The sequence below is a fragment of the Schistocerca gregaria genome, chromosome 8 (assembly GCF_023897955.1).
Source record: "Schistocerca gregaria isolate iqSchGreg1 chromosome 8, iqSchGreg1.2, whole genome shotgun sequence".
NCBI classification, from domain to species: Eukaryota; Metazoa; Arthropoda; class Insecta; order Orthoptera; family Acrididae; genus Schistocerca; species Schistocerca gregaria.
The window spans coordinates 449,677,486-449,905,631 of NC_064927.1; the positions used below are offsets into that span (position 1 = coordinate 449,677,486).

General features: G+C 42.6%; 1 protein-coding gene across 13 annotated transcripts; it reads left to right on the top strand.

Moving 5' to 3' along the window:
• Nucleotides 1–25,756: 25,756 nt before the first annotated feature.
• On the top strand, nucleotides 25,757–226,305 carry LOC126284759 (glucose-6-phosphate exchanger SLC37A2). 13 transcript variants are annotated; one of them, XM_049983904.1, is made up of 14 exons: nucleotides 25,757–25,944; nucleotides 146,100–146,363; nucleotides 146,536–146,705; nucleotides 147,654–147,732; nucleotides 147,821–147,956; nucleotides 166,347–166,428; nucleotides 168,340–168,548; nucleotides 177,261–177,365; nucleotides 188,942–189,037; nucleotides 189,127–189,217; nucleotides 189,573–189,721; nucleotides 207,730–207,931; nucleotides 222,012–222,109; nucleotides 226,054–226,305. In XM_049983904.1, exons 1-14 carry the CDS (start codon nucleotides 25,829–25,831, stop codon nucleotides 226,120–226,122), a joined length of 1,866 nt encoding a protein of 621 aa, XP_049839861.1. In that variant the 5' UTR covers nucleotides 25,757–25,828; the 3' UTR covers nucleotides 226,123–226,305. The 13 variants fall into 13 exon arrangements, with proteins under 13 accessions (XP_049839861.1, XP_049839862.1, XP_049839867.1 ...); XM_049983905.1 differs by having other exon boundaries at nucleotides 25,771–25,944; nucleotides 146,103–146,363; XM_049983906.1 differs by lacking the exon at nucleotides 25,757–25,944 and adding an exon at nucleotides 89,342–89,427.
• Nucleotides 226,306–228,146: the final 1,841 nt, after the last annotated feature.

Sequence of the window (228,146 nt, forward strand, 5' to 3'; positions counted from 1 at the left end):
TGGCAAAATTATGTCAAAAGTGTGTCGCATGAACAAAGTGAAACAACGAAAGAGAAAGAAAAACTACGTGCTAATCTTAAAATACCGATTATCTAAAATTGTAAATAACTGTGAAACTGCAGAACGAGAATAGTTAATATAAATGTCATTATATTTTATCTATCTATTGTAATAGTCCAAAAAAGCCATATCCTATAAAGTCTTTGAAAATTAACTATGTCTCTGATGTGAAAGAGGAATGCTTTTACTTTTGTTATAAAAGAGAAAAGCTACGCACGAATTTTCTTGTAGAGTCAATATATGTAAGCGTCTTTTCGCAATATATATATTAAACATAATTGTGTGTTCCTTCATTTTATCCCTCTCCACGTGAAATAATTAAGAAAATAATAACGTAAGAATCTGGTAGAGATTCTTTTGGCCATCTACTTCCCGTATGTCGCAATGGCGCACAGGTAGTCATACGTTATAATTGGAAATATTAATTATTTGCGGGCTTCCCCCGACAAGATAAGGATAGGAAATAGTTTCAATCAGTATTGCGTAATATTTGAAGTTCATTACTTTAAAGTCAGACTGATTACAATCTGAATTTAAGTCAGAATGAATTATAAAGCTCTAGCGTGTATCAGTAATAATGTCTTTGCTCAATAACAGCGAGATAACAGCTATCATTAAGAAAATAAAATTAATTTCTATTGAAATACTTAAAAGCATTTCGCCTTTAAAATCAGGTCAGAACAGGTTATTATCATTATTATCGCTGCCACGTTGGTGGTTGTATCGTCTCTCTCTGTAGCACTGTACTAAAGCAGGAAATATTGATACGATTTTTTAACAAGCTTCGTGTATGGTATATGCTGGCAGCGTGTTTGTATTGGGAAGCAAATTTCCGCAAAACACTAATTTGATCTTATTTTTTCTCTCTACGTAGCGCATTTCTTTGCTACCGGAACATAAAACTAGCCGTTCATGCGAACATGTGAAAACGCATACGGAAAATTACACATACACTTAATTACAGGAGAGTGGGATGATGTAACAAGTTTTGTGGACTTGCATCGTAGGAGACAGGTACTGTTACGGCTGAGAATGTCTGCTGCCTCCTTCACCGTATTGGGCAACACTTATTCTCTTTTCCAACACATACCGAGAAGAATTCCTTTCAATCACCGTATGTTGCACTCAGACGAGGAAACTGAATGCTACGAACCAACCAAGCCCTTCTGCTTGTGTGCCTAAGTCTGTTCTTCACGAGCAACGACGGGACATTCTTCTGTAGCACCACATCTCAGATGCTTCGATTCTCTTCAGTTCCGGTTTTCCCACAGTCCGTGTATCACTGTCTCACAGTGCAGCGCTCCAAACGTACATTCTCGTAAATTTCTTCGTCAAATTGAGGCCTGTGTTTGATACTAACAGACTTCTCTCGGCCAGGAATCCCCTTTCTGCCAGTGCCATTCTGCTTTTTGTGTCCTCCCTGCCCCGTCCGTCACGATCTGTTTCGCTGCTTCGGAGTAGACAACATTCCATTAGAACTGCTGACAGCCTTGGGAGAGCCAGTCCTGACAAAACTCTACCATCTGGTGAGCAAGATCTATGAGACAGGCGAAATACCCTCAGACTTCAAGAAGAATATGATTCCAATCCCAAAGAAAGCAGGTGTTGACAGATGTGAAAATTACCGCGCTATAGGTTTAATAAGTCACAGCTGCAGAATACTAACGCGAATTCTTTACAGACGAATAGAAAACCTGGTAAAAGCAGACCTCGGGGGAGATCAGTTTGGATTCCGTAGAAATGTTGGAACACGTGAAGCAACACTGACCCTACGACTTATCTTAGAAGAAAGATTAAGGAAAGGCAAACGTACGTTTATAGCATATGTAGACTTAGAGAAAGCTGTTGACAATGTTGATTGGAATACTCTCTTTCAAATTCTGAAGGTGACAGGGGTAAAATACAGGGAGCGAAAGGCTATTTATAATTTGTACAGATACCAGATGGCAGTTATAAGGGTCGAGGGGTATGAATGGGAAGCAGTGGTTTGGAAGGGAGTGAGACAGGGTTGTTGTCTCTCCCCGATGTTATTCAATCTGTATATCGAGCAAGCAATGAAGGAAACAAAAGAAAAGTTCGGAGTAGGAATTAAAATCCATGGAGAAGAAATAAAAACTTTAAGGTTCGCCGATGACATTGTAATTTAGTCAGAGACAGCAAAGAACTTGGAAGAGCAGCTGAACGGAATGGACAGTGTCTTGAAAGGAGGGAATAAGATGAACATCAACAAAAGAAAAACGAGGATAATGGAATGTAGTCGAATTAAGTCGGGTGATGCTGCGGGAATTACATTAGAAAATGAGACGCTTAAAGTAGTAAAGGAGTTTTGCTATTTGGGAAGCAAAATAACTGATTATGGTCGAAGTAGAGAGGATATAAAATGTAGACTGGGAATGGCAAGGAAAGCGTTTCTGAAGAAGAGAAATTTGTTAACATCGAGTATAGATTTGAGTGTCAGGAAGACGTTTCTATAAGTTTTTGTATGGAGTGTAGCCACGTATGGAAGTGAAACGTGGACGATACATAGTTTAGACAAGAAGAGAATAGAAGCTTTCTAAATGTGGTGCTACAGAAGAATGCTGACGATTAGATGGGTAGATCACATACCTAATGAGGAGGTATTGAATAGAATTGGGGAGGAGAGGAGTTTGTGGCACAACTTGACTAGAAGAAGAGATCGGTTGGTAGGACATGTTCTGAGACATCGAGGGATCACCAGTGTAGTACTGGAGGGCAGCGTGGAGCGTAAAAATCGTAGAGGGAGACCAAGAGATGAATACACTAATTAGATTTGGAAGGATGTAGGCTGCCGTAGGTACTGGGAGATGAAGAAGTTTGCACAGGAAAGAGTAGCATGGAGAGCTGCATCAAACCAGTCTCAGGACTGAAGACAACAACAACAACAACAACAACAACAACAACAACAGGTGGCAGAACTCCTCAACATCGTCTACTTCGTGATCACAAATCCTGATGTTAAGTTTCTCCTTGTTCTCATTTCTACTGCTCCTCATTACTTTCGCCTTTCTTCGATTTACTCTCAATCCATATCTGTTCTCATTAGACACTTCGTTCCGTTCAATAGGTCCTGTAATTCCTCTTCAGTTTCACTTTGAATATCACTCTTGGACTTTCATTTGTTTCCGTCATTCCTTCTTCGACGTACAGATCGAACAGTAGGGGCGAACGACTACATCTCTGTCTTACACCCATTTTAACCCGAGTAATTTGTTCATGGTCTTCCACACTTATTGTTCCCTCTTGGCTCTTTTACATGTTGTATATAACCTGTCTTTCCCTACAGATTACTCCTACTTTTCTCAGAATTTTGAAGATCCTGTAGCATTTGACATTGTCGAATGCTTTTTCCATATCGACAAGTGTGTCTTGATTTTTCTATGGTTTGCTTCCCTTATCAACGGCAACGTCAGAACTGCTGCTCTGGTGCCTTTCCTTTCCCTAAAGCCAAACTGATCCTCATCTGACACATCCTCAGCTTTTTTATCCATTCTTCTGTGCATTTATTGTTGTCAGCAACTTGGATACAATGGCTGTTAACCTGATTTTGCTATAATTCTCGCCCTTGTTGGCTTTTGCAATCTTCGAAATTGTGTGGATGTTTTTCCGAAAGTCAGATGGCATATCAGCAGACTCATGCATTCTACACACTAAAGCAACATTAACTGTCATTTTGTTGCCACTTTTTCCAATGATTTTAGAAATTCTGATGGAATTTTTCCTGTCCCTATTGCCTTAGCCGATCTTAAGCCTTCCAAAGCTCTTTTAAATTCTGATTCTAATACTGGATCCTTTATGTCTTCTATTCCGACTCCTGTTTGTCCTTCTTCTATTACGCCATCAGACAAGTCTTCATTCTCATAGAGGCCTCCAATGTCCTCTTTCCACCTATCCGCTCTCTCCTCTGCATCGATTTTTCATACAGCCATTTCGTCTTGCTTCCCTGCACTTCCTGTTTACTTCGTACTTCAGCGAACTGTATTTCTGTATTTCTGAATTTCACTGAACATTTTTGTACTTCCTTCTTTCACCTGTCAGGTGAAATATTTCTTCTATTATCCAAGGTTTCTATGCATTGTACCTATGTTTTTCTTTCCAACTTCTGTGATTGCCCTTTTTAGAGAAGTCCATTCCTCTTCAACTGTACTGCCTACTGAGCTATTCCTTATTGCTGTATCTATAGCCTTACAGAACTTCAAGCTTATCTCGTCATTCCTTACAGTCCTGTATCTGATTTAGGAATCTCTGACTGACTATGAGGTAATGTAACTGAAATATTCCCATATCACCAAGCCTTTTCCAAGTATACCTCCTCTGCTTCTGATTCTTGTACTGACTGCTACTAACTGAAATTTATTACAGAACTAAGTCTTCTCGTCTCTCATTCCTTTTCCCAAGCTCATATTCTCCTGTAGCCATTTCTTCGACTCCTTCCCCTACTACTGCATTCCAGTCTCGCATGACTATCAGATTTTCATCTCCCTTTACGTAATGAGTTATGAGTTCAATTTCCTCGTATAGTTCCTCTATCTCTTCAACTTCAGCTTGAGACGACGAGATGTATACCTGAACTATCATTGTTAGTGTTGGTTTGCTGTCAACTCTAACAAGAGCAACCCTATCACTGAACTGTTCACAGTAACACATTGTCATTCATAACGAATCTTAATCCGGCTATACCATATTCTGCTGCTGTTGGTATTACACTATACTCATGGCCAGAAATCCTTGTCTTCTTTCCATTTCACTTCACTGGCCCATACTATATCTAGATTGAGTCTTTGCATTTCCTTTTTCAGATTTTCTAGCTTCCCTACCACATTGAAGCTTCTGACGTTCCACACCCCGACTAGTAGATCGTTATCGTCTCGTTGATTATTCAATTATTTTCTCGTGGTTACCTCCCCCTTGGCATCCCCTCCCGGAGATCCGAATGAGGGCTATACCGTAATCTTCTGCCAACGGAGAGATAATCATGACATTTTTTCAGTTACAGGCCACAAGTCTTGTTTATACACGTTATGTGTCTTTAATGCAGTGGTTTCCATTGCCTTCTGCATTCTCATTCCGTTGATCATTGCTGATTCTTCCGCCTTTAGGGGCAATTTCCCATCCCAAGGACAAGACAGTGCCCTGAATCTCTGTCCGTTCCTCCACCATCTTTGACAAGCCGTTGGCAGGATGAGGTTGACTTCGTGTGACAGAAGTCCTCGGCCGAAAATGCTGATTATAAATCACAATTTAAGCAGTGGAGGATTTCGAACCAGGACCGTGGACGTTTTGATTACTGATCAAAGATGCTGTCCCCAGACCACGGGTTCACTCGGCCGTCTCCTTTACTAAACCACAGATAAATGAAAACATGACTCTAGTGCTCCTAAAGAGAGGAAGGTTGAAGATTTCGAACTGTTCGCGTAGAACTTCAATAAATGAATTAGTCAAAGCCGCTATGACGCTGTTGGTTGTTTATAGTAAAATGGTGACATGACAAAAAATATCATTCCGTGTGTTGCAGTTAGAAGACTCAGAGACCATTTTTAATGTGCAACATACTTTTCGCCGACAGTTCCAGAAAGATACACCTCGTCATAAATAATTTAATCAGAGGCATCGAAAATTCGTAGAAGGTGGTTGGATCCGCAAACGGTTAAACAAATGTTGTTCACGCACGTCACATGGAAGTGTCGAGCATCTCCGTATAACTTACGAAACGGACCCTAGGGAATCCACAGCACGAGCAAGCAGTGAACCTAAAATCGTCTAACGGCATGGCGAGTTCCGAAGCATTGCTTGCATCAGAGGCCGTAAAACTGTAGTTATTGCAAGCCTTGCATCATGACGACCACACCAAAAGACTTTAATTTCACACTGATATTCTGGAGGACACGGAAGACAACAGTATTTTCTGAACGGTTAATATTTACAGATGAATCCACTTTGTTTCTTTGTGGTACAATAGAGCGCCACAGATTTAGCTTTTGGGTAACTGAAAACCATATGATAATTATTCGACACGAAAGAGATTACACGAAAATTAACACCTTCTATGCCATTTCTGTAAAGAAAGGTCATGAACCACTTTTTTGTCGCAGGAGTTTCGGATCTAGGCGGGAAGGTAAACTGGCTATTTCCCCAAATATCAAATGATGCATATAATTTCATGTTCATGCAAGATGTTCCGCTGCCTGATTTCTACAACCACATCCAACACGACGTAAATAATTCCATTCCAGGAATCTGGATTAAAAGAGAAGGGCCAGGAGATTAGTTTCATCATCGGTGGCCTCCTACGTCACCAGACCTTAGCCCCTGCGATATTTAACTGTAGGAGTTGCAGCGTTCTCAATATTGAGTCCGGCCATGTATCGATCAGTACAACATCAGTTGCTGTCATCGAGTTCTTCACTAAAGCATTGCACACTTAGTTCTCGGCATATATACCCCTAAGTTAAATAATAAAACTCGGATCACTGCCTTTACCTCCAGTACTTGTACAGTGCCGTAGTGGTCAGCTTATATTCTCATGTTTCATAAATAAATGAAAGGTTTTTTAATGAACTCTAATTACACCACGTTTGCAATACGCAAATATACAAAACTAATAGATTGTGAGGCAATTTAAAAATAAGTAATGTTCAGTCCATTTTGATAATGACAGCAACTTCTGTTAGAGACTGAAAGTGCATCATAGCTGTTACAGAACAAAAAATGAAACATTATTTCAGAAATTACTTAACTTCAAAATTTGCTTACTTAAAAATGCAATTAACTATAGAGTGTTTATAGCTCATAAGAAAGGTTTGAAGATGAAGTATTTGTAGTGCACGTTAAACCTTGTTAAACTAGCTGTATGAGTCGTTATAAAAGATGAAATATTTACACTGCATCATAAACCAAAATTTCCAAAATATATTTGATTTCCACAAAAGTTGATACTGGATTTCTGTTTGAATTTTTACAGTATTAATGTAATATATAAAACGTAGAAAGTCATTTTCCGAGAAAAGTTAACTTCAAAACGAAAATTTGTCTAAAAAATTTCAAAACAGCTAGTGGGTCGATGTTCATTGCACTGTAAAACAGAGAAACTGTAACTTATATTTCTGTAATTAATGATCATCACAAGGAAGTAGAATAAGTGCATGTTAATCACCAACATCTGTTTAGTTTTCATCGCAATTATTGTTTTCCATGTGTCACTTGCGTAAGAACGTTAAACTGTAACTTAGGCATTTATCTGGACTGTGTCTGCCATGTTCGTTATTGGGGAGATATTACTTGAGAGAGGAGGGACGTGAGCTTTGGTCTTACACATTTTATGCCATTCCAGTCTGGGTGGTGTTGATTGTATTGAGCAGTAATGTCATTCACAGTGAAATGTTGTATGACTATGGGTTGAAGAAAACCTGCTCATTAATAAACCGGATGTTTCATCTAAATTTACAGCCGGCGTTTTTTTTTTTTTTATCTATGACAACATATTACCTTCTTATAAATTCCTGGGTGTGACAGTGTGACAGTGGATTAGACTTGAAATGTCGTAAAGAGAGTTGAAGTACGTTTCGAATGCGAAAAATATCAAGGACAATTAACACACAAATACCTCTAACAATTTACTATGGGGTAGTCCATCCACAAATTTCATGCGTCACCTGGTCTTGGAAAATTCTGGAAATGTGAACAAATGGTTCAAATGGCTCTGAGCTCTATAGAACTTGACATTTGTGGTCATCAGTCCCCTAGAACTTAGAACTGCTTAAACCTAACTAACCTAAGAACATCACACACATCCATGCCGGAGGCAGGATTCGAACCTGCGACCGTAGCGGTCACGCGATTGCAGACTGAAGCGCCTAGAACCGCACGGCCACACCGGCCGGCGGAATGTGAACATAAAAGAAGGACAAAAGCTACAAAAGAACGCTGTAAGATTCATTACAAAATTATCTCCTAGAGATTCCTGCAGAAATAAATTCAGCGAACTAAACATATTAACAGCAGCATCACTGTGACATATATGAAACACTTATTTATGTAAAAAAAATAACTAAGAGATGTTCATAACTATAATACAAGAAATAAAAATGATTATTATATTGAAGGAAATGGGCTCAAATTAACTAAGAAAGAGCTTATACAAACAGGATGCCTTCTATACGACAGTTTGCCAAACTGTGTAAAGATGGTAGAAAACACTTCTTTTTTTTTCGAAAAGAAATTAAAAATGTCTCTTGATTAAAAGTTGTCCATACCCTCTTAAAGAATACTTTGAAGCTGAAAATTACTGTAATGTTTTTTAATGTTTTTATATAACTGTGCAAATATGTATATTTTTCGGAAAGCATAAAGCGATTTTAATCTTAGGTGATTATGTAGGATTTCTTTAGCTAATTGTACTTCAGAAGTTATTTTTGAAGAAATCGTTTCACTGATATATGCATGTAGTTGTGCAATTTGAAACTTATAATTGTGTAATTTTTCAAACTTCATGTTAACCTGGTGTCTCCAATACCATTGTACAGAATAGTCGAAAAACATAAATAAATAAATAATCACATAACTGCACGGCGCAGAATATGAACTCGGAGAAAACAATACGCAGTTTTACACCGACGAGAACATCAAGAATTAAGTTAAGTATAGCAAACTTGATTGGGTTTCTTCGCCTAGCAAGGAGTTTATTGTGCTTGAATCACGCCAGCCTGAAAGTTTACCCTGATTTCATGTCGAGAACAGGAGACGTGTTTGAGGGTATATAAAAGACCATGTGTTTGTTCCACTTATACCTTTTACTCTTTAGGATCTGTGACATCGAACTACCAAATGCAGACGAACGTTTCAATAAGTAGGATCTGTCTCTCTCTCTCTCTCTCTCTCTCTCTCTCTCTCTCTCTCTCTCTCTCCCTTCTCTCTCTCTCTCTCTTGTATAGTGATAACGCGGGTGCATTTAGAGACAGGACTTTAACATTCACAAACTGCCTTTTGGCTTCTGTCTCGGGTTCTTCGTCCGACGTATGTCTGATGATTTTTCTGACTTTTCGCCAGCACGAGCGGCTGGCATTGACAAAGCTTCAACCTCCGTTGCTGGCGGTGGACTGGAGTGGAGCTCGCAGCCTCAGACTACACGTACATGACGCGCCAGCCTCCAAGGGCTTTTCCGTGGTCATTTCCAGTGCGGTTCTCCTCTTGCTACCTGCAACGATCGTTCGGTGCATCACGGGAATCCAGGAACCGTTTAATTTGAGGCTTTCTTCTTTCTTGTTGAAGCTATTCACGTGTTTGTGTATTTCTATAGCTTGTCGGAACAAGAGGGTGTGATAGCCACTCTCTACAGCCAGAACTTCCGTGTCGGCGAATCTTACTACGTGGTTGGCCTCACACACTGTATTGAAACATTATGAATCACCTCGAAGGGAACGATCTATTGATACTTAATCAGCATGGTTTCAGAAAACATCGTTCTTGTGCAACGCAGCTAGCTCTTTATTCGCACGAAGTAATGGCCGCTATCGACAGGGGATATCAAGTTGATTCCGTATTTCTAGATTTCCGGAAAGCTTTTGACATCGTTCCTCACAAGCGACTTCTAATGAAGCTGCGAGCCTATGGGGTATCGTCTCAGTTGTGCGACTGGGTTCGTAATTTCCTGTCAGGAAGGTCGCCGTTCGTAGTAATAGACGGCAAATCATCGAGTAAAATTGAAGTGATATCAGTTGTTCCCCCAGGGAAGCGTCCTAGGACCTCTGCTGTTCCTAATCTATATAAATGACCTGGGTGACACTCTGAGCAGTTCTCTTAGGTTGTTCGCAGATGATGCTGTAATTTACCGTCTAGTAAGATCATCCGAAGACCAGTATCAGTTGCAAAGCGATTTAGAAAAGATTGCTGTATGATGTGGCAGGTGGCAGTTGACGCTAAATAACGAAAAGTGTGAGGTGATCCACATGAGTTCCAAAAGAAATCCGTTGGAATTCGATTACTCGATAAATAGTACAATTCTCGAGGCTCTCAATTCAACTAAGTGCCTGGGTGTTAAAATTACGAACAACTTCAGTTGGAAAGACCACATAGATAATATTGTAGGGAAGGTGAGCCAAAGGTTGCGTTTCATTGGCAGGACACTTAGAAGATGCAACAAGTCCACTAAAGAGACAGCTTACACTACACTCGTTCGTCCTCTGTTAGAATATTGCTGCGCGGTGTGGGATCTTTACCAGGTGGGATTGACGGAGGACATCGAAAGGGTGCAAAGAAGGGCAGCTCGTTTAGTATTGTCACGTAATAGGGGAGAGAGTGTGGCAGATGCGATACGCGAGTTGGGATGGAAGTCATTAAAGCAAAGACGTTTTTCGTCGCGGCGAGATCTATTTACGAAATTTCAGTCACCAACTTTCTCTTCCGAATGCGAAAATATTTTGTGGAGCCTAACCTACATAGGTAGGAATGATCATCAGAATAAAGTAAGAGAAATCAGAGCTCGAACAGAAAGGTTTAGGTGTTCGTTTTTCCCGCGCGCTGTTCGGGAGTGGAATGGTAGAGAGATAGTATGATTGTGGTTCGATGAACCCCTTGCCAAGAAGGAGGAGGAGAAGATTAGTGTTTAACGTCCCGTCGACAACGAGGTCATTAGAGACGGAGCACAAGCTCGGATTAGGGAAGGATGGGGAAGGAAATAGGCTGTGACCTTTCGAAGGAACCATCCCGGCATTTGCCTGAAGTGATCTAGGGAAATCACGGAAAACCTAAATCAGGATGGCCGGACGCGGGATTGAACCGTCGTCCTCCCGAATCCTTGCCAAGCCTTAAATGTGAATTGAAGAGTAATCATGTAGATGTAGATGTAGATGTAGATGCCTTGCCGCCGCCGGTTCCTCCACCTGTCCCAATCTGCAATGTCGCTTATGTTCTGTGACCCTGGTGTTGATTGAACGTCCAGTCATTCCAATGTAAACTTTACCGCAGGTGCTGCGTATACGGTATATGGCAAGTGGATCTCTCTTCTCCTTTGCCGATCTGAGACACTCTTTGATCTTCTTTGTCGGTTTACAAACAGTCTTTACGCCGCGTTTGCGCTGTATACGGCCGATTCTGTCGGTCGTTCTGGGAATGTATGGCAGAAAGGCCGTGCCCGACATTTCTTTTTCCGATGTGTCACTTCGCCGATTGTTTGACTCTGTTACACTTCTAATATAACTGGTGGAGTATCCATTGTTCTTCAGAACGCTTTCAGGTGTTGCACATCGCGTCTGAGGTGTTGCGGCTCACGTATTCGTCTTGTTCGCGTTACGAGTCAAATCGCCATCCGAGCCAGAAAATAGACGCTGTCTGACGCGATTGCCAAACATAGTGTGTTTCAGGTATGTTAAAAGAAATTTTGTTTGACGGCAGATTTGACGAGATGTTTGTGTTGACGTTTTGTCGCATTTATAATTTATGTCACAGTATGGAAACTTCAATGAATCATAAAAAATAGCACTGACAGTTACCAATATGGTTGATGCGTTGCGTCTTTCCCAGCCGTATATTACGTAGTAAGAGATTAAAGGGGGGGGGGGGGGGTAGGACGTCAAACTGGCCGACTTGCAGCAGGAGAGGCACCACAGGACATTTTAATTTCCACTGACTATACCTTTACAAATAAATTCATAAAACTTTGTCAGCATGACCAGGAAGGGTTCAGGATTCATGCTCATAGCAGTGGAACTTCAAAAATATTACAAAATATATTTTTTTACATGTGAAATTTCATCATTTTTCACTTACTATTAGCTGCATTCGTTGCTATAGGTAGACTTTACTTCATAAGTTAGGGAGATTCTTCGATGAATTTTGCACAGCATACAAACCATACTTACAGGTGTATGAAACTCTAGAATTTTCCAAATCTATTAAAAACTGTGCTAAAAATTGATAAATTTAACCATAAAATTAGAGTTTTATCTGAACATGAAATTTTAAATGTAGCAGCTCATTTATTTTTTCATTAATCTCTCAGTTTCAACCATTCCCTGGACCAGTGTCTTGTTTTCTTTTTCTTCTTCATACAGAGAGCAAGAAATGCTTTGTCTGCATTCGTGGCCATTCCAGCTAGCGTCAGAATAGTTCGCGACATAAACAGCGTCCGCTCCAGACGTGAAGTTAAATTGAAAAAAAACTTTGTTGGTTTTTGCACGAGCTTGTTGTGGATAAAGAAGAGGGAATTTTACAAAAAAAATTGAACTTATAAGGAGGTCTTTAGGCTTTTCTTGCTAATCACTATGCTACATGTTCAGTCCTTGTACTTCATGTGTCAAATCTCATTGAAATGTCGGTCTGTGTGCGCCATTTTCATTAAACCTACTTACAAAATTATATAACTTGGTAGATCTCTGTAGAAAGAATTGCAGGAGGGAAGTTTTATGGAGATGAGGCCAGAGATTTGCAGCTTTCGCAATTCTGGCAGGGGTACAGGATAACTTCGGTATGGCTCCGGTTTATCTTATACCATACTAGTTTGGCTTCCCCTTCGTCGCTCGAGCAAACAGTAGGGTCTGCAATTTTTTATAATTTTATTTTCTATTAATCGAACTTTATGTTGTTCACAAACTGAAATATCTACTAAACTTTTCACGCTAATTAAGGCTGTAGAAACATGGGCTGTTACGAATGTACTGCTGACCAATAAGCGATTCTGGTACCTGGAGCCAGAGGTTTTTGTTAATCGGGCCGTTTGAGTTCTTGTGGTGATATTTACATCGAAACGTTCATCCTTTTACACACAGTTTTTTATAAGTGAAACACGAATTTTCATAGATTTAGCTTTATAAATGTTTAATAAACAGGGTGTTACAAAAAGGTACGGCCAAACGTCCAGGAAACATTCCTCACATACAAAGAAAGAAATTATGTTATGTGGACATGTGTCCGGAAACGCTTACTTTCCATGTTAGAGCTCATTTTATTACTTCTCTTCAAATCACATTACTCATGGAATGGAAACACACAGCAACAGAACGTACCAGCGTGACTTCGAACACTTTGTTATAGGAAATGTTCAAAATGTCCTCCGTTAGCGAGGATACATGCATCCACCCTCTGTCGCATGGAATCCCTGATGCGCTGATGCAGCCCTGGAGAATGGTGTATTGCATCACAACCGTCCACAATACGAGCACGAAGAGTCTCTACATTTGGTACCGGAGTTGCGTAGACAAGAGCTTTCAAATGCCCCCATAAATGAAAGTCAAGAGGGTTGAGGTCAGGAGAGCGTGGAGGCCATGGAATTGGTGCGCCTCTACCAATCCATCGGTCACCGGATCTGTTGTTGAGAAGCGTGCGAACACTTCGACTGAAATGTGCAGGAGCTCCATCTTGCATGAACCACATGTTGTGTCGTACTTGTGAAGGAACATGTTCTAGCAGCACAGGTAGAGTATCCCGTATGAAATCATGATAACGTGCTCCATTGAGCGTAGGTGGAAGAACATGGGGCCCAATCAAGACATCTCCAACAATGCCTGCCCAAACGTTCACAGAAAATCTTTGTTGATGACGTGATTGCACAATTGCGTGCGGATTCTCGTCAGCCCACACATGTTGATTGTGAAAATTTACAATATGTTCACGTTGGAATGAAGCCTCATCCGTAAAGAGAACATTTGCACTGAAATGAGGATTGACACATTGTTGGATGGACCATTCGCCGAAGTGTACCCTTGGAGGGCAATCAGCTGCTGATAGTGCCTGCACACACTGTACATGGTACAGAAACAACTGGTTCTCCCGTAGCACTCTCTATACAGTAACGTGGTCAACGTTACCTTGTACAGCAGCAACTTCTCTGACGCTGACATTAGGGTTATCGTCAAATGCACGAAGAATTGCCTCTTCCATTGCAGTTGTCTTCGTCGTTCTAGGTCTTCCCCAGTCGCGAGTAATAGGCTGGCATGTTCCGTGCTCCCTAAGAAGCCGATCAATTGCTTCGAACGTCTTCCTGTCGGGACAACTTCGTTCTGGAAATCTGTCTCGATACAAACGTACCGCGCCACGGCTATTGCCCCGTGCTAATCCATACATCAAATGGGCATCTGTCAATTCCGCATTTGTAAACATTGCACTGACTGCAAAACCACGTTCGAGATGAACACTAACCTGTTGATGCTACGTACTGATGTGCTTGATGCTAGTGCTGTAGAGCAATAAGTCACATGTCAACACAAGCACCCAAGTCAACATTACCTTCCTTCAATTGGGCCAACTGGCGGTGAATCGAGGAAGTACAGTACATACTGACGAAACTGAAATGAGCTCTAACATGGAAATTAAGCGTTTCCGGACACATGTCCACAAAACATCTTTTCTTTATTTATGCGTGAGGAATGTTTCCCGAAAGTTTGGCCGTACCTTTTTGTAACACCCTGTATAACGAAGTGTTTCTAACCGAGAAATCAGATAACAAAATTCGTAGATGTAATTTAAAAATGGTTTAGTAGTACTTCGGTAAAGACTTATTTTCAAAAAGAAATTTTCGCCCACTATTTTAGGCCCTTAGTTGTTGAATTTCAAAACCGGCTGAAACATTTATTTTTTTACTTTGGAACGAGAAGCCAAACACCAGTTTCCGTAGTTCTTCAAAATTGCCTTGATAGCGACATATCTTCAGAAAACCTTTCATCCTCTTCTTCACTCAGTTAGGGGTGAAATTTCGAACAATCCCTTACTAAACGATGGCTACAGTAGAAGATCACAACTCCAAATTTCAAGTCAGTGAATCAGTGAGGCACTATTTCGTCCCCTTAGGGATTTCCAATCCCAAAGAAAGCAGGTGTTAACAATGTGAAAATTTCCGAACTATTAGTTTAATAAGTCACGGCTGCACAATACTAACACGAATTCTTTAGAAAAAACTGGTAGAAGCCAAACTTGTAGGAAGTTAAGTCTGGATTCCGGAGAAATGTTGGAACACGTGAGGCAATATTGACCCTACGAATTATCTTAGAAGATAGATTAAGGAAAGGCAAACCTACGTTTCTGTCATTGGTAGACTTAGAGAAAGCTTTTGCGAATGTTGACTGGATACTCTCTTTCAAATTTTGAAGGTGGTAGGGATAAATTAGGGGAAGCGAAAGGCTATTTACAATTTGTACAGAAACCAGATGGCAGTTATAAGAGTCGAGGGACATGAAAGGGAAGCAGTGGTTGGGAAGGGAGTGAGACACGGTTGTAGTCAATCTCCGATGTTATTCAATTTGTATATTGAGCAAGCAATAAAGGAAACTAAAGAAAAGTTCGGAGTAGGAATTAAAATCCATGGAGAAGAAGGTTCGCCGATGACATTATAATTTTGTCAGAGACAGCAAAGGACCTGGAAGAGCAGTTGAACGGAATGGACAATGTCTTGAAAGGAGGATTTAAGATGAACATCAAAAAAAGCAAAACGAGGATAATGGAATGTAGCAGAATTCAATCGGGTGATGCTGAGGGAATTAGATTAGCAAATGAGTTTTGGTCTTTGAGGAGCAAAATAACTGATAATGGTCGAAGTAGGGAGGATATAAAATGTAGACTGGCAATGGCAAGGAAAGTGTTTCTAGTTAACATCGAGTATAGATTTAAATGTCAGGAAGTCGTTTCTGAAAGTATTTGTATGGAGTGTAGCCATGTATGGAAGTGAAAGGTGGACGATAAATAGTTTAGACAAGAAGAGCATAGAAGCGTTCGAAATGTGGTGCTACAGAAGACTGCTGAAGGTTAGATAGGTAGATCACATAACTAATGAGGAGGTACTGAACAGAATTGGAGAGAAGAGGAGTTTGTGACACAACTTCACTAGAAGAAGGGATCGGTTGATAGGACATGTTCTGAGGCATCAAGGGATGACCAGTTTAGTACTGGAGGCAGCGTGGAGGGTAAAAATTGTAGAGGGAGACCAAGAGATGAATACACTAAGCATATTCAGAAGCATGTATGTTGCCATAGGTACTGGGAGATGTAGAAGCTTACACAGGATAGAGTAGCATGGAGAGCTGCATTAAACTAGTCTCTGGACAGAAGACCACAACAACAGGGATTTAATTTCTAAAAGCTCTGGAAGACTTAGTTATTTATTTCCAACCGAGAAGACAAATTCGAATTTTCGTACATTTACATGTAAAAATTCTTTCATAATGAAATATCCCTATATCACCCCCTTAGGGATTGAATTTCCAAGAACGGCGAAACACGTAATTTTTTTTCTGTTTCTAGCCGGAAAGTTAAACATCTGTTTTCGTTAATGTAGCTTTAAAAATGCTTTAATAATGTTAAATAACAATTATTTCAAAAAAGAAAAAAGCTTTCACCCACTATTTCATCCTCATTGGAGGTAAATTTCCAAAACTTTTGAAACGTATTTCTTACCGAGAAACCACATTTTAATTTTGCTAGTTTTTTTTTAAAAAATAGCCACCACAGCGACATATTTTCAAAAAACTTTTCATCCCCAACTTCGCCTTCTTAGGGGTGTAATTTCGAACAATTCCTTGCTAAACGATGTATGCAATATAAGATTAACTCCTTCTCAAAATTTCAAGTTTCTATCCTTAGCGGTTTGGGCTGGGCGATGAAGAGTCGATCAGTCAGTTGGTTCAAATGGCTCTGAGCACTATGGGACTTAACATCTGAGGTCATCAGTCCCCTAGAACTTATACTACTTAAACCTAAGTAACCTAAGGACATCACACACATCGATGCCCGAGGCAGGATTCGAACCTGCGACCGTAGCGGTCGCGCGGTTCCAGACTGTATCGCCTAGAACCGCTCGGCCACTGCGGACGGTCAGACAGGACATATCCTTTTATTTTTTTGTGTGTCCATCCTTTTGATTGATGGTCCGCCAGACTTCGGTCCTTCACTTTCTTAATAAAATGTAAAATGAAACACCTGAAGCCGTCGTTTTGATAATATTTTATTATATTGTAACCAGTTTCGCTGGCTAAATACACCACCTTCAGGCCTTAAGTGATTGTTAGGGGGTGAACTCCAGTCGTATACACGATCCCATCAGTGGCCTGGCTTCCGCAAAATATTGTAACAGCGATGTTGTGTCTGCAACCATCAACTATCAACTATTGGGACTTAATAGAAATTGGCCACTCACTGGGGCGTGTATAGGACTGGAATTCACGCTCTCAGTTTCAGTTAAGGTCTAAAGATTGTATACTGAGTCACCGAAACTGGTTGCAGTATAATCAAATTACATCAAAACGACCGCTTCAAGTGTTTCATTGTATATTTTATTACGAAAGTGATGAAACGATGTCCGGTGGGCCATCATTCAGAAGGATGCGCAAACAAAAAATAATATATTTCATTGTATTACATTTCCTTTTATATAAACTGAGGTGATAAAAGTCATGGGATACCTCCTAACATCGCGTCAGACATCCTTTTGCCCGGCGGAATGCAAACCACTGCAGAAATATTGAGTCATGCTACCTCTGTAGCCGTCCATAGCTACGAAAATGTCGCCGGTGCAGGAGTTTGTGCACAAAGCGACCTCTCGATTACGCCCCATATACCGGGTGATCAAAAAGTCAGTATAAATTTGAAAACTGAATAAATCACCGAATAATGTAGATAGAGAGGTACAAATTGACACACATGCTTGGAATGACATGGGGCTTTATTAGAACCAAAAACATACAAAAGTTTAAAAAATGTCCGACAGGTGGCGCTTCATCTGATCAGGATAGCAATAATTAGCATAACAAAGTAAGTCAAAGCAAAGATGATGTTCTTTACAGGAAATGCTCAATATATCCCCCATCATTCCTGAACAATAGCTGTAGTCGAGGAATAATGTGCACAGCACTGTAAAACATGTCTGGAGTTATGGTGAGGCATTGGCGTTGGATGTTGTCTTTCAGCATCCCTAGATATGTCGGTGGATCACGATACACTTGCGACTTGACTTCAGGTAACCCTAAAGCCAATAATCGCACGGACTGAGGTTTGGGGAGCTGGGAGGCCAAGCATGACGAAAGTGGCGGCTGAGCACACGATCATCCAAACGACGCGGGCACGATATCTTTCACGCGCCATCTGTCGGAAATTTTGTAAACTTTGTTTATTGGTTGTCTAATAAAACCCCATGTCATTCCAAGCATATGTGTCAATTTTTAATTCTCTACCTACATTATTCCGTGGTTTATTAAGCTTTGAAATTTATACTGACTTTTTGATCACCCTGTATGTACGATGGGATTCATGTCGGGCGATCTGGTTGGCCAAATCATTCACTCGATTTGTCCACAATGTTCTTCAAACCAATCGCCAAGAGTCGTGGTCCGGTGACATGGCGCATCGCCATAAAAAAAAATTCCATCGTTGTTTCGGTACAAGAAGTTCATAAATGCTTGCAAATGGTTTCCAAGTAGCCGAACAGAACCATTTCCAGTCAATGATCGGTGGAGTTGGACCAGAGACACAGCTGATTCCGTATGAACACATCCCATACTACTATGGAGCTACCACCAGCTTGCACAGTGCCTTGGGTCCATAGCTTCGTGAGGTCTGCGCCACACACGAACCCCGCCATCAGCTCTTACCAACTGAAATCGGCACTCATTTGACCACGCCAAGGTTTATCAGTCGTCCGGGGTCCACCCGTATGCGGTCACGAGCCCAGGAGAGGCGCTGCAAGTGATGTCGTGCTGCCGGCCGGAGTGGCCGTGCGGTTCTAGGCGCTACAGTCTGGAACCGCGTGACCGCTACGGCCGCAGGTTCGAATCCTGCCTCGGGCATGGATGTGTGTGGTGTCCTTAGGTTAGTTAGGTTTAAGTTCTACGGTAGCCATGTATGGAAGTGAAACTTGGACGATAACTAGTTTGGACAAGAAGAGAATAGAAGCTTTCGAAATGTGGTGCTACAGAAGAAAGATTAGATAGGTAGATAGGTAGATAGGTAGGTCATATAACTAATGAGGAGGTATTGAATAGGATTGGGGAGAAGCGAAGTTTGTGGCACAACTTGACTAGAAGAAGGTATCGCTTGGTAGGACATGTTCTGAGGCATAAAGGGATCACCAATTTAGTATTGGAGGACAGCGTGGAGGGTAAAAATCGTAGAGGGAGACCAAGAGATGAATACACTAAAGAGATTCAGAAGGATGTAGCTTGCATTAGGTACTGGGAGATGAAGAAGCTTGCACAGGATAGAGTATCATGGAGATCTGCATCAAACCAGTCTCTGGACTGAAGACCACAACAGCAACAACAACTAGTTCTAGCGAACTGATGACTTCAGAAGTTAAGTCCCATAGTGCTCAGAGCCATTTTTTTTTTTAATGTCGTGCTCTTAGCAAAGACAGTCGCATCGGTCGTCTGCTGCCGTAGCCCATTAACCCCAAATTTCGCTGCACTGTCCTAACGGATACGTTCGCCGTATATCCCAAATTGATTTCTGCGGTTATTTCGAGCACTGTTGCTTGTCTGTTAGCACTGACGACTCTACGCAAACGCCGCTATTCTCAGTCGATAAGCGAAAGCCATCGACCACTGCGTTGTCCGTGGTGAGAGGTAATGCCTGAAATTTGGTATTCCGGGCACCGTCCCCACGCTCTGGATCTTGAATTCCCGAACGATTGACGAGATGGAATGTTCCATACACCTAGCCTCAATTGTCATTCAGTGTCCAAAATCTGTGAATTCCTTTCTTGCAGCCGTAATCACGTCGGAAACGTTTTTCCACATGAATCATCTGAGTACAAATGACAGCTTCACCAATCCACTGGCCTTTTATACATTGTGTACTCGGTACTGCTGCTGTCTGTGTAAGTGCATACCGGTGTCCCACGATTTCGTCGTCTGACTAGGAGACGGCACGACCGGGGGGTCGGGGATTTGTCCAAAATTTTGTGTCGTGAAAGAGGACCCCTAACACCTCACGTGGTTAAAATATTAGGACGCACTACCCGGAAAATCTCGGGAAAAATCGATCCAAAGTTTCTCAGGTGCGTTATGAGTATAAAATGTTAGCCCATTGCCGAGACGCCGTCTGTCCTAGCTCGTTGATAGTGTGCCTCATCGTTACACATGTGGAGATCGGATTATCAACTGGAGGTGGACCAGGGAGGAAATTGCTCAATAACAAGAACTTCAGCAAACAATGTACCGACTAACATTTTCTTCAGACCAGAGGAAAGTTACTACCCTCAGGCAAAAAATAACGCAGTGATTTGGTTAATGGGCAAATATACAAGTTACGTTTTTAACAATATTGGGAGTGATGAACATATTTAATACAAGATGTATATGGAAAATGAATTCGAGAAAATACCTAAATATCAGAATCACAATAAGAAATATGGTAACATGCTCCGAATTGTCTTCAACCGAATCGGTATAGGTTAGGAACTGGATTTCTAGTAGAGAGGGAATGGGCTGGGTCACGTTCCCGACTCTAACCTCACCTTCAAGTCACACATGAAAAATAAATCACTAGTACAGCAGATACAAGAATATGGCGACAAACATCTGGTGTCTGATATAAAGGAAGATCTTGAACTCATGGATGCGTTTAGAAGGCTGGAACTGACAAAAATAACAAGGCAGTGAAGTATTTTGCGGTGTCGCTGTTCGGGAGTGCTCCTCTGTTCACGTAATTTTCCCTGGAAGGAACACACATCAAGGATTTACTGAATGGTTAATTTCGATCTGTTAAATGATGGTGAGGAACCGGCTGCAGAAGAATAAAATGTTCATGCTGATCTGCCACCAATTGAAGGTGACAGTGAAGGTGCTAAATGTGTGCTACTACTAAAGACTAATTTTTTTAATGCTGTAATTTATGACTGCAATTATCTGTCACCTTATTTATGTCATTTCATTGTAGCCATTTTTGGTACTGTTTCTGTGGAATAAAAAAATTTTAAAAAATGAAAAAAAGATGGTTACTGCTCGGATTCTTACGCCAGAGATCTCGTGTTCGATTCTTCCTCTGGCACTTTTTTTTCCTTCTGTTTCATTTTCTTTAGTTATTCCGCCAATTTTTCAGAAAGTTTCCCGTACCTACATTATCTTTAACGAATTAGTTACATTATTGAATAAAAATTATTTTCTTTTTGTCCAACTACACAATTCATGGCGATGGGTTTTCCATTTTTCATTGTAAAGTATATGAGGAGAACATTGAGTTTTTAATCAGAATAACAAAGTCGACTGGGAAACATTCAATTTTTACACATACAATAATTAAAACAAGAACCGCAGTGGTAATTATCGTAAAAAAAAACAAAGCAATAATTTTTGCGACATGTTTTGCAACATATAAAAGCGGATTTTTTATAGTCTCAGGGCGTTTGCAATAAATGTGTATAAAAACATGCCCCATTAACATTTACGTAAATGTTTTGAGTTGCTGATAATTTTGAGGCTAACCAGGCATACTGAATCATGTCTCGGAATATTGGTTAACCATAGAATGAATTTTTATACAATCTTCCAGGGAATTAATTTCACGACTCTCCTGTAACAATGCAAGCGCTCTATGAAATTTTTAACTTGCCTGTAAAACTAAACATCACAAGGTCCACCAAAGAAGTGCATTTTGGAGGTATGACTTTTACAGACCAAGTTGGCGTATTTTCGTCATGTTGAAAAATTGCATCATATCTCTCCGGATTCGTTTGACCTCACCAAGAGTTAATGAGAAGTAAATATTTATTCTCCCGAGTGTATTATTATAAAGTTCTCCGGCCAATAACATAGCATCGCGAGAGATTTCTTCCGAAGATGTCGATGCAATTAAATTATTTTCCGTTAACAGCTTTCCATAATACACCAGTGCGTCCTTCAATCGTTATTTTTATAGATTACTATGAATAGATTCCTCGGGAATTTCTTCTCCTGTTCCAGATGAGCCAGCAACTTCTTCAGTCGACATGTTTAACCTCGGATCGGAATACCACGTTGAAATTTGAAGCAGTCACGTCTGTTCACGACGAAATCGAAAACGAACTGCCGTTTACTTGTCGCGGATCCCGCACAGTCCTACGCGCAGATGACTGTTATAACCCCAAGGGGACTCTTAAAAAGTCCCTTTAAACCTTGGAACCCCATAAATCGAAATAGAACAACGAGCACGAATATTTTTCAGTGAATGAAGAACTTTACGTTCTTGAGCTAAAATAATGTTGGTTTGAGAAACTTTTTGAATAATTGGTGGAATAACAAAAGAAAATGAAACAGAAAAAAGTGCCAGAGGAGGAATCGAACCCGTGACCTCTGGCGTAAGTGTGCGAACCCTAACCATCTACGCCACACACAACGCACCTAAGAAACTTTGGATCGATTTTTCTCAGGATTTTCCAAGTAGTGCGTCCTAATACGAGGGCTGTCCAGAAACTAAGTTCCGATTGATTGCGAGACGGAAACTGCAGTGAAAATCAGATATGTTTTACTTGTAACACTTAGCTACACCTTCCAGCCACTTCTCTACGTAGTCGCCGTTCTGACTTCTTAGCCAATACCCTCGTCATAGAAGGCAGCCGCCAGTGCTTTCCGCCGATTCTCTACGCTAGCCTACAGCTCAGAGAGAGACATTACGTGCTGTATTGTGGGTAATCAAACATTGGCAATTGAAAACGATGTAGGAGCACCTTCACTGCCCCTGCAGAATTCGGCTGTGAATTGTCTCGAAGAAGAAACCGCACGACAGTTATGTCATGTCGGCTACATAGCTTCAGGCGAAATTTCTCACCAGGCCCTCGTACTCGGCGGAAGACACTATTGTTCTGTGAATCTTTATGTGCTCCCCGTGAGATCAGAAATGAGAAGAGCGCCGTGATGCTATCTAGGGTCATACTAGAGACACTGCCCAACGCACCTGCGCGCAGCTTCATCGGATTTTCATAGTCGTTTCCATTTCGCGACCGATCGGAACTTACTTTTTTTTTTTTTTAATAGAGGTGGAGCCCCTCCACGCCCACACCGGCATGATGGCCAACACAAAAGGCCTACTGCTATCTCTGTATAAGTGTTAGTATTCACTAAAGTGAGGTGTCGCAGGATGTGGGTACTGCGATGTTTGCGTACGTCTGGTTAGAATTAACCATTAATACGCGCTCATCTGGAGATTGATTGGTCGAAATCTGATGAAGGGTAGCGGTTTGAAGGGCAGAGGAAAAAAAGTGCCAAAGCAAGAGCCAAGGGAAAAAAACCTCTGCGATAGTTAGGTCGGGTGGTAAGAGCAGTAGCGGTTGTCTAGCTGCCTGCGATAGGTTGTGCAAGGATAGGATTTGTTAGTAGTGGGTATCATGCAAGTCGATACCTTGACGTTGTGCGTTTGTGCTGCTCGGCGGCTGGCGCTGGATGCTGGTACAGAGTCCTCGTTCAGCGTCAGCAACCTGCAACAGTTAGGTTTGTTATCATTCTTGTGTCCGATAGGTCATATATCGGAAGCACAGTGTGAGGGAATGCTGGCAGATTGTTTGTGCGTCTGTGGGCGAGCTCGTCGGTGTCACTGCTATGGCAAGTTGGTCGGCTCTAATAGCAGCTGGTAATTACCAGTCAGTGTTGCTGACATGCAGAGGCTTACCGACGTTTGCCGCTTGTTTGCGTATGTTAGTTTACCATAGGTAGCTGTGCCCTAGCTAGCAGTGTCTTTGCCGCCTGTGCTTCCACCTGTGGTTGTGATCGTAGTTTCCCAGAGTGAGGATGAAAGGATTGTTCGAGTGTCTCGAGTTCCTGTATTGTCGTGTGGCGTGTTTTTTGAATACTTCCTTGAGGCTATCAAGGCGGTATTCATGGTGAAGATCCACGGTGCGTGTGTAGCGTGGAGCGTTGCTAATGATTCGTAGCACCTTGTTCTGTAAGATCTGAAGGAGGGTCAGTCGTGTAGGAGCTGCATATCCCCAGACGGGAGCTGCGTACGTCATCAGAGGTCTAATCAGTGTCATGTACACTCCTGGAAATGGAAAAAAGAACACATTGACACCGGTGTGTCAGACCCACCATACTTGCTCCGGACACTGCGAGAGGGCTGTACAAGCAATGATCACACGCACGGCACAGCGGACACACCAGGAACCGCGGTGTTGGCCGTCGAATGGCGCTAGCTGCGCAGCATTTGTGCACCGCCGCCGTCAGTGTCAGCCAGATTGCCGTGGCATACGGAGCTCCATCGCAGTCTTTAACACTGGTAGCATGCCGCGACAGCGTGGACGTGAACCGTATGTGCAGTTGACGGACTTTGAGCGAGGGCGTATAGTGGACATGCGGGAGGCCGGGTGGACGTACCGCCGAATTGCTCAACACGTGGGGCGTGAGGTCTCCACAGTACATCGATGTTGTCGCCAGTGGTCGGCGGAAGGTGCACGTGCCCGTCGACCTGGGACCGGACCGCAGCGACGCACGGATGCACGCCAAGACCGTAGGATCCTACGCAGTGCCGTAGGGGACCGCACCGCCACTTCCCAGCAAATTAGGGACACTGTTGCTCCTGGGTATCGGCGAGGACCATTCGCAACCGTCTCCATGAAGCTGGGCTACGGTCCCACACACCGTTAGGCCGTCTTCCGCTCACGCCCCAACATCGTGCAGCCCGCCTCCAGTGGTGTCGCGACAGGCGTGAATGGAGGGACGAATGGAGACGTGTCGTCTTCTGCCTTGCTGCCAATGATGGTCGTATGCGTGTTTGGCGCCGTGCAGGTGAGCGCCACAATCAGGACTGCATACGACAGAGGCACACAGGGCCAACACCCGGCACCATGGTGTGGGGAGCGATCTCCTACACTGGCCGTACACCTCTGGTGATCGTCGAGGGGACACTGAATAGTGCACGGTACATCCAAACCATCATCGAACCCATCGTTCTACCATTCCTAGACCGGCAAGGGAACTTGCTGTTCCAACAGGACAATGCACGTCCGCATGTATCCCGTGCCACCCAACGTGCTCTAGAAGGTGTAAGTCAACTACCCTGGCCAGCAAGATCTCCGGATCTGTCCCCCATTGAGCATGTTTGAGACTGGATGAAGCGTCGTCTCACGCGGTCTGCACGTCCAGCACGAACGCTGGTCCAAGTGAGGCGCCAGGTGGAAATGGCATGGCAAGCCGTTCCACAGGACTACATCCAGCATCTCTACGATCGTCTCCATGGGAGAATAGCAGCCTGCATTGCTGCGAAAGGTGGATATACACTGTACTAGTGCCGACATTGTGCATGCTCTGTTGCCTGTGTCTATGTGCCTGTGGTTCTGTCAGTGTGATCATGTGATGTATCTGACCCCAGGAATGTGTCAATAAAGTTTCCCCTTCCTCGGACAATGAATTCACGGTGTTCTTATTTCAATTTCCAGGAGTGTATATGGACGTCGACACCCTCCTATTCAGTGTGCTTTCCTTGTTGAGCATTGGGTAGAGCTGTTTGAGCCTCGCGTGCGCTCGGTTGGCAACGTATTCGATGTGGTCCCCCTATGTACTTACTTTCTGGACACCCCTCGTATTTTAACCACGTGAGGTGTTAGGGGTCCTCTTTCACCATACAAAATGTCGGACAAATCCTCGACACCACGGTCGTGCCGTCTCCTTGTGAGTGTATGTGCACAATAAGCGAAACATCTGTTAAGTGTTTTCTTTCCTGGTTCGGTGGTCTAATATGTGTACGATCAAAGGTGGTCTACCGGAGAGCGTAGAGGGTTGCCTCTCAGTCAGGGGCTCGGATCCCCGCGTGGCGTGGGGTCAGCGGCTAGCGTGGGCGAGCGGCGGCGGCCGGGCTGTGTCGCGGCCACACAATGGACCGTTATCTGCCGCCTGCTGATAAGGAGCGGTACTGCAGTGCAGCGGACAGCGGACAGCCAGTCAGTTGTCGGGCAGACGGCGCTCCGAGAAGACGCTGCTCCTTCCACGGGTGAGTACGCGCTGGCACGGCGAGTCCACGTGGTCTACCAGTGGAGTGCAGCAGTGCCGGTTCTGCACAGAGTGGGTTTCGCTGCCGGATTTTATCTACTACGCTCGACCGTGTTTCCGTATAACCACTATGCAGCATTTCAGGGCTCTGCGGAGGGGGTAGCGAGATAGGGTAACGGCAAGGGTGGGAAGGCGTTCGATACAGTTCTGCACTGACGCCTGATAAACAAAGGGAGAGCCTACGGAATATCACACCAGCTGTGTGGCTGGATTGAAGAGTTTTTAGCAAACAGAACACAGCACGTTGTTCTCAATGGAGAGACGTCTACAGGCGTGAAAGTAAACTCTGGCGCGCCACAGGGGAGTGTTATCGGACCATTGCTTTTCACAATATATATAAATGACCTAGTGTATAGTGTCGGAAGTTATATGCCACTTTTGGCGGATACTGTAGTATACAGAGAAGTTGCAGCATTAGAAAATTGCTGGAAGATCTGCAGCGGATAGGCGTTTGCTGCAGGGAGTGGCAACTGACCCTTAACATAGACAAATGTATTGCGAATACACAGAAAGAAGGATCTTTTATTGTATGATTATATGATAGCGGAACAAACACTGGTAGCAGTCACTTCTGTAAAATATCTGGGAATATGCGTGCGGAACGATTTGAAGTGGAATGAGCATATAAAATTAATTGTTGGTAAGGCGGGTACCAGGTTGAGATTCCTTAGAAAACGTAGTCCGTCAACAAAGGAGGTGGCTTACAAAACACTCGTTCGACGTATACTTGAGTATTGCTCATCAGTGTGGGATCCGTACCAGACTGGGTTGACGGAGGAGATAGAGAAGATCCAAAGAAGAGCGGCACGTTTCGTCACAGGGCTATTTGGTAACCGAAATAGCGTTACGGTGATGTTTAGCAAACTCGAGTGGCAGACTCTGCAAGAGAGGCGCTATGCATCGCGGTGTAAGCTTGCTGTCCAGGTTTCGAGAGGGTGCGTTTCTGGATGAGGTATCGAATATATTGCTTCCTCCTACTTATACTTCCCGAGGAGATCACGAATGTAAAATTAGAGAGATTCGAGAGCGCACGGAGGCTTTCCGGCTGTCGTTCTTCCCGCGAACCATACGCGACTGGAACAGGAAAGGGAGGTAATGACAGTGGCACGTAAAGTGCCCTCCGCCACACACCGCTGGGTAGCTTGCGGAGTATAAATGTAGATGTAGATGTAGAAGGGGTGAAGGAGAAGGGGGGGGGGGGCAGGACCGACCGGAAAAGAAAACAAAAACGAGGACAGATTATGAACAAGCGGGATAGGTACGGGAACTTTCCATGGTTCAACTCCCGCAATTGTGTGTGTGTGTGTGTGTGTGTGTGTGTGTGTGTGTGTGTGTGTTTGCGTGCGTGTGCAAAACATGTAGACCGGGGATTTATTTTAACATGAGACAGCTAAATTTGTCGAAAACGACGCGTTCTACGAAAAAAAAATGTTCTGGGTGAAACGTTAATATTACTGAAGAGTACATCTGTAAATGCTACAGCTCACCACATCCTAACTACGTTTCCTTCGTAGACGGGGTCAAATTCGTATTTTCAAATGGGAACCTCGCCCGAATTTTTACTGCAATCCGAATTCCACACCGAAAAATACTGTACATACGGCTTACCCTGACCATTGTTTCCCATTTGCAGTAGATGTCGCTGTACTCGACAAATATCAAGCGTGGCTGTTTATGCAATTAATAACCGACACATTTGATTCGACATTTCATTTCACGATGTAAATATATACCTCTTTTTCTAACGGATGATATTTATGTTCAAATGTTATTTGAGTGTTGCAAATGTACAACTAATACGGCTACGCATTGACAGTTCTGCCAAATAAGTTATTTGCATGCTAACGTAGCTTTCTGATCCCTAAGAAGTTGATTGTGGTGAGTCCCCAGTCCATCAGAATGCTCGATTTTGGTGCCAGCCCTCGAACGCCGCTATCAGGGTGATTAATTTCGGTGCATGTTCCCATCCAACTACAGCTACTCCTGTGCCGGACGCTATGTGGCTACCGGCGGTATACAAACCACAACCATCGTAGTAAGATAAAACGCCAACGTGGTGGTATGACAGACGCGCTTGCTACGGATACCGAACTTAACACCCCAACGGTGAGATGCCAGGTAACTCATCGATATCAAGCATCCTCATGGGAGGAGAAAACTATTACATTCGCATTGTCGTTCCTGGGTCTCGCTTAATGTAGTTTCTAACCAAACATTTAAACGGATAACAGTATTTTACTGTACCAATAAAGTAAATTTCGAAAATAAATTTCAGCCTTGGAACACAAAGATTTACATTTACATTGTAAATGAAATGACACAGGCGAAATACCTTCAGACTTCAAGAAGAATGTAATAATTCCATTCCAAAGAAAGATGCTGTTGCAACATAGTAACACGAATTCTTTACAGAAAAATGGAAAAACTGATAGAAACCAAACATCGAGGAAGGTCAGATTGGATTCCGGAAAAATCTAGGAACGCGCGAGGGGATGCTGACCCCACGACTTCTTATACAAGATGGGTTAAGGAAAGGCAAACCTACGTTTCTAGCATTTGTAGGCTTAGAGAAAGCTATTGACAATGTTCACTCTCTTTCAAACTGTGAAGGTGGCAAGGGTAAAATACAGGAAGCGGAAGACTATTTACAATTTGTACAGAAACCAGATCGCAGTTACAAGAGTCGAGGGGCATGAAAGGAAAGCAGTGGTTGGGAAGGGAGTGAGACAGGGTTGCAGCCGATCCCCGATGTTATTCAATCTGTATATTGAGCAAGCAGTAAAGGAAACAAAAGAAACACTTCGAGTAGGAATTAAAATCCATGGAGAAGAAATAAAAACTTTGAGGTTCGCCGATGACATTGTAATTCTGTCAGAGACAGCAAAGGACCTGGAGAGCAGTTGAAAGGAATGGACAGTGTCTTGAAAGGAGGATATAAGATGAACATCAACAAAAGCAAAACGAGGATAATGGAATGTAGTCGAATTAAGTCGGGTGATGCTGCGGGAATTAGATTAGGAAATGAGACACTTAAAGTAGTAAAGGAGTTTTGTTATTTGGGATGCAAAACAACTGATGATGGTTGAAGTAAAGAGAGTATAAAATGTAGACTGGCAATGGCAAGGAAAGCGTTTCTGAAGAAGAGAAATGTGTTAACATCGAGTACAGATTTAATTGTCAGAAAGTCTTTTCTCGAAGTATTTGTATGGAGTGTAGCCATGTATGGAAGTGAAACATGGACGATAAATAGTTTAGACAAGAAGAGAATAGAAACTTTCGAAATGGGATGCTACAGAAGAATGCTGATGATTAGACGGGTAGATCACATAACTAATGAGGAGGTATTGAATAGAATTGGAGAGAAGAGAAATTTGTGGCACAACTTGACTAGAAGGACGGATCGGTTGATAGGAAATGGTCCGAGGCATCAAGGGATGACCAGTTTAGTATTGGAGGGCAGCGTGGAGTGTAAAAATCGTAGAGGGAGATCAAGAGATGAGTACACTAAGCAGATCCAGAAGGATGTAGATTGCAGAAGGTACATGGAGATGAAGAAGCTTGCACAGGATAGAGTAGCATGGAGAGCTGCACCAAACCAGTCACTGGACTGAAGACCACAACAACAACAACAACAACAAAATGAAATGATAGGATCAAATGTGTGTGTGTAAAAACAGGAAGACTTGATATTTGTTGATTACAGCGCCATCTACAACACATGTGAAACAATGATCTGAGTAAACCACACTTATTATTTGGCGTAGAATCCGAATATGCAACAAAATATGACCAAATTACATCTTTTTTTATTTTCAAGTATCGGTTTTTAATTTTATTTGTTGTTTATGTTGGTATTGGAAATGGAAAACAGTTAGCCACTGATGTTCATAAATGTGGTCCACCTCGCATACATTTTTGTTGTTTATAGCTGTGATTCTGATGTCCGTTTATAACAGTTGGAAATTAAAGAAAAATGTTATTTGTTTAACCCATTTGCGTTGCAATTTATGAAACTTAAATACCTCTACAGAAGAAAATAAGTTGTACAACTATTTATTCGCCCCATACGCTTTCGAGTTCCTTTTAAGAATATAATTTTCTTCAGCTGACGGCTTAACCACGGGGTTGTATTTTGCAAATTACACTACCCTGCATAAGTTTGGAAACTCTAATTGACTACGTACAACAGAAAGAATACATTACAAAATTGAATTTTATTGTTTTCCAAATGTTTATTAAGCTCAAACAATACATGGAAAAATGTAATGGTTAAATTTTAGATTCCCCCAAATTAGCCACTCCGAGCTTTAACCACTGCCTTGCTTACTCTTGGCATGCAATGGTTCAATTATTCCTAGGTTTCTATTAGAATTAGTCTCCTTTCTTGCTGTAAGACCCCCCACTAGCGTGTCCTACTCATGATTTCCGATTTTCGGATCCTCCTGTCCAACGCATCCCATAGTAGCTCGACTGGGTTACGATAAGGGCACTGGGGGGCCATTCCACGTTTTTCTCAAAATTTTCTGCATCTCTAGGGATTCCACATAGTTCTGACGCAAACGGGATGTCTTTGTGTTGCTGCAAGACATGCCTTTTCCCAACAGGACGCAAACCAGATGTCTTGACATATCACTGAAGAATGGTATAATAATTTTTTGGTTCATTTTTCCATCTACTTTCACGAAGCTCCGACTTTATTTCCTCCAAAAGATCCTCACAGCATCACGGAACCCCCTACATACTACACAGTTGGAATTACGCACTGGGGAATCAAGCGTTCATGAGGAGAACAACGTACGAATTGACGGCGCTTGCATTCAGATATTTAGAACCCGGATTTGTCACTGAATAAGACCGTTTCCAAAATCCCTGCTTTCTACTGTTGGTTTGTCGTAGGCCACTCTAGCATTTTCTTCTTGTTAACAGGACGCAGCAACGGCTTCTTTGCTGCTACATAATCTTGGCGAGTGTTTTCTGGTAGGCAACGTCTCACTGTTGACTCACTCATTGGTGTATCCCTAACTGTGTTTAATTTTGCAGTCAATTCGCGGATAGTGTTGAATCTATTACGTTTACTGGTCACTACCAAATATTTTTCGCGGCGTTCTGACATTTTTGTGGGCGCCCCTGAGCGAGGATGATCGCCGCAGGAGTCTGTACCTCGATCCCGGTGCATGGTCTTGACAACTCCGCAATGGAAATCTTCAATTACTTTGACATTTGTCGAAAGCTATTGCCTTCTTAGTGTTCACTGATTGTCTTTGCTCGTGAATCATCATTACTTTCGTTGCTTGTACCACCTTCTTTCAAGGTGTATCCTACCTTCACACAATGGAACTACAACTGAACAGAACTGTAAACAACGTACTCTACACTGTGGAGCCGTCTACTGGCCCCACCTGGCGTCTTTACCAGAGGTGCTTGGACCGGTAAAGTTAGTTTATATAAAACCGAGCCGTACCAGTATGTACCTCTACGTATGTATACGTACGACAATTATTTGTACAGTACTGTGTCACTATGAATAGCTATTCGAGCATGTTATTCTGTATTATAACCAATAACCCACATTGATAACTCCTAGCTTCCTCCTTTGTAATAGGCAGTATTGTGTTTCCAAACTTATGGAGGGTAGTGCGTATCAGATTCGTTGTGCATAAGAGGATCCCTTTCTGTAGGCCTAATCCTCAGTTTCCCATTTCTTACCATGGAACTTATTTCTGCCCTAGATTTGTCATCTTCAATGACTACCTGCCCTGACTTCACTCTCATATTTGATAGTGACTAAAAGTTTAATTTTAGACGCTTTCCTCCGACTGAACTACTTTTCAAGTATTTCCCTTAGGAACAAGACCGTAGTATGTCGGGGATAAGAAAGTTATGGCATCCCACCTTACCTGTTTTGGTACTTATTGTTCATTATTTACTGAAGTAAAGCCCTCAGATTATGTTAAAAAGAGCTATTTTAGCTTCAGACGAATCCAAAGAAACTTAATATGAACACCATGTAGATGAAACTCTTGGACCACACTTATGCCTCAGGCTTCAGTTTTTTTATAAAATATCATATAACACAAATTCATCAAAAGTTATGTGACTAAGCATTGCTACATAACGAGAAGCAATACAAAATATGAACAAACAAAGTCTTGGGTGTAGTGTCAACATTTCTTTACTACTTCCCACTACTTTTAACATTGCAACCAAGACTGTTTGTTTGTCCATATCACAAATACTGGTTGTTATACCAACCCCAGAATGAACTGGAGCAGCTTTAGTACACAGAATTACTTAAATTTCCTTGCCTGTTTATAGCCACATACGGAAGTCTGCAAAAAAATCACATTCATTCCACAACAAAACTCAACAGCCGCTGAAACTTACCAAGTACGCCAATAAATTAATTTGACTGTTTTCATAGACTGCAGCACCTATCGGACGTCCAAATGCAGCACAAAAGAAAGACAGACATTTGCACAGGTCTGCTCAACAGTATGATTCGAGAATGGCAGCTTGGACCATAGCTGTGGGCCTGGACCATAGTTATGGGAAATTACAGCATTGAGTACTCCTACCACTCATGTTTGTATCTCCAGCCTACGAGAACAAGCCTTTCCCTCTGCCCACAACTGTAAATGCGCGCTGTTGTCACCGTGTCGTATCTACAGTCTCATTTCATCCAAGAAGCATCATAAAGATACGACTACTACAAACAGACATCTACCACTATCGTTGTTTTGGTACCACCAGCGCCTGGTTCACAGAGCTGCCACATACATAGTTCCCTCATGTTCAAGAATGGAGTTTTTTCTGGTACTTCGCTACAGTGTTGTAAACTCCGTCTTCAGGCCACGAGTGGCCTACCGGGACCGTCCGACCGCCGCGTCATCCTCAGTATAGTATGCAGATAGGAGGGGCGTGGTATCAGCACACCGCTCTCCCCGTCGTTAAGATGGTATTCTTGACCGAAGCCGCTACTATTCGGTCGAGTAGCTCCTCAATTGGCATCACGAGGCTGAGTGCATCCCGAAAAATGGCAACAGCGCTTAGCTTCGGTGATCTCATGGGAACCGGTGTATCCACTGCGACAAGGCCGTTGCCCTCGCTACAGTGTTGTAGGATCTTAAATATCGATGAGCGGATGCTGAAACCAACTACAACTACAACCAGTCGCCGCTTGTGATCGTTCAATTTTTATTAGACCGTGACCAGTTTTGAATCTCCCAGCGACTAATTTTCATATGTTACACACTTTAATCAGTGTTTGTGTCACTGATGGGGTTGTCTAGAGTTATTGGCATCCATGGGTTTAATCCTGGCGCTGAAAAACATACTCTGAAAAACATAATTTGTGCTTTCCAGTTACGTCACAGCACTACACAAACTTTTCCAAAAGCAAATCCTGTGTGCTCTACAGCAGGATGTAAAGCTTGTACAGCCCGTAAAATAAATGAGAGTTGATGCGTGTGGCAAAGTTCGTGTTTTATATTTGTGTTTTATGTTTGTGCACCAGAATGAAACCAATGGATGCCATCAACTCTACACAACCCTCACAATGATACAATGATTAAAAGTGTGTACCTTCTGAAGATGAGTCGCTTGGCGATTCGAAGTCGGTCTTGATGTAATAAAAACTTAATCATCCGGAAAGGTAGTTATTTCTCATCACAGTCGCAGTGTTCTACATATAGCTGAGTGGTTAATGTGACGGTTTGCCATCCTATGGGCCCAGGTTTCATTCCCGGCTGGGTTGGAGATTTTCTCTGCTTGAACTGAGTGTTGTGTTGCCTTCATCATCATTTCATTCCCATCCAGCGCGCAGGTCGCCCAATGTGGAGTCGAATATAGTAAGACCTGCACCATGGCAGCCAGACCTGCCCCACAAGGGGCCTTCCGGCCAATGACGCCAAATGCTCATTTCCATTTTTGTTCTCCATGCTTAATGAATAAATGTTAAAAACATACTAAGGCTTCCTTTTTTTCCAGTTTCTACCGACTGAAGACGGGAGCGAGACATGACAACGGAGGAAGTAGTAAAAAAAAGGGGGGGAGTAAAATGCAATTTAATTGCCCCTCCTTCTACAAATTTTCCTCCTGCCAAGTTTCAATTGGGACACTCCGCATTGGAAATGAGAAAGATATCTATACCATCCCTTCTGTGAGTGATTAATAATATTATAGGAGTTGTTACTCGTTGTACCTACAGACAGCTACACTCTGAATATTTACTTTCAAACCTTGTACAAACAAATGCATGTTCTGCCATTGGACCTCAGCTGTGCTGCACAGGCATCTGGTGTCGCAACACCATTGGAAGTAGGCTAACTTTGTATTAGATGTTTAGTTGTTATTCTAGTGTGAGTGAAACCCTGGCTCGCGCTAAAGCAGGGATGGACTAGATTTCGGCTTTTGGGCATGCTCGAATTTCGGCATGTGGGCCATGCTCGAGCCTGAGTGCCAGAGTGCTCGGCCTCGTTTCACATTTCCCCCACCACTACGCCACAGTGTCTGAGCGCGAGGAGGGGGGAGAAGGGAAAACAGCGAATGCGCCACATTTAAATGGCAGTATAGTCGTAAATGCTTTTATATATCACGTTTCTCAACAACACAGATCACAAGCAAAACAAGTTTTCAGCTTCAATTAATTAGTTTTGGAGCACTGAAGACATACTACAACTTCTATCTCGTACAAACTGTCGGCATACGGACAGACGCAAAATTTCGCTCTCAAGTTGCATGTAATCGAGACATATTTAGTTTCATAATCGGGAAAAGATCTTTCACACAAATATGTCGACCAAAATATTGTAGCACTTTTGCAATCTCATTATGGAGATTTGGAAAATCTATCTGAGAAAAGCACTATATACATACTGGACCGATTTAATGTGAAAAGATTTGTAATTAAAACTGGAATTATCATGCAGGTCAATCAGTTACATCGAACTTGCATAGGGGCGCTTTCAACTGAAATAGCAAACAGTCTCGGAAACAGGTGTATGATTGGCAGTGTCCTCAAGAACTATCGTTGTAGTTCTTGCAAGGCCACAATCAATTTGTCAGAGCTCGCGCTTTCTTAAATGCCAGTGAACTTAGCGAATTGTATTGCCCCTACTACAAGGTGATTTTCTTTTTAAATGCGGCGCCACCATATCAGAAACAAGTGACCATGCACTGTCTTACTGTGGGCAGTGTGCAGTGATGTGGCGCAATGGTTAGCACACTCAACCTGAATTTGGGAGTGCGACACTTAAACGTGCGCCCTTCCATACTGATTTAGATTTTCTGTGCTTTCCTTAAATCGCTGCTGGGATGGTTCCTTTGAAAGGGCATAGCCAATTCCCCGTCCCTCCCTGACAAATACGAGCTCGTGCTCCGTCCCTGTGGACCTCGATGTCCACAGGACGTCAGACCCAGTCTTCCATCCTTCGTTTCCTGTGTCGTGTGCAGTCAAGAGCGAAGTCAGCAATCCATTCCGGATGTTCTAATTTTCGTTCCTGCACTACTTTTGCCTTCATAAATTCAACAACAGCGAGATTAACATCGAAAAATCGTTCCAGGCATGGCCTTTGTCTTTACCAACGCACTTTTCAGTAATAAATGAAGTTCATTTCCACTGAAAATTGTTTAACTGAAAATGGAAATAATGGGTGCGACTTTTACTATTCGTACCACCAGTTTCGTCGAGTGCTAAATGACCGCAAATTTAGCACAAAGTGTTTGTTGATGTACAGTACAATGTACTCCCTCTGTCAATTGTTCTACTTTTTTTGCTCTTTCATTGTCGTCTAAAAGTGTGAGTTGTTTCTGCTTGGTTCTATAATGTCGTTTTCTAGCAAATAGACAGTATCCGTCGTTTATGCGAAATTAGAATTTCCATTCCTTTGTTCTGTCATTACTATTCATCTTGAAGGTTTTGTGTTAGCAGAAGAGCCAACACCGTGTTACGAGTGGAGGCCGAAATGCACGCGTTTTAGCTCAAGCTCTGTTGTGGACAGAGGAGGGAAGAACTATACTGACGTGAGGTCTGGAACATGACAAGGAATGAGAATTCAGAAAGCGGACGTAATTAATTTGATACTTAGCTTTAATCCATTAATGATGAACGTCGCTCTTGACGGTACATGATTCACAATATTATCTGTTCAGAATACATTCTTGAAGATAGTACTTATAGTAACTGAATATGGCTTGTTAGGTCGTAGCAAATGACGTAGCTGAAGGCTATGCTTAACTGTCGTCTCTGCAAATGAGAGCCTATGTAGACAGTGAACCATCGTTAGCAAAGTCGGCTGTCCAACTGGGGCGAGTGCTAGGGAGTCTCTCTAGACTAGACCTGCCGTGTGGCGGCGCTCGGTCTGCAATCACTGATAGTGGCGACACGCGGGTCCGTCGTATACTAACGGACCGCGGCCGATTTAAAGGCTACCACCTAGCAAGTGTGGTGTCTGGCGGTGACACCACAGAAGGGTTGGGATGACAGACCGCTAGACTGACTCTTTTTGTGTAAACAGCCATTGCAAGTGTGAAAGTCTTCAATATCACGAAACAAATGCCAAGGGGTAAACAGCGCCGACATCATGACCGTGCAGAACTCGAGAGTTGTGCCGAATGTCAAATGCCGCACCGCAGTACACGCCGGGTGCTTCCGAGAATGACCGAACAAAGCCGAGCGACAAGCCGGGCATTGGTATCACACGGCCCGCACGCACTGCACGCGTGAAGTCTGGCATGCCGAAAGTCACCAGCTGCTTTGCTAACCACCGTGATAAACATTTAACTCGTGTAGGCCTTCTGTCAATCTCACCGTACAGTTAGTTTCGCTGTGCTTGCAAGTCGTGCTCATATGGATTAGTGTAGGCCGTAGCTGCCATGAACAGTAAGATGCAGGTCTTGGTTTACTTTCACGTTTTTTACATACTTCCTGGAAATGTAATTTATTTACTACAATGACAGATTTATGTTGCAGTGTGCAATGTACTTCATCAATATGGATCACTGAAGTAATGTTTCTTTAAAATGCTTCATTAGTTACAAAATTATAGAATTTGCTAAATCTTCGTATAAAAAGCTGCATAAGAACGGGGGATGGGGTAGTGTAAGCCTGGCTACCTTTGGCGGTTATCGCAAGTGTTCAAGGTCACCACAGTATGATCTGCCGCATTTGTTTCGTGACGGGCTTCGGAGGTTGCCACTTACTTATTAATATGTTGCTCAGTTTGGACGAAGCCATCTTATTTCGGTTTCAGTTTGATACGCTCCCCACACTAACCCTTTTACTTAACCGATGCTTGGTTGCGGTGAGTGATTGATCTCTAGCGTACTGTAGTGGTGGTCGGACAGTGACAACTTTGTGAAGTTGCTGAAGCTAACGGAACTGGAGGTGACGTAAGGGTTCTGGTAGCCCGCCCGGTTAGCCGTGTGGTCTAACGCACGGCTTTCCGAATTAGGAAGGAGCGCCTGGTCCCCGGCACGAATCCGCCCGGCCGACTTGGGTCGAAGTCAGGTGTGCCGGCCAGTCTGTTGATGGTTTTTAGACGGTTTTCCATCTGCTTCGGCGAATGCGGGCTGGTTCCCATTATTCCGCCTCAGGTACACTATGTCGGCGATTGCTGCGCAAACAAGTTCCCCACGCACGCGTACGCCACCATTACTCTACCACGCAAACATAGGGGTTACACTCGTCTGGAGTGAGCCGTTCCCTGGGGCGTGAGGGGGGGGGGGGGGGGGGGTGTCCACCGGGCGCCAAACCGCACAATAACCCTGAAAGAGTGGTTTAGCGTGTGGGGCGGTGGAGGGGTGAAGCCAGCCGGTGTAGCCGTGCGCTTCTAGGCTCTACAGTCTGGAACCGCGTGAGAGCTACGGTCGCATGTTCGAATCCTGCCTCGGGCATGGATGTGTGTGCTGTCCTTAGGTTAGTTAGGTTTAAGTAGTTCTAAGTTCTAGGGGCCTCATGACCACCGATGTTAAGTCCCATAGTGCTCAGAGCCATTTGAACCATTTTTTTGGAGGGGTGAAGTGGACTGCGGTAGTCGTCGTACGGTTGTGGACCACTTCGGCTGCGGTGGGGACAGAGCCTCACCGTCGTTTCTAGCACCCCCCCCCCCCCCCCCCCATAGCATACAATGCAATACAAGGGTTCTGGTAAGACAACACGTGACAACTGCTTTAAGATTGGGGGTTTCAGAGTCTGTCGCAGCCAGTGTTCACTGCATATTTAACGCGCTTTTGGTTACTAGTAACCAAACTGCAAGTAAAACCGCTTTGTTATACAAGGCGTAGCTCTAAAATAACGGGACTCCGGCTGTAAAACATTTTATTTCAAATACATATATATTGAATCATTTTCACCCTCAGTATACTCCCCTTCCTGAAGTCTCCCTCCCCCCCCCCCCTCCCACCGTGAGCTCCTTGATGTTCACTGTTTTTTCTTTCACTACTCCAAAGGGCAGAAATCTTGTTCCTTTTAATGCAGATCTGAAGATTTATGTACTCCTCGAGATCAAAAGTCACAGGGTGCTAGGTCAGGTGAAAGAGGTGTGTGGTTTCTCACTGGAACGCTAAACTTCGGTAGAAACCTATTAGTAGACAATGCTGTATGAGTCGGTGCGTTGTCATGATGCAAAACCCATAACCTGTTCTACCAAATTTCGGGTCGTTTTCTGTCTTATTTTCTCACGAAACTGAGCAAGAACCTCAAGGTAGTACTGTTGATCAATAGTTTGACCTTCAGGAACCAGTAAAAATACACAATTCCAAGAATATCGAAAAAAACAGTCATCATCTCTTTGAATACTGACTTGCTCATTCGAGCTATTTTCGTTGTCGGTGAAGATGGCTCCTTCCAGTGCATGGATTGTAGCTTTGTTTCTGGAGCGTAGTGAAAAGCCAAAATTCGTACGTGTTATCACTGTTTCCAAGAAATTAGGATCAATTTCAGTGGTATTGAAAGTGTTAGGACAAACATTTTCACGAGCTTCTTTTCGTTCGAAGGTGAGAATTTTTCGCGCCAGTTTCGCACACACTTTACTCATGTTAAACTGGGTATGTTTTACATGTTTGCCTTATACATTTTTTGTAAATTCCTAAAGTTTCAGCAATCTATCGAAAACTCAACCGACAGTCAGATCGAATCAGATTACCTACTTTTCATCCGTTTTTGTTGTTGAATGGCGTCCCGGGCTTGGGTCCTCTTCAATGCCTTCTCGGCCACTCAGAAACTCGCGTACGTGTTAGTCTTCGACATACACTTCTGTTAGTAAAACATAAGTGTCAGCAGAAGTTTTTCCAAGTTTCAAGGGAAATGTCACTACCGTTCGTTGCTCTATTATAACACACATAATTTTTCCACCAGAACAAAATAGCAGCTCTTAAACAAACGGAGGCCACAGCTGCACTGATTTGGCACCAGAGATGTCGTATTCGACTGAGAAGGGTTCACGCTTCACAGCTGTTGGTCGTTCATTCTTGGTGCATTCGTGCTAACTGCGTGACAGCATCAGTCCATTATTTTATACTCGCATCTTGTAGATTAATCGAAGCAATATTTTGGTTGACATTCTGCTACGAAAAATTCAAGGGGAAGTTTAGGTCCTTATGTAACAGAATTCATTTCTTGTATTTAACGTAATACTTCCAGTTTCAAACAGAGGCAGCTGCTGATACCTGTGAATATTAGCAAACTATCAGTTTACTAAATCATGGTTGCAAAAAACCGACTCGAATTATTCACAGAAGATCGGAAAAACTGGTAGCAGCCGACCTCGAGGAAGATCAGTTCGGGCTTCTGAAAAATGGAGGAACACACGAGGCAATGCTTACCCTACGACTTAGTTTATAAGATACGTTAAACAAAAGGAACCTTAGGTTTATAACATTTGTAGAATTAGAGAAAGCTTTTCCTAATGTCATTCGTTGTTTCATCCCACGACGGGTTTCGAGAGTTTACACTCACATCTTCAGGTGGAACAATAATATAATGTTGCAGTTTTGCTAGCTGGCTGCAGCCAGTTGTTTGTTGTGGTTTCATTTTGCTACAAAACGTATAATATTTACTTGTTAGCGTAATCAGGGCACTAATAATATATATTTAAATATTCATGACCAACTGGAACAAATTGTAAGTAACTCTATCACCGTTATATTACTCTAACAAATATTACTCTAACAAAAAACAACTTGCTGCATCCAGCTAGCAAAAATGTAATACAATATCATTATTCCAACTATGCTTGGTTGTGTTGACCGACTGATCTCTGCCGTGCGGGATTAGCCGAGCGGTCTAAGACGCTGCAGTCATGAACTGTGCGGCTGGTCCCGGCGGAGGTTCGAGTCCTCCCTAGGGCATGGGTGTGTGTGTTTGTCCTTAGGATAAATTAGGTTAAGTAGTGTGTAAGCTTAGGGACTGATTGCCTTAGCAGTTCAGTCCCATAAGATTTCACACACATTCTTTTTGACTGATCTCTAGCGTAGCATCGGTTGGACGGTGACAGTCAGGTTGATAAGAGCGTGAACCCTCGAAAGGCGTCGTAGGATGAAATAAAAAGAGTGACTGACCGAGCTCATTAAAGAGTTGACGTCGTTTGATTTCTTTCCCAATTATCTCCGTATGTGTATTGCACTGCAAATATGGCACAACAGTCTAAATGTCGACTGTATGCACCGTGTGTCTCGTTTCCATTCGCTCACAGTACCTGCTTCCGACAAGAGTCATGCCCTCTTTAAATCGTTGCCTCAAGTCTGCATTCAGTAACGCTTCGTTCCGTCTAGAGTTTTGTTTTCGAACAGTATTAGTTGTGCATTGACGGTGATACGCAGCAGTACTCTGGATAGGTGTACTGGTGAAGAGTCGGCCGATATTCACCTTTCGTATGGTTTCACTGACTGCAATGGAAGAGAGTACAACGACGCTGAATTGAGCTGTCCCCACAGCGACGCCAAGCACATCAGCTGTTACATGACCGCCTACGAGAAACTAAACCCTGCATATTACGGGCTTTACTTTTATTGTGAACGTACTCTCTCAGATTCAAAGGTAATTGGGGTAACAAACAGAAAGAAACATAATTACATTGTTACTCTGTAACTGAGACCGTGGGTCCCTTGTACCATAACACTCAGAACGTATCTCTGAAAAACGTCTGAAAATTTGTCGGTGGACTTCTAGAACACCCTTCTGGTTCACACTCCTTTGAACGCCACTTCGGTTGTAATATGAAATCAGATCAGTACCAAGTAGTCAGTATTAAAAATTCAGCTGTCCGGACGAGTCCAAGAACAGCGTAGGAAGAACAATGCTGGATTGGGAGTGCATACTGTATTTCCGCAAAATGTGTGTGGATAAAGGAAACCGTGTTTCACACGAATGGTTTTTTTTTCTGAATCAGTGATGATTCTTTCACACACACGTTTGCTTTCCTCTTAGAATGTCATAATTTTCGAGCTTCTAATATGCTCCATGATCCTGCGACGGACCTTTCTAACTTGAGACTTAAACAAACCGGGAGCATTCCGATATTGTGGCCACCGATCGAGATTTGAGGTTGAGGTTTGTCCGTGTGCAGCTGAGCGCAACAGGAACGCTTTAACTGGAACTGTCTGTGGTTCTCCGACTTTGCGGCACTTGGTTAGGTGGAGGGCTGGGTTCAACATCACATCGGTGTCGTGGGTTTTCCGACCGTGGGCTTTGCGACCCCTGACGTTAACGTGGTGTTTCCGCCCACAAATATTTTAGCAATGTGTTTTCCGACTGTCAAGGAGAGGCCGCCAGTTTTGTAATAAGAACATCCATTCGTACTTTATCCTGGGTTAGAGCTGGCGATGCTTATAGTACACAGCCATGTTTAAATTGATATTATTTTATTCTTTATTTTTTATGATCTTCTACAACATTACACCAGCAAATGGTTAAACTTATTGTCTTATTTTAATTTCTCACTCGACTTTTTTCTAAGAAAGCCAGAGATTTTAAACATCTTCTTAAATCGCCGGAATCATTATATGTCCTTTTAATATCTTAGAATCTTTTATCAAGATCTTCTTTTCTCAAGTGGCAAGACAATAGAACCTCTTTTTAACATCAAATATAACAGTTGCTGCTTCCTGTAAATTAATTATCAGAAAGTACATGTTCAGGAGTTTTTGATTTTTTGAGGAGTTTAATTTCCTTCGCCAAACAGCGGTCTTGTGCCGCTGGTTATAAACATTCATCATTGCAACTACTATAATGGCATTTTTCATCTATTGATTGACCATACAATCTGCAAATTTCTAGACCTCTTCTCCACTGGGTATTTCCTCCATTATTACCATCCACGCTTCATCTACAGTATTTGGTGTAATACGTGCTACGGTAGCACACTTGCGCAAAACAATCTGTCTTCTCCTCTATCCCTGCATTCCTACATTAATCACACTTCTTGTATTTCCTTCCGCAGACATTGATTAAAGCGAAAATTGCAGTTGTAAATGGATGTTCAGGAACACCGTTTTCATAGTTTTAATTGTAGCCACTGCAAAGTTTAGCACTGCTGTTTTCGGCGACCACCCATGCATCTTATTTTTCAAACCAGAAAGGAGTTTTTCATATGCATTTGGATTTTTGTCTGGGAACAAAGCAAATAAAAAAGGAAATATCTTCGTCTCCGCTTGTGCAGTTCCGATGTCGACGTGTATGGCGTACAGTTCCCTGAAGTGTTTCGAACAACTGTCAAATGTTCCTTCCGTGAGAACAGTTCCAATCTGACACAAGATTTTTCCGCTTCTTCCCAGCCAAACACCAGGTCACTTTTGGCAGGAACTGACCTACTGCCTCAACGTCAGTTTTCAGAAAACTATTATCTTTAATTAATTTCAAAACGTCTTCACTCGGTTCAATCTCCGAACTAGTGTCAAGGTTCTGCGTCGACCAATAGCTTCCCTTCTTGCTTTACCCAATGTAGCCTTCAAATTCTCATAATCTGGCATATTTGTTTAATTTACAAATCTTGAAGTTCCTCTTTAAAAATTTGGGAAAGACACACAGACTTTTTTTTCGAGCATTCTTTCCGTGCAGTTACGCGTTAGTTACTTCGTCTGCAAATCTGCTTCGTCAGATCGGCAAGAATATTGCCTTTCAGGCATGACTCTGCCAGTTGGAATTTCTAAACGGCCTTGGCACTTACTCTGCTCGAAATTCTTGCATGGGCAGTTCGTACATTCATCGTATGTTCTGTGCACAAGGTAGCAGTGACCATTCTTGAGAAGACACTGTCCCCCTTTCGTTGTAATTATTTCTGTTACGCAGAGGGTACAGAACTCAAATAGCTCAGGCCTACAAAACAACACAGAAATGAAAGCTGTAGACGTGGGCGCTGACTTACAGACAGTGGCAACACATCTGTTGCTGCGGAGCGACAGGCGTAAGTCATCAGTGGGGGTGGTTCTGGTCGGAGAACCCACTGTGCAGGACTGTTTGGTCGAAAGTCGCACGGTACCTGCGGCACCTGCAAAGTGGTCGGAAACACCACAGTGTTGGAAAACTAACGTGATAGTCATCATCAGAGACTGAACACCATCTCGGCTGTTCCGGGTTGCGTGAGCAGTTGGCTGTGCTCGTCCACGTGCAGCTCGTGCGATAAACACTGGAGAGTACAGGGCGGAGGGTGGTTTATACCGTCCTTAGTCACTTCTCGTTCTGTTCTGTACACAAATGTAGCGAAAGGGCAGTAGAGGGAAAGGAGGAGGGGGAGGGCATGATGGAGAGGTGGAGACACTCTGTTCGCAACTAATCTCTCTTATCTCATTCTCACGCTCTCTTCACCAGATATACAACCGTGACAGCAGAACTGTCGCACACCCTTCCTCAAATCTAGGTTATCTAAATTTACTCAAAGTGATTACGTGACAACGTCGCCTTTCTTCCAAAGATTTAAATTTCACTACCCCGAACATATGAAAGAACAAACACTCTCGGTTGTAAACTGGATTTCTTATTTTGTTTATCCTCCAACGGAGCATTTTGCCTCATACCAAGCCATCTTCAGATTCAAGGTTTCGCAGTGATGGTGTCGCCCGTTTCTCTCCCCGACAATCTGGAGATACCTTGTCTAAGGCGAAATAAAAATCCAATTTTGTAACCAATATTGTTTGTTCCTTCACACTGCTACCGGTGGTTGCTGTATCATGACGCCGAGTACAGGGAAAAGTTCCCCGAATATCTCTGTTACGCTTTCATTTGGACTGCACCAACGTGTTTACGGCCCCAGCTACGCGTCGCGTTCGCGGCATCCGTCAGACTGACTTGATAATGATCGCAAACGCTTCAGCGGAACTCTGGTTGCGTTTTGTGCGCGCTTACAGGTTTCCAGATGTATCACACGCTCTCAGAATCTTCCAATGAATCCTGGTCTTCGATTCATCTTTATCCCTGTGGGTTTCGCGTGTTTATCCCCTTTTCATATTCTTTCTTATACTGTCCCTAACTGTTTAAACTAAACGACAGGAGCCAGACGAATAATCTTGTAATCGGTGCTATCTAGTTGTTCTGAGGGATGATAAGGACCCACCGTGATCCAATAGAACAATTAGGAAAGCAAAACGATTTAAGCTAAGCGGAATAACAACTACGTGAGAGGTATCAATGAATATGAGAGCAAAATTTTGCCACATGACTACAAACCCGAAGTTGTTTTGGTCTTAGTAAAGTTAGTATGCCTATCGATTTCATCAATTCAGTGGCTCAGTGACCATCATGGCACGGACACGCAAGACGAAAGAGAGAGGGTCGAAACACTGAACTCAGCATTCCGAAATTGTATCACACCGTAACTGCAATACATATCCTCCTTTCAGTCATCGTACGAACGCCGAAATAGCAGATATTGAAATAAGTGATCGCGATGCAGAAAAGCAACTGAAATTGCTCAACAGTGCAATAGTTGTCGATTTCCGAACGCAAGAAGGCCAACGTCGTGAAATTGTCCACCATTTTCTCAGCGTTCCCACGATACAGAGGCGAGGATGATCTGAACAAAGTGTTTGGTTCCGAACTCCAATCAAACCGCGTATCTCAGCGATAAGAATCAACAATACCCAGAAGTTACTCGGCGGTAGAGAATAAAGCGTTTGGATAGCTCCATTAATGTCCCGATTGTCTGTTTTATCACGCACTTCAAGTTATGCAACATGCATCTGAACAGGCATGTGGATCGAACAGCCTTTTCAGTATTTGTGGGCAGTTTTCCAACTTAGGTTACTTTAAATCTAATGACGTGACTGTGTTAACTCATGTAACTACGTACACTGCAAACTGAATACTGGTCACGTATTGATGCCTTTACTTTCACTTTATTATCATTGCTTTTCAAAGATGTATTTTATGCGTGTGATCTGTGACATTGTTGTTGCCGTTATTATTTGCTGACTTAAATGTCTGGTTATTCCGTTTGCCATGGAAGTGCATATATGAGTTTATTATGTTTTAAGTTCTTTTTTTTAGAAGTGCGACGATCAAATTATTCTAAATGTCTTTGCCGTACTGGTTCGAGCTCTGTGTGTTGTTCAAAGATTTTAGTTTTTTTATTAGTATTTTAAATCTGGAGTTCTCCAGACGGGATATTTGTGTAATGTATATTGTACTATGAAATGCTGTAAATTCAATGTTTTTACACATACCAACTTCTGCAGCGTTTATGAGTGATTTACTGAAAGTTCCTATGGCGTCAGACCTCCGGTTTCTAGGCATTACTTGGATGTGAAAAGGATTTATCAAGTTTGCTTTGCGAGCTATTCATGTTAAAAACCTGCGGGAAGCTTCAAAGAATAATAATTTGTTCTAATGCTTAATTATGCCTGCTGGAGGAATTCAGAAGTTTTTCTCCGAAGCTACAACCTCTCACAGTTTCTTTTCTAAGTAATGAAAGTGGATTTCATCTGTCCCAAGAATCTATTCAGACTGCCTACATTTTCAATAATTCACGTCGGTAAATGTACAGCACCTGAAATTCTCAATTATATGTGTTGAGTTAATACTGCTTTCCTCGGAAGTTATTTCCAGGCTACTTACTGTTTTGTAACGTCTACTGTATTTACGTTCTTTTTCATAGCGTTACTCGTAAAAATTGAAAATACTGCTTACGTTTCTTGTTTTCACGTTGTATGAGACTTTCTAACGGACTTTTTTTCCCTTTCGCTTTTCTCTAAAAAGTTCATGTCAGTATAGGCATCGCTGCATCTCACTTCATTTAGGTTAACGTGGTGTTAGCCGTCTTATTCGGATGAGATATCTGTGAGATTAGACAGCGATTATGCGGAAGGACTTGCTCTCATTTCAGCGTCAGTTTTGCGTGGGCTGCTGGAGCAACTGAGGGTACCTAGCAACTCGAAGCTTTGCTGCATCTCACTTCATTTAGGTTAACGTGGTGTTAGCCGTCTTATCCGGATGAGATATCTGTGAGATTAGACAGCGATTATTCGAAAGGAATTGCTCTCATTCCAGCGTCAGTTTTGCGTGGGTTGCTGGGGCAGCTGAGGGTACCTAGCGACTGGAAAGAAGCACTGATCAATCCCGTTTTTAAGAAGGGCCTTAGGATAGATGAACGAAATTATAGGCCTTATCGCTGATAGTCTATTGTAGAACTTTGGAACACTTTAACGCACAAGTTTTATGGCCTTTTTAGAGAATAAAAATCTCCTCAAAAAAAATCAGCATGAATTTCTCAAAGATCTTGCGACACCTAGCACGCTCGGTTCGCCCTTGACATTCAGGGCGTAGGCTGATGCCGTGACCCTAGACTTCCGATAAGTCGTTAAGTGAACTCAATACAAGCCTTCTGAGCATCGGAATAGATCTGTGGATTCGGCTCCCTTGCAGATAGATCTCATCGCGCCGATGTAGAGATAATTTCGGGAGTACTTTAAGGGGATGTTATAAACAGTATACCGGGTATTATAAATGTCTAATAAACATGAGGTCCAAAATGGATACCTGAGGATTTATGACCACTTATTCATCTTCGATACTGTGAAACGCATCTCTTCTACTGAGCAAGTGGTCAGAGCTCTTAAAGCTATGCGTATTAGAACCTATTTTACGGGACACTCGTTTGGTGTTTTACTCCATCCAGCCACCTCTCAAAATATGGAAACCAAAGAGCTTCCAGTAGAAGAGACGTATTCCACAGTTGCAAAGATGAACAAGTGGTCACAGCTCTTAAAACATGCATTTTAGAGCCGTGTGTACCCTTGGAGCGACTGGCGTTTGATCCTCAACGTAAATAATCATAATGTTTTACGCTTAAATATGCAAAGAGATCTATTTCTGATCGATTGGGCTATTAGCGAAAAATCACTGGAAAGAATAACTATCGTAAAATAGCTAACAGTGACTACCTAGAACGACATAAAGTGTGATGACCACTTAAAAGAATGGTAGGAAAAGTTGATGCCTGGCTCAGATTCTTTGGGAGTATCGTAATGTAATTCATCCACCTGAAGCTTACAAAACTTTTGTTCGACCGTTCCTTGAGTATTGTTCACCAGTCTGGGATCTTTACCATGTTGTTAAAATGGTTCAAATCGCTCTAAGCACTATGGGACTTAACAGCTGAGGTCATCAGTCCCCTAAACTTAGAACTACTTACACCCAACTAACCTAAGGACATCACATCCACCCATGCCCGAGGCAGGATTCGAACCTGCGACCGTAGCAGCAGCGCGGCTCCGGACTGGAGCGCCTAAAACCGCACGGCCACCGCGGCCGGTCACCATGTTGTTATTGTGGTCTTCAGTCCTGAGACTGGTTTGATGCAGCTCTCCATGCTACTCTATCCTATGCAAGCTTCTTCATCTTCCAGTACCTACTGCAACCTACATCCTCCTGAATCTGCTTAGTGTATTTATCTCTTGGTCACCCTCTACGATTTTTACCCTCCGCACTGCCCTCCAGTACTAAATTGGTCATCCCTTGATGCCTCAGAACATGTCCTACCAACCGATCCCTCCATATAGTCAAGTTGTGCCACAAACTCCTCTTCCCCCGATTTCTATTCAATACCTCATCATTAGTTATGTCATCTACCCATCTAATCTTCAGCATTCTTCTGTAGCACCACATTTCCAAAGCTTCTATTCTCTTCTTGTCTAAACTATTTATCGTCCGTGTTTCACTTCCATACATGGCTACGCTCCACATAAATGCTTTCAGAAACGACTTCCTGACACTTAAATCTACACTCGATGTTAAGAAATTTCTCTTCTTCAGAATCGCTTTCCTTGCCATTACCAGTCTACATTTTATTTCCTCTCTACTTCGACCATCATCAGTTATTTTGCTCACCAAATAGCAAAACTCCTTTACTACTTTAAGTATCTCATTTCCTAATCTAATTCCCTCAGCATCACCGGACTTAATTCGACTACATTCCATTATCCTCGTTTTGCTTTTGTTGATGTTCATCTTATACCCTCCTGTCATGACACTTTCCACTCCGTTCAACTGCTCTTCCAGGTCCTTTGCTATCTCTGACAGAATTACAATGTCATCGGAGAACCTCAAAGTTTTTATTTCTTTTCCATGGATTTTAATACCTACTACGAATTTTTCTTTTGTTTCCTTTACTGCTTGCTCAATATACAGATTGAGTAGCATCTGGGAGAGGCTACAACCCTGTCTCACTCCCTTCCCAACCACTGCTTCCCTTTCATGCCCCTCGACTCTTGTAACTGCCATCTGGTTTCTGTACAAATTGTAAATAGCCTTTCGCTCCCCGTATTTTACCCCTGCCACCTACAGAATTTAAAAGAGTATTCCAATCAACATTGTCAAAAGCTTTCTCTAAGTCTACAAATGCTAGAAACCTAGGTTTGCCTTTCCTTAGTCTTTCTTCTAAGATACCTGTAAGTCGTAGGGTCAGTATTGCCTCACGTGTTCCAACGGATTCCAAACTGAAGTTGCCCGAGGTCGGCTTCTACCAATTTTTCCAGTAGTCTGTAAGGAATCCTCGTTAGTATTTTGCAGCTGTGACTTATTAAACTGATAGTCCAGTAATTTTCACATCTGTCAACACCTGCTTTCTTTGGGATTGAAATTATTATATTCTTCTTGCAGTCTGAGGGTATTTCGCCTGTCTCATACATCTTGCTCATCAGATGGTAGAGTTTTGTCAGGATTGGCTCTCCCAAGGCTGTCAGTAGTTCACCATACACCAAGATTAATAGAGAGAGGGAAGATCGAACGGAGAGGGGCGCCTATCGTCACGGAACCTTTACCGTCAGAGATGTTCAACATATTCTAGTGGCAGACGTTACATGAGACGCGTCGTCTGTCACACAGAGGTTCGAAGAATAGCTGGCAGCACATTACTTCCCCCGCACATACGTCTCGTGGAATGCATTTGACGAAAAAATCAGATAAGTTAGGGCTCATACTATAGTTTATCGGCACTCGCTCTTGCCACCTACCGCCCGTCAATGGTATCAGAGTACCCACAGCCCTATACCATATGATGGTTTCCGGAGTATAGATGTAGATGAAATGTACTCGTGTATATACCGTCGCCATCGTCAGTGAAGAAAACAAAAGAAAACTTCGGAGTAGGTATTAAAATCCATGGAGAAGAAATAAAAACTTCGAGGTTCTGCGATGACATTGTAATTCTGTCAGAGACAGCAAAGGACTTGGAAGAGCAGTTGAAAGGAATAGATTGTGTCTTTAAAGGAGGGTATAAGATGAACATCAACAAAAGCAAAACGAGGGTAGTTGAATTAAGTCGGGTGATGCTGAGGGAATTAGATTAGGAAATGAGACACTTAAAGTAGTAAAGGAGTTTTGCTATTTGGGGAGTAAAATAACTTATTATGGTGGAAGTAGAGAGGATATAAAATGTAGACTGGCAATGGCAAGGAAATCGTTTCTGAAGAAGAGAAATTTGTTAACATCGAGTATAGATTTAAGTGTCAGGAACTCGTTTCTGAAAGTATTTATATGAAGTGTAGCCATGTATGGAAGTGAAACATGGACGATAAATAGTTTGGACAAGAAGAGAATAGAAGTTTTCGAAATGTGGTGCTACAGAAGAATGCTGAAGATTAGATGGGTACATCACATAACTAATGAGGAAGTATTGAATAGGATTGGGGAGAAGAGGAGTTTGTGGCACAACTTGACAAAAAGAAGGGACCGGTTGGTAGGACATGTTCTGAGGCATCAAGGGATCACCAAGTTAGTACTGGAGGGCAGCGTGGAAGGTAAAAATCGTAGAGGGAGACGAAGAGATGAATACACCAAGCAGATTCAGAATGATGTAGGTTGCAGTAGGTACTGGAAGATGAAGAAGCTTGCACAGGATAGAGTAGCATGGAGAGCTGCATCAAACCAGTCTCAGGACTGAAGGCCACCACAACAACGTCGTCAATACTAAATCTATGATTTGCTAGACTTCCAAACACCTATTGCTTGAAATGCGCGAGAATTTTGTAATGAATACGAAGTGCAGTTCCACCTTCTCAGATTTCAGGAGGAGGCAAGCGCCCCTCCATACCATCCTTCCCAAACCCCCTCTCACCGTTATGGATGCCTACATAGACTGACGGAAAAAATTGCAATAACAAGAACACTACAACATAAACGAAAGCTGGTAAACCTGTTTCCACATGTGAATGAAACATTTCTATTCGAATTTCGCGTTAGTCGATAAGAGAGGAGCCCGCATCTCGTGGTCGTGCGGTAGAGTTCTCGCTTTCCACGCCCGGGTTCCCGAATTCGATTTCCGGCGGGGTCAGGGATTTTCTCTGCCTCGTGATGGCTGGGTGTTGTGTGATGTCCTTAGGTTAGTTAGGTTTAAATAGTTCTAAGTTCTAGGGGACTGGTGACCATAGATGTTAAGTCCCATAGTGCTCAGAGCCATTTGAACCATTTGATAAGAGAGAAGCTAGTTGCAGCACTACGACGACGCAAATCAGGTTTGCTTTAAATACGCGGTGTAACGGTAATGAGAATTAGTTACATTCGAGAGTGAGTTGACGTTAGTCAAGAATGCGTGGAAGCCGACAAAGACCCCGTTATCATCACCTCACTGCATTTTAACAAGGTCGCGTAACAGGTTTACTAGAAAATGCATGTTTCTTCTGCGATATTGCAGAAGGACTTAACACGAATGTTGCCACTGTACATGATAGATGGCAGCAGCAGTCGCGACAATGTACGTTCGCAAGAAGACCGGTGTCCGGACGATCGTGTGACATTATCGACGGAGAATACCGCTATTGTCGGCTTATGAATCTGGCGCATCGCACTGAATATCCAGCGGCAGCTGGCACCACAGTGACACAACGAACGGTGCAAATCGGTTACTTTCCGGACAGCTCCGAGCCAGACGCCTTGTAGCGTGCGTTGCACTCACTCCAAACCACCTCCATTTCTAAATTTATTGGTGTGGAGCAGGGGTAGGGTGCACGTCTGTTGCGTTTTCTGATGAAAACTGGTTCTGCCTCGGTTACAGTGACCGCCGTGTATGTTTAGGAGGCCAGTTTAGGGCCTGCAACCAACCTCTCAGCGTGCTAGAAACACCTACAGCTGGAGTTATAGTCTTGCGTGCGATTTTGTACGACAGCAAAAGCACTCTGGTGGTTATCCCACACACCCTGACTGCAAACTTGTGCGTCGGTCGGGTGAGTCGACCTGATGTGATACCACCCGTGAACAGCAATGTTGTTGTTGTTGTTGTGGTCTTCAGTCCTGAGACTGGCTTAATGCAGCTCTCCATGCTACTCTATCCTGAGCAAGCTTCTTCATATCCCAGTACTTACTGCAGCCTACATCCTTCTCCATCTGCTTAGTGTATTCATCTCTTGGTCTCCCTCTGGGGTTTTTACCCTCCACGCTGCTCTCCAGTACTAACTTGGTGACCCCTTGATGCCTCAGAACATGTCCTACCAACCGATCCCTTCTTCTAGTCAAGTTGTGCCACAAACTTCGCTTCTCCCCAATCCTATTCAATACCTCCTCATTAGTTATATGGCCTACCTATCTAATCTTCAGCATTCTTCTGTAGCACCACATTTCGAAAGCTTCTATTCCCTTCTTGTCCAAACTATTTATCGTCCATATTTCACTTCTATACGTGGCTACACTCTATACAGATACTTTCAGAAATGACTTTTTGACACTTATGTCTATACTCGATGTTAACAAATTTTTATTCTTTAGAATCGCTTTCCTTGCCATTGCCAGTCTATATTTTATATTCTCTCTACTTCGACCATCATCAGTTATTTTGCTCCCCAAATAGCAAAACTCCTTTACTACTTTAAGTGTCTCATTTCCTAACCTAATTCCCTCAGCATCATCCGACTTAATGCGACTACATTCCATTATGCTCGCCTTGCTTTTGTTGATGTTCATCTTATATCCTCCTTTCAAGACACTGTCCATTCCGTTCAACTGCTCTTGTAAGTCCTTTGCTGTCTCTGACAGAATTACAATGTCACCGGCGAACCTCAAAGTTTTATTTCTTCTCCATGGATTTTAATACCTACTCCCCTGGAAATGTCTTCCAATTTAAAACCTGGTTCCTAAACCTCTGTCTTACCATTATAAAGTCTATCTGATACCTTCTAGTATCTCCAGGATTCTTCCACGTATACAACCTTCTTTTATGGTTCTTGAACCAAGTATTAACTATAATTAAGTTATGCTCTGTGCAAAATCCTACCAGACGGCTTCCTCTTTCATTTCTTACCCGCAATCCATATTCACCTACTATGTTTCCTTCCCTCCCTTTTCCTACTCTCGAATTCCAGTCACCCATGACTATTAAATTTTCGTCTCCCTTCACTACCCGAATAATTTCTTTTATCTCATCATATATTTCTTCAGTTTCTTCATCATCTGCAGAGCTAGTTGGCATATAAACGTGTACTACTGTAGTAGGCGTGGGCTTCGTGTCTATCTTGGCCACAATAATGCGTTCACTATGTTGTTTGTAGTAGCTTACATGCACTCCTATTTTTTTATTCTTTATTAAACCTAAACCTGCATTACCCCTATTTGATTTTGTATTTATAACCCTGTATTCACCTGACCAAAAGTCTTGTTCCTCCTGTCACCGAACTTCACTAATTCCCACTATATCTAACTTCAACCTATCCATTTCCCTTTTTAAATTTTCTAACCTACCTGCCCGATTAAGGGATCTGACATTCCACGCTTCTATCCGTAGAACGCCAGTTTTCTTTCTCCTGATAAAGACGTTCTCCTGAGTAGTCCTCGCCCGGAGATCCGAATGGGGGACTATTTTACCTCCGGAATATTTTACCCAAGAGGACGTGATCATCATTTAACCATATAGTAAGGTTGCATGCCCTCGGGAAACAGCAATGCAGGGGTGTTTTCCAACAGGATGACGCTCGCCCACATACCGCTGTTGTAGCCCAACAAGTTGTGCAGAATGTCGACATGTTGCCTTGGGCCGGCCGTTGTGGCCGAGCTGTTCTAGGCGCTTCGATCCGGAACCGCGTGACCGCTACGGTCGCAGGTTCGAATCCTGCCTCGAGCATGGATGTGTCTGATGCCCTTAGGTTAGTTAGGTTTAAGTAGTTCTAAGTTCTAGGGGACTTATGACCTCAGATGTTAAGTCATATAGTGCTCAGAGCCATTTGTTGCCTTGGCCTGCTCGACCACTAGATCTGTCTCCAATCGAGCACATATGAGACGTTATCGGATGAGAACTGCAGCGTCATCCACAATCAGTATCAACCATTCCTGTTCAGACCGACCTAGAGCAACAGGCATTGAACTCCATCCCCGAAACTGACATCCGTCACTGTGCAACACAGTCCATGCACGTCTGCATGCTTGTACTCAACATTTTGGCGGTTACAGTGGTTGTTAATGTACCAGCATTTCACATTTGCAAAGGCGTATCTCGGTCTTACATGAAGTCGTGATCTTGCATTGTTAATCACTTCATCTACCTAGACAACTGTATTCCCGAAATTTCATTTTTCTACATGAATTGTTTTTTGGTGCTGTGCTTTTTTCCCTTCAGTGTACGTTGATATGATAGAAGAGATTGATGAAACGGAGAAAATATTCCAGTGCAGCTCTGTCCGGCGCGTCCTAACAGAAGAAGGTGTTTTAGAAGGGCTCAGGACTCGCGCCTTCCACGTTGCAAACGCCAGTCGCCAGCCTTCGGGTATATGGAGAGGTTCCGCAATAGAGCGGCCTTGGTCACGTTAGCGCGGGGCCGCGACGTTTATCAGCGAAATAGCTCCGGTATCAGCGACCGCCGTGTCTGGGCGACCAGCGCACACACCACAATCGCTGTGTGGGCACCAAACATTCCAAGTAACGGTAGGCTGTCTAACCGGACACCCCTCAGGAATCCTTTGTCTTCTCGCGACAGCTTAAAGGTCGCCGGCGCAATGACGCACTCGCCCGTAGCTTAAGAAGACCATATTCCCCAAAAACAGTAAGAGCCTACAAATCAGAAGAACTTTCTGGAAGCGGGTATTTGGAACGTGGGTCTGAGCTCTGGTATATGGAGAATGAGAAGAGGTAAAGATTGAATTCTTTTGAGGCAACCGGGGAACCAATGGGGGTGGAGGGTGGAGGTTATTCGGTTCAAAACGTGCCCCCCCCTCTCCACCCCCACAACATATATTAGTAGAACCGTTAATATTTTTACTTACACTATCTGATCGAAAGTACCGGATGATCAAAAAGTCAGTATAAATTTAAAAACTTAATAAACCACGGAATAATATAGATAGAGAGGTAAAAATTGACACACATGCTTGGGATGACATGGGGTTTTATAAGAACCAAAAAAAAACACAAAGTATTGCTAGAAGCGTGAAAGATCTCTTGCGCGCGTCGTTTGGTGATGATCGTGTGCTCAGCCGCCACTTTCGTCATGCTTGGCCTCCCAGGACCTCATACCTCAGTCTGTGCGATTATTGGCTTTGGGGTTACCTGAAGTCGCAAGTGTATCGTGATCGACCGACATATCTAGGGATGCTGAAAGAAAACATCCGACGCCAATGCCTTACCATAACTCCGGACATGCTTTACAGTGCTGTTCACATTATTACTCGACTACAGCTATTGTTCAGGAATGATGGTGGACATATTGAGCATTTCCTGTAAAGATCATCATCTTTGCTTCGTCTTACTTTGTTATGCTAATTATTGCTATTCTGATCAGATGAACCGCCATCTGTCGGACATCTTTTGAGCGTTTGTATATTTTTGGTTCTAATAAAACCCCATGTCATTCCAAGCATGTGTCAATTTGTACCTCTCTATCTACATTATTCCGTGATTTATTTAGTTTTCAAATTTATACTGACTTTTTGATCACCCGGTATGTGTACACCAGTCAGTGGACATTAATAGGCACCGTATCAACCCTTCGCCTTAATGAGCTTGTGCTCTGCTGGGGTTACTGAGCTTTATGACTGCCTCTGGAGCAATGGCAGACCATTCTTTCTCAAGACCCGAAACCAGAGACTGTAATGTCGGACACTGGGGGTCTGGAGCGAAGTCGATGTTTTAATTCGCACCAAAGGTGTTCTACTAGGTTTAGATCGGAACTCTGGGCAAGATAGTCCACTTCAGGAACGGCATTGCCCACAGACCAGTGCCCCACAGATGCTGCTTTATGACAGGCTGCACTGTCAATCTGGTACAAACAGTAAGTACCTCCGAACTGTTCCGCTTCTGTATACAATACACAGTGTCGTAAAATGTGCTCATTCCTTCCGCATTTTCTTAAGTGCAATAAGAGGACCACACTCTGACCACAAAAAACACCACCTTACCATAACACCACCTTCTCCGTACTTCATTATCGGCGCTACACATGATGGCAGGTGATGTTCTCCAGACATTCGCTAAACTCAAATCCTTCCGTTGGATTGCCACAGGGTGATTAATAACTTGTTTACTGTCGGCCACTGCCCAATGGCGTCGCTCTCTACATGACCTGTCCTAAAATGCTACTTAGCAATGACTGACTTACGAGGATCTGCTCGATCATAATAGCCCATTCTTTTTAATTCCTTAAGCGCTAGATGGCGCTCAGTAAGGCTTTAGGAAAGGTAGGCAATTCTGGCGTTGCGGTTAATAATGGAAGCAAGACTAAAGAAAATTCAAGACACGTTCATAGGATTTGTCGACCTGGAAAAAGCGTTCGACGGTGTAAACTGGTGCAAAACGTACGAAATTCTGAGAAAAGTAGTGGTAAGCTATAGGAAGGTATGGGTAATATACAATATGTGCAACAGCCAAGAGGGAATAATAAGAGTAGACGACCAAGAAAGAAGTGAGGAGCGGGACAAACCACGCCTCCCTCTCACAGGGCTGGCAGCCTACGTCACGAGTTCTGTGCTTCTGGGAAGGCAGGACAGATGTAATAGTGGATATATGGATCGCTGATTCCATCTGGTGTTGTCAGAGTCGTATTCGAATCCCGTGACAGAGCAAGTTTGCTCTCTGCACACATCTCAAAATAAGAAAAGGAAACAACCAGCAAGCACAACTCAAAGAAAAGCGGAGCACATAAATCATTCGACAACGGCTGGAGCGCAATTGTTAGTTGAGGTTGGCAGTGTCGTTGACGTGATAGTTCAGGCCCGATCTCAATCGGTATTTTACGCAACCACACATCAAAGCATCCTCCACTTACGACCGCCACGTGTAAGTGACCGCACATATCGTGTGAGCAATGAAGAACTGTGCTGTTGATATGTGTGAGCGCGCGTGCATTTGCGTCAGCGAGAGAGATTTCGGAATTAGTGTTACGTTTTATATCTCACGGGGACAGACGGAAAAGATTGATAAAGCGACCACTCTCTCTCTCTCTCTCTCTCTCTCTCTCTCTCTCTCTCTCTCTCTCTCTCTCTCTATTATACAAATGCTTGTTATCATGTGTGGTGTCACAAGGCTTAGGCCTGTCCCATCCCTCATTAAATCGACCAAGACTTATACGAATAATTGTAAGAACAGTTCTATTATTGTGTTCTTAAAGTTTGTTTTTGGGTTTTCAGAAATAGTGTGGGAGGAAAATTTATTTATGTTGCAAATAACGTGGAAGACGTTGCTCAACGATCACTACGAAAGTTCGACGTAGCGGCAAGTGGGCAAGGAATAAAACGAATGCTGCAAACTACAGCGAGCCATGGAAGAGCCTGGGCCGCGAGGGCGTCGAACTTCCTAGGTCGTCGTTGGACAACGTCAATGGAAGAGATATTCTGCTTTCTCCTTGAAAACAGATCGATCGAGTCTTGGAAGGTTCATGTAAAACGTATAGGCGGGGGACACATTAGGTGGGATCCGATGCCTGTAAAGCTTCCACAGTTATTAAAAAGTTGTTAAACGGCAAAACCAATAGTTCATCATTGATATAGATAAAAAGTAGTAAAGATATAGGAAAGGAAAAATTGCAGCGTCAGAACGAAAAGTGATACATCGCTCAGCAACGAAGAAGGACGTTAACAGAGAGCGTTACGTGGTGAAAACAAATCAACTGATAAAATAGTAAGTCTGTAATTGAGCATAAAGCCATGTAACACTTCACATGTCAGGTCAGGAGACAAACATGCGGTGTCTAAATCAAGATAATAGGTTTAAATCAAGATCATTACAGTGTTAACATCCTTAACAAAATGTCATCGTACAGTCATATTTACAAATACGTCTGTGAAGTATCTTCAAGGAAATGTCAAATCTGTGAAAGGGCTCCGTGTGGTCGTATGTTGGCTACTAGCCGATGATGTGATACAGAGCGGACGCGTTTAGGGCATGCAAGAAAATGGAATCTACCTGTCCACCTCCATTTACTGTTTGGAAGTGTGATAAAAGTGAGGCGTGTTTCGCAAGGGAACATCATAATGATTGAGCCAAAATGTGCTCTAGGTTCCTGCAACAGACGGAAGTTTACTACCGTAGGCTATATTGGACTATAACTTTGTGCACCATATCTCTTACCCTCTTTGTAAACTTATACTTCTTTCTAAGTACGCAGTATTATTCGTTGCGCAAGAGGTTATCTATCACTAACATGTCCAGACACGTCACGACTATATTGTCCTGTGACGTAGCACGTATATTTGCTGAGCAATAGCATCGGCTACTTTTGTAACCGATGTATTGGTCTCTGAAGACTCGTCGTGTAGAACAGAAAGCGGCCACAGTTTTAAAAGTACATGATAGTTGGTTGATTTTGGGGGAGGGGACCAATCAGCGAAGTCATCTGTTCTATCGTATTAGGGAAGGATGGGAAAGAAAGTCGTCCATGGCCTTTCAAATGAACCATCACGGCATTTTCCTGAGGCAATTCAGGGAAATCACGGAAAACCTAAATCAGGATGGCCGGGCGCGGGTTTGAACCGTCATCCTCCGGAATGCAAGTCCAGTGTGCTGACCACAGCGCCACCTCGCTCGGTAAAACACATGCAATCTACCCAGACAGTAAAACGTTTGGTACTCCAGTTCACAGTGGATTTTCCGGATGTTTGATTGTACGCTTGAGGAATTATTTTTTGCACAAATAAGTCGTTTGCGCTGGTCCGTTCCGTCGTTTGGGTAGCAGTTAGTAGGTAATAACGTATAATAAATAACGCACAACGCGTTGAACCCAAATCTGTTTTTGGGATCAGCAAACAGTCGTGTCACGGATATTACCACCTGGCCGTGTGCTGACTTCACGTAAACTTAGGCTACCGAGTACTAAAACACGGTATTGAGAGTTAGCACAACGTTGCGTTAGGTGCCAAGCTGGGACCACTACCTGTACTTCGCTACAAGATCCACTTATTTACCTGGGTACTTCGTCCAGACAGCACCGTTTACACACGTCACATCAGTACAAAGAGACAAATAATAAAAAATCTTAATTAATTCACACATACAGCCGTATTACGAGGGGTGTTCAATAAGTAATGCAACACTTTTTTTCTGAAAGCTGATTGGTTTTGTTCACGATTCCCGGACGCTATATCATTTCCCACTCTTTTGTCTACAAAACTATTTTTCAACATAACCTCTGTGCAATGGACGGCCTTACGCCACCGTACTGGGTGGGCCCCTATGCTGCCATGGTGCCACTGTCAATGCCGGGGCCAGCGTCTTGTTGAATCAGTAACCTCCCCACCATCTACGTACTGCTTCCCGAGGAGTCCTTACGTCATTGGGGCCGAACAAATGGAAGTCGGAAGGCGCGAGATCCGGCCTACAGAGTGGACAAAGAACAGTCCAGTAAAGTTTTGTGAGCTACTCTCGGATGCGTAAACTTGGGACTTAACATCTGTGGTCATCAGTCCCCTAGAACTTAGAACTACTTAAACCTAATTAACCTAAGGACATCACATACATCCATACCCGAGGCAGGATGCGAAACTGCGACCGTAGCGGTGGCGCGGCTCCAGACTGAAGCGCCTAGAACCGCTCGGCCACTCCGGCCGGCGCGTTAAACTTGTGTGAGGCCTTGCGTTTTCATGGAGAAGGAGAAATTTGTCTGCATTTTTGTGGCGGGAAACATTCTGAAGTTGTTCCTTCAGTTTCCTGAGGATAACACAATAAACCGTTGTACCGTGAAGGAGGTCGTCAAACGGAACAACCCCTTCAGAGTCGCAAAGGACCGTCGCAGTGACTTTAGCGGTTAAGAAGAGGTCGTGTGGCGGAACTCCAAGGATTGCCATTTTGTTTCGGGTTCTAAGTGATGAGCCCATGTTTCATCACCTGTGACGATGTTCGACAAAAAATTGCCACAATCAGCCTCGTAACGTGCAAGCAGTTTCGCACAGACGGTCCTTCGTTGCTCTGTATGGTCTTCTGTTAGGCGGCAAAGAACATTTCAGGTGTCTTGTCATGTCATTGAATACCACCAATGAACTGTGGATGAAGCCCGACCAACAGGCATTACATGCATTGATCAAAAATGATAATGCATTGAGAATGGCTAGTTTCTAGCTGATATCTAGATCTGCCAATAAAATTTAAAAAGGACGACTGATAGCTTAAATCTATTATTTACAAGTCAATACAACAGTCACTGCGTGAAACAGCCTTCTGCATGGAAGGTAACCTTATAAAGAGGAATTTATTTACAGCTAACGTCAATTTAAGTGGCAGGAAGACTTTTCTGAAGGTATTTGTGTGGAGAGCAACGATGTGCGAAAGTGCAAAGTGAACAATTAACAGTCTAGGCAAGAAGAGAAGAGACACATTTGAAACGTACTGCTACAGAAGAACATTGAAGGTTAAAGTGATATCTACATCTACGTTTACATCCTCATGATTACTCAGCAATTCACAAGTAATTAGTTCATCGAACCACATCCAAGCTATTTCTCCACTGTTCCGCTGTCGAATGGCACGTGGGAAAAACCAGCAGTTAAATCTTTCTGCGTGAACTCTGATTTCTCTTATTTTATCTTGATGACCATTTCTCTCTGTGTAGGTGGGCGCCAACAGAATATTTTCGCAATCAAAGGAAAAAGCTGGTGATTGAAATTTCACGAGAAGATCCTCCCGGAACGAAAACCGCCTTTGTTTTAATAACTGCCACCCCAATTCACATTTCATATCCGTAGCACTCTCTCCTCTATTTCGCGATAATGCAAAACGAGCTGCCCTTCTTTGAACTTTTTGTATGTCATGCATCAGTCCCATCTGATTAATTCGGAACCCACACTGCACAGCAATACTGCAATAGAGGGCGCACAAGCATTGTACACGCAGTCTTTTTAGTAGACATGTTGCACTTTCTAAGTGTTCTACCAATAAATCATAGTCTTTTGTTTACTTTCCCTGTAATATTATCTATGTGATCGTTCCAATTTAAGTTGCTTGTAATTGTAATCTCTAAGTATTTAGTTGACTTTACAGTCTTTAGATTTTTGTGATTTATCATGTAATCGAAATGTAGCGGATTCCTTTTACTACTCGTGTGGATGACTTCACACTTTTCATTATTTAGTCAATTTCCACTTTTTGCACCATACGAGATACCTTGTCTAAGCCATTTTGTAGTTCGTTTTGATTATCTGATGACTTTGCAAGGAAGTAAATGACAGCATCATCTGCACATAATCTAAGAGGGCTGCTCATATTGTCTCCTATATCATTTATGAAGATCAGGAGCAGTAGAGGGTGTATAACACTTTCTTGGGGAACGCCAGATATTACTTCTGCAACTCATTGACTTTCCGTCAGTTACTGTCTTTCTGACAGGAACGCACGAAACTAGTCACACAACTGAGGCGATACTCCATTTGCAAGCAATTTGATTAGAAGTCGCTTGTAAGGAACTGTGTCAAAAGCCTTCTGGAAATCTAAAAATATGGAATCAATTTGACATCACCTGTCGACAGCACTCAATGCTACACGAGAACAGAAAGTTAGTTTTTTTCGTGAGAACGATATTTTCTGAATCTGTGTTGGCTGTTTGTCAATAAAATGTTTTCTTCGAAGTAGTTCATAATGTCCTAACACAGTGAAACGTCCCCTTTGAAAAATTTATACACGACTGTGCTTAAACTGAAACACAATATTAATTAACCTATACGTTTCACAAATCACTTACCTCACAAAAATCTTCGTTACTCAAGCTACTGCACTACAGCGAGCGCCACTACTGCCAGGTAAACAAAAGATTCAAACTACTGAAGGCACTAACTACTGATAGGCATAGTTAGCAAATGAAAGATTTTAATAGAAAACAAACAATGTATTTACCTTAATAGTCATAATATATATAGCAGTTCATGACATCCAGTCTTACAAATTTCAAAACTCCGCCATCTCTCTCCCCACGCTACGCGCTGTTAGCATCCAGCTGCCGCTGCCCAACACTACAATGGCAGACATCAATGCAAACCAGCCACAGACTGCACACTGCACAGCCAGTGATTTTCATTCAGAGCGCTGCGTGGCGGCGGCGTTACCAATAAAAAAAACCTAAACACCCTACTTACATAGCCCCATTGCTCCCCACAAAAAAATTTACAAATTGTTTTGGGCAGTGGCCAATACAGATTTGAAAATTTTTTTCATAATTACAATAACAAAGAAATGAAATGCACACACTTATCGATACAATGTTGGTCAAAAGCTAAAATTTTCTCACAGTCCATAAAGACAGTCCTGATCATTCATCAAAGTAAAATTGCAGTGTTTTTCTCAAAGTCCGAGTAGTAAAAGAAAATGCACACGGAAGTACTGGATTTCCATGCAGTCTTGAAGTAGTGTTGTGCTTCCAAAGGAAAGACAGTGCTGACTCTTGACATGCAGACAGGTAATGGGCCACAACAGAGCAAACCCACAGCAGAGTCAGTCGAAGTTTTAAAGAATATTGGTAGGTAGGTCGTCACAGAGTAGACCCATTGTAGTCCTGGTAGAGATTACGGTATTGGTGGGCCACCAGAGGTGCAGACCCACTGCAATCCTTGTAGAAATAATGGTATTGGTGGGTCATCAAAGGTGTAGACCCACTGTAGTCCTTGTAGAGATGGCCAGCAGCCATCTGTTTGACTGTGCAGGCGCACAATCACCATTGAAGAGTCTTGCAGATAATATAGCAAGTCCATAACCACCACTTGTGCACTCACAAAAACTGTTTTTGAAATGTCCTTAGAACCAGCAATGCTGTTATCCAGTCCCTTACTGAATTATTAACACACTATCAGTCTCTACTTCTCACATATTGTCCATATACTGTGACCAACAGAAACGTGTGCAGTGAAATGTAACTTACTAGTTACTTAATTTGATGAACTGATGTCAATTACAATTTTATAACATAAGAATACAATAACAAAAGTACAAAATACATCTTTAAAGAACATAACAATACAGATAACATTTGCAGTAGTACAGGCTTTACAAAAGAATCGAAATAGCAAATACATCAGTGTTACAAATTTCAAAACTCCGCCATCTCTCTCCCCATGTCCACCACTGCTGGCGGCTCACCTCCAACTGCGCAACGCTACGCGCTGTTAGCATCCAGCTGCCGCTGCCCAACACTACAATGGCAGACAACAATGCAAACCAGCCACAGACTGCACACGGCACATCCAGTGATTTTCATACAGAGCGCTACGTGGCGGCGGCGTTACCAATAAAAAAAAACCTAAAAATCCTACTTACAACAGTACCTGTTCCAAAATCCTAGTGCCAATCGACTTTAGTGATATGTCTATAATTCAGCGGATTACTCCTACGTCCTTTCTTGTCCTTTCTTGGGTACTGGTCTGACATGTGCAACTTTCCATTCCTTAGGTACAGATCTTTCGACGATCAAGAGGTTTGTTGTCTATGATTGTTAAGTACGGAGTAACCATTGAGGAAGTACTTAATTTCATTGGGAGAAAAAGAGACTTTATGGTACAACGTGACTAAATGAAGAGATCGGTTGACAGGACCCATCTTGAGGCATCTAGGAATCGTGATTTTGGTAATGGAGGAAAGCGTGGGGGGTAAAAATTGTAGAGGGAGACAAAGGCTTGATTATAGTAAGAAGGTTCAAATAGATGCAGGTTGTATTAGGAACGCAGACATGAAAAGGGTTGCAAAGACTAGCCTTACTTGGAGAACTGCATCATACCAGATTTCGCAACGAAAGCCACAACAACAACACAATCGTAGAATAGCAGATGTATTTTTTATTAATTTTTTTAATTTATTGCCAATCCCTTCTCTTTGCTCCCTGCACGATTATTGACTGTTTAGTGTCATCTAAAACGTGCGCTTTAAGAGACTTTTTAAACACTTGTTCGGGTTCATAGGAACTTGTCTCGTTTAAATCTTTCCACCGCTTGGCGTTAAATGGTTCAAATGCCTCTGAGCACTGTGGTACTAAACTTCTGAGTTCATCAGTCCCCTGGAACTTAGAGCTACTTAAACCTAACTAACCTAAGGACATCACACACATCCCTGCCCGAGGCAGGATTCGAACCTGCGACCGTAGCGGTCGCGCGCTTCCAGACTGTAGCGCCTAGAACCGCTCGGCCACATGGGCTGGCGCTTGGCCTTACCTCCAAATTCCAGAAACAACACGTACTTAGACTGGTCGTGGTTTAATTGCCTAAAGTGGGCCGAGAGCAGCGTTAAGGACATAAGCGCCCATGTTTCGGGAGGACCGCTGAAAGGACGAGGGTGTCGTAATCTTTCTGACCGAGGACTTCGCGACTCGTTTCAAATGGCTCTGAGCACTATGGGACTTAACATACACTCCTGGAAATTGAAATAAGAACACCGTGAATTCATTGTCCCAGGAAGGGGAAACTTTATTGACACATTCCTGGGGTCAGATACATCACATGATCACACTGACAGAACCACAGGCACATAGACACAGGCAACATAGCATGCACAATGTCGGTACTAGTACAGTGTATATCCACCTGTCGCAGCAATGCAGGCTGCTATTCTCCCATGGAGACGATCGTAGAGATGCTGGATGTAGTCCTGTGGAACGGCTTGCCATGCCATTTCCACCTGGCGCCTCAGTTGGACCAGCGTTCGTGCTGGACGTGCAGACCGCGTGAGACGACGCTTCATCCAGTCCCAAACATGCTCAATGGGGGACAGATCCGGAGATCTTGCTGGCCAGGGTAGTTGACTTACACCTTCTAGAGCACGTATGGGTGGCACGGGATACATGCGGACGTGCATTGTCCTGTTGGAACAGCAAGTTCCCTTGCCGGTCTAGGAATGGTAGAACGATGGGTTCGATGACGGTTTGGATGTACCGTGCACTATTCAGTGTCCCCTCGACGATCACCAGAGGTGTACGGCCAGTGTAGGAGATCGCTCCCCACACCATGATGCCGGGTGTTGGCCCTGTGTGCCTCGGTCGTATGCAGTCATGATTGTGGCGCTCACCTGCACGGCGCCAAACACGCATACGACCATCATTGGCAGCAAGGCAGAAGCGACTCTCATCGCTGAAGACGACACGTCTCCATTCGTCCCTCCATTCACGCCTGTCGCGACACCACTGGAGGCGGGCTGCACGATGTTGGGGAGTGAGCGGAAGACTGCCTAACGGTGTGCGGGACCGTAGCCCAGCTTCATGGAGACGGTTGCGAATGGTCCTCGCCGATACCCCTGGAGCAAAAGTGTCCCTAATTTGCTGAGAAGTGGCGGTGCGGTCCCCTACGGCACTGCGTAGGATCCTTGGCGTGCATCCGTGCGTCGCTGCGGTCCGGTCCCAGGTCGAAGGGCACGTGCACCTTCCGCCGACCACTGGCGACAACATCGATGTACTGTGGAGACCTCACGCCCCACGTGTTGAGCAATTCGGCGGTACGTCCACCCGACCTCCCGCATGCCCACTATACGCCCCCGCTCAAAGTCCGTCAACTGCACATACGGTTCACGTCCACGCTGTCGCGGCATGCTACCAGTGTTGAAGACTGCGATGGAGCTCCGTATGCCACGGCAAACTGGCTGACACTGACGGCGGCGGTGCACAAATGCTGCGCAGCTAGCGCCATTCGACGGCCAACACCGCGGTTCCTGGTGTGTCCGCTGTGCCGTGCGTGTGATCATTGCTTGTAAAGCCCTCTCGCAGTGTCCGCAGCAAGTATGGTGGGTCTGACACATCGGTGTCAATGTGTTCTTTTTTCCATTTCCAGGAGTGTATATGGTCATCAGTCCCCTACAACTTAGAACTACTTAAACCTAACTAGCCTAAGGACAATACACAACACCCAGTCATCACGAGGCAGAGAAAATCCCTGACCCCGCCGGGAATCGAACGCGGAAACCCGGGCGTGGGGAGCGAGAACGCTACCTCACGACCACGAGCTGCGGACTTTGTCCAATTAAAAAACAAGATTAAATTTGTATTCTTGCTTGGTGTGGTTAGACGTGAACCTAAGAGGACAGCTTAAATTGCTGCGAATGAAACGAGCAGCGATGACATTTATATTCTGGCTTATTGTAAATATTTGGCTGCTTATTTCTGAAAATGTCGCTTTTTCCGAAGCTGTGGTTAGGCAGGACCCAAAGTTCACAACTTATATTGGTGCGAGTAAAAAGGGCTACCTCTCTGTTGTCGCATAAAAGTAAGACAAAAGTGGGGTGATATTACTTCGCTACGAATGGTTACTTCTCGACACTGTACGATTGTTAATCTTTCCACTGGTTGATCGCTAGTAGCGTAATCGGACAGTGACGGATTTCTTCACTTCTTTACGCGCAATACGTTAGATTTACACACGACGAGGGTAAGCTCTAAGTTATTTTCTTACGGCCTCTCTCTGTGCTGGCGTGTAGAATTTGTCGCCGTTTTGCGCGTCTGTCGTGTCCGGCGCAGTGAAGAAGTGAAGGGTCTAATTCCACTCGTTGTGCTAACGTCTTGTGACTTGTTGGTGTTAATCACTTCGGCAAACCACTTAGGAGAAAGTCACCGCTGTCGAAAGACTTCTGTGACAAGAAGATCTTTTTGTATCAGCCCCGTTGTTATCTACAGTATTTTCATTAGCTCTCTCTCTCTCTCTCTCTCTCTCTCTCTCTCTCTCTCTCTGTCTGTGTGTGTGTGTGTGTGTGTGTGTGTGTGTGTGTGTGAGTGTGAGTGGGTGGGTGGGTGGGTCTGTGTATGTCTGTGTGTACGTATGCTCTTTTTCCATAATATTAGAAATTAGAGAAAGGTCAAACAATGGAAAATTCCGGACGGAATAACGTCAATATTATGAAAAAGATAGATTATGGTGGGTAGCAATCTCCCCTTATCAGAATTAGAGCACGAGTATCTTTCGAGTTATGGCAAGTGACGAAAAATTGGTTATGGTAAATACGATGCAGCTGAGTTGTGTATTTGAGTTGTTAACTGAAATGTTTCAGGTACGTACGTAAGGAACTAAGCGCCGATGTTTGCACTTATAAACTGAAGAGTACTGATGCATCTACATGTGATGCAAGTGGCATTCCTTCCATACTGGAGGGTTTCTAGCGAAGCTTGGTGGTAAACATGTGCAGAATCGAGAACTTCAAGGTATCCAGTAGCCTAAACAATAACGAGATCCAAACTGAATTGAATGCATGTTTGAGAACGGAGCAAGTGCTTATATTCATTTATTTGACCTTCAGAAAAAGTGCCATTTAAGTAGCTAAAAAGTATATGCAGTACAGTAATATGCGCTGAAAAAGATCATTCGAGAATAGAGGAAGATATTGAGCGAAGAAGAGCGGAATGAAGAACAGTTCAGAGTAGGGTACAAACTGAAAGGGATGTACGTCGATTGCTTGGCCTTTGTGAGTGACCTAGCCCTTTATTCCAACAATATTAATTCAGCAATCAAACAGATTGTCCGCAGCTCGTGGTCGTGCGGTAGCGTTCTCGCTTCCCGCGCCAGGGTTCCCGGGTTCGATTCCCAGCGACATCAGGGATGTTCTCTGCCTCGTGATGACTGGGTGTTGTTTAATGCCCTTAAGTTAGTTAGGTTTAAGTAGTTCTAAGTTCTAGAAGACTGATGACCATAGATGTTAAGTTCCATAGTGCTCAGAGCCGTTTGAACCATTTTTTAGCCATAGTGCTCAGAGCCAATCAAACAGATTATCGACTGGCAATGATAGCTGAGAAAATAGGAAAAACGTCACCTATGAGAAGACGAACATCAGTAATGTATCAGGATTGATGATTTTAAACCAAGAGAAGATTAACAGTGTGAAGAAAATTAGATACCTACGTGAGGCAATCCAACAGAAAGGTTTAGAACAGGAAGCGTTCAATGTTAGGGTCTGCAAATTCCAACGAGCATATCACCTGACAAAAAACTTCTGCAGTAAGAAGTCGCTGAGCATTGGAGCCGCGTTAACACGCTACGGCACGGTCGTCAAGCCAGAAGGATTTTATGCTTTGGAGACTTTGGCTATGAACAGACGGGGATTAGTCGAAATGTTAGTAAAAAGAAACACAGCGCATTAAGGAAGATTTTAGACAGGGACGGATTAATGGGTACAAATATTTGAGATGAAACGAAGAACTATAAAGAAAGACAGAACCAGTAACATCATCGATTAAAAAGAAAAGGTTAATGTTCTACGGGAACATCTTCAGGATGTGTAGCAAAGAAATGTGGACTTTCACGAGACCAAAGGTAAAAAGATTGCACATGAACCGACAGACATAAAGTGAATTGTGAATTTAATAAAATAGCAGGTTACTGCAGGGACCTTCTGACTAGCGGTAAATACACACGTTTACTGAAATGGTATAAAGATAGCAGTTGAAAAGTACCATCTAAAAGTGCAGGTTTATGAAAAACACTTATATGGTAAAAACAAAATATTAAGGATATGACACTGATGTATACCGTAGTAGGTGGTGCACACTACTTATGAATGGACATGCCCAGATAGCCAAAGACCAATGGAACTTCATTAGTCTTCTAAACAAACCCGGTAACACTTTCTTAGAAAGTACGAGCCGTATCGTTTATGCTAACCATAGTCACAGACGTACACTGGTCTATCCTAACAGGACATCACTGATGTAGCCGGGAAATGTTCGTACGTGGACTTAGGTTGTGACCCAGGCACTGTGAACTCCCAATGTTGAAAATCTTGAGAGCGGCCAGGTGGTGTACTACAAAGCCATCCCACAGAAGGGTACTGGGAAAGCGTGGTCGTGGCGTGTCACTCGTGGAGCTGAGGTAGTTTCGATAGCAGCAGTAATGTGGTACCTGTTCCATAGTGGCTCCTGGAGTTGTGATCTCCCTCACTGCGTTACTGGCGGCAAGCCTGCATACACCACTGTAAGTTTCTTGGCTGGGCCATAGGTGACAGCCAAGAGTACAGCGTCTCTCTTTCCTGAGAATCAGATGGTGGAGCCATCTTGCTGTGTGGTTGGTGGCTCTGACACAGGTGACATCCAAGGATATGGCATATTTTCTAAGAATGAGATGGTGGAGCCATCTTGCTGTGTGATTGGTGGCTCTGACGTAGGTGACATCCCAGGATATGGCATCATTCTTTCTATCTACATCTACATCCATACTTCGCTAGCAACCTGACGGTGTGTGGCGGAGGGTACCTCTATCGGTTCTCCCTTCTATTCCAGTCTCGTATTGTTCGTGGAAAGTAGGATTGTCGGTATGCCTCTGTGTGGGCTCTAATCTCTCTGATTTTATCCTCATGGACTCTTCGCGAGATGTACGTAGGAGGGAGCAATATACTGATTGACTCCTCGGTGAAGGTACGTTCTCGAAACTTCAACAAAAGCCCGTACCGAGCTACTGAGCGTCTCTCCTGCAGAGTCTTCCACTGGAGTTTATCTATCATCTCCGTAACGCTTTCGCGATTACTGAATGATCCTGTAACGAATCGCGCTGCTCTCCGTTGGATCTTCTCTATCTCTTCTATCAACCCTATCTGGTACGGATCCCACACTGCTGAGCAGTATTCAAGCAGTGGGCGAACAAGCGTACCGTAACCTACTTCCTTTGTTTTCGGATTGCATTTCCTTAGGATTCTTCCAATGAATCTCAGTTTGGCATCTGCTTTACCGACGATCAACTTTATATGATCATTCCATTTTAAATCACTCCTAATGCGAACTCCCAGATAATTTATGGAATTAACTGCTTCCAGTTGCTAACCTGTTATATTGTAGCTAAATGATAAGGGATCTTTCTTTCTATGCATTCGTAGCACATTACACTTGTGTATATTGAGATTCAATTGCCATTCCGTGCACCATGCGTCAATTCGCTGCAGATCCTCCTGCATTTCAGTACAATTTTCCATTGTTACAACCTCTCGATATACCACAGCATCATCCTCAAAAATCCTCAGTGAGCTTCCGATGTCATCCACAAGGTCATTTATGTATATTGTGAATAGCAACGCTCCTACGACACTCCCCTATGGCACACCTGAAATCACTCTTACTTCGTAAGACTTCTCTCCATTGAGAATGACATGCTGCGTTCTGTTATCTAGGAACACTTCAATCCAATCACACAATTGGTCTGATAGTCCATATGCTCTTACTTTGTTCATGATACGACTGTGGGGAACTGTATCGAACGGCTTGCGGAGTCAAAAAACACGGCATCTACCTGGGAACCTGTGTCTGTGGCCCTCTGAGTCTCGTGGACGAATAGCGCGAGATGGGTTTCACACGATCGGCTTTTTCGAAACCCATGCTGATTCCTATAGAGTAGATTTCTAGTCTCCAGAAAAGTCATTATACCTGAACATAATACGTGTTCCAAAATTATACAACTGATCGACGATAGAGATATAAGTCTATAGTTCTGCACATCTGTTCGACGTCCCTTCTTGAAAACGGGGATGACCTGTGCCCTTTTCCAGTCCTTTGGAATGCTTCGCTCTTCTAGAGACCTACGGTACACTGCTGCAAGAAGGACAAGTTCCTTCGCGTACTCTGTGTAAAATCGAACTTGTATCCCATCAGGTCCAGCGGCCTTTCCTCTTTTGAGCGATTTTAATTGTTTCTCTATCCCTCTGTCGTCTATTTCGATATCTCCCACTTTGTTCCTACGGAACTGATGGCAGTATCACCTCGGTGTGAGGTCAGCGAATGCCATGTAGTTGACAGGATACCATATCCCTTCTTTCATGAGGGACAGATGGCGGAAAAGAAGCACCTCCTGAAGGGAGGAGGTGTCCTGGAGGATCTAGGAATGGTTGGTAGTGGTGGTAGAGACCACGAGCTGTTAGCAGGTGTCGAAGGCAGACGGTGATAAGGCGTCCGTGAAGACAGAGAGATCTGCCTGATTGAGAACAGGGAGTAGCGAACCTGGAAAACAAAGGAGATGGCGTACTGAACTGTCGAAGTTGGTGTGACCTGGTATGGTCAGGCTTTGCAATGGAGCCTCCAAGATTAAGAACTAGATTGCCAGGAAAGCGCAGATAGTGTCCCGTGGAAGGCGTCCAGTTGAGGAAGCAAAAGACACTCTGCGCGGGGCAGAGGGCCCTTGAGGTCACAGCAGACAACCACGACCAGAGACTCCAGGGGCAACGAACAGGCTGGAGTGGCACATGATGGGTCTTGCCATACGACGTGAAGTCGCCTGTCACAGAAGTAAGCAAGAGCATGAGATGATGGTGACCCACACTCGGAAAAGAAGCAGCCTGGGAGAGGAAGGAGAGCACTGAGGATGTGATCTGACAGTCAGTGACAGGTGCAAAGGAACTCGTTACCAAGCGCGACATGCCAGCAGTGGACAAGCCGAGGTCAGCAAAGTCGGAAGAGCGCAGGGCGATACTATTGTCAGATGGAGAGGGTGAATTAATGGATTGGATGGGTGCCGAGAGCAGAGGAAACAAGCGGGAGGGTCGCATGGAGGTGGGCGTTGGTTGGGCTGGTGGAGGAGGCACCGATAGCGCTGCGGCTGGTGGCACTGGAGGCAGTGACGCTGGAGCGAGTGGTACCTGAGCTGGTACCTGAAGAGGCACTGGACCTTGAGGTGTCAGTACAGGAGGCAGAAGTACTGGAGGCAGAGGGTGGAGGAGGGCGGTGGTTGCGCTGGTGGAGGAGGCACCGATAGCGCTGCGGCTGGTGGCACTGGAGGCAGTGACGCTGGAGCGAGTGGTACCTGAGCTGGTACCTGAAGAGGCACTGGACCTTGAGGTGTCAGTACAGGAGTCAGAAGTACTGGAGGCAGAGAGTGGAGGAGGGCGGTGGTTGGGCTGGTGGAGGAGGCACCGATAGCGCTGGGGATGGTGGCACTGGAGGCAGGGTCGCTGGAGCGAGAGATGCCTGAGCTGGTACCTGAAGTGGCACTGGACCCTAAGGTGTCAGTACAGGAGACAGAAGTACCGGAGGCAGAGGGTGGAGGAGGGCGGTGGTTGGGCTAGTGGAGGAGGCACCGATAGCGCTGGGGATGGTGGCACTGGAGGCAGTGACGTTGGAGCGAGTGGTACCTGAGCTGGTACCTGAAGATGCACTGGACCCTAAGGTGTCAGTACAAAAAGGCAGAAGTACTGGAGGCAGAGGGCCCAGAGTGGGCTGGGAAACAATCGTCTTGAAGTGCAGAGGCCTTGAGGCAGTGGTTCAGCCTTTGCAATGAAGGATGGCCATGAATCCAAGACGTCATTAAACTCTTGAGGAGGTGGGGGCATTGTCGTCCAAGCTGGGAGCTGGGGCAACATAAAACAAGCTTGGAGGCGTTTGAGACAGAAGCTGGGCCAACATGTGTACCGCTTGTACTGGTTCTGGCATTCAAGACTGACTGTAGGTGAACCAATTGTTAAACACTATAGAGCAACTGTGGATTTATTGCCCCGTAACTGTGAAATCTGATTTAATGACAGTTCCAGCATTAGGTTGGTCATGAAGGCTAGCGACTACAACCACACAAGAATCCTTATTTATTCACTCTTCAAACAAATGTTAAACTTGTATCACAGTTTCACGAGCAATAAAGAGTTTCCAAACATTCGCAGGCGAAACGAACAGAATCTGAATTTTCTGAGTTGATAGCACAAGCATCTATCTTTTAAGTACTTCAAAACACTGGCAACAAAATCAAATAATTTTCATCATCCACTAGACAGAAACAAGGCAAATAAGCAAAGAAAGTGATATGAAATCACTGTATATTATATAGCAAGAAGCGTGCAGACAAATGTGAGAATTTAGTCACACTGACCTGATAGCAAGAAGTAAGTGACTTGCAATTCACACGAAGTTCTGTCTCCCACAGGAAAATGGATTAATACAGAATTTTATAGCAGGAAATAGCTATGACTACTGTCAATCCAAGATCAAACAGTTACTGAAAACACCAATAAGTCACAATTCCCTAGAACGTACAGTACTTAAGATAACCACACAAACCATGCCAAGTAAACAGCAACAAAAACTGTTCGTGTTCGTATTGTGGGGCAGCAACCAACTACAAATAGTGCATGGAGAGGGCGTGAAACAGCAAATGAAGCGAGACGCTATACTGGTTGAGCACGAGTCGCTGGAGACGCAATCCTGGAAGCAATAATCCCCGTCAGCTACTGACGAGACCACTGCCGAAACGTTTTACCCTTATCACCAACTCACGAGACGAGAAAGTTGCAGAGAAGTAATACCCTTTTTGCAAATTGATGTATCCTGTAGTGCACAATATAAATTTTATTAATCTGTTGAACAAATAAAGTAACAGTTTCTTAGAAGGTATGAACTGCATCGTTTACGCTGGCTGCAGTCACTGACGTTGCCCTGGTCCGTCCTAATAAGATGCCACTGACGGAACCGGGAAATGTCTGTATGTAGCAATAGTCCAAGACTGAGGCACTCATGATGATTCGGTAGTTTCGAGTGGCATTCAAGACAGTGATGACTGATCGGTGGACCATGGCCGTAGCCAGCATAGAACACAGAGTGTACTCTGTGCTCGGCGAATGGAACACTGATTAAGGGACTGCTTGGTGCATTTGGCGTTAAGCACGGACAACCGTGAACCGTGAACTCCCAATATTAACTGCCTTGCGAGCGGCCCGGTGCCATCCTATAAATTCCATCCAGCAGAAGGACACAGGAAAAGTATGGTGGTGACACTCGACCTACAAAGGCACGATAGCGTCGACGATAATATTATGAGCATAGCGACATCTGGTATCATAGTAGCTGCTGGATGCGTGATCTCCTATGGTTGCGTTGCTAATGTGCTGGAAGGGCGGCAACCCGCGGTACACTGGTATTCTGCTGGTAGTTGCTCTGTAGGCGACAGCTAAGAGCACAGCAGATACAATAACGTTAGTATCGGTGATTTAACACTGCAGTCCAGCATTGCTTACAACCAGGTTAAATACACTTTTGCTATGACTGCTAGCATAGTTCCAAGAGGTTCATTTTAACTATAGCTGCATCCTGATGGACTTGTACACTACTGTGCATAAAAATTGCTACACCAAGAAGAAATGCAGATCATAAACGGGTATTCAAAAATGGTTCAAATGGCTCTGAGCACTATGGGACTTAACATCTGTGGTCATCAGTCCCCTAGAACTTAGAACTACTTAAACCTAACTAACCTAAGGACTTCACACACATCCATGCCCGAGGCAGGATTCGAACCTGCGACCGTAGCAGTCGCGCGGAAACGGGTATTCATTGGACAAATATATTATACTAGAATTGACATGAGATTACATTTTCACACGATTTGGGTGCATAGATCCTGAGAAATCAGTACCCATAACAACCACCTCTGGCCGTAATAACGGCCTTGATACGCCTGGGCAATAAGTCAAACAGAGCTTGGATGGCGTGTACAGGCACAGCTGTCCATGCAGCTTCAACACTATACCACAGTTCATCAAGAGTAGTGACTGGCGTATTGTGACGAGCCAGTTGCTCGGACACCATTGACCAGATGTTTTCAATTGGTGAGAGATCTGTAGAATGTGCTGGACAGGGCAGCAGTCGAACATTTTCTGTATCCAGAAAGGCCCGTAGAGGACCTGCAACATGCGGTCGTGCATTATCCCGCTGAAATGTAGAGATTCGCAGGGATCGAATGAAGGGTAGAGCCACGGGTCGGAACACATCTGAAATGTAACGTCCACTGTTCAAAGTGCCGGCAATGCGAACAAGAGGTGATTGAGACGTGTAACCAATGGCACCGCATACCATCACGCCGGGTGATACGCCAGTATGGCGATGACGAATACACGCTTCCAGTGTGCGTTCACCGCGATGTCGCCAAACACGGATGCGACCATCATGATGCTGTAAACAGAACCTGGATTCATCCGAAAAAAATGACGTTTTGCCATTCGTGCAGCCAGGTTCGTCGTTGAGTTCACCATCGCAGGCGCTCCTGTCTGTGCTGCAGCGTCAAGGGTAACCGTAGCCATGGTCTCCGAGCTGATAGCCCATGCTGCTGCAAACGTCGTCGAACTGTTCGTGCAGATGGTTGTTGTGTTGCAAATGTCCCCATCTGTTGACTCAGGGATTGAGACGTGACTGCACGATCCATTACAGCCATGCGGATAAGACGCCTGTCATCTCGACTGCTAGTGATACGAGGCCGTTGGGATCCAGCACGGCGTTCCGTATTACCCTCCTGAACCCACCGATTCCATATTTGCTAACAGTCATTGGATCTCGACCAACGCGAGCAGCAATGTCGCGATACGATAAACCACAATCGCGATAGGCTACAATCCGACCTTTATCAAAGTCGCAAACGTGATGGTACGTATTTCTCCTCCTTACACGAGGCATCCCAACTACGTTTCACCAGGCAACGCCCGTCAACTGCTGTTTGTGTATGATAAATCGGTTGTAAACTTTCCTCGTGTTAGCACGTTGTAGGTGTCGAAACCGGCGCCAACCTTGTGTGAATGCTCAAAAAAGCTAATCATTTGCAGATCACAGCATCTTATTCCTGACGGTTAAATTTCGCGTCTGTAGGACGTCATCTTCGTAGTGTAGCAATTTTAATGGCCAGTAGTGTAATATAAAAAAACTCATTGTTAATACCAGGGTTGGTCTGAAGGGGGCAGAATGAGAATGCCTGTGGGTAGTTCTACTTTCAGATAGTACAGCTGTTGTAAAAATGGTCGTCTGTTTCTTTCCAGCTTCGTGCACGCAAACTGAATTTGCTTAAGGTCAACTTCTCTGGGAATGATATAGCCACAATGTGGATTTCGATTCATTCCAGTCTACATCTACATCTAAACTCCGCAAGTTATTGCGTATGGCATAAAGTACCTCGTGTAACAGTATCACTTGCCCTTTTCCTGTTCCAGTTCCGAATTGCGTTCGGGAAGAACGATTGTTGGCAGTCCTGCATTTGAGCTTAAATATCTCTGATTTACCTTCATGCTTTCGTGAGATATATAGAAAAGAGGGCAATATATCTGTTGAATATTTTAGAAAGTTATGCTCTCGAGATTTTAATAGTAAACCAACCGTAATGCACAGTGTCTCTCTCTTAGCATCTGCCACTGTATTTGGATAAACATCTCTGTGTCGCTTTCTTGCATACTAAACGACCTCGCGACGAAATGCACTGCTCTTCTTTGGATCCCTTCTCTGTTCACTGTATCAACCTTACCTGGTAACGGAACTTATTAAGTAGGAATTAGTGGACAGTTTGTTTTTATCTTCAAGCACCTACCATTTACGGTTTTTCCGCATCTCCATGACGCTCTTCCAAAAACCGATATCAATCAGGTTTCTGTGAACAGTACAGCACAACTTCTGCGTTCATAAAGATAACAGATAAACTGAAGCTTGTCATGGATGCACAAGGAGATACTATCATGTGCTTCTTACACTTCAGCAAAGGCTATGACACTGTCGTCTTCAACCGTCTAATTGCGAAACTTAACAGCCTAAATTTATCGCCGGGTTCACTGCAATGATTTCGCTCACACCTGACGTCTCGTCAGCAACGCGTCATGTCTGGGACCATAAAGTCACAATGGAGGTAAGAGTATCAGGTGTCCCCCAGGGTTCAGATTTAGGTCCTATACGCTTTTCATTGTGTGTCAACGCTGTATCATCAGTTTTGTCCTGCTGAAGATACCCTCAAATCTTGAATATATAGACGAACCTAAATGCTTAATACCACCTCTAAATTTCAGGTAAACTTACGAGCCGAACTACCACACATCACTCAACCGCCGCCATCTTGTGGAATTGGAATTTTGTGGTAAGGTCTTATGGGACCAAACTGCTGAGGTCATCGGTCCCTAAGCTTACACATTATTTAATCTGACTTAAACTAACTTACGCTAAGGACGAGTGTACCTAAGAGCAAAGCGAGTGAACATGAAGACAGCTGCCGAGAATCTCAGTATTGGCCTGTGTGCACTATCAAAATGGACGCAGGATATACGGGTAAAGCCAAATCATCCAAAACCCAAGCTGCACTGGTTGGTCATTTTACTCTCATTAGCCAGAATTATCGGGTCTCCCTTCTGTCTTAGCCCTAAATGGGACACACACCAACTTCTTTCTTTCAGCAAAGAGCCTAGGAGTAATGATATATGAAAATCTAAAGTGGATTGAGCACGTAACTACAGTGTGCAAGAAGGCAACAGAATATCTCGAAGCCCTATAAAAATATAAATAGCTCCACTTCCAATTATTAATTACAGAAATGTTATCCTGCAAGAGCTTTATCGGAAAGGTCACGGCGCCTGCAACTGGTTAAGAATGCCTGTGCTCCTTGTATTCGTGATGTTCTACCATGATCACATTTTACTATCATATGTTTCGTAGACAAGCGCGGGGATTTCCATACCCTCTGTCTTCTCCACTGTCTGTCCCCCGTATCTCTCGTCGGCCTTAACGCTCTTGTCTGCACAACACGGCAGAAACAACCGTTTTTATCAGAGCAACATCCTTTCTGTCCCCCTCCATCGTTTAGCCACTTTCTTGAAGTCAGTTTCAGTGGCAGCAACCCAACTCTGGAATAACCTGCGGCAGTATATTAGAGAACAGAATAACATCTCCGGCTTCAGAAGACAGTTAATGACATATCTACTGAAGCAACAATAATGATTGCTTAAAAGACATCATAGTCGCCGTTGACTGTTTGAAATATTTATTATTACGATTGCAATTTCGGCCTTAGGGCCATTTTCAAGTAACACTGCAACAGTTACATTCTGTCAGAATATGAGACTATCTTAAATGAGTACATGTTGTCGTCAAAATGTAGCCTTTTGATTGCGAGAGCCCCACAAGAATTCTATACTGTAGACTTTCAACGCCTTGTCGAAAGATGGGATAAGTTTTTAAGTTTACTAGGAGAGTATGCTGAAAAGGAAAATAATTTCCAGGGTGGTACACACGAGTCTGATATCTCTGTCCCAGATAGCAATAGCAACTTATTTATTGACTCATCCTCTTATTTCGTCTTCTGATTTTTACATTTATTTACGACTTTGCAGAATTTTACACCGGAAGTTTTTAAGACAGCTACTGTAAAACGTCATAAGAAACAATGTGCACGGCGAGTAAATAAATGTAAACATCTGAAAATGAGGTGAACATAAAATCAACTTACTCTCAAAATGCATGTTTTGAGGCATAATTTGTAGGTGTGCCGTGTCATTCATACTGCTGCGTTACCCGATAAATATAAATGTCACAACGTTGTAGTTTTGACTTTGTGCACCAGGTGCGCTGCTGTCGCGTCACGTGACAAGGTAGCCAGTGAGCTTAAGTAGGTAAGTGAATCAATCCCGCGGATCATCAATGGTTGCCCATGCGTGTTTTACTCGATGCACAGTTTTCATAGTAGACTATTTAAATTTCCTAGTTAAAAGTCCTTAATACAAACATTGTTAAAGCGCGTAAATGCAAGACATTTATTCCGAGCATTCCTAGGTCACTCCAGAGTAATGTCCACTATAAGTGCGTTCAGTTTAAAAGAGCGATTTTACAACATAGTCGCCAAACGAGGAAAGCAGTTTAAATGTTAAGGGTGCGATACCACAATGTATCGTCACAGAATTATCCTCGAACTCGACAGCCAGGCTCCTATCGAACCTGGGACAACAGTAAGTGTTGTAAAACGACCTCTGATGTATTAACAATCGCGGCGGGTATGGGGGACATAACTAGAGCAACGGTCACAAATTCCTAACTGAAATTCATTCCAATTCTCATTTAGCTCCATGACTCTCGCCACACAAACGAGCCTGTGCGTCCAGGTGAGATTCCTGTTGTGTGGATGGCAACGCAGTCGAAGTTGCAGGCTAAACTAAAGTAAAATTAACATCACCTTAGCTGTCGAACTGGTTCTAAGTACGCTACCTCAATCTTAAGGAAAATATGAGCAACAAATCGTTATCGCCAGGATGGCAATACTGACGACGTATTTGGTCTTCTCCGAAACGCTTCGTTTGATATGATATCTGGACAGTGTGTCAGCGCGTTGAAATACCAGAGGCAGTTGCGATATCAGATATATAGTTTCGTTAACTAGACCTTACAAGGACTGAAACAAAGTTCTACGTCTGCATAACATGCACGAGTTATCTAGACCGTGGGCCAGTCTGCAGCAGGTGGATGAGCGTAGTTCGTTCCATTGTTAGTCCTCCCCTTTCTAGATACACAAAAAATACCGGTGACAGGGGCTCACACAGAAGCGTACAGGCAACCATATTCCCATCCCACCATTTGCCGGTGGCATGGAAATGAGAGGACTAGCAATTGTCCAAGATACCCTCATCCAAGTGCTGCATACTAGCCTGCGGAGCAGGCAGTACATGTGCAAATGTAGGACTTTGTTTCAGCACTTATGGTTAACGAACTCCTATATGTGATATCGCAGCTGTTTCAGGTGTTTAATCGCACAGATACACTGTCGAGATACCACATCAAGCGAAGCATTTCGGAGAAGAGCAAATACGTCATCAGTACAGCGAATCCTGTCCTAATAGCGATTTCCGGCGCTGTCATTCACATCTTGCTGTTAACGAGTTATCAGTAAGTAGCTGTCGCTCTTCTTTGTTTGTCGCTTGCTTAAGGTTGAGGTAGCGTACTTAGACCGACCACAGGGTAAGCTGACGTTTATTTTACTTAAGTTTGGCCTGATTTTGGGCTCTGTCTTATGTTGTTGTAAATACTTCCGTAAACGGATTTTATACTAATTCTGACTTTGACAATGAATTTAGCGGTTCAGAAAGTGAAGAAGTTTGCGATGTTACTTCACTAAAGACTGAAAGTGAAGACAGTTCGTCAGACGGCTGGCAAGTGCTCGCCAGTGTTAAGAGATAAGTATATCTGCTGTGCTCCACTCAGCTTCTCCAAGACTTCAGTTCACAGGAACCCATTATGAAGTATATGGTTCGACTTCATAGCTACACAGACACTAAAATAAATGACTAAGTTTCAGTATACTTGAGTCGAAGTCCAGTGCACCGGCAGACTCCGGATTTTTTAATGACGATCTGAAAAAATATATAACGCATTATTTTGAACTTTATGTCTATACTAGCGGTTGGTTTCGCACAGATAGCGCTAAGAATCTTCAGCTGGATGACTTGCCTGGAGTAGCGGCAATTTTGTTTACAGTTCACTGCGTAGTTCAAATGGCTCTGAGCACTATGACACTTAACTTCTAAGGTCATCAGTCCCCTAGAATTTACAACTACTTAAACCTAACCAACCTAAGGACATCACACACATCCATGTCCGAGGCAGGATTCGAACCTGCGACCGTAGCGGTCGCGCGGTTCCAGACTGTAGCGCCTAGAACCGCACGGCCACCCCGGCCGGCCACTGTGTAGTGTTTTGGTTCAAAGATGACTTAATATCATCACCTTCATATAAATTAACCGACTGAAGAAGCACACGACACTTAAAGACGAAGCCAGCGCCTAAAGACCTGAGCGTTCTGCGCAACCGCTAACCACAATGCGAGCCATGCGCCAAAGGAGTCTGGCCAAGCAGGAGATTTTAATTTATAACGTGCATAGAGGAGAATGTGTAAGTACACGGTTACCCAGAAATGTTGGAACAAACGTCGAGTGGTGTAGAGGGTGTTTTGAAGAATTAATGTAGGATATAAATCCTTTCCGCAAACGTCAACCAACGTAGCGTCGTTGGATGACTTTTCCAGATACGGATTCCTATCCTCGATTTGTTCCTCGAGACACCCTCAATAACCCCTCGAAAACTGTCGCAACATTTCTGCGACGCCCTGTATATAATGGACAGTCAAATGAAAACCGAACATCCACCACAACAGGACGACGGAATGGTTCTATTCAAAAACAATTACCACACACAAGACATTTATTCCATTGGAGGACGAGATGATCAAATCCTGTTTCGTAGAAGGCTGTTGGCTGCTGACAGATCCACAACCGCAGCCATTCTTGCACTTCCTTGTCAGACTGAAATCGAAGCCCATGCATAACTTTCGTCAGGTTGCCAATGACGTGAAAATCACCTGCTGAAAGTTCCACGCTATACAGAGGATGTTGCAGTGTTTCCCAACCAAATTGCGGAGCGTAGCCTTAGTCCAATGGGGAGTGTGACGGGTGAGGTGCATTGCAGTTTCCGTAAATTGTCTTCACAGCGCTGCACCTTGATTGTGATATCACGCTCGAGGAACTCGACGAGCAGAAGAGCCCCAGCAGTTGGGGAAGAAGATCACTATCACCTTACTGGTTAACTGTGTGAATAGCTTTGAATTTCTTTGGCATCTCATCTCCCCTCAGTTTTAGTGGTCATTGGATAGCCCGTCGAGAACTGGTTCAAATGGCTCTGAGCACTATGGGACTTAACTTCTGAGGTTATCAGTCCCCTAAAACTTAGAACTACTTAAACCTAACTAACCTAAGGACATCACACACATCCATGCCCGAGGCAGGATTCGAACCTGCGACCGTAGCAGTCGCACGGTTCCGGACTGCGCGCCTAGAACCGCGAGACCACCGCGGCCGGCGTCGAGAGCTGAACACAGATCAAGGGTGGAAACAAAACAAAAAAAAGAGTAATGAAAGGCGAAAATGAAATAGAAACAGCAAACTGAGCAGGATCAATATGTGCAACACTGTGCAACGCTGAAGCATCGTGGGGTGGTGGTTATATGGTCACGGTGCTCAAATCTTCCTCATGCCCCATTTTTTTTCTTTTGCACAAAATTATGAAGTGGTTGTGCGGACATTGACGTGTCTGTTCGTTGTATTCAAATTTGTGTCTGTGTCGTGAATAAATGTGTTACATGCAGTCTGAACCAAACTTGAAAATAAAAAAATAAAAACTAAAAAAAGCTGTCAGATGTTTTATGAAATGATTTATCTAAAAGTAAACAATAAAACCGATTATGAAACATTCGTCACACCTTTGAATTATGCTCGAATTCATGTGCACCAAATGAGGTGGCACATCACAGCAGACTACGCGAGACCTCCATCATTCACCACACAAACATCCTCCAGTGCTCTTCAAAATTCTAAGTTAAACACTGAACTTGAAGTTCTCAATCGACACGTCATTGGCCGTACACGATTTCGAGAACCATTCAAGGGCGTGTCCAATCTATTTTGTTTCTCGCTTGTGAAAAAATCATTTTACAAATCTTTCGACTGATTGTTTTTTCAAGAACTTTTTTCCCGCCTTCCTATATCTGTTGATACGTGTTAGACCACTGAGGTTGAAGCTATTCCCGCTGTACGTGAGGTGTATGAAGCAAGGGAAATAGTCTGAACGTCAAAAAGAAGGTAATATTCCCAGTCCAAAATATGGCAGGTGCCACCATCAGTTAGTCTCGGTTCAAAAATACTGACACGAAATATCTACAGAAGAATGCAAAGACTGTAACGCACGAACACGCAAAGCGATACTAACGTTATCACGTACCTTACAAGCAGTGCCGCTTGTTAAGGTTGTGAGGTAACGGGCGAGTTGTGGCGCCCTGGAAATACTCTTCCTGGAAATGGAAAAAAGAACACATTGACACCGGTGTGTCAGACCCACCATACTTGCTCCTGACACTGCGAGAGGGCTGTACAAGCAATGATCACACGCGCGGCACAGCGGACACACCAGGAACCGCGGTGTTGGCCGTCGAATGGCGCTAGCTGCGCAGCATTTGTGCACCGCCGCCGTCAGTGTCAGCCAGTTTGCCGTGGCATACGGAGCTCCATCGCAGTCTTTAACACTGGTAGCATGCCGCGACAGCGTGGACGTGAACCGTATGTGCAGTTGACGGACTTTGAGCGAGGGCGTATAGTGGGCATGCGGGAGGCCGGGTGGACGTACCGCCGAATTGCTCAACACATGGGGCGTGAGGTCTCCACAGTACATCGATGTTGTCGCCAGTGGCTTGGCGGAAGGTGCACGTGCCCGTCGACCTGGGACCGGACCGCAGCGACGCAAGGATGCACGCCAAGACCGTAGGATCCTACGCAGTGCCGTAGGGGACCGCACCGCCACTTCCCAGCAAATTAGGGACACTGTTGCTCCTGGGGTATCGGCGAGGACCAATCGCAACCGTCTCCATGAAGCTGGGCTTCGGTCCCGCACACCGTTAGGCCATCTTCCGCTCACGCCCCAACATCGTGCAGCCCGCCTCCAGTGGTGTCGCGACAGGCGTGAATGGAGGGACGAATGGAGACGTGTCGTCTTCAGCGATGAGAGTCGCTTCTGCCTTGGTGCCAATGATGGTCGTATGCGTGTTTGGCGCCGTGCAGGTGAGCGCCACAATCAGGACTGCATACGACCGAGGCACACAGGGCCAACACCCGGCATCATGGTGTGGGGAGCGATCTCCTACACTGGCCGTACACCTCTGGTGATCGTCAACTACCCTGGCCAGCAAGATCTCTGGATCTGTCCCCCATTGAGCATATTTGGGACTGGATGAAGCGTCGTCTCACGCGGTCTGCACATCCAGCACGAACGCTGGTCCAACTGAGGCGCCAGGTGGAAATGGCATGGCAAGCCGTTCCACAGGACTACATCCAGCATCTCTACGATCGTCTCCATGGGAGAATAGCAGCCTGCATTGCTGCGAAAGGTGGATATACACTGTACTAGTGCCGACATTGTGCATGCTCTGTTGCATGTGTCTATGTGCCTGTGGTTCTGTCAGTGTGATCATGTGATGTATCTGACCCCAGGAATGTGTCAATAAAGTTTCCCCTTCCTGGGACAATGAATTCACGGTGTTCTTATTTCAATTTCCAGGAGTATATATATATATATATATATATATATATATATATATATATATATATATATATATATATATATATATATATAGACAGAGAGAGAGAGAGAGAGAGAGAGAGAGAGAGAGAGAGGGGGGGGGGGGGGGGAGAACGATAATAGAAGATGTAGTGTTATGCATTATACAACGTTCTTCATTAAGAAATGGGGTATTTTGGAAAATATTTTGTAAAAAAAAATTAAGAAGTCAAAGGGTTAAAAAAAAATGTCGAAGTAATTCAAGGGCTGGATGTGTTGCTCAATTTGCGAGTACGAGAGTATCGCGGCTATTTTTCATGAGCTTGTATCAGTATCATTGGGGGAGAGGAAACGAAATTTTCGCGGAAAAAGTTTGGCATTTGTGACAGATTGCAGAATGATTACATCTATTCCGAGACATAGCAGAAGCTATGTCTTCCTTCTCCAAGGCATTCATCCCAGCATTCATCATAAGCGACTTACGGAAGTCACGGCCTGGTGGGCAAATGAACCGTGTCCCGTTTGGATGCTCTTCCAAATCTTTAACCGTCTGCGATAGAAGAAAAATCTTTTAAAGGTATTGGAGAAAAATGCCGCGAGAAGTGAATGCTCGTACGTAAAGGCAGATGTTTCTCAAGTCTGCAGGTTGCGATGTTGTATTTGAGCATAAACGGCACCTGTGCAGCGTCAATACATTGTATCTGCTAGTCGTACATGTACACTACTGGCCATTAAAATTGCTACACGACGAAGATGACGTGCGATAGACACGAAATTTAACCGACAGGAAGAGCATGCTGTGATATGCAAATGATTGGCTTTTCAGAGCATTCACACAAGGTTGGTACCGGTGGCGACACCTACAACGTGCTGACGTGAGGAAAGTTTCCAACCGATTTCTCATACACAAACAGCAGTTGACCGCCGTTGCCTGGTGAAACGTTGTTATGATGCCTCGTTAAGGAGGAAAATTGCGTACCATCACGTTTCCGACTTTGATAAAGGTCGGATTGTAGCCCATCGCGATTGCGGTTTATCGTATCGCGACATTGCTGCTCGCGTCGGTCGACATCCAATGACTGTTAGTAGAATATGGAATCGGTGGGTTCAGGAGGCTAATACGGAACGCCGTGCTGGATCCCAACGGCCTCGTACCACTAGCAGTCGAGATGACAGGCGTCTTATCCGCATGGCTGTAACGGATCGTGGAGCCACGTCTCGATCCCTGAGTCAACAGATAGGGACGTTTGTAAGACAACAACCATATGCACGAACGATTCGGCGACGTTTGCAGCAGCATGTACTATCAGCTAGGAGACCAGGGCTGCGGTTACCCTTGACGCTGCATCACAGACAGGAGCGCCTGCGATGGTGTACTCAACGACGAACCTGGGTGCACGAATAACAAAACGTCCTCTTTTTTTCGGATGAATCCAGGTTCTGTTTACAGCATCATGATGGTCGCATCCGTGTTTGGCGACATCGCGGTGAACGCACATTGGAAGCGTGTATTCGTCATCGCCATACTGGCGTATCACCCGGCGTGGTTACACGTCTCGGTCACCTCTTGTTCGCATTGACGGCAGTTTGAACAGTGGACTTTACATTTCAGATGTGTTACGACCCGTGGCTCTGCCCTTCATTCGATCCCTGCGAAACCCTACATTTCAGCGGCATAATGCACGACTGCGTGTTGCAGGTCCTGTATAGGGCTTTCTGGACACAGAAAATATTCGACTGCTGCCCTGTCCAGCACATTCTCCAGATGTCCCACCAATTGAAAACATCTGGTCAATGCTGGCCGAGCAACTGGCTCGTCACAATACACCAGTTAAGTCACTACTCTTGATGAACTGTGGTATCGTGTTGAAGCTGCATCGGCAGCTGTACATGTACACGCCATCCAAGCTCTGTTTGACTCAATGCCCAGGCGTATCGAGGCCGTTATTACTGCCAGAGTATGTTGTTTTGGGTACTGATTTCTCAGGATCTGTGCACCCAAATTGCGTGAAAATGTATTCACATGTCATTTGTAGTATAATATATTTGTCCAGTGAATACCCGTTCATCTGCATTTCTTCTTGGTGTAGCAATTTTAATGGACAGTTGTGTAGTTGTGAGTCCTCTTGTTGGAGATAAGTGGATTTGGACAAGGGCAAATTGTTGTTGTTCGTACGGTGGGTTTATCCGTAATAAAGGTAGCGAAAGTGTTTGGTACTTCAAGAGGCGCTTATCCAAGATTTGTAACGCGTACAGGGAAAGTGGAAAAACATCATCCACTAAGCCATAACGCATACAAAAGTGATAGTGATGGACAGTCATTGACGAGGACGACAGCTGCTAAACTCACTGCGGTACTGAATATCGCACTCGCGAACGCTGTGGGCACCAAAACGGCATACAGGGAGCTCGAGAAGCAGCGAACAGCAGGGCGAACTTGACTTCCAGAACCACTCATCAGTGATGCAAATGCCCGTAACCGGAAATGTGGTGCCGAAGCCATAAAACCTAACGATGGATCTGTGGTTTGTTCAAATGGCTCTGAGCACTATGCGACTTAACTTCTGAGGTCATCAGTCGCCTAGAACTTAAAACTACTGAAACCTAACTAACCTAAGGACATCACACACATCCATGTCCAAGGCAGGATTCGAACCTGTGACAGTAGCGGTCGTTCGGTTCCAGACTGTAGCGCCTAGAACCGCACGGCCACTCCGGCCGCTGGAGCGGTGGTAGAAAGTCATTTGTTGGGATGAGTCTTGCTTCAGCAGATTTCCAACTTCTGGTCGAGTCTACTTCCCAGGAGTGGAACACGGCGGGGGTCCGGTGATGGTTTGGGTAGCCATTTCGTGGTATTTCATAGGTTCCATAGCTACTTTGCAAGTTCGTACTGACGACGATTTTGTCACCATTTTGGCCGATCAGGTCGAAGCCAATGTACAATGTTTTTCTCTGATGCTGATGCTGTATTCTAAGACTACAGGAGCCCTTTTCACACAATCATATAGTCCACTACAGGTTTTGTAAGCACCTCCACTGTCCACCATTGTTGCCAGATATATTAATATTCTTGACGGTTTTTGGTCTACTTGGAAACAGTATGTGTGAGATCGTTATCCATCTGCATAACCGTTACCTTATCACGTTTCCGCAGGAATATAGGTATAAGATGCCATTGAAAACCACACACGAAGAACATATATTTATTCATTCCTCCCACACCAGTTAGGCATGTTAATGGGTTGTGTTTTTGGGGTTTCCGTATTTTTGCCCATACCGTGTAGGTATGTTGAGGACATTGTTGTTGTTGTTGTGGTCTTCAGTCCTGAGACTGGTTTGATGCAGCCCTCCATGCTACTCAATCTTGTGCAAGCTTCTTCATGTCCCAGTACCTACTGCAGCCTACATCATTCTGAATCTGCTTCGTGTATTCATCTCTTGGTCTCCCTCTACGATTTTTACCCTCCACGCTGCAGTCCAGTACCAAATTGGTGATCCCTTGATGCCTCAGAACATGTCCTACCAACCGATCCCTTCTCCTAGTCAAGTTGTGCCACAAATTCCTCTTCTCCCCAATTCTATTCAATACCTCCTCATTAGTTGAGTGATCTACCCACATAATCTTCAGCATTCTTCTGTATCACCACATTTCGAAAGCTTCTATTCTCTTCTTGTCTAAACTATTTATCGTCCATGTTTAACTTCCATACAACGCTACACTCCATACAAATACTTTCAGAAATGACTCCCTGACACTTAAATCAATACTCGATGTTAACAAATTTTTCTTCTTCAGAAACGCTTTCCTTGCCATTGCCAATCTACATTTTATATCCTCTCTACTTCGACCATCATCAGTTATTTTGCTCCCCAAATAGCAAAACTCCTTTACTGCTTTAAGTGTCTCATTTCCTAATCTAATTCCCTCAGCATCACCCGATTTAATTCGACTACATTCCATTATCCTCGTTTTGCTTTTGTTTATGTTCGTCTTATACCCTCCTTTCAAGACACTATCCATTCCGTTCAACTGCTTTCCAAGTCCTTTGCTGTCTCTGACAGAATTACAATGTCATCGGCATCCCTCAAAGTTTTTATTTCTTCTCCATGGATTTTAATACCTATTCCGAACTTTTCTTTTGTTTCCTTTACTGCTTGCTCAATATACAGATTGAATAGCATCGGGGAGAGGCTACAGCCCTGTCTCACTCCCTTCCCAACCAATGCTTCCTTTTCATGTCCCTCGACTCTTATAACTGCCATCTGCCTTCTGTACAAATTGTAAATAGCCTTTCGCTCCCTGTATTTTACCCCTGTATTTTGAAATAGAGTATTCCAGTCAACATTGTCAAAAGCTTTCTCTAAGACTACAAATGCTAGGAACGTAGGTTTGTCTTTCCTTAATCTATTTTCTAAGATAAGTCGTAGGGTCAGTATTGCCTCACGTGTTCCAACTTGCTACGGAATCCAAACTGATCTTCCCCGTGGTCAGTTTTTACCAGTTTTTCCATTCGTCTGTAAAGAATTCGCGTTAGTATTTTGCAGCTGTGATTTATTAAACTGATAGCTCGGTAATTTTCAGATCTGTCAACACCTGCTTTCTTTGGAATTGGAATTACTATATTGTTCTTGAAGTCTAAGGGAATTTCGCATGTCTCATACATCTTGCTCACCAGATGGTAGAGGTTTGTCAGGAGTGGCTCTCCCAAGGCAGTCAGTAGTTCTAATGGAATGTTGTCTACTCCCAGGGCCTTGTTTCGACTTAGGTCTTTCAGTGCTCTGTCAAACTCTTCACGCAGTATCATATCTCCCATTTCACCTTCATCTACCTCCTCTTCCATTTCCATAATATTGTCGTCAAGAACATCGCCCCTGTATAGACCCTCTATATACTCCTTCCACCTTTCTGTTTTCCCTTCTTTGCTTAGAACTGGGTTTCCATCTGAACTCTTGATATTCATGCAAGTGGTTCTCTTTTCTCCAAAGGTCTCTTTAATTTTCCTCGTGAGACATTAATGACCTATTACTCCTATTATGGCCCACCAGATTCTTTTTTGTTTGTTTCAAATATTTGCCCTTCATTATTTTTTAGAAAATCAAACGATTAGTTTTTAATAAATTTAAAGTAAATTGAAGATTATTCTCCAGAGTTTTCCTGCACCTATCTGTGCGTTGTTGTTTAATTGTTTCCTTAGCATTTCTAAGCCGATCTTCACATTGTTTGGGCGTTAATTACTTTCAAAATCCTAAAAAGTCATATTCTTCAAATGCTCTCTAGCCAAATTCATTTGTCGCTTCACACAGAATCTTTATATGATAATAATCAACAAATTCTTCGAGAAAATCGAACAAACTGTACGGCCATTAACTTAAAAATGCATTAGAAAGCAGGTGTCAAATAGAAACAAATTTCAATTGTTTTTAGAACCTTGGACTGTAAATTTGTTCAGAGTCTCGCTCATGGTGGGTTCTGTTGATCAACAGTTCTTCGCTGCACTCTCGTATCCGCGTAGGGGTCTTCCCTGGATCCGTGCTGTTACTGTGCCGTGTGGCTTGTTACCCTTGTTTGTTAGTTATAGCTGTTATGAGGCAGCAGTATTTATCAGCTCGCTCCTGCAGCCGTGTTGGCTCCACGGGATTTTCAAATGCTAGTCATCAGAGTGGCACGATTAACTCCCGGCTAACGGCCGTCTCATACCATAACGACCGCCGCGTGCCGTGATTTTTTACTAGCTCCGTGAGTGCAGTTGTCAAATGGGCCCCGAGGAAAACAGCACGCCGGTGGCAACGTTCCCTGCCCGTCTGAGGTACGTAGCCAGCCGAGTGTCCAATCTGAACGTGGCAGATCCGCTGTTCACGATGTCTGTAAATGGCCTGGCGAAATGGGAAACGCCTTTTCGCTGAGGACACAGCGGGGCCGCATTCACACTGGAGTCTATGGGCTTGCACCATTACAATTTAAAATAAGAGAAAAATCTGTTACTATTGGTCATCCTTCTTTAGCTGACTGCAAAGTAATTAAAAATAATTGCACCAGACGCGTTTCCTTTAATTTGTGAACCATCTTCCGTGGTTATTCTGCAAACTGGATAGTTACATTTGTACATTTTTTTGTTCTTTTACGTTAAAAACAGCTTTTTGCTTGCAGCAGTCTTCTTTTTTCATTGTTTTCTGTTGTATGTTCAATGTCTTTCAAAGTGTTTCTCAACTTCCTTTAGAATCTGTTAGCTGGATCTGATTATACTTTTAAAATTTTATTTTCTCTGCTGAACTCTTGTGTCTTACTGATGTATTGCTCTCTATCCATAAGAACCACGGTGTTTCCTTTATCTGAGTCTGTATTGTTTTAGTTTCCCTAATTTCTTTCATCTGTGCTATTATGTTTTTGATTTCATTACTGACTAGCTCTCTCGTCAGACCAATCTTTACCTCACTCGTTTCAATTGTGTTTTCCTGAGTGAGAACGCTTTCTGATTCAACTATGAGGTTCCCACTGTATTTTTCATCTATTTGTGTGCTGACGTTGTGTTTCAGACCTTTTTCGAGCAGTTTCATTTCTTCTGTATGAAAAAACGTGTCAGTGAGGTTCACAAGTCTTGGATGTTTTTCGTTATAGTGGGTGTAATTTGTGGCTGTGTTGGATGTTTGTTTAGCTTTTAAATTTGCAAGCGTTCTTTTGTGAGTATTTTTCATTTTTTCTATCACTGCATAAGTACGATTTTCAACCTTACTAACAAGATGGGAGAAAACAGCGGTATTATTCAGAACCCTCGTAAGATTAAGATTTGCTTTATTTAGCTCCCATTTTATGGTTTGCTTTTTGGCATAAAGAGACTTGATTTCGTTGTTTATTCAAACGTAATAAAAGAAAAATCGTCGATAGTTTAGTTTGCATAGCCATATTACACAGCACTTATTAAATAAACCAATTATTATTTTTTCCGTCTTGAGCTTACGGTAATTTAAGATCGCTTTTCACCGGAAGCGTTTCGCCTTACAAAGCATCTCTAATGCTCATTGATGTTCTAGCCTCTTGTTTACTTGTTTTGCAGATCAATGAATTTTGCTTAGTTGTTCGCGTAAAATGTCATCGTAATTTTTTCGGCTTTCGTGAATCCACTTTTCCTAATTTTTTCGGCTTCCGTAAATCCACTTTCCTTACGCCGAGAATGAAAGATACGCAAGAGCATCCAGAACAAGCTTTTTTTGTCCGTTGTCCAGCGCCACCCTCTTCATTAAGAAAGGAACATTCAGAGCTTAATGCACCATCGACAACTAGGTCGTTTAGAGACGGGGCATAAATTATGATGTGTGGTATAAGGGGAGATCCTTGGACCCCATAATATGCTGTGGTGTAGATTATATGAGAATTTCATCTGAGATACTTAAGCGTATTTCGTCACATGTATTGCGTATTGCAACACGTAATATACAACTAAGATAGGCACATCCGGAGTCCTGGTGACTGTAGTCACGCCTTGGAGTCTTGCTCTGTTATTGGGTTCGCTTCATACACGTTGATACTGCCAAAAGTAGAGGAGCTTGGAGAAGATAAGTTTGTGGCACAACTTGACCAGAAGAAGGGATCGGTTGGTAGGACATGTTCTGAGGTATCAAGGGATCACCAATTTAGTACTGGAGGGCAGCGCGGAGGGTAAAAATCGTAGAGGGAGACCAAGAGATGAGTACACTAAGCAGATTAAGAAGGATGTAGGTTGCAGTAGGTACTGGGAGATGAAGAGGCTTGCACAGGATAGAGTAGCATGGAGATCTGCATCAAACCAGTTTCAGGACTGAAGACCACAACAACAACAACATGTTTATATTAGCTGTATATGCTCTTTGGAACCATGCAAGCTTGGCTTAACTTTACTCTAGACCGCTGCCACGATTTAGCTGTTTCAAACCGAAACGTCAGTCCAGTCATCGGTATTCTGGCTATGCCTCCGTTAGTTGTATACCAGTAAACCCCGATTCTTTAAAGAATCCAGCTTCCAAGTGTAAAACAGCTGCAAACTTATTTTACAATCGAGTTGATGTCTTAAATATTTTACTTTAAGCATGGAAGCGGGGAAAAAAGTTTGTAATATGTTTGAAATAATGTTCAAAGATTGATGGAAGTCGCTAAGTGCTCTCATTATAAATACTGGATGACTATGTTCCGGATGATTTGCGCTCGGTTTTAAGCGAAAACTGGTTTTCGTGTATCTCAATGTTTGTGACGTATCTTCTGAACCATATGTCGTACAGTGATATAAATTTGCAGGTACGTTCGGCGTATATGTGGAGACTGTCTGCAAAATGAGTTTCGAATGCAGTTAGTAATAAAGAGGAAATAAATTAAAACATCATGCCTGACGCAGCAATTTTACTGCATGAACAGTGAAAATGTAGTATAAGATAAACTTTTATCCTTTCATTGTTTTGTGTGTGTATGGAGAAGGAGGTGGTAAGGGAGGGGGGAGGGAGAGAGAGAGAGAGGTGTCAGTGATAAAAAAAAGTACCGTAAAGGTCTGAAACTATGTACAGAGTATGCTGCAAGTTTCTAAAAGCTGTCATTCTTAAATACTGGATGAATATACTCTGAGATACACTGTCGCAATACATATACACAGCACCTGGAACCTGTTTGTCAGACAAACCGGGGAGGCCTTACATGCTGCTACCTGGGAAGACGTTCGCCACCTGCTTCGCCCCGGGGCGACCTCCCACTCGACCACAGGTGAAGGGCCAGCCTCAGTGTGAGCAGTAACTGGGTTGGCCACCGGTGAGGACGATCGGAGGACTCTGACGCGCTGGACGTCCGTTGGATCCCCACGGCCGGTCCACAACAGTGGTGCCCATCCACTGCAGCCTCAAGCTGTGTAACCGAAGCCATCACAGCCTGAAGCTGAGAGCGGAGTGTCACCAACTCGGCTCTCATCCGCACACAACAATCGCTGTCCCTGTCCATGCTAAAGACAGGTAAAAGAACCATCGGCCCGTGCTGCGCAACGCTACTGTAGACCTTGACGAAAACGCAGGAACTGTGTCTAGTAATACGCAGATATTCATAAACCTAACTACCGAAGCACTCAAATGAAACTAAATAATTCGCTCCTGATTTGTAACTTGTAATATGTCACAAAATCGCTTTACTTTCTGACACAAACGAAAACGCGAGAACTGTGGCTGTTAGATTTTGAATTTACACGCAGAAACTCAAGAACCTAACTATTAAAGCACACTGATGATATAATAAAATTCGCTCCTTGTTAGGAACTCGTAAATGCTACAAAAGCGGTTTACTTATCTGTTGCTGTGTCTATCGCGGTCGGCTACTACTGCGTTACTGCGAGTCAAATTCCGTGCTTCATCATGAACATTGGTTCATCCATTATTGAATTGTCTCACTCACTTCCTCGCCATTCTAGTCAATACATTTTCACCATACCGAGCGGGGTGGCAAATTGGTTAGTACACAGGACGCGCACTCTGGAGGATGACGGCTCAATCACGTGTCCGGCCATCCTGATTTAGGTTTGACGTGATTTCCCCAAAGCTCTTGGGGAAAATGCCGAGGTGGTTTCTTTGAACGGGCACAGCCGACTTCCTTCACCATCCTTCCCTAATCCGATAGGAGCGATGACCTCGCTGTTTGGTCCCCTCCCCCAAATCAACCGATCTTATCACTCTTTGCGTTCAAAAACCGTATTCTAAAGGGCACTTCCAAGTCAGCACTCTCAGAGATTGTACTAAACATCTTGAACGATCACTAACAAATGTAAACACGACACACTCCAGCTGTAATGGGAGAGACGAGCGTGAATGTGCGGAACTGCGACATTAGTGCTACGGTGGCGATAGAACGAAACGGTAGTTAATTTTCCGGACACGTCTCGTACCTGTGACTCCTTTCACATAAGATTATATCTCTTAATGAGCAGAATATGTCGGCATTTTAAATTTTTAAATTCGGTCACTATTTATACGAAACGCGAGACAAATTTTTGTTGCCTCTGCAAGCCTTTAGATAGGCAACCTGCAACAAGGTCACGGTTCCGTGCCCACGGATAAGTGGGTCGGTAACAGGCAGTGGGAAGGTATCGACGGTGTCCGTTACAAAGGAATTCCCCCGACAGTTGGCAGCTGTTGTTGTTGTTGTTGTTGTGGTCTCCAGTCCTGAGACTGGTTTGATGCAGCTCTCCATGCTACTCTATCCTGTGCAAGCTTCTTCACTCCCAATACGTACTGCAGCCTACATCCTTCTGAATCTGTTTAGTGTATTCATCTCTTGGTCTCTCTCTACGGTTTTTACCCTCCACGCTGCCCTCCAATACTAAATTAATGATCCCTTGATGCCTCAGAACATGTCCTACCAAACGATCCCTTCTTCTTGTCAAGTTCTGTCACAAACTCCTCCTCTCCCCAATCCTATTCAATATCACCTCATTAGTTATGTGATCTACCCATTTAATCTTCAGCATTCATCAGTAGCACCACATTTCAAAAGCTTCTATTCTCTTATCGTCCAAACTATTTATCGTCCATGTTTCACTTCCATACATTGCTACTCTCCATACAAATACTTACAGAAACGACTTCCTGACACTTAAATCTATACTCGATGTTAACAAATTTCTCTTCTTCAGAAACGCTTTCCTTGCCGTTGCCAATCTACATTTTATATCCTCTCTACTTCGACCATCATCAGTTATTTTGCTCACCAAATAGCAAAACTCCTTTACTACTTTAAGTGTCTCATTTCCTAATCTAATTTCCTCAGCATCACCCGACTTAATTCGACTACATTCCATTATCCTCGTTTTACTTTTGTTGATGTTCATCTTATATTCTCCTTTCAAGACACTGTCCATTCCGTTCAACTGCTCTTCCAAGTCATTTGCTGTCTCTGACAGAATTACAATGTCATCGGCGAACCTCAAAGTTTTTATTTATTCTCCATGGATTTTAATACCTACTCCGAATTTTTCTTTTGTTTCCTTTACTGCTTGCTCAATATACAGATTGAATAACATCGGGGAGAGGCTACAACCCTGTCTATCTCCCTTCCCAACCAGTGCTTCCCTTTCATGTCCCTCGACTCTTATGACTGCCATCTGGTTTTTGTACAAATTGTAAATAGCCTTTCGCTTCCTGTAGTTTACCCCTGCCACCTTCAGAATTTGAAAGAGAGTACTCCAGTCAAAATTGTCAAAAGCTTTCTCCAAGTCTACAAATGCTAGAAACGTAGGTTTGCCCATCTTAATCTAGCTTCTAAGATAAGTCGTAGGGTCAGTATTGCCTCACGTGTTCCCATATTTCTACTGAATCCAAACTGATTTTCCCCGAGGTCGGTTTCTACCAGTTTTCCCATTCGTATGGCAGCAAGCATGCAAAACACAAACATAATATTCTGTAAAAATTAGGGTTCCTTTTGAATTGACGGTGAAGTATGATTTTGTATTTGCGTCAGCTAACATACTAACGCAGTAATTTTACGAAGAGAAAATACAGGGTGCGTTAAATTTCTACCGATAAAGATTGATGAGTTGACATAGTTTCTTGCTGAGTGGTTTTTTGTTAGCAACTCTCGGTCGCCAGTGGCTCGTTAATTACCCAATCTACCTTTGAGCCTGAATTGCACTGCTAATAGGAATAACACTAGAGCACCCTGGGCATGGAATCAGCCAACGAATGTAGTTTACCTCCCTTATTAGATAAAGACAAACGCTCGTCCCACACGGCTAATTTTAACGATTTGCAAATGTGTTTCACTGGTGTCCTTACGAGACACGTTCGGAAAAAAGATTTATTTAAAAGACGAAAACATTATTGACAGTATTAACAGGTATCCTGTGTTTTCTTTTTTTGTATAACATCTAGTGCCGATTTTTGTCTGTAACGGCTTTGTTACGATGTTTCAATGATTTTGGTACCGATACTGAAACATCGATATTTAAACTCCCAGCATCGGTATTTCGTAAGCACGTCCCTAATCAGGAGGGTTCGAGGAAACGCGCCGGCCAGCAGTAGCAACACCGACTCAAAGGAAGGCCTCGGCACTTGTTCGTGACGTCACGTCAGCTAGGCACGGCGAACGCCAGGTCTGTTGCAGGCATACTCATAATGGTGGTGTCTCCCTCTCTGACACAGGAAAATGTGAAACTATTGGCGGTAGTTGACCAACACACATTGTTCTGAGAGATTCCTGCAATCAACTAATTCTGCAATTCATTACATTTCTTAACGAATAGTGTACTCCTGAACAAAAATTTGCACCTGTTTTATGGAGTGACATACAGAAACGACTTCATGGCCCATCAGCAACAGAATTCGTGCTTCTTTACCTTATTTGTAAATCTGAGGAAGTTACGTTTGTACTGGGTTGCTTTTACAAGAAACTGTGAACATAGTGGTGCTCTTCTTTAGGTAGCTTGGTTGACTATGGGCTGAGGAGCGCTGAATGTTAATGAAATATCTTGCGATTGTACACGTTGGGGGAGGGGGTGGGGGACAGAGGAAGAGGCAAAAGAGAGATACTTGTTTTATCAAATAAAATTTTTTTATCCTATAAAGTTTCTCCTTTCAGTTGCAAGAAGGGAATATTTATCTTTTCTAATCTGCATGTTTAAAAAAGTTTAAGCTCATCAGTATTTTCGATGTATGAAGCTATTTTGTTTCCTTTTGTCGAAAACGACTGTAATCTAATGACTGGCAACAGTTGGACATTTACATCTACATCAACATCTACATCTACATCCATACTCCGCAAGTCACCTGACGGTGTGTGGCGGAGGGTACCCTGAGTATCTCTATCGGTTCTCCCTTCTCCCTACACATGTAAATTAGTTCACATTTCCAGTGACGATGTCAAACGAAAATAAATAAATAAATAAAAGAAACGAGTTCATTGTAAGGGGGTTGGGGTAAGTTTCGATAACAAAATGGATCAAGCAAATATAGGTACTTGAATGTAAAATTTCCGAAGCTTGCAATGGGGCAAAGCGTCTTCTCATATTGATGTACGTTTGTTTCGACAGCATTCGGTAATACAGAACTATGATCTTCATTTGTAGTTTTACGATAGTAAGAAAATCTTTCATCTAAATAAAACTGCAGAATCCAAAACAATACCAAACATTTTGTCCAAAAAGAAGAGATTTATAGTGATAAGCACGCCCAGGCGTTTCTGCCTCCAACAGACCTGGAATTCGCCGTGTCTAGCTGACGTGACGTCACCAACAAGCGCCGAGGCCTTCCTTTGAGTCGGCGTTGGCAGTAGGCGCAGCGGCAGGAGCGACCAACGCGTGACATCTGGCATCAACAGCGCGTCACCGAACAAGTGACCGTCAGCAAACACACATGTCGCCCTGTGCTAAGCGGTTCCGGTTAGCGCTCGCGGGCAAGTTGCGTGGAATGCGTAGCATTCGCTGGGCTGTGGCCACACCGCTGCGCCATCTGCGTCTACAAACCACTGTGGCCCATAGCCCAGCTGACAGTCTTTTGCACGTATGTATCTACATTCTGCGCATTGCTATACAGGGCGTAAATTTTAAGTTGACAAACCAGAATAACTCGAAAAATAAGCTTCACACGAAAAAATGTGTACAATCCAAAGTTGATTATTTTCGAGGGGGACATCTGCTAGTGCCCCCTCGGGGTGGGACGGGAGGCAACTTTAAAATTTCAAATGGGAACCCCCATTTTTAATTGCAGAATAAGATTCTACGTAAAAAAAACTACGTACATTCTGTCTTAAACATTTTTTCCGATACTTGGTAGTTGGCGCTGTAATTCAAGAAGACCCATGTTCTCATTTTTACGTGTAAAATGGTTACGGATAAATAAAAAATACTTATTTACTTAGTAAAATTTAGATTCGCTAAAACTAAAATTCTCCCTCTCTCCCCATACAGTGGGGTTTGAGAGAGAGGAATTAGAGTTTTACAAATATTAAATTAATATTTGGGTCAACATTTGTAAAACTCCATAATTTGTAATACCCGCTCGCACATGGCCAGTTTCTACTGCTCGTCTCCGTACTTGTCAAACCGTACCTTGATCAACAAGCTCGCCGGATCTCTCCTCAACTGAGAATGTTTGGAGCATTATGGGCAGGGACGTCTATCCAGCTCCGGATTTTCGCGATCTAACGCGGCAATTGGACAGAATTTGCCAGATATTCCTCAGGGATACATCCAACAACTCTATCAATTAATGCCAAGACGAATAACTGCTTGCATGAGGACCAGAGGCGAACGAACGGACAATTGACTAGCGTAATTCTTAAATTTCTTTCTCTTGCGTAAATCAACCATTTTTTTCTGAAAAAATGGTTCAAATGGCTCTGAGCGCTATGGGACTTAACATCTATGGTCATCAGTGCCCTAGAACTTAGAACTACTTAAACCTAACCAACCTAAGGACATCCACAACACCAAGTCATCACGAGGCAGGGAAAATACCCCGCCGGGAGTCGAACCCGGGAACCCGGGCGTGAGAAGCGAGAACGCTACCGCACGACCACGACCTGCGGACAATTTTTCTGAAACTGTAATCATTTTTTGTCTGTACATGTACATCACGTCCACCGATTTCCGTCCCACTTGCATGATTTATTTATGGTGCGTCGGTTTTTTTTTCCTTTCCTTACTATTGTGTACAACTTTGTACACAATGGTAAGGAGATGTGGGCTAAGAGTAGTGCGGCAACTGTCATCGTAGGGGGAGCTGGACAGGAGCAGAAATGATTAGCGAGCAAAATAACAGATTAAATGGAGGTTTCACTCGTATTTCTCCAAAAGTATGAAGACTCATTACGAATGATGCGACAACATATATAGAGTACAGTTCGTAAAACTGCGGAAACAGTGATACTGGAGCCATGACAAGGTGGCGTCTGCATGGCGTCCTGTAGAGAAACAGCTCGAAGCGCGACTGGGCTGAACTGCTCCCGCTGGCCCTCCTATACTGCGCCGGGAGAGGGCGCTAGAAGTACCGAGCCACCAGAGGCATGGCTCAGTGGGTGTGCTCCATCGGGTCCGCCAGATCCTGCTCGACCACTATCGGCGTCTCACAGAAACTTGCAGTTCAGTTGCTATGACGACCGTGCAGTGGTATCGACACGTGATACGACACTTACTGTGTACATTCCTAGATTCTCCAGTTCACGCTGCTCAAAATGGTTCAAATGGCTCTGAGCACTATGGGACTTAACTTCTCAGGTCATCAGTCCCCTAGAACTTAGAACTACTTAAACCTAACGACACCACACACATCCATGCCCGAGGCAGGATTCGAACCTGCGACGTAGCGGTCGTGCGGTTGCAGACTGTAGCGCCTAGAACCGCTCAGCCACTCTGGCCGGCGTGCACGCTGCCACTCGAAATTTTGCCAGTACGCTTTTGTGGGACAGTTGACGTCTTATCTTTAAGTATCTGCCAATTCAGATTTTTCTGCATCTTCGTGACACTCTCCCATGTTTCAAACAATTCTGTAACTCTTTTGTGATGCCCTTCTCTGTATACTTTCAGTATCCCTCATTAGTCTTTCTCAGTATGAGTCCCGCACATCCTGTTAATATTTTGACATAAATTGCAAAAGTGTTTTGTAAGCAGTTTCCTTTGTAAACTTGTGCATTTCCCGAGTATCCTACTAATGAACTGAAGTCTGTCACTTGCTTTACATTCAACTGGCTGATAACGCTGAAAATTTAAAGTACATTCTCACCATTTTTCCGCACTACGGGCTATGAAATTTTATCATCTGACTGGATATTTTTACAGCTTATTTCAGATAGTACTTCGTTATAGAAAACTGCCGAAAATCCAAAAAGTCCATCGTTGCGATTAAAATTAACTTAAAACATGAACAGCAAGTGTCCCAACACACTTCCGTGATGACATCTGTAAATATTTCTACGCTCGTCGGTGATTCCCCATCCAAGGCAACATGTTGCGCCCTCCCTAGAGAGAAATCCTCAACCCAGTCACAAACTCCTTTTGATACCCAATACGATCTTATTGGCGTTAAAGATACATTTGCGGAACTGAGTCAAATGCTTTCTCAGAGCTCACGAAATGCTGTGTCTACATGATTTCCTTGATCCGTGGTCATGTGAGAATAGTGTAGGGTGGCCATTTGTCCCGTTTTTACCGGAAAAATACCGTTTCTTTCCAGAATGTCCCACTGTTCCGAAAGTTTTTTTGGGGACGCAAAAATATCCAGCATTTTTGTGATCCCGCTTAGCTAAAGCAGCTAACGCTAGTAAGTTACTGCCCAAGTATATACGCTAGAAAGCAGCACTTGACCATCTTGCTTTACAACCTCTGTTTATTTACATAATAGAAAAGGAACAACTGATAAATTATCAGACCTGCTTGGCAAACCACACACTTTTTAAGCTGACTGAAAACGTAATATAACATTAAATATACACACATAACCACAGCTCCATTTACCACTACCATCTCTTCCCAGATTCTGTCCTATAATCATCATGCAGGCCCATCCACGACACCTACCCCCCCCCCCCCCAAAAAAAATTTTTGCACCCCCCTCCCCCCCCCCCAAACTTCTCTCACATCTCTGCCTAACATACAAGACTTTTCAGGCTTTTACACTAATTCACACATAGACACACACACACACACACACACACACACACACACACACACACACTTCAACAAGATGTAGTTTCACATGTTGTCAACACTTACATCGTGAAAGAAACGAACCCAACAGACATAAACACTGCTACCGTGCAGAGTGATAAACACACATAACTTCAGTTCAGTTTACAAAAATGAAGTGTAAATAACGCATCCCAAGAAATACTGCAGAATAACGACGGAAGATGTTTTATAAATAAAGGCAAGACGCGTCTGGTGCAATTCTCTTTATTAAACTGCAATAAGCTGAAGGCGGAAATTCAGCAATAATTGATTGTTTATCTACTTCTAATGTGTTGCACTGTTGGTATTACTAATTCAAGTTAAGTTGTGTTTTCGATTGGTTTACATAGTAACAAGTTCCGTTTCCATTGTGGTAAGCAGTTTGAAGGCATAATGGTGGATACGTGACAGTTTTAAATGTATGGAAAAACTGTTTCATCTGGCGAAGACGATGCTGTAATTCTGAAGTGAGTTTCGTTTTATTCCGGTAGTGAAGAAACTGTACAACATACGTGTTCTCCTGAGTAAACGCATAGTGATCAATGAGAAAAATCAGAATGAAAGTTGAACCTGCCAAGACCTTGCTCATTGTCAAAACACACTTTAATGAGGTATTATGTGCTCACTTTTATGAAAAAATGCCAAAAAAGCTCTTCTTAATAAAATACATAGAAATGAAAAGTACGGTGATAGAGCAGCAGAATAACTGAAAAAAGTTATTTGGAAGCATCTGAGCGCATGCTGTAAAGGTGAACTTCTACGTTCATTAAATTTTGTCATTACAGTTTGTGCCCCGTTTTCCTTCTTAGTTGTCCCAGGGTTTTTTTTTTCAAACTTTTTAAAATTTCCATTTTTAAGAAAAATGACAGTCGGACCCCACAAGAGCGCAAGTTGGGGTTCGCATGATCGACATTTCCGGAACTCCCGCATGGTTGAGGTCATTCTGTTTGAGGTGCCCTCATAACGCTTGAGCTCAGAATATCTTCTAATATTCGACAACAGATGGACGACAATTACCATGGACGTCGCCCCAGTTACCGTTCTCACTCACAAATGGACTGATTGCTTGAAAACGTCTGTGTGCACTGCTGTTTGCCTAGTTTTGTCTGAGCGGTCTTTGCCATATCGACACGTAGGAAGCTGTGGAAAACCTGTATTCTGATTCTTGGCGTTTTGTGTGCGATTTTCCGTGAGATGCCCTGCACCTTTCTTCGACTGCCTGTCGTATGAGGTTTCGCAGCGTATCACTTTCTCCCACGTTCGGCAGTGAAGCTCGTTACTATCTGCGCTGCCCGTCTTTGCAGGTACTCCAGATGACTCGTGTTATTCGCAGAGACGGAATTTATACCGTAAGACGACAACAATACGCCAAAAAACAGCAACATCAAAATGTTGAAGCCGGTTTCACCTAGCAGAAAGACGATAGCCATTGCTTCCTGGAAATGGGCGATGATTCCCCTGATTAGTTACCCAGTTTGGCGTAAAACAATATGTGGTTGATTCCACGCAGCTTTTCTGAATAATGCAGATGAAAAAAAAAGATTGCTCTATTGCGAGAGGAAAAATTAGCCTTCGGCACCCCAGTACAACATCCTTTGCCTGTGGAGCAAAAAACTTACGTGTGCAGTACGAATTATAGGATCATCTACATCTACATGCGTACTCCGCAAGCCGCCTTATGGTGTGTGGCGGAGGGTACTTTGCGTGACATTGTCTCTTCACCCCGTTTACTGTTCTAGACACGAAAGATCCGCGAAAAGACCCACTGTAGGAGAGCTACAATCTCCCTAATTTTACCTTCATTGTCTTTTCGCGAGATACGTGTACCTGGAAGAAATGTATCGGTTGACTTTCCTAACAGGATACGCTCTCGGAATTTTAAAAATAAATGGTTGTGGATCACTGAGAAGTTACTACTTATTGTTTCAAGAGCGGGCGTTCCAGGGAGAGTCAGGCGATATATTACTTCCACCGACAAAATCTCGCAAAAAGACCAACACGGTTAATATACACCATAATGTGGTTTGCAGAGAATATATAAGTAGACGTAAGATGTTAACTTCAAGCTCTGAGGGAACCATTTAAGGTACAGAAACAGGGTTTAATGCAAGTAAAGAGTAGGTATGTTATCCCGCGTTCAGTTATCGTAACTTCCCTAGCTAAACTTACATCAAGAAACTATGTTTTTTGAAAGTGTATCATCTACATCTACATGATTACTCTGCAATTCACATTTAAGTGCTTGGCAGAGGGTTCATCGAACCACAATCATACTATGTCTCTATCAGTCTACTCCCGAAAAGCGCGCAGCAAAAACGAACACCTAAACCTTTCCGTTCGACCTCTGATTTCTCTTATTTTATTTTGATGATCATTCCTACCTATGTAGGTTGGGCTCAACAAGATATTTTCGCATTCGGTAGAGAAAGTTGGTGACTGAAATTTCGTAAATAGATCTCGCCGCGACGAAAAAGTCTTTGCTTTAATGACTTCCATCCCAACTCGCGTATCATATCTGCCACACTCTCTCCCCTATTACGTGATAATACAAAACGAGCTGCCCTTTTTTGCACCCTTTCGATGTCCTCCGTCAATCCCACCTGGTGAGGATCCCACACCGCGCAGCCCGCCGGTGTGGCCGTGCGGTTCTAGGCCCTTCAGTCTGGAACCGCGCGACCGCTACGGTCGCAGGTTCGAATCCTGCCTCGGGCATGGATGTGTGTGATGTCCTTAGGTTAGTTAGGTTTAAGTAGTTCTAAGTTCTAGGGGACTGATGACCACAGATGTTAAGTCCCATAGTGCTCAGAGCCCACACCGCGCAGCAATATTCTGACAGAGGACGAAGTAGTGTAAGCTTTCTCTTTACTGGACTTGTCGTATCTTCTAAGTGTCCTGCCAATAAAACGCAACCTTTGGCTCACCTTCCCCACAATATTATCTATGTGGTCTTTCCAACTGAAGTTGTTCGTAATTTTAACACCCAGGTACTTAGTTGAATTGACAGCCTTGAGAATTGTACTATTTATCGAGTAATCGAATTCCAACGGATTTCTTTTGGAACTCATGTGGATCACCTCACACTTTTCGTTATTTAGCTTCAACTGCCACCTGCCACACCATACAGCAATCTTTTCTAAATCGCTTTGTAGCTGATACTGGTCTTCGGATGACCTTACTAGACGGTAAATTATAGCGTTCATCAGAGTTCCAGAGCCAATAAAAATATGATTATATTAATCATTCCAGCTTTTTGAGCAAATACTTGACCAGTCTTTAACAAAATAGGTGTGTTTCCCCTTGGTATCGAGCGACGGGAATTTGATATTCTGCACATTCTCTTATTGCTTTCGCTGAAAATTGTCTCTGAAAACTGTAATATATTTCTTTTCCCAACGACCCTGTGATACCGTTAAATAATTACGTGGGATGGAAACGCAACCAACATTGTCCAAACAGCGATATACGCGCCTCTTTGTGCATTATCTCTTGACAAAGACATTGTTTACTTAGTTTCAACTGTTCCGGAAATATTTGAGGCTAACAGACTTGGGCGCCTGCTGACAGAGATAACGTCGGCAGCTCTCTCAGAACTATCCACGAACGATACAGCAGTATACGGAGAGGAGTCACTGTTAGAAAACCGTTACGAAATGCCAAAAGGCGTATAGATAGTCTATGATCGTTGACTCATATTGCTCCACTCACTGGCATTGCTGAACCTGCGTCGGGTCCTTCGCTTTCACGTGGGCGATGCCTACGGTCCCATCTACCTACAGGAGTTGGCCACTTGCGTTTTCTTGATACTCTCCGTCGCACCCCCCTCAGATTTAGCGTTAAAATGCCCAAGATTTGAACACATATCAAACATGAAAACAGGAAGAAGGTGTACTGAACTGTGAAAAAAGAAGCAAAGTAGCGTAGGGAATAATATGATGTATTGGAATAAAAACAACCTGCTTTCAGAAAAAAAAAATGTTGCATTACTTATTGAAGTCCCCTCGTAGAAGAACTAGTAGTAGGATATAACTTTACCTTGTGCAGTATCGAATAGGAAAACTGCGTATACGCTGTCGGCAGTAGGGACGAAGTCTTGTGAACGAATATTAAAAGCTTTGTCTAACAACTGCCACAATCAACTAGTCGGAAATATTCTAGACCTTCTGGTTACAAACAGACCCATTCTTTTCGAAAGGGTCACCAATGAGATAGGCGTTGGCGACGTGATACTGTCAAGGGACAGTGGTCAACAAGGGAAAAGAAGTCATCAAGAAAGCCAGGAGATTTTTCTCTTTTTTGTCAAAATGGGAATCATTACACTGGGGAACAGCCATTTTGTTGTCCTAGATCTGTGACTTGTTCTTAACTAATATTTGGTCTCTGAATTCAAAAGTGTTAGCAGTTTTTCTCTATCACGTCAAGCTTTTAAATTATAGGATACTCTCTCTTTACCCTAAAAGTCATTAAAACTGGACATACAAAAGGAAAAAAAATTCGTACTAACCAAACGTAGTAGAAGATTAGAATATTTTATTCATTCAAAGGTTATTATAATATTCAAAGTTACATTGTGTTTATATAAATAATAAAAACAAAGATATTAGGGTACAAATTTTCGCTTATAACTTTTCCTACAATGTTCCATATAGGGACATTCTCGCTTGATGCTGCAACAGTAGTCAGCCATCATACCGACATCCCATCTACATTGATACCTTGCTTCCATGACCTTCAAATCTTGGTGGAATCGCTCACCCTGTTCACGGCACCAAGATTTTCTGGAAACCTAGCAAGATGGCTGGGTAAAAAAAATGCAGTTTGATACTCATGTTACAGCCAAGCTCTCTAAGAGTTGTTGAACAATTTCGACGTTATTCTAGGCTCGTGTATTTCCTAGAAAGTCCTTGACAATATTTTTGAATGCCAACCAAGCATTCTTTTCAAGTTCGGTCATTGTTTCTATGAAACGTTCATCTTTAATAAGTTGCCGTATCTGTGGGCCATCAAAGACACCAGCCTTCATCTTCTCATGACAAGCTAGAAAATGCCGAAATGATACACTTAAAACACTCCCCTTCAGTTGACCGAGCTCTAACAAAATGCTTCATGAGACCTAGCTTTATAAGCAAAGGCGGAAATATAATGTTTTTTTCTGTCTACAAGTGGGTGATTTACAATGTTTGGATCACCAGGTTTCAGGTCAGATTTTGGCGGCCACTTTGACTGCACCCAATGCTTCTCACGAGCTCTGCTGTCCCATATACACAGAAAACACGGATTCTTGGTATATCCGCGTTGCTGGCCAAGAAGGAAAGAAACCATTTTAAGGTCAACACAGAAGATCCATTGGTGCAAGTTTTATTGCAACACGTCAATAACCTTCTTTATGTCTCCGTATTTTTCATGCAAGAAAACTGAATGGCCTATTGGGACTGAATCGTATAAATTTCCATTGTGGAGGAGAACACATTTCAAGCTACGTTTTCAGCTCTCTTTAAACAATCGCCATTCGGTTGCATTATAGTCTGAAATTCCCAATTCCTTCATTAAACCAGGTATGTTGTGGCAAAACACAAATCCATCAGCACTCCGAAAGAACTGCAGAAATGCACTTTCTCTCGATCGGAAGTAGGTGATTTTAGCTCCTTTTTCTAACAAGTTTTTTTTCGTGCAGTCTTGATGCTAGAAGTTCTGATGCTTTTTGGGATAGTCCCAAATCCAGTACCAAGTCATTTAACTCGTGCTGATTAAATCCTTTACGAGCAGAATCATCGTCACCTTTAAAATCCTCGGCGCTGTGGTCACTTCGATCTTCGCCCGACTTACCTTATTGTATTTCCAAAGAGGTTAATTCTTGAAACAATGGCACTGGAATTCCAGCTGAATGAGGCAAAGGGCGTATAGCTGACTTTAAAGTAGAGTAATCTATTTTATATTTGCTTTTTTTATATATGCTGACGATTTTACTATACAAAAGTAACAATCACTGGAGTGGTCTTTGGGTTCTCGCCAAATCATTGGTATACCAAACGGAAGTTTATCGCGTGTTCCTTTTGTCCACATTCTCAAACCCTCCACACACTGCTTGCAGACTTTGTGAGGGGCCCATGATTCATCTTGTCCACCGATTTTTACTTTAAAATAAGCACAGTAGGCTTTCCTGACAGAATTACTGATGTTTGTCCGTTGACTGGGAATGGTAAAACAACCACATGTATAACAAAACTAATCGGGGCTGTTTAAGCACTTACCACTCGAACTACCAGCGGCAGGCATAGAGAAACTTTTTCGTTTATGCATAAATAAGATGTAAATACTGATAATCTTGTGTAAATGCAAATTCTTGCACTGCTCGTCGGAAACCGGCTTCACTATATCAGAGCGACAAGTACACCTCTTTACTACAGCGTCTCATGCGTAACTGACAGCATTAGTCTAGACAATATGAATCTAAACCTGTCGCGAGGCGTCACTATCCCCTCCAGTCGTCACTGGTTTAACGTTCACCGACAGAGTGATGCATTGCTTTCTGTAACAAACAAGTTACCTGTCAGAAGTGTAATAGCATACGCAACAACTGCAGAAACAAAACTTGACGTGATACGAAAAAGTAATTACACTTTTGGAATGAGCATGTCCACTTACCTCTAAAACGGCCTAAGAATCGAAGTCAGCAGAAATTAAGTTACAAATTGTTCCCCAGTGTTATCAAAGTAATTAAGAGGGGAAACTAAGAACATACACTACTGGCCATTAAAATTGCTACACCACGAAGATGACGTGCTACACACGCGAAATTTAACCGACAGGAAGAACATGCTGTGATATGCAAATGATTAGCTTTTCAGACCATTCACACAAGGCTGGCGCCGGTGGCGGCACCTACAACGTGCTGACATGAAGAAAGTGTACAACCGATTTCTCATGCACAAACAGCAATTGACCGGCGTTGCCTGGTGAAACGTTGTTGTGATGCCTCGTGTAAGGAGGAGAAATGCGTATCATCACGTTTCCGACTTTGAAATAGGTCAGATTGTAGCCTATCGCGATTGCGGTTTATCGTTGGTCGAGATCCAATCACTGTTAGCAGAATATGGAAGCGGTGGGCTCAGGAGGGTAATACGGAACGCCGTGCTGGATCCCAGCAGCCTCGTATCACTAGCAGTCGAGATGACAGGCATCTTATCCGCACGGCTGTAACGGATCGTGCCGCCACGTCTCGATCCCTGACTCAACAGATGGGGACGTTTGCAAGACAACAACCATATGCACGAACAGTTCGACTACCTTTGCAGCAGCATGGACTATCAGCTCTGACACCATGGCTGCGGTTACCCTTGACGCTGCATCACAGACAGGAGCGCCTGCGATGGTGTACTCAACGACGAACCTGGCAAAACGTCATTTTATCGGGTGAATCCAGGTTCTTTTTACAGCATCATGATGGTCGCATCCGTGTTCGGTGACATCGTGGTGAACGCATATTGGAAGCGTATATTCTTCATCGCCATACTGGCGTATCACCCGACGTGATGGTGTGAAATACGTCTCGGTCGCCTCTTGTTCGCATCGACGGCAGTTTGAACAGTGGACGTTACATTTCAGATGTGTTACAACCCGTGGCTCACCCTTCATTCGATCCCTGCGAAACCCTACATTTCAGCAGGATAATGCTCGACCGCATGTTGCAGTTCCTGTACGAGCCTTTCTGGACACAGAAAATGTTCGACTGCTGCCCTGTCCAGCACATTCTCCAGATCTCCCACCAATTGAAAACGTCTGGTCAATGGTGGCCGAGCAACTGGCTCGTCACAATACGCCAGTCACTACTCTTGATGAACTGTGGTATCGTGTAGGAGCTACATGGACAGCTGTACCTGTACACGCCATCCAAGCTCTGTTTGACTCAATGCCCAGGCGTATCAAGGCCGTTACTACGTCCAGAGGTTGTTGTTCTGGATACTGATTTCTCAGGATCTACGCACCCAAACTGCGTGAAAATGTAATCACATGTCAGTTTTAGTATAATGTATTTGTCCAATGAATACCCATTCATCATCTGCATTTCTTCTTGGTGTAGCAATTTCAATGGCCAGTAGTGTACAATTGAGATGTGGCAAACGCAGAACGAAGCCGGAGGGTCTTACAACCCGCGGTTTGGATTCGACGAAAGGAGCACTGCTCCTGTGGCCCTGAGCTGCGCTTTGTACGAGCAGGCTCCAGCAGATTGAGAGGTTCACGTGCGCTCCACGTGCTCGCGTCGCTCATCTCCATAGACGCAATCTGCAGCACCGATCAGAAGTTCTATGCATGGGAAAAGCAGTATCTCATCTTTAGAGCAGAATTTTATTCCACCTCCATACTGGTTTTGTGAACACGACTTGGGACTCGCAAACAGTGTCGCAGCGACCGCTCTCCCTCCCACCATTAGGGATAATTCCTAGCACAGTCTGAGATTTTAATGCAGCCTGGATGCGACGGTCTCTCTGGCCTCGTTCTGAGAGGCACCAATAGCTCGTTAGCGGCTGCTTTGCTTACAACGAATAGTGGGCTTCTGTATGGACTAAGTGATGGTTCAAAACGTTTGTCTAATCTCATTGTCAAAGCCTGTGCGTTTAGCGAAAGGAACAGAAAGCCACATGTGTCTTGATTGTAAATTAGCAATTATATTTACATGACTACTATGCAATTCACACCTGAGTGTTCGTCAGATGTCGGCGTTGTGGCCGAGCGTTTCCAGGTGCTTCAGTCCGGAGCCGCGCTGCTGCTACGGCCGCAGGTTCGAATCCTGCCTCGGGCATGGATGTGTGTGATGTCTTTAGGTTAGTTAGGTTTAAGCAGTTCTAAGTCTGTGGGACTGATGACTTCAGATTTTCAGTCCCATAGTGCTCAGAGCCACTTGAACCATTTGTTCGTCACAGAGTTCACAGATCCACATTAAGATCAGTTCTCTACCTTTTCACTCTCTAATATTACGAACGAAAAATGATCATCTGTATCTCTGCATGCGAGATTGGATTTCTCTTATTTCATTAAAATAGTAATCCAATCCCAATTCGCTTACGTACTCGTATCGCTCCCTTCCCAATTTCGTAGTAACACAGAACGAACTGCCTCTCTTTGAACTTATCCAATGTTCTCCTTCAATCCTATCCGGAAATTGCGAGCATGGAGTAGACAGTTCCTTCACTATATTTGTTGCACGTTCTAAGATTTATGCGTACAAAATGCAGTCTTTGGTTCGTCTTCCCCAAAATAGTTTCTGCGTGATGGTTCCAATTTAAGTTGTTCTTAATTTTAATCCCTAGGTATTTAGGTGAATCGACAACGTTTAAATCTAAGTGATTTTCTGTAACCTACATCTATCGAACTTTTGTCAGTATTATGTTGGAGCATCTTACACTTTTTGTTGCTCAGGGTCAGTTGCGACTTTCCGCACCATGCAGGTATCTTGTTTAAATCATCTTGTACTTCGATTTGAATCTCTGATGACTTTATTTCGAGATAAACGAAAGCATCATCTGCAAACTATGTGCGGGCTGTTCTAATGGTCTCCGAAATTGTTTATGCAGGGTTTATCATAACCAATGGCACAAATGCATGGAGTTGAAAGTACACAATACTATAAGCAAAAAAGTCTCAGTAAACATAGGTCCACAATCGAACCGTTTGCGAGATGATTACGAATTTGTGGTTACCAGACGCCACTGGCGTGATTCTGTGTAAACTCTGGATAGGTCTGCACAGATTACACCTGTTCTCGAAGGTGTAGTGCTGCAAACAGTCAAACACTCTCCAGGAATCTCGACAAAGAGACTTGCCTCACAAATTTCTGGAAAGAGCCACTGTAGTGTTTGGGGAATAATGCACCGCTGTGCAATGTACCTGTACCACCTCCACCGAGTTTTATGTCTTAGTGCGGTAGACTTTGGTTCTAGCTATAGGCAGGCCTACGTTTGACAGCAACACATACTTTACAGATGAAGCAGGGTTCATTCGTGATGATGTGTTGATTCTCACGTTTTGGAGTCATGTACGCTCCAAACGACATGCTCTGCGTGGGGCTCCACATCAGCGACGTTTCTCATCGAATGTGTGGTTAGGGTAGGATTGCCACTTTCTTCACACAAAAAAAGGAAGATTTTTCATGGATATATTTTTTAATGGCTAGTGCATTCATATTTTTATTAAATCCCATTTTCAATCAAAAATAACTCACATTTACATCTTAAGCCATATTCCTTCATATTACTATGGTATTTTGAAACTGATTTAGCTTTATGTAGGAATGTACTGTCATTCTTTAGCTGGTTAAAAAAATCTTTGCAGGACATGTCAAAATTTATTACTATTTGAAGCTCTGATTTCATAAGTTCTGGTGAACACCTGTTCCTAACATCAGTCCACTTGTTCTTCATCTTCGAAAACACTAGTTCCACAAATGCATTTGAACCTGGTATGCTTAGTATAAAACACATGAGCCGAGAGATATTTGTCACTTTTTGTTGAGGCACTAGTGTGAAGTATTTTACCCACTTAGACGCGACATCACCATCCTTAGTGATACAGTTAGTAAAGTTATCTTTCACTTCACAAAATTGTTCATATAGCTGATCCAGGTTGATCCTATCTTGTAGATTAAGTGTTTCCACTGCAAGTTCAAAATCACAATATTGTAATTACCCATTCAAAGAAAGAGGTTCCAACCTTGCATACTTATTACTAGCTGAGAAGTCATAATGGTTTTCAAGATATTTCAACAATGTGTCATAGAAAGAATCAAATTCACATGGAATCTTATTAAGAGATGTTGATGAATTCTCTCCCATTAATTTCTTGGTTTCACTCCCATATAATTTATCCTTCTTTCTTTGTGTAATCTTCTTAGAAATGATGCACAGACTGTTATGTGATTCAATGATGCTTACCTCCCTTTTCTCCAAGTATTTGGATACTGTTTGCATTTGACCTCCTATATTGGACACAAAATGTAAGTAAATTTCAGGAGTAATTCATTTCACTGGGTCTTCCGCTAAAAGTACTGATGCAAGTTGCTTTGGACAGGCATCAATTTTCAGAAATAGCTCTTTATATCTGGCCAGCACTTAATCAATCTGTTAATGGTAGGAGTTAAGGATAGCCATCCTGTGGGCACATGCCTTAATATCTCAGACCACTCAAAATCCATAAATTCAAAAAATGATTTCAGTTCCTCACGCCTTTTAGCTGATACTGAGAAATGATTAAAGACCTTCAAAACAAGATTCTCTACATCCATTTCCAGCTCTTCCACAGCATGCTTCATCGCATTTTGCACCATGTGGTTTGAACAACTGGCTTTCTGCAGGTTGGAATTTATGGAAAGCAGTAATCGATAAACAGATTGTTTCCTGCCAAAATTCACATTAGCATTGTCAGCACTATATGCAGTTAAATTATTAATATCTAGTGATGGCTTTTCAGACTATCAACAATTAACTTTGCCACTGCATTTGAAGTTTCATCAGGCTGTTCAATAAATGTCAACAGTTTGTTCTGTACACTACTAAAGGTTCAAAGTATCTTATACAAATTGGGAACATATTTCTGTTGCCTCTATTCGATCGCCTGTTGCTACTGAGAGAAACTTACTATTTTCAGGAGATTTTAGAATATTAACAACATCACTGACACGTTTAGGTGCTAATACGTTATTCACCAACATTTCTGCCTTCGTCTTGCCACAGGAAAGTTTTACAGCGGTTTCTTAATCTGTGAATATACATGACGTCAATTTATTGCTACAATCCAAACTTGAAAAACTTAGGTTGTGTTTGGCTGTGTGATACAAAAATCCTAACTCACAAGCTATGAAACGTTGGCTTCAGATTTCTTAGAGTTCACAAAATATTTGGAAACTTTCGTGGTCTGACTACTCCCTTTCTCCTTTAACTGATGTCCTTTGTACTGAGCGTGTTGCTTGAGATCAAACTGTTCACCATGAGAAACGCTGAATTCCTTCCTGCACAACGTTCAAAAAGCATGTTTATCAGAAGTTAAACCATGCCTAACCCACGCGAAAGTATCTTTCCATTTCTTTAAGTACACTTGACTGTAATGCTTGCTGTTGCTTTCCGCGTTTCTTCTTCGCTGGTTAACTCATTAAAATTCTTGAACAAAAGTAAATTAAGAAAACTAGACTTTCCACTTATGGATTCAAGAAATTATCACTGCAACTAAGTTTATTAGTTTACAAACATCTTAGTTGCGCACATCAGAATCGGAAATAAGTATATCGACATCATGATCGATTATGCGATCGAATGATCGTCAGAAGTACCAATTTAAACCTATACCAGCCTTAAATCTATATCTGAACGGTAGTAATAACAAATACAACCAAATCAATGTGAATTTTTGTTATATGTATATTAAGGGGAAGAATTGTTTGGGTTCTGCGATAGTTTAGCTTAAAAAAACGGAAGAAAGTGCTATACGGGGAAACAAAAAACGTAAGGCGAAATTAACAGTAAAAAAACGTAAGAATACGGGAAAAACGTACAACCTGGCAACCCTACATTAGGGGCACAAGTGATCGTCTTATTGGGCCATACATGTTACCAGACAAACTTAATGGACGGATTACCTACGGTTTATGTGGCATCATCTTGCAGGATTGCATGAGGATATTCGCTTAGAGTAACGCCAGATGATGTAGTACATGCGTGATGGGGCACAAGCACCTACTGCTGCTGTGGTGAGATGAAATCTAACGCGCCAGGTGGCCATAGACGGATTAGGCGAGAAGGACCTGTACAGTATGTAAACTTTTAGGTGGCAGACCTCTCCCTAGTCCTGAATCGGTAGAAGTCGGTAAACGTCGGGAGGCTTCGGTAGGCACGCAGATTCGACTGCTGCCAAAATTACGTAGCTGACTGTGTTGTACAAGGTAGCCATTGTCGTCTGCTTCGTTATTGTTTTGCGATGTACTGTTCTGTGTGTTTTTATTGTGGAGTTGTGCTAAACATTATCAAAATGAGTGAAGAGGCAGTTGCTGGCTCATCTCGGGAGTCACCAACAACCCCTACCAGTAGGCCAACGGTTAAAAGGAAACCAGTATTACGTAGCGATGCTCGCAAAATTATATTGCGTGTGATTGAATGCAGCGAAAGGGAAAGGGAGCAGAAAAAATTGCTTCACCCCATTTACAAATCTTCAGTGAGAGCTGCTACATACACAGGACAAAGCATGCGTAGCATTGGAAGATTCAAACAGTTTTCAAAGAATCGTCCTGGCGTATCGCTACAAACGCCTGGCAAGAAAAGGTGAGTTTCCATTTCAGATATGTTGTTCACGATCACTTTGAAGGAGCCCTCTATGTCGTCTGAAATACCACATATATTTCATTTTTTGATGCTACCGTATTTGTATGGAAACACCACTGGTAACTGTATTATTTCGAAACACATTCATATTACGGTATATTTTCAAATGGTTTGTGAGCACATAGTAGACAAACATTCATTTATATAAATATAGATTTTAATGTACATGACGATTTCAGTTTCGTTTACGAACAACATTTAAAGCGAGTTTTACAAACAAGCCTTTCATCTGCTTTCGTGTAAGCATGACGCGCAATTTGTAGTGCCAGCACTGCAACTAGTAGGCGTGCCTTGTCTCCCCCCCCCCCCCCCCCCTCCCGCCCAACGGCTCCTCTCCCCACGCCAGCCAATGCTTGCTTCCTCCTATCCTCGCACTCCCAACTCTGCCGTCTTACAGTTACACACTGTACCGTGGCCTCCAAAGCCGTCTTACCTGAACCCCATGAATTACTGGGTTTGGGGCCACCTTGAAGGTGTAGTGCAGGTCCTATGGTCAATACGGTTGAAGAACTGGATGAGAGACTTGTCAGTGTTTTTCAAGAATTTCGAAATGATCCAGGCGTCTTTGAAAGGATTCTAAATTCACTGCGGCGACAGGTATAGGCTTTAATCTGGCTACAAGGTCGGCACTCTGAACATCTCTTTTACCTAAGCGTTTAGCCGTGTAACTATTATTGTGTTCATTAAGAACCCCTGCAAATCTACCAAAGCATCTTTAATAATTTTTCTTAACTTTCTATAGTATTGTTATGTTTTTCCTAAGTGGGATGACGTTTACACAGGATCAAGTCAGTGGTGGGTGGTAACTACAAAGTCGCAATTATCTCAATAACAGCTCGTTGTGGACCTATGTTTACTGAGACCTTTTTGCTTCTAGTACCAAGTACTTTCAAATGTACGTATTTAAGCCATTAATTTGATACATCCTGTAAACAGGACGAACCAAAATTCGCACACTCGGACGCCACAGAGCGATTCCTTGCATAATAGCGGCATAAGAACGTCTCTAATAAAATTTCACCCTGTGCATGTTTTGGGCAGAACACTTGCATTGCTATGTGGACGCCTCCACTCTCTCATGCGAAGATCATCAGGTGTCAGAAAACTGTCTCTGACCCAGTGTCCCACGGTGCTGGCGGAGTTCTACTCTTGTTTTTATTGGACACGCGTAGGCGATGTTGATGACAAGGAGACGCATGGACTCTGTCTGGGCCGACAGAGCCATCCCAGCTAACTCCAAAAGGGGAGCGCGAAGTTCTGCTGCGCTACGCTCGGGATACCTAAGATCCTCAATTTGTAGGTATCTTCAGCTGGTTTGGTTGCCGGGCGACCGCAGGGACCCACACACGAGCGGTTGGTCACAGCGATCGGTCACCAGGGCGTGCGGTCTGTCCGGAGACGACACGCGGGCGGGCAAATTGCAGATCGCAGCGGTCCATAGCTGACCGCTTGGAATTCTCATGCAAGCTGATGAATCGCATGCGAAGTATTGCAATATGCCCCTCTGGCTGCGACTCGTATATCTAGTTATCGAGCGTGGATGATTAGTTTTGTTTCGCTTTGCCCGCATTGAGTAAGAACTTTACGTTAGAATTTATAGTTACACTACTGGCCATTAAAATTGCTACACCACGAAGATGACGTGCTACACACGCGAAATTTAACCGACAGGAAGAAGATGCTGTGATATGCAAAAGATTAGCTTTTCAGAGCATTCACACTAGGTTGGCGCCGGTGGCGATACCTACAACGTGCTGACATCAGGAAAGTTTCCAACCGATTTCTCATACACAAACAGCAGTTGACCGCCGTTGCCTGGTGAAACGTTGTTGTGATGCCTCGTGTAAGGAGGAGAAATGCGTACCATCACGTTTCCGACTTTGATAAAGATCGGATTGTAGCCTATCGCGATTGCGGTTTATCGTATCGCGACATTGCTGCTCGCATTGGTCGAGATCCAATTACTGTTAGCAGAATATGGAATCGGTGGGTTCAGGAGGCTAATACGGAACGCCGTGCTGGATCCCAACGGTCTCGTATCACTAGCAGTCGAGACAACAAGCATCTTATCCGCACGGCTGTAACGGATCATTCAGCCACGTCTCGATCCCTGAGTCAACAGATGAGGACGTTTGCAAGACAACTACCATATGCACGAACAGTTCGACGACGTTTGCAGCAGCATGGACTATCAGCTCGGAGACCGTGGGTGCGGTTACCCTTGACGCTGCATCACAGACAGGAGCGCCTGCGATGGTGTACTCCACGACGAACCTGGGTGCACGAATGGCGAAACGTCATTTTTTCGGATGAATCCAGGTTCTGTTTACAGCAGCATGATGGTCGCATCCGTGTTTGGCGACATCGCGGTGAACGCACATTGAAAGCGTGTATTCGTCATCGCCATACTGACGTATCGCCCGGCGTGATGGCATGGGGTGCCATTGGTTACACGTCTCGGTCACCTCTTGTTCGCATTGACGGCACTCTGAACAGTGGACTTTACATTTCAGATGTATTACTACCCATGGCTCCGCCCTTCATTCGATCCCTGCGAAACGCTACATTTCAGCGGGATATTGCACGACTGCATGTTGCAGGTCCTGTATGGGGCTTTCTGGACACAGAAAATGTTCGACTGCTGCCCTGTCCAGCACATTCTCCAGATCTCCCACCAATTAAAAACATCTGGTCACTGGTGGCCGAGCAACTGGCTCGTCCCAATACGCCAGTTAAGTCACTACTCTTGATGAACTGTGGTATCGTGTTGAAGCTGCGTGGGCAGCTGTACCTGTAAACGCCATCCAAGCTTTGTTTGACTCAATGCCCAGGCGTATCAAGGCCGTTATTATGGCCAGAGGTGGTTGTTCTGGGTACTGATTTCTCAAGATCTATGCACCCATGCTGCGTGAAAATGTAATCACATGTCAGTTCTCGTATAATGTATTTGTCCAATGAATACCCGTTTATCATCACCACTTCTTCTTGGTGTAGCAATTTTAATGGCCAGTAGTGTATATATCTGAATTTTGAGTGATTTTTTTCTATTTTTTTCATTTTCTGTAGAACAACTTTTTTTATTTTTTCCTAAGATTTCTCTATTTATATGTAAAATAATGTACAGTTAAATCTGCTTTTTCCTATTCTTCATTAATTCCTAAAACCCACTTCCGAAACTTTTAAATAACACGTGCTCATATAATCAACCTGAATTTTTTGGCATCAGCATGTCTAAATATAGCTTTTACATTCTATGAATTATCGATAGCGATGCTTATTACAGTTTTATTCGATTACATCGAATATCGAATTTATCTTCCCATGTCCCATTCATATTACGAGGTTACAGTCAGGAGAAACACCTCCCGAAAAGACTTCCTAACATTTCATTTTATATTTTATGTCGACAGATTTCCCTTTTTTTTTATAAACGCTCTTTTCTCTAGTGCCAGTTTGCATTTTACATCCTCTCTTCCTCACCATCATCTGTTATTTTGCTGCTCAACTAGCTAAAATTTATCTACACGATTAACATGTTGGAATCCTTACAGCAGTTGTCAGACTTACCGAAATTTGGGAACCACTGATCTAACATTCTGGGTGGTGTCTGTTCTATATCGTGTCTCTCTATCACTTTCGCTCAACGAGGCTCTGAGCGTGTTTTTAGGGAACTGACTAGTTTGAACCTGGGACCTGTTGCCGGTAAGGAGACGCCAGACCACACATGACATGTAGAATTCAGAAGAGTTTAGTGAGACTAGCGATGATGTAATCAAATACTTAAGGATTTCAGCGTCAGCTCCACTGCACTCCCTGTAAAAGAATCTTAATACTAACTACATTTAGTGGAAGGGGTTCAAGGCATTTCTATTTTTAGTTAGCTGGTAAAAATAACGCCGAAAAAGCAGTTAAGTTTACCATTGGAAATTTTATTCTACTCACAAAACATTGTTTATAAATTGCACTATTGATAAAAGGAAGTGTTTTAATACAGGATGGTAAAAACCAACTGCGTTCAACAAAAATGTGAACGAATATTGCCTGAATGGGTTTTCAAGTTCTACAATGGATCGAAGGATGACCTATGCCATATCACATCCATAATCTAGGTTTAAATTAAGTTTCATAAAAGAGAAAACTATCAAAATAGTCTACAGTGACCCTCAATAATCTTTAATTACTTATCTAACTTCTCGTAAATTGCAGTGGCTGATGTGGCTTCTCAATAATTATATAACAGAGAAATCATCGCGTTTCAGATTTTTACTTCAAGTGGCAAATGTGAACACCATAAGCTTTAATTTACGATCGACATTAGTATTACACAAAAAGGGGGTGTAACAGATGAGATGGTTCAGATGGCTCTGAGCATTATGAGACTCAACTGCTGTGGTTATCAGTCCCCTAGAACTTAGAACTACTTAAACCTAACTAACCTAAGGACATCACACACATCCATGCCCGAGGCAGGATTCGAACCTGCGACCGTAGCAGTCGCACGGTTCGGACTGCGTGCCTAGAACCGCGAGACCACCGCGGCGGGCACAGATGAGACTTCTGCAGTTCTGAGTGAAGCTTTATGCGCTGTTATGCGGCATCGCGTGCGTTTATTACCCTGTTGTTGATTAGGCAGCTTCAGGGGGGCAGCGGCCGGCGCAGCAGCCATCCAGCTCGCCGTCTCGGAACTAACTCCTCCTAAATTCTCCTTACTACCATTTACCGAAGTTAGTTTGCAAAAAGCTATCTAGCTGTGTTTTCATCTGACCAATCAGGGTCTCAAGTTAACCTTAAGCCCGTCTACAAAAATTCTGTCTATCCAATGAGAAACGTTATACTTTTCGTGGTGGGGCAATGTTTTTGAAGTTTGCAACGTAACAGAGACGCGAAAAAGTCTCACGCTAAAACTTGCAGCTAGTGTGATCCTTTTAGCGTTATCGTAAGATCTATACTGTTCTTCTGGAGGACTCTATATTTTAACATGGGCTGGGGGGTGGTCCTAACGTAACAGAGACGCGAAAAAGTCTCACGCTGAAACTTGCAGGTGGTGTGGCCCTTTTTGTGGTATCGTAAGATCTATACTGTTTTTCTGGAGGGCTCTAGCTTTTAACATGGGCTAGGGGGTGGTCCTTGACGTAACAGAGACGCGAAAAAGTCTCACACTAAAACTTGCAGCTGGCGATGTCCTAATGGTTAGCTGGCGATGTGGGTGTCCAGTCCGTCCCTTATCGTATGGCCTTCTAGCTTAATACGGTTCTGCTCTCGGCTTCCGTTCTCGTTTCTCCCCTCGGAACTGCGTCTGTCTCACAGTGGGAAGGTATAACATGCATTTAAGCATTCTTGTGTAAGTCTGTGGTATTCCATTTGCTCACTCGTTACTCGTATTACTTTGGTTAATTTCATGTCACGATTTATTCGAAGCTATGTGACATACTACTGGATTTGCTTATCATGTCAGGGTTTTCGTGGAAGGTGTTGGATTTGCCTGACACCTTACACTGACTTCAGAAATCACATTCCACAAATAAGCTGTAAACCTTTCCTCCTGTCGCCTTAACAAGTTCACTCCTCCTTCCTCCTCCTCCTCCACCCCCACTCCCCTCCCCTCCCACCCACTCTTTACCGACGTGTCATTGTCGAAAGGACGTGTTTCGAGTCCGTTATCGCTTTGTCAGCGCTGTGTTCCGCTTAATCTTATCTACCTCTATTCGTGCAGCCTGTTCGCAGCACGCTCTGTCGTAGGCTCGCGACTTTGCAAACAGCTACTCCACAGTGTCCGCAGTCCACTAGAAACGGGTCTTGAGCCAGGTATGGCGGAGCAGAAGCCACCGGCGTGATGGAACTCTGCGAGCGAAAGACTGCCACCACTAGCGCGGGGTGAGTTCTCTTTCCCTCTGCGCGTCTTAAGTCTGTTGCCGCACCATCAAGCCTACTCGCGCTTTCTCTACTGGTATTCTATGAGCTACGCTCGTCTCGTTCCCAAAAAAGACGTCCCTTTCATGTTATGATCCCTCTCTCTCTCTCTCTCTCTCTCTTTCTCTCTCTCTCTTGACTTTTTCTCTTTCTTTTAACTCTGGTTCTTATACTAATAATGCTTCTCGTTCTATTAAGCGTTACCCCCTTGCAAGTTCTTATATTCGATCGTACTAACTCACCTTGTAAGCTGCCACTTCCTTTCTCGTCAATCAGTCCTCACTGTCGCAACAGATAAAACTCTTAATCCATGTGAGACCTGAGTTTCTCCTGGCGTATACAACTTTCAAATAACTTCCGGGAATTCAGCCAGGTAACACTTTCAGCGACCGCCGATATTTCGGCGGTACAACACCCCGCCAATTTCAAGGCAAACTGCAACGGACAGGCGGCGTACATGCAGATTTAAAACCACGGTTCCCGGACTGAAGCAGGAAAGATAACACACACACTGAACACTAGTGCCACCAAAGATGACCAAAGTCAGAGCTATCGATAGTGAGACTAATAATTCGCAGGTAAGGTAGCATTGACTCTGTACCTCTGTTTTTTGACAAGGGAGAGAGCCGGATTCCAAACAGAGTTTAAACAGAATCCTCCATCCCTGTTAGCGAGGTTGCTCGCTAATTTAATTTCAACTACCTCCCTAATAACAGTCCCAATAGCTGGACGTGCATGCCAATATCTCGGTGTTATTATATAACATGAGGTGACCAGTATCCAAGAAAAGTTCGGCAATAGCAGATCTATTTGGCTGCTGTAGTCGTGTGTGCCGGTTATGCTCAGTACATCGGTCCTCCAGGGTACTGATAGTTTGACCAATATATGCCATGCCGCAGCTACAAGGAATACGATATACACCCGCCTTACGCAGTCCAAGATCATACTTAACGGAACTCAAAAGAGCTCTAATTTTAGATGGAGGTCAGAAAACACATTTCACATCGTATTTACGTAAAATACGACCATCTTGTTGGACGTGATCCCTACGTAAGGCAAAAAGGCAGTAGACTTAGGTCGTATTTTACGTAAATACGATGTGAAATGTGTTTCCGATCTCCATCTAAAATTAGAGCACTTTTGAGTTTGCAGCAGCATGGACTATCAGCTCGGAGACCATGGCTGCGGTTACCCTTGACGCTGCACCACAGACAGGAGCACCTGCGATGGCGTACTCAACGACGAACCTGGGTGCACGAATGGCGAAACGTCATTTTTTTCGGATGAATCCATGTTCTGTTTACAGCATCATGATAGTCGCATCCATGTTTGGCGACATCGCGGTGAACGCACATTGGAAGTGTGTATTCGTCATCGCCATATTGGCGTATCACCCGGCGTGATGGTATGGGGTGCAAATGCGGCTCCTTTTTGTGGGGCTATGTTAAAGACAATATCTACAGCAATAACTCCAAAACCATTGCTGAGCTGAAAACAGCGATTCAAGAGGTCATCGACAGCATCGATATTCCGACACTTCGGCAGGTCATGCAGAATTTCGCTATTCGTCTGCGCCACATCTTCTGCAGTCATCGCAGGCATATCGAATATGCTAGAACCCAAATCCGAATATCTTTAGTGACCTTTACATGTTGAATAATGTGCAAGCCGTAGTAGGAAACTAATTTACGTTTTTTTTCACATCGTTCAATAATCGTCACCCTGTAGATATAATGCAATCCTGACCCATTTTGATGGAACGTACAATTCACAACCGTGTGGCGCAAGTCAGAAAAGTCCCATACCAGCCTGTCACAGAACATTTGAAATAACTGGTTCAAGCCTCCCACTCGACTCAGCAATGTAATGCAATGTTTACATTAGTTGTAATCTGCAAAGCAAAATGTCACTGCCATAACTTATGAGGTGAACAGCAAATGCATTCGCGTTATCTCCTTGTCGGTCGGTTGAGATGCGGAACCCTTTGTGAAAATCCACTTGTAGCCAGTAGAGACAACAAGACTGGTGACAGGAGTGGCATTCTTGTAGTGAAGATATGTACTTGTCAACCACGTCCAACAACACATTACGTCGTATCTTTCTCTCGTATGAGTGCTGCGTGAACAGTTGATAACTGAACCCTGAGTATTGTTCTACCCACTCACGTTTTCCAGTCGGCATACTCAGTTCTATATCTGCCGGAACAAGTGGACCCTCAGTAGTCTACAATAGTCTGACCTATCTGCAGATTCCATTTTACTCCTGTTCCAAAATAATTAAGGCGTTCGGAGGATGCTTTTGAACGTCCACCGCTTTTAGTCGAGATAGCAACTTCTCAACAAAAGCAACTCTATAAGGGAATCTATATTGCATCATCCCCTTCATCTCTGCTTCGCAACTGCTACCAACATTTGTTTGTATCTGCTTACAAAAGGCACCCCTCGCCCGCACTACAAATTTTGCCCCTCACGCAACCTTCCATTACGCAATCGATTATTCTTTCATGACTCAGGATGTGCTCTGTCAACCGCTTCCTTTTTTTTAGCCAGGTTGTGGCTCTGGTTGACCTCTAAAAGACTAAGCCTTCATTATATATATATATATATATATATATATATATATATATATATATATATATATATATATATATATATAGTTTTAACATTGACATATTGTGTCAGAACATTTGCACCCCCGTAAAGTTCGTCTACCCGGTATGTTCAGAGAATTATACTCAAGACATTCTGACAATTACGATTATTGAAAACTTAATCAGATATTCTACCATTACTGCCTACATCGAAGTATTGAACTCTATGTTATCAGTGCTAATAGCACAGCCCTATGAGTCTCTTCATAATTAAAGTATACACTGCCTCCTTTCTCGGGAGCCTGAAAGACTACATGTTTCCCATTAATAACACCAATAATGTTTGGAGAATTCCACTACTTTCAAAATCATTGGCAATTTGTAGCCATTCTTCTTCAGTTCAAGGTACTAAAATTATAGAAAACAATGATTATGTCCTAAATTTAACTATATGAATAGTAAGAAACGCACTACGTTGTATTTATTTCAGGTGTCAAACATAGAAAACAAAGATATTCAATGTGATACAAATATGCCTATTGCTCTGGAGGACAATTGTGTGGAAACAAAAGCCACAAGGACTCCTTGCAAAAGGGAGAAACACAGACAAATTCTAACCAGCGGATAAAAGGACGAATATGCCGCTAGTCCAAAAAAGGTCTGACCGAAAAGTGGGGTACCAGCTGCCTCATTCTAACTTCCACAGCACCTTCAAAAATTTTGGCATGTGAACGTATGTGCGCTCTTTTTAACATGGAACTCACCTTTCACTCCCACAAGCTGCCTTCACTATAACTCGTTGACATCCACTAGTCCGTCACTGTAACTCGCTCATAACCATCCACTCCTACTTGCCCATTCTCACTCACTTACTCAGCCCAACTCATGGTCATTATCTCTTCGTCTCTCGCCAGCTGTCACTGCCTCCTGACTCACAGCCAGTCTCCTTCATTCCGTTTTTTTACTACTGTCTCCTCTCCACTCTCTCCTTCTTCCTCTCTCTTACTGCTCCTATCTCATTCATTCCTTCCCACTGTTGCTGTCTCTTCTCACTTTCACGATCTCTCTCTTCCTCATTGTCATTGTCACAGATTTTGTCACTCACTATCACTGGTTCTCACACGCTTCCACTTTGTCCTTCTCTTTATTCTGTTCCCATTGGCACTGTCTCCTTCGTTCTTTCCCTAGCGCTGTTCTGTCACTGTCAACTATGTTCCACTGCAGTTGTGTCCCTCTCTTTCTCTCACGCTGCCATTGTCTCTTCGCTCTTTCTATACCACAACCACTGTCTATTATCTTTCAGTATTTTTTACTTTTCCGTTGCTTTCCCACTATCTCTGCCTCCTCCTCTCTCAACAAAAAAAACCGCAAATATTTTCGCATGCCAAAAGTTTTAAAGGTGCTGAAGAAGGCAGAATAACGCAGTTGGCACCCCATCTTTCAGTCAGAGTCTTTTAAACAGAAGCGTATTGGCTTTTTTGTGCTCGGAGAGCAGCATTATACCCGCTGGTTCCATTTTTTCCCCTACAGCAGGGCATGCCACTCATATGAAAAAACTTTATGGGCTCAGTAAAATTTTGATAGTTTACCTTAAAAGGTCTCTGTTGGATTCCTTTCATGTTAATTTCTTAAATCTATTGTCATGTACAGCATACATTCCACTTCTAAATTTACTGTGGTGTTTCTGACTCTATCTGGGAGGAGACTGAGCAGTGGAACGTGTTACTTTTATACATAATCAAGAACGATCTGTCACACTACTACACTTTAAAACACAGTTTATGTCACAGAGTCTCATACGTAACCTACATCCACTTTCTTTTATATACTGTATATAATAAGATACTGTCATCCCCCTTCCCTTCTGTGTGAAAGGATGAATGAGCAAATGTATTTCTAGTTGCATGCTTGATGGTAGCAGACAAGCCTGTCTGCTAGAGAACAGTAGGACGAATGTCGGAACAGGTAGCTACGCTTTCTGAAAGCAAAGCGGTTTCTATTCTTGGTATGGTCCTGTCCGTCCCTTGTCATGTTGGTATAGGAAGCTGCCTCTCTGGTCACTTCCGTTTGTATCTGTGAAGCACCCTCGGTAGGGGCCCACGGCAGTCGGTCCGTGGCGAGCGTCTGAAGTGGTAAGATCTCCAGCTAAGTGCGTCTCTGCTAAGTTCGTTGGACAATGGATTTTTTAAGTTCAGCCTAACTGAAAATTTAATCACCTTTATTTCAGGTTTCGATCTAAAATATCTTATGTTATCTTAAATTGCAATGCAGAATAATTCGAGTTTGAAGTTCAGAATATCTTACAGTAGTTGCATTGTCACTACTTTGTGAGTAAAGTGGAACCACGTGCTGATGATCCGTAACTCTAACTAAAATCATCAATCTTAAATGCGAATGTGCATGAGATTATAACGTCTCGTCTTGACAATACTTTCCAATATACCAACTTTCCTTTATGTTCAACCCATGTGGGGGGTGTACTCTGTGATACAATTGTTTGACCCATCAGGTTAATAGTAAGACGATAGTAACCAGTTCGAGCTTTTTCTTTTGTAAATTGCGTTTCGACGTAATTTATTTTAATTATCAAAATTATTGTGGGGATCAAGTACACCCCATGTTGTAGGTCCTGTACGGGCCTATCTGTATACAGAAAATGATCGACTGCCGCCCTGGCCAGCACATTCTCCAGATCTCTCACCAATTGAAAACGTCTGGTCAATGGTGGCCGAGCAACTGGCTCGTCACAATACGCCAGTCACTACTCTTGATGAACTGTGGTATCGTGTTGAAGCTGCATGGGCAGCTGTACCTGTACATGCCATCCAAGCTCTGTTTGAATCAATGTCCAAGCATATTAAGGCCGTTATTACGGCCAGAGGTGGTTGTCTGGGTACTGATTTCTCAGGATCTATGCACCCAGATTGCATGAAAATATGATCACATGTCAGTTCTAGTATAATATATCTGTCCAATGAATACCCGTTTGTCATCTGCATTTCTTCTTGGAGTAGCAATTTTAATGGCCAGTAGTGTAAATGATGATTTTTCGTTGTGTACTTCACATGAAAGCCAAGGGTATAACTTGATAACATACCCAGTCCTCAGTTAATGCTCTGTGGAGTATGGCAGGCGCTCAAAGTTATCTTGTACTAATTCTTTTGAGCAGTGTAGCTGGCTGCATTATTGTTTCCTGTTTTCGAAAACTTGATTCTATAACATGACAGAACTGTTTAAAACTTTACGTACAACATTCTCAGCGAGTTTTTTATTTGAGCACAGTCTTCTACTTTTAGTTAATTCAGTAATGTTTCTTGAAAACTTAACCATTTACGCCCTTGTACGTATTTCTTCACCCGAACACTTCCTTTTTCTTAAAATTTTGTTCGTCACGTTTATCCTTCAATAACCAATACGCAACGAAGGTGACGGCTCTTCTGATATATGCGCACGGCACTGTAAATTTCCTGTTGCCTATCTCACAACAACGTGACTCTCGTAGAAATACTGCCGCAAGGACTTGCAGCAAGTTCCCGAAATAAGTCGCCCAAAGGACTTGCAGAAGAAAATTTGTGCAAGTTTTTGTTCTGATGTAAAAACCTTGGTAAATAAGTCTTCTTACAGAAGTTACTCGCAGAAGCTACTTGGTTTCGGACACACACCTTGCGGGCTTTCGAATAACTACGCACCCTCTGACTCATTGTTGCAATATTAAAAGTTTTAGCTAGGGGCTGGGATACGTAGTTGCTGCATTACAAGCCAAATACTGCTGAGTCTACTGTATACGATAAGGATATACACAGGACTCGAATGGTCGAAGGTTTCCATCACTAGGCAATTGCGAACTATGAATGTAACATATAACTTTCTAAATGAAAGATTGCAATTAAATAAAATCTGCAGGTGCTGTCTTAACGACTTTAAGTGATGAGTACGATGTGAGAAGTACTTTTATTTCTGAAAACCACTTATTGGTGTCGAGGGTCCAGCAATTAAATAAAATATAAGTTGAATAAGAAGAAAACAAGAGATTCCTACTGCACGATATTAGGTATGAACAACAACATAACTCGCGAGACATTCACTTCTAAACGCACACTACGTCTTCACTGCAGAAGCCACGGAAATCACACAAGAGCACAGGTCGGCACTCGGAAATATTTCTATTCTCCGCGACCACGCGCAAACTGCTCCACTGTCCAAGTCTTTCCGCCGACTGTACGGCCGTCGCCCCATCACGTCCAGCACACCCGTCCTGTGTCGTACTCTCCAGAACTGCCCACTCTCAGGACTACCTCGTGTCCTCTCCGGAATCGATGCTCCTCCCCATCCTCCATACGTCTCTCTTAGTAACCAGCGCTGTGATTCGCTAGAGCGCTCCCTCCATATCTCTACGCCAACGTATAATCACAAACATATTTAAACAGACGCGAAATACTGGATCTTCATTTAAATACTTGAAATTAAATAAATATTCCTACGGCTGGACAATAAACACGCTCTAACACACATAAGTGAATACATGACAAAATTGAATAGACATATATCAAAGGAATAGCAAGCAAAAGTAGGACAGTAACCTAATCTACATCTACATCCATACTCCGCAAGCCACCTGACGGTGTGTAGCGTAGGGTGCCTTGAGTGCTTCTATCGGTTCTCCCTTCTATTCCAGCCTCGTATTGTTCGTGGAAAGAAACATTGCCGGTATGCCTCTGTATGGGCTCTAATCTCTCTGATTTTATCCTCATGGTCTCTTCGCGAAATATACGTAGGAGGGACCAATACACTGCTTGACTCCTCGGTGAAGATATGTTCTCGAAACTTTAACAAAAGCCCGTACCGAGCTACTGAGCGTCTCTCCTGCAGAGTCTTCCACTGGAGTTTATCTATCATCTCCGTAACGCTTTCGCGATTACTAAATGATCCTGTAACGAAGCGCGCTGCTCTCCGTTGCATCTTCTCTATCTCTTCTATCAACCTTATCTGGTACGGATCCCACACTGCTGAGCAGTATTCAAGCAGTGGACGAACAAGTGTACTGTAACTTACTTCCTTTGTTTTCGGGTTGCATTTCCTTAGGATTCTTCCAATGAATCTCAGTCTGGCATCTGCTTTACCGACGATCAGCTTTATATGATCATTCCAAGTTAAATCACTCCTAATGCCTACACCCAGATAATTTATGGAATTAACTGCTTCCAGTTGCTGACCTGCTATATTGTAGCTAAATGATAAGGGATCTTTCTTTCTATGCATTCGCAGCACATTACACTTGTGTATATTGAGATTCAGTTGTCATTCCCTGCACCATGCGTCAATTCGCTGCAGATCCTCCTGCATTTCAGTACAATTTTCCATTGTTACAACCTCTCGATATAAAACAGCATCATCCGCAAAAAGCCTCTGTTAACTTCCAATGTTATCCACAAGGTCATTTATGTATATTGTGAATAGCAATGGTCCTACGACACTCCCCTGCGGCACACCCGAAATCACTCTTACTTCGGAAGACTTCTCTCCATTGAGAATGACAAGCTGCAATCTGTTATCTAGGAACTCTTCAATCCAATCACACAACTGGTCTGATAGTCCATGTGCTCTTACTTTGTTCATTAAACGACTGTGGGAACTGTATCGAACGCCTTGCTGAAGCCAAGAAACACGGCATCTACCTGGGAACCCGTGTCTATGGCCCTCTGAGTCTCGTGGACGAATAGCGCGAGCTGGGTTTCACACGATCGTCTTTTTCGAAACCCATGCTGATTCCTACAGAGTAGATTTCTAGTCTCCGGAAAAGTCATATCTCTGTGCTTTCTAAAACACAGTAAATATTTAACCAATTTCTTCATGAATAGTATATATCGGATATAAACAAAGACATAGACGAATAAATATATTTATAGGCATGCTGCTACCGTTTTTTCTTGTAATTGCGGAGTACTTATTGCCTGACGCGATCGATAGTAATCGGCTGCTTTGACCTCCAATAACTCATGTACTGTTTAGGTTACATGCCTGTAATTCATACCAATTTAGGTTTACACTAATAGAAACGGCGATCGATAAAATAGGATGAAGCGTTTATATTTTGGAAATTTGTTGCTGGGTGTTACTTGTATAGTTTACCGCCAGATACTAAACTTTAAACTAATAAAGATATTGAAAATCTGATTACACCATCAGAATCGTCGTACAAACGACTTATCTTTGAAGAATGATTAAGGAAAGGCAAACCTACGTTTCTAGCATTTGTAGACATAAAGATAGCTTTTGACAATGTTGACTGGAATACTCTCAGATTCTGAAGGTGGCAGGGGTAAAATACAGGGAGCGAAAGGCTATTTACAATTTGTACAGAAACCAGATGGCAGTTATAAGAGTCGAGGGACATGAAAGGGAGGCAGTGGTTGGGAAGAGAGTGAGACAAGGTTGTAGCCTCTCCCCGGTGCTATTCAGTCTGTATATTGAGCAAGCAGTAATGGAAACAAAGGAAAAGTTCAGAGTAGGTATTAAAATCCACGGAGAAGAAATAAAAACTTTGAGGTTCGCCGATAACATTCTAATTCTTTCAGAGACAGCAAAGGACTTGGAAGAGCAGTTGAATGGAATGGACAGTGTCTTGAGAAGAGTGTATAAGATGAACATCAACAAAAGCAAAACGACGACAATGGAATACAGTCGGATTAAGTCGGGTGATGCTGAGGGAATTAGATTAGGAAATGAGACACTTAAAGTAGTAAAGGAGTTTTGCTATTTGGGGAGTAAAATAACTGATGATGGTCGAACTAGAGAGGATATCAAATGTAGACTGACAATGGCAAGGAAAGCGTTTCTGAAGAAGAGAAATTTGTTAACATCAAGAACGATTTAGGTGTCAGAAAGTTGTTTGTGAAGGTATTTGTATGGAGTGTAGCCATGTATGGAAGTGAAACATGGACGATAAATAGTTTAGACAAGAAGAGAATAGAAGCTTTCGAAATGTGGTGCTACAGAAGAATGCTGAAGATTAGATGGGTAGATCACATAACTAATGAGGAGGTATTGAATAGAATTGGGGAGAAGAGGAGTTTGTGGCACAGCTTGACTAGAAGAAGGTATCGGTTGGTAGGACATGTTCTGAGGCATCAAGGGATCACCAGTTTAGCATTGGAGGGCAGCGTAGAGGGTAAAAATCGTATAGGGAGACCAAGAGATGAATAAACTAAGCAGATTCAGAAGGATGTAAGCTGCGGTAGGTACTGGGAGATGAAGGAGTTTGCACAGGATAGAGTAGCATGGAGAGCTGCATCAAACCAGTCTCAGGACTGAAGACCACAACAACAACATGTTTCTTTTTGAGGTATCATGATTCATCTGGCTACTATTAATTTCTATACAAACTGTGAAATGTCTGTCATTAAGGTTTGACAAAGTCCGCCATCTTTGGCACTCCCGGCAAAGTCATCTCCTTCATCGACACAAAGCAGCGTCCTCGTCACAGCGGAATTCCCAGCCACGCGGCTGGACCATGCGCTGGGGCCACCCCTCTCGTCCGGCTAACGTTTGCCACCACGTGTTTACTGCCGGGCCCCGGCTTTGACGAGCGTCCTGTGCAGCCGCCCCAATTCCGAACATATAATATTTCCAGGGCGCCACAATTCGCCCGTTACCTCACGACCTTAACAAGTGGCACTGCTTGTAAAGTACGTGATAACGTTAGTATCGCTTTGCGTGTTCGTGCGTTACAGTCTTTGCATTCTTCTGTAGATATTTCGTGTCAGTATTTTTGAACCGAGACTAACTGATGGTGGCACCTGCCATATTTTGGACTGGGAATATTACCTTCTTTTTGACGTTCAGACTATTTCGCTTGCTTCATACACCTCACGTACAGCGGGAATAGCGTCAACTACAGTGGCCTAACACGTATCAACAGATATAGGAAGGCGGGAAAAAAGTTCTTGAAAAAACAATCAGTCGAAAGGTTTGTAAAATGATTTTTCCACAAGCCCTTGAATGGTTCTCGAAATCGTGTACGGCAAATGACGTGTCGATTGAGAACTTCAAGTTCAGTGTTTAACTTAGAATTTTGAAGAGCACTGGAGGATGTTTGTGTGGTGAATGATGGAGGTCGCGTAGTCTGCTGTGATGTGCCACCTCATTTGCTGCACGTGAATTCGAGCATAATTCAAAGGTGTGACGAATGTTTCATAATCGGTTTTATTTTTTACTTTTAGATAAATCATTTCATAAAACATCTGACAGCTCCTTTTAGTTTTTATTTTTTTATTTTCAAGTTTGGTTCAGACTGCATGTAACACATTTATTCACGACACAGACACAAATTTGAATACAACGAACAGACACGTCAATGTCCGCACAACCACTTCACAATTTTGTTCAAAAGAAAAAAAAATGGGGCATGAGGAAGATTTGAGAACAGTGACCATATAACCACCAACCCACGATGCTTCAGCGTTGCACAGTGTTGCACATATTGATCCTGCTCAGTTTGCTGTTTCTATTTCATTTTCGCCCTTCATTACTCTTTTTTTTCCCACCCTTGATCTGTGTTCAGCTTTCGACGCCGGCCGCGGTGGTCTCGCGGTTCTAGGCGCGCAGTCCGGAACCGTGCGACTGCTACGGCCGCAGGTTCGAATCCTGCCTCGGGCATGGATGTGTGTGATGTCCTTAGGTTAGTTAGGTTTAAGTAGTTCTAAGTTCTAGGCGACTGATAACCTCAGAAGTTAAGTCCCATAGTGCTCAGAGCCATTTGAACCAGTTCTCGACGGGCTATCCAATGACCACTAAATCTGAGGGGAGATGAGATGGGAAATTTCCCTTGTGAAGAACCATTAAGTTACGGCAGTAAGTATACCAGATGTGAGCTTCTTGCTACGGGTGGTTCACGCCGTTGACACGCTCCTACTTGATACGACCACGAAAGTCGATAGACATCCACGAAGGTAAAAACTGGGCGTGTACACGTTATAATAGATGTTGTAATAGGTGACTTTGATAACGTTCTGTGTAGAAATCATTCAATGACGGCAAGTCTAGCGCCCTTCGCAGCTTGGTGCCCCACTTGGCGCCTTGTCCTTTGGCCCTTCAACCGGTCCTTCTTCCTATAGAATTTTTACCCTGCGCCCTTCATAAATCCTTCTATTACTAAACTGAAGATTACTTGGTGGCTCAGGATAAACCCTATCAATTGATCCTTTCGTTAGTCAAATTGTGCACAAATTTCTTTTTTCTCAGATCGATTCAGTACCACCTCATTAGTTATTACATCTACTTATCTAATTTTTAACTTTATCCTGTAGCACCACAATTCAAAAGCTTCCCTTCTTGTCTAAACGCTTATTGTCTATTTTTCACTTCCGTACAAATACCTTCAGAAAAGGCTCTCAAACATTTAAATTTATATCCAATGTTAACAAATTTCATCAATAAAGGCGTTTGACAACAGGAAATGGGGAAACGAGATGCGTTAGATTGTTTTGGCATTTGTCGTACACGAACCCGATCTGTAGGTGGTATCATGACGGCGGTTGACTCACCACCTCGTACTGCTCTGAATCTTGTTGGGGACGCAGTCGTCGACTACGTATCACATCGTCAGAAAGTTGGTCCGTTGCAAAGTGGCAGAAAGGCTGGCGAACTGTGACTTCCATCCCTTGTGCTGCGTTTCGAATGTCTCATTCAAGCCTTTCACATGTCCTACACGCGAATGCAGGCTTTCTCGGCGAATTTCATATATGAAGTCTTCACGGGTTGTCAGCCGAGTAGCATCGTCGTCTCGTAGCAACGTTTCGATGGAATGCGTCTCCATCATCTTCAGGCGAAGATGTGCTAGCAAAACTAACGTGGTTACATTTTTTAAAAAACGTAGGTTTGTGTTGAAAAACATACTTCCGTGCATTTTTGTATGGTTTGCATTAAACAGTTACACTAGCCCCTCTTCTCACGTTCCGTCTGTGTAATCGGTTCGTCAGTATTTGATGTGGTTTACGAAATATATCCAGCGGTAACGTTAGGTGACTCACCCTGTATTTCACATGTCCTGTCTCTTGCTTGGTCTCGTAGAGAACGTATACATCTGAATAAACAAAAACGTATATACTCGTTTGTTCGAAATATTAAATCTCCAAGCTTTCTTCACCGACTGCTTTGAATACGCGCTTGTTTTTATACACCTACTGCAACGCCATTTTGTAATACATAAATACGTATTTATTATATAAGGCGCTAACGTCGTTACCAAAAATCTAAAAAAAATGGTTCAAATGGCTCTGAGCACTATGGGACTTAACATCTATGGTCATCAGTCCCCTAGAACTTAGAAGTACTTAAACCTAACTAACCTAAGGACACCACACAACACCCAGTCATTACGAAATCTGGAAAATTTCTTGACCGATTTAGTTCATATTTTTCATGATACGATAACGAATATTCGGCTGGACACAAGCTGTGAAACATTGCTAGCAAAAATCTCGAAAAGTTATTGACCAATTTACTTCAAATTTTTACAGGACACAAACCCACATTCATGTGAACATAAGCTATGCATTTTTTAAACTACACTCATCAAAAAATGTTTTGCACCACCTCGGTTCCGAGGTACAGAAAATTGGAATAGAGATCACCATAAACATTATTTCCGCCCTTTTTATTATTATGAAAACCACACATTGCTTGTTGTACTACCATACAACGAGACCATCAGAGGTGGTGGTCCAAATTGCTGTACACACAGGTACCTCTAATACCCAGTAGCACGTCCTCTCGCATTGATGCATGCCTGTATTCGTCGTGGCATGCCATGCACAAGTTCAGCAAGGCACTGTTGGTCCAGATTGTCCCACTCCTCAACAGCGATTCGGCGTAGATCCTTCAGAGTGATTGGTGGGTCACGTCGTCCATAAACAGCCGTTTTCAATCTATCCCAGGCATGTGCCGATAGGGTTCATGTCTGGAGAACATGCTGGCCACTCTAGTCGAGCGATGTCGTTGTCCTGAAGGAAGTCATTCACAAGATGTGCACGATGGGGACGCGAATTGTCGTCCATGAAGACGAATACCTCGCCAATATGCTGCCGATATGGTTGCAATATCGGTCGAAGGATAGCATTCACATATCGTACAGCCGTTAAGGCTATTGCGCACAGTTTTAGTCGTAACACGACATCCTGTGGCTGCACGAAAAGGCATTATTTAACATGGTGGCGTTTCTGTCAGAGTTCCTCCGATCCATAACCCGTAGGCAGCGGTCATCCACTGCAGTAGTAGACCATGCGCGGCCTGAGCGAGGCATCATATCGACAGTTACTGTCTCTGTGTATCTCCTCCATGTCCGAACAACATCGCTTTGGTTCACTCCGAGGTATCTGAACACTTCCCTTGCTGAGGGCCCTTCCTGGCACAAAGTAACAATGCGGACGCGATCGAACGGCGGTATTGACTCTCTAGACTTGGTTCACTCCGAAACACCTGGACATTTCCCTTGTTGAGGGCCCTTCCTGGCACAAAGTAACAATGAGGACGCGATCGAACCGCGGTAGTGACTGTCTAGGCATGGTTGAACTACATACAACACGAGCCGTGTACCTCCTTCCTGGTGGAATGACTGCAACCGATTGGCTGTCGGACCCCCTCCGTCTAATGGGTGGTGCTTAAGCGTAATTGTTTATATCTTTGGGCGTATTTGGTGACATCTCTGAACATTCAAATGGACTGTGCGTATGATACAGTTCCCACAATCAACATCTGTCTTTAAGAGTTCTGGGAACTAGGGTGATGCAAAACTAAATTTGATGTGTGTATAATGTGTAAGTTTTCTATTAAAAGCGACTGCGAGAAAGAAAATGTTATGCTTTGTTTTGTTGTGAATAAGTGCGGCTTGTTTTCTTCCTCGCGGTCGGTTTTCGCAGAAAACAGAAAAGTTGTAATTATGTATTTATAGTTTATCAGCTTATGATTAAAATACTGCTATGGAATTTGAATTTGCAGCAACAATATGCAAGGCTTAAAATCAGAGAGATGGCGAAGCAGCAGGTGCACAGAAAAGGAAGGAGGTTTGAGGGGGGGGGGGGGGGGGTTAGAAGGACATGGAGACAGAGAGAAGGGGAAGGAGGAGATCGACAGAATGGAGTGTGGAGATGGACAAAGAGAGGGGTAGGAGGAGATGGATGGAGAGAGGGGGAGAAGAAGATTGCCACATATATCCAATTTCGCTAGTATATATAAAAATCCTCTTTCCTGGAATAATTTCAGTCTCTGTTACATGTAGTGAATTAGTCTTTTCTCGTCTTAACAGAATTTCCATATGGATCCCTAAAAGAACTCTGGTTTCTTGTTTCCCCTCCTACAACCCTTTCCACACTCTTTTCCCATGTTCACACCTTCATGCACGTATTTTCATGAAAAACTATTTTATGCTGGTAGCAGACTCAGTGGTATATCCTATACTTGTTTCCGGAAGCTGCTTTCACCTGCATTTCCTTCGTACCATTTGTTAACAGTCTTATTATGGTTCTCATGTGAGTAAGAAGAAATGTTATCTGCCTTTTGTAGCTATCTACGTGATAAATGTATGAATGTCAAGGGCTTAGATGGAAACCCAGTTCTAAGCAAAGAATGGAAAGCAGAAAGGTGGAAGGAGTATATAGAGGGTCTATACAAGGGCGATGTACATGAGGACAATATTATGGAAACGGAAGAGATTGGAGATGAAGATGAAATGGGAGATACGATACTGCGTGAGGAGTTTGACAGAGCACTGAAAGACCTGAGTCGAAACAAGGCCCCGAGAGTAGACAACATTCCATTAGAACTACTGACGGCCTTGGGAGAACCAGTCCTGACAAAACTCTACCATGTGCTAAGCAAAATGTATGAGACAAGCGAAATACCCTCAAACTTCAAGAAGAATATGATAATTCCAATCCCAAAGAAAGCAGGTGTTGACAGATGTGAAAATTACCGAACTATCAGTTTAATAAGTCACAGCTGCAAAATACTAATGCGAATTCCTTACAGACAAATGGAAAAACTGGTAGAAGCCGACCTAGGTGAATATCAGTTTGGATTCCGTAGAAATGTTGGAACACGTGAGGCAACACTGACATTACGACTTATCTTAGAAAATAGATTAAGGAAAGGTAAACCTACGTTTCTATCATTTGTAGACGTAGAGAAAGCTTTTAACAATGTTGACTGGAATACTCTCTTACAAATTCTAAAGGTGGCAGGGGTAAAATATAGGAAGCGAAAGGTTGTTTACAACTTGTACAGAAACCAGATGGCAGTTATAAGAGTCGAGGGGCACGAAAGGGAAGCAGTGGTTGGGAAGAGACTGAGACAGGGTTGTAGCCTCTCCTCGATGTTATTCAATTTGTATATTGAGCAAGCAGTAAAGGAAACAAAAGAAAAATTTGGAGTAGGAATTAAAATCCATGGAGAAGAAATAAAAACTTCGAGGTTCGCCGATGACATTGTAATTCTGTCAGAGACAGCAAAGGACCTGGAAGAGCAGTTGAAAGGAATGGACAGTGTCTTGAAAGGAGGATATAAGATGAACATCAACCAAAGGAAAACCAGGATAATGGAATGTAGTCGAATTAAGTAGGGTGATGCTTAGGGAATTAGATTAGGAAATGAGACACTTAAAGTAGTAAAGGAGTTTTGCTATTTGGGGAGCAAAATAACTGATGATGGTCGAAGTAGAAAAGATATAAAATGTAGACTGGCAATGGCAAGGAAAGCGTTTCTGAAGAAGAGAAATGTGTTAACATCGAGTATAGACATAAGTGTCAGGAAGTCATTTCGGAAAGTATTTGTATAGAGTGTAGCCATGTATAGAAGTGAAATATGGACGATAAATAGTTTGGACAAGAAGAGAATAGAAGCTTTCGAAATGTGGTGCTACAGAAGAATGCTTAAAATTAGATGGGTAGATCACATAACTAACCAGGAGGTATTGAATAGAATTGGTGAGAACAGGAATTTGTGGCACAACCTGACAAGAAGAAGGGACCGGTTGGTAGGACATGTTCTGAGGCATCAGGGGACCACAAATTTAGCATTGGAGGGCAGCATGGAGGATAAAAATCGTAGAGGGAGACCAAGAGGGGTAAAAATCGTAGAGGGAGACCAAGAGATTAATACACTAAGCAGATTCAGAAGGATGTAGGTTGCAGTAAGTACTTGGAGATGAACAAGCTTGCACAGGATAGAGTAGCATGGAGAGCTGCATCAAACCAGTCTCAGGACTGAAGACCACAACAACAACAACGTGATAAACATAATGGAAGCAGCAACTGAGCACCCTGGCATCTCACATGGCAGGACACTAGTCCAAATCCCGATATAGAGCTATGTTTTCCATGCTTTCCTTAATTATGTAACAGCAATCACCGGGGTGGTTTTTTTTGAAGACACGGTCAACGTTCTTACCCAAACCGAGCTGCACTCCGTTTCCGATTACCTCGCCAGCGATTGGAAATTAAACCCATTCTTTTATCATTTACAGAAGACACAGATGTGACAGGTACGTTTGTAAAGGCGGCTACAGAAAACCTGATCTGTCGGCCCGACAACTGAAATGTTGTCCACTTCAGCGTAGTCCCCTCACTCTTCAGTTTCGAGAAAAGAAAAAAATTGCGTGGAGGTAGTTCAAACGACTACGGTGGATGTTCCATCACTGGTATGTTGTTTTTCGCCAAAAACCTCTTCACAGACATAGCGTTATGGGTCGGCCCATTGTCCTGACGAGGAATCCACGAGCGGTTCTTCCACAAATCTCGTCTCCATCGCACACGTTCACGGAGGGTCTTCAGAACAGTTACATAATAAGCTTCAGTCACTCAATCATTATAGATAACACCTTGTATATCAAAGAAAACAACCATCATTGCTTTGAATTTTGATTTGCTCATGTGCGCTTCCTTCTTCCTAGGCGATTGAGGGCTCTTCCAATGCAATGATTGGCGCTTAGTCTTTGTATCATATTGGAATAACCACGTTTCGTAACCAGGGTCATTTTCAATGTTTTCAAGAGTTTCAGCACAGTAGTGCACTCTATGTTGCTTTTGCTCGGTTTGTGACGATTATTTGCACCACTTTAGCACAAACTTTTGTCATGCCCAGAACATCAAGCAAAATCTGTCTAACGGTTTCCTTATTGATGCAGGCAAGTTCTCAAATTGCTCGAACGCTCAGACGGCGGTCTTCTCGAACAATTCTACTGACTTTCTCCACATTCTCTTCAGTTTTCGAAGTGGAAAGACGGCCCGATTTCGCAACGTCTTCGACGTCTTCTCTAACGTACTTAACCCATTACTGGGCAAAACTCTATCGGATCATTTTTGCAAACTTTTATACATAAATACGTTACATTGAGTGATTAATTGAATAAAAAGTTGTTCTGAAAATTTTCAGTTTATTAGGACAAAAACTACAGACCGTCCCATTTTTGGGACATTGGCCAAATGCGCTATCCAAATTCACAACCTTATTCTCCATGCATAATATTGTAAGAAACAACACAAACAATAAATAAAGAATGTTTTAATATTACTGAATATCTATTCAGTATGAAATGAAGCAAAACATTTTTTGTGTACACCAACATTGCACCTGTCACAAATTTTTGTTGTTTTTTTCCTTGCAGTAAGCACATCTCTTCTCTGTTTTACTCTCTTCTTTGTTTTACTTGACACAATGAAATGACTTCCTGGATCTAGTCGTACATCTGTGCTCACCTGTCCTCTCATCAATTTGCTTCCTTGAGGTCCTCTGCGTTTTGGTACTGATGCTGATTTCTTTGATTGGTAAAACATCACTATTCTCTGTCGGACATCCAAAAGTGAGAACTTCTCTCTAAAGTACCGGCTACATGTTGTACAACAGACTCATTGTTCAATACATTTTTGCCAATGTCTTCTTCATCTGTTATTACATCTGCATCGGGTGGAATAATCGCCAATTCTACGTCATCATCTTCATCGTCACTCTCTTGATGGTTCGTTAGTTCTGCTAGAATTTCTTCAAGTGTAAGTCCACGCGGCATGTTTTTATCCTGTTGGAATCTTAAAATTCGAATAGAACATGAAAAAAGTAGATATAAAGAATGTAAAATGCAGTTCTTCTCTGTATAATACGTGAATACAAGAATAGGGCACATCAACAATAAATGATAGTGTAACATGCCATTGTCTCATTATTGGGACGCATAAAATATATCGATATTGCACTTGCTTGAAAAAATCTGAAGTATACTTAATCTTACATGGACATCCATATGTTCATAACAAACACGCCCAGACATCTAATGGGTTAAACCTCTTAACTCACTTGAAAACTTGCGTGTGAGACAGACTCTGATCACATAAAACTTGTTTCAGCAAATCTTAAGATTCTGTTGGGGATTTTCCAGATTTTGTGAGGAATTATATGTTAACACGTTGTTCCACTTTAGAGCATACCATAATTCCGACGGAGCTGAGGTACAGAACTCATTTCTAAGAAGGCTTACAGCCAGACTGACCGCGACAGCGGCGTGACATTATGTACACGTATCAGGGAGAGCCACAAAGCCATTCCCTCACTCTTGTCATCGAGGAAGCCGGAAACGTGCACAACAACCAGTTCGGTTTCTTTATTGCCACACCTCGTATGCGCGCGCGCCAAGCCTTCTTTTCTGTCGAAACAGAAGAAAGTTGGATTTGCCCTGGTAGCATTGCTAGATACTCTTCGCGTAAGAAAGGACGATGTGTCCATAAAATGGTTATAGAAACTAGAACTGTACAGTCATATGACATTATTGAGGGAACTCGATGGTGACGATTTTCGAAATTATCTGAGAATGGAAAACGGCAGTTTCACTGTACTGCCTTTAGTGACTCCATTGATTTCGAAGTAGAACAGTGTCATGGCAGAAGCAGTTAATGCTGCTTGCCACTTTCAGATTTTTGGCTACTGGAAGGGACAGATGCCTACAAATATTAACGCTATGTTATTAATCCGTTACTTTTGGAATGTTTGTGACCTGATAACACAGTCGTAACGTATCATGGTTAACACACTGCCACCGTGGTCTAGTGGCTAGCGTTGCTGCCCCTGGATCACGGTGTCCCCGTTCGATTCCTGGCCAGAATGGGGATTTTCTGTTCCTGGCGACTGGGTGTTTGTGTTGTCCTCATCATTTCATCATCACTCATGAACGTGGAGAGATTGAACTGTCTAAAGATTGGAACTTTGTACGGGCACTGGTAACTGCGCAATGGAGCGTCCCACACACCAAACATCATCGTCATCATCTCTGAGGCACAAGAGAAAAACAAAACAAAAAGTCTACACTAACACACACAACACTACTTCAGTACTAGATTGCGCACTGCAGTTCTTAAAAACAGTGTTCCAATCCCTCAACAGTTATTTACAGAGATAATCCATGCAACGTGCAAATCAATATGCTAAGTTCTGAGGAACTACACACTTTAACTGCTCAAAACTCGACTTGGAAGTCCCTGAATAGACTGAGCTCTAGTTGGAAGATCAAAAGTTAACTTGGCAAGATGGGGATACACTGATCCAAATGATATTCGGTGTGACTGTGGAGAAGCACAGACAATTCGGCAAATGCTTCGGTGTCAATTGTGCCCAATCTCGTGTACAGAAGATGATCTTCAACAAACAAAAGTAAATGCACTGAAAGTGGCCAAGTTTTGGTCAAAAGTAATCACAACTGTGTAAAATGTATGTATATGTACCTGTATGTTTCTGATTCGAGAATAATAATAATAATCTACTACTGGGCATTAATATGAGGTGCATCACCCCTTTGCCTTTATGACGGCTTGAACTGTGCTAGGGACAGTTTTAATGAGGTATCCGAATGTCTGTGGAGGAATGGCATACCATTCTTCTTCAAGAGCAGAAACCAGAAACGACAGTGATGTTGGACGCCGGAATCTGGAGCAGAACCAACCTTTTTAACTCACCCAGAAACGTGCCGTTGGTTTCAGTTCGGGACCCTGGGCAGGCTAATCCATTTCAGGAATATTACTGTCCACAAACCATTGCCTCACAGATGCTGCTTCATGACATGACGCATTGTCATGCTGATACAAGCAATAATCGTTTCCGAGCTTTTCCTCTAGTGAACAAATACACAATGCTGTAAAATGTGTTCATATCCTTTCTCTTTCCGCGGTTCCTTGGACGCAATAAGAGGAACACATCCTAACTGCACACACCCTTACCTTAACATCACCTCCCCCCGTATTCCACTGTTGGCACTACACGCGACCCCAGGCAACGTTCTCCAGGTAAGCGCCTGGAATGGCAACACTGCGCCGGCGCGGACTCTTCGAGTATTTGCTGCACTAAATAATTATAAAAAGCGTTGTTATTAAGCTATTTTTAAACGTCTACAGGTGTTATAAATATAATATAAGTGTTGTCAAATTAGTGGAAGTGTTAGTGAAGAATAAATTAAGATTAAACGGGGTAAGAAGCGTATTTTTCTTCTCGCGCCTGTAGCACGAATCCTAGGCCTAATTTCACGCGCGCGAATCGTAAGCAAGCAGTGAATTAAACTTATAGGTAAACGTTTCCAGTTGGTATAAATATAAGTGTTGTTACATTAGTGGAAGTGTTAGTGAAGTGTTAACAAGATTACACGGGATAAGAAGTTGGTTTTCCTTCTCGCGCCTATAGCACAGATTTTAGGCTTAATTACACGCGCTTGTATCGTAAGTAAAGAATGGCTTAAACGTATATGTAATCGCCAGTTTTTTTAATTCAATACTCTTTCAATTTATTTATATCTGACGGAATAGTTTCTAGGGCCCTTCGTTTACGTATTAGTCAGTACTTAAATCAGTTTATACGATTTCTGTTTTTACCATGAGTGAGAAGTATGTGACATGCCGTAGGATCGTTAGTTCCGGGGTATGGTGTGATGGGTGCCATAGTTTCTTTCATTGGGGCGAATGTAGTGGCGTGGGAAATGGAGACATCAATGAGGCTCACCAGTGGTATTGTAGGATCTGCAGTAGAGACAGGAAAATACTGGAACAGGAAGGGAAAATTGCAGCTCTTCAAGCTGACCTAGACAAGGCAAGGGAGGATCTGGACAGGTTAAAGAGGGAAAAGGGTGAAGAGAGGTGGGAAGTGGCAACAGGTAATAGGGGGAACAGACAAAGGAGAGCATCAGACAGCTTTGTCATAAATCTTGAAAATAGATTTGACCTGTTGCCTCAGTCAGAATCGGATGAGCCTCATGTAGCTGAAGCTGTAGAAAGGGCACAATAAGCTTTCAAGGACTTGAAAAAGGTAGGGAAATTTGTGAAGAGAAAGAAAGTTCTGTTGTTAGGTAGTTCCCATGGTAGAGGTGTTGGCCAACTACTGCAGGAAAATCTAGGTGCAGAGTATGTCACAAACTTTTTCAAGCCTAGTGCAGATCTGGGTCAGGTAACAGAGGATGTAGGTTCTTTATGCAAGGATTTCACGAATGAGGATGCCGTGGTTATAGTGGGTGGTCCGGGAAATAGCATTGACAGAGACTCTGAATATTCCATAGAGAGTGAGCTGGTGAAGATAGCATCAGCAACGAGATTACGAGTGTGGAATTTGTGTCTGTGTTGAGACGCCATGATCGGCCTCATTTGAACTCTTCTGTAGGGAGGGTGAACTTGGAGTTGGAGTGGCTGCTTAGGACGAATATAGCGTCCCATATTGGTTTGATTCCTGTGGATGCTATCAATAGGTGGGCTACACTAGGCATGGCCTTCACCTCAATAGGAAAGGGAAGGGAAAACTGTCTGAGTTGATTGCAGAAAACTTAAGGGGGGACACTGTCGCAAGTGGTAAAATACCAGTGGCCATAGGTGTCAGAGGGATGCCTTTTTTTTGGATTGGGAAGGGGGAAAGATAATCTAACCTAAACCCAAACCCTCCCATTTGATTGCTGCAGAGTATAAGCTGATTCACTCGTTTCCAGTCACCAACTGTGCAAATGGCATTGGCTACACTCTTTTTAACGCCCTATGAACAGTTGTTGTGCTAGCTGGACTGCGGGTAGCACTTTGGAACTCACAAATAATTCCTTCCGCAAATTTCACGTGATTTTCTACGACCATCCTCAGCAATGCTTCGCAGTCGCTGTCCGTCAGTACATGTTGCCTGCCTGGTCTTGGTTTAACTCTGGCTGTTACTCAGCGTTTCTGTTTCACATCCACATCACCAACAGTCAACTTGGGCAAGTTAAGAAGAGCGGAAACGTCCCTCATGGGCTTGTTATCGTGAGACATTCAGTGCCTAGAACACGATCAAAGTCACTGACCTCGTAAGTGGCAGACTCTCGAAGGTAGACGTGTACTATCCCGAGAAAACCTACTTACAAAATTTCAAGAACTGGCTTTAAATTATGACTAGGAATAGTATACAACCCCCAACTTATCACTCTCGTAGGGACATTTCTACTTCTATATTCCGCAAATCGCCGTGAAGTGCACGGCAGAGGGTACGTCCCATTGTACCATTTATTACGGGTTCTTCCTGTTCCATTCACGTATGGAGGGAGGGAAGAATAAGCGTTTGAATGCCTCTGCGCGCGCTGTAATTGTTCTAATGTTATCCTCACTATCCCTAGAGTGTTGTAGTATATTCCTAGGGTTATCAGTTAAAGCCGATTCTTGAAACTTTGTTAATAGACTTTCTCAGGATAGTTTACGTCTATCTTCAAGAATCTGCCAGTTCAGTTCCTTCATTATCTTGTGACACTCTCCCGCGGATCAAACAAACCTGTTAGTACTATTTCATACTGACCCTACATGCTTGAGCAATATTCTAGAAACGGTCGCACGAGTGACTTGTAAGCAATCTCCTAGTCATAGGATACCTTTTTTTGTTTTGTGAAGTGCACAACTTTACATTTCTGAACATTTAAAACAAGTTGCCAAACTTTGCACCACTTTGACTAAATATTTATGCAGCTAATTTCAGACAGTACTTCATTAGAGATAACTGCATCATCTGCAAAAAGTCTGAGGTTACTTTTAATATTGTTTGCAAGGTCATTAATATATAACATGATCAGCAAGGGTCCCAAGACACTTCTCTGGGGCACACCAGAGAATACTTCCACATCTGACGATGACTCTCTATCCAAGATAACATACTGCGTCCTCCCTACCAAAAATTCCTCAATCCAGTCATCAATTTCACTTGATACCCCATATGATCGTACATTTGACGATAAGTGAAGGTATGGTACTGTATCAATCTGACTGCTTGATCTACAGATTTCAGTATGTTACGTGAGAAAAGTGCGAAGATTGTTTCACAAAATCGATGTTTTCGGAATCCATGCTGGTTGGCATGGAGGAGGTCATTCTGTTCAAGATACATCATTATGTTTGAGCTTAGAATATATTCTAAGATTCTACAACAAATAGATGTTAAGGATTTTGGACGGTAGCTTTGTGGATCATTTCTACTACTCTTCTTCTACACAAGTGTGACCTGTGCTTTTTTCAAAGAATTGGGCATAGGTTTTTGTTCAAAGCATGTACGGTAGATTATAGTTAAAAGAAGGGCTAACTCAGCCGCAAATTCAGTATAGAATCTAACAGGGACTCAATCGGCCCCTGGAGTTTAACGATTTCAGCTGTTTCTCAATAACATTGACATTAATACTTATTTCACTCATCTTTTTAGTGGTGCGAGGATTAAATTTGGGCGATTCTCCTGGGTTTTCCTTTGTAAACGGAGTTAAGCATTTTAGCTTTTGCTTTGCTACCCTCAGTTTCAGTTCCTGTCTCACTCGCTAGAGAGTGGACAATAACTTTGGTGCCACAAACAGCATTTACATACGACAAGAATTTCTTTGGGTTTTGTGTAAGATCATTTGACGTTATTCCGCTACGGTAGTCATTGAAGGCATTACACATTGCTCTCTTGACAGCCAAATGCGTTTCATGCAGTATCTCTCTGTCTATAAACCTATACTTTGTTTTACACCTATTATGCAGTAATCTGTTTCTTTACACTGACTGTATACCATGGGGGGTCCCTCCAATTATGAACTGTTCTACTGGGCACATACCTATCCAGCGCATGGTCAGTTATTCTTTTAAATTTGGGCCACAGTTCTTCTGCATGCTCCTGCCCTGTGCTGAAAATCTAAAATTGATGTATGACACTACTGATTTTTTAAATCCAGTCTACTGTTTCTTTTAGTTGTACTTTGTACTTTGTTAACCATTGTTGCTACGACCACATCATGGTCAATGATAACAGTTTCGATGCGGACATCCTCAAAGAGGTCAGGTCTAGATGTTGCCATTAGATCCAACCCTTTTTCCATCTTGAGTGGGATTCCGAACTATCTGTTCTACTTAGTTTTCAGAGAAGGCATTTAGTATTATTTCACAGGATGTTTTATCACGCTCACCACTAACAAAACTGTAATTTTCCCAATTGATTTTAGGATGATAAAGTCTCCACCGATGAATCCACTGTGATTGGGAAACTTAAGTACAAGTAAATTGAGGTTTTCTCTAAAGTTTTCGGTTAATTCAGAAGACGAACCTGGTGGGTGACAGAAGGATCCAATTATATTTCCATATCCACCCCTAACACTGAGTCTTGCCCAAACAGTCTCATATGCAACTTCAATTTCTATCTCGGTGGATCTGAGTTTACTGTCTACTGCAACAAATACACCACTTACATTTCCAATTTGCCTATCCTTTCGATATATAATTAAATTTTCCCCAAAAAACTCATTGCTATCAATTTCATGTTTCAACCAGCTTTCTGTTAAATTAATTACAGCGCACACAGAGATATTCAGTCATTCTGCCCACGCTCCATAGACGAGTGGAACGGCTAGAAACTCTAATACATGCCACAATGAGAAGTACCCTCTGCCATGCGCTTCACAGTGGTTTGCAGATACAGACTCCAAACCGAGGACGGCTTGGCATTTTTCACATTAACGAATCGTTGCCGTTGGTGAAAGAAGAAATTCATCCTAATATTTAGCGCGCTTACTAAAGTTTTTTAACTGATTGATAAAATGCCTTATATAAAAATCGAAAGTTTGCTTATTATCTTCGCCATTGACATCATCACCGTTTTGGTGGGCCAGACGCTGCTTTCCGACACCGCTATAACATTCATCAGAATTGTCTACCGCGTGTTGACAGTCTTGGAGCTCCCGTGGTGATGGCAATCAGCGAGAACGTCAGCTGTCAAGAGCTTTATGGAGAAAAATAAACACATTTTGTTACTCTCTTTGTATCCTTTCTTGCATCCACTGAGATGTATTTATTGTTTTCCAGTTGTCATATCTATTTCGAAGCCAAACGTGTTCATTTTTAGGCACAAGGTTGCGGAAATCGATGTACCTCAACATTCTGTATAACGTGTCATATGCAGTGACGGCGAGAAGAATGCTCATTCATGTTTCACCAAGCACGAATCCTCATTCTCTCTGTGCATCTTTGTCACGTTTAATTCGTCATAGCGGGATGTAGTCATTGCTCTTGTCAGCGCTGCCGTGGCCTTCACAAGTAGCCTGCGCAAAGAAAGCCGTTTCGCTGGGTGGGGGAGGGGGGGGGGGGGGGGGGAGATGTGTATGGGAGTGTCAGAGTCTTTGTGCAGTCCCACGCTTTGTGTCATCGGATGACAGAAGGTGCGTGTAAACATTACACACTGTCCTGTGAAGAAATTGAGGCAGCGACCTGACAAATTCAAAAATCGGGCTTGTTTTAAGTGCGAGATGGGTGGGAGTTTGCCCCTCTGGTTGCCTGTTATGGTTTTTGAGCGTTCTTGCTGCTAGTGTTTTGGAGCTCCCATAACCTCGTACCTCGCCAATTAGGGCGGTATCGCAAAGTAGATAAAGTTATCGTAAGTGAAAAATGAATGTGATAATTCTATAGCCTTCTAATTTGCTGATTTCTTTACAGCAGTGGGTCAGCTGCACCACCCAACTTCGGAAAATCTGGAGACACTCTCACAACTACTGCGAGAAATGGAGTGACAACTGGGACCAGGGCAGAACACCTGCAGGAAGCAAAGACTCTCCCAATTTTCTGTGAGGTATTCACCAGGAGGCGGCGAAAAAGGTCTAAGAAAATGTCGCGCTACACGGACGTGCCGCTCGGCATAATCGCCGTACAAAAAGTGTCGGACTGTTGCAGTATTGAAGCTGGACCAAGACGAGCTTTACTGTGAGTACAAACAGTATGTGTACGTTTTAAACTCTATTTGTTGTTTATTTTTGTTCTAGTTGTTTGTACTAAATGGGCGCTTGGGCTAATGAAACAGTTTTGCCTATTTGTAAGTAAGGTTAAATCGTCTCTTTATCTTCTAAGTGCTGTATTCATTTTTGTCCCCATTCAGATATAAAGTCAGTGTTCTGTTACTGACCTACATGTCGTACATGTTTTATCATATGTCACGAAAGCCATTGAGTGTGGTGAAAAACGTGTTTCATCAGAACTGCAGTGGACTGACTCCAGGTGCTGATGATGATACAAATGTTTCAACATGGTGCGACTGGGCTCCATTTGGTAAGAATTTATTTGTGGAAAAAAAAAATGTTAGCTCTCTCATAATCACTACTTCTTGATATAGATTGCCCTCTAACTGTGTATAATGTAGGTGATGTTTCATTTACAGTTCCTTACATGTTCGTTATCTAATGTACATTACTGGTTACTCAAATGAACATGCAGCATTTAAACAGCAAAGAAATTTTGCCAAATTTATCTGTTCACTATTTTAATGAAGACTAAGTCATTACCTGTATCTAGTGTTTCAAATATTACAATTATTAAACATAGAAAAAGCCAGTTTTCCTCAGTTCAGATACTTTGCATGGCATATGTGACTACGATGTATGGTCCGAGATAAATTTCAGTTGTAGCTTTTGATACATAAGCAGTTAGTTCTGTTAAAATTAACATAAATAGTAATATTTAGTATTAAATCTTTCAGTTCTGTGATTTTCTTCTTGTTAGTACACATTACAATTTTTGGTGTAGGCCTACTGCAGATTTATTCAATAATTTTTGCACAATAATGAAGAAATTGTTAAAAGTTACTTATTGGAAACCATCCCCCCCACCCCCATCTTTTGCATTTTTCACTATGTCATGGATGTAAATATTAGGGTCCACTACTAATCAGTTTGTTACCACAACCAGATTTTATGCCTTCACATTTTGTGACCTTCCAACCTGACCTAGACCTCAGGCTGCACTACAGATCAGTCTGTTCCCACAACCAAGGTTTCAAGGGAGTGGGGGGATCCAATATATAAGTTTAACCAAGAAATTATACTTAAAAATTATATTAGTAAGACACTAGATTAACAGTCCGATAAATAATCTTTCTCTTGATGTAGCATTTAGTCTTAGTGAAAGAAGGCATTGATATTTAAATTATCATTTATTTGTTATGAGTGCTTGAGGTGTTCTGTATATTCTTATCTTCCCTTCTTTATATAATATTTTTAGATCGAGATGACTATTCCACATTGTTTGGCACACTGGACTCTGCATTTTTGTTTGCTTACAGTGCTGGAATGTTTGTGAGGTGAGTACAGAATTAATGAAGATGTGCATGTAGTAGTTGTAGCACTAACCAATGGGTACAAGTTTACAGTTTTACTTCCCATTTGCAGTGGAATTATAGCAGAGCGAGTAAACTTAAGGTACTTCCTATCACTTGGGATGATTTTCTCTGGTGTATTCTGCTACTTATTTGGACTGGCAAGGACGTGTAACATCCATGCCATGTGGTATTTTATTCTTATGCAGGTACAGTATGCCATAGTATCTTCACTGTTCAGTATATAACCTATATTGTAAGTGAAGTAGAGGATGTGTTGTGTGTGTGTGTGTGTGTGTGTGTGTGTGTGTGTGTGTGTGTGTGCGCACTTGTGCATGTCTGCATGCACACGCATGCATGTATGTTCATAATTAAATATCAAAGTCTCACAATTGGTATCTTTCTTGCTGGTATCTTTATGCATCATCACAGACAGACAGAAAGAATGATGATTACAGAATCAGTGCCGTTTGGGAGAGTTCAGTCAGTTTGTGATGTCTGAAATTTACACAGAGAGGAATTAATGATTGAGACAGCAAGCAAAATTTGAGAAAAGATGAAATGTGCTAAACTCATTGGTTATGCAATCTGGTTATCTAACCTTCAACATTCTTCTGTAGCACTACATTTCAAAAGCTTCTCTTCTTATCCAAACTGTTTATTGACCACACTTCCATAAATGGCTACACTCCAGACAAAGAACTCCTGAAAAGACCTAAAACTTAAATCTGTATTTGATGTTAACAAATTTCTCTCCTTCAGAGACACTTTTCAGGCTGTTGGCAGTGTACATGCATTAGTTGTTTCGCTGCCCAAGTAGAAAAAATCATCTATTATTTTTAATGTCTCATTTTCTAATCTAATTCCCTCGGCACTGCCTGATTTAATCAGAGTACATTATATTACCCTTGGTGTACTTACGTTAATGTTCACCTTGTACCATCCTTTCAAGACAGTGTCCATTCCATTCAGATGTTCTTCAAAGTCCTTTGCTGTCTGAGACAGAACTACAGTTTCACTCTCAGACATTCTTGCTCCATTTACAGATTGAATAAAAATCAGCAATATGTACAATTCTGCTTTGACCCCTTTCTCTATCCCTGCTTCCCTTTCACACTCCTTGACTCATAACTAAAATCTGATTTCTGCAGAAGTTGTATGTAACCTCCTGCTCCTTGTATTTTACCCTACCTACCTTCAGAATTTTGGATAAAACTCTGATTGACATTTACACATATTTTCCAAATTTGTAAACACTGTAAATGAAGACTTGCATGTCCTTAACCTGTCTCTTAAGATAAGTCATAGAATCCATGTACTCTCACATGTTCCCACATTTCTCTGGAATTGAAACTGGTCGCTCTGAGGTCGGCTTCTATCAGTATTCTCATTCCTTGGTACATAATTAATGTTAGTAATGTTAGTTACTTATTGAACTGAAAGTTCAGTAATATTCACTCCTATCAGCACCTGCTTTCTTTGGAATTTGAATTACTATATTCTTCTTGAAGTCTGAGGGTATTTCACCTGTCTCATACATCTTGCACACCAGGTCGAACAGTCCCAAGGATATCATTAGTTTTGAGGGAATGCCATCTACTTCAGGGGCCTAGTTTTGACTTAAGATATTCGGTGCTCTGTCAAATTCTTCTCACTGTGTCATATATCTTATTTCATCTACGTCAACATCCTCTTCCCTTTCTATAATATTGCCTTCAAGCTCATTTCCCTTGCATAGCCCTCTTGATATACTCTTTTCAGGTTTACGTTCTTTGCTTAGTACCGGTTTTCCATCTGAGCCTTTGATAATCATATAGCTGCTTTTCTTTTCTCCAGACATCTGTTTAATTTCCCTGTATGTGGTATCTATCTTTCCCATAGTTATATATGCTTCTGTATCCTTACATTTGTTCTGTAGCAATTCATGCAAAGCCATTTTGTATTTCCTGCCAGTCTCATTTTTTTTTAGATATTTTCATTTCGTTTTCCTGCTTCATTTGCTGCATTTTTATATTTCCTTCTTCATCAATTAAATTCAATATTGCCTGTGATAGGCAAGGATTTCTACTAGGTCTTGTCTTTTTACCTATTCGGTCCTCTGCTTCCTTCACTATTTCATCTCTCAGACATAGTCATTTGTCTTGTACTATGTTCCTTTCCCCTTTTGTAGTCAATCTTCGTGTAATGTTCCCTCTGAAATTCACAATCACCACTTATTCTTTCAACTTATCTTGGTCCCATCATCTTAATTTACTACCTTTCTGCAATTTCTTCAGATTTAATATACAGCTCATAACAAAAAATGCGGTCAGAGTAGACACGTGCCCCTGGAAATGTTTTGCAGTTTAAAATTTTGTTCTGAAATCTTTTCTTTCCATTGTAGAATCAATCTGAAAATTTCCTTCTTTCAGGATTCTTAGACGAAATGAGCAGTTAAATTAAAAGGAAGGTCAGCGTTGGCCGTAATATTGATGATTTATTGCTAGCAGAATTGATTTTCAATCACATAGTGATCATCTTCAGTGCTGTACAAATTAAACTCAGACACTGGTATCAAGTTATCAATAACCAAAACTTGGTTATTGATAACTTGATACCAGTGTGTGAGTTTAATTTGTACAGCACTGAAGATGACCACCATGTGATCGAAAATTGATTATACTATCAATATTACGGCCAACACTGACATTCCTTTTAATTTAACATATATGGACATTGTGCACACAGCACTCCATGGAGTCACCAATCAATGAAATGAGCAGTGAGTAAATTATGCTCTATGCAAAATTCTGCTTCCTCTTTCATTCCTTTCGTCCAGTCCGTATTCACCTACTAGGTTTCCCTCTCTTCCTACTACTGAATTCCAGTCCTTCATCACAATTAAACCTCTCTCTCCCTTAATTATCTAAATAATTTCTTTTGTCTCATCATACATTCTTTCAATCTCTTCATCTGTAGAGCTAACTGGCTCATAAACTTGTCCTAATGTTGTGGATGTTGGCTTCGTGTCTACCTTGGCTACAATAATGCATTCACTCTGCTGTTCATAGTATTTACCTACGTTCCTATTTTCTTATTCATTATTAGACCTACTCCTGTATCACCCCTATTTGGTGTTGTATTTATAACCCTGTACTCAGCTGACCAGGAGTACTGTTTATCATGCCATTGAACTTCACAAATTGCCACTATATCTATCGTCAACCTATCAAATCCCCTTTTTAAATTATCTTCAGTTTTTCTGGATGACAAAATCCCTAGAGTAGTGCCTGGCTGGAGATACCAGTGGGAGACTATTGCACCTGCAGAATATTTTACCTAATTTAAGCATACAATACAGCTCCATTCCCTTGGAGTTTCACCTTGCTTTCAGTCATTTGCAGTACCAGCATAGCAAGACCATGTTACAAAGCCAGATCAGTTAATCATCCAGACTGTTGCCCCTGTAACTACTGGAAATACTGCTGCCCCCTTTCAGGAACCACATGTTTGTCTGGTCTCTCAACAGATACCCATTTGTTGTGGTTGCAGCTATGGTACAGCTATCTCTATCACGAAGGCATGCATGCCACTCCACCACAGCTAGGTGTACCGTTCATGGGGAGGGGGTGGGTGAGGGGGAACAATTAAAGGATATATAAACAACAGACAGGTAAATTATAAAAACTTAATCTGTGTACAGTTTTTTTGGAATGAAGCTGCAGCTGTGGAAAAAAGCTGCTGCCTCATTTATACTAAGTGACTGCTGTTGATCTATTTATAGCTTTTCTTGATTACAATCATAGTTATCTACATCCATAAGTAAAGAGCTCAGTTTACAATACATTTCTACTAAACAAGAAGTTCTACAGCATACACTTCTACTTGCCATGTAGCTAACAGAATCTAGAAATTCAGATAACTTGTAGAAAAAATTCACATTAAGATGTATTTTTAATCAATTTTAGTTGTAATTTCCCATTTCCTGCTTTATATTAAATGAAAGCTAGTTGAATACCTTTGCTCCGGAGTACACAACTCCACTCTGATTATTAGACATGGGAGGCAAAGTTTACAAGAAAATTATTTTTGTGTCATGTATTCTGACAGTGTAGTCATAGTTCTGTGTCTACATACATATTCTGCAAACCACAGTGAAGTGCATGGCAGTAGATACTTAGCACAGTACCACTCATTATGGTTTCTTCTCATTCCAATGTGTGCAGCAGGGGATCAATGACGGCCTAAATGCCTCTGTGGAGAGCAATATGTAGAAGGCACAAGAATCTCTCTAGACTCACTTAACACTGGTTCTGGGAATTGTAAACAGGCTTTTGGAGGATAATTTACATCTGTTTTCCAATTCTACAACATTTCTGTGATGCTCCCCCATGAATAAAAACACCTGTTAACATTTCTACCTCCCTTCTTTGTATATATTATTATCTCCCATTTGGTATGATAGTCAGTCTACAAATGAAACTGTTCATAAAACACTTGTGCCTCCAATAATGAAATATTGTTCAAGTGTGTGGACTCAAACCACACAGAACAGGAGACTTGTACAGAAACTCAATTCAATTTCTTTTTCTCTATGTCTACATGACGTTAAAACATACTCAAATAAAGGCAACATGAGTGATCATAGGTTTGCTTGGCTCTGTGGAGTCTCATGGAAATGATGCAAAACTTTAATTTGTAAACACTTGATGCCAGCTATCCCTTGAAAGCTTGCATACAGAGTTTCAATAACCAGTGTAAAACGAAGAATCTAGAAATATTCAGAGCTATTAGAAATTATTAATTGTTTTCAGAGTTCAATATTTTCCAAACTATTACATGTACAAACATGTTTGATGCATGAACTGAACCAAAAACTCTACAAATATTCTGTAAGTGCCTGTCTTGTCACATGACACACTTCCAAGAGATACTAAGGCTCATTCCGCACCTTATTTAGAACATCATGTCAGTGGTCATCGCAGCAGCATTTGTGTGTTCTCTGAGCCAATCCACTTTTGTTGGTAGTGGGAGTACATAAATGTGATCCATAATGTACTCCCAAAGATAGGAAAAAGTCACAAAGCATTGAGTTAGGTGACCTGGGGGAGGGGGTCACTATGCCCAATAGAGCAACACAGAAGTTCATCGTTTTCATAGAATCAAACATCATTGCTCCAATGAGGGGGTGTCCCATCATGTTAGAAGATGATTTTTGGAATCAGAAGTCAGTTGTGGAAATAATCACAAGTTCATTGTATTGAGGTAAGAGGTACCTGTCACAGGGTCCTCAGAAGAAAAACAGCCCATGCAGCTTTGTCTAGATACCAACACACAATCCTCTGCTTATACAGTAGTTCTTTCTAATTCTTTGTGAATACTTCCTGCACTGCTGTAGCAGATAAACATCTTTGTTACCATTTTGTCAGAGTGCTGCACTCGTAACACCAACTGGTGAGCACAATGCAAATTCGGTGAGTTTACAGTTCTATTCATGCATCAATCAAATCTGTGCATGTAATACTTTCGAAAATATAGAACTCTGAAAATGAATGAATCATTTGTAGCATCCCTGTATTTTAGCTTCTTTCGTATCACTCCCATAGAGATCACAAAGTCAGCATTAGCCTAATTATAGCATGTGCATAGGTATTTAAGTAGTCATTTTCTCCATGCTCCATACGTAATTAGAACGCGAAGAAACTGTAACAAGTGATATGATGTTAGGGGTCTTCTGCCATGCAATTCAGTGGTTTGCAAAATGTGAATTTAAATGTATGTGTGGATTTCCATCACAAAATATACTCACTGCTGCTTCTGCTGAATAAACACTTTATTTCCTTGGGAGTGTGACTGTACTTTATTGGTCCACTAATCATTTGAAATGAAAGAGGTGTACTGTGTGTATTGTGATGTAGGACAAGTCAGTATAGTGATATTGTAAATTATGCAAGATTATATAATGACAAAAGAAATGTGGATTGTTTTGCTGATGTGGCAATATATGATTAGATGAAGACATAATTTCAGAAAAAGTAGAACTTTAGTTGCACTGTAGCACAAGATTTTTTTTAAAAAAGGGAAATGAAAATAAAGGGTGTCTCAAACAGAATACTGGATTTGAAGCTACTATAAATTGAATGCATTTATTTGAAAGAAGCCAACAAAGCACACAATTCTCTTCAGGAGGTGTTGTGGTTTAAACGTGAAACATAGTGTCTGAAATACGACTCCCTAACCCCCCCCCCCCTCTCCTCTCTCTCTCTCTCTCTCTCTCTCTCTCTCTCTCTCTCTCTCTCTCTCTCTCTCTCTCTCACACACACACACACACACACACACACACACACACACACACACACAAACGCTACAAGTGATTACTTGGTCCATGAAATTAACCATCACCCACTCACACTTTTCCCCATCAACTTCGTCGTGAATATGTTAAATTTCTTGTTTGAGTTCCAACGGATTAAGGGGTTTGTTCTGGTAAACTCATGATTTAGTGTATCCCCAATAGGTCAGGTCTCAAGACTGAGGTGGATAGATTTAATCTCATCATAACAAGATTAGTCTGTCAAGGAAATTTTCATGCAATGGAGGGATTGTGTCCCCTGAAGTGTGGTAGGTTCTGCCGTCTTGTTGGAATTAAGATTCTCGATCTACATTTGATCCAAATGGGGCCAAAGGAAAGCAGTGTGCACCGTGCAATAAAAAGTGAACTCCATTTAGTGTGACAGCCTTTCCTTGTTCACCTTCAAAAAAGTAATGACGGATTAAGCCAACACTCCAAATCCCACTCCAAACTGTAATTCACTGAGGATGCATGTATTTTTCATGAGTTACCCTTGGGTTCTCTGATCCCCACATTTGGTAACTATGCTTGTTCACAAAGCTGTTTAAATGGAATTGATCTTGGAAAGTGATTCACTTTGTGAAACCATGCTCTCTCATTCCTTTTCCAGGATCCATTGCACAATTGTTTTTTTCCCCATGATTCATTGCTTCCTGTGTTAAGGGGAGCTGGAACGATAAAAATGACAAAATTAATGTTTTTTTGTTTGTTTTCTTTTTCATTGTAAAATTATTTGGAGTTTTCTGAATAAAACAAATCAAGTTTCCCCCTTCTAAGTAAATTCTAAGTGAGTTTTTTATCGCTGCAAAGTTGACGCGCGATGCAAACGGTTGTTACGACTTGGTGTGTCACCTCTGATGGCGCCGCTCAGTGGCTGCAGGCAGGGTATCGTTGCAGAATTAGACAGTGTTTTGTTTTCCAACGTTGTGTGGCTTGATCTATGTGACAAGTGACTGTTTATATCGGTAAATACAAATGCTATAACATGTGTGTTGACTTGTGGAGTTCACTTTGTGTTGTTTAGCTGTTCAATTTTGCGTATTTGATGAATGGCAGCTAACTCTGAATATAGATAAATGTAAATTAATGCAGATGAAAAGGAAAAAGAATCCTGTAATGTTTGAATACTCCATTAGTAGTGTAGCACTTGACACAGTCATGTTGATTAAATATTTGGGTGTAACATTGCACAGCGATATGAAGTGGGACAAGCATTTAATGGCAGTTGTGGGGAAGGCGGATAGTCGTCTTCAGTTCATTGGTAGAATTTTGGGAAGATGTGGTTCATCTGTAAAGGATACTGCTTATGAAACACTAAAACGACCTCTTCTTGAGTACTGCTCGAGTGTTTCGGATCCCTATCATGTCGGATTGAGGAAGGACATAGAAGCAATTCAGAGGCGGGCTGTTAGATTTTCCGTGAATCACTACTGAGGAAATTTAGAGAATCAGCATTTGAGGCTGACTGCAGTACAATTTTACTGCTGCCAACTTATATTTCGCAGAAAGACCACAAAGATAAGATAAGAGAGATTAGGGCTCATACAGAGGCATATAGGCAGTCATTTTTTCCTCGTTCTGTTTGGGAGTGGAACAGGGAGAGAAGATGCGAGTTGTGGTACGAGGTTCCCTCCGCCACACACCGTATGGTGGATTACGGAGTATGTATGTAGACATAGATTTTGCACATACCTGCTTTACGTATTTGGTTTGTGGATATCAGTATGCCCCGTTTCTGCAATCGAGTGTTTAAGAAAAGGCAAAATGAGTGGAAGAATAAATCTTTTGTTGTTTCGAAGGGAGATGCTGCTCGGACTGCTTCACCGACTGCTCCAAATGAATGTGATAGAACTTCTTCCAGCAAGAAACTTTGTGACAGCAAAGAAAAATTTGAAAGCTATGAAAGTGTCAGTAATGTTGTGAATGAAATAATTAACATTTCCTGGCTCTCTAATATTTTGAAACATAATGTATTATGCCAAGTTTGCAAAGAAAGAGGACTGGAATTGAAAATAACTTCACACATTGGTTTGGCATGTAAAATGTTATTGAAGTGTAACAAATGTACTGTAGAAGTTCCGTTTTCTAACAGTGTTCCTCGTACTGGAAATAGTGGAAAGAAGATGTATGATGTAAATGTTAGGCTAGTGGGTAATTTCCAAGAATGATTGCCTATCGAAGTCGCTGGGTCTAAACAATACATACCAAACGTCCGATCGTAAATCAATCATTCAAACCTGATGGCGGGCATTTTGAGTATGTTTACAGTGGTCACTACAGCAATGACAAAAGAAGAGCATTACAAAGATACTTGTAATTGCAAAAGAGACAACTTACCTTACTCGTCATCAGTGTTATCGTCATATTAAAGTCCATTACAGTGGTCAGGATGGATGATTTGGAAGAGTTGAACCATGTATTCTTCCTGATACTTGTTCGTTTTCCGCAATGTCCACAATGAAATTGTAATGGTATTTCAGCATCGAAACCATTCTTATGAAGTTTTACACACTTCGCACCACCACAGTCTACACAGTCCCTTCTTCCCTCGTCTGGTAGTATTCCATATTTGCGGCAAAAAGTCAAACAATTTTCTATGCTGGATAATCATGGAATTCGATTTTTCCCTGTGAGAGAATCCGCTGAAGAAACATCAAGAACACCAGACATCCCACTCACTAACAACATAAATCATCTGGGTTTCCCTAGCAACTCACAAATAATTTGTGGAAGTATGTAATTTGAGCAACTACAGGAACAACGGGAAACAGACAAAAATGATGATCACCAATAATTGATCACAACGCCCGCCACCGGAGTTGCATGATCAATTTACGATTTCACATTCGATATGTGTCGTTTGGACCCAGCTACTTCGATAGGCGATCATGCTTGGAAATTACTGGCTAGTGTATGATTTGCATTGCATTGGTGAGGGCAGTGCTGCAGGGACAATGTTATGTGGCATTATGAACTTGCCAAAACCACCAACCAAGTTTGGATTTTATAATGAATGGTGGGATCTTCTGCTGAAGATATTGCTCAAGCAACAATGAAGAAAGCAGTTGAAGAAGCTGTAACAGATAATTGGAAGTGTAGAGATTTAACTGTTGCTTTAGCTGGATCATGGCAATGTAGAGGTCATAAATCTGTAAATAAGCACCCACAACATGCACTGTGCCCCACAGGTGACGACTCGCGGTGTAAGTACCAATCAGGAAAGGAATATGTCCGTAAAAACAGTTTCCAAATGCTGTAATTGGGTCCATATTCAGAGATTTATCACAGCCAAGTTTATTGGAAAAGTGTTTACATGGGAAAACACAAAATCCAAATTAAAGTGTAAATAATTTAATTTGGATTAGGATTCCCAAAAGAGTGTTTGTACAGATAAAAACATTGCATTTTGGAGTGTATGATGCAGTGGCAACATAGAATGAAGGGAACATTATCAAATGTGATGTGCTGAAACATTTAGGTGTCCAACCAGGACGACACAACACCATTTCCAAAATGTGCCTAATTGATGAAGAAAGACTAAGAGGTGCAGGAAGAAGAGACAAGAGCCTGCAACATACAGCAAAAGGGAAGAAAAGACCAGTGAAAAGGAAACTAACACTGGAAAAAAAGAAGAGGATGCTGATAATCCATCATCTGGGGCAGAAACATATTAAAAAACTTTATAAACCATTTCCCATAACTTTAAAATTTTCATCTTTGAGGAACATATTCTCAGAAACTGCCTACAGTATATCAATGAACTTTATACACAATATGGATTACTTCTTTTCCATTCATTTTTATAATAAAATGTAAAAGAATATTGTATAATTCAAGAGTTAGAGAAGAAAAAGAGCAAAATTTTAAAGAAAAAAATAAAGATCTGTTTAAAAAAATTATAAAACAAAAACGAATTAATATTTCTTAACATGACATTATAACTTTGTAGAGAAATATTCGCTGAAGATGTAGTCCAAATTTCAGAGGAATATGTTTAATGGTTTTAGAAAAAAGGTTCCTTTTGTTTGTTAAAATTAACTTTACTAAGCTTTGTACGATTGCAAGCACAAATTTTTCATTAAGATTCTGTGCATTGTTGCGGGACACGGGCACACTTCTTGAGCACGCAGGCGACATGATTTTCCTCGACTCACAGTAACAGAGTAAAGGACAGCAACGTCATTTGCCTCATTCTGGCCACTTTGAGGGTGTTCAGGGCTTTTGACACATACTGTTAAACTGTCTTCCCACTCCCCCCCCCCCTTCCCCCCCCCCCCCCCCCCCCCCCCACACACACACACACAAATTTCTTGATGGACATACGGACAGTGGATTCATTTGTTGCATTGTTGTGTCCAAAAATAGTACAGAGTTTCTGAACATTTTGCACAAAACTTTTGTCATTCTTCTAGTGAGTTTTCACAGCCTACACTCACTGTTCAATACTGTATGTTTCCATGCCAATACTCCACAAACACAGACCTGGAAAACAAAAGCGCAGTATCAAAACATACGTCAATGAACACTCATGACAAAATATGCGGGGAACAATCTTTCCAATAACCATAAAAAAAAATAATGTGCTTTCAAAATCCAACACTCTTTTTGACACACCCATTATGAAAATAAGCAAATGCTACTGTCTTCAGAGAGATGTTTCTGAGAACAGAACATGCTGAACTGAGCTTCTCGATTAGTTTATCTATGTTTTCACTATCTTTTAACTTATTATCCAGCTGGGTTCCATTGAATTTGACACTGATTTAGTGAATTATAATAAGGTCTTCTGGTGCTAACAAGTTGTTAATGTTTGTCTGAAGTGGCATAATTTGAGCCTTCATGAAATGAAGACTTAAACTGTTAGCTGTAAACAAGTTGTAGGCCTTTTCAGTTATCAACTGAGGTGTGACTGATAATGCTGTTTCAACTCCTCATTAGAATGCTTGTATTCAGCAAATATTAGTTTTTGAACCATTCGTTAAAGTCACTGGATGGTTTTATGTCTGAGACAGTCTGTTAATGAGGTACCCTGTTTGCTGCTATGAAGGTAAAAATCCATCCGTGTAAAATGATTACCATTATTGCCATAACACTTCAGTTTCTAAATTGAATTTTGTGACCCACACAAAGGCTTGGTAATGTCACAAAATTTTTGCCTGATGTAGTTCAGCAACTCAGCAGAGCATGGACTCAATGAGTCCTTGGAAGTCCCTGCAGAAATATTGAGCCATGATGCCCGTGTAGTCATTCATAATAGCAAAAGTGTTGCTGCTGCAGGATTTTGTGCGAGAACTGACCTCTAGATTATGTTCCATAAATGTTGGGCAATCTGGGTGCCAAATCATTCATCAAAAAATCATTCGCTCAAACTATCCACAATGCTCTTCAAACCAATCACAAACTACACTCCTGGAAATGGAAAAAAGAACACATTGACACCGGTGTGTCAGACCCACCATACTTGCTCCGGACACTGCGAGAGGGCTGTACAAGCAATGATCACACGCACGGCACAGCGGACACATCAGGAACCGCGGTGTTGGCCATCGAATGGCGCTAGCTGCCCAGCATTTGTGCACCGCCGCTGTCAGTGTCAGCCAGTTTGTCGTGGCATACGGAGCTCCATCGCAGTCTTTAACACTGGTAGCATGCCGTGACAGTGTGGACGTGAACCGTATGTGCAGTTGACGGACTTTGAGCGAGGGCGTATAGTGGGCATGCGGGAGGCCGGGTGGACGTACCGCCGAATTGCTCTACACGTGGGGCGTGAGGTCTCCACAGTACATCGATGTGGCCGCCAGTGGTCGGCGGAAGGTGCACGTGCCCGTCGACCTGGGACAGGACCGCAACGACACACGGATGCACGCCAAGACTGTAGGATCCTACGCAGTGCGGTAGGGGACCGCACCACCACTTCCCAGCAAATTAGGGACACTGTTGCTCCTGGGGTATCGGCGAGGACCATTCGCAACCGTCTCCATGAAGCTGGGCTACGGTCCCGCACACCGTTAGGCCATATTCCGCTCACGCCCCAACATCGTGCAGCCCGCCTCCAGTGGTGTCGCGACAGGCGTGAATGGAGGGACGAATGGAGACGTGTCGTCTTCAGCGATGAGAGTCGCTTCTGCCTTGGTGCCAATGATGGTCGTATGCGTGTTTGGCGCCGTGCAGGTGAGCACGACAATCAGGACTGCATACGACCAAGGCACACAGGGCCAACACCTGGCATCATGGTGTGGGGAGCGATCTCCTACACTGGCCGTACACCTCTGGTGATGGTCGAGGGGACACTGAATAGTGCACGGTACATCCAAACCGTCATCGAACCCATCGTTCTACCATTCCTAGACCGGCAAGGGAACTTGCTGTTCCAACAGTACAATGCACGTCCGCATGTATCCCGTGCCACCCAACGTGCTCTAGAAGGTGTAAGTCAACTACCCTGGCCAGCAAGATCTCCGGATCTGTCCCCCATTGAGCATGTTTGGGACTGGGTGAAGCGTCGTCTCACGCGGTCTGCACGTCCAGCACGAACGCTGGTCCAACTGAGGTGCCAGGTGGAAATGGCATGGCAAGCCGTTCCACAGGACTACATCCAGCATCTCTACGATCGTCTCCATGGGAGAATAGCAGCCTGCATTGCTGCGAAAGGTGGATATACACTGTACTAGTGCCGACATTGTGCATGCTCTGTTGCCTGTGTCTATGTGCCTGTGGTTCTGTCAGTGTGATCATGTGATGTATCTGACCCCAGGAATGTGTCAATAAAGTTTCCCCTTCCTGGGACAATGAATTCACGGTGTTCTTATTTCAATTTCCAGGACTGTATATTAAAAACAAAGATTCCAAGGCTTACCAAGCGGGAAAGTGCTGGTAGACAGGCACAATAAATAAAACACACAAACAATCACACAAAATATCTAGCTTTCGCAACCAACGGTTGCTTCTTCAGGAAAGAGGGAAGGAGAGGGAAAGACGAAAGGATGTGGGTTTTAAGGGAGAGGGTAAGGAGTCATTCCAATCCCGGGAGCGGAAAGACTTACCTTAGGGGGAAAAAAGGACAGGTGTACACACGTACACACACACATATCCATCCGCACATACACAGACACATGCAGACATTTGTAAAGGCAAATAGTTCGAGCAGAGATGTCAGTTGAGGCAGAAGTACAGAGGCAAAGAAGTTGTTGAAAGACAGGTGAGATATGAGCGGCAGCAACTTGAAATTAGTGGAGGTTGAGGCCTGGCGGATATCGAGAAGAGAGGATATCCTGAAGGGCAAATTCCCATCTCCGGAATTTGGATAGGTTGGTCTTGGTGGGAAGTATACAGATAACCCGGACGGTGTAACACTGTGCCAAGATGTGCTGGGTGTGCACTGAGGCATCTTTAGCCACAGGGTGATCCTCATTACCAACAAACACTGTCTGCCTGTGTCCATTCATGCGAATGGACAGTTTGTTGCTGGTCATTCCCACATAGAAAGCATCACAGTGTAGGCAGGTCAGTTGGTAAATCACGTGGGTGCTTTCACACGTGGCTCTGCCTTTGATCGTGTACACCTTCCGGGTTACAGGACTGGAGTAGGTGGTGGTGGGAGGGTGCATAGGACAGGTTTTACACCGGGGGCGGTTACAAGGGTAGGGAAGGTGGTTTGGGGATTTCATAGGGATGAACCAAGAGGTTACGAAGGTTAGGTGGACGGCGGAAAGACACTCTTGGTGGAGTGGGGAGGATTTCATGAAGGATGGATCTCATTTCGGGGCAGGATTTTAGGAAGTCGTATCCCTGCTGGAGAGCCACATTCAGAGTCTGATCCAGTCCCGGGAAGTATCCTGTCACAAGTGGGGCACTTTTGGCGTTCTTCTGTGAGAGGTTCTGGATTTGAGGGGATGAGGAAGTGGCTCTGGTTATTTGCTTCTGTACCAGGTCGGGAGGGTAGTTGCGGGATGTGAAAGCTGTTTTCAGGTTGTTGGTGTAATGGTTCAGGGATTCAGGACTGGAGCAGATTCGTTTGCCACGAAGGCCTAGGCTGTAGGGAAGGGGCCGTTTGATATGGAATAGGTGGCAGCTGTCATAATGGAGGTACTGTTGCTTGTTGGTGGGTTTGATGTGGACGGATGTGTGCAGCTGGCCATTGGACAGATGGAGGTCAACGTCAAGGAAAGTGGCATGGGATTTGGAGTAGGACCAGGTGAATCTGATGGAACCAAAGGAGTTGAGGTTAGAGACGAAATTCAGGAGTTGTTCTTCACTGTGAGTCCAGATCATGAAGATGTCATCAATAAATGTGTACCAAACTTTGGGTTGGCAGGCTTGGGTAACCAAGAAGGCTTCCTCTAAGCGACCCATAAAAAGGTTGGCATACGAGGGGGCTATCCTGGTACCCATGGCTGTTCCCTTTAATTGTTGGTATGTCTGGCCTTCAAAAGTGAAGAAGTTGTGGGTCAGGATGAAGATGGCTAAGGTGATGAGGAAAGAGGTTTTAGGTAGGGTGGCAGATGATCGGCGTGAAAGGAAGTGCTCCATTGCAGCGATGCCCTGGACGTGCGGGATATTTGTGTATAGGGAAGTGGCATCAATGGTTACAAGGATGGTTTCCGGGGGTAACAGACTGGGTAAGGATTCCAGGCGTTCGAGAAAGTGGTTGGTGTCTTTGATGAAGGATGGGAGACTGCATGTAATGGGTTGAAGGTGTTGATCTACATACGCAGAGATATATTCTGTGGGGGCTTGGTAACCAGCTACAATGGGGAGGCCGGGATGTTTGGGTTTGTGAATTTTAGGAAGTAGGTAGAAGGTAGGAGTGCGAGGTGTCGGTGGGGTCAGGAGTTTGATGGAGTCAGGTGAAAGGTTTTGTAGGGGGCCTAAGGTTCTGCGGATTCCTTGAAGCTCCGCCTGGACATCAGGAATGGGATTACCTTGACAAACTTTGTATGTAGAGTTGTCTGAAAGCTGACGCAGTCCCTCAGCCACATACTCCCAACGATCAAGTACCTTGGTGCACGGCCAGCACATCTTGGCACAGTGTTACACAGTCCGGGTTATCTGGATACCTCCCACCAACACCAACCTATCTGAACTCCGGAGATGGGAATTTGCCCTTCAGTATATCCTCTCTTCTCGATATCCGCCAGGCCTCAACCTCCACTAATTTCAAGTTGTCGCCGCTCATACCTCACCTGTCTTTCAACAACTTCTTTGCCTCTGTACTTCTGCCTCAACTGACATCTCTGCCCAAACTCTTTGCCTTTACAAATGTCTGCGTGTCTCTGTGTATGTGCGGATGGATATGTGTGTGTGTGTGCGCGAGTGTACACCTGTCTTTTTTTTCCCCCTAAGGTAAGTCTTTCCGCTCCCGGGATGGAATGACTCCTTACCCTCTCCCTTGAAACCCACATCCTTTCGTCTTTCCCTCTTTCCTGAAGAAGCAACCGTTGGTTGCGAAAGCTAGATATTTTGTGTGATTGTTTGTGTGTTTTATTTATTGTGCCTGTCTACCAGCACTTTCCCGCTTGGTAAGTCTTGGAATCTTTGTTTTTAATATATTTGTTTTTAATATATTTTTCCCATGTGGAAGTTTCTTTCTATTTTATTTACAATCACAAACTATTCTGCCCAAATGACATGGACCTTTGGCATCTATAAAAATTCCATTGTTGTTTGGGAACATAAGTTCTACATTGATTTCTGTGGCTATTACATGCAGTGTTGCTTTTCTCTTAGCACTGACAACTCTACACAAATGCATCTACTCTCAGTTGTAAAGTGAAAGCTTTGGCCACTGCATTGACCATTGTGAGAGGTGATGTCAGAATTTTGGTATTCTTGGCACATTCTTGACACTGTGGATCTCGGAATATTGAATTCCATAACAATATCTGAATTGGAATGCCCCATGTGTCTGGCTCCAACTACCATTCCTGTCATGCAGCATTAGTCATGTTGGAAACCTTTTCACATGTATCACTTGAGTACAAATGACATCTTCTCCAACATACTGCCCTTTTATACCTCATGTATGCGATACTGCCACTATTTGTATATGTGCTTATTGCTGTGCCATGACTTTTGTCACCTCAGTGTATTTCTGAGATCATTTATTGCTTTTTCTGTGGATGATTTTTATGAAAAATAAATTGCCAGGCAGTTAACACATTCATCTCACTTAAATGAGCCAGTGGTCTGTCGTAAGACATTTTCTCAAAATTGTTTGAAAATAATGGAAGGAAAATAGGTCTGTAATTAAGAGTGTTGCTTGTCTTTGTCTTCAGTTTTATAGATGGCTTTTACTACAGCATCTTTAAATCTGTTACAATATAATTCCTGGGACATTTATTAATTACAAAAATGCCATAAATAAATCTAATCTTGATGGGTACAACATTTTCTGCCACTGTGGGGAAGTAGCCATTGAATTTGGTGGCCATTGATTCCAAAGCATCACCATTTCTCCCAGAGCTATTTTCTAGGTGCTTAATTTCATTTGGATAATTTTTTACAGTGTTCCAAATTGTTTTGCCATATTGTTCAAGTCAACTTAAATCGTAGTCCAGGTGTCTGTCCTTTTAGTAACATACTCAAGGAGTTTACAGTACTGTTGGTAATGAAGTTTAAAATTTTTGACTACAGTATGTCCTCTGTATGAGGTACAGCCCTCTCTTCCAAGTCAAGAGACTTAATCACATGTGTAATCCATCTTTCATTGTGGTTTCTGTTCAGTTGTCACCTTTATTTGTTTCAGAGGTAAACAAGTTGCAAAGTGCTGTGAAACATGTTTAATAAAGGGTTAACTTTTCCATCTAATCTGTTTGCTGTATAAAACTTTCAAAGCTTTCTTCCTGTAGTTTCTCACAAAACACCATATTGAGTCAATGCTTATGATTCTGCCATATGATATTTTTCTTCTGTGGTCTGTTCCCAACTGGTCGGTATTCTTAGTGTTAACATTTGACCATCATGGTCAGATAAAGCATCATACAGTTCATTACTACAGATTCTTAAGTCTAAAACCAAATTGTTGGTGGGTATTGAACTATTTCCCTCAACTGTCACAGGAATTTAATGTGGTAAATAATTCAAAGCTTGACGTCAACTTATGTACTGTCTGGCAGATAATCAACATTAAAGTCGCCACAAGGAATGATTTTCCCAGTCCCTATCTTTACAACGTAATTAAAACTGTCTCCAGCTGTTTTATCGAGTTTAAGATACTTCCACCTGCCAGAGGTTTCTCAGTAGTTCAATATCTGTGATTATTTTGAGTTATTAACATCTGTACTCCATAAGCCACCTTTTGGTGTGTAGTGGAGGGTACTTTTGCAACACTATCATTTCCCCCTTTCCTGTTCCATTCTCAAATGGTGCATGTGAAGAATGATTGTATATAAACATGAATATGAACTGTAATTTCTCTGATTTAGTGTTTAGGCTTATTTTGTGAGACATACATGGGAGGATTTAACATGCTGCCCAAATCTTCCCAGAATGTATACATTTGGAATTTCAACAGAAAGACCCAATGTGATGCACAACATTCTCTTCTTGTGTCTACATTGTAGTTTGTTGAATGTCTCTGCAAAGCTCTCACACTGACTAAATGATCCCATGATAAAATGTCATTATTCATTAATCTTATCTGTTTTTACTAACCCAGTCTGGTGAAGGTACAAGACCGATGAGTAATAGCCAATAACCAGTGAAACAGGTGTCTTGCAAGGCACTTTTTTTCATGAATGAATTACATTTCTGTAAGATTTCTCCAGTGAATCTTAGCCTGACATCTGCTTTTGCTGCAGTTTGTTTTATGTGAACACTTCACATTGCTTTGGGCACATTCTGTGAATAACATGTACAATTTTTTACAAACAGCCAATCCACTGTAAAATATTCTTGGGAGAGACAGTTTTGAGTGAAAGCAAACCTTAATCAATTAACAATACATGGAATAAGAATGGTTCATCCTTCTCATAAGCAACCCTGGATAACTGTGTGAGTGGCGGTATTATCTACTTCTGTATATGTAATACCTATTGCTTTCATCCCCTATCTTCCTTTATGTTAATCCAGAGAACAAAACATGTTGATAAAAAATATCTAAAAGGCTTCAACACTGTTAGTATTTTGTGATGTTCAAGAACCAGTTCCCTTTAATCAAATATCTGTTCTTCCCAATTTCAGTATCTAATATGTCGTTCTACTGATTGTTGTATAAGTTTATTTCACTACATGGAGTATTTTGAGTAAATTGCATGTACTTTACTTCCAGGTGCTAGGTGGTATTGTGCAAACAACGGGTTGGCCTGGTGTTGTAACAGTTGTTGGCAACTGGTTTGGCGAAGGAAACAGAGGTAAATAGCGAGCAGCTTTTTTTTTAAAAGAAAAAAAATATTGCCTCAACAGATATTCTCACCTTTCGTATCTCCATTCATCATATCTCTATTACAAATCTCGTTGGTTTCCTAATTTACATTGCATCCATGTACATTCGAAACCTTGCGACATTCTCAGTCTTATTTATAAATCTATGTTATATGGGGGAGTTCAACAATATTAGGAAACAGGATAGATTGCTACTCATTGAAAAGATGACTCTGTGAGTTACAGACAGGCACAACAAAAAGACTGAGCTTTCAGCCAAAGCCTTCTTCAGAAAAGAAAACACAACACACATTCACACAAGCAAGTACACCCCATGCACATATGACAGCTATTTCTGGTGGCTTGGACTGGAATGCAACTGTTAGATTGAATTAAAGCAGCAACCTGGAGTAAGGTGAAGGAAGGAAGAAGGATACAGAGGGGGGGGGGGGGGGAGGATTTCTGGTAAAGAGTGCAGCCTGTGTGCCACCCTCTTAAAATGCACCTGCCTGTCTTTCCCCATCCCTGCTCCTCTCTTTTTCTGCTCTACGTCCCCCCCCCCCCCCGCCCCCGTCTGCCTCAAAGCCTCCTGACACTGCACTTGACAGCCTTGTCATGTCTCCACCTAGCCCCTGCATGCTCAGCCATACAGCGCTCTTCTCCCCCCACCTCCCCATGTCCCCACACACACACATCCCTATCCTGCTATTATCCCCCTCCCCACTCCAGATTGCAGCTTTTGGTCGACATGACAGTTTCATTCCAGTCTGAGCTGCCATAGATGGCAGTCGCGTATGTGAAAGGTATGTTTTCCTGCGTGAAAGAGTGGGTGTTTTTATGTGTGTGTTCAAAAATGGTTCAGATGGCTCTGAGCACTGTGAGACTTAACATCTGAGGTCATCAGTCCCCTATAACTTAAGAACTACTTAAACCTAACTAACCTAATGACATTACACACATCCGCACCCCAGGCAGGATTCGAACCTGCGACTGTAGCAGTCGCGCGGTTCTGGACTGAAGCGCCTAGAACTGCTTGGCCACTGCGGGCAGTTTTTTTGTGTATGTTTCCTTTTCTTTTCTGAAGAAGGTTGTGGCTGAAAGCTAAATGGGTAACAATCTTTTCGTTGTGCCAGTCTGCAGCTCAATGTGTCATCTTAAAGGCAAGTAGCAATCTATCCTCTTCCTAATATTATTGATTTTCTATCATGGAATTTCCATAATATTGTCACAGAAGAAGCTGAGTTGTGCTGTGGTGTAGTGGTTATGATACTAAACTGTTGCATGGAGGGTCGTGAGTTCAGAACTCACCTGGACTGTAAAATTTTAATTTCCATATTCGGTTCGAGTACATTCTAGAAGTATCCACAAACATCAAGAAACATTGTACTGGAATGTTCTGTAGTTGTATATATACTGCATGTGTTCTGACTGGAGGCTGGAGGCAGTTCACTCCGTGCTCTTGAACGTGCAAGTGCTGAATAAACCTTCGTCAAGTGAAGTTAGTGTTCACCATTCATCTAATTACACCTTCTTCTACATGACAATATGGTGAGCAGTTTCCTTTACTTTTTCCATTATTTATGTTCCTCCAAGGACTTTTTGTTATTGTACTCATATTGAAATAGATATTATTAAAATCTGTGTCAGTACTTCCAACATGCCTTTTCATTTGCTGTTTGTCTACTATTACACTCATCTTGTGTGAGTCTTGATCAGCTAGGTTTGATTCCTTCTGAATTAAGTTTCTTCTGGAAATAAATCAATACTAGTAAGGAACTGCATTTAAATGACAAATTTTAGTATTTGTAGAAATGTATATTTAACATTTATGCTTGGTTTCAGTAGGTATAGTGTAGCTGAATACTATTATATATTTTCTAATTGTTTACCTGAATTTACAGGTTTAATATTTGGCATCTGGAATTCCCACACTTCAGTAGGGAATATATTAGGTTCTTTAGTAGCTGCTGCGTTTGTCGAACAGGATTGGGGCTTGTCATTTATTGTTCCTGGTGCCATTATTGCTGGGGGCGGTTTCCTGATATTCCTCTTCATGGTCGAAAACCCATCACATGTGGGTTGTCCGAGACCAGGAGAGGATGAATCGGAGGTAGGTATCTAAAGCAAATGTATCCTGCATTTTGTGCAGTGCCTTTTATTAATGGTATACTAGATGTAATGATATATTATGCATTCATATAGTGAAAACATGGCAATGATCAGTGCTAGCTTTTTCTTCCCATATGTGATAATCATTCACTCATTGTATTATTTACTGAAGCACAGTTGTTGTTAGGATTTACCTTGCAACTGTCTGTTATGCTATGAAAACTTAGACTTGAAACATATTATTAATTAAATTATACTTCTGCAACCGGTGTTGGTGGCTGGTACCTCCTTCAACACAATTACTACTGTGTCTTTAGTGACACTGATTTCTTGCCTTGGTCACAGATGCTCAAATTTGTAATGTATCATTAAGCTGTGTGTGCAGATTGTCACATATTAGGCAATATACCACATATCTTTGATAACTACAGTCAAGACAGCATAAGTAGATCCTTGACAGCTTGCAGCCATGTTGCTAGCTTTCAACATAGTGAAGCGCTAACGGCTGCAGGTGAAAACATTAAAAACATTAGCCATCTACAAACCGCTGAGTCACTGCCACATGGACGTTCACAAAATTGGTTGAGGCAGGCACGTGAAGCTATTGTACCCTGCCCACTGCAGCTGTCTGTGATAAACTTGTGCAGTAGTCTTCATAAATTGTTTTGGAAACAGTCTGAGCTGCCCTCTTAGATCGTTTGCAGATGATATCATTGTTCACTGTTGTGAATTCAGCACAAGATCAAAACTAACTGTAAAGTGATTCATACAAGGTATGTAACTGGTGCAAGAAGTGACAATTGGCCGTGAACAGTAAAGATCATGAGGTCCACCGTAGAGATACTAAGACAATTCCATTGAATCTTTGTTACATGGAAAATGACATAAAATGTAGGTCATCAATTAAACTAAATATATATGACTTATAGTTAGAAACCCCAAAAATTAGAAGCAACATATAACAAAAGCTGCACTGATGGTAAACTGAAAACTTTGTTTTATTGTCCAGGCACATGGAAGGTGCGAATTCACTAAAGAAACTGCCTGCACTACACCTGTCTGTCATCTTCTAGGGAATGGGGATCTTTTCAGCTAGGATAGACAGAAGTTATTGAAAAAGTTCAAAGAAGGGTGGCACAGTTTCTGTTCTCGTGAAGTGGGAGTGATAGTGTCACAGGTGTAATAAACAGTTTGTGATACAAATCATTGATACAGACTTTTCTCATTGTGATAAAATCTTTTCATGAAATTTCAGCCAATAATTTTCTGCTTCAAATGCCAAAACATTTTGTTTCCTTCCAGTTCCATGAGAAGGAATGGTCGTTGTGATGAGACAAATCAGAGTTCACACAGAAATATTTAGGTGTTTATTTTTCTGATGCACTATCTAAGAATGGTGCAATAGAGGCGTTGTTGTATTTGTTGCTGGTGTTGCTGACTTCAGTACAAGGGCTGGTTTAATGCAACTCTCCACACAAGGTCATCCTGTGCAAGTCTCTTCATCTGTGTGTAACTACTCCCCAACCTACCTACAGCCACTTGAACCTGCTTACTGTATTCAAGCCTTGGTCTCCCCATAAAGTCTGCAACCCCCCCCCCCCCCCCCTCCCATTCTCACTGTTTCCAATTTCCATACTGACTATTCTTTGATGACTCACATGATGTCCTATTAATTGATACCTTCTTTTATTCAGGTTGTGCCATTTCTTCTTTCACCAATTCTGTTTAATACCTCCTCATTAGTTATTTTTTCTACTGAAGATTACACAGGTATAGTTAAAAACTTTAATTACTGCACCACTACAAATGTGTGTGATATAGATATCAGTGTCATTGACATTGAGAAGCAGCTGAAATTATTAAAATAGGCCAAGACCCCAGGGACTGGTGGAATCCCTGCCAGATTCTATAAGGGATTTGGGGGTGATTTCGCTTCTATCTTAGCCATAGTACAGTGTGTACCTTTGCAACTTCTCACACATTTCAAAGGTCTAGGAAAGAAAAAACTGCAGTAAATATATCACACCATATGCTCGAGCATCTCAAAGAATTCTTTTAAGAAACATCAGTACACCTCTGCATGTGAACCATTTGTATCATGAACGATATTGAACCTGTATCCAATTTCTCTTCTTCTTTGTAACATGTCCTCTGCTAAATCTACAGAGCAAGAACCAACTTGCTTTGCGAACTTATTTATTAAGGAAACCACAATAAATCACCAACAGTAACACACTCTTCAAAACCAACAAAACAATGAGGATCCCTTCTACAGATCAAGCAAATAACAACTAATTCCTACAATCAGAATTCCCTTTGACTCTATACCTATACAGCTGTTCCACACTGAAATCGGCTGTTAGCAGCTGGTGGATAACGTAACCCAATGGAAGCAACATATCCTAACCGTTGCTGAAGAGAGGATGGCCGAGGTGGCACACAGCGGAACTCTCCAATCTTCCAGCACGTGGCAAGTCAAGAACTGCTTACTGAATGGCTGGGCACCGGCTTATCTAGCCCCGCGTGGAATGATATTTCTGGGACTATTTGCACACACATGATCACCAGGAAATAGTTGGCTGATCATCACATCCCCTTCCTCTGCTGTTGGTTTATGCCCTCTGATGGATGATGACCACACCTATGTGTTTGTTGTCAACTGTGGTACGTGATGGTAAACACCCTCACCAGACTTCGTAGCGGAGCCGGCAATCCATGTCACTGGTCTGTCTGCAGTGTTGTCGCTACAGTCTGTGGTGACTCCAGCATCTTCTGTCACTGTTGCTGTTATATCAGTGACAAGACAGCTTGTTGTGTCAGACTTCTTGGATGCTGAGGGGGCGAGCAATAATACAGTTAATTAGAACTCTCTGAATAAGTAATGCTTTATTAATTACAACAAAACACATATTTGACCGCCAGACTTGGCTTTAGCTATGAAGCTGCACATGCAGACTTGCAGTTCAGAACACGCTATACAGAGCTACGATTACGGAGTGGCAAATTTATACAAGTTCAGAATAGCTGCACTGTGGCTTCATTACAGTCACTAGAAAACACAATTTCATAGGCACTCGTTGAAACAGTTCAGATAGTGTTGGCATGTAGGCACAGTTCACAGGAGACAGAAGTCTCTTCACTTCCCAATGGTTGACATGGGCTGTATCATAGCGAGTAGGCAGTACGATGACGTTACTCTGTCAGGATCTACTTGGAAGGGGACAGGATCGAGCCTCGAACAGAACTGCCCTTCTGGCCTCTGGCGGCGTCATTTCAGGGTAGAGGTGTGGAAGTGGTGCCCTGTGATACTGCTTTGCTGTGCAGTAGTTCTGCAGTGGTTGATACTTCTTGCACCACTCTCGATACTTGACGACACTGCACATCTTGACACAGGAATATCATCCACTTTGGTCACATACGTGCAGTCCTTCACTATTCACCACAAGAAGAAATCCAGTTGGGTAATATTGTTGGGAATGTGGTGCTCAGGCAATGGGTCCTCTGCATCTGATCCAGCGACTGGGAAATTTCGTATCCAGTAACTTGCAAACAGCTGTTGACCAATGCGGCAGAACTTCATCTTGTTGAAAGACGATGTACGGTTCCAATACTTGTATCTGGTGTATACAAACTGTTGCAACATATCCAGAAACACTGACATATTCACTATATTTTCTGCGAAGAAGAACAGTCCAACAATCTTATTGTACATCAGCCCACACTTGGAATTCTGTTTAGGGATATCACGAACATGTTCATTGATAGTGTGCAGATCTTGCGAGCCCCAAATCTGAACATTATGCTGGTTAACCATTCCTTATAATGAAAGTTTGTCTCATCATACATTAATTTGTCTAGATGCCTGCCAAACTGGCCTATGTGGTCTTCTGCACAGTTTCTTCTGAAACGCCATGACCTGCACCACCAGAATGTTTCAGAACCCTTCCAGCTGCCACTTTTATACCACTTATTAACTGTTTTCACATAAGGTCAATCACATCCATACAATCTACAATAATTTCTTTGCACATTCATTTCTGATTTTTTTCCCTGCAAACTACATTACTCCTTGCATTCACTGCTGGGGAGGTTGAAAGGGCCACCCTGTATTCAAAAAAGTCTGCCCAGTAGTTGGAATAAAATGCAGGTCACTCCCACTGGACAGAAAGGTAGTAGAAGTTACCCAGAAAATTACCAATCCAGTATCACTGAACCCATCCTTTGCAGAGTCTTAGAACATGTTTTGAGCTTATACATAATGACTTTTCTTAAACAGTGTGACATTCTCCACATTAAGCAGAATGAATTTCTAAAACACCTGTCATTCAAAATCCAGCTTGCCCTACTGGCCAGTATGTAGAGCGCATCTACATGAAATTTTCAAACTGCATTGTATATGTTGGACGAATATGGGCAATTTTATGCATTTTTGTACATAGCAATTGTGATTTTTAATGGATTTTATGCTATTTGATGCCATAGGTTATTTCACCAAGTAAGCTGTTTTTAAGTCTAGTAATATTCGTGATGATGGTCATAATACAGGAGTGTTTATCAGCTCTCAGTAGTGAAACTAATATATTTTTAAATACTTGCAAGCCGTGAGGCACCAGATCAACAAAATATACTTACAGAATTTGTTCGACTATTTGGGTGACATGGGATAGTGCCAATTGAATGACCTGCACTCAGTCTCTGGAGTCAAATGAGACAGTCTTGTCTCATCACCAGTAATAGTTTGCTCAAAAAAAGACATATCTGTCTTCACATCCGGCCATCCTGATTTCTGTTTTCCATTATTTCCCTAAATCACTTCAGGCAAATGCCAGGATGGTTTCTTTGAAAGGGCATGGCCAACTTCCTTCCCAACCCTTCCCTAATCTGATCGGATCAATGATCTTGCTGTTTGGTCCCCTCTCTCAAATACACCAACCAATCAACATATCTGTATCCGCAATAACATGTCAAAAACATCAGAGAGCTGCAACTGCTTTAGTGTTTTGTATTCTAATATAATTATCAGACTTGATTCATCAGAATAGTGTGTGGTGATTTATTTGGTACTTCAACTAAGATACATCACATTAATTAATTATAAGTCGTTAGAACAAAAACAACATTTGTACTTAATTTTTGTGTAGAAATGACCGGTCCACATTTCTTAATCATAAATTAATAACCTTACAGTATTTGAATGTATCTCCCACTTTACTACTTCCAGGTGCAGTAAATAAATTCAGACATTTGTACAAACATCAGATTCCATTTTTCTGATAACTTCAGATCCAATCTTAAAACTCTACTGATCACAATAATACATATATACTAACTCTAAACAGAACTCGGTAGAACTCACTACCTGGCCTTACACCCGCCCTTATAATAAAATTTAACAAATTGAAGTAAAAAACACATAATTGGTTCTAGAACATTAGTAATATTATAATGAAAAGTGACATAGTATAAAAAATTGAGCATAATTGTATGTTTTAAAATAAAAGCATAAATGCCTCATACAGTTTGATTAACGCATTTGATTTGGTGTGGAAAATTTTCTTAAATATTGTTACGAAACAGTTGCTTTCAAAGTATGCAAATTGCTGCTGAAGTGCTTAACTGTTTAACTGTTTTAATTACTACCATTTACAGAGGCTTCAACACAAATGTTACATTATTGGGAACACACAGTTATCTTAAGAACAATGTTAAAGATTATTATGTACTGAACTGTTAAAAATTTTCAGTAATCAGTCACAATATTACACGGTGATTTTTCTAGAACTTTCTATTTGTCATTTTACAAAACTGTATTATGGGAACATGTTTGATTTGAAATTCCAAACTATCGTAATTTTGTCAACAGCGTAACTAACTTGTCATGTAAATGCTATTTAATTATTCCAAATAGTATTATATTAAAAAAACAACAACTGGAAAAGGAATAAACACAAACATAAATTTAAGATTAAATGAGGAAAGATACAATACATTAAATAATACACAAAATATTGTGTGTCATGATATTAATAATGAAATGTATCATTCACTACTGTATGTGAATCTCAGTCAGTTACATTTCAGTGCCAGTCACTCATCTGCCGGGGAGTCCATTGAGCACAAATTTTACTATAGTCAAGATGTTCAGATGCCTAATTGCCAAGCAGAGAATGAGAAACACTTGGAAAAGATTTTATTCTTCAATTCATTCTTAAAATCTGTAATGAGGACATCAAAATTGAATTTTGTAATGCTTATTTGTTTATCTATTTTTGAATGCTTCACATCACTTTCTCACATTTCTTTTGTTCTTTACTGGATGGTAAATTTTAGCATATTTCAAATTCTGAGCATTTGAAAATTGAATAACATGTGTAAGCTATAATGTGTTTCCAGGTGTTATGCCAAGTTGTTGTTGTTTCTATTTTATCCACAACATTTAGATGACAAATCCAGCTGCCTTCTTTCAGTGCTAAAGTTTTGCTGTTACGTGTACTCACCAAACTGAGCTATTGTTGGTCTCACACCAATAGTTACAGTAGAGTTCAATTCCAGATGCCCGATAGGCCCTTCAAAACTTTTTTGCTTTTCAAAGCTCACACTGATACTCTGGTGAAATGCAAATTTTCTGTGTTTCTCAACTCTGGTGGATGTGATGGCATGCAAGATTTTAATACATTGAGTGCTGGACCCCAAGCTTTATTTAAATTGCTGTCATCCCTGTTTAGTAGATTTTCTGACATCTTAATTTTGATAGACCCCTTAATTATGCATTTGTACCACGATACTTGTTTCATCGTAGTTTAATGGCGTCCAGGGAATGACTACACAAAACAGCAAAACTTGTAGCACTTGTAGGAGGAGGCTGGGTCAGTCAATCAAATATTGTGCATAAAGTGGGGAAACAACAACTTGGCAGAACACAAGGAACCGAACTATTAATCAGTGGCACTGAAAAAACCAAGGAGATAATACCTGTAATCTCACCGCTGATGGGACTTTGTATCAGAAAGTTTGTTTTAAAGTCACATAATCCAGACAATAACAACTTGTGTCAATTGTGTTCCATACAGCACTGAGACAAGAAGTTGATGAAACCACTAGACTGTGAATGGAAGTCTGGTATCAGTCTGTGGACAGGGAAAGCACAATAGGGCACTGCCTCCTGAATTATTTTTTATAATTGTGTGGGAAGGACAGAAGAAAGAATCTCATATGAGATCAGTATATGTAGCAAAAATGTAAGTGATTTATTAGAGAAACAGCTCATTGCAGAAGCAGCAGTACATGGAGACAAACGGTGCAAGTCTGTACTCAACAACAAACGGATAAATGATGAACAGAGAAAAATCAGTTAACTATATAAAACAATTATGGGGATGGGGTGTCAGTGATATAAAGAGGTTACTTGAAATGCAATACTGAGAACTGTTTGTGCTTTTCACGTGTAGTCACTTGATGTTCATTATATTGTGGTTGTTATTTTTATTTATGGTGTTTTTTTTTCCCCACCTCCTCTCGGTGATGATATAGTGTCTATACAGAAAACTGTTTAAATCAGAAGTTGGACTAGTATTGTTTTTGTAATTTGGTGATGGCTGTGCCATTTGTTCTTCTGGAGTAACAAAGTTGTGATTTTGTTAACTTTGTATGGCATTTGTTGGTTGCACTCACTATTAGGTGTAATTCATGTATATCTATAGGGTAAGTGGTTGGCTTGGTGATGGCAAAGCATTCTGTTTTGTTTGGAATTCCTTTGAAGGTGGTGGTGGCCTCGCTTTTTTCCACACTACTTAGATATTACCTGGATAACTTCACACTTGAGAGTTCATCACTGGATTTGAAGGATGATATGAGTAGAACATCATTTTTATGAATAATTTGTTTTCCTGCACACCTCCCTGCATGACCATCCCTTTTTCACAGCCAAATAAAAATTATTTCTTTGAAGAAAGTATAAAATATATTTCAGTAAGCTTGAGGTTTTCATTGTATAGGTTTTATTTACTAGTCTGGTAGCTTCATAATTATTTTCCTAAAAATTGTGTAATTTCCATAATACAGTTTGAAAATTACCATCAAAAACAGCATCACAGCAATTTTGGCATGGAAAAACTAAAGTTTTGATGTACCAAATCAAATCGTTGTTGTCTTCCATCTATTAGTCTCTATGGTAAGACATGTAACAATGGAGTAAAAAGCAACAGGAAATCATACATGCCCCCCCCCCCTTCTTTTTTTTTTTTTTTTTTGTTATAAAGTTGATAATAACAAGCTGAAGACTAGTCGAATATATAACAGTGGTATCAAAAAATAGTTTTCAACATTCCTGTTTAGTGTATCCTATTAACTACCACTGCATCTGTTACATAAATACTGATGTACTCTGTTCAAGAATAAGTGGTTTGATAAGTATATTTGAGATAAATTGTAGAATATTTGTAATCTCAGAAGAAACCCATTATCTTGTTAAGTTTCAAGTGAGTGACAAGTTGTAAGTGAAGACCACTACATTCATATACCAGATGCTGACATTGCTAATTGTATTCAAACCTATTTGAATGTGGAAAATGGAAGCCCACTAAGTGGTATCAATTTTGGAATCTTATTTCTGAGGACTGACATGACTTTCCCAATGGCATCCTCACATATTTTGGCAGCCACTCGTGTTTCTGTATTTATCTTTGTTTAGGCACCATGTAACTTCACTGTTTAGATGCGCTCGGCATTCGGCTACCAAAGGATCAGCACAAGAGTGACGTCAGATTCAAGTTCTGATGAGTACAGCTCAGGTGAAGAGGATTCCCTACTGGGAGGGCAGGTAAGGCTCCACCATTTATGAATGGTGCTATTTTTTTTTTAAAGAAAAAATGCAGGCATGCTTGTGGACAGGACCATCATGCATGCTGTGCTTGTGCATAGGTATTTCTTCCAGTTCTGCAGTGTACAATAAGACATGCATGTCTGATACTTCCCATTGTACATTTCTAAATATGGTAAAAGACTAATGGTTTGAGAGTTAAGGTAGCCAGTGCACAAATGGAGTATACTGCAGTTCAGGCTGGTACCACATAGATGAACCATTATGAGGTAATTATTATGTACTGAAGGTTTACATTTAACTTTACATTGATGATACAGGCATCACAATAAGAATTAGCAATGGAAGATATCCAATGTCACATAAGTCAGCAGCACACCTAATACACTGAAAGATTTGCTGTACAAACTTCTGCTGAGCAGTCACTTACATTTTATCATAGCTTCTACCTCTTTGTATTTCATTAAGTTTACTGACAACTCTTGAAAACAGAAATTAAAGATATGCATTATCATTTTTCTCTTTTACCACACTTAAATTTGTGAAACTGGACACTAACAAAGTGCATGATTTTGTGCACAGTTAGTCAAAAATCGGGAAGCTATTGAAAAAACTTTCATTGGCAAGATTTGATAGAGGTCAGAAGCCAGGATTAAGGTTAATAACAAATATTGTTCATTATATTCTGAGGTACATAAAGCACTAAGCACATTATTCAAATTGAAGTTTATTGATAGTTTGGCTAGAAAGTGGGTACTGCTTTTTTTTTTTTTTATTTCAGTCATGTGCCCTGTTTACCCTGTGTAACATTTCCAGCTCTCCTTTTACATCATTTCTATCTTGAATGTTTGTAACATCAGCAAAACTGGACCATGATGGGGAACCTTACAACTTACGGGATTTATTTAGCATCACCTAATTTTGTTCAACTCAGTTTATGTGGGTCATCCAACTTCTTTTTAAATAATTTTTTACCACTATACAGTATTAGTATTAATCCATTTCTACATAATGTGTTACTCCCGTCACTGAAGACAGGTGTAAATATTCATTCATACATACATACATACATACATTGTGTTCTGTAACTCCTAACCAATCGTGAAGGAGAGCCTGTGGGATGTTGTAACAAGACAAGCTCAGGCAGAAGTACTTCTGTGTAGTATACTAACACTTCCCTTTTCCTACTGCTTTCACCAAGGATGCTTGTTACAAATTGCTCCCAACATGTCCTTGCATAAGCCCAAATGTCTCAAATTGTACTGGTCAGTACATGACTCCTTTTGCATCAATAATAATATAGTTATTCACCTTTGAGCCCCAAGGGGGCCATGCATTGTACAACACAGGGCATTTCAGAATTTTCTTTTGGCATTTCTTTGTGCCCATATTAATTTCATTCTTCAAAAATGGGCTCTACTTATTTTAAAACAAAGTGGTCACAGTCGTGTATGTGTGGGTTTTTTTCCTGACTGGTAGATTTTTCTGCCATGAACTTTCTGCCTAAATTTTTTTCTACCTTGTTTTCCATGTTTATCTCTGCTTCATTTAGTTCTTCTTTTATAAAAATAATAATTTTAAGAGTGAGGTGTTTCTGTGGTCCATGAACTGTAAATACTCAGACTTGGTGGGTCTTGTCATAAAGGGTAGAGGCAGCTGAGTGGTAATTTAATACTTTTCTGCAGTCACATGTTGCTTTATATTATAGTTGCCCGAAAGCAAAGCACCCACATAATTTGGGGCTAAGTGTGCTGACATAGTTTTGTTCTTTCTGCTGTAGTGTGTGACACACATTGTCCAGAAAATTCATACATGCACTGTATCTTGTTACTTTAAGTAAATCTGCCTGATGACGCAGATATAGAATCATCTGAAATATGTAGTGGAAAGATCTGTAAAAATGTTTGTTACATTTACTTATGTATTCTGTTCATATTCATACCACAGTTAGGCCTCACCTGAAATGTTTGTAGTAATTTAACATTTTTGTTAATTGTTTTAACTGTCTCTCCAGCAGCAACAAATAATTAATGAGACAGTCAAAAAGTACAGAGAGTTTTTCAAGCTAACACTTGTTTGTCTCGAAATAAGCATAGTGAAATTCCATACATTCAAACACTACTCAAAATAGTAAAATATATCATTCACCACTGATTGCTACAGTTTTAATGGTTTGTTGTATTGATGGATTAGTTATAGGACTGGATAGGAAAATTCATCCAGATAGAGTTTGAAGCTGCACACGAGATTGCTTGGGCAAAACTCAGTATCAGAGGTGGGCATAAAATTATAACTGGATTCTTTTATCAACCACCAGAATCACCTTCTGATTTAACTGAAAACATAAGAGAGACATTCAGCTCACAAGTATGCAAGTTCCCAAGTCATACTGTAGTCATGGGAGAAGACTTCAGTCATCCGACAATCACTTGGGACACTTAGTTTTTTAGTTTTGGGCATGACAGAACATACTGTAAAATATTACTTTTCTATATATTTGCCTTCTCTGAAAACTATCAAAAACAGGTGGTTTGAAATCCCACTGATGGAAATATAGCTCACGGCAACAAATAGACGTGACTTCTTTGAGGACATCCACATCGAAACTGTTATTATCTGTAACAATAATGATTACCAAAGTGCAAAGGGCAAGTAAAGCAAGTAGAAAGGTTTATATGGTCAGTAAACTAGATAAAGAGATGGTAGTGTGACATCATGATGAGGAACTTCAAACTTTTAGCTTGGGACAGGTGAAACTAGAAGAACTGTGCCTCAAGTTCAAAAGAATAGTTGACCATATAATGGATAGATATGCACCCATTGTAGCAGTTCATGGTGCGGGGGGTGCTCCATGGTACACCATCACTGTAAAGAAACAGACTGCCACATAACAGGTGTAAAATAAAACACAGGGCTATCAATATCGAGATGCTCAGCAAAACATGTTTGGCTTAGATAGAAATGTGTGAAGCCTTCAATGACTACCTTAGCAGAATACTGCCAAAAGATGTTTCACAAAATAAAAGGAAATATTGGTTGCATGTAAAGACTGTTACTGACACCAAAGTTAGTGTCACTCACTCATGGATGAGAATGGAACTGAAATGGAGGGTATCAAAACAAAAGCATATATGCCTTTACATATGTAAATCCAGGAATGTTGCCTCAGTTTGATTCCCATACCACTGAAAATGTAAGTGAAATAGATATTAGTGCCAGTGGAATTGAGATAAAGCTGAAATCGTTTAAATTGAACAAACTTCCAGGGCCCAATGGCAAACATATCATATTCTACACTGAATTTGTGGCTGAGTTAGTCCCTCTTTTAATTATAAATACCACAGATCCCCCCCCACCTCAAAAAAACTGTGCCCAGTAGTTGCAAGGAAGACCAGTCACTGTCGTCTACAGGAAGGGTTAAAGAAGTGTTCCACAAAACTACTGTCCAATATCTTTGATATTCGATTGTTGTAGAATCTTGGAATCTTGGAATCTAGTCTGAGGTCAAATATAAACAGTATGGATTCCTGAACCATTGATCATCTAAAACCCAACTTGTGCTTTCCTCACTTGATGTACTTTGTCATGGTAGAGGTAGTGCTTGTCAATTTCGAAAAGCATTTGCCTCCATACTACATCTATACCTATTATGAAAAGTATGATCTGTCAAGTGAAATTTGTCTCTGGATTGAGGCCTTTTTGATAGGGAGTATGCAACGAGGTATCTTCGATGGAGAGTCATCGACAGATGTATAGTTAATACTAAATTGGACTAAATGAGGATGTTGAATGGATACTAAGAGCGATAGCACAAAGAGTCACAAGTTCGTTAGACCCAAGGGAGAGAGTCATGAATGTGATGAAAGAAGTGTACTGGCAGATACTTGGAGACCGATACAAACTCTCCTATGAAAATCTACTTACAAAGTGCCTAGAACAAACTTCAAGCATTGACTGTAGGCATATACTACAACCTATCCCCCCACCCCCTACCCACCTCTCCACAAATCACTCTCATACCAGTCGCAAAAACTTGCAATGCACACAGAGGCATTTAAGCAATCATTCTTCCTGCACTCCAAATGTGAATGGAAGGTGAAAAAGCCCAAATAACTGGTACAATGGGACATATCTTCTATCGGGCACTTAACAGAGTTTTGCAGAGTATGGCTGTCGAAGTAGATATAGAGACAAAGATATGTCAGAACATAGAGTTATTGTGCTTAGAAAAACAGTCTAGATCACACATATCACATTTACTAGTGACTAATTTTAGTCTAAACATGGATCGTCTCCAGACTATACTCAAAAGTTCATGTGTGGAGATGGATCCATGGAGCAGGAACTGCAGAAGTATCTAGATGCTATCAAGTTCAGTTTACAGTATTTGGAGACTTCTGGTGTTCCTGCTCCATGCATCAGTCTGCACACAAGTTTGGAGTACAGTCTTTAGGCTGAAATCAGTACCAAAAAATGTGATTTGCACAATGTAGATGGTTTATTTAAGTACAATTGTGAAACTGATTGCTGTTTTCCCAAAATGTTTTTGGAAGTATGTACTTGGAGTTATTGCAGATTATGAAATATAATTAAAACACATAATAAATGAGATCATATGCTCGAGAACTCGAACAGCTGTTACTCCTTTTACACAGATTTCACAAAATAATTTTGAATACATATAACATAATATCAGTATTTTGAAAAGAATTTATTTTATTCACCATCTGGGTGGTGATGTTGAGTAGCAGACAAGAACAACAAAGAGACAGCTAAACAAGTGAGCCTTTGGCCGAAAGACCTCCTTCTAAAGTAGATAAAGCGCGCGCACACACGCACATGCGCGCGCGCACACACGCACGCACGCACGCGCACACACACACACACACACACACACACATACACACACACACACACACATTCACGCTAACACAACGCACACATGACCACTCTCTCTCTGGCCATCGAACCCAGACTGCGACTGCAAGCATCTGCATGTGAGGGGAGAAACAATCTGGGTGGTGGTAGTAAAGAGGAGGCTGCGAAAAAGAGGGGGGGGTATAGTTGGGTAGGGGAGATGTTAAAGTACTGCTTGTGGAAATGTACAGGCATGTGGTGGGGACAGAGTAGGGCAGCTAGGTGTATTTGGGGAGGGGGGGCAGTGGAAAATGAGAGAAGTAAAGGCTGTGGGTGCACTGGTGGAATAGAAGGCCATGTAGTGCTGGAGTGGGAGCAGAGAAGGGGATAGATGTATGAAGGGCAATGATTAACGAAGTTTGAGGCTATGAGGGTTACAGAAACATAGGGTATACTGGAGGGAGAGTTCCCACCTCCACAATTCAGAGAAGCTGGTGTTGGCAAGAAGGCACAGGCTGTGAAGCAGTCATTGAAGTGAAGCACATTGAGTTGGGCAGCATGCTCAGCAACTCGGTGATCCAACTGTCTTTTCGCCACAGTTATTCAGAGGCCACTCATGCGGAGAGCCAGCTTGTTGGTTGTCATGCCCATGTAGAATGCAGCACATTTGTTGCAGCTTAGCTTGTGGATCACATGACTGCTTTCACAGGTAGCCCTGCCTTTGATGGGCTAGGTGATGCTTGTGACCGGACTGGAGTAGGTGATGGTGGTGGGATGTGTGGGACAGGTCTTGCACGTATGTCTATTACAGGGATATGAGCCATTAGGCAGGGGGTTGGGAGCAGGAGTGAATTAGGGATGAACAAGGATATTTTGTAGGTTCAATGGGTGGTGGAATACTAGTGTGAGAGGGGTGAGGAGGATAGCGGGTATGATATTCCTCATTTCAGGGCATGACAAGAGGTAGTTGAAACCTTGATGGAGAATGTGATTCAGTTGCTCCAGTCCTAGGTGGTACCAAGTTGCAGGGTAACTGCTCCTCTGTTGCCAGATAGTGAACTTTGGGAGGTGGTGGGTGACTAGAGAGATTAGGCATGGGAGATCTGTTTCTGTACGTGGTTGAGAGGGTAATTTCAGTATATGAAGACTTTAGTAAGAATCTTGGTATATTTGGAGAGGCATTGCTCGTCTCTACAGATGTGACAGCCATTGGTGTCTAGGCTGTATGGAAAGGACTACTTGGTATGGAATGGGTGGAAATTGTTAAAGTGAAGGTATTATTGGTGGTTGGAAGGTTTGATATGGATAGAGGTACTGATTTTGCCATCTTTGAGATGGAGGTCAACATCGAGGAAGGTGGCTTGTTGGGTTGAAGAGGACCAGATGAAGCAAATGGGAAAGAAGGTTTGAGGTTCTGGAGGAATGTGGCTAGGGTATTGTCACCCTCGATACGGATCATGAAGATGTCATCACTAAATCTGAACCAGATGAGGAGTTTGGGGTGCTTAGGAAGGATTCCTCTGGATGGTCCATGAATAGGTTGGTATACTCGTATGATGGTATCATGTGGGTGCTCATTGCAGTGCTAGGGATTTTTTTTTTAGGTGATGCCTTCAAAGGTGAAGTAATTGTGGATGAGGATATATTTGGTCATGGCAACCAGGGAGAATACTGTAGGTTTGGAATCTGCTAGGCATTTGGGAAAGGTAGTGTTCAATAGCTGCAAAGCCATTAGCATTAGGGATATTAGTGTAAAGCAAAGTAACATGGATAGTGATGAGCAGGGTACCTTGCGATAAAGTAAGAGGAATGGTGGGGAGTCAGTGGCGGAAATGGTTGATGTCTTTTGTATAGGAGGGAGTTTGCGGGCAATAGGCTGAAGGTGTTGGTCTACAAGAAAAGAGATTCACCAGTGGAGTTACAGTAACCAGGCAGTGGTGGTCGATCGTGGACAGATGGAGTATAGTGAAGGAGTGAACGTAATCAGGCTCCAACTGCCCCAAAATCATCCCCTGCTAACATTCCAGAATTGCATATCTTCAAACCTTGTCTCAATATCATTCAGTTTAACACAAAAAGAAATGGCATAATGTTTCACAATAATATGTGGTTCCATTTCCGTGACAAGAGACACAAACATTGTTAACTTATTACAGCACAACTCACGACTGAGCAGTTGCATGGATGTGCCACTTGGACTAGAAGCAGCTTATAGACCAAGATCAAAGATCAAAGATATTGTGCCTACCCAAGCCTGCAGGGTTGCCACAGCTTGCAAGAAAATCAGTCTCATTACTTTATTGTCGCACCTCATACACCAACCTATTCAGGTTGGAGAATCCTTCCTAAGCACCCAGAACCCCAAACCCCTCACCCGGTTCAGATTTAGTGATGACATCTTGGTGCTCCGTATCAAGGGTGAGGACACCCTAGCCACATTCCTCCAGAACCTCAAACCTTCTTTCCTATTTGCTTCACCTGGTCCTCTTCAGCCCAACAAGCCACCTTCCTCAATGTTGACCTCCACCTCAAGATGGCAAAATCAGTACCTCTATCCATATCAAACCTACCAACCACCAATAATACCTTCACTTTAACAACTTCCACCCATTCCATACCAAGTAGTCCTTTTCATACAGCCTAGACACCAATGGCTGTCACATCTGTAGAGACAAGCAGTGCCTCTCCAAATATACCACTCAACATGCAAGATAACCTTACATCCACAGAATGAACTGCAATCCACCACCTAAAATCTGATCCCAACCTAATAATCCTGCCTGCTGCTAAAGCTCCACCACTGTCGCTTTGAATTGCAGTGGTTATCTCGCAGAAGGAGTCATTCAGCTGTCAGATTCATCCACCTACAAATCCTATCACAGTGACCCTGTTCCAGGCAACCAACAGGATCTCCAGTGTATCCTCAAATTCTTAGGCCCATCCCAAAACCTGTCCCTTGAGTCCGTCTCTTCCCTCACCCCTACTACTCACCACACTCCTACTTTTTACATGCTTTCTAAAGTCCATAAACCCAACCACCCAGGATGCTCCATTGTGGCCAATTAATGTGACCCCACTGAAAGACTCTCTGCTCTCGTTGACCAATACCAGCCTATTACCCACAACTTACATTGCTGAATAAAACACACCAACCATTTCCCTGACAGTCTCTCCACAGTTCCTGTTTCTTTACCACACAGTGCCCTGCTCATCACTATTGATGCCATCTCTCTCTACACTAACATCCTTAATGCCTATGACCCTGTTGCTATTGAGCACTACCTTCCCCAACGGCTGACAGATTCCAAACCTACAATATCCTTCCTGATCAACATGGCCAACTGTATCCTCATCCAGTCACTTCACCTTTGAAAGCATAACCCACAGACATTTATGGTACAGCAATGAGCAACCACATGGCACCATCCTACCTGTATACCGACATATTCATGGGCCATCTAGGGGAATCCTTTCTAAGCAACCCCTCACCTGGTTCAGATTCTCCATAGCTTGAAATTGCCCCCCCCCCCCCCCCCCCCAAAAAAAAAAAGACTTTTACACAAACAGATCTGCCGTGCCTTATCTCTCTAGTCACCCACAACTTCCAAAGCTCCACTGTTGGCTACAAAGGAGAATTCCCCTCATGACTTGGTACCAACCAGGACTTTTTGACTACCTCTTATCAGGCCCAGAAATGAGGAGTATCCCTCCCACAGTGGTATTCCACCTCCCATTGAAGCTACGATACCCTTGTCCATCCGCAATTTGCTCCTGCTCCTGACCCCTTGTTCATGACTGATAGCCCTGAAACAGATCGAGATGCAAGACCTGTCCTATACATCCTCTCAGCACCACCCACTCCAGTCCAGTCCAATCACAAGCAGCACTACAACATCCCCCACTCCCACCCTCTTAACCATTCCCCCTCCCCACACCAGCATCCTCCTTAACACCATCACCCAGATTGCTTCCATCATGTGCAGTTGCTCATAGTCTAATCTTGGAGGCCAGAGACAATGGTCAGGTGTGTGTGTGTGTGTGTGTGTGTGTGTGTGTGTGTGTGTGTGTGTGTGTGTGTGTGTGTGTGTTCATCTTCTTCTTCTTTAGCTTTGACTGAAAGCTCACTTGTTTAGCAATCCTTTTGTCGCTCTGTCCTTTCCATAACATTTTCATTATTCCATCCTGGAATTTTTCATTATTTAATAATATAACATTTGTCAAAGGAAAATTGAGTTGAGAAAACTAATAAATATGAGGCAGTATATCTGGCTAGCATTTTACCTTCAGTAGGCAAAAGAGTTACTATTGCTGCCAGACGACATATGAAAAATAATGTGATGACCTTATCCGAGCTGTATCCTAGAGGAAGTGGTCTATTACAGCTCAAGTGACACTTTGTTTTCTAATGCAGAAATAAAAATAAATGTAAGGGACGCTCAAAGGAAAAGGAGACTGATGAAAAAAGTAAACTGTTTATTATTTCAAAATGAGTCACCATAACAGTTAACACATTCACCCACTGAGAGACAAGATGGTCACCGCCTTCATGGAAAACTAAGTCACCGCTTCGTTCGAAGCAAATTGAAAATATAGGGATTGGAGAGATCGGGACTTTATGGAGGGTGTGTAAGGGCTTCCCAGCAAAACTTCTGCTTTGTATTCAAAACAACAGGAATTTCAGATCTGGGAAAATCATGAAGATCTTTTTCTTTGACAGTAGGAGCCCATTGCTCATAGACTTTCTGGAACAGAGCACCACAATTGACGCACAACTGTATGTGAACACTTCGCAAAAATTGAAGTGTGCCATTAAGTCAAAACGCCTAGGAACGTTGGCAGGTGATATTATTCTGTTGCGGAATAATTTCCACCCACAAGCTGCAAAGGTTGTTTCAATTACACTGCGGAAGTTTGGCTGGGAAACCCAATCTCTTCCAAGGCAATTTCCATATTTTTGGAGCCCAAAAGAAAGACATTCATGGCCGTTGATTTGCTTTGGATGGAAAGGCGCACACCTGGCTACAATCATGATTCCATAGGCAATAACAAACATTTTTCCATGAAGGCATTGCCCAATTTGTCTCAGTGTGGGGAAAAGTGCATTAATGATTATGGTGATTACTTTTTAAATAATAAACAGTTTGCTTACTTTTTTAATTTGTCTCATTGTCACTTTATTGCCCCCTTGTAGGTAACACTATTTCAGTACCCGTTGGCCCTCATCCTTCCCAGCAGAGAAACTTTGCAGTATTTTTCTCCAGCTTCTATTCCTCCTCCCAGGGGGACCAAAGAAAGCTTTCAGGACACTAAAATTACTTTTAAATCACTATCTTTGCTCTTTTTTTTCACTTACCTTGCCTTTATATATTGGACTATGAATGTTGGTCGATAAATATGTGCATTAACTCTCCACTGCATGTACGGAAATGGTTCTCTCTTTGAGGATACAAATAAAAATTTACCAGGAGCCTCATGTTTTAGTAATTTGTATGTAATTTTAAAAACAAATCTGCTACATTAGAAAGTAACAGAGTAACTATACATTGGTTCAGCACAGTAGTACACTTAAGAGTTTCCTAAAATTGTGTGTTAGTGATGCCTGGAGTGAGAGCGAAGGGTAACGACTTGTCTGAATACTTCCCCATTCATCCCCTTGACATTACTCACACTGAAATGGAGTATAAGGTGTTCAGGACATGACAGTATTTCTCTCTGTATGCTGTCTTCAAGTAAACTACATTATTTGAGGCACATGCAACATCTAAACCTTTTTTTGTTTACCTGTCAGAGCAAATTATTAGACTGTTCTGTATAGAATTGGCGACCTTTATAGCTTGTAATTTGTCTTGGCCTTATTTTCATTAAAGAATATAGCATTTACAGTAAATGCAGTTTTTTTGTCCTGCTGTGCTTTATTTGTGCATTTTTATTAAATTGTGATGTAAACACATAGCTAACTAGCTTTGCAACTAAGTGATTTTTAACTGTTGTGTCTCTTACACTAACCCTTCCTTTTTGAGACAAGGAGGGTTACTTGAACCTTCCATTTTAGGACCAGGAAGGCATTCATTGTTGCATGCATGTTACAAGGTTTTTCTAGTTTGTTGTTTTTCAAATGTTTTGTTTTTGTTGTTGTTTTTTTTCACTCATAACATGCTGTGTGTCGGTGGTGTCTTTTTTTTTTTTTTTACTTGTACTTTTGATACACCGTATCTCTCCTGAAACATACATGAGGAATCATGGATTTTCTGTGACAAAGTAGATGACAAATAAGTGTAAGTATAAAATCTGCTTCTACATAATGAGTATTGATGTTTTACGCACTGATTAGGGTGTCTGTAATTGTAGAATCAGGCCATTACTAACTGCAATATTTTAATAATACTTTAATGTTTGATCATGATCTTAACAGAGTGAATTATAATTAGAAATTTGTATTTGAAACTCAGTTTCTGTCCATCACTATTCTGACAAAATAGAAGAATCTTCTGATACCGTTACAAATACATGTTAATTGTATCCAGAAATTTTCTATTAATGGCCTCGGTGTGCTCTAATCATCATATTTGAATCCAGATTGTTAATATTTTTGTTACTGAAAGCAACAAGACTGAAAATATATGACTTTGATTTCTGCAAAGAGTGTACCTTGCATCTATGGAAATTTACCCTGATGACTGATATATGCAAATTATCATTCCTAAAATTGTCTGTCCCAGGAAATAAAGAGATTCCCTCCAAATGAGACAATGCCAATTGCAGCAGTGATTCCAAATGAAACACCCATCGGTTTCTGGTCAGCACTAAAAATTCCGGTATGTTTCAAGATTTCAGTGTGCTTTGAGTTAATGGAAAATTAGCTTTGTGTATAAGTGACAACACTTTTAATTTCTTCTTTTTCCAGGGAGTTGTGGAATATTCTCTTTCCCTATTTTTTGCAAAATTAGTGAGCTACACGTTTCTTTACTGGCTTCCTTTATACATATCAGCATCAAGTAAGTATAGTTGATCTAGTTAACTATTAAAATGTCAGCCCTATTTTTTGATATTTTGTTTCTGTGTCACTCAGATATAGATATGAACATAATACTAGACAAAAGTGTCCATAAATTGCATTGTATGTGATTGTCTAAAATTTAATTTTTTTGTTGTATGTAATTCGTGATCTCCAACTTCTAATCAAAACCCTCCTTAATGCATGGGTTTCAAACTGCAAGTATGTCATCAAGTGAAGGTCATAATGTTTTTATATGAAAGTATGTTCTGTGGTAGATTTTTGTTGATTAATACTCCGACATTTAATTGTGATGTTTTGTGTTGTGCTGAAAATTATGAAGACATATCTCACAGCAACATTGGGTGCAACTCTCAGCGCTGACGTTTCTACCTTATTTGATGTTGGTGGCATAATCGGCGGCATTGCGGCAGGTGTGATCAGTGATTACACTGGAATGAGCGCTGTTACTTGTGCTGGGATGCTTGTTGTAGCCATTCCTTTGGTAAATATGCATTGGAACATATTTACATATAGTTTAGAGAATATGCCAGTAGTTTCTTTTTTATGCATAACATGAATTTTAATATCAAGTGTTAGCTGACAAAAGTAAGTAGAAGTTACATTCAATACCTTAAGTAATTCCCACTGCCAAAGGGATCCTGTAATTTGCATATTGTCAACACTCTGTCTGATTCATGTTTTCCCAGGTGTTATGGGTGAGCCATGTTTTTGAGTGTCCAGCTAGGTTGCCAGTTCAGTTTTTATGCAAAAAGGAAGTTATCCATGTGGCTACACACAAAAAAAAAAACATATTCTGTACCAGTTTACTATTTTTGTTTTTTGTGATACTTGGTTAACAAGGAATTTGCAGATACTCTTTATAAGAAAACAAAATAATGGATAAATTGAACAGTTCCATGCCTTGTTAGGATTACCACAAATCAGGGGCGAACTGACATTTTAATTTCACCTTTTTATGGGAGCTGTTAGTTGGATAGAGTTTCTGAAAGTTATTTGTGAGCTTCATCCATAATGTTAAATCTTGCTAATCACATTATTGTGAAAAGGAAAGTTGCTAATCACCATATAGTAGAGATGCTGAGTCACAGGTAGGCACAACAAAAAGACTGTCCCATATAAGCTTCCAACCAACATGGCCTTTGTCAAAAATGTGTGTGGCTTCAGCTGCCAGAGGCTGCAGGTGTGTGTGTGTGTCTATTTCAAACAAAGGCCTTCTTGGCCGAAAGCTTATATTGTGACACTCTTTTTGTTGTGCCTATCTGCAACTCAGCATCTCCGCTATATGGTGAGTACCAATTTTCCTTTTCATAATATTGTTTCACTCCATCCTGGATTTTCCATTGCTTAATCACATTATATATATATATATATGCATATGGCGGATGGATATGTGTGTGTGTGTGTGCGAGTGTACACCTGTCCTTTTTTTCCCCTAAGGGAAGTCTTTCCGCTCCCGGGATTGGAATGACTCCTTACCCTCTCCCTTAAAACCCACATCCTTTCTTTTTTCCCTCTCCTTCCCTCTTTCCTGACGAAGCAACTGCCAGTTGCGAAAGCTCGTAATTCTGTGTGTGTGTGTTTGTGTGTTTTGTTCATGTGCCTGTCTGCCGGCGCTTTCCCGCTTGGTAAGTCTTGGAATCTTTGTTTTTAATATATATATCTCACACACACACACACACACACACACACACACACACACACACACACACACACACACACAGAGAGAGAGAGAGAGAGAGAGAGAGAGAGAGAGAGAGAGAGAGAGAGAGAGAGAGAGAGGAGAGGGTGGGGGGGGGGGGGTGGTGCTCCCATCATCAGACCAAAAGCCATATAAGATTTTTGCACCCTAGCACAAGATAAATAAAAACAATTACTAACAAAGAGATAGAGGGGCTGGCCAGTACTTACCTCAGCTCAGTACAGCCGATAGAAACACAAAAAACAACCGAAAATTTAAGTTCCTAGCTTTCGGAATAAATGTTCCTTCATCAGGGAGGAGAGAGGGGAAAGAAAGGGAAGAAGGGAAAGTGGATTTAGTTACTTACAACCCAGGTTATGAAGCAACAGGGAAAGGAAAACAGGGAAGGTAGCAAGGATGGAGGCATGGTTGTCAGAGGGAAGCCAAAGATATTCTACTGCAGGTACTGTGCCAGCTTCAAACCAAAGAGGATGCATACAGAAGTAAAGAGGTGTATAGTATAAAGATGTAGGATGGAAAGATGCATGAATGGCTAAAGAGGAAAGGGAAAGAGGAGAAGACTGAAAAGTAAATGGGAGTGAGGTCATATCCCTGGCGGAGTAATTTATTGATGTATTCGAGGCCAGGATAATATTGGATGACAAGGGGGATGCTTCTGTGTGGTCTGAGGGTAGGAATATTGTTGTTGGACGGGGAGGAATGTATTGCTCGGGAGATCTGTTTGTGGACAAGGTCTGCAGGATAGTTGCGGGAGAGGAAAGCACTGGTCAGGTTATTGGTGTAATTGTTGAGGGATTCGTCACTGGAGCAGATACGTTTGCCATGAATACCTAGGCTGTAGGGAAGGGAGCGTTTGATGTGGAATGGATGGCAGCTATCAAAGTGAAGGTACTGTTGTTTGTTGGTGGGTCTGATATGGACAGAGATGTGGATGTGAGCTTCAACAAGATGAAGGTCAACATCCAGGAAGGTGGCTTTGGTTTTGGAGAAGGACCAGGTGAAATTCAGATTCGAAAAGGAGTTGAGGTTATGGAGGAAATTAAGGAGTGTTTCTTCACCATGAGTCCAGACCAGAAAGATGTCAACTATAAACCTATACCAGGCCAGGGGAAGCAGCTGTTGGGTCTTCAGGAAAGCCTCCTCCATGCGGCCCATGAAGAGGTTGGCATAGGATGGAGCCATCCTGGTTCCCATGGCAGTACCCCTGATTTGTTTATAGGTCTGGCCTTCAAAAGTGAAGTAATTATGGGTGAGGATGAAGTTGGTAAGTGTGATAAGGAACGAGGTTTTTGGAAGATCTTCGGGTGGGCGTTGGGAGAGGTAGTGCTCAAGGGGAGAGAGACCATGGGTGTGTGGGATGTTTGTGTAAAGGGATGTAGCATCTATGGTGACAAGAAAGGTTTCAGGTGGGAGAGGAGTGGGAATGGATTTGAGGCATTCTAGGAAGTGGTTTGTGTCCTTGATGTAGGATGGGAGTCTGCAGGTGATAGGTTGGAGGTGTTGGTCTACCAGAGCTGAGACACGTTCTGTTGGGGCTTTGAAGCCTGCTACAATGGGACGGCCAGGATGGTTCTCTTTGTGGATTTTGGGTAATAGGTAGAAGGTAGGGGTACGTGGCTCAGGTAGAGTGAGTAAGTCTATGGAAGCCATTGTGAGGCCTTGTGAGGGACCTTGGATTTTTAGGATTTTCTGCAGCTCAGTCTGAATGGAGGGAATGGGATCCTGGGTAACAGCTTTGTAGGTTGAGGTGTCGAAGATTTGACGCAGTCCTTCTGCCACATACTTCACACGGTCGAGTACCACAGTTGTGGAGCCTTTATCCGCCGGAAGGATTACAATAGAGCGGTCTGTTTTCAGCTGCTTAATGGCACGGGATTCAGCTGGGGTGATGTTGGGGGTTGTCGGGATGTTCTTCAAGAAGGACTGGGAGGCAACACTGGATGTGAGGAATTCCTGAAATGTCTGCAAGGGATGGTTTTGGGGGAGGGGAGGAGGATCCCTTTGAGAAGGGGGTCGGAACTGTTCTAAACAAGGTTCAACACTGGGTCTAGTATTTGGGGGCTGTGTTTGGGTGGTGAAGTGATATTTCAAGTTGAGGTTCCGGGTGAAAGAGAGGAGATCTTTAACCAGGGCAGTGTGGTTGAATTTAGGTGTGGGGCTAAAGGTTAAGCCTTTTGATAGAACAGATGTCTCTTGAGGAGAGAGGGATCTGGATGAGAGGTTTAGAACTGAATTGGAGTTGGTGATATGTGGCATTTGACTGTGGTTATAGTTGAGATTTGGTCTGTGTGGGGTATGTGCTGGGATGGGGAGATTGAGTAGGGTGGCTAGGCTAGGTTTGTTGGCTATGAGGGGGGTTTGTTGACAGTTCTGTTGTGGTTGGTGTTTGTGAGGGATAGGGAGAGGGACCCCACTTCTTAGGTGTTGCACCAGCACTGTGGATAGTTTTTTCAGATGGTGTGTGGCATGGGACTCAAGTTTGCGGCTGGCTTCTAGGATGATGTTCCTGAGTGTGTTCTCCAAGCAAGGGTTTGAGAGGTGGAGGACTTTGAAGAGAGATAGGAGCTGTTGGGAGTGGTGGTTACATGAAGTAGTGTAGAGATTCAGGACAAGTTGGGTAAGGGCTAAGGATTGAAGGTTCTGGAAGTCCAGGAGAGATTGGTGGAAGGAGGAATTGCACCCAGAGATGGGAACCTTTAGGGGTAATTCCAAAGGTTAAGCAGGAACGGAGTAAAAGTATGTGGGATTGCAGTTTGGCTACGGTAAATGCATGTTTCCAGAATGAATGTAAATAATGTGGTATAGGATTAGGGTACATAGTGGGTAACTGGTGGGTAGGGAAATTAAATAACTAAAGTTAGAATAGTAATCATAAGAAGGAATAAAACACGGAAGGAAGGGCGAGAAAGAAAGAAATTGTGTTGGTAACGTTAAATACCAAAGAAAGACCACCAAATAAGAAAAATACGGAAAAAATTGACCAGACCAAGCAAGTATGTCCAGATCAGGGGAAAAAGAACACACGCTGCTCAAAAACAGAGATAGCGAGTAGCGAAAAAAAGATCGCGCGTGCCGCAAAAAAGATCGCGCGTGCCGCAAAAAGGTTCGCGCGTGCCGCAAAAAGGTTCGCGGGTGGCGCAGAAATGTTCCAAAAAATGTTTCCTGTGGCAGAGAAAGATAGGCAATGGCACAAAAATATCACCAGCAACACGAAATCGACGGAATTGGATGATACCGATACGTGTGGAAGAGATTGTTGGCAGTGATTGTTGGCTGGAAAACAGCGAATAACGAACGTTAAAACTATGGAATGTTAAATAAATAAATCAATAAATAGAAAAAGAGAAGTGGACTATAAACCGAACAAGACAATAGGAGGCAAATGAAACTAGCACAGTTGGTGACGAAAATATATATATATATATATATATATATATATATATATATATATATATAACACTGAAGAAGAGAAAGTGTTTAGATGACAGATGTAAGTGATAGCTAACAAAAGGGACAAAACAATGAAGAATGTGGACCATATAGGTGATCTAACTAATTAATGGAAAATCTCATATAAAGATGTGAAACAATTACTGACAAAGAGATAGAGGGGCTGGCCAGTACTTACCTCAGCTCAGTACAGCCAATAGAAACACAAAAAACAACTGAAAATTTAAGTTCCTAGCTTTCGGAATAAATGTTCCTTCATCAGGGAGGAGAGAGGGGAAAGAAAGGGAAGAAGGGAAAGTGGATTTAGTTACTCACAACCCAGGTTATGAAGCACCAGGGAAAGGAAAACAGGGAAGGTAGCAAGGATGGAGGCATGGTTGTCAGAGGGAAGCCAAAGATATTCTACTGCAGGTACTGTGCCAGCTTCAAACCAAAGAGGATGCATACAGAAGTAAAGAGGTGTATAGTATAAAGATGTAGGATGGAAAGATGCATGAATGGCTAAAGAGGAAAGGGAAAGAGGAGAAGACTGAAAAGTAAATGGGAGTGAGAGGTTGTTTAACGTAGGTTCAGTCCAGGGGGATGGCGGGATGAAAGGATGTGCTGGAGTGCAAGTTCCCATCTCCGCAGTTCAGAGGGACTGGTGTTGGGTGGGAGAAGCCAAATGGCACATACAGTGTAGCAGGTTCCTAGGTCCCTAGAATTATGTTGGAGGGCATGCTCCGCTACTGGGTATTGGACATCTCCTAGGCGGACAGTTCGTCTGTGTCCGTTCATGCGCTCAGACAGTTTAGTTGTTGTCATACCAATTTAAAAGGCTGTGCAGTGCAGGCATGTCAGCTGATAAATGACATGTGTAGCCTCACATGTGGCCCTGCCTTGAATTGTGTATGTTTTCCTAGTAGCGGGGCTGGAGTAGGTGGTTGTGGGGGGATGCATGGGGCAGGTTTTGCAGCGGGGTCGGTTACAGGGGTAGGAACCGCTGGGTAGAGAAGGTAGTCTGGGAATACTGCAGGGTTTAACAAGGATGTTACGGAGGTTAGGGGGACGACGAAAGGCAACTCTGGGTGGTGTGGGGAGAATTTTGTCAAGGGATGATCTCATTTCAGGGGTTGACTTGAGAAAGTCATATCCCTGGCGGAGTAATTTATTGATGTATTCGAGGCCAGGATAATATTGGGTGACAAGGGGGATGCTTCTGTGTGGTCTGAGGGTAGGAATATTGTTGTTGGACGGGGAGGAATGTATTGCTCGGGAGATCTGTTTGTGGACAAGGTCTGCAGGATAGTTGCGGGAGAGGAAAGCACTGGTCAGGTTATTGGTGTAATTGTTGAGGGATTCGTCACTGGAGCAGATACGTTTGCCACGAATACCTAGGCTGTAGGGAAGGGAGCGTTTGATGTGGAATGGATGGCAGCTATCAAAGTGAAGGTACTGTTGTTTGTTGGTGGGTTTGATATGGACAGAGGTGTGGATGTGAGCTTCAACAAGATGGAAGGTCAACATCCAGGAAGGTGGCTTTGGTTTTGGAGAAGGACCAGGTGAAATTCAGATTCGAAAAGGAGTTGAGGTTATGGAGGAAATTAAGGAGTGTATCTTCACTATGAGTCCAGACCACAAAGATGTCATCTATAAACCTATACCAGGCCAGGGGAAGCAGCTGTTGGGTCTTCAGGAAAGCCTCCTCCATGCGGCCCATGAAGAGTTTGGCATAGGATGGAGCCATCCTGGTTCCCATGGCAGTTTCCCTGATTTGTTTGTAGGTCTGGCCTTCAAAAGTGAAGTAATTATGGGTGAGGATGAAGTTGGTAAGTGTGATAAGGAACGAGGTTTTTGGAAGATCTTCGGGTGGGCGTTGGGAGAGGTAGTGCTCAAGGGGAGAGAGACCATGGGTGTGTGGGATGTTTGTGTAAAGGGATGTAGCATCTATGGTGACAAGAAAGGTTTCAGGTGGGAGAGGAGTGGGAATGGATTTGAGGCGTTCTAGGAAGTGGTTTGTGTCCTTGATGTAGGATGGGAGTCTGCAGGTGATAGGTTGGAGGTGTTGGTCTACCAGAGCTGAGATACGTTCTGTTGGGGCTTTGAAGCCTGCTACAATGGGACGGCCAGGATGGTTCTCTTTGTGGATTTTGGGTAATAGGTAGAAGGTAGGGGTACGTGGCTCAGGTAGAGTGAATAAGTCTATGGAAGCCATTGTGAGGCCTTGTGAGGGACCTTGGATTTTTAGGATTTTCTGCAGCTCAGTCTGAATGGAGGGAATGGGATCCTGGGTAACAGCTTTGTAGGTTGAGGTGTCGGAGAGTTGACGCAGTCCTTCTGCCACATACTTCACGCGGTCGAGTACCACAGTTGTGGAGCCTTTATCCGCCGGAAGGATTACAATAGAGTGGTCTGTTTTCAGCTGCTTAATGGCACGGGATTCAGCTGGGGTGATGTTGGGGGTTGTCGGGATGTTCTTCAAGAAGGACTGGGAGGCAACACTGGATGTGAGGAATTCCTGAAATGTCTGCAAGGGATGGTTTTGGGGGAGGGGAGGAGGATCCCTTTGAGAAGGCTCACTACATTTGATAATTGTTTTCCCTGGTGCTGCTGTGTATTGTCCCAAGTTTCGTTTCACAGTGTGACAGTGCATGGCTCAGTTACCAATTAGCAAGTGAACAAAGAATGTGATATCTGAACTTGCAAGCAAATGATAGAAATAGGTCACAACTAGGCTGGCATGATAAGGAAGACATCGAACCGGAGTAAACTGACAGAGCTGTCATAGTGGAGTTAGTGCTGATGGCGTGTTGATATGGAGTAAGGGGAAAAGCAATAGTCTGAAATTTTAGTGTGAGAAAGGATTTATTTTATTTGGTTTTATTCATGTGCAAGTTTGCAAAATTTTTGCATGGATTTTACCTGATTGGAGCATTTTCTCTCTAAATATGCCATGTGTATATTAATGAGATTATATTAAAAACAAAGATTCCAAGACTTACCGAGCGGGAAAGCGCCGGCAGACAGGCACAATGAACAAAACACACACACAGAATTACTAGCTTTCGCAACCGATGGTTGCTTCTTCAGGAAGGAGAGGGAAAGACGAAAGGATGTGGGTTTTAAGGGAGAGGGTAAGGAGTCATTCCAATCCCGGGAGCGGAAAGACTTCCCTTAGGGGGAAAAAAGGACAGGTGTACACTCGCGCGCACACACACACACACACACACGCACACATATCCATCCGCACATACCGTATTATTAAACATTATGGTTGAAGCAGACAGATAAACTTGGAAACTGACATCTAGAGTGATGAGAAAGACATTTGGATGGTTGCAATTAGGAGAAGCGTGGGAGCATAGCATTCGGACTGATTAGATTTCATATACTTTTTGTTTGGTAGGTCCATAGAGAGGAGACTGTCTTTTGAACCCAAAAAACTTCACCTGACCTCAATAGCTTTCAAAGAGATGCTATTTTACATTATGGGGTGAAAGTATGCAGTGTATGCTAGCTTCTTTATATCTATGTCATTTATATCTGACAACATGCAAATTGCAAATACATGTATAATAAGGGAAGGGCAACCACTTACCTGTGAAGTAGTGGTGTATGACGAACAGAAACGTTATAGAAAACGGTTAATACTAGCTTCCGAGCTATTGCTCTTTTTCTCATATGAGTGCACACAAACTCTCACAAACCACCACTGAGTCATCTGGCGAAAGACCTGTCTCACACTACCTTTCTACCCGCTCCATGCCTCGCGCCTCCTTCCCTAGCCCATCCTCGCCCTCCCTACCCCGCTTCCATCTACCTTGGCAACTGCTTTCAATAAGAAATATCCAGTAACCAGTCTTGCTGCTACACACATTTGGGTGTCTGTGTGGTTGTGTGTGAACGTGCGTATTCTTGCTGTTAAAAGAGCAAGTACTCAAAAGCTAGTGTTCATTGTTATCTATAATGAGTTTCTGTGCACCACCCTTCTGTCCTCTTTACTACAAATTTTTAATCTCATAATTTTAACTCTGTGAACCTCTTCTAAAAATATTTTGAGTTTATAGGGGGCGTCTTCTCAGAGTTTAGTGACTGAGTTTGGCTAGTAACAATTTGTTAACATCCCTGAAAATTTATATAACTGACCTTTCTAAAACTATATTTGATTTGCTGTTTATTGCAATGTTTTTGTGTAATATGGAAACAAAACAAACTTGGATCTGGTAAAATTACTACTGGAAGGTCATTAACAAACACAAGAAAGAACAGATGGCCCTAAGATGGATCCTTTGGGGACACCAAAAGTAATAAGTTCCTTGTTGGTTACTGACACAGCTTAATAACAGGACTCTCTCCTGTTACACCCTTTGTTTCGTACCATTTTGTCATATTCCCTGTTAAATCATAAAATTATAATTTACTTAAAAGGATATGGTGGAATCTTATTAGCACATTTTTGAAGGGACCACTATTTTGAACATCATACTACTGAAAAATACCTAATTTGGTAAAGATTGTTTGTTCATTGGTGAAAATGTGGGATGATTTAAGGTACCATGTTTGGAGTACACACTTCCTGGTATGCTCCTTCAATAAATTATAATTCAAAATGCACCTTTTTAAGAACACATTCAGAATATCACAACCAGAACCTCTCAAAACTGTGTCAGTATTCAAGAAGCAAAAATGTGTAAAATACAGCAAAATGTGCTAAATCCAATAAATTGAACTTGTACACTTATACTATCAGCCATTTGGAATGCAGGGCAGTTACGTTACACAAGAACATGACCTTAAGCACCCAAAATACATACCTGGCATGTGTTGTGGAAAAAATATAAAAATACACTAAAATCTAACTTTTATTACACTTCTCAAAACAGATGAATGTCATTCATTTAGCATAGCTCCATTAGCAAATCACTACTGATAAGTTAATAGGTATTGTCCTTTCAACAAACTATCTTAAACTGACAACACTATAATACAAGAAGATACAATGTGTAGTCCTACCTTCACAGAAGTTTGGAAAACATATAAATACTTGAGTGTTTCTTTTGTCCCTTGGTAATATGTCTGTCACTTCCCTGTCAACTTCAAAATTCAAAACATAATGCTGAAGTGTCCATTGCTTCAGTAGTTTTTGATATTGTTGTAACTGAGAAAGATTCTAGTTCATTCTTGTCTTCACTTTCTTCTTGTTTCTTTGCCAAGTGTTCCTCAATTGTTATGGACTGACAAGATGGCAACACCTTCATCACATTTAACATATCAGTTGAAGCTAAGATAGCCAACATTTTCTTTTTGTCCCATTATTGGCTGCAATTGCTGAGCTGCAGTTCCTTTGTTTCGTGACACAACGTCCTCTATAAGCATCTGATAAAAGTCAGCATTCTTGAATCAGTTTGAGAGTGTGCTTTCTTGCACGGAATCCCTGGCACTTCTTATAAGATGCATAGTGTTCAAGAACGTTACCTTTCTCATTCTAATATGAAGATAGCCCAGCCTCTAAGAATCTTCCTGTGTTTTCCTTTCAGGCATTTTATAATGCTGGGGTTTAGTGACTGAAGGTGACTTGTAAAGGTGGGAAGAAAAAAAATTACATTTAAATTATATAGCTTTGTCTTATCTTGGGAATGTACTGCACATTGTTCAATAAACATGATGTTTGGCTGCTTTTAATACCCAATCTTCCATCCCAGGCACATCATAATTGTTCGAATGTAATTGTTGTTACCCGTGCTTTTGCATTAGACATATATTTGCATGGAAACATCCACGCATTTTTAAAGCATTGTGGACTCCTCACCTTTTCAGTTATTATTGGCATCATTTTTTTTTTTTTTTTTTGTTCCACTTTCATTACAACATAATAAAACAGTTAGCCTCTCTTTTAAATTTTCTGCTGTAGCCTTCCTGTCATCTGAACTAGAGAGTTTTTGAACTAGAGAATTTTGTCTGGAAGAAGGTGAATGAATAAGCCAATTTCATCTTAATTGTGGCTGTACCTTTCTATGATTGATGGCAGAGTATTTTTCCATGACTGAACAGTTTCAATATTTACGCTTCTAGTCTCACCTCAAACTTATTTATACACTGACAAGTTCTTGAGCCTTTTGATCCTACTGTTGAATGCTCTGAAATCTTTAATTCACAATTTTTGTGTGAAATATATGACCATCATGCACCCCATTTCATTTACTGTTTCTCCTTCCAAGCAAGCTGCTTCAGCTACTTTTTGTGTGCTCACTAATGTATTTAATTTTGAAGGAGAAATGTTCAGTTTTCATGCAGTATCATCAAGATTCATGCGTGAGTTTTTGTCCACTCTCTGAATAATGCAACATTTTTCATTGTTTGTTAACTGTCTCACTATCTTTTTGTCCATGATGTATCAGTATGTTGTTATGACAAAAAAAAAAAAAAATCACAGTCTAAGTCAGTCAGAAGCTAAACGTGAACAAAGAACCCTAGCAACTGAGCTGCGTGCTAATAAATAATAATAATAATTATTGTTAGTCTGCTACAGAAGTTGGAAGTTGTCAAAGTTACTGCCAGCTAACATGAACATGAATTACTTTGACAAATCATTTCTACTATAGCAGATGATCTCTGACTTGCAAAGCTGCTGCCACTGAATAACACTGTCTGACGGCACATTTCTGCGCCCCACATCTGCAAATGTCCTACTCCCGCCACACTCAGAATTCATGGTGACAAAAGTTGCAGCAGCCAAATAATACAGTTACTAACTAATTTGTACATACTAAGAGGGTTGGAAGAATGTATAAATGTTTTAACATGTGTTTGATGCAAATTAGGACTGGGACTTCCAAACATGAACTTACTATGCGGGAAAAGGCGGTAATGAGGGACGTACAAACATGATATTTCTGTATTGTGATTCACATAGTCAAATGCCTTTGATAGATCGCAGAATATGCCAGTAGCCTGTAATTTATTGTCTTACAGAAAGAAGTACATTGTCGTTGTATGTGTAAATAGTCTTCTCAGTATCAAAACCCTTCAGAAATCCAAACCATGACTGTAACAATGTGTTACTTGTAGCTATAATTATAGAAGGAAAGTTCTAGTAGAATGTAAATAATTTAAAAGTAAAAGGGGTCACTCGTTGAATATCAGAAACGTTCAGTTATCAACAGACACAAAAAAGGGAAAGAAAACTTGCTACCTTCTAGGATCAATCCTTTCTCAAGATAGTGTGTACACACACACACACACACACACACACACACACACACACACACACACACACACAAATAATTATGGAGTGGGAAAGAGGGGGAGGGGCAGAGCCAGGAGGCAGGAAAGAGGGGTCATGATGGGTAGGTGACAGCTCAGAGAGTGGCAGCTGGTTTGCTGGCTAGAAATGTGGGAGGAAAGGGGGGCAGGTATAGAGGCTAGCCTAGGCTTGTGGTGCACCAGTGGTGGTGGTGACCAGCACATGGTGAAGGGGGCATGGAGATGTGAATTGGGAGGGGGAAACTGTGGGGTGGAGGGTGTGTGGACAGTGGTTAACAGAGACTGTGTCCAGGAGGATTACAGGAGCAAAAGATTTGTTGCAGAGATAACTACTGTCTACTCAGTTCAGGAAAGCTGGCGCTGTATAGAAGGATCCAGCATTATGGAGCAGCCATTGCTCTTGGTGGTGCCCATTCATTGTGGCGCACAGCTGGTTGATTGTCATACTAACTTAAAAAGCTGTGCAGTATTGCAGCAGAGTTGCTATATGACCTGGCTGCTTTCACGGGCTGCTTTGCCACTGGTAGGGTATGATAATCCCGTGACCGGACTGGAGTAGAAAGTGCTTGGTTGGTGGATTGGGCAGGTCTTCCACCTGGTTCTTGCACAGGGATATGACCCCTGTACCAAGGGGATGCAGTGGGAATGGTATAAGGATGGACTAGGATGCTTTGAGGTTGGGTGGGTGACGCTGTAATGGCGACCGGAACGGTCGCGGGGTAGTAATGACGGAAACGCAGCGGGACCCGCGGAGCGGCCTGCGAACAACAACACAACGGGAGAGAACAGACACGACGAATGGAGGACCTTACGACACAACAAGAACAGACAACAGAGTAACGAACGAAATTAGACAAGCACGTCCACTGGAACAGAAACACGAAGTCAATACGCTGTCTGAGACGATATGTCCTGAGACGAAACATGATGTTAGACTGTTGGCTGAGCGTGAGGCAGGTGCTTAAGTGTGCTATGGGGGGCACCGCTATTGGACGCTGGGACCACGGCTATTGGCGGCTGGGACCACGTGTTTCACTGTGGCGCCCTCACACTAAAAGTGGGCCAAGAGGCGCACGCCACCACAACTTACGGCGCGATGGTGCAGAGACCTCTATGGATCTTCAACGTCCATGGCGTTTGGCGCATATTCAAATTGTGCGGTGCGCGGTACCAGAGGTGATGGAATAGAAAATGGGTGGAAAGGATCATGGGTAGGATGTCCTTCATTTCAGGGCCAGTGAATGTTGATACATAAACAAAGCCTTGGTGAAAGTTATGGACCGGTTGTTCCAGTTCAGAGTGATATTAGGTGATAAGGGAGGCACTGCTTCCTGGGGTGGTTGGAGGATCAGAAGTGTAATAGGATATGGCACAGGAAATTCATTGCTGACAGTGTTTGGAAAGAAGTGGTGGGGTTAATGTGTCTCTGGGAAGGCCCTACTAGGCAAAGGAGTTCTTGTCATTGCAGATACACTGTCCGTAGGTGTCGAAACTGCATGGATGGATTTTTTTGTGTGGAGGGAGTGACAGCTGCCAAAATGCCAAATGATTTGGCTGAAATTTTCGATGTAAAATTTTGAAGACGATAGATTGTAACTCACATAAAGGTAATACACAGAGTTGCAGACAAGCAGAATAAAAAGAGTATTACACACTTACCTTTTGAAAAGAAAAGAAAGCACGTGCACACACACACACACACACACACACACACACACACACACACACACACACACACACACACACACAAAAATCCAAGCGCACTTTATGCATACATTATGGCTTTCTCCAGTCACTAAGGCCAAAAAGAGTGGTAACGTGTGTGTGTGTGTGTGTGCGCGCGCGCGCGCGTGCACATTCGTATGCGTGTGCGCAGAAATGAATCTCATAATTGAAACGAGACAAGGAAAGAGCCCAACGCTGGAGGCGGTGTGCAGCCTTGTTGGGGAATGACGTTGATGGATGAAACAAGGAAACAAGTGGTTTGTGGTCCGTAACAAGATGAAATTTGGATCCATAGAGAAAACACCAAAGTTATGAAGGGCATAACTAATGGCCAAAGCTTCTTTTTCAATTTGAGAATATTTCCATTGGGCATCCGTGAGCATTTTGGAGGCATAAGCAATGGGTTGTTCAGAACCGTCAGAAAAACGGTGCACAAGGACTGCACCAACCCCATATTGAGAGGCGTCCGTGGCAAGAACAAGATGTTGGCCAGGTCGATAAGCAGGCAGGCAGGGGGCCTGTTTCAGCATAGTCTTCAATTTCTGGAAAGCTGCATCGCATGACACGGACCGGTGAAAAGGCACGTTTTTATGTAACAAACGATGCAACGGCTGAGCCACCGAAGCAGCAGATGGTAAAAACTTGTGATAGTATGCTAATTTCCCCAAGAATGCCTGCAGTTCGTTAACAGATGTAGAGTGAGGAAGGGCATCGATCGCAGTGTGTAAGACACGTAAAAGTGTGCAGAGATTTCGAAGATGTTCTTCAGTGGTGGAGCCAGTGACAACAATGTTGTCCATGTAATTTATACACCCAGGGACAGGGAGCAACAATTGTTCCAAGAATCTCTGAAAGAGAGCAGGGGCAGCACTGGCAACCCCGAATGGCAATCGTTGGTATTGATAGAGGCCAAAAGGCGTGTTAAGGACCAGGAAGTGCCGGGAAGCAGCGTCGAGAGGAAGTTGATGTTAAGCTTCTGACAGGTCAAGTTTAGAAAAATACTGGCCTCCAGCAAGTTTAGTGAACAATTCTTCAGGTCGTGGCATAGGGTAAGTGTCGATGAGGCATTGAGCATTCACTGACAACCCAGAAGCAGAATCAGCGTCACGTTCATGAACATCAGGAATGAGGTCGGATTTGCAAACGGAGGACACATGACCCTTCTTTTTGCATTTGTGACACACAGCCCAATGTTGGGCACAATCCTCCCATGACTGTTTCATAAAACACCGCAGACATGAAGGAAGTTGCCAGGGGTTTGCTGCAGTTTCTTAGAGGTTTGTTTACGGTTAGGCCGAGGCTCCACTTGGGAGCGTACTGCCGCCACGTCGGCCGGCGGGGACACGCCTCACGCTTCGTCAACATCGCACAGAGACTGTATTTCCTCGATGTCGCCCCATGCCTCTATTTGCGCTCCGGTGATGCGAGAAATTTCAAAAGACTGAGCAATGGACAGGACTTCATCTAGAGTCGGATTTGCCAACTGAAGGGCACGTTGCTCAACTTCTTTGTCGGGCGCCAGCCGGATAATAGCATCCCGTACCATGGAATTGGCGTAGGATTCTTTGTGAACTTTAGTAACGAATAGACACTTTCTACTGAGGCCGTGAAGATCAGCCGCCCAAGTGCGATAGGATTGTTTTTGACAACAATAAAAGGCAACACGAGAGGCTTTTGAAAATATACGGACAGAAGTGAGCACATTTCAGCAAAGGGCAAAGACGCATATCTTTCAAAGGAGCCAATTGCGACAACAACTGATACATTTGAGGTGAGATCCATGAAAGGAACAGAGACTTACATGTTTGTTCGTCCGCGACATGAAAAGCCAAGAAGTGCTGTTGAAGACGTTTTTCATAATCAGACCAGTCTTCCGCCGTCTCGTCGTAAGGAGGAAAAGGAGGTATAGACAATAACGAGAGATGCCCCGCATTGGATGCCGCAACGAAATCACGAATCGCCGATGTGAGAAGCGTTTGCTGTTCAATGAGACCTTGCAATAGTTGCTCTAAAGTAGCCATGGAAACTTGTGGGTCAACGATAAAAAAGAAAAATTCACTACCACGTCGCCAGTTGCTAAAACGTCAAGTTGAACAAATATATTTTGAGAACAACACAATACATGTAAGTCACAGATCGAGTAAACAAAGTAAGACGTGTGTACACTGTAACATTCCAATCACACTGAGTCCAAGTCTAGCGGTCACTGGCTGGCGGACCGCTTAGGTGGCGTGGCTGCTGCATAGCTGGCAGACAGCACCGCATGTAGAGGGCATGCGTAACTGCGCGGCAGCACTTTGAAAGATCGGCGAGTCATAACACTTACACTACTCGGCTACCATTTTTATCTGCGTCTTCAAACTAAACATTTATGTAAATTTACACACATTTGTATTAAATAGGTCTTGACTTTTCCAGTAGACCCTATATAGATGCTGACACTGAAAAATTCAAAACCCGTTTAATATAAACATTAGACTTCAGTGGAATTTACATCCTCAAGTTCAAATATTCTGATAAACTGTAAGAGCAGTGGCTGATAAGATACTCCTCTAGTCAGGATATCTGAGGATTTTTAATTTTCTGTCTGGTGTCTGTTACTAAGCTCTTATAGACTTTTGAATCAGAATATGAAGCACCATCCTGAAGCCTAAGTGTGGATGTTTAGTGTATATGGAAATTATGTTTACTGCTAGTGCTATCATTGTGAATTTCACTGCTCATCCTAAATTTGCTGAAGTTGTTAAGCACAAAAAATTAGGGGCGCACACTCCGCTGCAGAGTGAAAATCTCATTCTGGAAACATCCCCCAGGCTGTGGCTAAGCCATGTCTCCGCAATATCCTTTCTTTCAGGAGTGCTAGTTCTGCAAGTTTCGCAGAAGAGCTTCTGTAAAGTTTGGAAGGTAGGAGACGGATACTGGCAGAAGTAAAGCTGTGAGTACCGGACGTGAGTCGTGCTTCGGTAGCTCAGTTGGTAGAGCACTTGCCCGCGAAAGGCAAAGGTCCCGAGTTCGAGTCTCGGTCGGGCACACAGTTTTAATCTGCCAGGAAGTTTCATATCAGCGCACACTCCGCTGCAGAGTGAAAATCTCATTCTGGAAACATCCCCCAGGCTGTGGCTAAGCCATGTCTCCGCAATATCCTTTCTTTCAGGAGTGCTAGTTCTGCAAGTTTCGCAGAAGAGCTTCTGTAAAGTTTGGAAGGTAGGAGACGGATACTGGCAGAAGTAAAGCTGTGAGTACCGGACGTGAGTCGTGCTTCGGTAGCTCAGTTGGTAGAGCACTTGCCCGCGAAAGGCAAAGGTCCCGAGTTCGAGTCTCGGTCGGGCACACAGTTTTAATCTGCCAGGAAGTTTCATATCAGCGCACACTCCGCTGCAGAGTGAAAATCTCATTCTGGAAACATCCCCCAGGCTGTGGCTAAGCCATGTCTCCGCAATATCCTTTCTTTCAGGAGTGCTAGTTCTGCAAGTTTCGCAGAAGAGCTTCTGTAAAGTTTGGAAGGTAGGAGACGGATACTGGCAGAAGTAAAGCTGTGAGTACCGGACGTGAGTCGTGCTTCGGTAGCTCAGTTGGTAGAGCACTTGCCCGCGAAAGGCAAAGGTCCCGAGTTCGAGTCTCGGTCGGGCACACAGTTTTAATCTGCCAGGAAGTTTCATATCAGCGCACACTCCGCTGCAGAGTGAAAATCTCATTCCAGTAAACACATTGCCACACAAGTGTAAGAATCTCCCTGCAGATGCTCTGCATGATATTGGGTTATCCACTTTAAATAAGACTTTTACTGTACACTTTTTGTATCAATTGTTTTTTGACCTTACCTGCATCTCTCCAGAAGATTGACACTATTGAGTGAAAGAATGCTAGCAGTAACATCGGCGAGTCAAAAAAAGTGAGATATTAAAGCGCAAAGAGACCTGACTTTACCATCCAACTGGATGACCTACCGTATCTAGTATTATGTCCATTGATTTTCACTTCTGATTTTTATTTGTCTGGAATTTGATCATATAAGTCTCTGTACAGTTAAGGATAAGGTATTTGCAGGTATGGATGTGTTAGAGCCCTTTATCGTGATGCTTGTCATCAAGAAACATCAAAATGTTTGAAGAGCCCTCCCATGTTCTGGGAAAATCATTTAAGTTAGTAGTCAAGAACATGAATGGGCAGGCACAGAACATTGCAAGAGACCACATTTCACATTTCCTTGCCCCAAATTTGTACTCACTCCTGTATATCATTTGTTAATGTGATCTTCCTTATCTGTCATTGTGATGTGTGTTGATAAGTGAATAAATGACTTTCTTTATACTGATGCTGAGGATATGGAAGAAATAATTCTAAAACCGTGTGCTTGTGCTTCTTATTTTCAGATGTTTGTGTATGATGAATACGGGTCTGTGAGTGTGGAGATGAACATCTTCCTGCTGATAGTGGTGGGTATCCTTGTGAATGGGCCCTACTCCCTAATCACCACGGCAGTCTCTGCAGACTTGGGCACACATGAGTCACTCAAAGGGAGCTCCAGGGCATTGGCCACAGTCACAGCCATCATTGATGGCACTGGTTCAATAGGTAACCTGAAAAACTTAATACTGGTTGTTTGTATTGTGATAGAAAATAAAGTCTGCTTCAAAAATAGGTAATATGAAAAAGAATGATTATATTGTAAACCAGTAGTGATTTCATACAAGGAAATGGATTGGAGCACTGAGATGGAAAAGGAATGGAAAAGTGATGAGCAATTTCAATTGTAAAAATTACAATTTTCTCAAAATTGAGAGGTAAACTTTGGCAGCAATATCTTTTCTGAAAACTATTTTCCTCTTCTTACAGTGCAGGTAGTTATGTGATTAGTGCAGTAATTCCAATTTTTTCACTCATTGGTATGTTTCTCCTAAGTTGGTGTCTGAAATATTCAAATATTCAATTGCAAGGTAAACTTGTTTGAATTAGATGGCTGCTTCCACAATATTATGAAAATGATAGTTGCTACTCAGCATATAGCGGAGATGCTGAGTTGCAGATAGGCACAACATAAAGACTGCAAAACAAACCTTTCAGCCAAACAGGCCTTAGACAGAGTAGACAACATACACACCCATACTCACTCACGCTCACACAAACGCAACGCAACTCACACTCACATGACCACAGTCTCATGCTGCTAAGGCCAGACTGGGAGCAGCAGCACTTGATGGGAGATGCAACTGGTTGGTGGGGGTAAGGAAGGAGGCTGGGATGGAAGGGGGAGAGGGGTAGCAGAATAGGGGTGGGAGACAGTAAAGTGCTGCTTGTGGGAGCATACAGGGACAAGTTGGGGAGAGAAGGTAGGGCTCGGAGGGGCAGCAGAGGAAAAGTAGAGATGTAAAAAGACTGTGGGTGTGATGGTGGAATAGAGGGTGTGTAGTACTGGAGGGGGATAGGTGAGTAAGGCCAATGACTAATGAAGGTTGAGGGTTATGGGAATGTAGAATATACTGTAGGGAGAGATACCATCTGCAAAATTCAGAAAATCTGGTGTTGATGCGAAGGATCCAGATGTCATAGGCTATGAAGCAGTCATTGTAATGAAGAATATTGTGTTGAGCAGTGTGCTCAGCAACTGGGTGGTCCATCTGTTACTTGGCTGCAGTTTGTCGGTGGCCATTCATCTGGACAGACAGCTTGTTGGTTGTCATGCCCACGTAGAATCAGCACAATGTTTGGTTGCGGCTTAGCTAGTAGATCACATGACTGATTTCACAGATAGCTCTGCCTTTGGTGGGATAGGTGATGTTTGTGACCTGACTGAAGTAGGTGGTGGTGGGAGAATGCATGGCACAGTCTTGCATCTAGGTCTATTACAAGGATATGAGCCATGGGACAAATGTTTGGGAGCAGGTGTTGTGTAGGAATGGACAAGGATATTGTTTAAGTTCAAAGGGCAGCAGAATACCACTGTAGGAGGGGTGAGAAGGATAGTGTGTATGGCATTCCTCATTTCAGGGCCATGATAAGAGGTAGTCAAAGCCCTGGCAGAGAATGTGATTTAGTTGGTCTAGTCTTGGGTAGTACTGAGTCATCCACCACCTACCAAAGTCCCACTGTCTGGTCACAGAAATGCATTCCCCTTGTGACTCAGTCCTATCCAGGGCAAGAGCAACTGAATCACATTCTGCGTTAGGGTTTTGACTACCTCTCGTGCCCAGAAATGGGGAATGTCTTACCCACTATCCTTCCCACCCCTCCCACCATGTTATTCCCCTGCCCACAAAACTTGCAAAATATCCTCATCCATCCCATGGAAAAACTGGTAGAAGCAGACCTCGGGGCAGATCAGTTTGGATTCCGTAGAAATATTGGAACACGTGAGGCAATACTAACCTTACGACTTATCGTAGAAGTAAGATTAAGAAAGGCAAACCAACGTTTCTAGCATTTGTAGACTTAGAGAAAGCTTTTGACAATGTTAACTGGAATACTCTCTTTCAAATTCTGAAGGTGGCAGGGGGAAAATACAGGGAGTGAAAGGCTATTTACAATTTGTACAGAAACCAGATGGCAGTTATAAGAGTTGAGGGGCATGAAAGGGAAGCAGTGGTTGGGAAGGGAGCAAGACAGGGTTGTAGCCTCTCCCCGATGTTATTAAATCTGTATATTGTGCAAGCAGTAAAGGAAACAAAGGAAAAGTTCAGAGTACATATTAACATCCATGGAGAATAAATAAAAACTTTGAGGTTCACCGATGACACTGTAATTCTGTCAGAGACAGCAAAGGACTTGGAAGAGCAGTTGAACAGAATGGACAGTGTCTTGAAAGGAGGGCAAAAGCAAAATGAGGATAATGGAATGTAGTCGAATTAAATCGGGTGATGCTGAGGGAATTAGATTAGGAAATGAGACACTTCAAATAGTAAAGGAGTTTTGCTATTTGGGGAGCAAAATAATGGATGATGGTCGAAGTAGAGAGGATATAAAATGTAGACTGGGAATGGCAAGGAAAGCATTGCTGAAGAAGAGAAATTTGTTAACATCGAGTATAGATTTAAGTGTCAGGGAGTCGTTTCTGAAAGTATTTGTATGGAGTGTAGCTATGTATGGAAGTGAAACATGGACGATAAATAGTTTGGACAAGAAGAGAATAGAAGCTTTCGAAATGTGGTGCTACAGAAGAATGCTGAAGATTAGATGGGTAGATCACATAACTAACGAGGAAGTATTGAATAGAAATGGGGAGAAGAGGAGTTTGTGGCACAACTTGACAAAAAGAAGGGACCGATTGGTAGGACATGTTTTGAGGCATCAAGGGACCACCAAGTTAGTATTAGAGGGCAGCGTGGAGGGTAAAAATCTTAGAGGGAGACCAAGAGATAATACACTAAGCAGATTCAGAAGGATGTAGGTTCCAGTAGATACTGGGAGATGAATAGGCTAGCACAGGATAGAGTAGCATGGAGAGCTGCATCAAACCAGTCTCAGGACTGAAGACCACAACAACATCCCTACACAACCCCTGCTCCCAACCCCTTGCCCCACGACTTATATCTCTGTAACAGACGTACATACAAGACCTGACCCTAAACCTTCCCACAACCACCTCCTCCGTCAAATGCAGGGCTACCTGTGAAACCTGTCATGTTATCTACTAGCTAAGCTGCAACCAAACACTACTGCATTACACATGGGCATGACAGCCAACAAGCTTGGTCTTTCTGCATGAATGGTCACCAACAAGCTGTGGCCAAGAAACAGCTGGACCACCCAGTTGCTGGGCACACTGTTCAACACAATATTCTTCATTCCAATGGCTGTTTCATAGCCTGTGCCATCTGGATCCTTACCACCAACACCAGCTTTTCTGAATTGTGCAGATAGTATCTCCATACAATATATCCTAAGTTCCTGTAATCCTCAGCCTTCATCAGTCATTGTCCTTACCCACCTATTCCCTTACGTGTTCCCATTCCAGCACTATACAGCCCTCTATTCCACCAATGCACCCACAGTGTTTCTACTTTTCTCCTTTTCCACTGCCCCCCCCCCTCTTTCCTACCCTCTGTCAACCACCGCTCTGTACCTCTCCCCGCCCTACCTTCTCCCCACCTCATCCCAGTATCCTCCCAAAAGCAGCATTTTACCATCTCTCACACCTATTCTGCTATCACTCTTCCTCCCATCCAAGTCTCCTTCCTTATCCCCACCACCAAGTTGCTTTTCCCATCACGCACTGCATTTGTGTGTGTGTGTGTGTGTGTGTGTGTGTGTGTAAGCTGTCTACTTTGATGAAGGTCTGTTTGGCCGAAAGCATTGTTTGACACTCTTTTTGTTGTGCATGTGTGTGATTCATCATCTCCACTATATGGTGAGTAGCAACTGTCATTTTCATAATATTCTCATTATTCCATCCTGGATTTTCCATTGTTACACTGTTTCTTTGTAATACCCTGTTCTGTACATGTCATAATTATTATATCATGTTCAATTTAGTTTTTCCCTTTGACAACAGTGAATTTTGTTGACATTTGTCATGCATCAGCAGTGTTTTTGTTTGAGCCAGTGAGACTCACTTCATCTATTGGGAATATTGTTGTGTCCCTTGTGGGAAGGAAGTAAGTGCAGAAGTGTAGGGATCTGTCAGTTGACAGTTCAGACATACAGCAAATAAATAGTCCTATTAGGAGGGGAATGGCAACATGGAATGGTAAAGATGAAGTTGCGCACTGTGAATATTACTTGAAGACTCATTCTACAGTTGAAGATATTATTCTGGCAGCCACATGCAGTTTTTTTGTTCAAGTTGGAGTGAATGAAGCCTAACTTTTGAGCTGTAACATTATACTTGGATCATTCCACTAGCTGGCAGTGAGGGTTGAGAAGACCAGCCTTACTCAAGTTCTAATGAAGTTCACAGTCTGCAGCATTCTGCCCTGAAGAGTAGCTCAAAACAACAGTGGTCGAGCTTCGTAACCTCAAACCTTTCTTCACCATCATTCCCCAAATCCCTCAACATGCAAACTAACATTACATCTACAGAAAGAACTGCAGTCCACCATCTAAAAATTAATCCCAACCTCATAATCCTACCTGCGAACAAAGGCTCCACCACTGTTGTTTCGAACCGAACGGATTGCCTGGCGGAAGGACTCTGTCAGCTGTGAGATACTTACACCAACAAACCTTGCCACAGAGATCCCATTACAGAAATACAGCAGGATCTCCAGCGACTACTCAAATCCTTAGGGCCATCCCAGAACCTCTCCCCAGAGTACCTCTCTCTACTCACCCCTACCACTTCTCACACTCCTACCTTCTACAAGCTTTCTGAAATCCATAAACCTAACCATCCAGGATACCCCATTATAGCTGGTTACTGTGCCCCCACTGAGAGAAAATCTCTGCTCTCGTAGTAAACACCTTCAACCTATTACCCAGAACCTGCCCTCCTATATAAAAGATATCAACCATTTCCTCCACCAACTCTCCACTGTTCCTGTGCCTTTACCACACGGTGCCAAATAAAACCCATCTGCTATCAAGAGGGCAATGGATGGAGCCTTCACCCACGTGTAGATAGCACAGTAACTGAAACTGAGGATAGCAAAAGAACAAATACTGAACTCTTATCACCTAATGTTTCTCTACTGTAAAAGGCATAGAAATACTGTCTCACTGTAATGAAGAGTGGTATAAATGTTACCGGCAGTGGCAGTGAGAAACAGTTAAAATAGTTGAATAATTTAGCAGTACAGGAGACCAATCACCAGATAAGAGGAATGTTGAGTTGTCAAGAGGCACATGCAGAAGAGAATGAAAACTTCCAAACTATGGAAACTCCAACACAATGCACTCACATTCTGGAGGAAGATGGTTCAATCCCGCATCCAGCCATCCTGATATAGTTTTTCCATGATTTCCCTTGGACACACAATGCCTGAGTTGCAATTCACAGGTGGACTGGGGTAGAGGTGCCAGGTGGGGTGGGTAGAGAGAGAATGAAAGAAAGAAGCAGGAAACATTAGGAGGAGTTGGTGATGGGTAGCCAGCAGCTTGGAGGGAGGGAACAGGATCGGGGTGAGAGGTGCGCAGGCTAGGCATGTTGACACGCAGTTACTGGAGATAGTGAGGTGCAGCACTCAATGGAAATAGCTTGGAGATGAGGACTGAGAGGATGTGACAGGACAGAGAGAGGAGAAACTGTCAGGTAGAGGGTGTGGGGAGAGTGGGTTAGTAGAGATTGGGGCCAGGAGGAGTGAAGAATATGTTGCAAAGATAACTCCCATCTGCATTGTTCAGAAAAGCTGGTGCTGAAGGGAAGGATCTCAGTGACACAGGTCATGATGCAGCGATTGAAGTCGAGCATTTTGTACTCAGCACCATGTTGTACTAGTGGGTGGTCAAATTTACTCTTCATTACAGTTTGGTAATGGCCATTCATTCTGGTGCACAGGTGGGTGGTGGTCATGTTTATATAAAATTCTGTGTAATGATTGCAGCACAGTTGGTATGACACAGAGCAGGCAGTCCTGCCTCTGATGGGATAAGATTACCGGATGACAGGACTGGAGTAGAATGTACCATGTGGGTGAGTTGGGCAGGTCTTGCACCTGAGTCTTTGACAGGGATATGACCACCCAGGGGGCTTACCGCTCTTTGGCGGGTTCATGCTTGGCTACCATAGGGCCCCAACCTTTGCAGCATCTTTTCCCTTCTGTGTTTCATGTCCATCCTAGCTATTCTTTTCCCCCTTCCTCGGGGAACATTTCTGGGGTGTTTTTGGGAATGTCCTGCGTTTTCCGTAGCTGACATAAGAACACTCTCACCACTGTTTTTTGTTTATTTTTTTCCTGTCTTCGTTCACCTTCTCCTATCCTTCCTCTGCTTCAGTATTTGAGGCTCGTTCTTTTGTTTTCCTTCCTGTGCACTTCTGAAGGCCAGCCCATGTGTCTCACGTGTAACAGGTGGTTAGGTAAAGTGTAATTCCCAGCCCCGGGTCGACAACTAGAGTTCACACGTACCCCCTGGTGCAAGCCAGGCCCAGGGAGAGATGACTGCCTGAACTGCTATCTTCCCAAATTGCCAATTGGTTCCTCTGTCAGGTGTTTGGAAGGTGTGACCACAGTTCTTCATGGTTTCACATACTGAAGACTGTCAATCCTTCATGACCGTAAATCCGTTTCTAATTCAGAAAAGTATTCATGCAGTTGCTAGCCCTGTGAAATCCTGCTCTCGTTTACGCAATGGCACTTCACTTCTGGAGACTACTTCTGATTCTGAAACACAACAACTGCTTGCTGCTTCACTTCTCTATAGCTATACTGTTCGTGTCAAGACCCATAGAACTGAATTCTTCCCATGGTTTTATTTACACTAGGTTGCTTGATGGTCTGACCGAGGCAGAAATCCAAATGTGCCTCTCTGATCAGGGTATCATTGCTGTCCATTGGATGATGAAAAAGGTAGATGCATCCTTAGTGTCCACATGCACTCGTTTCCTCACCTTCAATAGAGTGGTGCTTCAGCCATGATCAAGCAGACTATGAACTTATCACAGTCTGACCGTACATTCTGAACCTGAGGCACTGCTACCAGTGTCATCATTTCAAACACAATCGAATGTCTTGTCAACACCCAGCCAAATGTGTAACCTGTGGTAGGGATGGGCACAAGGACGAATGACAGCCTCCGTTTCCCCACTGTATCAACTGCAATAGTGACCTTGCCACCGCCTCTTGAGATTGTCCCATGTATCTTGGTGAGCAGGCTGTCCAGGAGATCTGTGTAAAGGAAAAGTGCCTTACCCGTTCCCTCGCAAGTTATTAGCTAGTCTCAAACCCTACGTTCTACCGTCTGGCACTTACAGTGCTGTTCTAGCTACAGCTCGTTCCATGAAGGACATGGCCACGTCGACATGCAACCTCAAATTCAGCAATAAGGTTGTGAAATCACCCAGTGTCATAGTAGCATTGCTGTCTCCTCATCCAACTGTGCAACAAGCCACCAAACATTCGCCTCCCAGGGCAAAGTCACCTGCTATCTAACTGGCAAGCTGGAAAGGACAGAAGGAATACTCCCACACTTCCTATGTGCCTCCAGTTGATAAATATCTGAATCTTCCTCTGCCAAATGGAAAGGCTCCAAGAAGTCAAACAAAGGCACACAGTTTTCTCCTTCACCAACTGCCCCCCTGCGGGCCTCTGGTGGCGTTCGTACGTTGGTCCGTACAGATTTTGTTAGCATGTGGATTCCTCTTCAAACTAGATAGGAAGTGGTTGCAGTTAGGGTCCACCTGGACTCTGGGGTCACAATTTCAAATCTTTATCTCCCTCCTGACAGGGCTCTTACACCTACTGCCTTAACTGCCCTTCTTCAGCAACTTCCTCCTCCCTTCCTCCTTCTCGGGGATTTTAATGCTCATCATCCCTTGTGGGACAGTGCACTTCTATCTAGTCAGGGGCCTCTCATAGACCAGTTTCTTGCAGATCACAACTTGTGCCTTCTTAAAGATGGCTCTCCTACCCATTTCCATGCCGGTCATGGTACCATTTCTGCCATTGATCTTTCTCTTTCTTCTCCCTCCCTCCTCCCTTCATTACACTGGTCACCACATGACGACCTTTGCAATAGTGACCACTTCCCGTTGATTCTCTCACTCCCTTCCCGCTCCTCGATTGGACAAGTTACCTCATTGGTCTTTCCAACGTGCCGACTGACCTCTATATGCTGCACAGGTCATTTTTCCTCCCTCTTTGTCTGGTTGTATTGATGATGTCCTAAGTGACGTGTCTGATGCAATTGTTCGCGCTGCTAGCCTTGCTATCCCATGCTCATCTGGACCATTTCACCGCCAGCAAGTCCCGTGGTGGAGTACAGCCATTGCCATTGCCATCCGTGATTGCCGTCAAGCTTTGCAACACCTTAAGAGGCGCCCATCCACTGCCAATCTTATTACCTTCGAACGCCTTCGCGCCGAAGGCCATTACTTAATCAAATGGAGCAAACAGGTGTATTGGGAATGCTTTGTTTCTTCCCTCTATTCTATTGTCCCTATGTCACGGGTATGGGCTACACTTCACTCTCTCCAAGGTTGCCATCGGCAGTCTACCCTCCCAGATGACCTTTGCAAGGACCCACTGATTCTCGCAAAACATCTTGCGACCCATTTTGTAACAGTAACAGCATCAGCCTCCTATCCGGCTGCTTTCTTTCACCAGAAACAGTGGGCTGAAGCTTTTGCCTTATGTCAGTCAGAATGTTACAACAAAGCTTTTACTGAATGGGAACTTCTTTCCGCACTTTCTTCTTCTCCTGATACAGCCTCTGCCCCAGACTCCATTCGTAACCAACTGCTTCAACATCTCAGTGCTCCACAATGGCAACATCTTCTCCAGGTGTTTAAGAGTATTTGCCTCCAGGGTGACTTCCCTTCTCAATGGAGGGATAGCATCATGGTTCCCATCCTTAAGCCTGGTAAGAACCCCCTGTTTGTTGAAAGCTACCAGTCAATTAGTCTGACAAATGTTGTTTGCAAGTTACTTGAACAGATGGTAGCCCATCGGATCAATTGGGTCCTCAAATCTTGGGATCTATTGTCCCCTTACCAGTGTGGGTTCCGAGAGGGTTGGTCTCTGATCGATCATTTGCTTCACTTGGTATCCGCAATTCAGCAGGCTTTTTCCCAGCACCGCCATTTGGTTGCAGTATTTCTCGACCTTCACAAGGCCTATGATACAGCTTGGCACCATCATATCTTACTTACTCTTGATGAGTGGGGTCTTAAGGGCCCATTCCCAATTGTTATCCGCCAGTTCCTATTCCATCGGTTGTTCAGAGTTCGGATTGGTACTGCTTTTAGTTTTCCATAGACCCAAGAGAATGGCATCCCACAGAGTTCCATATTGAGTGTATTTCTCTTCCTCATTGCTATAGATGGCCTTGTGGCCTCTGTCGGTCCTTCGGGCACCCCTGCTCTGTATGTGGATGATTTCTGCATTTGGGTTAGTTCCTCGTTGATGGCCTCTGCAGAACGACAGCTCCATGGTGCTATACGGCATTCCTCTGCATGGATCCTCTCACATGGGTTTCAATTATTTCCTTTAAAATTGTGGGTGGTCCAGGAAACGAAACTGTGGGACCACAGGTAATCATTGTGCATCAAGGTAGAGCTCCGGATCGGGGTGGACCGTAGTACGACGACAGAAGTGTCATCGTAATATGGTCTACCCCTATCCGGAGCTCTATCTCGATGCATAACGATTACCTGTGGTCCCACAGTTTCATTTCCTGGGTCTTCTTTCAATGAAAAGCTCACTTGGCTGCCTAATATGAGACTTCTGAAGATAGGATGTTTCCGTAAACTCAATGTCCTTCGCTTCCTTGCCCATACCTCTTGGGGTGCAGATCGTTCCACTCTTCTCCATTTTTATCTGGCTTTAGTCCTGTCTTGCTTGGATTATGGTTGTCAAGTTTATCATTTGGCTGCTCCTTCCACACTGCACCTCCTGGATCCGGTCCACCATCGTGGTAACCATTTGGCCACCGGTGCCTTCCTTACTAGCCCTGTTGATAGTCTCCTGGTTGAAGTTGAGATCCCCTCCCCCCTTTCTGTTCGGCAGTCCCAACTTCTGGTTTCTTATGCAATCACTGACGGTTATTCTCCCACTCATCCTTCCTATTCTTCCTGTTCCCAGACCAAGGACGTTGCCCAACAGATTCCCGGCCTCGGGCAGGTTTACCAGTTTGGCTCTGCCTTGCGTCTCTTTGCCATGATTTTCAGCTTCCTTCTTTGTCCTGTCTCCCATGTTCCCTCCCCAACATCCCACCCCCCTTGGTTAGTTCCTTGGCCCCAGATCCGAATGGAACTCCGCCGAGGTCCGAAAGATTCCGTTCCCCCAATGGTGTTCAGTTGTTTTTTCTGCCGAATTTTATGGGAGTTTTTGATGCTCTAAATCTGCTGGTTGTGTGGGATATGCCTTCATGTCCTCTGTTGGCATGGAAAATCATCTCCTGCCAACTGCATGTGGGGTGTTTACTGTGGAATTGATGGCAATTTCCCAGGCCCTTACCTTTATTAAACGGTCCCAACTCAACCGCATTTTGTTATGTACAGACTCAATGAGTGGCATTCAGGCTATTGACCGGTGTTTTTCCCGCCATCCCTTGGTCTCAGCCATCCATGACCGTCTCCCTGATTTTCACCATTCTGCTTGTTCCATTGACTTCCTTTGGGTCCCTTCCCATGTGGGTATCCCAGGTAATGAGCTTGTTGATCATTTGGCTGGGGAAGCAGTCACTTACCCCCTCTTCTCTGTAACCCCTCCTGCAGGGTATTTATGGCTTCATATCAAATCCCACTTTGCACAATCATGGGCCAACTCTTGGGAGGCTACCTCCCTGTCTAATAAACTCTGTGCGCTTATGGTGACACCTGTCCCATGGCGTTCTTCCTTCCACCTCTCCCGAAAGAACTCGACCACTCTGTGTCGTCGCCGCATCGGCCGTACCAGGCTGACCCATGGTTTTCTTTTGTATAATGAGCCACCCCCACTTTGTGGTTGTGGAGCTTTCCAGTCAGTAGCCCACATTTTGGTGGAATGCCCCCTTCTTTTATCTCTGCATACTAAGTACAGACTTCCCCGCACTTTACCTTTAATATTGGCAGATGATTCCTGGATGGTTGAACTGTTGCTCAGTTTCCTCTGTGAAAGTGGTTTTTATTTTCGGTTGTAAGGTTTTAATCTCCCTCTGGAGTAGGGGTGGGCCGGTGAGGGTTGGGTGTCTCCCACTGTAAGCTGTGTTTGAAGATTCCTGACTCCCCTCCCTGGCCACGATACTCTTTTCTCTCCCTTTTACTCTGTTTTTATTGGTTTTTAGATTTGGTTAGTCTCCTTTTACAATACACACTTTTACATTCTAGCAGTTGAATGCTTTTGAATAGCAGGTGGTCTTGCCTGTACTGTATCAGAGGTGGGATATTTCCTGCCACTAGCATAGCCTTGGGGTTGCTCACTTGCTGACTGCCCTCCTTTGTTTTCACCATTGACAACAAGACTGCACTTTTACATTTTTTAGCCTTTTACCTTTTATGGTTATGACTCTTCTGGGATGTGAATCCATTCGAATGGACCACTTTTGAAACAAGGGACTGATTATCTTGGTGTTTGGTCCCTTCAACGCCGACCAGCCAACCAACCAACCATCCTTCACCAACTCGAAGATCCTCTTCAATGGTGTCGTCACATGATACCCTCACCCAGCCAATGCTTACCACCAACTGTTTTTCTGCCCTGGATTTCACAGGTCGACAGAGGGAGAGTGCTGACATGTCTGTAGATCTCTTGAAGCAGGATCCTCCATCCTCTGTGCCCTGTATCAGTGAGTCTTTTAAGGCTGGCATGCGGCAGCCACTGAGGTGACACCCCTTCATTTTTTCCCTCCTCCCCTTTCTTCATTATGGCTCTCCTTCAATGGAATGTTTGTGCCTTCGATCAAACAAAGAGGATTTACAGCTGCTCTTAGATTTGCAGCGTCCACTTTTTCTCTGCCTCCAGAAAACAAAATTGCGTCTTCGTGACCGCTTTGAGCTTTCGCATTTCTTCCCGGTCCATTTTGACCTTCCCCTCAAGGACAACTTTCCATCTCATGGGGGAGTCATTCTGCTCATACGGGAAGACGTTCATAGTCAACCTGCCTTTAAGCTGTTGCAGTTTGCCTTTTCCTTCCTCACTTTACCTGTTCCCTTTGTACTGCTTAATCCCTCCACCATTCAATATCACCCGGGCAAACTTCGTCCAACTTATTAGGCAGCTACCTCACCCCTTTCTGCTGCTCGGTGACTTTAATGCACACCTTCCCCTTTTGATTCTCCCAGAACCTGTCCCAGAGGTGCCCTCTTGGCTGACCACCTCAATCAACTTAACCTCTTCTGCCTTAACACAGGAGCACCCACGTTCCTTTCAGACTCCTTGCACAGCTATTCCCACTTGGACTTATAATTCTGTATTGCTCAGCTTGCCCACTGTCTCGGTTGCTCTGTTCTCACTTGACACATACTTGAGCAATTTCCTGAGTGCTATCCATGTGCCGACTCCTACCCCAAACTACGTGTACACCCAAATGGCAGCTTACTATGGCCGACTTGACGCTTTACTCCTCCCGATTGACCTTTGATGAACAACATTTTCCCAGTTGTGATGACCAGGTGAAATATCTTATAAATGTTATCCTTACCACCACAAAATGTTCCATTCCTCACACTTCCTCTTCACCATACCATGTCTCAGTCCCGCGGTGGACTGAGGCTTGCCTTGACGCAATAAGACCTTGGAGATGCGCTCTCCACATTTTTAACCATCATTCTATGATGGCAAATTGTATTCATTATAAACAGTTGCATGCACAGTGTTATTGTATTCTTCAGGATGGTAAAAAAGCCAGCTGGATTTCATTCGTCAGTTCTTTTAAATGTTCCACTCCCTCTTCCATCGTGTGGGCCAATCTCTGGCGGCTCCCTGGGACCACGATGCATTCCCCGATTTCCGGCCTGACAGTGGCAGGCAATGTCATGGTGGACCCCATGTCTATCTCCAACACTGTGGGCCACCATTTTATGGACATTTCAAGGTCGTCCCACTATCACCCAGCCTTTCTGCATCGGAACCCAGTGGAGGAAGTTCAGGCGATACTCTTCTCTTCTCAGAATCGTTAGTGCTACAATGCCGCCTTTACTAAGAGGGAGCTAGATCATGCTCTCGCTTCATCCCACTCCTCTGCCCCCAAGGCCAATTTGGTTCTACAGAACTTGAAGTGTAAATAAATAAATAAGGAGAGTTCCCACAGTTGTACAATTCAGAAAAGCTGATGTTGTGGGAAGAATTCGATGGAACATAGCTCGATGCTGCACAGAGCCCACTATCATGTCCTTGCATTCTCTCACAAGCGGCACTGGTGTCTTCCACCACCAACCCTGTCCTGTTATCCCTTCCCCTCTCTACTCCATGTCTTCCATCCACTCACTACTCATCCCAGAAAAGATCATTGCTCACCTCAGGTCCAGTCACAGTTGAGCCTTAGTGCCAGGAGACATAATGACTGGCTGTGGCTGTGTGTGTGTGTGTGGGGGGGGGGGGGGGGTCCACATCTGATGAAGGATTTATAGTCCAATAACATCTAGCAGTCACCATGTCCCTGTCTGCCACTCAATGCCTCACTTTGTGGTGAGTAGCTGTGGTTCTGGAATGATTGCATAGGCTCAGTCGTAAGAAAGACAGCTGGCAGACTTTGGTATATTTTCTGGATACTGGGGAAATGCCTTCAGACTACATGCAGGCTGCTTACAAATCACTGGGCCTTCAATCTGCAGAGTATGTATGTTGATGTACTACATATATGTAGATGCAGACAGTAAGGGCAAGAAATAACTGAGATTTCTGCTCCCGATATTCTGCAATATTCTTTTGCATGTTCTATTTTTAATTCTTAAGCACACAAATTTAGTAGAACAAAATGAACAAATATACATATTATTAAATTTAAAGGTATGTGGATGTTGTTATTTCATGAAGCTCTAGGGACAATTTTCCGTAACTTAAAACTTCTCACAAACTTAACTACATTTATCTACTTGGCAAATATTATGAGCTAGTTTGTCATACTCACGTATTTGTTCTCTCAAAAGGTGCTGCAGTTGGACCCTTGTTAGCTGGTGTCATATATTCGTACGGCTGGGAATCCGTATTCTACATGCTGATGGCTTCTGATGTATTAGCATTGCTGGTAAGTACCGCTTGCATACTTGGTAACATTGGACATTTTGCTGTATCAGGACAATGTATTTCCATTCATTAATGACTTGTGCTATAATTTATGGTTTGACTTATCACTTAGAGCAGGAGTAACAATTGCACAAAAGTGATCCTTGAAAATGATACATGGTGTTCACCCACAACCATCTTGTAGATGCCTCTTTAATGAGTTGGACATTTTATTACCTGACCCTTCACAAGATGCATTTTGTGCAACTAAACCATCTCAGTTTGATCAGTGGCTGTAAGACATAAAATTACTGGCAGATAGCAAAGGACAGTTTTAAATGTAGCCTAACATAATTTTCTTTGAATTGCTCCTTCTGCCCTAGATAAATATTTAATGAAAGCTGTTAGCAGAATGTGTAGCTCAAAAAAACTTAAATGTTTCACAAATTACATTGTTTGTATTAAAGCAATACTTTAACTGCTGGCAGAATTAACATCCCAAGTCAACATTTGTGATTAATTAAATGTTCCACACTCCTTCATTTGGCAGGCAGTGAGCTATGCAATTTGTACTTAAAGTGAACCATGCTCATGGAAAAATCAGAAGTGACACCACATACATTACCTCCCATTAGAGAGTATAAATGTCGTATCCGCACACCAACTGAGAGACCTGTCCTTAAGTCCACTGAATTCTAATAATGTCATGAATTATGGCCTCCATTCAACACTGAACATCAATTTTAATTACAATTCTACCTTGTTTTGATGACATCCAGTTTCAGCAAACATTTGCTGTGTTTAGGTCTACAGTGGAAAAAAAGCACCAAAAGACTTGTGAAAGTAGGAAATCAAGTAAAACATAGCATATCTTCTCCAACAGCCACACACAGTAAAGTTTTCACTGCATGCCGTTGATAGTAACTGTTAGGAAAAGATTCATCAGTTCGTACAAGTAGTCTTCCTCTTGTGCATTTTTCTACTTAATAATCATCGGAGGAGTGAAGGGAAATATTCACTTTTCAGGCAAGACACTTAAATAGTAGACAGATCCCTAAATGCATTTGCCCCCATCCCCATCTCCCACTTTACCCCCATTAAATTACACTTGTGCGCGCAGGCACGCACACACACACCAATATTGTTGTTTGCATGATTCCGTCTCCTCACCAGTTTCACATTCCTGGCTTGTCTCCAAGATACTTCTCACCCACTCCACCCAACACAACCTCAATCAGGCTGCAGAGCCTGGACATTGTAATCAGGGATTTATAATTTTGTGTGTGTGTGTGTGTGTGTGTGTCGTCTTTTTTAGAAGACAGAAAAGAAGAAAGTTCAGCTGTGTTTTCACCATCGTCTTTGTTCCTCTTGACTGAACTTTCCAACATCTATCGAACATGAGCATTCATGGGAAAGTTGTTGTGTAAGAACAATTTTTATCAGATAGAGGTTGACATTTGAACATTGGTGCAGTAAGCCCAGATGTTAGAGCTAAGTCAATATGATAGGAATGAACTTTGTGAATACTTGTGCTTTCAGAATCGACATGTGGACTTGGACACACGTTTTCTGTAATTTAAAACCATATGGCAGTGCTACAAGAAGATTTGTTGTTCTCAGAAAAAACTCCTTTAGCAAAATTCTTTTCAAGGGTAATAAATTTAGTATCGCAATCTTGCTGTATCCATGCTATAGATAGTGTTGTCTGAGCAACATTCTGTGCCCACCAGTTTCCGTCCTGCACTAGAGGAGGATTCCCCAAGGGAAAGGTGGCAATCATCATCTTGTTGGCAGTAGTTTGTCAGCTAATAACCAAGATGTGATACTTTTGCATACCTTCACAGATATGAGAATGACCCGATGGCTTTTTGACTGAAAGAATTGAGGGCATTATAATGGACAGCAAATGTTCAAAAGAAATGAAACTAGGTATCAGGCATGTCCCAATGTTCACAATACATGTAAATGATTTATGATACAGGGTCAACAGCACTATCAGATTGTTTATTAATCATGCTGTTGTCTACAGTGAAATATTATTTTTTATCGATCATAAGGAAATGCAAAGGGATATGGATGAAATTTCCTTTTAATGTAATGAATGGCAGCTGTAAGTACATAAATGAAAGATTATGCCCAAAATAGAACCCGGCAGGATCGTATTAGTTCTGGCAGTATTTAAATAATTTAGGAGTAAAAGTAACAATCCACGAAATACTAGAGTGCTGAGTCACCCACTAGCTTGAAAAAGACTCATTCAAAAGTGAGCAGTGTTCAGTCTTACATTTGTAACACTGGGTATGGCTTAAGCACTCATCACCATAGGCTTCCTGCATCATTTGGTGTGTCTCTGTAAAGGTTTTCTCGAGTTTCGCCCAAAATTTAATGCAGACGCATAGCTCCTCTTAACTTCTGCCATTTCAAAATTCGCAAACTGTGCTACACAATGTTCAACTCAATACAGCACTGAACAATAACAAACAAACATACAACAATGAAACTCATGGCAGTTACATATCAAACATGCGCGCGCGCGCGCACACACACACACACACACACTTGAACTCATCATTAAAATGCATTTCTCAGCATTCTTTCTTTTCAGCATTCTTAAAAACTGTAATAGCAAAATAATTACAGTAATAAACAAGATAAAAACCAGAATAATAGCCAACCTGAATAATGAAGCAATATTAAGGATAGTAGATCTGAACAAAATGCCGAGAGCAAGGTGACTAAAAAAGACAGCAATGCCTTTTGGAAGTCAGACAGTGAGTGAAGGTGCTACAACTTATGATTTGAGGAAACAGTCAAAGGGATGCTGCCCCACTCAACTGCTGACAAACAAGTGTACTGATGCTGTGGCAAAGTCATGACGACTCTGCACATGTAGAGTTTGAGGCAATATTGGGAAAACCCACATGTCCAACTTTTGACAAAGTCAAGTTACCTATGATTTTGTACTTTAAACACATAGGATGATGATATGGAGAAACCTCATACATTTTCGCATTTTATGTCTTGTTAAGCAGACACTGTATTGCCTAAACCAAAGATAAAACCCCACATTACAAAAGATATGAGGTTCCTCGAAATTTTATGTTGTAAACATTGTTTTAAACAGAGAGAATAATAGATGGGTGCCTATAAACGACAAGAAAATGCATGATGTAAGAGAATTTCTACCATTCCTACCAAAGAAGAAATTATCCAGAATTGCTCAGTGGCAGATATGTATGAGGGGGCTTGCGCCGCCGCTGCTGCTGCTCTCTTTTGGTTGAAATATGTCAATTTCAGAATGAACTTTGCTGCTACATGTCTCATGTCCAAAAACTCCGAAAAAATTGCTTGGCTGGAGCTGAAGGATATGCCAACGTCAGCAACCACTCTCATGTAGATTTAATGATTTTCCATGAGCATATTATTTACTTCATCCACTTTGTTATCAGTAATTGATGTGCTAGGATGATCATCGTCATTGTCTTCTTGACCTGTGAAATGTTTATACCACTAAACTCTTGTCTTACTAATGACAGATTTGCCAAAAGCCACAGTCAACATTTCAAACATGGTGCTGCATTTTATTCCACTCTTCAAGCAAAGTTTAATGCAAATTTTCTGATCCATCTGTAACATAACTAAAAATTCACTGAGCACACAGAAACACACATAACCCTTTCGACTGTCAGCAGTAAACTAAATATTCAAAACATCTGAAGATGCAAACATACTTCACAAATGTATGTACCAATAAGATAAAAAATTGGATGTATAAGGCTCGCGAAGTTAAAAAATTTCCCTGTTACCTTTTTTTTTTATCACACTTCACATCTGGAAAAGCTATTTGCATCACCATTCATATCTTTACAGAGCATATATCTTTCTCCTAGTCACTGTTTTTGCTTTGTATAAAATACTCGGTCAAAGTACAGTTCAATTAGAGACAAATGTTTCTCTCTTTTACAGCTTTTAGTACGTCTGGTGATCAAGGAATTCACTCAAAGGCGGCGCAGGACTCGACAACACATAGGTTAACTTTCAGCAGTTGTATTCCTTCATCATTCTCGAAGACACCAGCCAGAGGAAATTACTAAAATGAAGAATACTTTCATGCAATGAAAGTATTTAACGTGTTGCCTTCCAGGATTTTATGATCTGAAAACTTTCAGAAAACTAGTTAACTCTTTCTGGATGTGTCACCAAAAAAAAAAAAGAAAAGCTCAACAGTTCCTCAGCTACAAAGTACATCAGGATACTGTAATCTCCACGACATGTTGCTAAAATGAAGCAGGAAAACAATTTCCAAGAAATACTTACATTTGCACGCAATAAACAATTTTTGTATAAAAAATTCTTGTGTCCTCTTTTTTTAACTCTGTGATGATGGAGTTATCGAAACGCTCCCCTAACAAAGCAGTAAGGAGTGTTCCCTGAAACTGCAGTCGTGTGTGTGTGTGTGTGTGTGTGTGTGTGTGTGTGTGTGAGAGAGAGAGAGAGAGAGAGAGAGAGAGAGAGAGAGAGAGAGAGAGAAAGATGGCCTTACTGGCTGAAAGTTTTATTTGTGACAGTCTTTTGATGTGCCTATCTGTGACTCAGCACCTACGCTATATGGTGAGTGGCAACTTCCCTTTTTATAATTTTGTTTAAGCAGTAATATATGTACTTGTAAGACTGGGTCACAGTAAAACAGCAAAAAATGTCATTGGCTAAGGAATTGCCAGTTTTTGGTCTACTAACTTGAATTTTTGTTAGAATTTTATCTGACCCTCAGTTAATATTCCAAAACTTTCAAAACAAATATATTCCTGTTACCCGCTTTACAACTGGTTGAAATTTGGATAAGGAAATTTTGTCAGACTGTGGGCTACCAATGCCTGCAGTGAGACATCACACGAAACAGAGTGACACAGATATTTATTTAATTTATTACAAACTGATCCAAGTATTCAGATAAATTAATAGGAAAGTATTACATCAATAATCATTTCCCATTTAATTTGTCTAAAATCAACCAAAAATGAAAGATTGGAAATACATGGAGTATCAAAAAGAATCATCCCATTTGGCACATCTATTTTTTTGATATTAGTAAACATATAAAATGAATTTTGTTTTTGATGAACGAGAAACTCAAAACAATTTTTTCGTACCTTTTCATAGGTGTTCAATACGCCCTCCTTGAGATGCATGACGTATGTCAATGCGATATTCAAATTGTTCCCACACTGCAGCGAGCATGTCTTGAGTTACAGCTTCCACAGCTGCTGTTAAGTGATGTCTCAGTATATTCATTGTTGTTGGTAACAGAGGTACATAAACAATGTCATTCATAAACCCCACACGAAAAATCTCATACAGTCAGGTCTGCTAACCTTGGAGGGAAGTAATGTAAGGCTGAATCATTTGGTCCAGTGCAACCGATCTATCATTCAATAAACCTTTGATTTAAAAATTACCGCACTTCCAGATGCCAAAATGCTGGTAAATGAAGTTGCTCCAATAAGTCTATAACTGTGGGAAAGTACAGTCCTGTAACAATAATCTCAGGAAAGAAAAATGGACATTGCACCTTTTCCCGTGAAACTGCACAAAACACATTAAATTTTGGACAGTCCCTCTCATGTTGTACAGCTTCATGAGGTTGTCTCGTACCCCATATTCTCAAATTATAACAGTTCACCTTTCCATTTAAATGGAATGTTGCCACATCACTAAATACTTTAAGCGTGGAAGAAAACCTTCATCCTACATCTTGCCAAGAACGAAATTAAAGAACGCCACATGTTGTCATTTGCCACCATCACAAAGATCTAGCAGTAGCTGAATTTTGTATAGTTCCTGTGTAAACGCCGATGCAACGCACACCAGATGGACATCGGGAGCAAGCTGAGTTGTTCACCTGCACGGCGAATGGATTTCTGCAGACTCCTTGTGACACTGTGGTGAATGTGGTCGATGCCTGTGATGCACACTCAGGTATGGCCCAGCTGTTTGCCTTTACGGGAACAACCCACTTCTCAGAATTGTTCATGCCATCAACTAATGCTCTGCACTGTAGG

Coding starts and splice junctions, on each gene's coding strand:
- LOC126284759 (XM_049983904.1), top strand. CDS start 25,829: ATGGACCGTTATCTGCCGCCTGCTGATAAGGAGCGGTACTGCAGTGCA. Junction 146,364..146,535: donor GGACCAAGACGAGCTTTACT/GTGAGTACAAAC, acceptor GTCCCCATTCAG/ATATAAAGTCAGTGTTCTGT. Junction 222,110..226,053: donor CTGATGTATTAGCATTGCTG/GTAAGTACCGCT, acceptor TCTCTTTTACAG/CTTTTAGTACGTCTGGTGAT.